Source organism: Cervus elaphus, chromosome 23 (genome assembly GCF_910594005.1).
Source record: "Cervus elaphus chromosome 23, mCerEla1.1, whole genome shotgun sequence".
In the NCBI taxonomy this organism is placed as follows: Eukaryota; Metazoa; Chordata; class Mammalia; order Artiodactyla; family Cervidae; genus Cervus; species Cervus elaphus.
Window position 1 is genome coordinate 57,256,189 of NC_057837.1, and position 235,626 is coordinate 57,491,814.

General features: G+C 49.1%; 3 protein-coding genes across 12 annotated transcripts; 1 reads left to right on the top strand and 2 right to left on the bottom strand.

Annotated features, from left to right (window-relative positions):
* The first annotated feature begins 13,970 nt into the window (after positions 1–13,970).
* On the top strand, positions 13,971–102,516 carry LOC122681095 (piezo-type mechanosensitive ion channel component 2-like). Its single transcript, XM_043882814.1, has 48 exons — positions 13,971–14,064; positions 15,712–15,807; positions 16,885–16,986; positions 19,310–19,352; positions 19,728–19,917; positions 21,121–21,319; positions 21,720–21,933; positions 22,798–22,960; positions 24,801–24,902; positions 29,353–29,473; positions 30,947–31,053; positions 33,636–33,899; positions 34,360–34,465; positions 35,014–35,186; positions 36,457–36,605; positions 39,009–39,170; positions 41,270–41,379; positions 42,776–42,939; positions 43,823–43,954; positions 44,127–44,261; positions 46,765–46,965; positions 48,432–48,636; positions 50,004–50,105; positions 51,032–51,197; positions 55,212–55,455; positions 56,719–56,815; positions 58,087–58,249; positions 59,404–59,450; positions 62,543–62,658; positions 63,801–63,921; positions 65,765–65,912; positions 69,543–69,804; positions 72,960–73,148; positions 73,738–73,954; positions 74,374–74,500; positions 75,627–75,774; positions 76,767–76,978; positions 77,902–78,060; positions 78,532–78,679; positions 79,136–79,324; positions 79,717–79,809; positions 80,055–80,224; positions 97,591–97,657; positions 99,345–99,556; positions 99,834–99,950; positions 100,568–100,647; positions 101,537–101,774; positions 102,168–102,516. The coding sequence occupies exons 1-48, from the start codon at positions 13,971–13,973 to the stop codon at positions 102,514–102,516; spliced, it is 7,413 nt and encodes a 2,470-aa protein (XP_043738749.1).
* A 1,051-nt stretch (positions 102,517–103,567) lies between these two features.
* Positions 103,568–120,300, bottom strand: NPEPL1 (aminopeptidase like 1). Its single transcript, XM_043884319.1, has 12 exons — positions 119,871–120,300; positions 119,021–119,206; positions 118,290–118,460; positions 115,220–115,309; positions 114,692–114,773; positions 112,903–113,045; positions 108,756–108,833; positions 106,121–106,221; positions 105,769–105,892; positions 105,357–105,533; positions 104,840–104,950; positions 103,568–104,302 (listed from the first exon to the last, which is right to left on the bottom strand). Exons 1-12 carry the CDS (start codon positions 120,018–120,020, stop codon positions 104,144–104,146), a joined length of 1,572 nt encoding a protein of 523 aa, XP_043740254.1. The 5' UTR covers positions 120,021–120,300; the 3' UTR covers positions 103,568–104,143.
* An 11,390-nt stretch (positions 120,301–131,690) lies between these two features.
* STX16 (syntaxin 16) lies at positions 131,691–157,109 on the bottom strand. Of its 10 annotated transcripts, none has more exons than XM_043883399.1 (11): positions 156,878–157,016; positions 152,670–152,836; positions 149,030–149,041; positions 142,619–142,736; positions 142,392–142,499; positions 141,607–141,747; positions 140,338–140,503; positions 139,225–139,316; positions 138,534–138,677; positions 137,086–137,166; positions 131,691–134,630 (listed from the first exon to the last, which is right to left on the bottom strand). In XM_043883399.1, coding segments are annotated over exons 2-11 (969 nt in total). In that variant the 5' UTR covers positions 152,672–152,836; positions 156,878–157,016; the 3' UTR covers positions 131,691–134,525. The 10 variants fall into 10 exon arrangements, with proteins under 10 accessions (XP_043739334.1, XP_043739336.1, XP_043739335.1 ...); XM_043883401.1 differs by having other exon boundaries at positions 152,670–152,780; positions 156,878–156,967; XM_043883400.1 differs by having other exon boundaries at positions 156,827–156,965.
* Positions 157,110–235,626: the final 78,517 nt, after the last annotated feature.

Genomic DNA, 235,626 nt, shown 5'->3' on the forward strand with positions numbered 1-235,626 from the left:
CCAGGGCAGCTAAGTTGTAAAGAAAATGCCCTTCAAACCCTCCTACATTGTTGGTGGAAATGTAAATTGGTGCAGCCACTATGGAGAATCGTATGGAGGTTCCGTAAAAAACTAAAAATAGAGCCACCAAATGATCCTCCAATCCCATTTCTTGTCACATATCGAGATAAAAACATGATCTGAAAGGACACATGCACCTCATTGTTCATTGCAGCACTGTTTACAACAGCCAAGACACTGAAGCAACCTAAATGTCTATTGACAGGAATGGATAAAGAAAATGTGGTGCATATATACAGTGAAATATTACTTAGGCATTAAAAAGAATGAAATAATGCCATTTGCAGCAACATAGATGGACCCAGAGATTGTCATACCGAGTGAAGTAAGTCAGACAGAGGAGGAGAAATATTGTATGACATCCCTTATATGTAGAATCTAAAAAGAATGATACAAATGAATGTACTTACAAAACAAGAAGAGACTCACAGACATAGAGAACGAACTTATGGTTGCCTGGGGAAAGGAATAGTTATGGAGTCTGAGACGGACATGTACACACTGCTATATTTAAAATGGATAATGAACAAGGACCTAGGGTAGAGCACAGAGAACTCTGCTCAATGTTCTTTGGCAGCCTGGATGAGAGGGGAATTTGGGTGAGCACGGGTACATGTGTATGTATGGCTGAATCCCTTCACTGTCCACCTGAAACTACCACAACACTCTTAATTGGCTAATTAACCCCAATACAAAATAAAAAGTTGAAAAAAATGCCCTTCAAAGGTCCTGATGATTTGAGGATGTTTAGCTGAATGTAGCAGAGAAGGCAATGGCACCCCACTCCAGTCCTCTTGCCTGGAAAATCTCATGGACGGAGGAGCCTGGTGGGCTGCAGTCCATGGGGTCACTAAGAGTCAGACACGACTGAGCAACTTCACTTTCACTTTTCACTTTCATGCATTGGAGAAGGAAATGGCAACCCACTCCAGTGTTCTTGCCTGGAGAATCCCAGGGACGGGGGAGCCTGGTGGGCTGCCATCTAAGGGGTCGCACAGAGTCGGATACGACAGAAGTGACTTAGCAGCAGCAGCAGCAGCAGCAGCTGATGAATGTAGAGACTGATGGATGAAGAGATGGTCCCAGAGCAGTGTGTCTGCAGAGGCTGGTGTGTCAACACAAGCTAGTGTACAAACACAGGTTTCCTAGCTCTATCCAGGACTCTGAGAAGTAATGACACCAAGTAGCAACAACCACACCCTACGCTCAGATTTTGGTTTCTAATACCATTTTCCAATAAAAGAAACCAGGCTCCTTCCAAAAAAGAGCTTATTCCTGGGCTGGGACCAGGACTGCAGGACAAGTGTGGAACCCAGACTAGGACCATCTGACTAGCCAAGTAGTATTGAGTCATAACCCAGTGTATAAAACCAACATCTATAAGGCCACACAGATGTTAGTAACTCCAGAGAATTCATGCAGGTGCCCCTTCAACTCCCCAGCCCTGAAGTCTGGGCAGGATGAGGGGACTTGCTCCCAGAGTCCATTGTAGAAAGGAGGGGGAGGACTGTCACTATCCAAGCTGAGTCCCCTCATCAGTAGCAGGGTCGCATTGAGAGCCTGGAACTGAAGGGATATGATGAGAAGGCCTCCCCCAAACCCATGTCCCAAATGTCAGGGGTACCCTATAAAACACCTGCCAGCACCCCTGAAAAAGGTCATCAAGAACTAGGAAAATGCGAGACACTGTCTCAGTCACGAGGAACCTAAAGAGACGTGACAGCTGAGTGTCATGCAGGGTCCCCCAGGAGATTCTGGAGCAGCAAAGGGGAATGAGTGAAAAACCAGTGAGATCAGAATAATGGGTGGAGTTCAGTTAATAATAATGTACCAGTACTGGCTCATGGTGTGTGTGTGTCTGTGTGCTCACTCACTTCAGTTGTGTCCGACTCTTCGTGACCCCACGGACTGTAGTCCTTCAGGCTCCTCTCTCCATAGGACTCTCCAGGGAAGAATACTGGAGTGGGATGCCGTGCCCTCCTCCAGGGGATCTTCTTGACCCAGGGATCGAACCTGCATCTTTCATGTCTCCTGCAATGGCAGGCGGGTTCTTTACCACTAGTGCCACTGGGGAAGCCCCACTGGCTCATTAGTTGTGATGAGTTACTAGTACCTTGGCAGGTGACAGTGGCGGAGCACACGGCAGTTTCTCTTTGAGTCTAAAACTTCTAAAATACAAAGTTTACCTAAAATATAGGTGTACAGGGAGCTCCCTCGTGGTCTGGTGATTAGGATTCTGGCCTTTCACTGCCATGGTCCTGGGTCAATCTCTGGTCAGGGAACTGAGATTCTGCAAACTGCACAGTGCAGCCAAGTAAAATAAAATAACATAAAATACAAGTGTACAGAAAACTATTAAACATTGAATAGATAAATAATAAGGTCCTACCATATGGTAAAGGGAACTATATCCAATATCCTGTGATAAACCATAAAGGAAAAGAACATGGAAAATAATATATATACACATACATTCTTTTTCATATTCTTTTCCATTATATATCTATATCTGAATAGCTTTGTCATATGACAGAAACTAACACAACATTGTATATCAACTATACGTCAATAAGAAAAAAAAGAAATATAGAGAGGCATGGATAAAGAAGACGTGGTGAATATATACAATATATACTATGCTATAGCCTTTGACTATGTGGACCACAACAAACTGTGGAAAACTCTTAAAGAGATGGGAATACCAGACCACCTTACCTGCCTCCTGAGAAACCTGTATGCAGTTCCAAGAAGCAACAGTTAGAACCGGACATGGAACAACAGACTGGTTCCAAATTGGGAAAGAAGACATCAAGGCTGTATATTTGTCACCATATTTGTTTATCTTATACGCAGAGTACATCATGCAAAATGCTGGGCTGGATGAATCACAAGCTGGAATCAAGACTGCAGGGAGAAATATCAGTAACCTCAGATATGCTGATGATACCATCCTAATGGCAGAAAGCAAAGAGAAACTAAACAGCCTCTTGATGAAAGTGAAAGAGGAGAGTGAAAAGAGTGAAAAAAGTTGGCTTAAAACTCAACATTCAAAAAACTAAGACCATGGTATCTGGTCCCACCACTTCATGGCAAGTAGATGAGGAAAAAGTGGAAAGAATGACAGATTTCATTTTCTTGGGCTCCAAAATCACTGTGGACAGTGACTGTGGCCATGAAATTAAAAGACACTTGTTCCTTGGAAGAAAAGCTATGACAAACCTAGATAGTATATTAAAAAGCAGAGACATCACTTTGCTAACAAAGGTCTGTAAAGTCAAAGCTATGGTTTTTCCAAGTCATGTACAGATGTAGATGAAGAAGGCTGAGCTCTGAAGAAGTGATGTTTTCAAATTATGGTGTTGGAGAAGACTCTTGAGAGTCCTTTTGACAGCAAGGAGATGAAACCAATCAATCATAAAGGAAATCAACCCTGAATATATTCATTGAAAGGACTGATGCTGAAGCTGAAGCTCCAACACTTTGGCCACCTGATACAAAGAGCTGACTTGCTAGAGAAGACCCTGATGTTGGGAAAGATTGGGGGCAGGAGGAGAAGTGGACAACAGAGGACAAGATGGTTGGATGGTGTAACGGACTCAATGGATATGAGTTTGAGCAGACTCCGGGAGCTGGTGATGGACAGGGAAGCCTGGCGTGCTGCAGTCCATGGGGTCACAAAGAGTCAGATATGACTTAGTGATTAAATAAACAGCAACAAATATATACACCGAGGAATACTACTTGGCCATAAAAAGAACGAAATAATGCCGTTTGCAGCAACATGAATGAACCTAGAGATGATCATATTAAGGGAAGTAAGCCAGACAGAGAAATGCAAATAGCATATGATATCACTCATATGTGGAATCTAATTTTTAAAAAATGATGCAAATGAACTTATTGACAAAGCTCAAACGGACTGATAGGTATCGAAAACAAACTTTCCCAAAGGCAGAGGGACAAATCAGGAGCTTGGGATGAACACACACACACATGCTACTATATATAAGGTAGAAAAGCAACAAGGACCTACTGTGGAGCACGGAGAACTCTACTTACTATTCTGTGATAACCTACATGAGAAAAGAATCTGCAAAAGAATGAATATATGTATACATCTAACTGAATCACTTTGCTATGCACCTGGAACTAACACAACGTTGTAAATCAGTTATACTGCAATAAACTTTTAAGAAAAGATAAAGGCACTTCAAAATGTAAAAAAAAAAAGAAAGAAAAGCAATACAGAAATAAAGTTAGATGACACCATAATATACATACATACATATATATGTATATACATATGGAGATTAGCTTTGGGCCCAGCCTCATGAGAAAGAGTGACAAAGGACCAGCCCTTCCTGGACGGAGCCAGGCGCTGCCGAGAGAACCACCCGAGGCCCTCACCCCACCCCCACTCCAGTCGGCTCCTGCTGCTCTCTCTGCATCACACTTCAAAGTTTGCCCGTTTACAGGGCTTGGGGGTCCTTCGCCAGGATGCAGGCTGCACGGCGGGGCTCAGCCCTGCTCTGCCCAAGTCCCAGGCACTGGCACCCAGCAGGTGCATAGTCGACATCCAGGTAGAAGAGGTGAGGGAGACAGTCCTGTACGAGGGGGTTTCTGTGGGTGGGAGTGAGGAAGTCAGGGGACAGGAGGCACCCGGGGCTTCAGCACCAAAGACAGGCAGTGGGCAAATGAGGGGTGGTCGTTGGTTCTGTGTTTAAGGCACAGGACAGGTGTGCGGGATTTTGCACCCTGGAAGCTTCCAGGTGCCCCCAACATGCCCACCAGGACATCCTGGGGGAAAGGTCACAGCCTCCCTGGGCCAGAACCACTAGTTGCAGAGCCTTCCTGGTCAGCCTCCTGGCAAAGCCTTGCCCCACAGCTGAGGCCCCATCAGGCCAGGCTTCCTGGCAGCTGGTCGGAGTTTCCACAAGATGAACAAAACTCAGAGGCACACGCTTGGAGAAGGAAATTAGGGGAGGCCCTGCCTGCCTCCAATCTCCCCCCTCCCTGAAATTTCCCCTTTCTCAACAGGCAGGATGTTCTCATCACTGACGGGACTGATGGCATCCTGATAAAAAGAGGACGCGCCCCTGTCCTGGGCACTTGCACCCACCTGTGAAAGCGGTCATCTGTGACCCACTCCTTCACTTCTAAGTGGGAAGTAAGGAAGGCTGGGAGGAAGGGTGTGGTTTGCTGCCAGGTGGAGGGGCTGTGATGGCGGGGCAGGGGGTGTGAATGTGAGCAAAAGCACCCCTCCACTTTCCTGAGGACCAGCTCCCTTCTGGGCAGAAGAAGAGGAGTGGGGCTGCCCAGCTCCATCATCAGCTCTCTGTGGCCAGTCACTACCCACCTTTCCCTGCAGACAGTGTGAAAAGACATAGCACACCCACTGCAAGCCAGGCTCTGACTTGGGCCCCAGGGACACAGGGGAGGATAAGTTGGACACCAGCCTGTCCTCATGGAGTGTAGAGCCCAGGTCTGACACAGACCCTGGCCATGGGAATAGCAGGGTCTTGGCCAGGAGAAAGCAAGGAGGGCTTCTTGAAGGAGGTGGCATGTACCTGAGATAAGGAGGTAGCCAGATGACTAGGTAGAAGGGAGGTGTGCCCATGGGGGAGGGGGCAGGGAGTGGGAAGGCCTTGACCTTGCAAAGCCCCTCCCCCTCCAAGTTCTACCTCCAGCTTGGATTAGACTGAGGGGGCAGGGAAGAAAGAACTACTGAAGTGCTTCAGACAAGTGACAACCCATTTGCATTTTGGAAAGTTCCTTCTAGAAGGCCATTTCAGGCCAGAGGGGAAGCCGGGACACAAGTGGGGGGAGGAGCTGTTGGAGCTGCCCCTTGAGAGGTGGCAGCATTGAGCCAGGAGGAGGGGAGAGGAGGGCAGAGACAGCACTGGGTGCAGGCAGCCCTGGCGGTGGGCACTGCTGAGAGGGACCACCCAGGAGACAGCCGGGATGGGCGAGGCCGGGAAGGGTGTTTTGGGGCCAGACATCTGATGAGTCTGGGGTCTCCCTCTGGTCTTCGAGTCCTCACCTGTCAAATAGGGAGCTGGAAAGGCTACTGGCCACGTCCCCTCCGAGTCCAGGAGCCCGGGGATGATGCTGATGTGAGACTGTGGTCACCGAAAGGGGCTCGAGTCCCCACCCCCACCCTCCCCCCAAACTTTAGGTACCAGGCAGCACAGTCTCTCCTCCCTCTGATTAAACATCCAGCCGTCCTCACCCGCAGCCCACGTCCACAGCCGCCGGTGCCCTTTCTGCATGGGTGACTCACCAAAATTAATGTTCATTTGATTTTTACTATAAATTACGCCTCACATAATTTCTCCATTACTGGCTAGGACGGCTCCCCGGGAAGGCGGGCGGCGGCGTGGACACCCGAGCCGGGAAGCGCTGAGTCATCGCTCCGCCCACGCGCCGGCTGGCGGCCGCCGGCCCTCGCAGGTGGCTTAATGGATGCGGCTCCCCATCACTAATGGGAGATGCTCACCTCGGGCCCAGGCCCGGGAGCCCAGGGGGATGGTGAGAGCTTATGTTCCAAGTCCCACTTGAATGTGAAAGAGTAAGATGTTGAGGGTAAAAAAGAAAAATCTCTCTTTCAAAGATGCGAGGGTCACTTTCCCTCCTTCCAACTGTATTTACTCACTGTGCCCTGGATCATGTGAAACGCTGGTGATGCCATAGAGAACAAAACTAGACGGGATTTCAGCACTCCCCACCCTCCCCGGGCGGGGGTGGTGCTTGTGTCCGAACCAGAGACAGACTGGTTGATGGCAGAAGCACCTGCCAAAATGCTGCACATGAGGGGGCATGCCAGGATGGTCCCCCAGACCTCTACCCCACAAGGTGATTCGAGGCTGAGAGCCGGGATGCTCTGCCTGCAGACCTGTGTGACAGCAGGTGCAAGGCCCCTTGAGGGAGAACCCGGGGGCAGGCAGGGCTCACGGAAAGCCAGGTGAGCTGGCAGAACAGCGGGCAGGGCTCCGAGTTCAGGGCCCTGGGACCCCTGGAGAGGATGAGCTTAGTGTTCTGAAGGTAGAGGGAGGGGGTGGGCCACAATCATGTCTGTCTGCAGGATCATTTTATGGACAAGGGAGGTAACAGAAGAACCTGCCTTGTCCATAAAATGATCCAATGCAGGAGACGTAAGAGATACAGGCTTGATCCCTGGGTCGGGAAGATCCCCTGGAGGAGGGCATGGCATCCCACTATAGTGTTCTTGCCTGGAGAATCTCATGGACAGTGGAGCCTAGTGAGCTATAGTCCTTAGGGTCGCAAGGAGTTGGACACGACTGAAGTGACTTAGCACAACCATAGACCAGAGCGAGCAGAGGCCCAGCCGAGACCACTTGGGGTCGTGAAAGGAGAGTCCCGAAGGGCCCATGGGCTCAGGGCCTGATTCCCCAACCCATAGGAGGCTGCAGGCCTCATCTTCCTCATCAGCATGTAAACCATGCACTTCTTGGTAGGAATCCGACAAGCCTAGGATAGTGACTCATCCAGCCCAATTCCCCCGGCAGTGAAATAAACCAATTTGCTTAAACCTCCACTGATCTAGTACATTTGTCTTTTTTTTTTTTTTTTAATATCTGAAGCTCAAAAGAAACCAAAGTTTACACGAAAAGAAAAAAACCTAGCCTACTAGATTGAAGCAGACGTGTGCTTATCTGTTTTCCAAAAGAATTGAATTAAAAAACAAAGCCCACAAACAGAACCTCACGACGCCGTCTGCACCAGGCCCCTCACTGCTCCCCTCGCCTAGGTGCCTGCAATAAATCACCCTTCAGCCTGCCTGCCCCTCCTGGCCAGGGGCCAGCCTCCTTCTGGTCCTGGGGTCCCTGCGGCAGGACGTGCAGGGAGAGGCATACACGGGACCAATATGGGCGAGGCCTGGATGGGCCCCTCGGGATCACTCCTGGCACAATGTCCTATCCCTGTCCCAGTCTGCAGACCGGAAACTGAGGCTCAGAGAAGCCAACTAATTTCCTAGAGCTCTTACCTCGTAAATACCAGAGCTGGACTTTGATGCCCAATTCTGACGCTAACGCCAAAGGACACGGAAGTCAAAAACCTCACCATTTTCTCTCTCCCAGCATTGTGTGTATGCGGAGCACTGGGCATAGTATTCCACTGATTTCCATGGTTTTCGACTCAGGGCAGTCTGGCTCCCTCTTGCCCCCTGGGACATTCAACAATGTCCAGGGACAGTTCTGAGCTTCCCTGGTGGCTCAGACGGTAGAAAATCTGCCTACAATGTGGAAGACCTCGGTTCCATTCCTGGATTGGGAAGAGCCCATGGAGAAGGGCATGGCAGCCCACTCTAGTATTCTTGCCTGGAGAATTCCATGGACAGAGGAGCCTGGCAGGCTACAGTCCATGGGGTGGAAAAGAATCAGACACAACTGAGTGACTAACACTTTCACTTTCAGGGACAGGTTTGGTTGTCACTGCTCAGGGGTGGGGAGATGCCACTAGCATCTGGTGGCCAGGGATGTTGTTAAACATCCTACGATGCACAGGACACCTCACTGCAGAGAGTTATCCAGCCCGGAATGTCAGCAGCATCCAGGTGGGGAAACCCTGATGTGGGTAAAACAGTAAAAATGTACGCATACGCTCAGGCTCAGAGAAAGAGCTGGAAAGATAAGCACTAGAATGTCTACATTTGTTTATCTCTTGGTGAACAGGTTTGGGTAATTTTTTATTTTCTTCCTCGTGTTTTTGGTACTGTCTGAATTTTGTAAGGAACAAGGTACATGTATCATTTTAATAATCCGAGAAGAAGAACTGTTTTCATTTTGTAAAAAAAAAAAAAAAAAGGAAAAAGGGATCCAGGACTTATCGATTCTGATCCGGTTGCCTCACTAACTAGCTGTCAGGAACAGCTCTCTGGAAAATATGTCTATCTGGAAACTGAGAAGAACAATCCTTCCCGAGCGATATTGTAGGAATATAAAGTAACAGTGTCCTGGAAAGAGGCTCTCTGAGCCCAGAGGAGAAGAATTGTTGAGAGTGTTGAGTTATTGCTTTTCCCATGTATCCATCTTCCCTCTGATGTGATGTGTACATTTTTGCAGCCTAGAAATTCAGGAGACTGGCATTCAGGGAGGGTCTTCTATGTGCCCAGGACTGGGAAATAGAGCAGGGTCCACAATCTCTTATGCTCAGGGTGGGCAGAACTGGGACTCCCACCTTCTCAAGGTAGCATTTAGCACCCAGATCATTTTGATTTCATCTCAAGGCCAGGCTAAGAGCTGGGTTTCTCCACTGGGGCACTGTTGACATTCAGGTGGGATAACTCTCTGCTCTGAGGATGGAGGGGGGAGGCAGAGACACTGTGGGGTGTCTAGCAGCACCCGCAACCCCAGACTCCACCTACGATATACTAATAGCACCCACCCCTCCTTCCCCCAAGTCCATGACAACTAGAAATATCTCTGGCCAAGGCCAAATGGTGCAGTGGGGGAGGGTGACGATCACGTTGGTGCAGAGCCACTGGGCTGGCCAGGCATGCTTGGTGTTTTAACGAGAAGGCCTCAGAGCAGTGGTACAGGCTCCTGGCTCGGGAGGCTCATCTGCTGCATTTCTGAGTCACTGCTTGTGTTTTCCATCTTCAAAAGTCTTCCCTTTGTGGTTCTCCAATCTGAGACACAGCCCCTCACCCAAGCAGGGAACCCCCGGTGGTCTGCGAGCCCTGGAGTCCCCTGAATGAGCCCCACCAGGAGGTGGTGAGGCCTGGGGCTCTGGTTTCTCCAAATATAATGACAGGCGGGCAGGCTATACTCCAGCTGAGAGACCACAGGGCAACCGGTGTTTGCTGGCCCTGCACAAAGCCGGGACACACGCCTCTGTGGCCACTTGGCACGCCAGCACCTACACAAGAATCAGGAGATGAACTTTAAATTGAGTAAGATAAAACCAGTTTGGAAATTCAATATCTCACCTCCCTTTCTGTCTTTTTAAAAATCCATAATTCATGGAGAACCCAGTCAGGGGGTACGCAGCTCAAATTGAATTATCCTTTCTTTTTTTTTTTCCTCCAAAGACCTTGGCTGGGAGAGACAATTTCTTGAAATGGAGAAAATAAAAAGCAACTCTTGGGCCCTCATGTCCCCTGGTCTTGACCTCCCTGGCCCAGGTCTCCGTCCTGCAGGGACGGAACATTACAAACACCTGCAAAACAGCGTTCTGAAACACATGCTAATTGCACTGCCAGGAATTTGTTCTGCCGCTGTCCTCTCGAGCGGGCTGGCGATGATGAATAAACAGGTTTATTCATTGAGGATCGGTTGGTAATAGCAACAGACTGGAAACCACGTAGATGCCCGCCATAGAGAACCAGTTAAATAATCCCATTCCTCCCCTGCCCATGGAATTACCATGTTGCGCTAAAAACAGACCCGGAGACGCATTGCACAGTGAGAGGAGATGCGTCATCACGGTCACATTGTTGAGGCCCGGTGGGGAACAATGTTTATAGTGTGCTACCATCTGTGTTTATAAAGAAAGGAAAAAATATGCACGTGTGCGTTGGCTTGTATACACCTAGTCTGTATAGACCAGTGAACCGGGCTGGCTGGGTCCCAGGAGGGGAAGGGGGAGGCCAGGAGGAGAGAGAGCCCACAGGACGTGCTACCCGCACACCCTTTTCTATGTTTTGATTTTTTTGAACCAGAAATAAGTGCTCAGAAATAAATACATAAAATTAAGTTTCCTTTAAAAAGAGAAAACAACCACACACCATGCTAATTTGTTCTGAAAAACATATCACGCGGAAAGGATGATGAATTCCTAGGAAACCAACTCCAGTGTATCGCCTTGGGCAAACCTGGGCCCCTCTCCGGATCTTGGAGTTTTTCATTTTGCAGTTGTTTTCTAAGACGCTTTGCTTTGCTAATACGCCGTGATCTTTGGATGTCTTCAAATTACAACGTGTTGATGACAGCCTCTAGTCGTGGGTGGTGACTTGTTCTAGAACTCTTAACCCCCTTAACCCGCCTCTGGCTGATACGTTATGGCTAGGTTATTAGGCTGATATCTGGCTAGGTTATTAGGCTGATAAGCATGGACTTGTTTTTATGGATATTTCCCATGTGTGGCAAGTGGTATAGATTTTTCCATCCACTGTGGGAGTGTCAAAGTTCCCTTTCAAATAATTTAAGTAACGCAAGAGCAGAACAATATTGAGTAAACAATAGCACAGCTAAGCCTGCAGATAAGCACAAACCACAGAGCTAGATCCCTGGGCACTGAAGTCGGGGACACACAGCTCTGTACAACACGGCCCCTTCTCCTCTGCAAATCTGTTTGACGTTTGATGACCTGGTCTCCTGGACTCTCATGCAATAGGATCGAGAAAAGAGGAAATAAACAGGCCTTTGTAGTGAGATTTTAATTACTGTGCTGAGGAGAATATCCAGGTGTCCTGTGCTTAGGTGGGTGGGGCAGGCTCCCCAGAGTACACTGTGCTCTTTGGCTGGGTCTGTCCACCTCTGTTCAGAGATGATGACCCTCACTTTCTATTCTGTTTTAGAAGGCACTTTCTGTTCTGTCCTAGAACGTATTGTCCGCTCTCTGATGTCTAAGTGCGGCAAATCTCCAGCTGATAAGGGAAGTCTATTGAACTCCAGCATTTGGCTGGATCAACACTTGCCTGCAGCTCATTCTCAGAGAGAGTGCAGACAGCTAGGGCCAGACATGGGTCCTGGGATAAAGCTCCCCTCAGAAGATCTAAAAACTGGTTAACCAGTGAGATGGCAATACTGTTTTATAAGATTCTTAAATGCAGGTGAGTTCTAAATCATACCGTGGAAACACATGGAGGGCTCCAGGGGAGAAGGTCCTGAGGGTTTTTCCCTATTGGAATTTCAACCGGGTGGACTGAGAGTGCCAAGTGGAGTCACTGCTACACAGAAGTCCTCTGTCTACCTTCAGAATACCTCAAGTGCCCACTCACTTGGAGTTTGGTTACAGCCTGGTCCTTGTGCATGAGCTCATGGTCATCTCCTCATTGGTTGGTTATTTTCTTCTATTTAAAGCCTAGTTAATCCAACTGTGGTGCCAGAGGACTCTTGAGAGTCCCTTGGACTGCAAGGAGATCAAACCAGTCCATCCTGAAGGAAATAAACCCTGAATATTCATTGGAAGGACTGATGCTGAAGCTGAAGCTCCAGTCCTTTGGCCACCTGATACGAAGAGTGGACTTATTGGAAGAGACTCTGGTGCTGGGAAAGATTGAGGGCCTAAGGAGAAGGGGGTAACGGAAGATGAGATGGTTGGATGGCATCACTGATTCAATGCACATAAGTTTGAGCAAGCTCTGAGAGATAGTGAAGGACAATGAAGCCTGGTGTGCTGCAGTCCATGGGGTCACAAAGAGCCAGACACAACTTAGAGACTGAATTACAAAGAAAACAACTTTGATTTAGGTTTGAATTTAGGAAAGTCAGGTTCCTGGGGAGCTAGATTATCTGGCTGGTTTGTGGAGAAGTTTCCGGTAGGTCTTTGAGGTTTTAGATAGTGTTGGAGGCTACTGGGCATAGACAGACACAAGTAGAGTGTGTCCAGGGGCCTCCAGCTCATCCCTGGAAACAGAGAATAAGCCCAGCTGGCACCATGGTGAGTGTGGACCACCGATGTGCACACATCACCCCACTGGATCTCACGAGGAAGGTGCGGGAATGATCCTCTTTCACAGACAGGCAGACAGAGGCTCAGAGAAGGTGGGCAGCTTGCTTCTGGCCACACAGACCAAGATCATGGGGACAGGACTCAAATCCAGGTCTGACTCCAGAGTCAGAGGAGCAGGGACCACCCCGAGAGGCAAGACAAGGGAAAGGGGCCAGGCCAGGCTCGGTTGTCCTGAGAGGGCTCCTGAGAAGAGCCAAGGCTGGGGACCAGTGGGCTGGTAGCTGGCCTCATGGGTCAAAAACTACTGAATACTGTAAGCCGCATATGTCTTCACAGACTAGACAGGTTTCCTTGATTCCCTGCTGAAGTCCAGTCATTAGAACAGTGCCCACCACAAAGTAGGTGTTCAATAAATTCTGGTGAGTGAGTGTATACAGGTGGCTGTTTCAGCATCCAGAACACTGACCCCTGGGCTGTCGGCCCCAGAGGCAGACCCCTCCAGATTCTGAAGATGCTCTGGCTGCCTCTTGGGGCTGGGGGAGCAGCTGCCCGTAACTATGGAATGTTCCCACACCCGTTCCCAGGCCCAGGAACACAGCAGCTCTCAACCCAGCACAATGCCCAGGTCACGGGGCCCTTTCCGGGGGCATCAGAGGAGGCGTCCAGGGTGGGTGTGCAAGGCGCCTGGGGCCAGATGCCTGCCCTGTGTGGTGGGGGAGTGGGCATGAGGTGGAGGGTGGGCAGACAGAGCCATGCACCTAGGTGGTTGTGTTTGTGTCCAGAGATGACTGTTCTATGCCCCAGGATCTAGTGAAGGTTGCAGGTGAGTATGGGTAGAACTAATGAAAAAATAATTACCCAAGCCAGGAAGTCGCCCAGGCCCTGGAGGCTGTGACGCCAGTGCTAATGGAGACGGGGCCACTCTTGGACGTTTCTGAACTCAAGGCTTCTGGTTCCCGAAAGTTCTCCAGTGGGGAGAGGAGGGAGAGGCTGGCCGGGAGCATCTATCTTGGCCCGTCTCAGAACCAGGCCCCTCCTCCACTCTGAAGGAGGGCAGAGTGGAGGGCAGCGAGGCTGGGAGTCAACGTGGAGCCTCTAGACTCCGTGGGGGTTGGGGGCAGAGGGGAGAAGGCAGAAGGATCGATTCTTTCCACTGACCGAGCACTTTAGGGTCAGGGTGATCTCCACCCTTTCCCAGACTCCCCTCCTCTGGCTTAAAACGGGCTGGGTCAGGCAGGGTGCCGAGGAGAGGATGCGCAGGAAGCCCTGCAAAGATGCAGCCGTCGCAGGGCGGCCCGGAGCCCATGGCCTCAGAGGTGATGTCCAGGCTTCTCTTCCGGGTCCTGCTGCCGTGTTCCCTGCTCTCAGGTAAGATGGCTTGGTTGTTTCTGTGGCAGGAAGGGACATCCCACTGGCTAATGTCTGCCGCCCTGAGCTCCCGGTTGCTCAAGCCGCCTCGGTGGTCCTCCTCCCTTGATTCTCACAACCTGGCTGTTCATTTTGGCAAAGCTGCAGGGGGGAGATAAGGCTGAGCTTGACCCCCAAGGGGGCCTGGGCTGGGAACTCCACCACCATGTGCCACCAGCCCTCTCCCCATCTCCTGGAAGGCAGGACAATGATGGCGTACCGACCCAGTGTGGTTAGGGAGCCGCACAGGCTGCAGACATAAGTTGTTTCCACAGTCCACCCCCTCCCCCCTCCCATTTCTTGGAGATGTAAATTGCAACTGAGTTTGCACTGTGAGAGGGGAAAATCCATCTTCTCAGCCTTCAGCTTCAGCCTTGGGTCTACGGATTGCCCTTGGAAGGCAGCAGACAAGCGAGCTTGTCTAACTGAGCATTTTTTCTAGCTCTCGCTGTCTGTGTGACTGCAGAGGCAGGAAGGGGTTATCGACCACTCTGCCAGGTGGATCTTTAGAAATACATGTTTCCAGGCCCCACCGCAGACCTGCCAGCTCTGAGTTTCCAGGCATGGGGTTCAGCACCTGGATTCTGATTAACCTCCCCTCACTTCCCCACCAAGCCAGCCTTGGAAACCCTGATCTAAAGATAATTCCAAAATGGATTCTTCATTGCAGAAGGATTCAGCGGAGAGTTGAGATTGAGTGGTGAGCAACCAGCTTGATTTGCATGAGGGTAGGGAGGCCAGATAAGTTTCCCTCTACCTAGAGACTTGCTCTCTGAACAACTTGAGGCTGTAATTATACATGCAAAGTGAGGCTAAAATTTCAGAGAAGTATCTGGAGAATTCAAGTCAGAAAAAGCAGGTTCGTCTGAAATACCTAGATAATTAAAGAAAAAAATATATTCATTGTATAAATCACTCATTAATTCACCCCTCCATGGGGGCACACAGTTTAAAAGCTGGTGCTTTGATTAATCCAAGCTATATTAAATCCTCAAGATTTTTTTTTCTCCTGGTGCCTGGATCTTCATATTTCCTTCCTCTGAAAAAAAAAAAAATCATAAATAAAGTTGTCCGTTTGCAAAAATGCATTTCAGACTTGGCTTGGCAGAAAAAGCACCATAGTTGGTAGAATCAATTTGGGTGCTCTTTTTCTTTTTTTTAAGCACACATTTTGAAATCAGATGCATTCTTTCCAGTTCACTGGAAATGCTAATTTTTTTTCCATCACATTTCAAAGTTACATTGTGTGTGGCTGAGCGAATCGCGCCTGGCACAATAGCACTTCAGAAAGACTGAGGGGGGACAAGATCCCAATCAGAAGGAGAGCCAGAGAAATGGTTAATTTCAAAGGCAGGCAACTGATTGGGGAGAAGAATCTATAGAATTATTTATTTTCTTAAAAAAAAAAACAAAAAAACAAAAAACCCAAGAATTCAAAAAACCACTTGGAAAGAACAAGCATCTAATCCTGACAGGTTGATTTTCAAGACCCTCTTAATGAGATTTCAGCACATCTGTTCCCTGCTCACTCTCCTGTTTGTCTTCATTTCCACTGCGGGGCTCTCAGGGTACCTTAGACCCAGCTCACTTTCCCCCCCTGTCCTTCAGCTGTTTTATCCAGGTACAATGGCTTCTCAGTGGTCTACCTGGTGTTTCTTCTGCTCAGCCCACTGCTGGGGGCACCTTCGGCTGGTTGCATGAGAGGTAGGCCGACTCCGACGGCAAGCAGGTGGATTGGGAAGGGGAGGTGAACAAAATCACATGCCATACTTGTGGACTCTGTCATCCAGCCTTTAAAAAAAAATAGCCTTTTAATGTGTCTTGGCTGCAGCCAGAGAATTTCCTCAGTATCTTCCCAGGGATCAATATCAAACACTCTTCGATGCCTTGTTTTACAAAGCTGGCGGAGGGATCGAGGCATCTGTGTCAGAAAGGCCTTTGGAGCTGATGGGAGCAACGGATGAATACAGAATATTCCTAGGGCCCTAGGGATCCTCTTTCCCAGTAAACGAACACACTGGGAGCTTGTTCTTACTCTTCACTTAAAGCAACAATCCCCAGATTTGGGATTTTATAGTCCTGTTTAAAAAAAAAAATTTAGAGGGGAGAGTGCCATTTTTTTTATTTCATCAGGAGAGGCCATTAGGAAGCAGTTACCTTCTCAGGCCACTTCTCGTAAAAGAAAGAGCATTTGGGCTCCCTGAGGGCGACCTGAACAAGAAGGACTGAATCTCAGGCCTGATTAAATAATGTATTCTCTCGACCAGTGTTCTCCGGGTGCCTCCCAGGTGCTCAGGACGCAGGGCAAACCAGGTCCTGCTGCCTGCAAAGACCACCCTTTGAACCGAGGACAGCTAACCTCTGGAAAAGCTCACTGTTGCCGCTGGGCTCAATGTCCCCGAGGAGCGGGACTGACCTTGGGAGAGGCTTTGCTGTGCTCACCTTCCCCTCAACACCCGCACAGGGAAGTCACGTGTCTCTAGATGGTGATGTGCGTGGTCACAAATCCAATATGGCCCCATGCTGGGGTCCAATGGGGTTGGGCTAGATGCAGAGCAGCTGTGAGTCCTACAGCTCAGGAGACGGGGTGATAGGAAAGAGGAGGGGTGGCCCACTTCGTTTCTCAACACCCCAGTTAAGCCACCACCTGGTTGGGGACGCATCACCAGGGATCCAGTGAGAGCTGAGGGCAGAGCCCGGCATCAGAAAGAGAGTTGCATGGGCCTTCCCAGGCTGCCTGGCACCCTCCCCCTGTATTCCCCCACTCCTCTTCTCTTCCAGGGAGCACCAAGCTCTTCCTGCGAGCCGTGTGGGCCACCAGTGTCCTCTTCCTACTGCTGCAGGGTGCTCTACAGGTTGCCTTTGTCTCCCTGGGACCCGAAGGTAAAGACCACTTTCCCATTTGCTCCCCAGCAGCTTGGTTGCAAGGACCCCGAGGCTGTAGGCCCACGAGTGATTTAATCATTAGGAAGATCACACTGGTACCAACTCTTATTCCTTCCATGACAACTGTCTCTCTAAAAGCCCTCCCTGCAACTTCTGAAGACCTTGGGCTTCATGGGGGCACCACGCATGCCCTCTCCATTCAGGGGGCACCAGGGCTGCAGCAGGACATGGAGGGCATGGGAGATAAGGAGGGAGTCAGCTGGGGGCTCTAGACTCAGGGTGGGCAAACCATGGCCCCGGGGTCAAGTCCCAAGAATGATTTTTACATGTTTAAATGGTTGGGAAGAAAGCAAAAAAAGAAAATCCACATCAAAAGGAGAATATTTTTCTTGACCCATGGAAATTATTTACGGGAACCGAAATTTGAAATTCCCATAAAGTTTTATCGGTTCATGGCCACACCCGGCGGGGTACACGTATTGTCCGTCGCTGCTTTTGTTGAAGATTTTTACTATCGGGTGCTTTTATAGAATAAGTTTCCTGAGTCCTGGTCCAAACCAATGGATGGGTTTGCACAGGGTTCTGTCAACTCCCTGGAATTGTTTGCAAAGTGGAGGCTGGGTATTTGTTGAGAGGAAGGCGCACAGTTTCCATCACGTCCTCCCAGAGCCCAGGTTCCCAAGTCACAGGGTCACCGGAGTTAGAACATGTAAACACAGGACACCCAGTTACATCAGAATTTCAGATAAACAAGAAAGACACTTTTATATGAGGATGTCCCAAATATTTCCTGGGACAGACACGTACTGAAACTTCTCCATTGTTCGTCTGAAATTCCAGCGTGATTCGGTGGGACATGTGGATCACCACCGGGATGGGAAGAGACAGGGGACCGGCCCCCTAAGCATCTGGTTCTCACAGCCCCTCCCTCCCCACCAAGCTGGTGCCTCCGTCTCTCCCGTTTCCTCCCACCCACCCACCCCCAGTGCTTCCTGAGGCACGTGGAGGTCTAGTCAAAATAAGACGTTACATTTATTTCCCCTGAGTTGATTTTTATAAATCTTTATGGCATAAACTCTGTTCTGATTCTACAGAAATGCACACTTACTGTAAAACATTTAAACCCTGGATGAAGTGGATAAGAAATGAAGGGAACGCGTCCATGATCTGGCCGCTCGGGTACCACCTGGTCCTCTTGAGCTGTGTGGGTCAGACCCTCCGTGTTTTCCCACGCTTGTGCCTAGGCGTGATGTCACCAAGTCCATCAGCCTCTGGGAAGTGAGGCACTGGGGACAACTTTTCAGTTCGGTAGATCCGATTTACCTCAGATAAAGAAAACCCACGTCAAAAGGAGAATATTTTTCTCAATCCACGGAAATTATTTACGAGAACTGAAATTTGAAATTCCCATAAAGTTTTATCGGTTCGTGGCCACACCCGGCAGGGTACACGTATTGTCCGTCGCTGCTTTTGTTGAAGATTTTTACTATCGGGTGCTTTTATAGAATAAGTTTCCTGAGTCCTGGTCCAAACCAATGGATGGGTTTGCACAGGATTCTGTCAATTCCCTGGAATTGACTGCCTATTACGCTCAACTGATGGTCTCACCAGCCTGTTAAGTAATGACCCTCAGATGTACTTGATTTGACTTGCTTGCATATCTCAGCATCTCAGAACCTCTTACTCCCATCACGTGAATCCAGGAAGTCTAGCACAGCTCTAGCTCTTTCTTTTTATCAAAGTAATGCACATGCATAATTGAAAAGCCGAAGAGTTCCATTCACTCCTGACGAAAGAGATGGTCCTTTATCCCACCCTTCAGTCCCTAATCTGTGCTTTTAGCCCCTTCTTCCTACATTTCTAACGAGCATGCTTCTGGGGCCATTTCTGACTTCCTGTCTGGGACAGCATCCATGGGGATGACACTTGGCTTCTGGGACCCCACCACTTCCCAGGTGATTCCCCACCCTTCTCCTCAGGATTTAGTCTGGAGGTGCCCCTGCCTGTCCCCACTTCAGACCCCTCCTGACTCGCCCTCCTGAGTCCCCTTCTGGCCCTGGGTGATGCCTGACTCTGTGCTTGACTGTCAGCAAGAACCAGCCAGTCGTGGGCAGAGATGAGGGCATGATGCTCCCCTACCTGCCTGTAGCGCCAAGAGGAAATGTGGACGAGGTGGTCCCCATCCTCCTGTGGAGGGCCGAGGTCCCTAAGTGTCCCGAGGTGGCCAGGGGAGAGGCCAGCCTTGCCTAGGCTGCCCAGTGTCCCTGCAGCCCCCAGAGCGCCTTGGAGGCTGGAGCCTGAGCCACTGTGTCTTCCACAGGTGCTGTTTGGGAGGAGGCCATCCAGCATCTGGGGGTTGTCAGGTGAGGTGGACTCGGGCACAAGGGTGGGCTGCAGGGGGAAAACTCAGACCCCTGACCCTTGTTGATTGAGAAGTGTCTAGATGCCCAGACCCAAGCAAGCATTTGGAGACAGACAGCAGAGCATGGCAGGTTTCTTCCCCAGAGGACCTGAGTCCTGGGGGGAAGTGGGCCCCATACCTGGGGAAGATAACCCAGTGACAGGGAGGTCCAGAAAGGGCTGGGGGTTGGTGAGAGGTGAAGGGAAGCCTCCTAGGATGGGTGGGACACAGTCACCCTTCTTGGAAGAGGGGCAAGACTGTGATGGGTGGGGGTTGGGGGTGGAAGAGGGCAGGGAACCAGGCTAGACACTCTCTCGGCCCCCCACCCCCAACTCAGGTTCAGCCGGGTGGATGCGATGGACATTGTGCGCCTCCTGGCCCCGGACATTGGGATGGCACTTGTGGGCCTGGTCACCGCCAGGCTGGGCCGTGAGCTGGCGAGGCCTCCTGGGACCACAGCACCTTCCCCTTTCGATACCACGGACCACGAGGAGGACGAGACGGCGGGAGAGAGAGACAGCATGGAGGTAGGTAGGAGAAGGGGTTGCCAGGAGGTGGCTGGGACCACGTGCCCCACAAGATGCTGAGTGGCCTTCACGACAGACAATGCTGAGTTCCTCAAAAAGGGTCAGCCCAGCAGGCCTTATCAGCACTTCCCACAAAAAAGGAGAAATGCAGAGTTCCTCAAAGTTAAAAACGGTCCACCCTGCAGGCCTCGTCAGCACTTCTGAGGCAGATAGGCACCCTGACCCTCCCGGGAGGATGTGGCCCCCCAGGCGGCAGCTTGTCCACTGAACTATGTCCCAGCACCTGGGCAAAGCAGGCCTGGACCAGCTGCCCAGTAAGTAGTGAAGGAGGAGCAGCATCCACTGGAAATGAGGCTAGAACTGGCAGCAGGGAACCGGCCTGGGGGGCTCCCTTGCCACCCGAAATGCTTGCTTTATGGGGCACGGTCCTTAGGGTGGGGGCTGTGAGGGACACCTCCTGAGCTGCTAAAGTTCCCTGACTCTCCCCACACCACTGAAGTTCCACTGTTAGGGATTCATTCTTTCAGCTGAAATATGTGTGCACACACACAGGCAATTTAAGGGTAGATATCCCTGGAAGTGGTGCTAGCGGTGAAGAACCTGCCTGCCAATGCTGGAGACACAAGAGATGTGGGTTCAATGCCTGGGTTGGGAAGATCCCCTGGAGAAGAAAAATGGCAACCCACTCCAGTATTCTTGCCTGGAAAATCCCATGGACTGAGGAGCCTGGTGGGCTGGGGTCACAGAGTTGGACATGACTGAGAGGCTGAGCACACATTTCTGGAAGGACCGGGAGACTTTTTGGCTATTGTTCCTCACTTTGGGGTAGTAACAGAGGCCCAGGTGGAGGATGGACTTGGGTGAGGTCATGACACCTCTTGAGAGCCTCCAAGGCCACCCTCAGGTTTAGGAATTTGCTAGAAGTCCTCTCAGCAAGGCTTTGTCCTCACATCAGGTTATCACCATGAGAGGGCGAAGAGGAAGGCGAAGAGCAGAGTGCAGGCCGTGCTGAGACTGGCTCCCAGAAGCATGGCTTGCATCCCAGTGTGAACCTGCTGTGTGACCATCAGCAAGTCACTCCCCCTCTCTGGGCCCCTTGCACTGCAGATGCTTGATCCAAACCCTTCCAGGTCAGAGAGCCGCTCATCTGTCAGGCAGGGAAGGACCCATGGTTCTTTCTGGCTTCCCCTTTGACTTTTCCAGCATTATGAGAGCGATATTGAGGGCGATGTCCCTTGCTGGTGCTCTGAGCTCAGTGACGAGAAGGCTACGGAGGCCGAGGGGACAAGAGAGGAGTGGGTCCTGAAAGTTGCTGCCTTCACTTCAGGCTTGAAAGCTGTCTTGGAGCCCTTTTTCCCTGCTGCATGGAAGGTCCTGGTGACCCTTCTGCTGGGTGCAGCAGGTACCAGGAGGTCCCCGTGGTGGGGGGACAGACCCTGGGGAGGTTGGGGTGGGCTGGGGGCACTCAGGGAATGGGGCCACAGCTGTTGAGAGAAAGGGGACACAGAGGCCCAGCTGAGGACTGGACTGTGTGTCTCCAGGGCAGAAGAGAGACAGAGAGCCACAGCCCCAGGCTCCGTGGAATCTCCATGGGGGCGTGGCCTATCAACTCCCACTGCTGATCAGATACAAGAGCTTGGGCCACCCCAAAGAAACCCAAACTTGGGTGTCTACAGCATCCCCCCCTTCTCTCTGGGGCTTGCGGTTGTGGTGGCCAGTCTAGGCCTCGGTCGTGGATCACATAGTTGGTACTCCAGGCTAGGCGGGGCTGCCCATCATGTGGGTGGGGGTTGTCTCCCCAGGGATGATCTCCCCTTCCATGACCTCGGCCGTGTACTTTGGGGCCTTCCTGGGCCTGGGCTCCTGGTGGGCGTGCGGCCAGGCTCTGAGCACCGTGGCCTTCAGCACCCTGTGTGTCTTCATGGCCATCTTCACCACCGGCCACCTGGGGGGCCTGTACCTTTACCAGCTACCCTTCTTCCAGAACTGCGTGCCTCCCGACGACATTTACGCCAGGTACTGACCAGACTGTCCCCACCATGCATGCCAGAGGGTCCAGCCTCCCTTGGAGGGGTGGGTACTGCCCTTTTGATGGCCATGGTTGCATTTTCCTTTTCCTAAAAAGGGCTGGCTTTGGGTGAGCAAAACCTTCCCCCACTGGTATCTTCTTGACCACATGAGAGAGAGTGTGCACAGGAGGTGTCCGTTAGCTTCCTTGTCCTGAAGGCTGATGCTAAGACCGTGGCCAGCTTGGGAGGAAGCCACACCTGGGTGGGAATCTAAGGTCTGTGCCCACAATCGCCTCTGTTCAGAAGGAGAGCAGCCCCACCTACCTCCATTTTGGCTGCCTGCTGTCAATCATTCATTCCACAAGCCTCATCAAGTCCTATAGCATTCCAGGTGCCGGCCCGGGTGATATAGAGACAAACAAGGGAGATGTGGCCTTGCGGAGGTTTTTCACCTACAGACAGGTTTCTAGTGCCCTCCAGAAGGATGAAGACTGACAACTGGGGGGTTAGCGAAGCCCTAGGGCCAACAAGCAAGGCAGATGGCTCTCCCCATCTGATGGGGGAGGCAGATGAGCAGCTGACAACATGACAAGCCCCACAGCTGGGGAGGGGGCTGAGGGAACACACAGAGGGGACTCCTGGTTTGGCCCTGGGGGCACAGTGGGGAGGAAAGGCCATCTAAGCAGGTTTGCTGTAAGGCAGCCAGGGCCCCACGAATGCCCTATCTCACCCTCCACCCTGAGTCTGACCAGCCCCCCACCCCCAGGGAAAGGGCTCCACAGGGCAGAGAAGGCTAAGGTGCAGGTGCTTCCCAGGAGGGGTGCCCAACCTGAGGGGTCCATGGCAGCACCTGGTGGCTCTGTGCATGCAGGCTGCTGGGGATGACCGCCCTCATCAGGACCAACCACACAGAGGTCTGGAAGCTGCACCTCCATCCCGGTCTCAGCTGGCCAGAAATGGTAAACCCCCTGATCCTCTTGCTGTCCTACTACACACTGGTTCTCCTGCTGCAACAGCAGGCCCTGCAGTCTGGGGTAAGTTATCCCCAGAGTACTGGGGCCATTTGTTCACCTACCAGACATACAGAGGGAAGCAATCAGATGAGCAAATTCTCACTAGAGTGTGAATGACTGATAGCTGCTCACGGGTTTCTCCTCCCTGGTCCTAAACAGACAAGCTGTGACAGCTTAAAGTTGGAGATGAGAAGATTAAGGAGATGTGACAGTTGCCTTAGAAGGTTTAAAGGGCTATTGTGCAGCTGAGACAACTTGGCTCCACTCAGCTCCAGGGAACAGAAGGAAGGTGGGAGGGTGTAAGCTATAAAGAGGCATCTTTCAGTTTAATGAGCAAAATGACTGCAAAAAGTTACAGCTGCTCATCGATGGAGGCACGGGTCCCTGAGAATCACCTGTACGAGCCCTGTCTTTCTTTCTGAAAAAATATTTATTTATTTGTCTGCACCAGGTCTTAGTTGCTACACTTGAGATTTTTGATCTTTTGGGCAGAATGTGGGATCTTTCATTGTGGATGACTTCTCTAGTTGTAGCGCTAAAGTTAGTTGCTCTGCAGTATACGGGATAGTAGTTCCTTGACCAGGGATCAAACTCACGTCGTCTCCATTGTCTGACAGATTCTTAACCACAGGACCACCAGGGAGGTCCCAAGCCCTCCTATCTTATGACTTGTTCACAGAAATTCTTGGAGACCTTGCTGGCCCTGACTAGAAGGGGGCAGGAGCCCTGGGGAAGTAGGGGAGGGGTGGATGGCTTTACTAGGAGGCAGGGCTGGAGCAGGATGCATGGGTGTCCCACAAATATCCCTACTCCGAGCCTGGCCTGTGAACCTGGCCAGGAGCTTGTCAGTGATGGGGACTCTCGGCACCCACCCCCCACCTGCCTGTCGGGGTCTGCATCTTCCCTGGGACCCCCAGGGCTTGATCTAGAGTAGGACTGTCCAGTAAACAGAGCTTTCTATGATGATGGAGAGAACTTTCTCCATCAGCACCGTCCAGCCCACCAGCTGCCACCAGCCACGTGTGGCTTCTGAGCACTTCAATCATGGCTCCTGCGACCGGGTAAGCAGATGTTTCATTTTGCTTAATTAAAATGAAAATTTAAAAACTAACACTCGACTCGGTTATTGGGAAACTTAAAATTTGTTTGGAACAACTTGAGTGCGTGGATCTGTGTTTCCCACTTTACATTTTATGAAATCTAAATACAGATCGAGTACTTCTGATGAAAATTTAACATCCAAATTGCAATATGCTGGAAGAGCAAAACATGCATCAGATTGGGAAAAAACTTGCTGTGGCAAAAAGAGTGTCAGCTCTCGCTCCTTACCACTCCCCTGTGGAGAGAGTAGTGTCTGCGTGTTTCAAACAGCACCTGGCTCATGCCCACCCCCCCATGGTGGAGAGCAGCCCCTGCCCCAAGCATTTAGTAGAGCGGGGGGGATCGTGGGAAGAGTTCTTTGGTGGCTCAGATGGTAAAGAATCTGCCTGCAATGTGGGAGACGTGGGTTCAATTCCTGGGTCGGGAAGATTCCCTGGAGAAGGGAATGGCAACCCACTCCAGTATTCTTGCCTGAAGAATTCCATGGACAGAGAAGCCTGATGGGCTACAGTCCATGGGGTTGGAAAGAGTCAGACATGATTGAGCAACTAACACTTCACTTCCTACCCAATGGTCTTAGAGACCTCAGGAAGAGGGAAAGTCTGGGGAAAGTCTCAGTTTTGAACAACCCCCGCACCTTCCCATCCGTGTCTAGTGAGGCCTCTTCTTCCTGTGGGGGGAGGGCATCTTAGGTATTCAGCAGTCTCATAGATGGGATTTAGCTGATGGCTGGGGATTTGAAAGCTGTGTTTTCTTCCAGAAGCCAGAAGAGAGGGAGGCAGTCCCTACGAGGTCGCCAAGCCGAGGTGAGCACCAGGAGCTGCGCTCTGTACTGTGGACCTCAGGCAGTGAGGAGGAACAGGTAAGACCCTTCCCCACCCCATTCCGGGGCACCCACTGTGGCAGCCTCATCACATGGTGTCAAGATAACAGTAACAGCTACAGTAAGAAGGGATGTTATTAGGGTTTCCTCCGTGTCTAGTGCCATTTCTTTCTTTTTAAATGTAATTTTATTTTTTTGGCTGCACAGACTCTTTCTTGTAATGTGCTGGCTTCTCTAGAGGGCTTAGTTGTCCTGTGGCACATGAGTTCTTCGTTTCCTGACCAGGGATTGAACCCTCATCCCCTCCATTGGAAGGCAAATTCTCAACTGCTGGGTCACCAGGGCCGTCCCTCTGGTGCCATTTCAAGTGCTTTGCATTGTCCTCATCCACATGCTATAGACAGGGAAACTGAGGCAGAGAGGGTGTCACTCCCTATGCCCATATTAGGTGGTAAAACTGGAATTCGAACCAGGCAGTGCAACACCAGACCTTCTGTCTTAATGTAAAAAGGTGACAAAGTTGAGTTAAACTGCCAGGAAAATCCCAAGCTCAGCAAACCAAGATGGTGCCAGTGGGCAGCCCAGCCAGAAATCCTGCCTTGGCCTGCAAACACCGAGTGGTGAGTGTTACTTGCCCAGGGGAGCTGAGCAACGGGCTAGCCCATCTGCACCAGGCGAAGTCTGACACCCATGCGTCATTCTTCGCTTCCCGTAACAGACGTGGGTAGGAATACTGCAGTAGCAAGCGTCTCTCGTCTGCAGATAGGGTGCAGGGTGAGGGATCCCAGAAGCAAATAACTTGCCCAAGGTCACCAACCCAGCCTCCTCATCCCCAGAAGCTGTCTGTCTTCGCAGAAGTATTCTGTATGAATAATTGCCCGCACCACTTGCTTCAGGGAGATTAGACTTGCGCTCACCTTGGCGGGATGGGCTCATCCTTTATCTCAGTTCTGTGTCTGTGTGCAGTCCCGTGACAACTCTGAGTTCCCTGGGGCCCAGGGGGACCCTGGGGACAGATTTGTAATTCAGGAAAAAAGAAACCTGCGAACAGCCAGCTGTAGTCCCTGAAGCGAGAGCAAATCTCCCGACTCTGCCTCGTCACTTGTGGACCGAGCTCCTTCCTGAGTTCATCTTCTCGGGTCGAGCCTGTCACTTTGGACTTGGGGCTGTGTAGCTTCATAGCAGCACATGTGTACAGACCCCCCGACACCCTTCCTCCTCTCCCCACCATGCCTAACCCAGTGTTCCAGATGCAGGGCGTGGTGGATAACAGATGCTCCTAGCTCCAGCAGGTGGGGAAACTGAAGGATGATATTAATATCCCATAGATGAACTCTTATTCCCCACTCCTGCACTAAGCTTGGCTAGGTTAAAACTAGCTTGAAGTGTGAAAGTGTTAGTCGGTCAGTCATGTCCGATTCTTTGTGACTCCCATGGACTGTAGCCCACCAGGCTCCTCTGTCCATGGGATTCTCCAGGCAAGCATACTGGGGTAGGTTGCCATCCCCTCCTCCAGAGGATCTTCCTGACCCAGGGATTGAACCCTGGTCTTCCCATAGTACAGGCAGATTCTTTATCATCTAAGCCACCAGGAAAGACCCATCTCATAACACTGTCTTGGATGGGAAAGTTCAAACACAGACTCTAGTCAAAAGGTAAAAAACCAAAAAGCAATCACAATCATTTGTCCATGCTTTGAGGCAGTCTCCCAGAAGTTCCTCTTTGCATAGGAGTCTGAAGCTGAGACCCTGCCTCCTCCCATGGTGGGTGAGGGGACCCCACCACCACCACTGCGACTCCTTTCATGATTCATCCAAAATGAGAGCCTCATTGTGTGATGCTCAGATGAACTAGGAACCTCGCTTCCATGTCCAACAGGCTCTCCCTCCACAGGGCTCCACAGGTGATATATGTACACACTTTATTTACCACAGACAGACAGAGCCCCTCGCTCCTTAACCTGGTAGCAAGCCAAGGCCATTCATCACCCACTTGCTCCTTTTTGAAATTCACCGAGCAACGGGCATCTCTTTAAACCCCTGCACGTAATGCATTTTAAAGAGCGTTTTCTACACGGAGGCATTTGCTCGACCTTGGCTCTGCACACAGGATGGAATGGCACCCTAGGAAGCACCTCCTGCAGCCTGTTTGGAACGCACTCCCTGAGATGGCTCTGTGACTGTCTTCCGCCAAGCCTGCAAGGGGAGGCTGGGGATAGCGCCAGGCTGGACCCCAGGCATGGGGGTGTGGAGGCTATGGAGACCACAAGGCTGGGTTTCTATCCTCCAGAACCTACCACCCAGGAAGGGTGCTGAGGCATGCATGTGACTAGCTGGAAAGCAGGGCGAGGAGAAGCAAGCTTGGAACCATCTCTGGAGAGGGAGGTGATACTTGTTGGCCGTGGTCTTGGAAGATGGTAGCTGGGCCTCCCTGGGACTTCGACATAGCCTCAACCAGGGGCTGGGGTATGAGCCAGAAGAGCTTAGCTGGAAATGTGGGTCGGGTCTCTATAGAGGGAGGTGGTGATAAGTTCATTTCTGGTTAGGGGACTATCCCAGGTGAAGCCTATATATTTTGGTGGGAAAAAAGTATCAATTATGATGAAAAGATACTTGCTCCTTGGAAGAAAAGCTATGGCAAACCTAGACTGCATTTTAAAAAGCAGAGACATCACTTTGCTGACAAAGGTCCATATAGTCAAAGCTATGGTTTTTCCAGTAATCATGTATGCATGGGAGAGTTAGACCATAAAGAAGGCTGAGTGCCAAAGAATTGATGCTTTCAAACTGTGGTGTTGGAGAAGACTCTTGAGAATCCCTTGGACAGTAAGGAGGCTAAACCAGTCAATCCCAAAGGAATTCAACTCTGAATATCCATTGGAAGATCTGATGCTGAAGCTGAAGATCCAATATTTTGGTGACCTGATGCAGAGAGCCTACTTATTGGAAAAGACCCTGATGTTGGGAAGGATTGAAAGCGAGAGGAGAAGGGGGTGACAGAGGATGAGATGGTTTGATGGCATCACTGACTCAGTGGACATGAGTGAAGGACACTCATGTCCATTGAGTGTGACTTAGTGATGGTGAGGGACAGGGAAACCTGGCATATGCAGTCCATGGGGTTGCAAAGAGTTGGACGCAACTGAGCAACTAAACACCAAAAGTATGACTAGCTCTCTGATTGAGAAGAGCTTGGGCTAAAAGGGAGGAGAATGTCCTCAAAGCCCTCAAACCTTGCCTGTCCCAAACAAGGCTCAGGTCACCACCTTGCCTGATCTGGTCTCCTTTGGGAACATCCTGCTTTGAAGAACAGTACTTCCATCCATCTAAATTTTGCAAGCAAGTCTTTTCCCTACTCTCAACCCATATTGAATGCACCAAAAAGATGCTTCTGCATTGTCCTAAGTTACTCCAAACTCATTCATTTCCTACTTCAGATCAGCTCACCGCACCAGTGCATTGTCCCCTGATCTCCCCAGACCCTGGCAGTGGCCCCCTGGGTCTGCCATGTGCGCCTGTCCCCTCTAGTCTGTTCACTGCGTGGCAGCTGGAGATATTCTTTCCAGTGAATCTAATCTTCTGCCCTGCCAGCCCCTGTAGCCCTCAGTGTCTCCCCAGTGCTCTTGCAATAAACACCAAGGCATTTGGCCAGGCCTTGGGGATCCTGTGTGACCTCTCAGGTCTTCCAGCTTTCTGGGCTCCAGCCCCCCAGGATCCTTCCTCAAGACCACCCTCCTCTCCACACGGTTCATTTTGGCTCATTCATGAGCTCATGTTCAGGCTCATTTTGGCTGCCATCCCCCCAGCTCAGTGGTCCCCTTGTTCCTTCCTTCCTCCGAAGCCATCCGGGCTGCTCTGACCTCTGTTCACCTCTGCTTTAACCAGACACAGCTGTCGTTTTACATGTGAGGGTCTCTGCTGTCTCTACCATCACACTGGACAAAGTGTGGGTGCAGGAACGGGGGAGTTTTGCTCACTGTGCCTGCGATGCATCACGGATTCTGGAAAGGATGGACGCATGAGGCCTGGCAGTGGCCCAGAGTTTAAACAGTGCCACGCAGACATGGGGTGGGGGGTGAGTGGTGGGCTGGGGGCCGTTGGCGCCAAGGGTGGGCTTGCCAGGGAGTGTTGAAGTAAAGCAGACACTCGCAGGTGAGGCCAGAGACCAGGTCAGGGGCGTTGAGAGCAGTGAACAGGTCGCTGCCATTCTTCAGGTCAGATCAAGTTCAGGAGTCCGAGGGAAGGTGAGGAGAAGGTTCCGGGTCTGAAATGGGCTTTCAGAAACCCCGACTCTGACTCGAGTGCGATACCCACGTGCCTCGGAGTCTCACCTGGCTTTTATACAAGTCATTGCCAGAAAGTTAACTGAAAACTGGCCTTCACGCTGTCTCCTCTGGGCTCACCTGGGGCCTTCAGAGATTGCTGGGGTGCCTGTGACCTCCAGCCTTCCATCCAGGAATGCCCCCCAAGCAGCCCTCCCTCTTTGCCAGGTGACGCCCCTCCCAGGTGGGAGCTGGCAGGACCTCCCCCTTCTGCATGGAGCCCCAGGACAATGCCTGGACCTGGACCCACCAGCATCCTTTGTGTCGGAAAAGAGTCAGACAAGCTCAGGTAAGAGACCCACAGCCCGGACGAGGGCCTGCCGACACCCCCAGCACCCCAGTTCCTAGACACATCACAGCAAAGCCCATCATCTCCAAGACAGCATAGAAACAGGAGGCCTCCTCAGGGGGGCGGTCAGAGGGGAGCCTTCACCCTGGAGATGGATTGCTCACCCACCTGGGTTACAAACCATTGAGTTCAGACGGGATGCAGGAGACGCCACGTCACACCTCACACTTGCTTAGGGAATGTTCTTTGGGCAGAAAAAACTGGGCAGAATGGACCTAAAAACTGCTGGACTTGAACAGAAACAAGGTCCATCATCATGACGAGAACGGCAACTTTTTTGATGTGTGAGCCGTGCCCCGGGCCCTGGATGCTCAGCCCCTCTTTCCGTCCTTGCTGGATGGAAGGGGCCTCACAAACTGGTGTTACTGTCCAGCTCATTTTACCGAGAAGGAAACAGGGGATCATAGTGCTTAAGTCCCTGGCCCACAGGAAACCATGTCCGGCTGACTTAAAACGCCTGCTCTTAACCTAATCCTAACTTAATCCCAGCGAGAGCCGGTTCTCCACCTCAGCACCAGCAACATTTCGGGTGGGATTCTTCTTTGCAGAAGGCTGTTCTGTCCATGTGGGATGTTGAGCAGCCTCCCTGGCCTCCACCCACTAGACACCAGCATCACCCCCTCTCCCCACATGCCAGCATGTCTCTAGACCCTGCCAAGTGTCCCCTGGGGGGGGCAGGGGCAAAGCCACCCTTGGTTGAGAACTCTAGAGTGTCCTTCACAAGGCCGTGATGACCTGAGTCATGAGTGCAGGTAGGTTCCCATCTCCTGTCCTCACCTCCTTTTGGAAAAGAGGTCCCCAGCAGCACAGACACACTCGCTACCAAGAGCCATCTCCCCTGGTCCTCCAGTGAGTTCCCAGGACCTTCTGTTCAACTAGATTTTAACTCCTTGGAGGATGGGGCTGATGCTGCTTAGCCTATGCTGGGCATACAGAAGGCACCTAATAATAGCTTCCTGAGTGATGGCATACCTTGGACCACTTAGAGAGACTCCTTAAACCTGCACTGGGCTGAACGAGACATCCATCTTGTTCACTTATTCTGGAAATATCCACTGAGAACCAACCGACTGCCAGGTCCTCAGGGGCTCTAGCAGTAGGAGCTCACGTCTGCCACATTGGCTTCAGGGTGTTGGCAAAGATGCCACCGGGCTCATGGATAGGTTCAGGCAGAACTCAAAGGGTGTGCTCTCCATTTGGAGGGAAGGTGTGGGTGGGTGGTGGGGCTGATGCTGGCCAGGCTGCTCTTGTGTGGGCACAGGAGCTGTGGGGTGATCTGACTCCTCCCTGTGCCGAGGACAGACCCTTTGACAGCTCCCCTGCAGATTACAGGCTTGGGTGTGTCTATCTTGCCACAGCCCCACCGCCCCCCCTCCCCGCCACCTGAAGCCTATCGGTGCCCTTTGCTTACAGGACATGCTGCCTCCGCCACTCCTACAGAGTCGGGGCTCAGCTGCGCCTCGGTCTTGGGCTACCTCGCCATAAGGCATAGCCATGTCCCCGCACTGATCACCATGATGGTGAGTCCTGGGGAGGGAGGCTGAGCATTCATGCACACACCAACTGATAATTTATAATGTTGTGTTAGTTTCAGATGTATGGCAAAGGGATTCAGTGATACACATATATATTTCAGATTATTTTCCATTATAGGTTATTATAAGATATTGATTATTGTTCCTTGTGTTATATAGTATATCCTTGTTGCTTATCTGTTTTATATATAGTAGTTTGAATCTGTTAATCCCAAACTCCTAATGTATCCTTTTCCTGCTTCCCTTTCCTCTTTGGTAACCATATTTGTTTTCTATGTCTGTAAGTCTATTTCTGTCTTGTATATAGATTCACCTGTATCATTCTTTCTAGATTCCACATGTAAGTGATATCATATTATACTTGTTTTGCTTTGTCTGACTTACTTCACTTAGTATGATAATCTCTAGGTCTGTCCCTGTTGCTGCAAACAGCATTATTTCATTCTTTGCTATGGATGAGAAATATTCCATTATACATACATATATATATATATATATAGAGAGAGAGAGAGAGAGAGAGACCTTCCCTGGTGGCTCAATGGCAGAGAATCCACCTGCAGTGCAGGAGCCGCAGGAGACGTGGGTTTGATCCCTAGGTTGGCAAGATCCCTGGAGGAGGGCATGGCAACCCACTCCGGTATTCTTGGGTGGAGAATCCCATGGACAGAGGAGTTTGGTGGGCTACAGTGCATGGGGTTGCAAAGTGTCAGACACAACTGAAGTGGCTAAGCGCATATATATATATACACACACACCACATATTCTTTATCCATTCATCTGTTGATGAACATTTAGGTTGCTCCCATGTCTTGGCTGTTGAAAATAGTGCTGCTGTGAGCATTGGGGTACATGCATGTTTCTGAATTAGGCTTTTCATCTTTTCCAGATATATGTCCATAAGTGGGGTGACAGGATCAAACGCTAGTTCTATTGTTAGTTATTTAAGGAACCTCCATATTGTTCTCCATAGTGACTGCACTAATTTACATTCCTACCAGTGTAGGAGGGTTACCTTTTCTCCACACCCTCTCTAGCATTTCTTATTTGTAGACATTTTGGTGATGGGCATTCTGACCACTGTGAAGTGATACCTCATTATAGTTTTGATTTGCATTCTCTAATAATTAGTGATGCTGAGCATCGTTTCATGTGCCTGTTGGCCATCTGTGTGTTCTTTGGAGAAATGTCTTCTGCCCTTTTTTTGATTGAGTTGTTTTTTTTGATATTGAGCTGCATGAGCTGTGTATTTTGGAAATTTAGCCCTTGTTGGCTGCGTCATTTGCAAATATTTTCTCCCGTTCTGTAGGTTGTTTTTGTTTTGTTGATGGTCTCCTTTGCTGTGCAAAAGCTTTTAAGTTTGATTAGGTCCCATTTGTTTGTCTTTGCTCTTATTTCTTTTGCCTTGGGAGACTGATCTAAGAAAATGTTGCTACGATTTATGTCTGAAAATGTTTTGCCTGTGTTTCTTCTGGGAGTTTTACGGTGTCGTGTTTTACATTTAGGTCTTTAAACCGTTTTGAGTTTTTGTATATGGTGTGAGGGAGTGTTCTAATTTCATTGATTTACATGAGGCTGTCCAGCTTTCCCAACACCATTTACTGAAGGGACTATCTTTTCTCCATCGTATATTTTTGGGTCCTGGCACTTGCAATGAAGCTCAGAGAGCTGGAAAGCACTTGGCATACTTGATGAAAGATCCCATGTGAGCTGGGGGTGTCCTGACCGGGGCCTGAGTGCAGGAGGAGTTGGGCTGGAGGCCCATGTGTCCTTCTCAGAGAGGCTTTTTTTTTTGTGGTAAAATGCTTCTGCTTGTCCTTACCACTGGGATGGCCAAGCTTGCATCACCTTTACAAGGGAAGGAAAAACCTCTTGTAAGGGACAAGTCTCCTGGTTATAAGAGGATCTCTGGGGAGGGCTGGGCTGTACCAGCCATCCCCTCTTGCTAGGATGTAACTCCCCACAGTGGCTCTGAGATGGGGAGTAGGGCTGGAAACCCCGAGTCCCCCACTACCCTGCTCAAAAGGGAGCTTTGGCTGTTGATCAAATGCATTTATTCAAAGTTTTATATCCAAAGTGGATTTGAGAGAGGGACCATACTGCTTATCTGCCCAAATAATGGGGGCTCCTGCTGGGTGTAGGGGGAGTTGCTGGATTTGGAAACTAAGTTTTTTTTTTTTAAAGATTTATCTGTTTATTTAATTTTTGCTGTGGTTGTTGTTGCTGTTGTTGTTTTGCATCCAGGCTTTCTCTAGTTGCAGCACACAGGGTCTACTTTCCTGTGGAGAGCACGGGCTCTAGGTGACCAGGCTTCAGTGGTTGGAGCACGTGGGCTCAGTAGTTGCAGCTCTCCGGCTCTAGAGCACTGGCTCAGTAGTTATGGCACATGGGCTTAGCTGCTCCTCAGCATGTGGGGTCTTCCCAGACCAGGGATCGAACCTGTGGCCCTGGCATTGCAAGGCGGATTCTTAACCACTGGACCACCAGGGAAGACCTGGAAATGAAGTTTTAAGAAGGCTCAGAGCCCCTGGTCCTTGAGACGTGCTCTGAGAGGGGCTGCCCCTCTGCAGGTGTGGAGCATCTGCTTCACAGGCTGGCCAGGCTGCTTGTTGCTGCTCTGGGCCTGTGTCATCTGGATGGCCCGGGATCCCTGCCGCCTGGCCCTGAGAAGTGCACCCTTCCTGGTCGGCTACGCCAACATCCTGATCGTCCTCAGTTTCGTGGCGGGCCTCCGTGTGTCCCGAGAGGAGCTGTTCCCCGGGGCCCCGGGCTGGCTCCTCGCTGACCTGGACCTGAAACCCTACCTGCAGCCATGTCTCCACCTGGGTGCCAAGGTGGGCTCTGGGGATGGGGATGGGGCCAGGGGATTTAACATTTCAGAAAAGTCCGCAGCTGAGGGCTGGAGACAGTGGGCCATGGGGGCAGAGGAGGAGGCAGGGCTGGGGGGGGTCCACCTTGGCTCAGCTCCCAGCTCTGGGAGACCCTCTGTGCCTTTGTCTTCACGCTGCAAGATGCAGGGGGAACATCATGAGCACCTCCAGTCTGACCCCCATTGTCTCCGAGGGGCATGGGTGATGTGAGCCCGGGGTGCACCAGGCTGTGGCGGGGACACGTTCCAGCCGGCCCCCGACGCCCCCTTCCACGGAGCTGCTGCGGCTCTTGCACCCTAGACGACAGGGCTCTGAGAGACAGAAGCCTGTTTCCAGCCCCAGCCCCTGTGGCGGGAGGGAGACCATGACTTGCTTTCCGGGAGGTCCAGGGTGAGCCGTAAAGGAAGCCATGTTTCCACTGCAGAGTCTCTGTGCGTCTGTGTTCTGGCTGCTGCTGCGGCTGCAGGTCTCCAAGAGTCGGAGGCCGGCGGAGGAGGAGGCCTGGAGGGGGGACCTCGGGGACGTGAGCGGTGAGGACCCTGGATGGACTGGCTCCTGCCCTTTCTCAGGCTATTTATGTGCATGTTTGAAGTTAACCATTTCCCCCAGGAATCCCAGAATCTTAGGGTCAAAGGAGCCTCCAGGCCCTTGTTTCTGGTCTGCCTTCAGCTGGTTCCCTGCTGGCTCTCAAAGGACACACAGCTAGTGGTCCCAGGCGACCTGGCTCATGCCCGGAAACTCAGAGCGGGATGCAAGGGCAGCCTATGGTCCGGGAGGTGCCCAGCAACAGGGCTTTGCTCTTCAAGAGTTCAGATCTAGAACTTTCTGGCCCCAGATGGGATATGAGCCACAAGCCCCTTCCTGAGCAGAGTGATGCCCCTGGATGGGAGGGGGCTTTGGGGGAGGCTCTCTGGGCCCTCATGGTTCAGAGTCCAGTGTCCCAGCCCTGGAGACACCACCTCTCCAACCTGTCTCTCAGTGGAGTTGGACCTGAAGGCTCCTGTCGGAAGGGGACAGGGAAACACTCTGGCTGGAGTCCCAGAAATCTGAGTACTCCCCTGCCTCTTCCCCTGCACAGGGCCTGGCAGCGTCCTGCTGAGCGTTCCTGCCACCATCCTCAAGAGTCTCCTAGTCGAGTACTGGGTCTGCCTTGGTGCCGCCCTGCTCTTTGCTGTCAGCTTTGCCGGCAAAGTGGTGGTATACAGGGTTGTCTACATCCTCCTCTTCCTGTTCTGGGTGGCCTGGTACCAGGTGAACCCCGGTGGGACCCCGAGCCCCCAGCCCCTGCCCTGCTTCTCTGCCCCAGGCTGCTTCTGCCTTCTGCTTTCTGACTTCTGGCCCTGCCGTGCGGGATTGCCTCGGGGCTGGGACTCTCCTTGTGGAAGGGGGACCACGAAGCTCACAGGCTTCACACGCACAGCTGCTCGGCCAAGCCTCTGACCCGGGTGCCCATTCACACTTATCAATAAGGCCACACAGCCTGCTCCATGACCAGACGCACCAACCCTGCCTCCAGATACGTGAGTGGTTCCAACACATGGGTGGAGAGAGAGTGCGTGGAACACGGGAGCCACAGACAGAGGGAGAGATCAATTTCCAGTACCACCTGGACTGCTCAATATACAGATCTCCCAATGCCACAGCTTCCTGGCTGTCCAGGGGGTGGGTGGTGGGGCAGGGGGTTACACTTCCTAGTGCTGAGGCTTGCTTTTCTGCAGGAAACTTAACTGAAGGCCTGGACCCCTGACTTCACTGTGTGTGTCTCATTAAAATTTATCTAGACCCTCATACAAGAATAAGCTTGGGGACTTCCCTGGTGGTCCATTGTAAGACTCCACGGTCACAGTGCAGGGGGGCTGGGTTTGATCCCTGGTTAGGGAACTAAATCCTGCATGCCACAACTGAAGATCCCACACATCACAACTAAGACCTGATGCAGCCAAATAAATGTATATATATGTGTGTGTGTGTGTGTGTGTATATATATTCGTGTGTGTGTGTATATATATATGTGTGTGCATATACATGTGTATATATATACATATGTGTATATATATATATATATATATATATATGAAAATGAAAATGTTAGTTGTGCAGTCTTATCCAAATCTTTGCAACCCTATGGACTGCAGCCTGCCGGGCTCCTCTGTCCTTGGAATTCTCCAGGCAAGAATACTGGAGTGAGTAAATATTCCCTTCTCCAGGGGATCTTCCTGACCCAGGGATCAAACCTGGGTCTCCTGCATTGCAGGCAGATTCTTTACCATCTGAGTCACCAGGAAAGCCCATATATGTATGTGTATGTGTACGTGTACGTGTGTGTGTATGTGCATGTGTATATATAAGGAATGAGCTTGGGCTCCAAGCAGCAAAGATTTCTGTTGGAAGGAACAGTTTTGCAGAGGGAGCTGGTCCCTGTACCCTCCTCCCCTGTGGCCCTTCTGGTCACGGCCGCCCCTGCCCTGTCCACCTCTCTAAACCCTGCCTGGCCTTTATCAGGACTATGTCTGAATTGCAGATACACACTAATTCCTGGAGAAGGAGCTCCAAGTGCTTCTGGATGCTCGTGGTCTCTTACTCCGTGGTGGTCCTTTTCGCTGTCTACACTTTCCAGTTTCAAGCTGTTTCTGGATTTTTCAATGAAACCCTAGGACTGTCTGAAGAGGGGTAAGAATGTTTTAGGCCCTGGGCTGATGTATGGGGAGGTGGCTTTTCTAGTTGGTTCTGTGCTCTCTGGGCATCTCTGTAAAGCTCCCGAGCTCCTCCGGAAGTAGGGAGATGCCTCTGGCAGCTCCAAATTTCAAGATCAGAGCCCAGGAAGAGGACCCCCTGGAGATTTTGCTGCCAGGTCCCTCCTGTTCTACTGGGGTCTCAGGACCCATGGACTTGAAACCCCAGGGTGTTCCCACCTTGGGATCTCACCAGACTCAGGCAAACCCCGTCCTCAGCTCGCAGTCTGGATTTTAGCTGCGAGTCTGTTTATGCCGAGAGCACATGTGCCAGAGGTTCCCGTGAGGTCGCTGGGCTTCCCCAGGTCATGTGAGCCCACCTGCCACAGAACTGTGGCCCAGAGCCGGATTCTAGGGCTAGCACCCTGTTTTCTCCCTACTGAATCCCCCCAGGGTGCATCTTGGAGTGGGGGTGGGGAGGGTGGCTGTTGTGACTGGAGCTTGATGACCCCAGCATCCTGTGTTTCCTGGCGTGGCAAGTGAGTTCTTTGTCTACAGCGCCTCCTCTCGGTCATAAATGCAACCAACGTCTGGGAGGCATTTCATGACCAATTTTGTCCCAGGTCCCTGGGAAGTCTCCTTCCTAGATCAGACAAAGATTCTGTGGATAGGCCACGCGATGTTTTCATTTTAGGATTCACAGGCCCTGCTGATAATCTAAGATTCTCTGGATCACCTGTCTTACAAGTCTATCATAATCCAGGAGAAGTTTTGTCCTATTGCTTCTCCCCATACTCAGAGTCGCACTATTACAATTATTCCATGTGGGGTTATACATATGGCCAACTGCCTCAGGACTTTAGCCATCATTAACTCTCCTGGGAGACAGTGAAGGACAGGGGAGCCTGGTGAGCTGCAGTCCATGGGGTCGCAAAGAGCTGGACACGACTTAGTGGACTGAACAACAACAGCAAGGCTCTCCAGGACCCTCACAAATATCACTTGCTTATCAAGACCCTGCTTCTTGAACTTATACACAGAGTACATCATGAGAAACGCTGGGCTGGATGAAGCACAAGCTGGAATCAAGATTGCCGGGAGAAATATCAATAACCTCAGATAGGCAGATGACACCACCCTTATGGCAGAAAGCGAAGAAGAACTAAAGAGCCTCTTGATGAAAGTGAAAGAGGAGAGTGAAAATGTTGGCTTAAAACTCAACATTCAGAAAACTAAGATCATGGCATCCAGTCCCATCACTTCATGTCAAATAGATGGTGAAACAATGGGAATGGTGAGAGACTATTTTTTTGGGCTCCAAAATCACTGCAGATGATGACTGAAGCCATGAAATTAAAAGATAATTGCTCTTTGGAAGAAAAACTATGACCAACCTAGACAGCATATTAAAAAGCAGACATTGCCAACAAAGTCTGTCTAGTCAAAGTTATGGTTTCTCCAGTGGTCATGTATGGATGTGAGACTTGGACCTTAAAGAAAGCTGAGTGCAGAAGAATTGATGCTTTTGAACTGTGGTGTTGGAGAAAACTCTTGAGAGTCCCTTGGACTGCAAGGAGATCAAACCAGTCAATCCTTTAGGAACTCAGTCCTGAATATTCCTTGAAGGACTGATGCTGAAGCTGAAGCTCCAATACTTTGGCCACCTGATGTGAAGAACTGACTCATTAGAAAAAATCCCGATGCTGGGAAAGATTGAAGGCAGGAGGTGAAGGGGATGACAGAGGATGAGATGGTTGGATGGCATGAGTTTGAGCAAGCTCTAGGAGTTGCTGATGGACAGGGAAGCCTGGTGTGCTTCAGTCCATGGGGTCACAAAGAGTTGGACACTACTGAGCAACTGAACTGAACTGATCAAGACAAAGAGCAGTGGAGGGACTTTGCTGGTGGTCCAGTGGCTAAGACTCCACGCTCCCTATGTAGGAACTTTGGGTTCGATCCCTGATCAGGGAACCATGTCCCACATGGCACAAATAAGATCCTGCATGCCACAGTTAAGACCCAGTGCAGCCAAGTAAATCAATAGAAAGAAGTAGAAAGAGTTAGTCTCTCAGTCATGTCTGACTCTTTGCAATCCCATGGACTGTATAGCTCACGAGGCTCCTCTGTCCATGGAATTCTCCAGGCAAGAATACAGGAGTGGGTAGCCATTTCCTTCTCCAGGGGATCTTCCCGACCTAGGGATGAAACCCAGGTCTATCGCATTGCAGGCAGATTCCTTACTGTCTGAGTCACTAGGGAAGCCCCCCCCCCCCGCCCCAAGTAAATAAATATGTCTTTTAAAAGAGAGAGAGAGAGAAAGGGCAGTTGGGCCCCTCAAGGAAGGCGTCTTTGTCAGGCAGGACCCAGGGAACAGCAGCCTCTCGACCTCGATCCGTTCCAGGCTCCGAGACCTGGGCCTGCAGCGGTTCCACGTGGCCATGCTGTTTGCTGAGCTCCTGTTGCCCGCCGCGCTGCTCCTGGCAGGCATCCTCCACTGTCGTTGTTGTAATGAAGACCTCAGGAAGACCACCGGCTCCGTTACCTGGGAGGGCTCATCTGACAGGTACCACTGTCCCCGGGGCAGCCTTTGGAGATTGTGCGAATGACAGGCTCAGCGTCAGGCGGTGCGCTGAGTCATCCATCTGTAGGTGTTCTGTAGACGTTGGTGGGGAAAGTTAGACCCTGTGTGTCTCTGGAGGGTCTACGGACCAGGCCAGGGGCTTCTGGGCTGGAATGTGCACTTGGCTTTCACTGCGACTCTGGGTCAGCGCTGTCTGCCTGTCGGATGGTCTGCAGGCCTGAGGGTCTATTTTATTTTCGTTTTCACCGTTTTGACCTCTAACTAAATTAAGACATTGGCTGTGAAACTTGGCTTTTAGAGGTTTTCTAAAATTTGAGTCACTAATAGGATAGGATATTTTGCAGAATTCTTATTTTAGAAGGTGGTGCGTCGCCAGAGCAATTTGCTTTCTTACTCAAAAGTTAGGCGGGAGGCTGTGGCCTTCTCAAGGCCTCAAGGCCTGCATCTGTTTTTCGGATCAAACTCTGCCACACTCCTAACACGTTTTGTGAAAAAGTACACAAAATACCATGGCTTGATTCTTTTTCTCCCCGGGGGTTGTCAAATACTCTTTTCTGTCAACATCGTGCAGTTTGATTTTGGTTTTTACTCAGCTTTGTTCATATCCAAGGTGGGATGTGAAAGCTTTATAGAAAAGGAAGGGTGCTGGGAGCCTGTTGGTCCCTGGGTGGGGTTGGGAGGCCCTGCCTGTGAGCAGGGCCCTCTTTCCTCCGTTGCACCCTGCCCTCCATCCCCGAAATTATGTGTAGTTCGAAAGGATGCCTGCTTTGGAGACAGGAGAACTTTCGGGGAGAAAGGTTCTCTTTTGAGGCCCCCAGGCCTCCCTGGGTCAACTGGGATGGTGTGAAGGGGTGAGGGTTTTCAGAGGTGGCTGATGATGTTTGCGGACTGGGTTGTCATGGCAACATAATACGCATTCGAGCCCCCCTGTACTTCCAACCTAAGCCCCCTGTGATCTGTCTCCCCCGGCAACAGGAAGGAAACCGACGTGCATCTCCTGCCAGACGTATGAGTGCCTCTCTTTAAAATTCCTCCTGCAAGGCATGCTCTCCCCAGGGAGCATGCCCTGCGTCGGGCGCACCAGACGTGCTGCTCCTGGCTCAGCTGCCCTGTTCACTGAGCATTCAGGTGTTGATCTCATTCTTTACAAAAATTCCAGCAGAGAATCAATGCCCATCCCTAGGGGACTGACTAAGCAAATGACGGTGTGTCTCAGAATCTAGGATGCTCTGAGAGGAGGAGGAGGAGGAGGCAGCCCCGTGTGTGCTGATCTGGAGTGAGGCTGAAGCTAGATGGGCAAGCGGCAAAAGCAAGGGGCAGAACACTGTGTATAGGATGTGACCCCATTAGTCCAAGGAAAAGATACCTGCACACACAGACCTATACTGAATGTATGAAGTATGTGTCTTTTGAAGAATGCACGAGAGATCTGTCATGGTGCTTGCCTTGGGGAGGGAGACAGAGGTGTGAAGGAGAGTTGCTTTTCACTGTGTACCCTTTGTGCCCTTTGAATTACTTTTTAAACTACTGACTCAATGAACATGAATCTGAGCAAACTCCAGGAGATAGTGAAGGACAGGGAAGCCCTGCGTGCTTTGGTCCATGGGGTCTCAGAGTCAGACACAACTTAGCAACTAAACAACAGCAACAGTGCTTTGTCCAGTCAATATAACAAATGAGTAAACTCTTAAAGATTTGTTAGAGTTTGCTGTTTAAATAAATCCAATAAGAAAGGAATACTTTTATAAATAGAGCTCTGTGTGTGTGTCTCTTTCAGGCTTAAGGTTATACCTGGGAAACTTCAGAAGAGGTAAGAACTAAAGAGTCAGAGAAAATGCATTCTTTTCCAGAAATTGATTTCTGAAGTCAATTGTGCCCTGAGCAAAGCATAAATGTGATTCCTGATGGTGCAGGTCAAACACAACTTTCCTCCTATGGCCAAGTCCTTGATTCTGTCCCCTACGCGTGTCTGCTCATGGCATGGACCCATTGCGTTTATGGGCTTTGATAACACAGGCTAATGAGTTGGTACCCAGTCCCGCTGCTTGAAAGTCCCTCAGTTCCTTGCCTTTGGTTTTCAGATTAAGACGCAGCGGGGAAGAGGACGCCACTCAGAACTGTGCCGACAAAGCCAGCAGTTCCGAATGGAAGGCGGAGGAGTCTGGAAGGCTGGGGAGGAAGGTGCCAGCAGGTGGGAGACGCCGCTTTCCCTTCGAAGCCTTGCATGACGCATCCCAGGGGCTCTTCTCCAGAGCTGCCAAGAATTCTGGGCACCCAGGCAAACAGTTGACTCATCAAAACAAAAAAATAATCCACCCAGATTGTTGACCTGGTTCCCTGATTCGACATGGTCTCAGCATACTGTCTTCACATTTTATTTTGGGGGCAGGCCAAGTGTCTCAGGTGTGAGGTGGGGCTGGGATGTTATGGCCTTGCGCCATCCGCCTGCCTCCTCCTGCCCATGTTCATTCCCATGCCCGATGGGGAGCCCATTCACATCAGTTGGACCTGCAGACTCTGACAGCAGCTGGGCAGACGGCTGACATTTTATTTTCAATTAAAACACAGTATTTGAGTTACAAGTGACTGAGGTTCCCAGGGTCTGTTTTGCTTACCTGGGGAGCCACTGCTTACAAGGGATTGGGGGCCATGCTTGTTGTTGATTCCGCTTGTGGTTTGGGCAGAAACAAGAAACGGGGTGGGAGGGAATTTAGCATGGCACCTGACATATTCTGAGCGCTCAACACATGCTACTGTCTTTCATGTTGTCAAAGTACATGCTTTAACACCCCTTGGGCAGTTTGTTTTTTATTCATTCATGCTCCGTGGCATTTGGTAGGGGGATGGGGGGGTGCTTTGTGTACCAGGCAAGGTGCTGAGCATTGAAGAGACAGAGGGGACATAAATGGTGCCCCTCCCCTTAAGGAACTCTCAGCCTGAAGCCCGTCAGCAAACTGTGGCCCCAGGGCCAAATCTGCCCCTCCTGACTTTGCAGATAAGTCTACACCCATCTACATACGGCCTGTAGGTGCTCTAGCGCTGTAAGAGTGTGTGACCCAGACACTGTGACCTGAGTCTGGAATATTTACGATATGGGGTTTCCCAGGTAGCTCAGTGGTAAAGAATTCACTTGCCAACGCAGGAGCCACAGGAGGAGGAAATGGCAACCTATTCCACTCTTCTTGCCTGGGAAATTTCATGGACAGAGATGCCTGGCAGGCTACAGTCTATGGACTGCAAAGAGTCGGACATGACTGAGCACACGCGTGCACTAATGTTTATAGAAACAGCCCTGATGCAGAGGGGACACGAGTGTTCACCAGCGCCTGGGATGTGGACAGAGGGCCAAACAGACAGCTTCAGCAGCAGAGAGGGAAGCTAGTGTGGGGACGCAGGGCCTGGTCACAGGCACTCAGTATTATTGGAAAACAGCTTTCTTTAGAAAAAAAAAGCACTGTTTTCCTAGTTTTCTCTGCTTTGTTCTGGCTTCCTTTGAGATGCAGGCTTCTTCCCACCGTTTTCAACAACAAAGCCAGACCCCACGGCATCACCAGGGACATCTGGTCAAAGCCTTTCTCTTCCCCCAGAGGAGGAAACGAGTGATTGGGACTTGGCAGTTGACAAGCTGACTGCTGGCTTTCAGAAGTTTCTAGAAATGGTGAATGAAACTCAAGCATTCTTGAGGCGTGTGCTGGAAACACATAGCATTAAGCTTGTGGCCCCCGTGGTCGTCTGGCTCACCTTGCAAGAGGTCAGTGGTTTTCAGGAGGACCATTGCCTTCAGGTTCTAAGACCCTTCTCTTTCTTCTGCATGGTGTTGACCTCTTATGGAAGGTCAGTGGGTGTATTTTTAACTCCCATTTCCCCCTAACTTGAGCTGCTCTGATCACAGGCAGGGAATAAGAGCCAAGCCAAGGTACTCACAGACTTCAACACTTTCCTTGTAGGTTTCCTTGATGAACTCCGTGTTTTACATCCTCTGGGTGTTGTCCCTGCCCTATTCCACATTACGCCCCTTCGTGTCCCGTGTTTCCACAGTCTGGGCATGTGTGATAGTGGTCTGCAAAGTGATGTACCAACTGAAGTGGGTCGTACCCTCTGCCTATGCTTCAAACTGCACACAGGTGAGCTCCGTTGGAGCCGCAGCTTCTTCCTGGCCAGACAGGAGGGCTCCAGGCAAAGGCAGGGTCTGAATTCTCACCTCTCCAGTATCTGCCTTCCTCTCTCTAAGGAGAGTTGTCAGAGGAGCCATCAAAATACAATGCTGTTGTGTCTGGGAAAAGCCAGCTAGTGCAATCTCGGCCATCTCAAGAAGACAGTTGAGGCCCATTTGGGAAGGTTGTGAACGACTCACCTAAGAGCTGTACTATGTCCATTTAATCATTCAACACACACTGATGGCAAGCCTGCTCTGCACCTGGGCACTGTGCTTGGGGCGAGTGCTCAGAAGATGCTGCAGATGAGATTCCGAAGGGACAGACGAACACATGCAAGGACATAGACACCCTGGGGCTGGAGGTGGCGGGAGGAGGGTGGAAAGGACACTGCTAAGTCTGAGAAGGAAGGGTGGGGGTGGGGCAGACACGGAGGGGACGGGGCAGGTCGGAGAGCCCCCACCACCACCCCGTGCCCAGCCTGTGGACAATGTGTCAAGAGGTACGGTGAGAAACCACCTGCCTGGGGGCCAGGACCTCTGGGCCAAGAGGGAGCTGATGCCCAGCCACCCCGCTGTATTTGGGGAGTGTGAGGGGGAACGCCCACTGAAGGTGCCAGAAGGGCTGTCTGGTCCATCTGGCTCTTTTACAGATGGGGAAACTGAGGCACAGGGCCTTGCTTGGGGTCTTTCAGCTGAAGTCCTTCCCAGGCAACCCTGTAGCTGAGTTGCTCCTGGGGTCCACACCACCCAGTGCCCCGTCATCATTTCTGCATCCCCCCAAGGTGTGGCGAGCAAATGGAACGAGCCCACCAGCGCTGCTCGCCGGAGGACTGATGGTCTCACTGCAGCCCGTGGACCCGGCAGAGTGGCTCGGAGCATTAACGAAGTGTGATGGCAGAGCCCTGCCTTGTCTGAAGGTAGGGATGACATCACAGCCCGTGATTAGCAGGTGCAGACAAACAGGGATGTCAGAGCAGCGTGAACCTCCGGGGTCTGAGCACCAGGGTGGACGGGATGAGATGGAGAAGCTGGCCAGACCAGGCATGCAGTGGGCACCCTCTCCATAAACTCAGCGTCCCCTTCCTTCCCAGGGAACATTACATTAAGTAATTGCTTTGGTGGCCAAGTTATATATTACCGCGATGAACCTGGCTCCGACTTATCATTCTCTTTTACTGTTTTGCCTAGAGAGGTTTCCGTGGCGGCTCGGAAAGCCAGGAATGAATAAGGACAGAGGTGACATTAAAGGCAGGCTGTTAGCAGAAGTGAAAATTAAACAACTCAGCCAAAATCGAAGTCTGGTCGCGCCTTGCCTGTGTAGGTGGGGAGATTAATTGCTCCCCTTCTGGGGCCTCTTCCAACGTGCTGGGAGTTTGCAAGGGATTCGCTTGTGATCCTCACTCTTTCAGCTCAGCCTGTGACTTGAGGGTGGGGGGCCCTACTTCCAATGACTCTGAGGCTCAGAGAGGCTGAAGCACTTGTCTGAGGTCACAAAGAGCAGCAACAGTGGGGCAGAAATGAGAGCCAGCTCAGGGTCACCTGCTGGCCGGAACAGGCCATCCTACAGGGTCACATCTGAGAAGCAGGAAGTGGGGGTGTCTCCCCAAAGCAGTAGGAGACCAGGTAGCAACGGCAGGTGTGTGGAGGGAGGTGGGCACACACGCCCCCTCTCTTCGGCTGATCAGGGGTTCCCAGACCTCAGTCTAGAACAAAGAGGACTCAGGTAGCGAATGAAAGGAGGTTGCTGTCCTAGCAGGTAGGGACCCAAAGTGCTGGAGTGTCTGTAGTGCAGAAGTTGGGGTACTGACGGTAACCAGCTGAGCCCGGGGCCCTGTCCCTGGCACCCTCCCAGGACACCCTGTGTCTGCTTCTGGAATCTGCCCCTTGCCCTCCACCAAGGGCACTTCTCAGAGGAGGCCTGGAATCCAGAGGGCTCAGGTCACCCCTCCAGCCCTCCAGAAGGAGGAAGCCATGTTGGCCCAGCTTTAGAGCTTGTTCCCAGAAGGAGACCACGGGCGAGGGGCCCCGTGACCCGGCTGCACCCCACGCAGCAGGGAAGGCCGCCCTCGCTCCTCAAAGAGGAAGGCATGGCATTAAGTGCACACTGTTAGCAAGGCAGGGAAGAGCAGAACCGGTTTATTTTAACAAGTTACCCGAGAAGATTGACAACAAGGCTCTGCTGTCCTCCAAGTCACCGCAGGCAGCCCCCCTGCCCTCATCCATTTCCTGGGAACGCAGGGAGCAGAGGTTCATTGTCAGACACTTTATTTTAAGACGTGTCAGCCTCCGTTGGTTACCACGCAACTCCAGACATCACCCCCAGAAGCTCCTGGAAAAGGACCAGCCAGCCGTCCAAGCCGTCAAACAGAAGTCCTATTTAGTCCCCATCTCCTAATTTGCACTGGGGTCTCTGCATAGCCACAGGAGGCTGCTTGGAACAGAGAATCTCTATGAAGGGCATGAAAGGCGGCGAGGAGGCCGGCCACATCTGCATAGGAACCAGGACACACTTGGACCGTCTGGGGCGCCGAACAGACCTCTCTTCATTTGGAATAATTGGTCAGTCTCTCGCAAGTGGCCTCATGTTACAGCACACAGGGCATACTTATGGCTAAATATGATCTAATAAGGTAATCCTTTTCACTTCCGTGTCACATGATCGATAGGGAAAATACAGCATATTTATAACCAACAATTAGGCTTTCACTGCATCTTCCCCCCATCGCTCATCAACAAACACCCTCTTATAAACCCCGCATCTAAGTGGTTCTTCCTCCATCCATCAAGTCATCCTGGGTGCAGGAAAGATTCCTTAGAATGGCCATCGCATTGGAAAAAAAAAAAAAAAGATGCAGCCAGCTAAGGAAGATCTTTAAATTCACACCTCATGCCACAAGATGAATTTCAACACAAACCAGCAACGTTGTGAAGCTACGAGAGGGAGTTGTCCTTGGAAGGGGGTGTTGGTGTACGCCTTGTGTTATAAAGTAATACAATCAACCAAAGTAAATGAACTCATTATGATCGGCTTTTTATTCCCAGCTTGTCAAGAGTCATAACTGTATGAAGCTTTCTCCACCTCGATCAATTGGAAAATCAATACCTCTGTATTTGCAGAGAGCATCTCTGATGGGGAAAAATGAGAGGAAATGCTTGGGAGACAGGGAGGGGATGTTATCTACTCCCTCTGACAGGTTGAGTGAAGAAGCAGGCCCCCCTCCCTTCATAAGAGTTGGTGCTGAAACTGTTTCCTGTTGGGAGGGGGCAGCCTGGTGGGCTGATCACCCAAACCACAATGCTTCTGGAGAGTGGCAGGTGGAGGATCTGGGTGTCCAGCAAAGTGGTCTGCCTAGTGGGCAGCCCCGGGAAACTGGGCTTCTGCCCCAGACGGCACTGATGTGGGTTTTCTGTGCTTGGCAGAACCAGCTGGCTGTCCTGGCCCTGACGACTCTGGAGGTGATAGTGAGCCAGCGCCAGAGCATCCACCGACTTCGGGAAGGACTGCCGGGGCCCCTTGCCAGCGCCACCTCGGACACCGTCACCCGGGCGCATCTGGACGATGGGCTGCTGAGTGCCTTGCAGTATTTCATCCACTTTGGATTTTACAAGTTTGGGCTTGAGGTGACCTCTCTGCTTTTGCTTCCGTTTGTCAATTCCTTGTTTTTTATTTCTTTAAACAAGAGAAACATCTGACATATACAAAAGTAGAGAGAGCCATATCATCAGCTGCCATGCATCCTTCAGCGTCTTTAGCAATGATCAACTCTCGGCTCACCTCGTACCCTTCTGTTCCCTCTCCGGGGTGTGTGTGTCTTAGTCACTCAGCTGTGTCCAGCTCCTTGCAACCCCATGGACTATAGCCCGCCAAGCTCCTTTGTCCATGGGATTTCTCAGGCTAGAATACTGGAGTGGGTAGTCATTTCCTTCTCCAGGGGATCTTGCTGACCTAGGGATCGATCCCAGGTCTCCTGCATTGCCGGTGGATTCTTTACCAGCTGAGCCACCAGGGAAGCCTCTCCCGGGACCCAGGCATTATTTTGAAGAAAAGGCCATGCTTCATGAATACTTCCGTCTTTATCTCTCAAAGATGCAAATTCTCCAAAATACAAAAACAAGACTGTTACCTGTCCGTGAAAAATGAAACATTTCTCAAAATTAAACATCGAATCTGTGTCCAGATTTTCCAGATTGGCTCATAACTTGAAAATTTGTCCCAGTCAGGATCCAAATATACCACACACAGTGTGACTGGTCACTTGGTTGATACATCCTTTGAGCTCTTCACCTAGAGATTCTCTTTCTATCCCTGCAATTTGTGTAATCAAGGAAATTGATCAAAGGCTGTGGGGTTTTTCAACGTCTGGACTTTGCTGATTGCGTCCCCATGGTTTCCTGTGAGACGGGGGTGTTTTGGGTCCATCATGAGCTCCTTGTTTCTTAACTAAAGACTTCTCTGAAGACAGACATTCTCTCCCCAGCGATTCGATTTTCCTGAGATACAGTTCTTTTTTTTTTTTTTTAAGTCAAGAACAATGCTAAAATTTTTCAAATGTGGGAGTTGGTTTTGTAGGACCCTTCCAAGAAGCCAATGAGTTTCCAGCATTTTAATCCATTGTTACTATTGCCCCAGTAGTGCTCAGATTGCCCCATCTCTGGCCAGTGGGAATGTCCGGCTTTCGTGACTAGGGGTCTTTATAAGGGGCCCTGCCCTCTGCCTTGCTGTCTTGTTAAACCTCTGACCCACCAAGGGCCCTATGGAGCCACAGTGCTGACCACAGATTATCCCCCATTCTCCATAGCCTCTCACAGTTGAGACTCCGCTCTTTTTTCTTTCTGGACCATCTTGAACAAACTGATCTTGTAATTTGTCCAATTTGCTAACGCATCAAATGATTGTGATGAGTTTCTGGGCTGTGGGGGCACTTTGTAAAAGCAATAAAGCAAAAACAAGTAAATGAGCCCAGCTCCCCACCATCCCCAAATCTCAACCACCATCTCATCCTGGAGTGGTGGGGGGAGACAGCCCTTCCTGCCCCTGCTGTTAGCTTGTTCATGGCCTCATCTGCATCTCTCGCCCTGCATTCCAGCTGTGTTTCGTAGCAGCCCTCCACACCGTGGGGCAGCGCATGGATTTCTACGCCCTCATCCACATCATCTGGCTGGTTTATCTGCTGAACCTTCGGCGGAGAAAAGCCATCGCTGAGGTCTGGCCCAGATACTGTGGTTTCCTCGTCTGTCTGATCATCTTCCAGTATTTTCTGTGTCTGGGGCTGCCTCCTGCTCTCTGCAAAGGTAAACCAACCTGCCTGCCATGGGACTCTTCCATGGAAACACTGAGTCCTGGCAAATGCTGACTTTGCCCTGGACGTATCAGGTCCTCAGGTGGAGGAACTAGGGTTCTGTGCCTTTTGTGGGGAGATTGCTGTGCCGAGGAATCATGGGGCCTCAGAGATGGTTTGGGCCAATATCTGGGCCCTGTGGTTCTAGAGGATCAACAGCCACCATGGTGTGGTCCCAGCACAGTCAGACCCACCAAGCTAACCCAGAGTTGCCACAAGCGGAAGGGTTTGTCCAACTCTGCCCAAAAAAGCAAATTCAAATGAAAAGAGCAGGAAACGGGAGGAATGATGCCCTTCCATCTCGTACACCCTTCACTTTGCCCTGCTCTTCCCCACAGCAGTCCTGTCAGGTCATGCCAGCCAGACGTCCGCATCCCCACTGAACAGATGAGGGAGCTGGGCTGGATGAGAAGGGAGTACCAGCTGCTGTCACCTCTTCACTGGGGAAAATGGTTCTTGGGGGCCCAGGACCAAGGAGAATCCTGTTTGCAGACTTTGGTCTGGGTCATCTTTTCTATCTCCATACAGTAAAGAGTCAAAAACCTTGTCCTGAGTTGAATTGACAGTCTCTGCTCTCTTCTTGGGTACCGTTTTCTTGGCTCACACAAGTGTGGTCTGCTAGTGACCCTCTCTAAGGACATGTCCATCGTCTCCATCCTATTCTCCCTGCAGAGCTCCCTTCTCCCCTCTCCCTCTCCCCCTCCCCCTCTCCTCCTCCCCCGTCTCTTCCTGCTCCTCCTCGACTCTTCCCAACATGAGATTCTTCTTCCTTATGTCCTCTCTTCTCCTCCTGTCTCTTCTTCTTGCCCTCACTCTCTGCCCTCCCTCTCTTTTTCTCTGTTTCATTCCCCCCTACGCTCCCTGTTCCTTACCTTCCTATCTTCGCACAGTCTCATCACCCTCCCTCCTGCCTTTGCCCCCCTTTTCTCCCAGATCAAGGCTGAAGATTTTAGCCTGATCACACCTTCCCCTCACCCCATAGCCTTGCTCAGCCCCTGCCTCTTAATCCTCAGCAGGACTGGGGAGTCTGCCCGGGTCTGCCCCCTGCAGATGGAGCCTGAGTGGGCAGCTGTCTCCAGGAAGGACCCTCAGCACCACAAGGTAGACCCCTTCGGGGTCCCCAAGCAAGTCAGCCAATGGGAGTCAGAGGCTGAAGCAGTTTCTAGCACCCTCTGAACTTAAAGTCCTTCTCTTGACCCAAAATCACATCCGACACCTTAGTCATTCCACATAATTTGAAAGAAGCATTACTAGAACACAGACTTGATGATCTTTAGAAAAATAATGAAGATGAAAAGACAATTCCTCCTTCCTCTACAGATTACCCGTGGAGAACCACAAGTACAGAAATACATTCAAATCTCATTAAGTGGTTATATCTCCCCGATTATGCCAAGAAGCCAGATGCCAATCTGTTATTCCGTGAGTACTGAGGGGGTCTGAGTACCTGTACACTTGGACAGGTGCTGGAGAACTTGGGACAACCTTCCTTCCAATATTTCTCCATTTCATCTTCTTATAATCACCCAGACCGTACTCAGCGAATATATATAGTTACCAGGTTCCAAGGTCTCAATCTAATTAAAAAATGCTTGCATTGGAGAGAATTTTAATTCATAAGCATTATTCTGATGGGGCTGGGGGTGGGGTAGGACTTTTCAATAGATGATTTAAAATCCAGAGATTCAATTAGACCCTAAATACAAAGTGGATGGCTGATTTGCAAATCAGATTTCCAGGGGTTACCTCAAAGAAAGTCCTTCCAAAACATGGATGTTGTCAGCTCCTACTCATCCCCAAGTGAGCACTCCATGTTCTTTTCAGGATTTGTCCATCTCAGTCTAGAAAACAGCCATCTTCTTGAACATAGGCTGAGTCTTACAGAGAAGATGTAACTGGAAGCTGTGGAGATGGCCTATGTTTTTATTTCCTTCATCCACCTCTCACCTTTTTGTTGAATTCGATCCTGTGCAAAATTCATTTTTTCATTCACCATCCATCCATCAAATGCTGATAGACCCAGACTGTGTGCCCCTCCCCCACCTTGGAATCCGGTGGTCCCCTGGGGCCGTGGTTCTCTCTCTGCCTGTGGCTTGAATTCACACTTTGAGGGGAGTGAACTTTGAGGGCTCCTAGTGACCTCTGGAAACTCTCACAGTGTTCCTGTCCTATGTGCCCCACCAAAGGCGATGGGGGCAACGAAGCTCCCATGTGATGCTGGAGGAGGATCAGGCCACCCAAACACTCAGCCATCCTAGCCCCAGGTGGCTTGCTGTGCTGTGGACGTCCAGACCGTGGGCAGGGCAGCCCCTCCTGAGGACCACAACGCCTTCCTCCTGTCTTTGCAGTTGACTTCCTGCTCCTCCTTGCGGCCTCCCTGCAGTGGCAGGTGTTTGTGGATGAGAACACGGCATCCATGAGGCTGCGGGCGGGCGACAACGTGGAGATAAGCCGTGAGCTCAGGCCGGCCGACCTTGCCCAACTCAGCCCGGTTCTCAACTTCATCTTCTGCCGGTGAGAACTGGGTGCCTGGTGGGTGGGCAGTCTCCACTCCTGCCTAGCATCCTGGGCTCAAGAATTCCTTACTTTGGAGAGAAAGTTACTATGATTTTCTTTTTTAATTAAAAAAATTGAATTGATGTCTAATTTCCATACAGTGAAACATCCAGATCAGAACTGTAAGATTCACTCAGCTCTGGCAGGTGTGTATCAGGGCACAAACCCTCCATCCACCCAGAAACACCCCCTTCTCCTCTTCCTAGGGAGTTATTTCCTCAGACCACCACTGACTCGATTTTTGCATTGCAGCTTAATTTTACCTGTTGTAGGATTTCATCGGAATGGAATTGTGTGGGATGTGCTTTTTTGTGTCTGGCTACCTTTACTCATCGTAGTATATTTTAGATCCATCCATTTTTTAGCGTGTTTCAGTAAATCATTCCTTTTTATGGCTGAATAGCATTCCCTTGTATGAATATTCCACATTTTTATTACCCATGAGAACATCAGCTGGTTGTTTCCAGCTCAGAGCTAATATAAATAAATCTTCTGAGAACATTCCTGCACAGGATTTCTATGGACATATGTCTTATTTCTCTGGATAAATATTTAGGGGTCGGATAGCTGGATTACGGGGGAAATGCATATTATTGGTTTAAGAAACTGCTAAGTAGTTTTCCCTAGTAGTTGTATGACCTTCTATGAATTTCTGAGTGCCCCACTTCTAGAAACATACCATAAGTTGACTGGGCCCCTGGCCCTGTGCTATCCACTCATTCTCGCATTTGAAATTATTTATTGAACACCTATTATGTGCCAGGCACTGTTTAAAGCTCTAGGAATTCAGCAGGAAGAAAGATCCTTGCTTTTACCCAGCAGGCACTTTCTTTTTTTTTAAAAGAAATCAATAGGGACTTCCCTGGTTGTCCACTGGCCAAGACTCCATGCTCCCAATGCAGGACCCAGCATGTCACAACTAAGACCTGCTGCAGCCATAAATAAACAAATATACTTTTTTTAAAAAGAAATGGATAAATTTATATAGACAAGCAAAGGACCTAGGATATCCAAAACAATTACGAAAAAAGAACAAAGCTGGAATACTAATACCACTTGATTTGAAGACTTTAAAGTCCAATCACCAAGACTGTACTATTGGTAAAAGTCTAGACACCTAGATCAATGGAGCAGATGGTCCAGAAGGGATAATCTTCTTATCGAAGGTGCTGGAACATTTTTGGATAAGTCCATACCCAGAGCCCCTCCCCAATGCACAAAGACACTCTTTATCTGTATTTTGCATCATATGCAAAAATCAACTTGAAATGGATTGTGGGCCCAAATATAGAACCCAAAACATTTACTTAAAAAAAATATGAGAACTTCTTTGTGACCTTGAGTTGAAGAAAGATTTCTTAAATAGGACACAAAATGCACAAGCCATCATAGGGAAAAATTGATAAATTGCACTACATCAAAATAAAAAATATTCTGCTCTTCAAAAGACACTGTTAAGATCATGAAAAGATAAGCCAATGACAGAGAGGAAAGATTTGCGAAACACATGTCTGATAAGGACTTGTATCCAGAACATATAAAGCATGTCTATAGCTCAATATGAAGGAAACAATGCAATTTTTAAAACAGGCAGAAGATTTGAACAGGCACTTAATCCAAACAGATAAGAGAATAAACATATTTTGAAATAATGCTCAACATCATTAGTCACTAGGGAAATTAAAATTCAAATTAAAGAGAGATTGTACTAACATACTTATTAGAATGACTAAGATTTTTAAAAACCCCAAACACAGAAAATCTGACAATACCAAGTTCTGGGAAGAATTTAGACAGCAGAAATGTTCATGCAAAGCTAGGGGGAAGGCGGCATGAAGAGCCACTTTGGAAGATAGTTGGGCAGTTAATTTTTTTTTTTTAGCGATAACATTCAACTTTCATTCTGATCTTACTTGCTTTAATTTGTAAAAGTAATGACACTTACTTGCTATAAGTTGTAAAAATAAGAAAATTATAAAGATTTCCTTCCCATTTGGGTCACTGCAGAGCACTAAGTAGAGTTTCCTGAGCTACAGTAGGTTCCCATTTGTTATCTATTCTATACACAGTATCAATAGTGTATACATGTTGATCCCATTCTCCCAATTCATCCCATCTCCCCTTTCCCCGCTTGGGGTCCCTATGTTTGTTCTCTACCTCTGTGCCTATTTCTGCTTTGAAAATAAGATAATCTATACCGTTTTTCTGGATTCCACATATACAAGTTACCGTATGATATTTGTTTTTCTCTTTCTGACTTCACTCTGTGTGACAGTCTCTCTGTTCATCCACATCTTTACAAATGACCCAAGGAAATCCAAAAAAGTGGGGATGGTGTATACATATAGCTGATTCACTTGCTGTTCAGTAGAAACTAACATAACATTTTAAAGTAACTACAATAAAAGCCAATAAAATGATAAGCCAATAAAAATCTAAAAAAGAAAATCATAAAGAAACAGAAAAAAAGATGATTGTAATTTCAGACAGAATCTGTGAAAATCTTAGCATATTTCCTTTCAGTCTCTTAAAATAATTTTTCTACAGTAGAGTTCACGTCCTGTGAGCAATTTTGTATTCTAATTTTTTGCTAATAACAGCCACCACAGATAGATCATTTACCATTGACTTGTAAGCATTTACTCATGACTTCAAAATGCTTTGTAATCATAATTGTAAAGGCTACTTTATATTCCATCATTTGAATATGTCCTAATTTGCTTAATCAGAAATTACCTTGACATGTAATTATTTAGACTGTTTTGACTATTATAAAGTATGTGTGTATATATAAATATATATATAAATACTATATATATATAATATATAGTTGAAGTATAGTTGATTTACAATGATGTGTTAGTTTCAGGTGTAAAACAAATGATTCAAATATATATACTGTATATATATACACATTTGTATATATATTCTTTTTCTATTGAAGTGTAGTTGATTTACAATGTTGTATTAATTACTGCTGTTTAGCAAAGTGATTCAGTTATACACATATATACCTTTTAAAAATATTCTTTTCCATTATGATTTATCAAAGGATATTAAATATAATTCTCTGTGCCCTACAGTAGGACCTTGTTTATCTATTCTATATATAAAAGCTTATATCTGCTAACCCCAACCTCTTACTCCATCTCTCCCCAAACCCTCCCCCTTGGCAACCAATAAATTCCTTTTTAGAAGTTATTAAATATAGTTCCCTGTGCTATTCACCAGGACCTTATTTTCTGGCAGGTTTCTTCTCATGTGAAATGTACGTTGGCTGTGTAACCCAGCCACTGCACTCACAGGTATTTACCCAAGTGAAATGGAAACTTAGTTCCACACAAAAACCTGCCCATGAATGTTTATAGCAGCTTTACTCATAATCACCGAAAACTGGAAACAACCCAAATGTCCATTAACTGGTGAGTGGCTAAATTGTGGCGCATCCATACCACGAACCACCACTCAGCAGTAAAAAGGGACGACTTACTGACACGCTTGGCAACCCAGTGGGACTCACGCACACAAAAGGTGACACGCTGCCTGGGGCTGTGTGCGTGCTGTTTTGGAAAAGACAAGACTACAGGGACAGAAAACATTGCTGGTTGCCTGGAGGTTGGGGGAGAGGATTGGCTACAACGGGCACAGGGAAATTCGAGGCTGATGGAAATATTCTGTATCTTGATCAGGATGGTGGTTACAGGACGGTATTCGTTTGTCAAACCTCAAAGAACTATACCCTTGAATGCAGTCTGCACCTTGATAAGCCTGACATTGCCAAAGACCCTAGGCTCAAGGATGTTCCCATCTCATGGGTGTGGCCACGGGTCTCTGAGGGTCTCCTGCTCGCTGCATTTCTCTCTCTGTCTGTTTTCTGTGTTTCCTTCTATTTTAAGATGACCTGGGGGAGGTACCTTTGTGTCTGTTAAATGACATCATCTTTCCTTTTCACTGGCCTCTTCAATCTTCCAGCTCCTATCTGGACATGGTCAAGGTCGCTGTTTTTCGCTATCACTTCTGGTTTGTGCTTTGCCTGGTGTTTCTTGCGGGAATGACACGGATCCACATCCTGAATGTTGGGTACCTGGCGGCCTTTGGATATTTCATGCTGCAAGGGAGCCATCTCCTCCTGCAGCCGGCAAAGACCATCCTCCAGCCGTGGGACTGCCTGGTCGCCTACTCGGCGCTGGTGGTTGCTGTGAAGACTTTCCTTTCGGTATGGGATAGTCCCTCTCTCAAGGCTGCTCTTTGTTTTCCTAGCCTGACTGTCTTAATACCCTAAAAAAGGTACTGCCAAAACCAACAGTCATCTTAAAAGGCCTTTTTCAAAGATATGTTTACCAAAGGTGGAAAGAGGTAAAACGATCCGCCGTGTGTCACGCACGATGCTGCCGTGCTTTGGGGAGTAGCTTTTGATGTTGAAGAGCTCTGAACCCAAGGAAATCAAGAAGGGAAGGGGAGGACACGCAACAGAAAACATGCTTTATGGTCTAGCTAATCACCTTAGACGATGCTCCAGAGAACCTGTGTTCATTGCGCGGGACCGTGCTCACATTTCAAAGGGAGAAGTGCAATAACACAGAACGGCGGAGATTAATGCAGCAGTGTGAGGGCTAGGAAAGTCATAGGTCTGAAACTGGAAGGGGCCTCCCTCCCTGCCTCCGTCTTGGGTTGGTAGAACTTAAGGCTTCCACACAAGAGATGCAGACAGAGAAGTACCAGAAGAGGCCAGTCCAGTACCACCCCCTGGTCTAGCAGACCCTGGGAGCCCTGTCTCCAGATCCCAGTGCTGGTTGTTTGTCTGACTGGCTGTGCCTCGGGCACAACTCGCAACCCAGGGACACATTAGGACTTTGCTCAGCAGAATGGAGTCATTCTTTGGAGGTCTACAAGCCTCAGGTCATCCTTAAGAATATTGGTCCTCATTGGCTTGAAAAGTTCCAAGTGATTGCCTATGAAACAAACCAGCTTTTACTGGAATGGTGATAATCATCACCTCAGTTTATCTTATTGCATCTCCATGGCCACAGTGGGGATACCACCGTGTCCTTTCCTGTCATACATCTTAGGACTTCATCCTCCTAATGGCTCGTAGGTCTTCCTTATAAAATCACAGGTTGTGAGAGTGGGAAGGAGTCTCCAGAGATGACATGGTGACTTTGCAGATGAGAACATGGGGAATCATGGGAGGGAAGGGCAGTGATCCACTCGGGGCCACCCCGTTGCTCATGGCCGCTGGACTGCTGTCGCTGGGTTCCTATTGACGTGGAAGAAGCTTCCATGGCCTCTGGGCTAACCCCTCCTTGTGTTCTTGGGAAGAAGCATGATTAGACCTCCCAGGCTGGATGGCCAAATGCTGCTCTTCTCGGGGACCAGCGCATTGGATGTTACAACTAGGGAGACAAATGGTAGATGACACTGAACAGCAAATCCACGCTGGGAATGGAGCAGGCAGCATGTCTTTCCTCCTCTCTCGCAGGTCGGCGCGTGCGTGTACCTGGAGGCCTTACTCAAATCACACTGCTGGCTGGTCCACACTTTTGGCCTATCCTGCACGGTCCCAGGTTACCAGTTAGGTAAGTGCCGCCAACCCCCTCCCACCCCCAGTCCAGCACAGCCCATGCAGAGCCCACATGTGTCATCAGAACAGGAAGATGGAAGGCACAGAAGAGTGGAGAGAATTGCACAATGGCCACCCACCCCTGCCCGAGATCTAACAGTGCCTTCTGCCATCTTTGGCCCACCTGTGTGTGGGTGTATGTACATTTCTTTTGTGAAATTGCCAGAAGGAATGGGGGCATACACCAAGACGTTCTCCTGCAGAACCAGGTTCTCATCAGCTCATCCTGAGAAAACCAGCTCCTGTCCCCCAGTCACCTAATGCCCAGCCTACGTGCCAATGACCCCAGTCACTCCTTACTGGGTCCTGACAGCTATTTATTATTATTATTGTGTTATCTGGACTCCAGATCCAGTCCAGGTTCAGGGCTGTGATTGACTGCTTTGCCAGACCACTCTCTGATGGGAGATGGAGGAGACCCCAGTAGAAATTAGGAGACCTCCATTCTCTCGGAGAAAAGCCAGGCACCAGATGAAAAGCAGAGAGAGAGAGCAGGGTGGTTCTGCCTTGCACCCTCAAGCTGAGTTAAGGGCATGGTGCCCTCCAGTCTGTGGCCCTGGGCTTTGGGGGCAATTCCAGGTCTGTGCCAACAGCACTTCCGTGGGGTTTGCGAAACCCCAGCCACGGTGCTGACTCCTGGGCTTCGGGCCTGTTTGGAGAGGGAGGAGACCTGGGTTCTGCCCGACTGGAGCTGTCACCGGTCTCCTTTTATGAATGGAGGGGAAGGAGAAATGTGTTTGTTTTAACTGTTGCCTCTGAGTGACATCCTGGCCTCGGCTCTCCCTCTGTCTCTCTCAGTTGGTCAAAAAAAAACATGTGAGATCACATTTCTCATCTTTCATGAACAAGCTTGGAGCTTCAGGTCTTAGTGCCATGGCCATGGGGAGTAGGTTTCTGGAGGTCCCAGCAAGGCTGAGATGGGGGGGCGGTTGGCTCTCAAGTCCTGTGGATTACCGGTCCCCCTCACTGTCAGCTCCGCTGCTCACCTTGGGCTCTGCCTGGGTCCCCTCAGGGAATAGGGAAAGGAGGGCCTGAGGCTCCAGGGAGGGGCTGGTGCAGATGGAGGGCCTCACCTCCTGGCTTCCTGAGAAAATCACCAGTGGGGGCAGGAAGGGGAGGAAAGGACAGAAGAAGTCACCAGGAAGCAGAGCAGGCTTTGCCCACAGGCTGATGCCCGGGCTCCTCCCCTGGCCATCAGACTCCTGGTTTCTCCTGTCTTCCATGCAGCCATCCCCGAGGACGAAGCCTGTGAACCCCCAGAAAAGGAGGCGGGGATCCTGTGGGACGCCGTGTGTCTCACCTTCCTGCTCATCCAGCGACGGATCTTCCTGAGTTATTACCACCTTTACGTGGTGGCTGATCTGGAAGCTGCTCAAGCCTTAGCATCCAGGTACCAGGAAAGCCAGGAGGAAGACCTCAGCTGTCAGGGGCTCAACCAGACACAAAGGAAGCTTTAGCTGAAGGATCGCCACCCTTTAGAACTCACAGAACCCTCAGACCATCTCATCTCACCCCTCCCCTCAGCAGAGGAAGAGCTGACACTCAGAGTGGGTCCCCTGCCTGGTGATGCAGTCCCTCCAACACATGCTCCTTCCTGCCAAGTCTGGGGTTCGATCCTGGTCAAATTATGCAGGGCCATGAGATCTTAGGAGGTCTCTTACTGACTTGTAAACACAGAGGCGGGACAAGGGCAAAGGACCAGCTCTCTTTGCCAACAGTAACCCCAAGTCTGTAAGGGACCAAGTTCAGCTCAGGGTCGAAGGAGGAGGTTGGTGGACTTCTGTGAAGAACCAGCCCTGCCCTGCAGAGGTTCAGGGCTTCCAGAACTTCTCTGGGCAGCCCTGCCACCCCAGTCTCAGGCTCCTGCCCTGGTTTACATGTCTGTTTGGCCAGCTTGCCTGACAGCCCCTTCTAGTGTGGGTTCCTCATCTGATACAAACTGATCATCCACCAGCCCTAGGGTGCTCGCCTGCAATGATGGGAGCCTTACCTGTGCCACTCCCAGGGAAGGGACAGACTCAATTCCAAGGGGTCCCCCACTGTTTCCAGGGTACAGGCCTGAATTCAGATGTACCTTGAGCACGCTCTCCTCTCAAACTCCACTTAGCCTCTCATCCTGAAATCCCGTTAGAGCATGGCCCATCCTCAGGCAAGTTGCAAGCATCCACTCCCATACAAAACCTCCATGGTTTGTTGGGGGTTCTGTCCTCAATCTGTTGAGCTGAATTTGGTCTTGATGCTCTGGAGGTTTATGCTCTTTGGGGAGAAAGGAGAAAAAAAAACCCTTTTGCACAGCTGGCTGGACACATCTTGTTTTATGAATTGACATATGGTTGACACATTTCACCTCGAATTTTAGTGCAAAACCTGACATTGATAGTGACGTTTTACCAACAGAATCTACAAAGATTCTCTATAAGACACTAATAAGATTATATCTATCTTATATATATATATCCTTTATCTTATGTATCTTGGAAGATACATAAGATACTTAAAATACATACAAGATGATTTCTTAAATGTATTTCTTTGCCCACACAGGGGTGCTGAGCTCTTGGCACTGTCCTTGAGGGAGGCGTTGGAGCACAGTGAGGAAGACAAGAAAAAATGCCTATGGGTCATCACGAGGCAGTTATGCTGGCTTTTCTTTCTTCATCCTGGAAGCATGGCCCTTCCAAAGGAGATGCCATCTTATCGCTTATTTCTTTCTTTGTTACAGACTTCTTTCTCTTTCTTTCTTTCCCTTATTTTTGAATTTCTCCAAGAAAAAAAGCTTAAGACCTGAGATGCGCCATTGTTCAGCTTATGGGGCACTAACGAGCCGTGAATGTGGGTCAATCAGTGGATGGAGGTGGCAGAAATTGCAGGCTGATTCTTCCAACCTGAAAACAAAGGCAGGGCTCTTGAGTGTGATGAGAACATGAGTTTCTCTTGGAAAGATCCATCACTTAATGTAATTTTTAGATGAGGAAGAGACACTTTGAACTCTTGATAGCTCAGACTTTCTGCTTTGGCTAAAGTCATTGTTCCCCAAAAAGGTCATTTGCTTTCTTTGCTCTGAGCCTTGATTCAAACTGTCCCTGGCTAAGAGGGGCCACCTGCTACTCTGCTTAAGCCATCCATCTTCCAGTGCTCTACAATGCACACACCCCAGGTGGTACCCAGGAAGATTTTGGTGGTCATTCATGTATGTATTTTTCATTTAAAGGCTACATCATTTATTTTGATGCACTTTGGAAGCGGAGAGGGGAACATCTAGACCACTCGTTGAGTGACTTTAAGGATCGCTTAGGGTAATGTCAAGTTGTAAAAGTGACTTCACTATAATCAACTTTAAAAATTATATAATATTGGAGAAGTCATGACATGCGCATGATGAAGTTGGCAGAGTTCTTTCTGTTTTGTTGCCTGCTTAAGTCTGAATTCTCAGGCTATCTGAGTCCACCAAGACCCCCCAGCCCCAGTCCCTCAGCTGCCTAGCTGTTGTCTGGGGCTAGCAAACCCCGCTTGAGATGCTGCCCTGTTTTCTGGAGTGGAGAGCAGTCAGCCCCTGTGCATCCCACTGTGGATCCCAGGCAGCACTGGGAGCAGGATCCCATCCATCTGGGTGCCCAAGATGCTGGCTGTTGGGTGGGGCGGGGGTGTCGCCTCTTAAGTCGGGAAAGATGGGAGGGGACATCTAGGCAGTTCTTCCTCTGTCTCAGGCTTAGGGGCAAAGCCAAGCAAAATGGCAAAAATGTTTTGACCGCAGGAGAAGAAAACGGCCTTCTCTGTGTATCTTCAATTGCCAGGATTGAGAAGATCAAAGCAAAGCAAAGGAAAGTTGCTGCTTTGCAGCGAGGCAGCAGGAGGCCTGCTTCCCCGGTGGTTAGTGTGAGCTGTTTGCCCCGGGAGGTCGCTGCCACAGGGCTTAGCGCTCCAGGTGAGCTCCGGACATGACCTGCCTCCCCCCACCCCCAGCTTGAAACAAGGATGTTACACTGAGCCCTCTGCCATCAGCGCCACCAACTCTCCCGCCCCCTCCTGCTCCAAGCCAGCAAGAAAACGGGTCTTTCCCTTCGGACCTGAGGTGTTAGAGTTGCCTTTTTGTCTGATGCATCTGAAGAGTTTAGAATCAGAACGGTGCTCTGAGGTGAAATTCTGAACTCCGACTGAAGTCCCAGAAAGGATCCCTCTCTGTTTGCAGAGTGAAAACACATCTGACAGGCCCTGACTCCCTGGATATCCATGGATTACTTACTTAAACAGTATTTTCTTCTTTTCAGTTTTGAGATTTTTTTTTCCCCTTCAGAAAACGAGTTCCTCAAAGGGCCAGTGGCTAAAGACAAAAGTCGTTTCATTTTTTACTGGTCAGGAAATAAATAAAATATCCTTCAAAAAGTTGTTCTTTTTCAATTGGACTGGATTTGCTCTTCCTTTCAGCTGAACAAGTTGAAGGGAACAGTGTCATCGCCTGGCTACCAACCTCTGAGATGACTGGGTTTTATCTGGCAATTCATATGCAGGGTGTCATCTATGGGTCAACCTTCCTAATTGGGGGACACACTGTCTGAATTAGTGACAAAACTGAATTACAGTGCTTTTAAGAAAAGAGATTCCATTTTAGTGCTTTCGAGTTCCTGAAACCGTTAGAACTGGTCTCCTCAAGGACCTTCCAGCACAGACCTCCATGGGAATCTCCTTGAAGCAGAGGAAAGAAGAGGTTGTCAGCTTATGTGCTAGGCAATCTTGAAAACACGTATTACCTCCAGTCTCTTATATGTTTCCTTCTCAGATTTTATTTGCACCAAATGATTTGTTCATAGGAATCATTTTGTAAGGATGGGGGAGGGCAGTCAGCAAACACTCAGTAAGGTGATGTTGATTTCTTCCGTAGACATTTCAGCCCGGGACCTTTTTGGAATGACCACAATGTGTTCCAGGGTGGGAACGGCTGATGGATTTGGGTTTCTTTCATCTTTATTTAGATGGTCTTAGTACGACAGAAAATGAAGAGGAGAAAAAATGGTGGCAGCCTTGGACGAAGCATCCTTCCCGTAAGCTGGGACTGTTAACAGCTGCCTGGAGCATGGCCCTTCAGGACTCTGAGAAGTGGGGATGGGGGGGCCACTAGGTTCGAGGGTTCCCTGAAACAGGTCCATTCCCTAGGACAAGTCTGTCATTTGAGGCAACAAGGTTGTGGCGAGGAGGCAGGCAGATGGCTCACGCCGTCTGCCCCATAAGGACACGAGAGGTTGTGTGCTTGTGTCTTTGGGGATAGTGGAGGAGCAGGGTCCTCTCCATCTACCAGGGTGGCAGGTGAGCTGGCCATGGATGATATGGGACAAGACTCATGGAGTGTGTGCAGCTGAGGAAGATGGGAGATTGCAGATTCCGTGGCTAACAAGGGAGATTGATGGTGAGGGGAGACAGAAATCCACAGGCGTCTAATGTGAAATGTCAATACTAATACATAATTTAAATTCAGTTAGGGAATGAGATATATCTGTTTTGACAGCCTTCCCTTCTGTGGTAGAATGTGCCAGAAGGGAGGAAACCCCACACGTAAAATAACCCAGTGCCCATCAGGTCATTGAGATGCCCAGCATGTCTCAGGCTGGGCCGGGCTTATAGTGAGGTCTGCGGGCAATGGGGCAGGAGGGCGTGTCTTCCAGAGTCTTTTTGTGGACATGCTTTGCAGTGCTCCAGGATGGCAGCTACACCTTCTTTGAGACTGACAGCGAGGAAGAGGAGCCGCAAGAAGGAAGCGAGGCAGAAATAACAGATCGTCAGCCAAAGCCCAGAACAGCTTTCCAGGTAAGTTTTCTTTGCCTTGGACTGAAGCTAATGCTGGTGAAGTAGACACATTCTGTGGGCTGAGTGGTCCTCACTGAGGATGCTCTTGCTTTAGAAGCCTCCATGGGTGCCCATGGCATGGCTGGACCTGCATGTGGTGGAGCAGACTATGCAGAACAACGACCTGAGCTTAGCTTGAGCCCAAGTTCATTTGGATCCCTCTGGGAGATGTCCCATTATAAAAAGAACAACAGGTACCTCAGAGGCCCATGGCTCTGGATGCTGGGTGCTTGTTTACATGTGATGAGGCAGTGACTCTGAGGGTCTCTATTTCCCTGTAGGGGCTCCCTGCTGACTACTGGGGAAAAGTGGTGGGCTCATGGGGAAGCCAGTCAACTAGTCCTTCTGTATCAAATTGCTGAACTAGTCCTCTTGGTATAAATTACTCCTGTTATGGGCACATGCAAAACCAAGTGAAGAACAGGGGTGCTCATTTGGAGATGTCAACCAATATTTGGGGGTATTTCAGGAAAAGGGATAAGTTATTTGAAGACATGTCTTAATTTTCTTTACCATGCCTACACATGTGTGTCTCTGTTGCAGCCTATTGTTTAGAGTTTTTCCTTAAGCGTGCATTTTAGTTGAAAGTTACTTGGAAAAACATTGAAGGGAGAGCAAAGAATTCCATATATTACTTACTCTTTGCTCCTGTCTTAAGGAATCCATTTTTCAATTTTTTTGTAAAACTAGAACTACTTAAAGCAGACACAAGAAAGGCTGTCACCCACTTTAGCCTTTATACCAAGCAGCACTGACTTTTCCAGGAACAAGGAAGGAGATCATCCAGCAAAATTCCGTTTGGGTTTGACTTTGATGTTCTGATGTCTAGATGCAACTTTAAACATCTTTTAAATTCACAAACTGCTCCTAAGAGCCTTTCCTCTTCTAAGAGGAAATTACTTGGAACAAATATGACATTGATTTTCCATCTCCCTTGATTAGTCTCATTTGGTCTGATTTTTATTATTTAAGGCTTACCGACAACGAGAATATACAGTTAGTGATGGTTCTAATTAGATTTTGTGACCTTTAAAGAAGAAAAGGAGGGTCTGGGCCTGGAACTGCTGGAGCACACAGCCAGGTTTACGACTGTCTCCCTGCAGCTCGCCTACAAAGCCTGGACTGACGGTGCCGTGTGCGCTCTCCGGATGAGGATGGAGGATGAATGGGGGATGGGAAACCCCGAGTGGGATGAAGAGGGGCTCCGGCGGCGCCACAGTGGAGGTACTACTGTCGACGGCAAAGCAGGGTTTGTGTGGTAACTTGGATCAACAGATGGTCGACTAGGAAACACTGGCGTCAAACAGTTCTGGCTGGTGACTGGGTCCATTGACAGCAAGTGGAGTGTGGAGGGAAGATGAGGTCATGGGTGCATATAGGAGCCTAGGGGAACTTTTATACATGCTGATGATGAAGCGAGTGCCTTATGGAGGTGTCCACACCGCTTGGACAATGGTATATTTGCTGACGGGCCAACTGGTTATTCTGAGATATGGGGGGGGGGGCGGGGGTGGTGGTGGAGAATCTGCATTTTTCCAAGTGTGTTTTCCATAATGGCTTGAGATTTGGAACGCATCAATCAGACCCAGGGAGAGAGAAATATGTGGTCTGTCCGGTGTCCAATCTTTCCTAAGTGAGGCATTCACTGGCGGTAAGCCCTGGACCCTAACAAGTAGTGGTCAGCAGCCAATACAAATTTGAAAGGCCTTCCTCTCTAGGTGGACCTGCTTTGCTGAGCGTCTGCAAATGAAGACCAGCTGATTTGACATTAGGGCCTGTAGAGTCCCACTGACCCCAGTAAAGGGCCCACGAGTGATGCGTGTTTCAGGAGGACTATAATTTCCACACTCCCATCATCATGTCCACCTTAGACACACAGACACCCCCATGGGGATGTAACAAACATTTACAAAAAAACATCAATCGAAAACAGACAGGACAATCCAGGCTATTTTTTTTTTTTTTTGGTGACTCAGGAGGTGAGAGACTGGCAACTCATGAGACTGAAGCTGAAGCCAGAGCAGAAAATTCAGATGAATCTGGTAGGTATGGTTGTCCTGCCGTATTCAAAACAGAAAGAAAAAAAAAACTATAGGAGGGGAAACCATGTCATGGATCAGGGTTGATATCAGACAGCCTCACTCAGAGATGAAAGGCCAGTTAAAGAGGGTGATGAAGTGCTTAAATGCCTTGCTCAAGGGCCCTGAGCTGGATCGGGGCTGGGACCACCTCAGCACAAAGCCAGCTCCTCCACCTCCCGTCAAGGGATGTTCTTGTCTTCCAGCTCATCCCATGGGCAGGACATCCTTTCCATTCCTCCCTATCCCTTGTCTCTAATGGCCATTCCTTCAAAGCAAGTCTGGGTGGCCTGCAATCAGACCCACTCCCACCCCATGCGCTCAGATTCCCTCCCACCCACCTCCCCTTCACTTCTCTGGTCCTCGGTTTCTCTGTGAAAGGAAGACAGTAAGAGACCATGAGCAAGAGGGATGCTGTAGGATTGAAGGGCTGAACCATAAGATCACATCAGTTCCTGGTACACACTAAGTGCCTAACTCGTGCTAGCTATTCAGAATGCTGGGTAAAGACCCTGATGCTGGGAAAGATTGAGGGCAGGAGGAGATGGGGACAACAAAGGATGAGATGGCTGGATGGCATCACTGAATCAATGGACATAAGTCTGAGCAAACTCTGAGAGATAGGGAAGGACAGGGAAGTCTGGTGTGCTGCAGTCCATGACTCGCAAAGAGTCGGACATGACTTACTGACTGAACATTCAGAATGCAAACGATAACAGTGTGGTCCTGTCCTCTGAGGGTGCTCAGAGACAGTCACTCTCAGGCCCCCCCTGGTGCCCGTCTGCTTAACCCGGGGCCCCCACTTTGGACGAGAATCCATGACGTCTAGGGAAATTCTTCCCATGAGGCAGCCCCCTCAAGGTTTAGTTGATGGACTGGATGGAGTTTATTGTCTTGTCGCTCCGAGGCAAGTTGGCAAAAAGAAACATCGATGGTCTCCGTGGGGTTTCACGGGCAGTGTGTGTGTGATTCCTGCTCTCTCTCCACAGGAAGCCTGGCCCGGAGGCTCGTCACTGTGGCCCAGTTGTGCGGGGTCCTGGGACAGGTGTTGTTGGACGATGTCACCGAAGCCCTGCGTGCGCTGGGCGGGGACAGTGCCCGGGTGTCCGGGGCCCTGCGGGTGTTGCGTCACGGCTGGTGGCGAGCTGTCACTCAGGCAAGCTTGGCACCTCTCGCCGTATCAATTGCCTTTAATTATTCCTCGAGGACAAGCCCCTCCATCGCTGACTCATGATTTATGCCTCGCATTAGCTCCTGCCATCCACCCTCCCTGCTGGTTTGGACCGCTGTGGCGGCCGGTGGGGGGAGGGACGCGGTGCTCTGCAACCTGAGTTCAGAACTCCCAGAGGGGCTTTAGGGCCCCTTGGTGGTCCCGGCTCCAGTCCTGAGATGCAGACTGTGAGGAACTGTGTTCCATCCCTTTCCTGTCATGCAAAGTACACCCACTAGCTCCCTCCCGGACTTCCCCCTCCTTATCCACATCTGCTTCCCTCTCTTTTTTCCTTTTCTTTTTGGCTGCTTCTCACATCATGTAGAATCTTAGTTTTCCTGATGTAAGTCATGCCCCCTGTATTATAAGCAGGGAGTCTTAACCAGCGAACTGCCAGGGAAGTCCCTCTTTTTTTCCTTTGTATGACGAAACTCTGACATTTCTCTGTAGGGGAAGAAAGCCACCACAGAGGACATTCTGAGAGGCTGTCATGCCCACTTGCAAGAGTGCCCGTGCGCAGCCCCAGCCAGGAGGGAAGAGAGGCCGGAGGGGCATCCAGAAGGCAAAGGGTTATCTGAGTCTCACCCGGAAGACGCCCGATCGCCTCGAGAAATGAAACAGGGCCCGGCCCCAGAGGATCCTCTCAGAAACACCTGCAGGTCCAGGCAAGACCCCCCCGAGGAGGCATTGGAAGACCCCCTGAGGCAGGGAGCAGGTTGCCCTCAGCCCCGAGGAGCTGCCCTGCCCCAGGACGACCCCAGGTGCCAGGGGCCCCCAGTGAAACCTCGGTCTCCCCAAAAGTCAAGACCTTGTGTTTGGAGGGCTATAAAGGGATCATTTTCGCTAATGCCACAAAATTATACTCTGTGTCCAAACTACAGAGGCCCATGGCAGGTAGAGAAGTAATTTTCCTCAAATGCGAAGTGTGGCTTTCAGAGGGGCCCAGTGGATGTGGACAGGCCGCCTTATTCTGGGCATGTTCAGTGGGCCATGTGGGAGCTGTGATCTTGTGGACGTGTCCCTTTAAAAATGTCACCTGGGAGGCCTGGGTGGAGCAGGTGCCACCTGCACATCTGACGGGAGGGGGCAGCGTTGGGGGGGATGCTCACCGAGGAACCTGAGGAAGCTCATCCCCTGACCATCTCAGCTGTGTCCCAGACACCAGGGGACAGACAAGGAGAGAGCCATGGTGATGGCTGCGTGGGCGGGGACAATGGCCATTCCCTGCGCTGACCCCTTTGCTGGGCTAGTCCTGAGTCATTTTGCTTCAGTTAAACCCCTTAGCTACCAAGAGCCCAGGGAGAAAGGTAAGAGTATTCTCCCCATTTGACACAAGGTGGAACTGAGGCTGGACAGAGCCCATGGCTCAAGATCACATGTGGCCGTGTTCTACCATCTCACCTGGACGTCCAGGTGCTGTGGATGCAGCCCTGACTGGCCCACCATCCCAGAAGGAACACCTCATCTTCCCTTCCCCCATCTTTCTCCACACACCCTCACCACTGTCCCAGGAGTCGGGGCTTCTCTCCCATCCTAGGCTCTCGCCCATCTGCTCCACTTTCTCCATGGGTTCTGTTCCCAGTTCCTTCCCCTCCACTCCCTTCAGCAACCCAGCAGGCTGCTGCAGGCTGCAGAAATCATACCCCTGCCCCTCGTCTCTTCACCACCAGACATCTTGAAAGGGCGGAGGGGCAGATGAGCCTTGTCCTTCCTCTCCGTCCCCTGTGTTTTTAACAGGACCCTCTGACTCCTGCAGCCTCCACTCTGTGGGCTTCTGCCCCACTGTCCCCTTCCTGTCCCTTCCTCAGCATGTGTCCTGAGCTCTAGTCCTGGGGTCCTACCTGCTTAGGAGCCATCTCTGACCTTGTAGAACTCAAGTTCATTACTTCCTTTCTCCACGGACTGGTGCCCCTCCCCCCCAGCTCCCAGCAAAGTCTCTGTTGGCAAAAGCCCTACTTGAAATCTCTGGCAAAACCTTCACAATCATCCAGCCTCTAGTGAAGCGTCCCAGGAGGACATGCCAGCGTCGTTCTTCTTCTTATTCATCATGTCCAGTAGGGGATGCGGCGCCCAAGGCTCTGTTTTGAAAATATCTCTCTGGATTCCACCTACAGCCCCTACTGTGTCCACTGTTCTGCTCTGACCATCATTGCTTCTAGCCTGCCCTACCAGCCTATCCTGCCCGCCACCAGCTCCTCCATCTGATGCACCCTTCACACCAACCTCAGCTCCCCCTAGCCTGCCCTTGACACCTCCTTCTTCACCCTTCCAAGGCTTTCCTGTCTCCTGCAGAATGAAATCCAGACTCTCAGCCTGGTTTGCAAGGCCCCTCGTGATCTGATGGCTCTAGTCCCCGGGCTCTGTTTTCTGAATTGCAAAGGATCTAATGCGTACATGGAATGTCCATTCTCCCTGCCTCTCTGCCTGGAGGGTTTGCCTCTTGTCCTTCAAGAGCCATCCCAGCCACCCCTCTGGGAAGCCTCCTGGCTCCCTGTCCTCCTCTGGACTTCCTCAACTCGTCAGAAGTGGCTCTCACCCAGACCCCCGGCCCCAGACCCATGCCCCTGGCTACATGAGCCCCATGAGGATAGGGGTCTGCCTTGTCCATCTCTGTGCCCCTGTGGCCCAACTCAAGGTCTACAACAATGGCCTTCCAGGGCCTGCTTGTTCAACCAAGCAATGCAGCCTTCATAAAAGATGCAGGAATAAATCTCAGACCATCCCCAGTGATTGCAAATTCCAGATGAAAGGAGTCTGGAATCCAAATTCATGAGGCCTTTAAAAAATTTTAGAATGTCCTTTGAAGCAAAAGCCCAATCAATTAGTCATCAAAAGTTTTTTAAAAATGATGTCTTTAGGGCCTACAGAGGTCACAGAGATGGTAAGGCACAGTAGCTAGGGGTCAGTCGGGAGGGAGGAAGGGTTGAGCAGGACCTCACCACTGGCAGGATGTCCCTCAAAGACAGTGGGCTGGCAAGTCCAAGACCTGCCACGCCCCGCTCCCGCCTGCCATCACCACCAACCATCCTGTTCTATCCCAGTCATTCAGAGACTCAAACAGACCAGCAGCTCCAGCAGAAAGTTCCTTTTAGGATGTTTCCAGCTAATGATCTGTAACTTAAAAGGCAAGAATTATCTGTAAATTGAGTCAGAGCCAAGCACATTTTTCTTGCTCAATGTGGCCGCCCAAATTGCTGTTCTTGGATCAGAAGGTGTTGCCCTCCACAGGCTAGGAAGCAAAGCAAGTGGTTCTTTGAACTTGATTACTTGCTTGAAAAGACTACTCAATAGAGAAATTGTGAGCAATAGAGGTTTTTTGTTTTTTTTTTCCCCCCAAATCACATATTTTCTTTAATGCATCTGGGGAGTGCGTGTTCAATAGGAAACTTTGTGGCTGAGCACTCTGGGAAAGTGGAAAATTGCTCCCAGTGTAGAGTTTGGGGAAACGCAGTTATCTTTTACCTACTGAATTTTCTCAAGACCCAGACATGCCTGCCCATCCAGGGCTGTGGGCCTATCTTTCCTGGACTTACAGCAAGGTACCTCCCTCCCTCTAGGCTGCCCCCGGAGGAGGACGAGCTAGAGCAGTCGGACAGGTTTTACCGGAGCCTGCCTCGCCTGGTGAAGCTAACTTTCGCCTTGCACCAGGCTGCTGTGGCCAAGTCTGAGACTCTGTGCTATCTCGTGATCATTCTCAACCACACGCTCTCGGCCTCCATCCTCTCCATGGTTCTCCCCATCCTGTCTTTCCTGTGGGCCATGCTTTCTGTCCCCAGGCCCTCCAAACGATTCTGGATGGCAGCAATCTATTACACAGAGGTAGGTGCCAAGGGGGCCCCCTGGCAGACCCAGCCCCTGCCAACGGATGGACACCCCACCTGCTGCCATTGTCACCAACGCATGTGTCTTTTTTTAAAATTTGAGTGTATTTATTTGGCTGCTCTGAGCTTTAGTTGCACATGTGGGATCTAGTTCCCTGACCAGGGATCGAACCCAGGCTGCCTGCATTGGGAGCACAGAGTCTTAGCCATTGGATAACCAGGGAAGTCCCCATCTCACACACTTCTGATGCAGCCTTGGGGGCAACACATCGAGTGCCGGTGTCAAGTGAGTGAGGGGGCTGGGGGAACCCAGAGAACAAATGGAACCCCTAATGTTCTGCTCCAGCACTCACACCAGCCCCAAAGAGCACTATAGCTTTTGAGAGTCAGATGCGGCTATGAATAGTGTTTCCATGCGCCGTCCATGTAATAGGTACACAATAAGCACGTGTGGATTTATCCCATCAGGCTCCGGCAATGCATGTTTACATTATTTTAATTTCTTGACATCTTGGATATAATTTACCACCAGCCTTGCTCTCTGCTGCACTTTTTGACTCAGATGCAACATTTGTAAACTTGAACACCGCCTGTCTGTGAAATTAATTAGTGCAAAAGTTAAGTACCTGTCATTAGGTTGTTTCTCCCATCACATAATTTTTATCAGCCTAGGAGGGGTGTGAATGATGGCTCCCTTGCCTCCCAGAGTCCCGGACAGGGAGGGAAGAGAGCCTCCTGGCTCTGGGTTCCCCCTACAGAGTCACTGAAAACACCCCCAGGGGAGGCGGCCACCAGCCCGGGTTCTGTCTGCTAGGGACCCTTAAGCTCTGCCATCCTAACATTTCTGAGCTAGGCAGAAAGCTTTTTTTTTTAAAAAAAAAAAAAAAAACAATAAACACTCTTATAAAGAATATTTTAATCCCCTGGAAGGAATATGCTTTTAAAAGTCCATGGTACATTTTGTGTATATAAGAAGATCCTCCTAATTACAAATGAAGTTGATCTCTTTGGATTTACTGCTTGTAACTGAGTCCAATAAAATTTAATCTCCCTAAAAGTCTTCTGACAATTCTGACTTTCAGTTAATACCATCTTGCACTTGAAGGGCTTAGTCTGGATAATCTACATGTTCCACTGGGGCCTCTCAGTTGGGTGTTTGGAAGGCAAGCCAAGCCTCATCTCTGATTGTGGAGAGAGGAGCCTCCAGGCAGCGGATGACAGGCCTGAGGTCACTGACCGTCCCCCCTCCTGCCTTCATGCTCCTGGGCGTCTGCTCTCTAGCAGGAAAGGACCACACTCTTTAGCGTGCATGCGCCCTTTTCCTAATCCATCTGGGTAGGGCAATCTCCCCCGTGACTCCCTGTTACTGCCCCAGATTTACCTTTACCTCCTAGGAATCTGACGTGGTGCTCAGGGTGCAACCCACTCATTCGTGCCGTGGGTCTTTGAAGCACCAGCTCTTACCTGCAGGGCAGAGCCTCTGATGGCATTTCAACACAGGGTACTTGACAGAAAGATAGTCAATGGACACCAGCATCTGATCCTGACCCTACAATGAACTGTCCAAGGGTTTCATCAGCCTAGAATTGGCTGTGGATGCTACATGGGCGCCCTTACCCACAGGACTGATTCTGCCTCCCTCTTCAGATGGACTGACAAAAAAATGTGTTCCTACTTAAGGAACTACTGAGGGCCAAACTAGAAAGTGCCTAAAAGATGCTCTGAGTTAGCAGTTCAGTTCAGTCACTCAGTCGTGTCTGACTCTTTGCGACCCCATGAACCGCAGCATGCCAGGCCTCCCTGTCCATCACCAACTCCCGGAGTCCACCCAAACCCATGTCCATCCAGTCGATGACGCCATCCAGTCATCTCATCCTCTGTCATCCTCTTTTCCTCCTGCCCCCAATCTTTTCTACCATCAGGGTCTTTTCCAATGAGTCAGCTCTTTGCATCAGGTAGCCAAAGTATTGGAGTTTCAGCTTCAACACCAGTCCTTCCAATGAACACCCAGGACTGATCTCCTTTAGGATGGACTGGTTGGATCTCCTTGTAGTCCCCGGGACTCTCAAGAGTCTTCTCCAACACCACAGTTCAAAAGCATCAATTCTTTGGCACTCAGTCTTCTTTATAGTCCAACTCTCACATCCATACATGTGATGCTCTAGACTGGCTCTTTAATTTTACAGATGAGGAAACCAAGAGGGCATTGGGTCCCAGGCAACATATTGGACCCCCTTTTCTACACTGAGTGTGGTGGTGGGGGTCCTTCATCCATGGTTCTGCCACTGGCTGCCAGCAATCCTGGGACGGAAGAACAGCGGCCACCCCCTGCCCATCCCCTGGGGACAGAAGGTGCCTCTCCACTTCCTCCCATTTCCAAACAGAAACATCACCGCTCAACCCTTGAGGAGGCCCTTGGAGGCCCAAGACTGTTTCCCTGGCCGAAAAGACTGACTTTTAGAAGTTTGTGAAACAGAAGCATTGGAGAGATTCTGCATGCAAAGTGACCTTTGAGCACTTGCAGCATAAAAAGACAATCTCTTAAAATCCTCTGCTACTGGCCTGTGAGAAGAGGCAGGCTGGGAGAGCCATCTCAATCTGCCTGCATGCCTACGTGCTAAGTCGCTTAGTCATGTCCGACTCTTTGCAACCCCATGGACTGTAGCCCACCAGGCTCCTCTGGGAGCCAGGATTCTCCAGGCAAGAATACTGGAGAGGGTTATCATGCCCTTCTGCAGCGGATCTTCCTGACTGAGGGATCGACCCCGCATCTCCTGCACTGCAGGCGAATTCTTTACTTCTGAGCCACCAGGAAGCCCCTTACTCTGCCTACCATGCATCAGAATGGTTTAACAGTCAACAAATATCAGGAGAAATTAGAAAGGGAGTAATAACTCAAAGAAATTAAAAAAGGCTGACCAGGCTTCAGCAGGGGCACATGGGGCCACCTTATGTATTCGTGGCAGTTTCTGCTTTTTTATTTCCTTTTAATCTCAAGCCTCTGCTGATGACCAGCCAGTTCCTTACATTTGTGAAGCCTGGTAGCTTTCCTGGGTATTCACTGGTTTTATTGGTTGTTTGTGTGAATGGTGTGTGTGTCTGTGTGTGTTTTCAGGTCAGTCGCAATGACCTCTCTCTTCTTCCCTTCTTTAGGCTACTGTTGTGGTCAAATACTTTTCGCAGTTTGGACTCTTTCCATGGACCACAAAGCGCTACGCTGGCATCAACAGGGAAAAGCCGTTTTCTCTGCCCAACATCCTCGGGGTTGAGAAGCGAGACGGCTCTGAGTTGGGCGACCTCGTGCAGCTGCTGGCCCTGTTTTTCCATCGCTCTACCCTGCAGGTGCGTCCACCTCCTTCTCCCAGGGGCTGTGACCTTTGGCTCCACTCCCCACGAGTCTTCACTTGCTAGTCACGACCATGAGAGGTGGACTGGCTGAGATCAGGGTACCCATTCCCCTCTCCAGACCAAGAAAGGGAGCCCCCCTGGCCCGGACATCTCAGCTGCAGAGACTGATAATTAAATTTTGAATGCCCAGCTCAGCCTCCAGACGTACTGCTGCTCTGTTCCCCGTTGGAGGGTGTTTTCTTTTTCGTGACGTTTAAATCATTTGATTTGAGATTTTCCTGTTCGCAGTAACCCTCCCCCACCAGGAGCTGACTCTGCACCCTGGCTGCACCCTCAGGCCCTTCTCCCCTTGCCCCCACCCCCTGCACCCTCAGAGCCCCTTGCCCCTTCCCATTCTCTCCCCATCTGGCCCCACACTGCAGAGACTTTTCCCTGACACCTTCCTGGCCTTCCTTAGAAACCTCCTTCTGCACCCTTGTCATTCCCCTGGCCTCCCCCTGGTTTGGGTGTATGAGTGTGTGTGTGTGTGTGTAGCGGTGGTGGTGCGAACTCCTCATGCCCATGTCCTCCTCATGTCCTCCAGGGCTTGGGGCTGTGGGATCAGCCGCCATGTGACCAGGCTCATTGCAAGGGGGAGAGAAAGAGCAGGAGGCGGAGAAGAAATGCCAGTGGAGAGGCTCCAGGCGGTGGGCACCTCCGGAGACGGGCCGACCTGGACCTCTCCTCCCAGGAGCTGCCATTGTCCCCACCAGCCCCCAAATGGGCCTTCTGGAGGCGTTGGTGGGCCACGGGACACAGAGGTAGGCTGCACCCCACTTTCCCTGGGCCCCAAGCCCTCCAAGGTCTGGCCCAAGGAGGTACCCTCATTGGTCTCAACACAGCTGCAGAGCCTGGGAAAGTGTAGGCTACTGGGGTCCCCAAATCTGGGCCAGGAAAGGGTCTGGGGTTACTTCTTCCTCACCCAGTGCCCAGGCTGCCCTGCCAGCTTCCTCACCCCACCAGGGTTTCCTTTCTGCAGCCTGGGGTCCAGACCAAGTCCCCCAGGATCAGGGAGGCAACAGTGCAAGCCCACGCCCTGGACTCAAAGGCTGGCGGCAACCACGTGGCACCTGGTTCCTTCCCTCCCAGCCCTGGGGTGGTGGGGGGCAGGGTGGTCCCAGCCAAAGCAGCTTCTGGAGGAAAAGCTGAGGGGAAGGCCTATGTTTCTGTGTTTTGCCAGGGGGTCCCCAAGACCCAGGATCCAGGAAGACATGGAGCCTCCTTAGGAAGCAGTCACTCAGACAAAAGCAACTCAACAGAATCTTGTTGGAGACGCTGGAGGAAACCAGGAAGCTGGGTGTTAGGAGGTGATCAGGGGAGCTCTTCTGGGAGCTGGGGGCCAGCTGAGTCCTAGGAGCTCCTGTCATCCCCCCCTCCCCACAATGAAAGCTTCCCTGCAGGCAGATCTGCCATGAAGACCTCATGGTTATTGTGGAGCCTGGTGCCTCTGGGTGAGGACCAGGGCCTGCATCTTCCCAGACCAGGAAAAACACCACGTGGGAGTCAGATCCCAGACTTGCATCTGGGAAAGTTGCAGCCTACTTTCCCACTTGCTGGTCTGTCTGTAGGACTACAGTGAAACTGTGACCATCCTTCCTTTTTGTCCAGGCATTTCTCAGTTCACACTTTGGTCTCTCCTTCTATCTGTCCCATTATCCATCAATTTACCCATCTTTCCACCTTTCTTCCTTCCATCGACCTATTGTCTCTGAATGCGAACATTCTTCCTTTCTCCTTTCCATTCATTCAACCATCTCTCCATTTGCCCATCTGTTGACCCATCCACCTGCCTCCCGCTTACCCATCCATCCCTCCATCCATCCACCTATCCATCCATCCACCCACTCATCCATCCACTCATTCATGTATCCATCTATCCTCTTACCCAGAGTCACCTGGCTGCCCTCCTTTTACTCGTCTGTAGGACCCCTGTAGGACCCCTGTACATGACAGGTAATCACACATGGACACTGTACTCTCTCTCATTTTCAGAACCATTTCACACCGACTCCAACATTTTCCCCCTACAGCCACCCCATGGCATAGTTGGGCCGGGGCTTGTCATCCCCACTTGGCTGGTAAGGAGCCTGGAACTCAGCAGCAGAGCCACTTGCCTCATGTCACAGAGGGAGGACTTGGCGGGGAGAGGGTCCACCACCCCAAGCTCTTCTCCAGGCTGCATCTGGCTGGATTCTGGGCGAGACCCCTCGAGAGCCTATGATTGGGTTAGTGATGAGGTTGGACCTCAAGCGACCAGACTTCATGGAATTGGAGGAATTGGAGATGAAGAGAATACAGGTGTTGGGAAAATGAACCCGTGCGTGGTCCCCACCTCTGCATCTCCCAGCCACAACTTCCTCCCAGAACTTTCCGGCCAGTCCTGAGTGCGGTCAACCAGGAAGGCAGGCTTCAGCATCACCCTGTCTCCTGCAGGTCCCTCCGGATCTATCACTCCATCCGCCGGTTCTTCTCCAACCTCCGCCAGCCCCCGGCAAGCCCTGTGCGCGACGTGTATACCCTGGCTTTCCTGGTGGAGGTGCTCAACTTGGTCATCGTCCTTTTTGGCTACTGGGCCTTTGGGGTGAGCCTGCGAGTCCCAGGCCCATACAGGCTTCCAGACTGCCCCACTGAGCACTTGGCTTTCCTGGGAGCCTCTGCCTAGACCCCTGGGTTCTTGGGGCTGCAGTGTCCCTCCACAGTTGTGGGGGAGGTGGGGTGGGGGGAGTGGGTGGCCATTAGTTCCTTAATAACCGGGCAGATGACTGGCTTTCTTAATAGCAGAGGTGGTCTGTCTCCCTCTCCGCGACTCTCTCCTTCTCCCCTCCCTCTATTTAGAATAGCAACTCTACCAACCCCATTACTGAAATCTCTTGTCTTCCGTGGCTTGTCCAGCTTGTTGTTGTTTTATTGCCTCTCTGAAAAGCTTGTACTAAGTAAGGGGGAAGCTGGATACTGATGGGGCAGGGGCTTCAGTGGGAACACAGGGCCTCCCCCATGTTGATGGCTCCCTTCTCTGGTCCAGAGCCTCTGTCCCCTTTGCCCATCCCCAGAATTCATCAAGGCCCAGACCTTCATGCCTGGAACTGGGGCCCCTTGCCAGTGGGAGCAGGGCTGGAGGGAGGCCTCACCTGCCCGGAGCTCCCTCAGCTCTGGCCTGTGCTCCACAGTCCAAGGGGAGAGGGGAGGTGATGTCCCATCCCCAAGCAGTGCACTTGGGGATGGGAAGGGAGGGGGGGGAGCTCAGGAGGGTTTCTGGAGTTTGGAGGCATCGGAACGAGCCTCAAAGGGCATCAGGAGAAACAGAGAGAGAAGGGCATCAGAGTCCAGGGGTTTCCAGGGACCAAGGGAGGGACCCAAGAGCAAGGACGCCAGGAGAGTGAAGCCTCTACAAGAGAGGACTTGCAGGCTGGTCCCCAGGTTGAAAGGCGGAGAGGCCCCGAGATCCAGGCTCAGAAGGGAGATGCCTTCTGAAGCGTCTGAGGAGCAAGGCTGGTGGGGACACAACCAGGACGGGCTCTCTGCCACGCATCACCCCGCTGGCCGCTTCCTAAGACACCTTTCTGGCTCCCATAGAAACACTCGGCCGCTGACCTGGCGGAGTCGCTGTCGGAGGAGACGGTGCCCGGGGCCTTCCTGGTGATGGTGCTTGTCCAGTTCGGCACGATGCTGGTGGACCGCGCGCTGTACCTGAGGAAGGCCGTGCTGGGCAAGTGCGCCTTCCAGCTCCTTCTCGTCCTCGGCACTCACCTCTGGCTCTTCTTCATCCTGCCCGGCGTCACCACGAGGTATCTTGGCCACCTTGCTGGCTCTCCTTTCTCCCTGCCCTCCCCACCCTCCGCCCCACCCCCCTAAGAGAAAAAGGCAACAGACCACCTGCTGAGGGAGCATCTTGTGATTCCCGGGGAATGAGAAGCAGAGGGCTGAACCACCGAGGGAGCCCCCAAGCAGCTTTGTAAATAAGCCCGAGGAATGTTTATCAGGCCTTGTGAACCTCCCCCAGGGGCCTCCTTGGCTCCACCCAGTTTACATTCACTCCCCAAACCCCAACATAAAGGCCAACACTCGGCCTCCTGGGGAGACTTGGAGACTTGGTCTCAGCTGAGAAGTGGTGGGATGCAGGGTGGTTCTGGGCCTGGGGCTCCAAGCCCAGGTTTGGAGCAGCAGAGACCTGAAACCTCCCCGGGACCCCAGGGCCTGGCTCTAAACTTTTCTCTGGAAGAGACATTCGTGGCAGCCTTGCTGGGGCTCATTTCTCCCTGTTCTGCCAAGAAGCACATCAGGAACTTGCTGAGGCCCCCTCTGATTAGATTGTCTCTGTTGGTCCCATGAGAGGATTTAAGGATTATCTTAATGATAAGCCAGCGGCAGCCATCCCGGGAAGGGCATGGCTCTGACAGGGCAGCTGAGGCCCCGGCTCTTCTGTCAAGAGGTGATGAAGGGGGAAATAGAAACTCACCTTTTCCAGGAAAAGTACGGGGAGCCCAAGTGTCCCCAGGGGCCACCTGCAAACCAAATTGTTGGAGGAAAAACAGTTTTCACTTTTTCTTCCTTTCTCCCCCAACTGACAATTATTCTTGAAATAATAGCCCCAGATCTCCTCTTGGCTTTGATGAGTCCAGGGCACAGTGTGGGTCCCTGAGGGTCCAAGGCTGCTGAGCAGAGAGGCCCATGCACAGCCAGGATAACCTGCTTTTCTGGACGTTTGCAGGCGGTTTAACCTCAATCACGTGGCTCAGACCTGGTACCTGGTGAAGTGCATCTACTTTGGCCTGTCTGCCTACCAGATCAGGCATGGCTACCCAAACTGGATCCTTGGCAACTGCCTGACCAAAAACTTCAGTCTCGTCAACCTCATCTTGTTCAAAGGGTGAGCGAGACATTTCAGATGCACCCAGCGGGGGCCCACAGGGGACTCTTAGGACCGACCCAGGACAAATTCTGGGCCCACATCTGGGAGGACCGGGTCTCTCCAATCTGGCCACGTGCCGAGGAGGGTCCCGGGACCCGCATGCGGCCTGAACCAGGGCAAGAGGGAACCGGCTGTGTTTATCTCTCTTGTTCACCCACATAACCTAGATACTTAGCTTGAGGCTGGGTAGCATGTAAGATTATTTGCTGAAGGGATGGAGAATACATGGGGTGGCTGGGATGGAGTGGGATGAGATGGGAGGACACAGGAAAGGATGGATGAGACGGTAGATGGCACTGAACGGATGGATGGGGTAGGGGAAAGGACAGGGATTAGACAGCATCACACAGACAAGTGTGATGGATGGATGGGCAGGACCGCTAGGTGGACCAGCACCCTCCAGCTTCCCGTGGTCTCCCCTGCTCCCAGGTTCCGTGTAGTACCTTTCCTCCTAGAGCTAAGGGCTGTCATAGACTGGATGTGGACTAACACTTCCCTCAGCCTGTCCAACTGGACTTGCCTGGAGGACCTGTACGCCAACATCTTCATCATGAAATGCCACCAGGAGTCTGAGAAGGTGGGCACGCAGCAAGTTTCCTGCTCTTAACCCTATCTCCCTGGAGGGTCCTGCTCTGCCCAGCAGGCAAGGTACTCACCTCACAGTATAGCCCTGGCCCAGCTTCACTTGGGACTCAGGAGTTTGTAGTTAAGTCCTCAAGGAAATGGCAGACCTTGTGCTAAGCTCTCCTACCATCACCTCATGAGTGCTCCATTCCTTGATGGAGCAGGTACCATTTTATTCCCATTTCACAGAGAGGCAGGCTGTTCAGAATGCCTTTTTGCTTAAGGTGATACAGCTGGGAAAATGTGGGGTCTGCACTTGGGTCCAACTCTCTCTGATCCCAGCACTGTGGACCACTGGACATTCCCTGAATTGACCACCTTCCCCCAGCTTTCAGGGGGATCATTCACCAACCTGTCTCCCTTGAGTCCGCATCTGCCTGCCCTGACCTGCCGCCCTCCACTTCTGCAGAAATACCCCCAGCCTCCTGGGCGGCCGCAGAAGAGGGCCGTGAAGTATGGGCTCGGAGGCATCGCCACATTTGCTTTGGTCTTCCTCATGTGGTTCCCCCTGGTTTTCATGTCCCTAGTGAAGACGGTGGGCGGCGTGACCAACCAGCCCCTGCAAGTGTCAGTCAAGATCGCCATCAATGGTTACGAGGTGTCTGGAGGGGAGGGAAGGTAGAGGGTGCCTGTCTTGGATGGAGGAATGGGCTGGCACCTGCTTTCTTGTTCTCCAAGCTGTGGTCCTGGGTGTGGGTCAGAGCTCAGACCCCAGCTCCCGAGCCTTCGTCCTTGTTCTTTTCCCCCATGTGTACCCTTCCCGTCTCCTCCTCCTGCTGCTTTCACAAGAGAAGAGATCTGAATCTCTTCCCCAAGTCTGACCTCTTGGCACCTTAGCTCATTGCACCTCATGTGCTTAATTCCGACACCCATCTCCCCAGGGAGGACAGAGGTTCTTTGAGCACAGCTTGGCAGTTTTGCTCCTATTTCTGTCACTAGCACGGCCAGCTTTCTGAAGCCCACCTACTTCACCCTCCTCCTCTCTGCCAGACCCTGTTCTCCATGAGCGCTCAGCGGCACAACCTGGTCCCTTTCTCGGACGCAGACTACGACAGGCTGACCCAGCAATACGCTCTCCATCCCGTGAGTGTCTCACGAGTCCAGAGGAGCCCCCAGACCCCTAGGCCCCACCCGTGCATTTCCTTCTCTCACATCCCAACCAGATATGGATACTTCATGACGCTCCAGCTATTAAAATGGAACAGACCTGGTGGGGGAAAGAGGAGGCAAATCAGCTCAGCAAGCACACAGAGATGAACCCAAATGACGGATGACCCTAGAGGCACGTTGCCTTCTGATGCACGCTTCCCTTCTCCCTCTGCCCCCAGTCTGCCATGCAGTTTTTAGCGGACTACAGACCCGAGGACATCGTTCTCGCCAAGATCAAAAGTCATGCCAGCCTGCTGTGGGGCGTCAGCCCCACTGACCGATCAGCCATGGTCCAGGAGCTTGCCAACACCACCGCCATCTGCATCACCACCTCCTGGGCTGTTCAGAGGTAACCTGGCACCACGCAGACCTAGGGCCCTTTCTTAATTCTCCTCCCCAGCTGTTTGTGAGATCTTGCAGATAAACCTTAGGAAAGTAATAGTCGTAACGACTGACATTGAATGAGGACCATCGAATGTCAGGCACGATGTCCATCCTTCTTTCCTGTCTCTCTTCTCTCTTTCAAAAAAAAAAAAAAAACCAACTTCTACTTTGAATTTGTTCATCATTGGCCAGTCTTTCACTATGGTTAACTTTTAAGGGTTAATTTATTTCTGTTTTTAATTTTATGCAAGTACAATTGAGAAACACTGAGAAAAGTGGATGCATATATATATATATACATGAGCATATACGATAAGCACAAAGTTTCATGAATTGTTACACCATGAATACATATGTGTAATCAGCACCCAGATCAAGAAACAGAACCTCGCTACCCCTTAGGAAGCCCTCCTTGTGTTTTCCTCAGTTGTACCCTCTCCCAAGGGAAGCTACCATCCTGACTTCTAACAGTACAGATTAGGTTTGCTTGGCAAAAAAAAAAAAAAATCAGTCACTGTATTTTGCTTTTATTTTGTGATACAGAACACCAGAATAAAACAAAAACTATTTGTTTTATTTTTAATTATATGGTTAGAAAGACATGTTTTTATTTTTTTTAACATTGTGTTTCCTTTTCCTTTTAGCAAGTTAGCATCTCTTTATTTTATTTCTTTTGGCCGCATGGTATGGCTTGTGGAACCTTAGTTTCTCAATCAGAGAGGGAAGCAGTGCCCCTGCATTGGGAGCACAGAGTCTTAACCACTGGACCACCAGAACCCAAGAACGTGGTTTTAAAATGGACTTTCTAAGGGACAAACAATATGTTACTTGTCCCCTAAATATTTTGACATTGTGTTAATAGACTGTTTATTATTGTTTGGCTTTATGGTCTCTTTTGTGTTTCGTTGTAGGTTTTTTGAGGAAGGAATTTGGAAATTTTGGGGGTATAACAACATATGACAAGGCTGAACAACAATGTATTTTCATGACAACTGTTTCACTGAGGCAAAAATTACATACAGTAAATTCACAGATAAGAGTACAATTTGATGAGTTTTAAGTAACCAAATACCATGTCACCACCACCCCAGTCAGAAAATAGCATCTCTACTGGCCCCGAAAGTTCCCTCATGGCTCTTCTAGTCCATGCACACTGCAAACACTGCTCTAGTTTCTATCACTGTTAGATGAGTTTTCCCTGTTCATGAACTCCATATACACATAATCATAGAATATGTGCTCGTTTGTACAACAGAATGCTTTTGAGATTCATCTATTTTGCTGCATGTATCAGCTGTTTATTCTTCTTTCACATGCTGAGTAATGCCTCACTGTATGCATATATACAACAATCTAATTACTTATTCTTCTATTAGCAGACATTTGGGTTGTATCCACTTTTATAGACATATGTTCTCTTTTCTCCTGAATGAATACTCAGGGGAGGGGAGTTGTTTTATGATGGGATGGGCTTAACCTTTAAAAAACTTAGAACAGTTTCCAAAAAGAGTTAGACCGTCTTATACTCCCACCAGCAATGCAAGTGAGTTCTCACTGCTCCACATCCTTACCAACCACAGAGCGCATCAAGCTTTCGAGTCTGACGGTTCTGACAAATGTAAGTGATAGCTCATTGTGCTTCCCATGTGTTTCCCTGATGACCAATGATATTGAGTAATTTTACATGCTCTTATTGTCCATTTGCGTACCTTCTTTCTGTTTACTCAGTCTTGTTCTTTTTGTTTGATTTTTGAATTGTAGAGAATTCTTTAAATATTCTGGATATAACCCCTTTGTCAGATACACGTATTTCAAATATTTTCTCTCCATCTGTGATTTGCCTTTCTGTATTCTCAGTGTGGAGTTTTGATAAACAGAGGTTTTCGGTTTTGAAGTCCAATTTGTCAATGTTTCCTTTTGTGGTTGTGCTTTTGTGAGTCCTTTCTAAGAAATCTTTGCTGGTCTCAAGTTCATGAAGATATTCTTATACTATGTATTCTGCCAGGAACTTTATAGTTGTAGTTTCTTGTGTCTAGATCTCCTGTAAGTAAAGGATAAGGGTCATTTTTTTTTTTTTTCTGTACTTTTTCCTAGTTTTTCCAGCCCATTTGCTGAAAAGATGTTTCTTTCTCATTGAAGGTGCCATTGCCTTGATACCTTTGTAAAAAATCAATTGACTGAACATGGATAGATCTATCTCTGGATTTTTCATTATGATCCATTGATCTATTTCTCTGGTTTACCATCTTGATTACTGTAGCTTTTGACACACTTTGAAATCAAGGTGTGTGAGTTCTCCCACTAGGCTGTTTATTTTGAAAACTGGCTATTTTAGCTACTCTGTATTTCTGTTTAAATCTTAGAAACAACTTGTCAGTTCTGAAAAAAAAAAAAAAGTCTTGTTGATATTTGGGTTGGAATTGTGTTGAAACTATAAACATTCATAGTTCAATCTGGAGATAATTTGCTTTGTAACAATATTTAGTCTCCAAGCCATGAACATCATTTATTTATTCATTTAGCTCTTTAATTTCTCTTCACGTTACTTTCTACTTTCTATTCATTTATTTTTGGCAATGAGTGTTTAAAAACATTTAATTTCATATTGGGTTATAACCAATTAACAAACAATCTTGTGGTAGTTTCAGGTGACCAGTGAAGGGATTCAGCCATACATAGACATGTACCCATTCTCCCCTAAACTCCCCTCCCATCCAGGCTGCCACATAACATCAAGCAGAGCTCCATGTGCTAGGCAGCAGGTCCTTGTTGGTTACGCATTTTAAATATATCCGTGAACTTACTTGCAAAAACAGACTCACAGACTTAGAGAACAAACTTATGGTTGCCAGGGGGAAGGATGAGGGAAAGGGATAGTTAGGAAGTTTGGGATGAACACGTACATTCTACTTTTTAACATACAGGTCTTGCACACCTTTAGTTATCTTTAAATATTTTATGTCTTTTATACTATTACAATGAAATTATTTAGAAATTAATTTCCAACTACTTGCTGCCAGAATTGATTTTACATATTGACTTTGTGTCTTATGATCTTATTAAAGGTATTTATGAGTCCCAGTAGTTATTTTCATATATTATTTAAAAATCTTCACATAAATAATCATCGACTCTTTGAGATCCCATGAACTATACAGTCCATGGAATTCTCCAGGCCAGAATACTGGAGTGGTAGCCCTTCCCTCTCCATGGGATCTTCCCAACCCAGGGATCGAACCCAGGTGTCCCACATTGCAGGCGGATTCTTTACCAGCTGAGCTGCAAGGGAAGCCCTTACATAAATAATCATGGCATCTGTAAGTTTAGGGAGTCTCATTCTTCCTTTCCAATCTATGCAACTTTTTCTTTTCCTTGCTCTACTATACTAGCCAGGAATTTTAGTACAATAGTGAGGAAGAAAGGTGAAAGCAGACATTCTTGCCTAGTTCGCAGTCTCAGGAGAAAAACCTTCAATGTTTCAGCAATAAATATGATGTTAACTAGCATTTTCACTTTTCTCTTCTCAGATTAAAAAGGTGCTCTTCTCATTCAAGTTTGCTGGCAGTTTTGGTCACAAATGGGCACTGAGTTTTGTCAGATCTTTTGAGATGATCATATTATTTTACCCATTTATTTTGTCAATATGGTCAATTATATTGGCTGATTCTTAAATGTTATACCATCTTTGCATTCCTTGGGAAAACTCTACTTAATTATGATGTATTATCATTTTATATATCACTGGATTTCATTTGTTAGTATTATATTAGGGATTTTTGCATCTGTTTCATGAGGAATATTGGTCTGTACTTTTTTTTTTTTTACAATGTTTCTGTCAGGTTTTGGTATCAGGATTATGCTGACTTCCTAAGATGATTTGAGAAACATTTTCTTCTCAGTTTTTGGAAAGAGTTTGTGTAAGAGTTGTATTATTTCTTCTTCATGTGTTTAATAAAACCTCCCCCCTGCAGAAAAGCACTCTGGGCCTGGAAATTCTTTTCATGGAAACAATAACCAACTCAGTTGTGTTAATAGATATTGGACCATTCAGAGCATCTATTTCAAGCTGTATCAGTTTTGATAAGTTTCTTTTTCAAGGAATTTGTTCACCTCATGTATGTAGCTGAGTTTATTGGTGTAGAGTCTCATAAAATTTCCTTGTTTTTTGGTGTCTGTAGGATCTGTAACAATATCCTCTCTTTTATTTCTGATCCTGGTTATCTGTGAGTTTCCTCTTTTCTCTCACTAAGCTCTGCTAGGGATTTTACAAGGTTTATTGAGGTATAATGGACATAATAAAATGAACAAATTTAAAGTATATGATTGGATGAGTGCTGACATTCATGTACATCTGCGAAATGAAAAGCACAATCAAGGGTGGGAGGAATAGGGAGACCGGGATTGACACATATACACTATTGATACTATGTATAAAATGGGTAACTAATGAGAACCTACTGTATAGTACAGAGAACTCTGCGTAGTGAAATATGGTGACCTGAATAGGAAGGAAGTCCAAAAGGGGAGGACACATGTTTATGTAAAGTTGATTCATTTTGCCGTACAGTAGAAACCAGCACAATATTGTAAAGCAACTATTCTCCAATAAAAATCAACTTAAAAGACTCTCCCAATCAAGATAATGAGCACTTCCATTGCCCACAAAAGTCTACTCATGACTCAGCGCAACTCCTCTCTCCCTCCACTCCCATCTCCAGGCAACCATTGATTTGCTCTCTGTAACTAGGGATTAGTTTGCATTTTCTAGGAGTATCTATGTTTTCATACACGAGCTTTAAGAGTTCCTTCTGCATTTTGGAGAACAATCCTTCATCAAATATGCCTTTTGCATATATTTTCTCTCAGTCTGTGGCTTGACTTTTTAATTCTCTTGACGGTGTCTTTCACAGAACAAAAATTTTTTAATTTTAATGACATACAGCCTGTCAGTTCTTTCTAGTAGATTGTGCCTTCAGCGAGCTTTGCACATGCTCTGAGTTCCCCCTGACTCCTTAAGGGGGCCAGGATGGCTGTTGTGGACTGGGGTTGGATATTTCTTGTCTCCCAGGTCAGTTAGGCTCTGGTAAAAGCCCAGCAGGTTAAGCTCTGATTAACTAGTTTCTTCGGAGGTTGTTGTTGTTAGTTACTAGGTCCAGTCCTACTCTTCTGTGACCCCATGGACTGTAGCCATCTAGGCTGCTCCATCCATGGGATCTCCCAGGCAAGAATACTGGAGTGGGTTGCCAATTCCTCCTCCAGGGGATCTCCCAATCCAGGGATCAAACCCGCGTCTCCTGCATTGACAGATGGATTCTTTGCCATCTGAGCCACCTGGGAAGCCCCAGCAAACTGACCCCTCTCTTACAAGCAGCATGCTCTTTCATATTTCAGCACAATTCCTCTTCCCCTCTTCCTGCCAAGAGTACAAGATGGGGTTTTGCCCATTTGCTGTGAGGACCTGGTCGACCTCGAGGAGGCAAAAGCCACAGAAGTGTGGATCCCCTTGGCATTTCTATCCCTGAGATTTGTCCCCACTGAGCCTTCCATGGTTCGTCATTTACAGCCCAGCTTTCCTTGCCTTATCACTGGTTCCTACCAGGTTTATGCTTGTGGGTTTCGACTCTAGTAAGCTGCAGTTCTCTGTATTTGCCTCTTCGTCTTTGCAGTTTGGGGGGCCATAGTTTGCCCTGTGACCTTACCTCTCTGACAGGTCTAAGATGACTTATTGGTTTTTCAGTATGTTCATCTTTGTACTTGTTTAAGTACAAAGAGCAGCCAGTTCCAGCTTCTCACATGCTAGACTGGAAACTGGAAATCCACATTGTGTTTCAAATGTTGGTTCCCTATGTTCATTGCTGGCATATACAGATGTGGTCAAAGTTTGCATGCCGATCTTGCAACATTGCTAAATTCATTTATGACCACTAAGAGGGTTACTTGAAGATGCCTTTGGATTTTATATGTAGACAATCATGTCATGTGAAAAAGCAGTTTTATTTCATTTGTTTCATTCTTTCTAATCCCAGTGCTTTTTCTTTTCCTTCTTGATTTTTATGTTTTTGCCTTGCTTTTCGTTTTTGGCTTGTAGGATCTTAGTTCCCCAACCATGGACTGAACTTGGGCCCTTGGCAGTGAAAGAGCAAAGTCCTAACCACTGGGCCACCAGGGAATTCCCTTTTTCTTGTCTTATTAAAGTAGCTAGAACTTTCAGTTCTATGGTAACGGTGGTGAGTTGAACATTCTTGCTTTGCTCTCAGTCTTAAAAAGAAAGCATCCCTTCCCATGAATTATGTTAGCTAACGATTTTTTGAAACGTTTATTAAAGGTTTAATATCTCTTCTATTCCTAGTTTGCTGAGAGTTTTTATTGCGAATGGATATTGAATTTTGTTAAAGGCCTCTCCTACACCTGGTGAGACGATCCTGTTTCTTCTCTTCTATGGTCTGCAGACAGGAATTACATTGATTTATTTTCCAATGTTAAACCAGTCTTAGTTCCAGGATAAACCCCCACTTCATTATGAGTATTAGTATTATATATATGCATATATATCATTGGATGCAACTGGGAAGTGTTCTGTCAAGGAATTTTGGTTTTGTGCTTATGAGGGACACTGTGCCATAGCTTTCCGTTCCTACGTTAATCTGGTTTTAGTCTCAAAGTAATGCTGGTTTCATAAAATGAGGTTGGAAGTGCACCCTCCGGTTTTCTGGAATTTTGCATAGAATTGGTATTATTTCTTCCTTAAATATTTCGTAGAAGTCACCAGCACAGCCATTTTGGCCTGGAGTTGTCTTTGCAAGTTTTATCTCACTTGAATTTATTGACAAATCGTTATATTCACTTAATATCCTTTTCTTGCCTATAGGCTCTTTAATGATGTCTCTAATTCTGCTGTGGTAATTTATATCTTCTTTCTATTCCCCCCTGATAAATCTGACCAGGAGTTTATAAATTTTATTGACATTTTTAATAAGTTTTTGCTTTTATTGATTTTACTATATTGTTTTTCAGTTTTCTCTTATACTTTGGGCTTATTTTACCTTCATTTATTTATTTTTGATTTTTATGGTGGAACTTTAGATCTTTTGAGTTTTTCCCTACTTTTCTAATACAAGCATTTAATGCTTGAGATTTCCCTTAAAGCATTAACTGCATCCCACAAATTTTAAGTCATGTTCTAATTTTGATTCAATTCAAATATTTTGTTATTTCTATTTGGATTTCTCCTTTAACCCATGGGTTATTTAAAAGTATGCACCTTAGTTTCAAAATCTATAATTTTTCAGATATTCCGATACTGATTTCTAACTTAATTCCATTGTGGTGAAAGAATATTATTTGAATTTTTAATCTTTTTAAATTTATTGAGTTATTTTAGGGTCCATAATATGACCTATCTTAATGAATGTTTCATGTGTCCTTGGTAAGAATTGTGTTCTGCCACTGTTCTTGATAGTATTGTTAATTCTTCTCTATCTTTACTGATTTTCCATCTACCTATTTTATCAATTATTAAGAGAAGGCCATCAAAAACTGTAATTAACTCTGGATTTGTCTGTTTCTCCTTTGAAATCTGTCCGTTTTTGCTTCATGTATTTTGAAGTTCTATTACTTGGTGAATAAATACTTAGTACGACTAGGTCATTTTGATGAACTGTCCCCTTTATTGTTATGAAATGATTCTCTTTATTTTTTAAAAAAACTTTCAATTCTGTATTGTTAAAAAAGTGAAAGTGTTAGTTGCTCAGTCGTGTCCAACACTTTGCAGCCCCACGGACTCCTCCGTCCATGGGATTCTCCAGGCAAGCATACTGGAGTGGGTTGCCATGCCCTCCTCCAGGGGATCTTTCCAACCCAGGAATTGAACCCAAGTCTCCTGCATTGCAGGCAGATTCTTTACCATCTGAGCCACCAGGGAAGTCCAAGGAGTATAGCCAATTAACAGACTTCACACATACACATAGCCAATGAACAATTTTGTGATAGTTTCAGGTGGATAGCAAAGGGATTCAGACATATATATACATGTATCCATTCTCCTCCCAATCTCCCCTCCCGTCCAGGCTGCCCATAACTTTGAGCAGAGTTGCCTGTGCTATACAATAGGTCCTTGTTGGATATGAAATGGTCCTCTTTAACCTTGTAATTGTCATTGTTCTTAAATCCACTTTGACCTAGTCAATATAGCAGCTCCAGCTGCTTTCTTCTGGTTAGTGTTAGTAATGTATCTTTTCCCATCCTTGTATAAGTTTAGAAGTGGGTTTACAGACAGCACAGAGTTGGTTATTGTTTTTATATCCAATGTTACAGTCACTTCCTTGGTGCATCTAGACTATTTGCAGTTAGTGTGATCATTGACATGGTTGAGTTTGAATTTTCTTGTTGCATTTGTTAATATGTGCCATTTGTTTTCCATTTCCCTTTCCCTCTTTTTCTTTGTGGTTGGAAAGAGTTTCAAGGCCACAGCACAGGAAGTGGAACTGCAAATAAAGTCTAATGGTCCCCATGAGTTGAGCAAAGTTTGGGGTCTCTGGAGGCCATGATGGTGAGAGTTTGCAAGTCAGAGTAGGGAGGAGAGAATCCTGAAGACAGAAAAAATATTGGACATCTGTGGAGGGTTCCTCTGAGTCTGTAGCTGAGTGTGGATTAAGGAAGCCATCAAGGTAGTAAGCAGAAAACACTGGAAAGCAACGGGGAGAATAATATCTGGAGCTCCAAATGGCCAGAAATAATTTATAATCCTGTGACCCATAGTGGAAAGATTTCATAGAACATGGGTATAGAGTATGGCCCCTGAGCAGGGACCACTGTCTAAGGTGTTGCTTGTTCTTTATTAAATTTCTTATTTCCTTTATTCTCTTACTTGGGCTTAATTTGCTCTTCTTTTTCCAGCTTTTTAAATGGTAAATTATATCATTGATTTTAAACCTTTGTCTCTTTTCCAAAATGAATTAAAATCTATAAATATCTCTCTAAGCACTGCTTCAACTGCGTCTGACAGTTCTTGTTGAATTTTCATTGTCATTCAGTTGAACTATTTAAAAATGTTTCTTTGTGATTCCATCTCTGGGTCATGGGTTATTTAAACATGTGTTGCTTAATTTACAAATATTTGGGAGCTTTCCTATATGTCTTTTTTGATTTCTAATTTAATTCTATTCTGTTTGTGCATGCTCAGTCACTTCAGTTGTGTCTGATTCTTTGTGACCCAGTGATCTGTAGCTGGTCTGGCTCTTCTGTTCGTTGGATTTTTCAGGCAAGAATACTGGAGTGGGTTGCCATGCCCTCCTTCAGGGGATCTTCCTGACCCAGGGATCAAACCTGCATCTCCTGCATTGAAGGCGGATTCTTTACTGCTGAGCCACTATTCTGTTCTTAGGGGAAAAGAAACCTCTGTAATTTTCAGTCTTTTGAAGTGTATTGAGACATTTTATGACCCAGCACATGGTCTATCTGGGTACGTATTACATGTTTACATGAAAGAATCTATATTCTGTAGCTGCTGGGTATGGTGTACTGGCTATGTCATAAGGAAAAATAGTCGATAATGTTGAAATCTTTCGTATGTTTAATTTTGAGGGTCCCCAGTTTTACTATCGATTTCAGAGAGTGTTAAAATCCATCTATGATTATGGAATTTTCTATCCCTTTGATTCTATCAAGTTTTTATGTCATGCATTTTGAAACTTCAGCTTTAAGATACATATACATTTATGGTTGTCATGTTTTCTTGATGGACTGTGAAATATTTTCATTGTTGTTATGAAATGTTTTATCATTATGAAATCTTCCTTTTTATATCTGGTAATATGTTTCTTGTAAGTAAGAAACCTTTACCTTGTCATTTTGCTATTTGTTTTTAATCTTTTTTCCTTCTGTTTTTTGCCTTCTCTTGGATTAACAGAAATTCTTTTTTGTATTTTTAATATTCCATTTTAATTCCTTATTTTCTCTTCAAATATGCATCTTTATGCTTCTTTTTTAATGTCTGTTCCAGGGATTATAATAGGCATTACTCTTCCCCTAACTTTTTAATTTTGGTAAAACAGGCCTAAAATTTACCATCTAATCACTTCAGCTATTTTCAGTGGTCTTAACTACATTCATTACCCACTGCCATCACCAGCATTGATCTCTCGGACTCTTTCTATCTTGTAAACCTGAAACTCTATCCCCGCTAAACATTAACTCCGCATTCTTCCCTTTTCCCAGCATCTATCAATTAGCATTATTTCTGTCTCTGTGACTTTGACTACTCTAAAAACCTCATATGTAGGTGGGATCATACAGTATTTTTATAACTATTTTATTTAGCATAATGTTCTCAAGATTCTTTCATGTTGTAGCAGGTGTCAGAATTTCCTGCCTTTTTAAAACTGAATAAGTCTAGTATATGTGTAAACCAAATCTTGCTTATCTGTTCATCCATTGATGGACACGTGGGTTGCCTCCACGTTTTGTGAATAATGCTGCTAGGGACACGGTTATACCAATCTCTCTGAGACACTGTTTTCAATTTCTTTGGGTGTAAACCTAAAAGAGGAATTGCTGGGTCACAGGGTGATTCTATTTTTAAATTTTTTAGGAATCACCATAATGCTATATACAGAGGTTGTATCCTTTTACATTCCCACCAACAGTGCACTAGAGTTCCAATGTCTCTACGTTCACACCAACAGTATTACTTTCTGATTTTTTTTTATGCTAGTCACCCTAATAGGAGGCTTCCCTGGTAGTTCAGCTGGTAAAGAGTCCTCCTGCAAAGTGGGAGACCCGGGTCGATCCCTGGGTTGGGAAGATCCCCTGGAGGAGGGCATGGCAGCCCACTGCAGTATTCTTGCATGAAGAATCCACCCAGACTGAGGAGCCTGGTGGGCTATAGTCCAAGGGGTTGCAAAGGGTCGGACACCTTTAAGCACAGCACCCTAATGGGTTTTAGGGTAGTTAGTTCATTGTAGTTTTGATAGCATTTTTCAAATAATTATTGAGATTGAGAATCTTTTCATGTGCTTATTGGTCATTCATAGATCTTCTTTTGAGAAATATCTGTTCAGATCCTTTGCCCATTTTTTAAAAATCGAATTGTTTGGGGGTTTTTTTGGTAAGTTTTATAAATTCTCTGTTTTCTGGATATTAATTCCTTATCGGTAATACAATTTGCAAATGTTTTCTCCCATTCTATGAGTTGCTTTTTTATTCTGTAGATAGTGTCAGCTGAGGTACATGTTTTTAAAGTTTTAATGAAATCTTTTTGTTGCATGTGTCTTTGGTGCCATGCCCAAGGAATTATCGCCACATCTAATATCATGAAGATTTTGCCCAGTGTTTTCCACTAAGAATATTATAATTTGAAGTCTTGCTTTAGGTCTTTTATACATTTTGAGTTAGTTTGTGGACATGTTTTTAGATTAAGGTCCAACTTCATTCTTTTTCATGTGAGTGTCCAGTTTTCCCAGAATCATTTGTTTCCCCATTGAATAGTCTTGACATCTTCATCAAAAGTCATTTGACCATATATGCATGAGTTTGTGTTGTTCTTGTTCAGTCACTAAACCATGTCTGACTCTTTGCAATCCCATGGACTGCAGCACACCAGGCTTCCCTGTCCTTCACTATCTCCCAGAATTGTCTCAAACTCATGTCCATTGAGTCCATGATGTCATCCAATCCATTGGTCTATATGTCTGTTTTTATGCCAATACCACATTGTTTAGATTACTATAGTTTTGTAGTAAGTGTTGAATCAAGAAGTATGAGTCTTCTGTTTTTTTCTCCTTTTTCAAGATTGTTTTGGCTATTTGGGGGGCCTGTGAGATTCCATATGACTTTTAGAATGGGTTATTCCATTTCTGCAAAAAATGATATTGGGGTTTTGACAGTGATTCCATTGACTCTATAGGTTGCTTAAGGTGGCATTGACATTGTAACAGTATTCAGTCTTCCAGCCTGTGAACATGGGATGTGCTTCCATTTACTTATGTCTTCCTTAATTCCTTTCATTTTGTGACTTTCATTATACCATCCTTCTCTTTGGATAATTAAACTCCAAAATATTTTATCCTTTTTGGCACTGTTATAAATGAAATGGTTTTTCTTAATTTCTTTTTTGTTCACTGTTAGTGTATCGGATGCAACTGCTTTTTGTGTATTGACTCTAAACCCCACCACTCTGTGGAGTTCACTCATTAGTTCTAATAATTGTTTTGTGGACTCTTTAGAATATTTTACATATGAGATGATATCATCTGTGAATAGATATAAGTTCACTTCTTCCTTTCCAATTTGGAAGTCTTTTCTTTCTCTTTCCTAATTGCTTGGGCTAGAACTTTCTGTACTATGTTGAATAGAAGTGGTGAAAATGGCTTGTCCTTTCCTTGTTTCTGATCTCAGAGGGAGATCTTGTAGTCTTTTACTATTGAATATGATGCTGTTTATCAAGTCATCTGTGATGGACACTTGCTCTGCGTTCACCTTTGGCTATTGTGAATAATGCTGCTATGAACATGGGTATGGCATGTCATCCAGTGTCTTTAGGTTTGACATCAGGAGAATGCTGGCCTCATAAAGTGAGTTCAAAAGTGTGCTCACTTCACCTATTTTCTGGAAGAGTCTGGGCATTATTGGTATTATTATCTCATAAAATGTTTGGTAGAACTTGCCTTGGAAACAATCTGGGCCAAGTTTTCTTTGTTGGAAGATTTTAAGCTAAGAATTCAATTTCTTTAGTAAATTTAGGCATATTTATGTTATCTCTTGCTTGAGTTTTGGTGTTTTGTGTCTTCCAGTAATTTGTCCATTTCATCGAAATTGTTGAATTTATGTCATAGAGAGATCATCTCAGCATCCTCGTGTGTGCGTGTGTCTGTGTGTGTGTGTGGTCTTAGTTGCAGCACGTGGGATCTAATTACCTGACCGGGGATCAACCCAGGCCTCCTGCATTGGGAGCACAGCGTCTTAGCCACTGGACTATCAGGGAAGTCTCATCATAACATCCTTCTAATTTTTGTAGCTTCTGTCATGATAGTCCATTTTCCATTTCTGATATTTATAATTTGTGTCTTTTCTCTGTTTATTTTGGTCAGTCTGCCTAGAGTTTTGTCAAGTATATTGATTTTTCAAATAACTAACTTTTAAAAATTAATTTATTTTCTCAATTTTCCATTATACTAATTTCTGCTCTTTATTGTTTCATTCCTTCTGCTTTCTTTGGGTTTAATTCACTCTTTGTTTCTAAAGTGGAATTCTAGATTGTTTATTTGATACTTCCTCTCTGACCTCTCTATGATTTAGAGATGGGTTGCTTAATTTAAAAATATCTGTGGATTTTCCAGATATCTGTTATTGATTTCTAGTTTAAGTCCATCATGGTCTGAGAAAATACACTGTATAATTTTAATTCCTTTAAGGTTGTTAACTTTTTAATGGAATGTACTTCATTTTGGTGAATGTTCCACTTAAACTTGTAAAGAACCAGTGTTCTGTTACCATTGGCTGAAGAGGTCTATAAATGTCAACTAAGTCAAACTGATGGTGTTGTTCAGCTCTTCCATATCTTTGCTGATTTTCTGTCTGCTTATTCTGTTGATTGCTGAGAAAGTAGTGATGAGGTTTCCAAATATAATTGTGGGTTTGTCTATTTCTTCTTCAATCAGGTTTTATCTTGTAGAGTTTGGTCCCTGGCCATTGGGGCACCCATGTTTGGGATTGTTATATCTTTTTGGTAAATTCTTCTCCTTATGTAATGGCCCTATTTATGCCTGGTAGTTTCTTTCTACTGAAGTCTTCTTTGTCTTATGTTAATATAGCCACTTCTGCTTTTTTTTGTTTCTTAAGATATGTTGTCTTGTGGATCATTTTTAAAGTCTGTATTGAGTTTGTTGCAACACTGCTTGTTTTATTTTTTGGTTTTCTGACTGTGGGACGTGCGGGGTCTGAGCTCCCCAACCAGGGATTGAACCTGTACCCCCGCCCCCACCGCACTAGAAGGAGAAGTCTTAACCCCTGGACTGCCAGGGTACTCCTTTTCAGCTTTGATTTGTGTTAACTGTGTATTTTATTTTATTTTTTTCCCATCCTTTTACTTTTAATCTGTCAGTGTGAGCAGCCAGCAAACTTTTTCTGTAAAGGGCTAGTAAGTGAGTATCTTAGTTTTGTGACCACGTGTGGCCTCTCTCTCCTTTTCTTCCTCCTCTGCTTCACAATCCTGAGCAATTGTAAAAACCATTCTCTAAAATAGGTCATTCGCGGGATTTGTCCTGTGAGCAAGTTTTTTGGTTAAATTTAAGATGCATTTCTTAGAGACAATGTCTAATTGGATCATTTCTTCACCCAATCCAATTTCTGTTTTTAATTACTGTATTTGAACCATTCAGGTTTAATGCAATTATTGCTACAGTTGAATTTAGGTGTACCATTTTATTATTTCTCTATCTTTCTCATTTTTTCCCCCTCTGTTCCCTTTTCTGACTTCTTTTGAATTACTTGAAGTCCTTTAATTTTAGCATTCCATTTATTTTGTCTATTTGAGTTTTGGCTGTATCTCTATGTTACTTTTTAGTTGTTGCTTTAGATAATATTTATCTCTCCAACTTTTCACCATCTGTTTAGTGTTCATGTGTTACTACCGTATGTAAAATATAGAAATCTTATAATCATCTTTACCATCTCGATTCTATACTTCACCTTCTAATTATTACATATCTTACATCTACATACATTGAATCTCCTGGATAATGTCACCAAGATTGCTTTGTAAAGTCATACGTTTTTAAAAGTACTCAAGAGAAGAAAAGTGTCCGTTATATTTACCCAGATATTTATCTGTTCTGTTGCGCTTCCTTCATTCCTGATGTTCTGAGTTTTCCTCTGATATCATTTCCCCTTTGCCTGGACAACATTCTTTCAGATTTCTTTTTGAGCAAGTCTGCTGGTGATGAATTCTTTCCGTTTTTGTTTTTTTTTTCTTCTTCTGACTAGGTCTCTATTTTGCCTTCACTCTTAAGAAAAATATTTTTGCTGGATTTAGAATTCTGAGTTGACAGTTCCTTTGTTGTGAATTTTCAAGGATGCTATATTATTTCCTTGTCTTCTGACCACCATTGTTTCTGCTGAATGGTCTCCAGGCGTTATTCACCTTCAGGGAAGGCATCATTTTTCTCTGTCTGCTTTCAATCTTTATCTGTGGCTTTCAATCCCTTGATTCTGATGTGTCTGGGTGTGGTTTTCTTGGAGTTTATCCTGTTTGGAGGTCTTAAAGCCTTTTGAACCTGTAAAATTTATGTCTTCTGACATATTTGGGAAAGTTTAGCCATTATTCTTTGAAAAAATTGTTTTGCTTGGATTCTGGTGGAAATAGCGAATGTTTGGCCACTTAAAATACATAAGTTCTGGAGATCTACTGTAAAACGCAGGGCCTAAGCTTAGCAATACTGTATTGTATACTTTACTTTTTTGGCCATGCCACGTGGCATGTGGGATCTTAGGTCCCCATCCAGGGATTGAAACTGTATCCCCTGCGCTGGAAGCATAGAGTTAACCACTGGACTTCAAGGGAAGTCATTGTATACTTTTAAAAAAATTGTGAAGAGGGTAGATCTTATGTTAAAAGTTCTTACCACAAAAGGAAAAAAAAAACACCAGAAGCTGGAGGATTTTTTGCAGGGTGATGGGTAAGGTTACGGTATTGATAGGGATCTGATAGTGACAATGGTGTCCCAGGGCATGTTGTTAGCCCCAGACACAATTATCTATAATTTGTAATGTAAATTACAATTAAATCTATAATTTACTGTGTTAGCTATCTCTAAAGTTTTATGTCGGTCATATTTTCCTAAAGTAGTTGAAAAAATTTTTTTCTGACCCTGTCTCTTCCTCTATTAGGAATTTCAATGACGCATTAGGTCTTACAATATTGACTAACAAGTCCCTGAGGCCCTCATTTTTAAAAATCCTGTCTTTCAGTTCTAAGATTAGATCATTTCCATCGATCTGTTTTCAAGTTTACTGACTCTGTCCTCTGTCATCTTCATTCTTCTCTTAGCCTATTCAGTGAAATGTTTATATCTTCTACTTTGCTTCTCAGATCTAAAAGTTTTATTTCTTTTTAAATAAATGTTTTCTTTAATAAAATTTTACATTTACAGGAGGCTGTGAAGATAACAGAGAGTGTTTACAAATACCCCTCACCTAGTTTTCTATCATTTTTGAGACTGCACCCAAGTACTGCATTTCAGATTCTTTTGTCAACTATAAGGGCTACTCTATTTCTTCTAAGGGACATGGTGAAGGACAGGAAAAACCTAGCATGCTGCAGTCCATGGGGTCGCAAAGAGTTGGACACAACTGAGCAATTGAGCAACAACAATTTTCCCTAATGTTAACATCTTTGTTTGCCACCGTGGCATGTTTGTCAAAACTAAGATGCCAGCGTGGGTACATTATTATGCTAAACTCCAGACTGTACTCAGATTTCACCAGTTTTTACATGAATGTCATTTTTTTTTGCTGGGGACTGGGGAGTGGATTTCCAAAATTCAATCCAGGATACAAAACCACATCACATTTAGTGATTCTTCGTTATAGTTTGTCTCTCTTTGCCAAAACTTCTGTTTTTTCCATTCATTTCAAGCCTGTCCGGCTTTACCTCACAGAGGATAACCAGCACAGCCGCTTCTCAGACCTCGTCTGATAATCCCAGCAACTGGGTTATCTCAGGGTTGTCATCTTTTGATGCTCTTTCCCTCGAGATTTGATCGATGGTCCTGATTCTTGGCGTGCTGAGTAACACGGGATTTTTATTCTGGACATCTTGTTTGTTTGCGTTATGTGAGAAGACTGGATCCTGTTAAAAACGCCCTGGAGAATGCAGGCTTCCTTCTTCTTTTTCCATTTCCCCCTCCCCTATCCTTTTTCTGGGCTTCCCTTGTGGCTCAGCTGGTAAAGAATCCGCCTGCAATGCGGGAGACCTTTAGCCGCAAGTTCTCTCTCTTTTTGTGGGTGCGGGCTCCTGCCCATTCAGCCTGCCAAGCTCCAGTGGCGCTGTTTTCCAATGCCCACATGCATCCCACTTGGAGATCAGCATGGACTTGAGTGCTGGTGTCTCAGGCCTCAGCTCTCAGGACCTCCCGAAGCCCCTGGCCCTGGGACGGGGGCATGTGCACCTGTGCTCCCCCGGGCACCCCTGTCCCTCCAGCCATGGGCCCTGCAGGACTCAGCTGCTGCCTCGGGGAACCTCTGCTGGACTCAGCAGTTCTCTCTCTGTGGGCACTTCTCTGCTTTCCAGGTGTCAACACGGCACCCCTGGCCACCTCAGCCTACCTGAATCCCCAGCTCTGTCCCCCTGCTGCTCAGGGGGTCCCCTCTGACTGGGGTCCTGCGGGATGTGATGCAGCTGAGGGTGAGGGGTGTTCTGGGCCATCAGCTGGGGCATCTGCACAGCTCGTAGCATTTGCCCACCCCCCACCCCCCACTGGGGATAGTCCTCTCATATGCCTGTTTTCTAGTGTTGGAAAAGTGTTGCTTTTGGCACATTTGTCTGCTTTTCTTACTTGCTTAGGGCAGGAGGGTGAATCCAGTTCCCCTCCTTCATGGTGGTTGGAAACGTGTATCAGACCCACTCAGGGAGGCTGATTTAAACATGGGCTTTTTGCTTCTTTCCAGGCAGAACACCCAGCCCTCCCTCCCCCCGCAGCTCCATCACCATGACCCCAAGCCCCTCTCGTGAACCCCTGCCCACAAGACAGTGGCTTTCTGGTGGAATTCCTGCCACCCCCAGGCTCGAGGGACTTCTCACTGTTTGTCGTCCTCCAGTATTTTCAAATAGCTGTCTTTCCTCTTTGTTAAGAGTTTAGACTTGCCCACCATGGGTCTTTCATGACACCATTTGACCCTCTCAAGATGAATGTTAGACCCTATTCTGTTTTTCACCAATGGAGGGACTCAAGTGTGGCCCATTAGGACACTGGGGTCAGGTCACATGACCAGGAAATGGCAGGGCCACTGAGCCTGTCCCACTCGTGCCGTGCGCGGGACTGGAACAGGCGTCCATGACTGCAGAGGCAGTGAATAGCTCTTAGGACCGTAGGCTCTGTGATGTGGGCTTTCTCCGGCCATCCTAAAACAGTGAGCTTCACTGCACTCTGGTTGACCCCAGCCAACCCTGGGTGTTGAAGTGGGTTCCCTCTGCACGTGGGAGGCAGGGGGCAGGTATCTGGTAATGTGCAGCAGAGGACTGTCCCAAAGGTGTCAATTCAACCTGCATCTCATCTGCATGAAACTCATCCACAGCTCCCCTTGGGCTTAGAATAAAAACTTGGCTCCCGCCTGTGGCCCACAAGGCTGTGCTGCTCACACCCCGGCCCCATCCTCATCCCCATACCCCTCTCTCCTTTCCAGCCTCACTGGCCTCCTTCCTGCTCCTCTGGTTTGTCATGGCCTCGGCCACCCCAGGACCTTTGTACAGGCCGTTCCCTCTGCCTGAAATTGGTTTCCTCCACTGTCTGCATCTTCTTATGCTCACTCATTCTTGCAATCTCAGCTCAGACAGCACTTCCTCTGGGCAAGCCTTCCCACCTGGCCCTCTCCTCAGACCCTTCTCAGAGCTGGACCATCCTCTCTGCCATGACTCTCTTTTGTGGGCTGATTATTTATAGCACGTTTCCTTGCCAGAGCTGGGGAGGAAGCGGGGCTGCCTTGTCTTCCATCCACAGGAGGAAATGACTCCTTCCTTGGGGCCCAGCAGGCCTGCAGGACTGTGCTCACCAGGTCCAACCCTAGGCGTGTTTGCTTGCTTGCTGAAAACTCCCTCACGAGCCCCCAAGAGCCGAGGCTGGAGGGCCCTGCACTCTGAACCTTCTCCCCAAGGCTCCCAGGATGGCTGGCTAGAGGGAGGGATGCAGGGCGTCTGAGTTCTGTGCTGTCTCTTGCCATGGGCCCGGAGGATAGCAGCTCCCACAGGTGATGGGGTCCCTCTGCTGAGGATGTTCGCGTCTCGTGAAATGTGGCCAGGCCACCTCCTGTGGTCTAAATGCCAGGAAACCCTCATTTCAGAGCACCTGCTCTGCTTCTGTCTCCCCCGCCTTCAGACAAGGTGGAAACCGAGGCTCGGGGGCCAGCGAGGGGCCGAGGCAGGCAGCCTGGCTTTTCCACTGTCCTTCTGTGTCGAGCACCCACCTGGCGTCTTCCCAGCAGCCCCTGGGCCGAGGGAGCAGGAGGACACCTGCCGGCCTCCTGGGCCTTCCGTGATGCTCAGCCGTGCAGAGCCACGGCGCCTACCCAGGTGCAAGTCCAGGGCTGGGTGAGGCCCGGATGGAAGATGGATGTGCAGAGGGCAGGGGGTGGGTGCTGCCTGATGAAGACCCCAGTCTCCCCGACGGCAGGGCCCTTTGTCGCCCTCTCCTCTGGCTTCAGGGCCGAAGATGAACACGGTGGTCACTCAATGCATCTTAGTGGTGGGAGAGGGGTCACTCAGCGCATCTTAATGGGGAGCGCAGGCAGCCGGACCAGAGGGAAGCTGCCCCACGTGCCCACCAGTTTGTTTCTCAGCCTCCTCTCTCCTTTCCCTCCACCCTCAGGAATGTGTCTCTGGTCAAGAATGTGGAAGCATCTGGCAAACACATGGTGTGTTACACAGACGCGGATATACGGGACCAACTGGTGTACACACTCAGCCTCATCCGGAAAGAGCCTGTGTAGGTGTCCCCTCCGTGCATACACACACACACACGTGTGCGCACACACACACTAGCTTCTGCACCCCTGGGTGGGAACAAGATAATTTGCCCTGCACAAGGCAAGTTGCTTACAAAATGCTCGTCTATTAGTCGCTAATGACATCTCCATGCATGGTACAAGGAAGCAGAGTGTTTGGGGGTTGGCCTGGAGGCCTCTTCTTGCCTCATGCAGCCCAGCCCCCTCCCACAGGCTGGCTCTGGCTTGTCAGTCGGGAAGAGACTGAGCTTCTCAGGGGTGCACACAGGTGGCACTTAATAAATACTTTTGGAAGAGGAAGCTGGCTTCCTGAGGTCCCCGCACTAGACCAACTTTGTGGACGCCACAGAAACTCACCCAAACCGTTAGCAAAGCGGGGGAGTCAGGCATGATAAGAAGTCCAAGGTCATAGAGTTGGGGGAACTAAGTGGACTTGGGGGAGGGGGAGGAGGAGGTGTCTGAGCCACGGAGTTTCCCATGCAGCCACTAGGAAGACCCGCTTTCAGACAGCGGCCCCCCCACCATGTTTGAATTGCACTAAATGTCGGTGAATGTAAACCAGAACTCAGTTTTTTTGACTTTGTTTTCCTGCCTGAAGAATGCTCCCTGGCCTTATTCCCAAAGCCCTGAGGACCACAGAGGGGACTGAAGTGAAAATGGCCCACCGGTTAGAAGTTGGTAAGGACCCACCCCCACCTTGCATCCCTGCCCCCAGATGGTGCAGCCAGGGAAGGCGGGGGAGGGCAGCTTACCCCTCCCCCCAAATCCTGAGCCCTGTAGGTGGGCCTAAGCAGGGCCCCCCGTGAGCCTGCCTGGCTGGGGTGCAGGGCTGAGCCAGCCACTGGCAGGTTGACACTGTCTCCAATGTGCGTGGGACCTGGTACTTTTCCAAGGGCTTTTAAATGCATTATCTCGCTGGAGGCTCATTTGAGGCGAGGCCTCGAAGCCGACTGGAAAACAGCTAATTTACTGAATCCTGAATGGAGAGGAAGCAGAAGGCAGCGTGTGTTTTTGCTGAATCTCAAACCAAAACAACCTTTTGTTAAAGAACAAACAAATAAACAAAACCGTTGAAATCAATTCACCCGGGAACAGTACGAACAGGGGTTCTGGGCAGAGCATCTCAGCAGCAAATTCCAGCTCAACCAGTGTGGACTGGAGGAGGGGCTGCTGGGGTGACGGATGTGCTCAGGGGTGGGGGGAAGTTGGGGGGAGGGCAGAACCCCTTGAGGGAGGGGCATCGGTATGCACCAGGGGACCAGGCTGACCCTCCCAGGGAGACCTTGAACACTGGCTCCTCGGGAGGTGCTGCTGGGGAGGGGGCCTCCAGATGGGGGCCCCTGAATAAGGCAGGAAGAAGGAGTGCATTAGGGGCAAGGGGCCAGGCTGCGTCTAAGCAGAGGTTGCTTTGCCTGCAGGGAGGGCGGGGGAGTGTCAGAGGTTTTGCTCAGTCAGCATCCATCCCAGCCCCTTGGAGGCAAGTCCCCTGACGTGGTCGTCACGGGTGACATGGGGTCTTCCCAGCCTGCAGGCGTCCCCAGGGCCTTACGCTGCCTCTCCTACACAGCCCACTCCCACAGGCCACGGGACGTGGACCGCCTGGCCTTCTTCCGCAACGCCACCATCCAGCTGCAGCAGCTGAGGCCGGTGGAGGCCCCCGTGGCCAGCCCAGCAGCTGAGTGGTGGATGGTCCAGGAGTGGCGGCCAGGCTGTGACCAGAGCCGGGGCTGCAGTCAGGACCTGGAGCTCGTCATCTTTAATGACAAAGTCAGCCCCCAGAGCCTGGGCTTCCTGGCAGGATATGGGTAAGGCTCCCCCGGCCCCAAGAACCTGCCTTGTGGCCCGGAGGCTTCAGAACTTTCTGCCCCTTCTCACCCCTGCTCACCAGAACTGCCTGGGACAGGAGGCACAAGTCCCTGTTCCCTTGGCCCCAGAAATACACCAGGATGGTAACTTACTGTCACACAAGCTGCTAGCAGAAACGGGCATTCCCACTGTCCCACCCCTCATTCCTGTATGTAGGGTCATGTGTCATCCAGCCCTCCAACCCCAGGTCGGGGCTGGAACCCCAGCCCCACCCACAAGAGGTCGTGGGGGCTGCGAGTGGTCAGCATTCGCACTTCTATCCCACCAGGCTGAGTAGGGGCTGTGCCCTCCTCTCCTGGGACAGCAGTGCTGACGCCCCCTCATCCCCCCAGCATTGTCGGGCTCTATGTGTCGGTGGTGATGGTTGCAGCCAAGTTCATCCGAGACCACTTCCTCGGCATTGCCCGCTCCATCATGTATGACCAGCTACCTGATGTGGACCGTGTGCTAGGGCTCTGCACAGACATCTTCCTGGCCCGTGAGCTGGGTGAGCTGCAGCTGGAGCAGGAGCTGTTCGCCAGACTCACCTTCCTATACCGCTCGCCCGAGACCATGATCAAGTGGACGCGCCAGCGCCCACCCACTCCCTGCCTGCCCCCCACCAACCCTGTTGCTGGGGCTCCAGTGGAGCGGCTGGAAGCAGCCATCGTGTCCTCAAGCCCTTTGGCCTCAGAGAAGTAGGGTCTTTGCCGCAGCCTTGCGTCCCCCCAGTGCCAGGCCCTTGGCCTGCAGCTGCTGCCCAGCTGGGTCCCCAGGGCCTGAGGCCCCCTTTGTGCCCGCACAAGGGACACTCAGTCCCCGGCTCCCTATAGCCCCTGCAGGGGGTGTGGACAGTGCCAGCTGCCAGGAGAAGGAGCTGGGCCACCTCAGTGACCTCTGGCTCCTTCAGGGCTTCTCAGGGAGAAGCTGGATTGAGCTGCCAACACCAAGGCCATTAAGCACGCTAATGACCCATGAAGGCTCCTGGCCCCTCCGGCCCCCGTGCCTCTCTGAGCCCACTGACCGCCTCGTGACCATGATTACTGCAATTTAACACGTCGGGCCAGGGCTTTCCCAGACAGGGTGGGGGCCCTGGGACTGCCGCTTGCCTCTTCCAGGCCCAGCCTGGGGCTGTGCACACAGCAGGCAGTTAATAAATACATGCTTGGGACCATGCCCAGAAAGAGTCACCTTGATTTCAGGGCAGGGGAAGGGACTTGAAGTTTAGGGAGCCTTGGGCAGGGGTGCAAGGTCAAGGAGCCCAGAAACAGCCAGGAGACGTGTGGCCTGCAGCCATGTTCTCGTCCTCCCGTCGCCTGCAGAGGAGGTGCCGGCTCCATGCCAGGCGGAGCCAGAGTCCTGGATCTCCTCTGCGGGGCCCAGGCTGGGGGCTCCCTGACACCTGGCCAGGCTGTGTCCTTCAGCTCCTAGGATCCTGCCCAGGGGCCTTTCGGTTGACCCCGTGTAACACTTGTCTTGTGCCGTGCTCGGGGGTCAGAACACCTTCCCTGCAGACTGCGGGTTGTGGGAAAGTCCGAGGTGCCCGCCCTCCAGAGCCTGCACTCTGAACCTCAGCGCCCAGCTGGCCCCGAGGGCCCCGGGCTCTCATCTGCAGGAATGAGATTGGCAAATTCACCTCAAAGGCAGGTGCTGGTTTAGGAGGAGAGGGTGGCACCCGGAGCCTCAGACCCATGGGCAGGTTGTTGGGCTGCTTTCTAAAATGGGCTGGACAAAGGAGACAGAGGCAGAGGTGTGATGTGGTTTAGCCATGTTTAATTCAACCTGCAGTGAACTCAAAGGGGCCCGAGTAGACATTCCTCTTGCTCCTTAAAACCTGAACCAAGTCGCCCCATCCTTTCAAAGGGGTGGTCTGTTGGAGGCAGGGGCTGCCCCAGCTGGAGTGGGGCCTGGGTGCTCTGCAATGTGGGTGCCGTGTGCGGGGCCTGGGGCTGCAGACGGGGCCACCAGCACCCACCGTGGGCCCCAGGCAGGGGCGGGAGTCTTGAGGGCCACCCCGCCAAGAGCATCAGGGCCGCGCATGCATCCTGGGGCCCTGGGGTCGTGCAGGGGTCCCAGGGAGGGGCATGGTCTGCAGAAGCTGGAGGGGAATCAAACATAAAACAAGCCCAGTGCTGCCCACTCACCTCTCCCTGGGCCCCCCGAACCCTGAGCTGTCTCCTAAGACATAAGAAGGAGCTGTTTCCGTCACCATGACAACTAAAAACAAAACAAACCGCAGCTCATCTTAAGGTATAATCTTCCAATTGCTTAGAATTAATCAGTGCAAAGTGAGGTAAAGCGCCCAGTGTCACCGGGCAGGGCGGCTGCGTCACACGAGCCTGCGCCTCTTGGAGTCCCTCTCCGCGTCCCCCTCCTGGGCGTCCGCCTCACAGCCAAGTGGGGACACCAGGTTCAGTAGAGGGTCCTCGGAGGCCTGGCCGAAGAGCGCCAGCAGGAGGGCCACACCGAAGCCTGTGGCGCGCTCGCCCTGTGGGTAAAGACAGCAGAAAGCTGTGCGGCAGAGCCCCCGTACTCCAGCAAACCCGCCACCATGGGAGGGCTCTCGGACCAGGGCGCCTGACCCCCTGTGTACCCCCCAGCCCCCTTCCCTGTCCTCTTCTACTTAGAGCCGGTGGAGGACGAGCTGGTGGACACAGCCCTGGTTTCCCTCCCCTCCCCCCTCCTCCCCCCTGGCTCCTCGGGAGGGAAAGGGTGAGACCAGGGCCCCTGGGCCTCCTGCCGAGGACAGGCGGGTTGGGAAGGACTGCACACAGCAGTCACACTGTTCCCAGGGACAAGGAGACCAGAGGTCAGGGGGGACCACAGCTGGCCGTGTGACCCTCACACAGAATGTTTCCGATGAGCTCAGCCCGTGCTCTGGAGCCAGAGAGGGGCTCTGGATGCAGGAGAGAGTGGGAGCAGCCAGACCCGCGGGGAGGGGCCGGCAAGGGAAGCAGAGTGGCTGGCCGGCCAAGGAAGGCCTAAGGGTGGGGTGGGCAGGGGCACCCCTGTGCCCTGGACTCACGGCGTGCACAGGCGCGGCGATATCCAGGTGGACCCAGACCCCAGGCCAGTCGAAGCCAATGTGTGAGGCGATGAAGAGGCCAGCGCAGGAGCTGGGGCTGTTGTCCCTGTCCTGGGGTAGAAGGCAGTCATGATCTTCCACCCCAGCCATGGCGGGGGTGGCCACGATGGACACCCTGCGCCCTCCTGATCCCCATCCTCAGTGACCACCTCTCCCGGTGTCTGCAAGAAGGGGCCTGGGGTGGAGGGCCCAGCGTGGAGAGCAGCAGAGAGGGTCCCCAAGGGCCTGGCAGCTGGGCTAAGGGGTCTGCTTTCACCCTGGGGGCAAAGGGGAAGCCAGTCATAGACCTGATGGGGGACTTCAGAGTGGGGAGGATGCCCCAGTGCCTGCTGAATGGACATGCTGCAGGGAGACCAGTGAGAGGGCCATCCCCTCCCCTGATTTCTCCCCTCCCCTGCTCAGAGCCCAGATCTGGGGCCTCACAGGGGGACCTAGGTCCACCCTGCTTCACACCTACCGCCACTGAGTTCTTCATGTCGGCCACAGCCGAGGTGAACTCGCTGAAGTGCAGCTCTGGGCAGTAGACCAGCGGATGCACCAGGTCCCCGCACTGCCGCCCGGCCTTCACGCAGGCCGCCTCCCACTCGGCGCTGTTGGTGAGCACAGCCGCGTGGTACTTGCCTGTGGCAATGCCCTGGGGATGCGGGAGAGATGTAGAGAGCATCACGTGATGGGTTGGGGGACACCGAGGACAGAAGAGAGGCCAACAGAAAGCAAGTCAGAGAGAGAGGCCGAGAAAGAGGGCCTGAGCACCGCCCCATGGGGGCCCTGTGCTAACGTTCCCTCCAGAGTCCATGGGCCCTGCGCGCCTGCACCCTCACAGACAAGCTCTGACCTGGTGACGAAGCAGAAGGGACAGTGGGGCCCACCTGAGCTCCGGTCAGCGTGGCCATGTCCAGGATGATGTCGGCGCCCAGGTCCTTGCAGGCGTAGGACACGCCATCTGCCAGCACCAGCCTGCCCTCGGCATCCGTGTTGTTAATTTCCACAGTCCTGGGGACAGCAGACACCCCACTTAGAGCCCCTCCTCCCTGTCCTCAGCTGCAGTGCAGTGTCTAAAGGCTGGGAAGGGCTTGGCCCCCTGAGCAGGGGGTGGGTCCCCAGACTCCGTGGGCCCCCGAAACCTCGAAGAGGGACCCAGCCCCCATCGCAGGCACCCGGGGCTCCGGGACAGCATGATGGGGTGGGTGCTGTGAGGTGGGCAGGCGGGGTTGGCCTCACTTTCCAGAGTACAGCAGGTGGATGTCGTCTGGCCTTGTGGCGTTGGGCCCCACGGAGTTCTCAGCCAAGCAGAACACCGCATGGAGGGTGTCTTTGAAACCCTGGAGGCAGCAGAAGAATGGATAAGAAAGCTGTGGTACATATACACAATGGAATATTACTCAGCTATTAAAAAGAATGCATTTGAATCAGTTCTAATGAGGTGGATGAAACTGGAGCCTATTATACAGAGCAAAGTAAGTCAGAAAGAAAAACACAAATACAGTATATTAACGCATATATATGGAATTTAGAAAGATGGTAACAATGCAAGATAGCAAAAGAGACACAGATGTAAAGAACAGACTTTGGGACTCTGTGGGAGAAGGCAAGGGTGGGATGATTTGAGAGACTAGCATTGAAACATGTATACTATTGTATGTGAAATGGATCACCAGTCCAGGTTCAACGCCTGAGACAGGGTGCTCAGGGCTGGTGCACTGGATGACCCTGAGGGACGGGATGGGGAGGGAGGTGGGAGGGAGGGTCAGGATGAGGAACACATGTACACCCATGGCTGATTCATGTCAATGTATGGCAAAACCCACCACAATATTGTAAAGTAATTAGACTCCAATTAAAATAATTAAAAAAAAAAACAAAACCCTGGAAGGACCAGGGCAGAGGCTCCAGTTATAGGCTGGGAGCATCAGGGGCAAGAAGGATGGTGACCGACTGGAGCTCTCTGACCCACAACAGACAGACAGACAGACGGGTCCAAGGAGCAGGGATCACAGCCCCCTGCACTCCCCACCATCCTGGTGGTGGGCCCCAGGGCAGGGTCCCAACAGAGACCAGGAGATGCAGCATGCACCCCAGAAGCGGAGCTGCCTGCTGGGTTCGAGTCCGGGCCCGGCAGCTCCCCAAGGGCCGTGCTAAGCTCCCGCCTCCTATCTATACAATGCGGTCAACGGTCACAGTCCCTAACCATACAAACCTGCTGACCTTTAGCTTTTGAGGTTGGGCTTTTGACTTTGACGACCTTGACCCTTTGCTGTCGCCCTGTACCTACACTGAGGTTGAGTGCACTAAATCCATGGAGGCACAGTGACCCCCCACCCCTCAGGGTCCCTCAGGGCAGCCACAGAAACAGCTGTGTGGGTGCACTCCTCACTCCTACGCCCACCACACTCAACTCTGATGTTACCATCTGTTGATCATGCTCACCTAAGACAATTACTATGCTGTTGTTTGCCAAAAGGTGGTTTCCCACCTCTCTGCCTCGCTGTTAGCAACAGCACCAGGAGGCCTGCCTCTGGGAGGCCACTGTGAGGAGATGACCTGTTCCTATTGGTGTGGACTCTTATTTCATTCTGTGAGTGATGACCCTCATCATGAACTTTGGGGCTCAAATTGAGGCACATTCCTTTTCTTAAAAAATGAGCTACAAGCAGGAGGAATCCGAGGACCACTTCCAACCACCAGCTGATGAACCAGACTTAATTGCCAACCAGACTTAACTGCCTCGCCCATAGCAAGGGCCTACCTGCTGGGGCACCACCCAGCCGCCTGTCCAGATGCCAGGACGGACCCTACATGGGCGCAGTCACCCCAAACCCATAGCTGAGACACCATGCAGTGTAGCCACTCGGGCCCCCGGACACTTCCCCCTGAGCCCTTCCCAGAGCGCTCCCCGGCCCCTGAGGCCAGGTGTGTCCCTTGCATACTTGATGAGCTCATTAACGGAGGAGGTAGAATCCCGGCAGGTGGGCTGGGTGCTGCTGAACTACGGCTGCATGACGCCCCCCAGCACAATTGAGACACCCCCGCCCACCAGCACCCCTTAGGCCGAGCCCCTCCTCCCCTCCAGCCTTTCTGCTCCCCTCTTGGGCGTGGCTGGGCAGAAATCATTTGCCAAGATCCTTTTGCTTTTCTTTTCTCTGGAAGTCTCCCCCTGGGGGCATGCTGCTCAGGGGATGCCTGTGAGGAAGAAGGGCTTATGCTTGGTGACCGGAAGGGCTGGGCTTTTCAGAGGTGCCTGAAGCAGCTGTGCTGAGAGGTGAGCGGACCTAGACGGCCAGGGCGCCCAGCGCCTCTGCTGCATAAACATGCTCTGCGGTGTCAAAGGGCAAACGTGGGGAACAGCCACCACACTGTTATTGACCAGGCCCCCAGTTCAGGAATTTGGTTCCCATTGTTGGGCTCTCTGAGGCCTGTGTGTCCTGGGTGGGGAGCGTGGGGGCCTCTGGCTGCCCTGGTGTTTGGGCTCTGTGTGGCTGCTCCTGGTATTCCAGGACAGACCCCAGACCTCTTCCACCAAACAGTAGCCAGCCCCTCCCCAGACCCCCGCCCTGAGCGTCAGAGCCCAGGGGCGAGCGGGCAGGCAGCCTGCTGCACAGTGCCCTTCCCATTTTGGTCGGGACGGGCGAGGCTCTTAGGACTTAGCGGGGGGCCCATGATGCCAGTGGGCATCAGGCAGAGAGGTGACATGCCTGGGTGGGGTGACGCTCTTGGCGGGAGGAGCCCTGACTGAAGCAAGGAGCCCCAGGGGCCCCAGGGACCCGGCGCGGGAGTGTGGAGGGGGATGGTGCCAACCACACAGACTTGGGGGGCTCTGGAGAGGAGGACCAGGGAGGAAGACAGGGCCCCCCCTCACCTGCTTGACGGCGGCTCTGAACGCCCCCAGGACAGCTGCGGCACCCCCACAGTCCCTCTTCATCCCCGGCATGGTGGTCTGTGGGGGCAGGAAGGGGCGAGAGAGAGGTGAGTGGGTGCTGACCCCACAGCAACAGTGCTCCCCACCCCACTCCCCACATCAGGGTCCCAGAGGCACAGGAGCTGGTGCCAAGTCACCTGAGTGCCTACAGAACCCAGGAAATGCCACTAGTCACCTGAGGATCCTCCAAAAGCAATGAGAAGCCAAAGTCAAATGTACCAGGTTGGGGGGGGGGGGCACGTCCAGCTTGAGCAGAGCTTTGGGGGTTACTGAACAGAATTGTGTGAGATTCAGTGGGGGCTTCCAGAGCGGCCTGGCTCAGAGGCTGAGCTGTGCCCAAGTCAGCCTGGGGGTCTGTCTGCAGCTCCTCCATGTCACGACCTTGACCACCCATCTAGGTTAATGTGAGCTCCTCCTAAATGTCACTGGTCACTGTGACCCCATCAATCCCACTCCTGCCCTGAGGGCGCCTGACACCTGCTCGCATTCGCGTTTCCTGGGTGACGGGGTCTAGGGAGGGAGGCGCTGGAGACTGAAGTGTCCTCCTGCCACAGAAGTAAACACCATTTCCGATACACTAGTTGAGGGCAGCTAGGCACTTTTACGGTTTATAGGCTCTCGATGCTAATTGACAGGCTCATATTTTAAATTAACAACAGGTCATCGGATGTAAGGATTTGGGACCGAAATGTACCGATTTTTCTGAGCCCTTTTTGGATTACACGAGCTGAGAGTTTTAATGGAAAGTATTTTTAGATATAAACTGAGCTGTTTTTACAATTAAGTGGAGCAAAAATGACTCAGCTAGCACTATTGGAAATAAGCTGTTTTGACCTAACCTGCGAGAAACCATGGGATTGTTTAAACGGAATAACGGGGCCTCAAACCGAGAATCAACCCCCCTGCAGAAAGGTCACATGGAAGATGGCTGAAGATGGCCACTGAATCCCCGTGTCCCTGGACACAGACAGAACAAACGTCCCACCACAAACGCAGCTCCATAGACTGAGTCAGCCTCATGGACCCCACCTGGCATTCCTGTTTTTATCAAAGAAACTATTTCCACGGGAGCGCCTTTGTCACTGTTGGGTTGCTGTTTATACCGATGGGGCAGTGGTGACCTGGTGCCTGTGGGAACTGGTGGTCACTGGACTCATTTCCAGGCCTTTAGGAAATAAGGTGCTGCCAATTTCACCCGAGTCTCCTTGCAGTAAAGCAGTGAAATGATTAACTTTTTGGAAACCTCAACCGTAGAGAAGAGTCATTCCCAGCACCGTCTTGATGGCATGGAAAGGGTGGGAGAGGTCCTGCACTTGCTCCCTGATGCCCGGTGCTCGGCTGTGCTCAGTCGGCTGGAGCCCAGGCAAGAGTGGGCGCCAAGTCCCGAGCTCAGCAAGCCTCTGCTCTCCCAACAACACTGTCCTGGAGGTGGGGTGGGGGGAACCACTGACAGATTCCGGGGGTCAGATGCAGGTATATGCTGACATTGTCTCGAAAATGGCCAGAGTGAGCCTCTCACCTCCAGGAGGACAGCTGGCCTCACTTGGTAAAACTGGAGCTTTCAAGCAAAAAAAAAAAAATCAGGATTTTGGAAAACTTGTATCTGCTTCCATGATGGTTTCCTAATATTCAACTTTCTACATGAGATAGATGCTGATATTAATGAATGTGACTTTTTAAAATATTGTATGCTGGAAAGATGTCAAAATCTGGAGGTTCGGCATAACTCTGTGAACAGTATTTTCCAAATGGCACATACGTGATATCATAAAACCATGCATTCAGACTTCAGGATGGACCCACAGATTTCAATGCAGCAGAGCTCACAGGCGTGGCTTCAGATCCCCCATCATAACCAACCTTTCAGAAACTCCCACTTGTCGAGGTTTGGTGTAACAGCAAAGAAGAAGGCCCTCAGTTACCCGAAGAGGGTATTAAAATGCTTCTCCTTTTTCTAACTGCTGAAGGACTGGGGCCAGATTTTCTTTTTTATATTTCAACTAAAACGTATTGCAAAAGACTAAATGCAGAAGCAGATATGTGATCACAGCTGTCTTCCACTAAGGCAGACAGTAAAGAGAGCTGCAGAAATGTAAAACGGTGCCACTCTTCTGGTTAATTTCTTCTTTTCATTTTGGAAAATACAGTTCTATTCATAAGACTGCATTATTTACAGTGGCATGCAATGGGGTCATATTGGTCTTTTTAATGAATTAATAACTATCTTTAAATTTTCCCAGTTTTAATTTCTAGTAGACAGCTAGCAGACATCGCCCTCATAAATAAAATCTCTTTCAAGATCAGTATTTTTCAGAGTGGAAGAAGTCCTGAGATGAACATATCTGAGGCCCCTTAATTCACACTGATCCTGATTTGCCTTGAAAATCTTTGAAAATAGCCAGGACTATTCCTGCAAAATTGGGAGAGGGTGCCACCAGCAAAATGACTAACCCTCAGGAAGCCCTGCTTTTCACTCCACCCTCCAACAAGCCAATGTCCGAATGAGCCCACAAATCCATCCCCCCAAAACGCAACTGCTAAAGGGGCAAGAGCCCCTATCAAGGGTGTGGGGTGAGGGTCAACACCAGGTGTTAAGAATTTAAGAACAATAATAAACCAGACTAAAAGCTGAGTTGGATCAGAAAGAATGCTGATCACTGAAGAACTGATGCTTTCAAATGGTGGGGCTGGAGAAAACTCTTGGGTGTCCGTTGGACTACAAGGAGATTTAACCAGTCAATCCTGAAGGAAACCAACCCTGAATATTCATTGGAAGGACTAATGCTGATACTCCAATACTTTGGCCATTTTATGCGAAGAGCCGGCTCATTGGAAAAGACTCTGATGCTAGGAAAGATTGAATGTAGTAGGAGAAGGGGACGACAGAGGATGAGATGGTTGGAAGGCATCACCAACTCAGTGGACATGAATATGAGCAAACTCCAGGAGATAGTGGAGAACGAAGGTGCCTGGCGTGCTGCAATCCCTGGGGTCACAAAGAGTTGGACACGACTTAGCAGCTGAACAACAACAAAAGCTTGTTTGCTTGTTGTCATCAGTGGTAAAAGTATTCCTCCAGAAGAAACCCTGTTGTTGGTTGAAGTGAGTCCTTACCATATAAATAAAAGCTTCAGACCTGCCTGTCTTAACTCTTCCTCCTTCCAGAAACATTATCCTATGTGGACACTAATCACTGCCAGGGGCACAGACTCCTCAAAGCACTCTGCTTCTGAGTCAGGCAGGCTCTGGTGGTGGCCGGTGTCCACGGCACTTCTGACAGTGAGTTCCTGCCTTTGGATGGTGGGTTCGGCATAAATCCCAGGAGCAGTGAGCCATGCTGCTGCCCAGTCTAGGGGAACCACCAGGGCTGTGCTGTATAAGACATTTTTACTCCACAGATGTTTGAAAGCTGCTGGAGTCCATCTCAAAGAACAGGAAACATGGACACTGACGACTGGGGATTTTCTTGGCAAGTGGGGTCTTTTTTGGTCTCTGCCGAGGGACCCTTCTGTTACAGAGTTTCCCTGAGTATTCGTGTATCAGTTGCTTCATGTGACAGAAAGTCTTCAAAATTAAAGTTAATTGTGCTCTTTTGGATCAACTTTGAGTGCAGAGACTGACAAACCTGGCACCTCCATCTAGCGAACATAAACATGTGAAGAAGAGCAATGTGACAGAGTCACTGACAAATCGGCAGAAGTGAAGGCTGGATGGCAGGGCTGTGACCCTGGCGTACATCACCACGAGAGAACGACATGGAGGCGTCAGCTTTTTCTGTCAGAAATTACTTAATGCTATTTACAAGTGTTAACCGATGACTGTTTTCTTTATCCGTCCTATAATACTCATAATATTTTACTGCAGATGGTCACAAAGACAGTGGGCATCACCCTAGGACCTTTTCTTCTTCTTCTCCAGATTTTCTGTGTCCTGACTCACTGCAGGCACGAACTGTCTGCCCCTTGGAGGGGATGGGGCCCCAGGGCCTCCCTCCTGGATGCCCCAACAACTTGCTCTTTCCTCTGACACCTGAGAAGGGGCTGCCCTTCCCCTGCCATGTCCCCCCAGCCCTGGTCCTGCACCTCACCTTCCCCTTCATGCTGAGACCCCCAGTATCGTAGACGATGCCCTTGCCCACCCAAGCGATGGTCTGGGTGGCTCCGTCTGGGGTGTGGCTGAGGACGGCCAGGGCCGGGGGATGGATGGCGGCTTTGCCAACACCGTAGATTCCTAGGGAAAGCACAGGACTCGTCAGTGAGGCTCAGGCCGGGCCGAGTGGAGGACTCCTGGGAGTCCCTCAGAAACATTGCTCTCCCCACAAACAGCTGCTGGCCTGTGGGCGTTCCTCTGGGCCTCAGAGCCTGGCCATGTGAACCAAGTTCCCCGCCCTCTCCTGCTCCTGGCCACTGTGGAATTGGGGGATGCAATTGAGTTCTATGCGAAGTAGTGTTAGGCAAGAAGACTCGCTCAGGAAAAAAAAAAATATTGTATCATTCCCAGAAAGCAGCAAACAGGACTGCAGAATGAAGGGATTTTGGACAATGCTTCAAGGCTGTTCCAGCCCTGCTCACCCTCCCATCACTGACCCCTCCATGCACTCAGCGGGCACCTCCCTTTCCCAGCTCACTCCTGCTGCTGCCTTGCTGTCAGTTTACACGCCCCAGCTTCTTGAGAAAACCATGGCTTGCTGTGGGCAGAGCCCACGCCTCAAGGTCCCCCTGATAATCTAACCGAACAATCTTAGCAACCAGCGCAAGAGCCAGCAATGGCGGCCTGACAAACTCCTAGTCATCCTGCAAGACCTGCTGCAAATGTCACCTCTGCGATGCGTTCCCTGACAGGACTGCCTCCAGCTGCAGCTGGCTTACGTGACTGTGATAGGCAGCTCGAACAAGCCCCCACGGATCCCCTCTGGGCACTCATGGTCTTGTGGATCCTCTCCCCTCCCCCATGAGGCGGGACTGCGTGTCTCAGTTTCTCGGGATGTGGCAGGAATTGTCCAAGAGGAGGTTACAGAAACAGAACTGGCCTCTGTGTTGTGTGCTTTCTTCTCTCTTGCTCAGAGACCTCTCTGAGAGAAGCTGCTGCCACGTTGCAAGCTGTTCAAGGACAGGCCCACATGATAAGGAACAGCCAGCTAGGCCCCTGATGGCAGGGCCATGAGTGAGCCTTGCTGGGAGCCTGTCTTGGGCCCTGGTTGAGGCTTCAAATGACTGCAGCCCCAGTTAACACAGGTATCAAGGCCTGGAGAGACCCTGGGCCAGACCCAGCTAAGCCACACCCAGTTCCCCACCCACAGACCTGCGCGGGAAGGATGGTGTTGCTTTCAGCTGCTGCCTTCTAGGGTAACTGGTTTTGCAGCCACAGATAACAACCACAGTGACATTCCCAACCCTGTTCTAGTTGTCACTGCACCTTGGTGCCTGGGAGGTGGGAAGAATGGGCCTGGCAGTCAGGGAGGGCTCTCTGAAGAAGTGGTCTGTGAGATCATATTGGGGGAGAGTATCACAGGGAGGAAGAGCCGCGAGAGCACGTCTTGATGGGGATGTGAGCTTGCGTATTCGAGGAACAGAAAGGCCCTGCTGGGCTGGCCTGGGGAGCAGGGGAGCAGCGCGGGGGAGGCTGCTGAGGGGGCGGATGGGGAAGGACTTGGACCCTGCGGCTTCCAGGATCTGAATCAGGATCTGAATCGCTGCCTCCTCTTTCCCCCGGGGATGGGCTGCTTCCCAGGATCTGGCCTGGGGGCTGGACACATGCGGGTTTCCTGTGGGGTGAAGCTCGGGACAGCACGACATGTGGCCTGGCAACCCCCCAACCCCCCAGGTACCCCGGGCCTCTGCTGAGGCCAGGACCCAGGAGGACCGGCCCCCACCCACCTCCAAATCCTCTCGCCTTCAGCTCCTCATCCCGGATAACGGTTGGGACGATCCCCAGTTCTTTTCCAACTTTCTTAATCTCCTGGATGCGTTCATGGAAAAAACAACAACACACAACACGTGAAGATGGCTTAAAATGAGGGTGAGGCCAGGGACAGGGGTGAGCAGATGCCTTGTGGTGGGAGAGGGGTGGGCCGGGAATCTGAGGCCCTGACTCTCGGCTCTAAGCATGATTAAACCCAGGAGAGGAGATTTAATCACCTCCAAACTCTGCGATTTCCTGTGGCTCATGGCTCGAGTCCTGCATGGGGGCCTCAAGGAGGAGGTTGTGTCCTCCCTCCACCCCCGGCTGAGGCCTGGGGGCCCCTCAGCTCCGGGTGGATAGCAGGACTCTGTCTGCAGCGGCCCGTGGCTTCCCCAGATGAGGTGCAGAGACTGTGGACCATCCCCTGGCAGCCCTGGGATTCCTGACTGTCCCTGGGGTTGATCAACACCATCCCACCCCAGCTGGACCCCAGGGCCACAAACCTCAAGGAAGGTGTCTGTGTTCATCTCATTGCAGGGTGTGTCCACAATTCGGGCTGCCAGCCGCACGCCTTCCGTGGCACTCGTTAAACACTAGGAGAAAGAAAAGGCTGTCACTGGGGCCCTGGGACAGGCGGAAGGTGTCCCTCATTGCCAACAGCCAGAACCCACAAGTGTCAGAGGCACACGTCTCCCGGGGGAGGCTGGGCAACAGGGGCAGGTGGAAGGGAAGCAAGAGTTGTACCCATGACCCCAGCCGTCTACAGAAAGACCCCTATGGCTGCAGAGCCACAAAGGAGCCCTTTGGTCTAGTATCCTCTCCTGGTCTGCATGGGGCCCTTCTTGCTTTCTGAGCCTCGTCTCCTGTTCTGCCCCTTACTCTGGTGGCAGGTGATCTCCTGCCTGGCCCTGAGTGCACACCTCGTCCAGCCTCTGCCAACTGGATCCCCCGCTCCCAGGAGGAGGTGATACCCTCTGTTATGGGAGTCTGAAGCCCTGACCACCAGAGAAGGGTATCAGTAGGGTTTGGGAAGGTGCTTAGGCTTTAGTGAGGTTAGGAGGATGGGACCCCATGATGGGATTAGTGCCCTTGTAAGAAGAGGACGCAGCTTGTGGAAGCCACCCTGATCCGGGATGGCTAGGCTCCAGGATGGCCAGCCTCTGGGAGTTTGAGAAACAAGCATCTAAACCCCTGTTGAGGGGCTGGTGTCATGGTTACCCAGGCAGACCAAACACCCCCGCTTCTCTAGCCAGGGTCCCAGCCACCCTTCGAGGTACTTCTCAAAGGCCACATGCTCCAGGAGTCTCTCGGAGCCTCGCAATGGAGAAAAGGCTCCTGGACCCGCTGGGGAGGCGTTTTTCTCCTGTGGGCCCCATGGGAGTGTCCCAGACCCTCACCCTTCTTCCTGGGCACCTGATGCAACACTGCTCTGGCCACAGGGCAAGAAGGGAAGGACACAGACAGCTGGGCCTTGTGCAGAGGGCATGCTCATGTCTCTCTCCCCTCAAAGCTTCTGCCAAGAGCTCCCATGCACCTGACTCAGCCCTGATGCTCAGCTCTGCCTCCCTGCTCTGTCCCACCTGGCCCCCCAGCACCCGCCCCAGGGCCTGGCTGCCTTAAGAGAGAAATGCAGTGTGGGTTTGGTGGGGATGTGGACAGCATCCAGTTTCTTGTTGCCTCTTCCAGGCCCACAGGAGTGGGGAGGGCAGTGCTCAGTCCCTAATGCCAGCCCAGCCCCCTCCCAGGTCCCTGCCTGTTCCCAGGTAATTAACCACTAAACCTCAGAGGCAGAGACTTGACAGCTCAGATCTGAGACGTGCCATGTGGTCCCCACAGCCTGGCAGCAAGCCCTCCCCAGGGAGGGTGAGGGCCCCCACCTGTGGACATCAGAGACCCTTGGCTGCTGTCTGGGGAGTGCATCAGCACCCTGAAGGTTGTCTCAAGGGAGGCAGGGTGCCGGCCTCATGACCTTGTGAGTGCAGGGCTCCTCCAGGCGCACAGCCCTGGCTCAGGAGAGAGGGCGCACCTGCAGAGAGGGGCCCGCACCTCACTGTGCCTTGATCTCCTCATCAGAAAGCAGCATCATTCACTCAACTCATCCATTCATCCACGTCTGCGTGAGCGCCTGTCATGCGCTGGGCTCCACACAACTCTGAATCCATAGATGTCCAAGGATGTGAGTCCAATAGAGACTCACAACATTGTTCCATTAAATGCTACGGAGGAGGAGGGTATGAGAGGCCACAGGGACCCGGGCGGGAGGGAAAGGCCACACGCGATGTCAGAACCTCACACTTACGATCCCAGACGGGAGGGAAAGAGGGCTGATGGATGGCAGCTGTGGTTAAGGCCCGGGTCTACCCCTTGCTGGTTGGCTGCACTCAATCACTTAGTGTCTCTGAGCCTCCGTCTGCTCAGCTCTCAAGCGGGGAGAATAACAGGACCCACCTCACGGGGCAGTTGTGGAAATCAGATGTGTGTGCACATGTGTACTTGGAGCAGAGCCTGACATCTGACAAGCACCCGGGAAGCACTGGCCCTCCCCTGGTCATGAGGTTGGGGGAAGCGGGAACCAGAGAGGGGCATCTTGAGGCAGCCAAGCCATTAGGAGGCTGCTGCCTGGTCCCAGGCAGGCACCGTAGGATGGGTGGGGTGTCGGGGCCAGGGAGACCCACCAGCCCACTGGCTCCATCACACACAAGAGGACTATTATGCATGGGACCAAGTCCCCGCCCTCTGAAGGTGGGCATGGGGCTCCCACACCAGTGGGAGGCTAAACTCAGATGTACAATCTCAAGTGAGGATGGCTCTCAGCTGGCAGGTGGAAAGAGTGTGGGGAGGAGAGAGGGCTCCAGGTAGGCGGGGGCTCTTCAAGGAAGGATGACAAATGCTTGAGTCTGGCAGGTTTGGCCCCTAGAGGACCGTGTCAGGAAGGGGATGGGCAAACTCCATACTGGCGGGCTGAGTGAGGAAGGGAGTTAAGACAGGCCAAGCAATCAGACCATGTTATTAAAAGTTTGTAGAGCAAGGTGGTGAGATACTGGACAAGGGGGTGCTAACAGGGCCTGAGACAGAGTGAAGGGTGAGGGAGCAGCAAGGACCACCTGAGTCTGGCATTTGGAAAGGGGGCTGCAGGTGGGAGGGCGAAATCACAGCCACAGGTCTGGGAGGTCACCTGGCAGCCAGCCCACACACGGACTGAAAGCTGGAAATTACCTCCAGCCTTGCCTCGCTTCAAAAGGATTATTTGAAGGACCAAATGAAATAACATATGTAAAAGCGCACCATAAAGGGTAATGTGATATATACACGGGCGGGATTATTAGTATTAAAACATGAAAGTGCCTGGTGCGAGGTAGGTGCTCATAAACACTGGCTGAAGGGAACTGAATCCTGAGAACAAGACCACCCTGAGGGAGGGAGCCTGCAGCCTGGCTTTGGAAAGGCCCGGGGGGCCGGCTCTCTCCAGCAGCAGCAGCAGCCCTATCCTGTCCTCCCAGGGAGTGTGGGGGAGAGAGCACTGCCCAAGCTGGGGGGGCGGAGGGGGCACGGTCTGAGCTTCCAGACACCCACTTGCAAAGTGGACACTTCCACTGGCCCGTTGTCTTGTCCAACCAGGAAAAACTCCACCGTAACGGTCTTCTTCTCCGGGCGCCGAGATGCCCCTGAGCGGTGGGTGAAGAGGGGGAACGCGCGGGCCAGGGCGCAGGCGGAGGCGAAGGCGTCAGACCGCTCACAGACCATCTGCAGCACCAGAAAGCAGAGCTGTGGTGAGGGGAGCGCAGCGGGGGAGGGGACCCCGGGGTCGCCCCATGGGAGCCCCTGTCAGGAAGTGCTTGGGCCCCACAGCTGGGTCAGAGGCCACTGTGGAAACAATCTGGCCAGAGATACCTCAGCAGGGCCTTCATCCCAGGGGCCTTCCCCGGAACCACGGTCCCATGATGGGAGAAAGAAAATGTCAGCCGCCAGATGTGGTCCACCGCCTCCCGAGACCCGACAGCCGGACGCGCAGGGCCACACGGTGGACGTGGGCTCAGGAGGTCTGGGTCGGAGGCTCAGATCTGCCACCCACACTGGGCTGGGGTGCTTATGTCTCTGGGACCTCAGTTTCCCTGTCTGTAAAGCAGGGGTTGCAATCTCCAGCCGTGGAGCAATATCCACCTCTGAAGATACTGTGGCCAGAGTGCTCAGGGGTCCCGAGGGCTGAGCTGTGGGAGACACAGGTCACAGCCAGCACGGCCAGCACACTGTGACCTGCAGCCCGGGAGGGGGTTGTGCGGGGCCAGCCTCTCAGGAGCACTCACCAGAATGCACCGATGGGTCCCCGGCGGCAGGCAGGTCCGCACCAGGCGGGTGATGAAGTGGGCGGCCGAGGGGCTGTTGTGGCGGCTCACCCGGGAGGGCAGGGCGGCCACGGTGGCATAGTTCAGGTAGAGGGGACAGCTGTCCGTGGGGTTGGGGTTGAGCGTGCTTAGCGCAGCCTGCCAGAGCTGGATCAGAAGGGGAGACACAAGACAGACACCAGATTTCAAACGGCTGCCTGCCAGGAGCACTGCGTGCGGACGCCGGCATCGCTGGCTAAATGGGCACTTTTGCAGCTTCCCTGGCACCCTGGATCCCTAATTAAGACGTGTCACATCTCACTAGATAAGCGCGTGTGCGTCTGCTGGCACACGTCCACCCTTGTGGGATTAAGCACTGGGGACTTAAACGGCCAGTTTGGGGGCTGCTTTGCCACAAAGGCACTGGGGTGAGACCAGTCAGGGGTCCTGGAAAGGGGTGGGCGTCACCGCCACGAGGGTTCCGGAAGGAGGGTTCGGAAGGCGGCGTCAGGGCCCCTCGAGGGCACTTCCTTCGCGCCTAGTGGGCTCTGCCAGCTCTGCCCACGAGCCTGCGGCCCGGGTGGGTGCGGGGCACAAGTGGCCGCCGGGCGGGGCTGCTGGACGGGAGCCCACGCCTCGGGTTCTCGGGAGGCGGGCGGCCCCGGGCCCCGCCGGCAGGCCTAGTCCACCAGGCGCACCCGGCCGGCGGGAGGGCGGGCTGGGGGCGCCGGGCGGCCGAGGCGGGGCCTCCGCGGCCTCCCCGCCGGCCCAGCCCCGCCCGGGCTCCGCTGGCCGGCGGGGCGGCGCATGGCGGCCGGCGCGGCCCGCTCACCTCCTCGGTGACCCGGGGCTGCAGCTTCCCGCGGACGTGGCTCCAGGGCACGCGGTGCAGGTGGTGCAGCTGGCCCAGTAGCAGCAGCGGCCGGCTCTGCGGGTCCGCGTCCCCGGCGCTGGCCTGGAACTGCAGCCCCACGTTCGCCATCTTCGCCGACCCGTGCCCCCCGCCCCGGCCGCCGCGCCTGCCGCGCTCGGGCTCCCGCTCCGGCCGGGCCTCGGCGCCGCCCCGGCCCTGCCCGGCCGCCGGCCCCGCCTCCCCCGCCGCTCCGGGCCGCTCGCGAGACGTGCAGGGCCCGCCCGGGGCGCGAGGGGGCGCCGGGCCGGCGGGGCGGAGGGCAGGCCCCGGCCCGGAGCTGGCCCCGAGTTCCGCCAGGCCCCGGACAGCACGGGACAGGCCCGGCCTGACCAGGCCCCGTCCCCGGCAGGCCCCAGGCCCGGCTAGGCCTCAGACGCTATAGGCCGGCCGCCCCGGCCCTGACCCCCTGGTCCTCCCGCTGCCAGGGAGGAAGCACTGCACTTCCGGGATGGGGCCCCGGCCTTGGCAGGCTGCCAGTGGACCCTGGTAGCCCAGACCTCCAGTGGGTCCTGAGCAGATGCGGGCCCAACATCAAGTCTGCCCCAGCCCTGTCCACCAGACCAGAGTCTCGGTGAGGCCTGAGCCAGCCGAGCCTCAAGGAGAGGCACGCCCCGCCCCCGGGTCTCTGAGCAGCGGTGATGGTCCAGGGGAAACCGCCCCACACCTCTCCCCACCACACGCCGTCAGTTTGGACTGGCTTGGGGATTCTTGGACTCCACGGTGCCCTCTCCTCACTCAGGGAGTTCTCAGACCCCCACTGTTTGCTGGGCACCGACCTTCATGTGAGAGGGCATAGGGTACTGGGTTTCCATCCAGGTCACTGCTTCTGGGATGGCCAGTTACAAAGCCAGGCGTCACCTGTGGGTGGGTGCGGGGGGCCTGTCCAGCCCACCGTGGGCTGAAAGCTGTCCCTGCAGCCTCCCACTCACTTAGGGAGAGAGGAAGGTTACCTGATGGCTTACGAGACCCCTAAGCCCACCTCTCACTGAGGATCTAAGGCTAGTGGAGGGCCCCTGGACCGGGCTGTAGGACCTGGATGAAGCTAGCAGGCGTCTGGTGGATGGTGGGTATGCCCAGCTCCTGGCTTAGATACAAGGGTCGGCGGGTGAGGACGCTGTTGAGGAAGCTCCTCCACTAGGAGTCATTTAAAAAAACCTGTTGCCCCATGGTGTCCACATCCTCATTGCTCAAGGGCCCCTCGTTGGCACCCCTCTCTGTAACTTCAGCTAGTTCCATGCACCCATCCTCATATTTAGAATTTCGTCTTCATAATCAACTTTAAAGAACAGCAAAGCCAATTCTCTAGTGTGGCAGCCAAGGCCACTGACCTCCCAGCGTGTCCCTGACTCTGTGAACTGCCACCCACCTCCAAGCCACACTCTCATCTTCCCTGTCTGCTCCCTCCACGTCTGTCCCTGGGCTTTGAGCTATAGCCCCAAGCATTGCCCTGGACTAGAGCTCCGGCCTTCTGAAGGTAGGCCTTTGTGTCTGCCTTTTTCTCAGGGCCTTGGCACTCAGTTTCTGACCGAGTGTAAGGAATTCCTTCGAAACCCTCAGCTTTCCTGACACACAAGTCGGTGCTAATTGGATCCTATTTTCCTCAAAAGATTTTACAGCAGCTGAATGTTTTCACACATTTGTAAAGGGTATGAAGAGCATGTATGAAGATCTATCACTCTTTCTTTTGTTTGCAAATACACTGCAGACAGGCAGTCGGTGCTCTGCAGGGGAGTTGATTTCCTAGAAGGTGAGGGACATAAGCCCTGCCCAAATGGGTGAAACAGGACTTGCAGGCTAACAAGACAGACCCAGTGTCCACAGGGCTCTGAAACCAGAGCTCAGAGACTAGGGAACAGGAAGAGCATGGGGGGGTGGGATGGGGAGGGAACACGGGGAGTCTGATTCAATCCACAGACTTTTGCAAACTGAGGGAGGATCCAAGCCACATTTTAGAAAGCCGGATCTGGCAGTTTTTGTGTACAGGGAGTTGGAGGGAGAGAGAAACTGTTGGTAGAGAGATCACCTTTCCCTTTAGAATTCTTTTATATTTAAGAATACACTGAATAACCCCCATGGCCCCAAGAAAGGGTGAACAAGATGATTCAATCCAACCAACATTTATTGAACACTTATGTACACAATGCAAGAGAAAATGGGAGACGCTTGTTAGAAGCAGATATTCCTGATTCTGGTTTTAAGCCACCCCTGAATTGAAGAAATCCAAACTAAACAGACACTGAGGAATGACTCCATTTCACATGCCTGCCAATTTCCTCAAGATGCTGCTTGTGACAGATGTAACTATATTCCAGGAAAGTACTTTCCCCCCTTTTCACTGTGGACTTTGCAGACTTCAACATAAATAAGGCAGGCCCCACTTTGTTTAGATAAGTTTTTATGAAGGTATTAATCCATGGCTTAGTATATACTTCACTGTCAATGAAAAATTCACCTAAATTTAATTTTCTTAAAAAAAATGAAAATTTAAAACAACTTACCAGGCTCTTTAATGCAACCCAAGAAGTAACTCATGTTTCTGACGACTTGAAACTCATTCCAAACTCAACTGCGTCTTCAGACTTAATTTAGGAATTGATGAAAAGACTAAAGACTTCTGGAAGAAATCAGAATAAAGTTCCCAGGACATATTAGGAAGATTTTGGTACAGGTCACATTCTAAAACCTTTTTTTTGTTGTTTTTCTCATTAGTTATGTATTTTTTATACATCTGTGGTTGTTCAGTTGCTAAGTCATGTCCGACTTTCTGCAACCCCTGACTACAGAAACCCCAGGCTTCACTGTCCTTCACTATCTGAGTTTGCTTAAACTCATGTCCATTGAGTCAGTGAAGCCATCCAACCATCTCATCCTCTGTCACCCTCTTCTCTTAACCTTAATCTTTCCTAGCATCACAGTCTTTTCCAATGTACGGCATATATGTCAATCCCAACCTCCCAATCCATCCCAACCCTCCTCTCCACCTTGATATCCATACCTTTGTTCTCTATGTCTATGTCTCTATTTCCCTTTGCAAATAAGTTCATCTAGACCATAGAACATATTTCTTAAGTCATATCATCATATTAGATGGCTCTCGGTGTATGACATGTGCATTTCTGTGTTAATTTCATGCCAGAGTATCTATATAAAATCAAAATATGTAAGTATCAGTTCTGAAGAGCTTCAGGCCAGATCAGGCTTTGGGGATGGGGTGTGTGTGTGTGTGTGTGTGTGTGTGTGTGTGTGTGCGTGTGTGTGTGTGTGTCTTGAAGGCAGATGTGGGCCATTCTGGAACCACCGTGGCTTCCATGGCTGCATATACAGTGTGCCTTGAGATGTATGCTAAGCCCTGGCCTTTGGACTTGACCTTGTGGCCACTGAAAGCCAGTGAACATGCCTCAGTCAGGATCAACCTGAAATCAAAGGAGGGCTTGTTCCTGGTTGAGAATGACCTGCTACTTCCTACGCCCAGAGGACATGGAGGAAGGCTTAGCTCCAGCTACTCTCCATGGGGCAGGTGGCCTGAAAGTGACCCCCATCCAAGAAAGGCGGTGGGAGACCTGTTCATGACCTCCCCAAAGGCTGCCTGTATCCAGTGTGTGCCCTTCATCACCACGCCTGGAGCTCCGGGAGCCTCCCTGTAACATTTAGTAAATACTGCATCTGACTTGCCAGCTGGAAGATTTGCAATCCTCAGAGGATTAAAAATTAACTAATTGCCATTAAACATCACATTTCCCTAAACACTTTTTTGAAAAATGCATGAACTTATGGGAAAGTTGAGAAACCAGTACAATAAACTTGTATACCCTTTACCTAGGTTCATATATATATGTGTGTGTGTATGTGTATTTGTGTACATATAGGTATTTTTCTCTGCATCATTTAAAGTTAGCTGCGTACGCTTAACTCTAAATGCCTGTGTATCTCTTAGAAACAGGGGACTCTAGTCCTCCTGATGACAAGAGCATGGAAATTTAACATTGAGGCCATTCTAAATGTTATCTAATATATAGTCCACATTGAAATTTCTTTAATTGTCCCCAAAATGTCCTTCATGGCCTTTTCTTTTTAAATCCAGGATCCAAATAAGGATCAGGCGTTCTGCTGGGTTGTCAAGTCTCTTTGGTCTCCTTTAATCCAGAACAATCCCTGCCTTTGTCTTTTCTGACATTGACTCGACTCCCAGAAGGTCCCACAGCCTGGATTCGCCCGATTGCTTCCTTATGATTAGATTCGGGTTAAACGTTTTTGGCAACTATGCCCACCGCGGTTCCCACGGCACCCCATCAGGAGTCACATAACCTAGGCGTCTCGCCTTACTGGCTAAGGCTGTTTACTTGGCTTAAGTGGGGTCAGCCAGATCTCTTCACGGTAAAGGTAAACGTGCCCCTTTATAACTGATAGAATGGAAATCAGCTTCCTCTTTATAATGCATGGAGTGACACTCTGAGACTATTAGAATGTTCTGTTTCCTGACAACCTCTCCCCCACGGCTTTCAAATCCAATAATGATCTCTGCCTGAATCAAGGATTGGTTGCAATGTGGTTATTTTCCAGCTATCTCATCCCTTCTACACTTACTGCCTGGTGTTCTTGAGTAAAGAACACCATCATTTGTGGGGACCAGGGCAAAAATAAAAAAGCAGAGCCTCTTTTTCAAAAATGAGTTTCAAGATGGTGACAGAGCACTGAATCCAAAATGGGGTCTGTGTGACTACAGGGACTGCAAACCCAGGACACCGGCCTTGCCCCCCACCATGAAAAGAGGAAGTGTTATTTGCTCAGTTGTGTCCCACTCTTTTGTGACCCCATGGAGTGTATCCCACCAGGCTCCTCTGTCTATGTGATTTCCCAGGCAAGAATACTGGAGTGGGTTGCCATTCCCTTCTCCAGGGGATCTTCCTGAACTAGGGATAGGGATTGAGGCTGGGTCCCTGGCACAGTCGGCAGATTTTCTACTGTCTGAGGCACCAGGGAAGCCCAATGGACGCAGTTAAGTGTCTCTCTCAGTGTCTCTGCTCAAGCATCTCCATTTAGGCAAGTGATCGCCTATCAGGCAGGCTCCTATGTCTTTTTCACATGTTCCTATCAGGCGTTGTGTACTTCTTCCCTTTTGGGAACAGTAAGATGGTCCCCGGACTCATATTATCCCTTCTGTGCCCCGTTTAGAGTCAGTCATTTCTCCAAAGAACCCTGTTACCTTTTGGTTGGGATAACTGCTGTTAAGAAAGTAACAGTTTCTATTTAGAAACCCAGAACTGCATACCAGAGGTGCTCACAGTTCCCTGGGTGTCACTGCTTCTGATCTTCTTAGAGGAGGGCAGTAGGATTTGCTTTATAGGGATTATCGGTTGTTCATTTCTACAACTCTCACCAAATAGCCTCCACTCTGACGATAAAGCCACCACATCAAGTTCAAGATTTTTTCCTTCTTTCCTTCCTCCTCTCTCCCTTCCTTGTCCTTAGAATGCATCCCATGGATATATCCAAATTTCCTTTGTGTGTGTCGTCTATCTGATGTACATCAAGATTCCTGTTTCTGTCTGTTCAACATAAGGGTCTGCTGGGTCAACTGAAAGAATGCACCACATGAGAGCCATGAGTTGGGTTCTACCTGGGGACTCACTGAGGACTCCAGCCCAGGACACAGTCTCTCAGCTCTGAGAAGTGCTCCCTACAGGTGGGGGGGAGGTCAGTACACATGGCATTTTAGAGAAGGGGTAGGTGCAATCAAGCATACTTATTGGTGGTAGGTTACTGTTAGTCACGAGGCACAGATATCTCATTCAAGATTGTAGTGCTTTTTAAAGTATGCAAGAATCTATGCTTGTGAAATTTTCTCCTGACAGTATCTGACTATCTGAAGGCCAGTTCTGCTTGCTTTCTCAGTACACAGACAGCCTCATTCCTGATCTCCACCCTGAATTCCTCTCAGGCTGTATGGTAGCTAGAATTGGATGGTGGGCAACATTCTTGTTTTACAGCTGTTTTATGTATGTGTGGTTTTTTACATTTTCAGTTTTTCAATATGTAAAGCATTTGTGTGGTTCCAGAGATGAAGCTGTGAAAAGGAATGCTCAAAGAAGTCCATCCCTTTTCACATTCTCCCACAGTAACCATTTTTATTACTTTTTAGTTTATAAAAAAACTGTTTCTTCTTGAAAAATAAAAACAACAAGATTATGTATATTCATGGATCTTACGCAAAAGACAGCATATTACACAAAATCTTTTGCACTTTGCTTTAAAAGCACATTTTGTAATCTCATCTAAACTGTTTTTTACCTTTCAGGATCAGTTAGATGACAGAATGTGTTAATAAAAATGTTACTAGTGGAATCATTTATTAACAACCAAAAGCATTCTTTCTAACATCAGTTTTTAGGGCTTCTCCATAAAATGAGGGGCTGAATGAGTTGCTCTGAGGTCCCCTGCTGTGCTAGCAGCCGAAATTATTCTCCCAGGAAGGGCAGAGTGTCAGATAGTAATAACCCTCATGTCTTGGGAACTAAATTTCTATTTACTTCTCAATGCCGGCAAAATTATTTTCATGGTTGCAAAAGTTTTCAAGGGCATACTGAAGACCTGGAGCCTGAGACAAGGGGGCTGAAGGAAGTAAGAGAGAAATCATTAACAGACCAAACTTGGTTCTACATTCCTTGAAGCAAACTCAGCATATAAAATGGAGACGTATAGGAAAGCAAAATGAGGGGTCTGTGTTTATTTTTGATCAAGAAATCTTCAGAATGAGACCCACAGAGAGTGAACTTATGGTTGCGGGGGGGCGGGGGAGCTAGGGATAGTTAGGCAGTTTGGGATAGACATGTACTCACTGCTGTGTTTAAAATGGATAATCAACAAGGACCTGTTGCAGAACACAGGCCACTCTGTGTTATGGGGCAGCCTGGATGGGAGGGGAGTTTGGGGGAGAATGGGTACATATATATGTATGGCTGAGTCCCTTGACTGTTCACCTGAGACTACCACAACATTGTTAATTGGCTATACCCCAATACAAAATAAAAAGTTACAAAACCAAACCAAATGAAAACAAATGTTTCTTTAAGAAAATCTTCATTTATTGGATCCTTTGAGATAGTAGGCTTCGCAAGTACCTTGAAAATGACTCAATCTTCAAAAACCTGAGTCATATTTTTCCCAGAAACGCTCTTGTGGAAAGCAGCACATCTATCTTAGTAACTAAATGTGGATCTCTTAAGAAGTGAAAAAGAATCCTGAATCTGCTGCTGATGATTTTGGCAGCTGAGCAGGGTGGAGGTAAGGGTGGGGGAAGGGAAAACTAACCAGAAATTATTGGTTTTTTTGGTTTTTTTAAAGGCTCATGAGAAGGAAATTCAGTATTTTTTTTTTTCTCACTGAATCTGGAAGGCTGCCTATTTTGGGCCAATTCCTAGTTGTGGATGGGACATACGAAGATGGAGCAACTTTGCCTGTATCACCATGCAGGTTAAAATGCTAGGTTTAAAATAAGCTCACTTATTCCTTCTTGGTGATTTATGAAACTTGAGTGACATTAGAACCCAAACAGAGTAAAAAGCATTCCAATCAGGTCTGTGGTTCTCTTAACATCTTCATAAATTCAGTAACACTTAAATATCACCTACGAGGACCATAAAAGACATTTTCAAGTCTTTTTCTTAACACGTTAGGGAACGCGGAGTAAATATGTACTATAAAGTGCTATTTTTAAAACATGATTGATTTGTTACGTTATAAATTCAGCAGCACATGAAACCAAGGAGCATATATACCAAGAGCTGCTCTCCTTTTTTTTTTTTTCAACGAGTGGCTACTTCTCATCTTTCAGTACTCTTGGAGGCAGACTAGGGAGAGGGGAGGTGGGTGGGGAGCAGTGTCTGGTGTTGGGGGACTTGGCAGTTGGAAGGGAAGGAGTGACAAGGGCTGGATGGCAACCAGCTCTGGAACTTACCAAGTCAGGTACCATGATCTGCCCTGTGTCTGCACCCCCATTGAGGAATTTTTCCTGGCATTATTGTGCAGAAACATACAACATGGGCCTCCACAAGGCACTGTGTAAGTGCTGAAGTCCTGTGTAAATTTAATTATTAGCATGAACTGAAGGTACTGTCATCGTTTAACTCAGCCGACCTTTTAAATGGATAACCAACCTTGAGGCTTAATTGGATTTAAAAAAATCAATTTCTAGCCACTGCCTAGCGTGGAAATGAAGCGCTACATTCTCAGGCAATTGTAAAATCAGTTCTGCTCGGGACTATTTTTTATTATTTACAACATGAACATGACACGATCCATCTCAGCAAGCATTTTGTGTAGACGCACACCTTTTATATAAACAAGCACAGACGGACACATATGCACACCGAGGCAGGTCACCAAAGCAGCGTTGCTGTCTGCCCAGCGGCAGCCTGAGTCATCGGCAGCAATCTCTCTGCACCAATTATACGAAAAACTGAACTTGGGGTAATGACATACCACTGTTTGCAAATCTTTTAGCCTTAGTCTGCTCTAATCTCTGTAACAAGAAAAAAAAAATCCTTGAAGCTTTTACCAAATCACATCTTGACCATTAAGTCTTTCTGGAAGAAGGTCATTTAATTTTATGGAAAGAGATGAACAATTAAAAGGGCATAAACAAAAACAGTGCTGATCTGAAAATTACAAAGTTGAAGATGTGAGTTCCCGCTGTGGGTTTCACTGGCCATGTGACCTTGGCGAGCCCTCGGTGGGCTCTGTTTCCCCATCTGGGAAAGGGGTAAGTTTCTGGGGGAGAGGGGGAGTTGCTCTATTTCCCTGATAGCTGATGAAAATGGAGGTCTATTATGGTGCCCTGAGTCAGAACACCAAGTTAAAAAACACACACAAAAAAACACATTTGATTCCCTCAGCACTTCCTGTGAGAAAAAGAGATGAAACGATGCTAACCAGAGCCCTTTTGCCTCCACCTCCATTACGACATCTACAAAATGAGAGAAACCATCATTACCGATGGTGGAATTTGGACAATTAGCTAAAAGCAGTTGTAGACTAACAGTTGACAAACAGAAACTGCTAAGCCCAGTAGTCTATGTTAACTAAGCCCTATTTAAATGTGCATTGTGTTGAATGCCATCTCACTTAAGGGATTCATTTTAGGCAGATTATGGAGCTGAGATAGGGACCTGTGTGTGCAGTTATCCTTAACATTCAGGACAGGCCAGAAAGCTCATTTGGACAACTGGATAAACGATTATTTTCTTTTGCCTCAATTGACCAGATAATTGTTCACAAGTCCTTGCCATCTGATGCTGTGGAATGTCCTTTTGTGCTCTAAGAAGACAGGTAGACTACCGACAGTGGCATGGAATCGGGGAGGGGTCTGCATACAGCTGATGCCCACTGTCCAACTCCAGGTCCTGAGTTGGAGGCACTTTCAGACGTTATCTTCTTTGGAAATGATCTATCATTCCCCATCATTCCACTTAGCCAAACTCTACGGTTTCAAGGGACCCAAAAGATCTAGAGAAACTGTTTTTAAGTGACATACCCTAAAATGTCACCTTTCTTAAAGAGTTCCCCCACCTAGAGCTCTCTAAACCTCTTGTTCCCAACCAGGAGGATGAGAGGACCTGTGAAAACTTCCTGAGACTTCAGAGGAAGTCAGCTATCATCCACCCCCAAACTTTTTTTGCTGAGGAATCGGGCCACTGAGATCACGTCCATGAACTTATAGGATTGGGGTGGGGGTGGTCAGTGTAGGACTCAGGAAAGTTTGACATCGACACGTGGAGGTTCCACATGCCCACCCAGCACCCTCATTAATTTCATTACCCATCTCTTTGAAAGGGGGGTGTTTCCCCTCAATTTGAAAACAAAACTAAACAAAAACATCAGGCAGCAAGGTGAGAGGTATTGTTTGGGTGCTCAAGGGAATTTGGAGAGAGGAAATTAGGTATTTTAGGCTCACACACACAGGAATCTACAACTTGGGCCCACATGTCCATAGGGCTGAGTTTCAAAGTGTGACTGACATTAAACATACCAAGTCCTCTAAGTCTGAGAAGAGGACACTTAGGAAAACTAGTTAATGGATCAGAGTACCAAAGGGCTGTCCCAATCTCCCTATACCCAACTAATGAATGTTTCCTCTGTGGAGACAGGGAGCAAGTTTCTCGAGATGGTGCCCACATTTTGACTAGAATAGGGGATCCTGGTGATCAAAATTAAGCAGGTAGAGTAACATGCTGATAAAATGAGAAACAAATGATGCCAGCCCAGGTGAGTCATTCTGTTGGTGCTACACGACTAAGACAGACAAACCAAGAGTTCTAGGCTCCAACTCTGGGTTAGGCTCAGAGTCCTGAAAGGATGTTCAGGACATCAACAGGGTCAACTACATGCGGCCTGTCCTACCACCAATGTGGATCCTCGGGAGGAACCACCCAACAGCACGTCATGCCTGAGGGCCAGCACCCAGGGAGCTCGCTGCCCAGCAGGCAACGTTTCCAATCACCGTATCTGCAGATGCCTGGAGGTTCACCTCAAGAGAAAGCCACCCAAACCTCAGTGGGAACACAACCTACAAGGTCATCTCTTCAGAACATGAGCCCAGCAGGGAACACATGTGTGGCTACTTCTCCCGCAGCCCATCAGGATGGAGGGTTTCTTTAATGTCTCATGTTCGTTGCTCAGACGTGTCCGACTCTTTTCAACCCCATGGACTGTAGCCCGCCAGACTCCACTGTTCACGGGATTTTCCGGGCAAGAATACTGGAGTGGGTTGTTATTCCCTTCTCCAGGGGATCTTCCTGACCCACAGATTGAACCCGGGTCTCCTGCGTTGCAGGCAGATTCTTTACGGTTTGAGCCACCAGGGAAGCCCTTGGAGAGTAGAACTGACAGTGGACAGAGCCAACGGCTGACAAACAAGCTGGGGGCTGGAGTTCTAGTCCAGAAACAAGGCGAGCGCACAGGAAGAGGTGGTTGTTTCTTTCACATCATTCAATGGGCTCTGAAGATACGGCACTGCTCCGAGCAGGGGGCAACCTCCAAGGCCTGAAAGCCTAGTTGGCCCAGGGGACCCACCTGCAATCAGCTCACACGTTCGTGTGGACAGACCCTGGGGTGTACCCAAAGACAGATGCCTGGTGCACCCCATCCCCCAGGGGCACCTCCCACCAGGCACACATGGGTGAGAGTTAGCACTGAGTTAACACAGAACCATCCTGGCCTTTGAGAAGAAATACAGTCCTGGCTTTGAGTACTACTGGCAAACACTATCCCTGAAATTTTCAGATTAGCAGGGCAGGAGAATGTCAAAGAAGTTCAAGCCTCTGGGAGCCCGTGTGTAAGAATCACTTCTCAACAAGGCACACGTAACTACAGTTTTCCTTAAAGACCTCCAGTGCTTCTTGGTGTGTGCCTAAAGCATACATTTTCTAAGAAATGTAATTATCTGCCATTTTTGTATGAAAGTCGAAGTGTTAGTCACTCAATCATGTCTGACGCTTTGTGACCCCATGGACTGCAGCCCACCAGGCTCCTCTGTCCATGGGACAGTGGGGAGCATATTGATGGATCCCCTTGAAAGCATTCATCAGACAGACAGACTCCCCAACACTGAGGCAAAGGCCTCAGCACACAACAGTTAGTCATCGGTCCCCAACAGTCACATAGCAGGCCAGGCTCCCCCGAAACACAGACGCACTTGAGGAAAACAGGCAGCCCATCATTAAAATTACTACTAGGATAACAGAGTGTTCTTGAATCTGCATGATTGCTTTATTGTACAAAAAGTTTCCAGTAACAGTAAATTAGTTTTCTAAAAAGGACAAAAAAAAAAGTTGTTTTGGATAGAAGCGCTTCACTAATTGCTTTATTTAAGCGCACACACACACAAGTCTTATCTGACCAATTAGGTTGGAAGGTTTTTATTACCTTTAAGAAGCCATTAGCTAGGATAAAACACTGAAAGTACTTGTGTCAAAACAAATAAATAATGCTCTCTCAATTAGCAGAGACTGCGGTAAATTCGTTAGAGATGAACATGGCTTCACGCCCAGGGTCGGCAAGTCAGCACCTCCCCCCACCCCAAATTAATAGAACAAGAGACAGTAGTGCTCAGTTCCCATCTCGGGAAAGATCAGGAGCTCCAGGGACCTGACAGGCAACGTCTACGGGTCCCCCCTCCAGCCCCGGTCAACAGAGCCGCACAGGCCACATCACTGTGGGCAGGGGTCCAAGCTGAGCCTGGAGGCGCCCTCCCGGCAGTGAGGGCAGAGCCAGGAGGAGCCACCTTTGCCACCAGAGCCATAGGCGAGACGAGGAGAGAGAGGAGGACCCTCAGTGCCAGGACACTAATCACTAACTTCCCCTTCCAGCCTGCAGTGCTGCTGACCTGTCCCCAAGAGGAGGCTCAACAGAACAAGACAGTGTTTGGTGGAGCCTGGCAAGTTGGAGCACGTGCTCCAGCTGCTGCTGGCCTGGGGACACGGTGATGGCAGCAGATGGCTGGGCTTCAGCTGGTGCTGCCGGGGATCCAGTCAGAGGGGGCAGCCGCTGGGATCCCACACAGGATCCTTCAAGCCATCCCTAGTCAGATTCATTATTTTACCCAAAGGAATTGAGTAAAAAATCCAACTAATCACCCTGTTCACTAAAAATAAATACAAATAAATAGTGATCCTTTCTTAAAGGATTACGTTCCTTAGAGGGTCAGTGAGCCTGAGCACTGGAAAAGCTCCCACAATAACCCTTAACACCACTCCAGGCTGTCTAGGAGGGGAGCCCCTCATCTGGACAGACCCCATCCTGGGAGCAGCTTGACTCCCTGAGCTCAAAACCACTGAGGCTAAAGAGCCTACAGCTGCTCTCAAGGACCAAGGAAGCCCCCATTTCAAGGGCAACTGAGGAGGGGCTGGACCTCATTCCCAGCCTTCCTCCCTAGTAAGTAGCTGTCAGGGAATGCCACGCTACTTCCCGATATGCCAGGGACGCCTTTAGATCACCCCATGCCCACGTCAGGAACAGGGAACCAGGGACTGTCCAGCTTCATGAACCACTTGGGACAGGAAGGCTGGGCAGTGTCTGAGTTTTAAGCACATGACCTATTCGGACAACTTGAATCTCAGGGTTTGAGTTTAAATTTCTGGAAATAACTTCAAAGTCAATTCTAGAGAGACAGGTTATGTGACTGGTCCAAATAAAACGTAGCACACTTAATGAGGTCATGCTCTTTTAAAACATTTTACAAGAGGTAAAAACAATGGAAAGCCATCAAAAATGACACAAAGACCATTAAAAAAAACTATACTGGTGTCTCAAGACCCATTAAAACATGAACAACTTCAGGTTTCAAAGTTATCATCACTTTCCACATTACTCCACAGGTCCAGGAATATGTTTGAGCACCATATTGATAATAGGTAAGTGAACAACAAAGTCCTGCTTTGGAGACCAGATTCATGCTCACACAAATGAGGGGTTTTCTGAGCCAAGATTTTCACAAATGGCAGGAATATGCCTACCTTCTGGGCATGTTCAATGGCAATGGAAGGGCCAATAAATCAAACCACTGGGGGAATATTTTACTTTGAAATGGAGTCATGTTTGGTTAATAATTTGAGACCCACTAATCCTAAATGGGGTGACCCATTTAAAATGGCCTCTGTGTAAATTCACAGTCCATTAAGTGGTGTCTGGCTTGAACAGGTCTTTATGTAGTTATTATATAAGTAATGGATTGAGCAAGGATGGTTGGGGACGGGCATGGGGACACACCGACCAGCTCTGGCGACTTTTCCGACACTGCCGAGTGCCCTTTTAATGTGAGGTTCTTTCAAATCATCAACTTTTGCATTTGGGTGGTTCTGCTTAGTAACCCCTTTCGGTTTATAGGAGAAAATGCAGTGCACAAATCTGAGATGAGGAATACTCCATTTACAATTAATTTAAACTTATGAAGCTGTTTTAACTGGCCCATCTAAATGTGTTAATTAACATCGATGATGGTTTCTTATTTTTCACACTTTGTTACTCTGATCATTAACAGTGATGGAAAAGTTAAATTAAGTTAATGGGGAACGGATTATAAATTCTTAAAGGATTTCTCAGTTTGTTTTCAACTGGAAAATATATAGACAAAGATGAAGAGGCATTTTTGCCTCTACGCATAAATTTCTGGTACCAAATTTCTTAAAAACCAGATGGTTTAAAAAAATTTTTCCAAAAATTCTTTTAACATGCTGCTCAAATATGATTGCTTAGGAAAAAAAAAGAGCATATACAGGTATGATACATCAAACAGCGTGACGAGGCCTGTAAACATTCAACTGATATTTTCTTTCTTAAAAAAAAAAAAAAAAATCACTGAAGTGAGAACTCATCTCTATTCCGCAGCAGTATCCAAGGTCCTTCACGTCTTGACAATGAAGGAGAACAGATGCCCCTTCCCCTCGAGTGAGCACGACCGGGCCGAGGAGTCCATGGGGCCGCCGCCGCCCCGGCTAGGCCGGGGCCGTACCTCTGCCAGAGCCCACGGGCGCCGGGCCTTGTACCTGGGGCCACGTGCCGCACACACCGACCCGACGCTGCTCAGTGAGACTTCACGCCGACGAGGACAACAATGAGGACAATGATGACGACAAGTAATATTAAAATCACAAGCATCTTCCGATTCTTCTTTTGATACTGCTCTGCCTACAGAAAGAGGAGGGAGAAAAGGTCGTCATTCTCTCCAAAATCAAGTCTGGCTTGTTTCTAGTCCTAGCTTCTGGCTGTACCCGCACACCCGACATCTCTGCCACCGGCTCCACCATCACAATTGCTGCCATTAACTCCTAGGGTCCAGTCGACTCCCATGGCCCCCGAGTTCTCTACCTACAGGCTTCACGAAGCACCTGCTGGGAATCCACCATCACCTGAGGGCCGCGGGAGAAGTCCAAGGCTCTGCCTTCAGCTCCACACAGCCCACCTCTCCTCACATCCCCCTCCACCAACCACAAGGACCCAGTCTTTCTATGGAAGCCCCTCGCTTCCAGACACGGTTCTCTGAAGGAACGCACAGCTCCTTCATTGAGAAGTCTAACTTCTGGCTCCAGTGACCCCAGCCAGAAGGGAGAGAATTGAGGGCCCCAGAAAAGCTCTTCTACCTCCTCTGAGTCTGCAAACAAGAAGAAATTCATCCTTGGAAGTATTGAGTTGGACAAAAAAGTTAATTTAGGTTTTTCCGTAAGATGCCATAGGAAAACCCAGACCGACTTTTTGACCAACCCAACAGAAACGGGAAAGTTGCCCCACGGGGTCAGGTGCAGAAAGAAACCACCCGAGTTGAGTCATCCTGTGTGTCTAGTGACACACGCCTATCACGCCGGAACATGACCCAGAGAAAGGAGAGGGGAGGAGACAGTAGCGAAGGTATCCCTGAGCACATGGGGAGAGCATATTCCCCACACTCCTGTAGGCGCACCACCTCATGGCAAAGGTGAGGGCAAAGATGAAAGTGAAAGCAAGGAGGAGACAGCTTGAGGGCAGCGCGTGCTAGGAAGGCCCAGCCTCCCGTGCCCACTTCCCCATCCCCACCAACCTTCTGACCAGCAGTTCTGTGTCCTAAGTGAGCCCGCCCACCCTCCAGGAGCCACTCATCCACAGGAGGAAACCTCAGGACACGTTCACCTGTCTGGAGAGCCTGGCCCGGAAGAAGTGACTCTAAGGCCCCCCGCCAGCCTCAGATGAGCCGACCGCCAAGGCAACGGCCAGCCAAGCCCGAGAGAGGACAGTACGTGCTCACTCTTGTAGTCAGTAACCACCACTGAAGCCGACACCAGGTGATATACTTTAAAACCTCTCAAAATGATTTATAAAGTCGAACCTTAAACAAATTTTTTAGTTCCCACTAGATATGTACACCCCCGCAGAGAAAGCTTTTCCCCTTTATCTCTGTTGTATTACAAAACATGTTTTGCTAGTTTTTATTTAAGAAACTTCAAAAGTGACGCATAATTCAACAGCATATGAAGGCCCAGACATTACCGAGTGAAAAACTAAAGTTAGCTTTCACATTTTTAACACATAAAATGCGGCAACCAAATGAACCGAATGCTTAAAAAATTAAAAAGCCTCCTGTGTCCACAAGGCAGACCTCCTCTTTCTCAGTGTCTGCTGGCGTCCCACCCACTCCCACCCTGCACATGGTAACAAGCATACAGAAGAGGAAGGTGAGGGTTTCTGGTCAGACCTGTGTGAGGCCTCACCTTCCGTAAATCTGACACCATGGTCAGGTGTGGTCACCTCTACCACAGGAAATGACTGGTCTCAGAGAAATGATAGAGAAGTACATTAGTGAATCGAGAAAATGACCATTACACATGGCTAAGAGTACCGCTGTCCATGAGGGGATGGACAGAATTTACTTCATCTGTGAAGTATTTCATTCCTTCTAAAGAAAATATGCACCCAATTATATATAAGAGTCACTCAGCAGTGTACATATGTGTTTCTCATGGTTGAGTACAAGATTTTTAAAGATGTTTTCCATTTATTTTTAACAAACATCATGAAAAACATTCCGGAGACAGCCATCAGATTATTAGCAAAGAATGAAAAAGCTAATACTCTCACTTCAACAGACTACTCTCTCCTCAAGGTGGTACACAGATATACTGTGGTAATTAAAAGAGAAAATTAGATTTTTATCTTCTCCAGAATGAATCCCCACCAGCAATTCATCAGAAAAGTATCACAACAAGGGAGGTCTGAGTCAGCAGCAACCAGCAGACAGAATGCGCAACACGGATTTTAACAAATACCCACTCGATCGATTCCCTAAAACAAGAGGCCCTAGCCAAGGAATAAAATATTTTCTAAAAGGAAGAAAACCCTGACTCTTTCAGAGTTTGCTGTCACAGAAGGGGGTTCTCAGCAACTTCAACTCTGCATGTAGGGTGCACCGGGATTCACTAACTTCAGGCAAATGGCCACAGCCCACATGGTGGGCTCTGAATAACATGACAGGCTGCATTTTCACAGCCCCATCTAGAGCTGATGAGAGAGGAAAGTGCCGGGGACAGTTAAGACAAAAGACAAGCCTCGTATGAATTCTTGATATGGGAAAACAATTCTTCAAATTCTCAGCCACTGAAAAATATGCCATTACCTTGTGGAGCTGTTTCAAGCCGTCTTCAGTTTTGATACAGGACTGTTCAACATTATAGTCGATTCTATCAAGGACGGTACCCTGGGTGATAAATGACAGTCACAGACAATCAACAAGCGCAACTGGGAAAATGGAGCTTCAGAAATGAGAGATGCAGATTGCAGGCATCGTCATCCATGGGATTATCTGTTCTACTTGACTGTGGGGAAAGGGACACCCTGTCAGCTCTGGAGTCCATCACCAAGCAGAGTGAGGTGCTCGGTGGCAGAGTGCCGCCGTCAGCTGCAGGAAAGCCCAGCTCATAAGAAGAAAATACTGACAAATTGAGGTTTCTTTCTTGGATTTAGCCACTACAGGATACTCCATATTCAGGCTTACTGGGGCTTTAAGAAATATATGGTTCAGTGGAAACAGGCTCTGAGTGGCGAAGGGCTTGCTTCTGTGCCCATCTGTGGCTTAAACTCGCAGGTTCAAGGAAGCAGAGAAGGCCAGTTAAGTCAGGCCTGATTAGAACGAGGTCTGGAAACTGACTATCATGTCTGAACATCTCCATGTGCCTCCATGGGTCAGAGCAAACACAATTAGCTCCAACACACCATGTAAAATCACACATTCGCCTCCAGGAGTTTTGCTTGTAATTTTTTAATTGCTGAGTTCAAACAGGAAGAAGGGAACACCAGGCTCCATGGAAGGAGGGGGCTCTGAACAGAAGTGTGCTGCGTCGGGAGGGACGACAGCACGAGCAGTTCCGTGAGAGCCCCGGGAGTAATTAACCTAACTAGATCTTCCACAGCCTCGTCCGCTCCAGTCTGCAGCTGGTTTCGGGGGATCAGGACCCAAATCCCCACTGGCAAGATAATAAAACACCCTAATCAGATTGTAACAGTGAACAAACAATCTAATTCTACTTGAGGGCTAGTGGTTCCAGTTGCTGTTACACAATAACCTGCCAAAATTAGATGGGAAAACTTATCCATCGTCAGAATCACCGCTGAGCGTGGACAGAGCCAGCCAGGCCCCCGGCATCAGGTGCTCTGGGAGCAGCCCTGGGATGGAGGCAGAGAATGTGAGCACTGTCACGGACACCTGTTTCTCATCTAAGAAATAGTTTATTAGTGTTTTTATGGGGCATGACAGCAGTCTGTATATAATTTGTACACATATATACATACACACATACATAGTGAGTTGGGAAAGTTCCCTGGAGTAGGAAACGGCAACCCACTCCAGTATTCTTGCCTGGGAGAATCCCATGGACAGAGGAGCCTGGAGGGCTACAGTCCATGGGGTCACCAAGAGTCGGACACGATTTAGCACACACACTGTATACACACAGAAGGAATGGGTTCCAACTGTTTTCCTGACAAAAGTGCAGAATCGAAAAGCCTGGGGAAGAATGAGGTATCAGGGCAGGAGAGCCCACTGACGAAGCGGGTAGACACACACACCTGTTCTACGATCATGGCTCCCAGGTCCCTGAATATCTCGTTCAGGTCGGAGATGGACTGCACGATCTGGCGGATCTCCCGCTCCCGCTCCTCCACCAGCAGCGTGTTCTGCTCCACCAGCACTAGCTGCTCGTCTGTGAAACCCTAGCCAGACAAAGAGGACGAAATGTGCACATTAGAATTCTTCCCAAGAAAGTGATGGTGTACCATTTTAGATATAACTTAAAGAAAATAAAATCTGAAACTATTTCTATAGAGCATATAACACACAAGCACTTATTTTTCTCTAACAAGAAAGATCTGATCTCCCTGAATCAGTGGGCTCTAAAGCATCACCGGCCAAAGCGGGGGACACAGAGAACCTCTTGTCTGCAGCTGCCCCAGGGCCAAGTGGCAAGAGCACCAGGGAGAAGCCCGCACGTCTCAGGGTTCTTTCCAGGAGTGGGGTGTGCAGACTGCTTTCCAAAAGGTTCTGGAAGGCAGCTGACAGGGTCTCCCTGCAGTCTTTGGAAAGGAAGAAACAATATGGCCCCCATGACTGTTCTCCCACCAGCTGCAAAGCACTTGATGGATGTGCACACCATGCAGTGCCGATCCATCTGCATCTCAGGGAAGTTAAAAGTCAGCTAAGAGAAGGGAACAGAGTGGAGCACACATGCGCAGCAGGCGGGTCTGGGGCCCCGACACATACCCGGTCATACAGAGTATTATCCTCTCCATCGTCCATCAGCGGTACTGATGTAGCAAAAAAATGCTGGGATCTTTCCTCTCGATTCTTCATGCCTATCGTGGACAGGAATTCACTTTACTTGAATACGTAAACCATCCTGGTTACTGTTCCACCATTAAAAGGGGGCATCTAGAGTAAAACTCAACAGTCAAAATGGAGACATTCTTAGCCACTTTAGAAGCAGCCCTGCTCACCTCCAGCAGAGGTGGGGGACAGTAAACGACCACAACCATGCAATAGCAGGCAAGCATTCGGGGTTACTTAGGACAGAAATCACACTGCAAATGTGAACAATTCACTGGATGCCAGGTAAATGACAATGCAACATAATCATCTGAGACTCTCTAAGTGAAGCAGAAACATTTAACTGCTGTTAAAAAGCATTTAAAAAATTAAGTATTTCTCTCTAAAAGTATCTCTGGTAAGAATTCCAAGTGGCCCTAATCAAATTTTAGAAGTAGTAAACTGAAAGCACAAATACAAATATGCCAGCTGTCAGGACGGAGAACCAGCTTTTGGGGGAGCCCATGGGGATATCATTGATTACAATGGCAATACAGAAAAAGCCAGTTTATGGGTGCTCTGAATGAGGATGTAGCTGAAACCTGACTTCACACTATTTGGGACGGAAGGGAGGCTGGGAGAGAATGTGTCTGCTTTAACTATTCCCAGGTAAGGTGTTCAGACAGATAGGCAAATATGAAGCTTCAACATGATTCCAACTATTTTTATCCATTTATCAGCAGCTCCCACAAGCCTAACACCTAGAAAACGATAAGCTTTTAAAATATGCTAGATTGATTTTCAAATACTTTAAACTTGACAAAAGGGTAAGTTTCTCTTTTGTTTTTTTATAGGAGGACTGTCAATGCCCCATGGGGTGGCCTCAATCTGGATGTGGCTCCCACCGGGAGCAGAAGGAGCTACTTTCTCCCCTGTGCGGTAGGAGGATATGCCAAGGCAAAGGACAAAACAGAGAACTAGCAGAAGAGGAGGACAGAGACACAGAGCTGCCCCGTGACCCGAGCGCTGGGACGCTCGTCACTCAAGAGCCTGGTGCGGGTGGACACTCACGTCGGAGGTAGCCGGACTGTGCGTGCCGGAAGCTGGTGGACAGCTCCTGCAGGGCCTGGGCCAGCGAGGCCACCACGTTTCGGAGGAGCCGCTCCTCCTGCTCCGAGCAGGCCCGGCGGGCCCGGCTGGGCAGCGCCTGCACCGCACGCTGACACCTATGGAAGAGCTGGGAGGACAGGGGGCGCTCACAGTGGGCCGGGGGCCCCAAGATGCCTGCATGCCGGAGTGAGACACACAGCGGCTCTGGCCGCACAGGTTGGCGCTGAGGATGGCCAGGAAATAGGAGCTGAGCCAGACCCAAAGAGATGCTATGTGGGCACATGCCGTGTGCATTGCTCCTCACAGCCTTCTCATTTAATTCTGACAGCCACCCTAACTAGGTATTATTATTATCATTTCCACTTTACAGATAAGAACACCGGGGTCTGAGGAGTTAAATGAGAATCATACTACTGTTAATTGCTAAAAGCCAGGACCCAAATGCTCTTAACACCCCAGGGCTTCCCCACCCACCATGCCCCATCTCTGTGCAGCAGCAACCCAGGAGGTGTAAACAAATGAAAAATAACTGCTTGTTTACACACTAGTCACACTGCTTTTTAAGATTTTTAAAGTATCTTTTTTAAAAAGTCTTTATTGAATCTGTTACAATACTCTTCCTGCTTTATGTTTTGTGTTTTTTTTGGCAAGGGGGCATGTGGGATCTTAGCTCCCCCAAACAGGGATGGAACCCATGTCCCCTGCGTTGCAAGGCGGATTTTTAACCATTGAACCATCAGGGAAGTCCTGAGTCTCATTATTTCAAAATTACTCAAGTTTAACATTTTACAAGAGACACTTCCAGGAGGCTGAGTTTCTCTGGGATATTAAGAGATTCAGTCTGGGCAACGGCTCCTCATCTGTTCAATTACAACTACCCTTCTAAAAAAAAAAAAAAAAAAAACAAGAAAAAAATTTGCACACTAGTATACAATAGAAGTTACACATCTTAAAATCAAATGATTGAACTCAATAATGCTCTGAATTTAATTTTCAGATCAATCCACAGTAGTACAATGAACAATCGAAAAACAGTCCCCACTCCCACAGGAAAAGGAGTGCAGATGCTGAAACCTGGAGGAGGCTCAGGGCCTCCTGGATCCCTCTGTGAACTTCAACCTGGGAAGCGAAACTCTAGGAGTCATTTAGCACTGTACCGTGGCCCGGCTCTTGAGAGGGTGAGGAGGGCGGGAGACCAAGTTCCCACCTGAGGACCCCTTCCCCCCTCACCTGCGTGATCTCCTGTGTGGTTATCTCGATGGCATGCTCCTGCTCACTGCTGTCATCCAGAGTAGGTCGATTTAAGTGCTGGTCATGAAGGCTGGCTAACTCCTTCATCTTCTGTTTAATCCGCCCAACATCATACTGTATCTAAACAAATGAAATCCCAGAGCTCCACTCTCCCTCCAGGTGTGTGTCTGCCTCTGAGACAACCAGCTACACTCAAGAGTATGGAGCTCAGTCTTCAGTCAACTCATTGTTGACTGAGCAACCTTTAATTCAAACCATCAGACATTCAAATACCACTCTTCCTGGTTACACAGTTCTTCAGTTTCTTTCTGTAATTCAGCTGTTGTTTAGTCACTAAGACATGTCCAACTCTTATGCGACCTCATGGACTGTAGCGTGTGAGGCTCCACTGTCCATGGGATTTTCCAAGAAAGAACACTGGAGTGGGTATCCATTTCCTTCTCCAGGGTATCTTCCCGACCCAGGGATCAAACCCAAGTCTCCTGCATTGGCAGGTAGATTCTTTACCACTGAGCCACCAGTTACTACTAAAACCAAAGTCACAAGCATCCCACAGACACACACACCTTTCTTGTGGTGTGTGACCTGAATAATTCTAAGTAATAATTCTAAATAACACACTTAAAAGGACATGCATTCAAGTGTAGCCAAATCAATCTTTATGGCAGATATCTTTTTTTTTTTTTTTATGGCAGATATCTTAAAACATGTTAATGTTATAATTACCTCAAGAAATAAGAGTGTGAAACAAACACTCCACTTACTTCATCCACTCCATCCACCCATTTAGGAGGGGACCGCTTTGTCACACCAATTGCGGCTTCTGGGTCCAAGCTAATGCCTGACACCAGAGCCATGCGATCATCAGCGAGCTACAAAGAAATAAAGGGACATGAAAAAATTATTCAAATTCAGTCCAGACAAGCACACTCTTACTCCATTTTAAACGTCGCTCACTAAGACACAGAAATAGAGGAGCAAATGCACTTGCCTGGATTACAAACTTGCTTTTGATACTGCTAGGATATGGAACTGTTTTCCTATCTCTCCACGTACCACGTCTTAATTTCCTTGGACATACTTGTGAATATGAATTTGACTTGATCTGGCTTTGGAAATGTAATGAAAAAGTCAACAAGAGACCCTTAAAAGAAAAACCTTAGTACTGTACTATGATGGGATGGCATGAAACTCAGCAATTCATTTGATCAGACGCGTTAAAAAAGAAAACACTCTAGGCTGTAAATGGAACGAACAAAAACATTTCAAGGTTTACTAACAGACACTTAGCTTATTTCGTAAATAGGGCTGATCCAGGTATCTTAGTCACAAGATCATTAACTAGGTGTTAAAATGTGTGAAAGAACTGCCTTAAACAGCCAGCAAGTTATCTACCATTTGGCAAAAGCAATCCTTAACATCTCAAGGCAATCTTACACTCATTCCCTTTCTTTGGTTAAATATCCACAGGCAGCATTTCCCCTTATTTTCAAATGATCTCCATAGTACTTGTTTATTTTACCTATGTAATACACTGCCTTAGAAAGCTTTTAAGAATGGGAGGGAAATCACAGGTTTGGTGTGGTTAAACTGTTCTACTGCCTGGAGGCAGTGAACAGCTGAAAGGATCTTGAGGTACCCCTCCAGAGTTCAGAATTTATAAATGCCAGTTTCAAAAGATGCAAATGATGATCAGAAAATAATGGAAAACAGCATATAAAAGTCTGCTACAGGTAGGACTTTGTACATTTTCTAAATCGCACTGCAGAACTAGGTAGAGAATGTATATTGCTTTTCTTCACCCCTCCCTGCATTTATCTAAATTTATTTTTTCACTCATTCAGCAAATACTGTTTTTTTTTTTTTCTAACAATAAAGGAACAAGGCAAAATTTTTAACATCCTCGGATGAAGGGGGTAAAAAAAAAAATCACGTAAGGAAAAGCCTAAATCAAAAGAATTCTTCAAGCAACAAGCCCCAAACCCGGAACAGGGAGATTACAGCAAAATTCCTAAAAGCACATTGGAGTCTTGCGTCCGGCTCTGTCACAGCGGGGGAGGCACTGCCCCCGCTGGCTCAGGGGGCGCGTCTGACGCAATGCCCACGCTGAAGGGACCAGCCGCCCCAGCAGTGCTCCCCCGGCATCTGAGTCGTGATCAGGCCAGGCGCCTTCCGCAGCGGCGTGGGCCCTGCAGGGCCAGTGTCGTCTCAGGTCCTGAACAAACGGTGCGTCACCCCACCTGCGCTATCGGGGCTCTGCGTCTGTGCTGTGTAATTCTCAACCACAGCCACCTTGTTTGTTTTTAAGAGTTCACTAATAGGAATTTTACCTTCCTTTTATTATTTTAACCCTCACACAAGCTAGGTGAGCTAGGGGCTATTATTCCAATCTATAAATGAGGAAATTGAAACCCAGAAAAGTTAACTAGTTTGCCCAAGGTCACAAAGCTATTATGTGACAGATTAAAACCTGGGTTGGCTGACTCCGGAAGCCCCAATCACCCCACCAGCTGCCAATCACTTTGGCAGGCCCATGAAATACAACTGCAATTTGCTAAGAAAATGTTATCAGGATAACAAGCCCTCACCTTCAAACAACAACAACACAAAACACAGTCCTCGGATCCATTTCCCACCAGTGACAACAGGGACCACAGGATAGGCTCGGCTGAGCACAGAGGCATGGACAAACTGGCCTCTCTCAAGTTCTGCAGATCCAGCCCCTCACCCCACGCACAGCTGTGTATTCCTCAAAACTCCCCCCAAAGCCACCGAGAGCCGTGCAACCTTGTAGTGGGCACAATGACCAAACCAAAAGTGACCAGCCACAGACCACCACCCAGCACCTGCTGGCTGGACGGCAGGCACGGGACACAAAGCTGCTGCCTAACTGGAGCAGAACCTAAACCTCCGGCTGTTCACACAAAGCGACCCCTGTGGGTCACAGAATTTTCACTGTGCCAGTTTATCATCTAACACACTGCATGTTACTATTACACCAAATCTCAGTAAAATAATAGTAGTAACTTGTTATATTAAGAGATTCTAAACTCACAATTTTGTACTGTTGTGACTGTTAACCAAAATACACTAAACCAAAAAAGATACAGAGGCAGTGTTTACCTAAGTTTATCTGCAAGGTAGTAACTAGTATCAATTTCTCTGAAACAAGTGAGAAATTTTTATAATTCACATATGAAGTCAGTTGAAGTGGATTCAACTCTTTCTTAAGCAGTACTTCGTTTTACATAATAGACATGTGTCTCCCAAAAATGCACATAAAAGAGTGTGCACACACACACCCTCTTCGGGCGTCCCAAGGAAGCTTGCTGGGGACCAAGGGGAGAGAGAACTCCCCAGCTAGCCAACCCCAGCTTTCCCACAGGTTGTATCAGGATTGTGCCAATGAGACAGAACAGCTGATTCTCTGAGACTAAAAACTTTAAACAGGGAATAATTTGTCCCCTTTATGATATCGTCTATAGCAAGAGTTTATCATGATAAAGAAAGGCAGCCTTAAAAGACAAGTGTCGTTTATGTGATCAGAATTGGCTTGTAATATGTATCACAGTATGTACCATTTTTTAATAAAGACTGTTTTAGGAAGGGAAGATCTAATGGAAGGTAGCTGTCAATTAAAACTGGGACTATGAACATTAAAAAAACACATTTTAAATGCAAAACAATCACCCTTTCAACTTCAGAAACCTTACTTCCCATTTCAATGTTTTCTCATTTTTAAGATCCAAAATATGTCCGTTTCCAAGCTATCCAAGTCAACTCAGGCCTTAAAAAGCTATCATGTTTTCACTCACTTTACTTGCTGCTGCTCCATTCCATGTCCCCCCAGTGAAGAGACGATGATGGTCACTAAAGCTTTTCTTAACGAACTTATGCTTCTGAAGTTAAAAAAAAAAAAAATCTTTCCATGTTTTTTAAATAAGAAAAAATATATAAATAAAATTGTACTCATGAGAATTAAGAATTTAAGAATCCTTATCTTTGTGATTTGTAACTCATGTCCTCTAAGAACTATAGGGCGTGTGACCCCACTCCAGAGCTACCCAGCTCTACTGCATCCGTGCAGGAAAATTTCAACGGTTGCTCACAATGGCACGCCGACAGGCTGCTTGTTCAGTTCATCAGAGTTATCGGTGCCCTTGGTCCACTTTAGACGTTGACAACTGTCCCTTTAAAGAACACCTGACAGCATGGACAAGTGCTTGATCTATGGATAGAAAACACACATACACACACACACACACACACACACACACACACACGAACACAGCCTTATAAATCTTGCTGTTCCAACTATACAGCCTTCCTCCTCTTATAAAACCCGACCTTTACGAGAAGGCTGATTTAGTGTTCCATAAGATTAAGGATATGCAAAGCCTCTGGAGAGATTAGAAAAGTCAAATATATCCACACACACACACACACACACACTCATCTAAAAAAAAATAATAAACTAAGTTCAGTCATAATGCACTGGTAATAAGAACCAATACTGACAATTCTGGATCGTTTGCGGCAACACACATTTAGAAAGTCCAGAAGGGACGTTGACCAACACCGCCTGGTGGCTCTGGTTTCCACCTGAGACAAGGTGGGCATGTACGTGGTGCAGTCAACTCACTGTGCTGGGATGGCTAACAGACATTTAAGGCTGAAGAAACTTCCTTCCTTTGAGGGAGTGAAGAAGCACGTTGTATAAAAGAGTTGGGGGCCATCAGCACCACAGTTTTTCCCTTCTAATCTGTGATCGTTTTAAAGTAGTGTGTACCTTTTCTGATTATGAAAGAATAAATGTTCAAGACAGCCATTATTTTACCTGTGCAAAAAATACAGAATTAAAACCTCTGACAACCACACCACCCAGATAAAATGTTGCTAGGTTCACTAACCTTCCTTTTACCCCCTCAACTTTCATATACAAACTTAAAAAAAAAAAGTAGGAAACAACTTGTCTGAACCCCGACTTTCAGCCCAACAACAGACCTGCAGAGAAGACGGCTCCCTGTTCCTCAAACACGGATACCAAGGGGCTGAGACTCCCCTTCTCAATGCTGCCCCCAGCAGGGGGACCAGGGAGCCCGCCCGTGCTGGCTGGCCAGCGCTCCGGCCACTTCACCCTGACCTTCCCAGGCTATGTGGCTTGGGAACCTGATGCTTACATCTTGTAATTTTAAAAATCATTCCTCCTACAAATTAAAAAAGCCAACATTTTGGGAGACCACTCTGTCTAGGTGGGGAGTAGATGAGAGCAAGGCCAGACACTGGGCAGGGGAGTGACGGGGGTGGGGTTCTCCTGGAGCACCTCTTACTTGTTTCTGGAGAAGAGCAGAGCCTGGCATCCCCAGGGTGCAGCTGATTTTCAAGGTGACTTGAGAAGGCCACCCATGTGGCCACCATGACACGGTCAGGACAGTGTGCTTGGGCCTCACCGACACAGGGATGGCCTCCATCGGACCCACGTTGGGGGCAACTGGAAGCCCGACTGCGCCCTGGCAAAGTTGGGACTCTGGATGCTGTTCCCAACACACGGCCCCGCTTCTTGCTCGGCACCGGGCACACAGTTGTAATAAACACACACTCATAATTAGGGTGTGAGTCAACAATAAATGCAATGAATGAATGAAGCAAACATAAGACATGTCATGTACAATTCACTCCATAACTGACATGCTGATTCTGGACAAAGGACAAGAAGGGGAAGTGAGCGGGTGGCGGGCTGAGGGGCCACGCGGCCCCAGAGTGGACAGGCTGGGCCTCCGGGCATGTGGCCGGAAAGGTGGCTCTCCACTCTGGGTCTCCGCTTCAGAATGTGGCAAAGAGAACTTGGGGTGGGGCGGGGGGAGCCAGTGTCTGGAACTTGCTGCCTGAAGAGGAAGTAGGAGAGCCTGGAAATAGGTTCAGCCGGCAGTGCCCTCAGGAAAGATGACCCCGAAGAGCCGAGTGGGAGAAGTGTTCAAACTTAGGCCACTGTGGCTGTTTCCCCAGCACTGCCCACCGCCCCACGCCAACCAGGGCACACTTCTTTTTGGGGGCCACAGGTCCTATGTTTCCAAACCATTCAGTAAGGGCAGCACCCATTCCTAGATGGATGGGTTTGGTTTTCAATACTAATTGGTTCTTAATGACTCAAGCAATAGACATGCATGGTTTAAAACTATTTGCCCGACCTAAGAAAACGGTCGGCAGTTTCCCTTCCACGCCAGGCTTCCTGGAAATTACCCACTGTCAACAGCTTCTTGTGTCTCTTTTCAAAAATCTCTTAAGTGCTCACAAGCCTGAATGTGAGTTATTTTTCTTAAAACATAAATAATTCTTTTTAAAAGAGTGGGAATTGCAGTATCCATCATTATACACCAGGCTTCTTCCCACGTGGCCCTGCATCTGGGAGCTCATTGCCCTGCAGGCCTGAGACAGGCTGGACCCTTTAACAGGCAGAGCAGTGGGAGCAAGCAAGGCTATACACTTCATGTAACCAGCTCCCTGAGAAGGATCTTCAGGCTGTTTCCCATCTGCAGTTATTATCAACAAGTAAGGGACCCCACTGGTTTTGAAGACAGTGGGCCTAACCCCACCTCACAGTTCATACTTCCAAATTAAAACAAAAACCAGGGACACCCTCCCACCCTCAATTTTAAAAGGGCCCTTTTAAAAATGTATATCCTGAGGAAGAGTATTTCCAACCCCTTCCTGGCTGAAACAGATAATAGAAAACACAAAACCAACCATCACAGTTCAATCTCTTTTTTCCTCCACGCTTTATTAGCACGACTGGAATAAAGTGCTGTGAACACGTACCCTCTCCATCTTCCGGGAGAATTGCTAATAAGTAATGAAAAGGCCAAAATCGTGCTGCTAGGAAGGGGGCCACGTAACCATTAGTCAGTCAGCACGACCCGAGGGTCACTCGCTCCGTACCGGTGACACCTCAGCAGACAGCTCAACAGGTCTGGTGGCTCTGGGGCCGGCTTCCTGAGGGCTTCTGCCAGACATCACGTCCTCCTGCACCACCACCACCCCGCCCCCACGACCCCCCTGCACAGCCTGGGGAGGCAAGGGAGCTTCGTGCATCATCTGAAAACTATCTGGCTGATTTTAAGTGGGAGAACGCGTTCAACCTTTACTGCCTCCAGAGTTGAGACACTTTCCCAGGAGTAGCAGATACTGTTACCAAGCCCTTCTCTAAATCATCAATTTCACCTGGTGTGAAAACACAGTAAATGAATCCTAAGGATTAAATTGTAAAACACGACAAGGAGAAGTAATCATGACAAATGCTAAAATATGTGTAAACTCTGTTAGCATTTTACATATGACCAAAGATTTCAGAGAAACAGGCATTAATTGTATACACTGACATTCAAAAATATTGAAAACACAATACCTCATCCAGCTCCTGAAGAGATATGTTGTTGCCATCAGCCCATCCAGTTAGGGACAGCAGGGGGGAAAAAACCAAACAAACAAAGGATGGGGACAAACAGACAGACAGATAAGGGATGGTCAGTTGAGAAAACACTGAGATTTCAAGCAACTCTAAAGTTGACTAAAAATACAGATCTACTAATCAAAGATTTAAAAAAAATCTCCCCCTTCTAATTCTTCCTTTAAAAAAACTATATCAATATTTAATTTACTGTGTTTTTTACTTTTATTTACTGTGCTTGTTTTGGCAAAAGAGGTAGGAATCAAACAATAAACAGTTGTAAAAATTAAAATAGAAATAAAACATACTTGTTTTAAATGCAATAAAATATAATGGTATTTCTATTTCACAAATGTCAAATAGCATATACAATATTCTAAATTTCCCTCAGGAAGACAAGAGAGCAAAGCTAAAACATAATTTCATTGTGTCAAATAAAAGTAAATTTTAGTATGTAAATCAGCACTGCAAATGCAGCAAAATCAGAACATGAACAGCCCACAAGAATTGTCTATGGCCGTATTCAGATGATATTTGAGTGACCACATATGTAAGGGCTCTGCAAATTAAATCCCGCAGACACGGCTTCCTCCGTGGCAATAAGCAAGCCGAGAAACCACTTGTCCCCGGAGAGAGACACAGGTGGTACAAGAAAAGGAAAACTCTCCCCATTTGCTTGGCATGTATTATTATAAGTCTAGGAGGCACACTGTTACTATAAGGCTATTATTAAAAAAAGTAAAACAAAACCAAAAGGAGAGGTTTTTTTTTTTTTTTTAAAAAGGAGCAGGAAGGAAGAAGCATCGGCAGGCAGAAGATTAAGTTTCAATTTAAAAGGAAAGGATCTTTTTACGATCAACATGGAACTTTATTTTCTGAACAGATCTTTACTAATGATAGATAATCTGAACAAATAGGTCCTTTTTTTCTTTAACAGTATTGATCACTGAAATACTTAGTGGTGAATTTCAATAATCAACTGTGTTGATTTTTTTTTATCCTGAGCAGTAAATTTAGAAAATAAAAAAAAAAATAACTTCCTTATTTAAAAATTAATAGTGCAAATGAAACTGGTCTATCAGGGCCAAAATACTATTAAACAGTGACAGTAATAACAGTGTAACCACACAACATTCCTCCGTGTAAAAATTCAATTAGCTGACATTATAGGAAGCTGAAAGGCCCCTTCATTCCTTCTACAATTTGCCGTGAGAGCAAGAGAACCGTATTTCTGTGTATACCCTGCCGTGACAGCAGTACTGCAAGATGCTAATAGAGGAGACAGTGTCAAATGGAAATCTGATTTAATTACCTTTTACTTTAATAAAAGAAAAACCTTTAAAAAAAAAAAAAGCTAACATTTTCAGCACGAAAGCACTGAGGTGTTTTTATTAATAATACAAGACACAGGCAAAACCCCTAATTTGGTATCTCAACCTGCACATCTACCCATTTTGCAGGGGTTCCTTGGCGTCTAATCTTCGGAAAAGTATTACTGCAAACCCTGGTTAAGATCTCTGCTGCACAGGAGCCTGGCCTCTTGGATTATTAATGAAGCACACAGCCTGATCTCTCAGTCTCTGCAATTATTAGTTAACAAGAGGTGAAATCAGAATCTTGGGTATATTTTTATTTTTTTTTTACAAATAAGAAAATCAAGTTTTAGAATATATAAATTCATTTCCCCAAAGTCACAGGGCTGAGATTCAGACAGACCCAGGTGTTCAGGCCTCTTTCTACCCCACCTTCCAGTCTCTCTACTTTTACCAGCACTTCAGGGAGTCACTAGTGATAGGCAGCTACTACCACATCACGAACTAGATTCAGGAGATTATCTTTTTGAAGCACATCAATCCCTCCGACTTTGCTACTTAAAATTAGCAGGTTTCGAAACTACCCCTGCCACCAATTCACCAGGAAACTTTGTCAAGACCTGAATTAAAACATTTAGAATTACCATCAGGAAAAACCAAAACAGAGCCAAAGAAAAACACGATACTACACATCATCACCTTCTAAATCTTTATAATGTCTAAATCTAGGCTTCTGACCTGCCAATGGCGTGCAATCAAGCAAATACTGAAAACTCCAAGCAGCATGTGGAATTTATAGTCTAAAGAACTTTCTACATAAAACTGAAAAATAAGTGGAAACCCATCTGTGTTTACTCAGGAAGTCTGGAAAAGTTGAGCAAAATGAGTTGGAAATACAGGTCTATGCTATAGTGATATTTACTTTATTTCCATTACTGCCAAAATAAAAGTTTGCTTCACTTTCATCCAACAAAGTACCCTTATTCTCAAGTAAGCCTCTCTGCTCAAATGGAATCTTTAGAAACAGAAAAGCAAATAGATCTAAAGAGAAATATACAATGATTTCATACTTGGATTCTAAAGACAGGGGACTAATTTTCCAACTGACTCGGCATGGACTAAAACTTAGAATCTTCAATGTGCAAGTTAAAATGGACTGGCGTGATTGTAAAGTGAGGTAAAGAAAGATGTTATAGTAAAAAATATATATATATATGTATATATGTGTATATATATATTCTTTTAAATGGGTTCCTCCTTTCTCCGGGACCTGCAGCACATGTCCGGGAAAAGCTGCCAGTACTCCTGTGGCCCATTGGGTAGCAAGGGCTCGGGGCCAGGCCTGCCTGTGTTCCTACCCCAGCTCCCTGGCTAGCCCTGTGGGCACCACTGAGCAAGTTTCCTAACTCCTTGAAACCTGTTTCCTGATCTGTATCAAGAGAAAAAAACAGCAGCACCTGTATGATAGAGCTCTGTGAGGACTAAGTGAGGCTACACGTGCAGGACAAGCCCCAAGCCAGGCACATAGTCAGCGCTCAATAAATCTTGGGCTAGTATCACTGTCAAGACTGAAGAAGGACTTCAGATTTCTTATAACCATATTTAACCTTCAGCCTCCCCCCCCAAAACACACCATGTGTTTTATTAAAAATAATATGCTACTTTCAAACTAATCTAAGACCAATGAACTTCAGCTTCCATTTATAGATTGTGTATTATTTTAAAGCAGAGAATAGATTAGGCAGTAAACACTAACAAAGTAGCTCAAGTCCCCTCATAAGATCTTTTTCAGGAGATGAAAGGCAATCACACAGGTCACACAACACCTCATCAGATCGGAACAGCAACCCAGCATCTACCTGTCATTCGTTTAAGACTTTACAGTTTTTTTTTTTTTTGGAGTGATTATTTAACACTATAAATTCTTAGCTTCCTAAAGGTAAGCTGCCTGTAACTTTTTGAATGAGGTGTTGCCTTAAAACCTGCACTTGGCAGATGGAATGTCAAAGCTACTTCTCCACAGTACTGGAGCCACTTTTGAGGATTTTTGCGGTAACATCTGGCTGGTGGACAGGGCAATGCTGTTGACTATGATTTCCTCCTTTTCAAATTAAAGCTAAGACTGCAAGGCTTGGTTAGGAGAAACAATGCATTAAAAGAGAATTTGAGAAAGCATTGCTGAATCCACAGGACTACTTACTAGAAATCTCCCCTAACTCAAACCCTCAATTTACAAATCAGGCAAAAGATGTCAGAAGAGATTAAAAGCTTGCCCAGAGACCTACATTCTGAGTCAGCCAGAGTGTGACTTGGCCCTAAGTTCCCAGGTTTGGAGTCCAGTGCGCTTCCCTGTATTTCATGCTGCCCTGAGGCACAACCGTGATGGGCATCTGAAACTGAGGCCAAAGCAGAATGAATGGGAAATGGCCAACAGCTGCACTTTGCTGGGAGTCTAAAAAAAAAAAAAAAAAAAAAAATCAAACCGCTGGCCTTTCACAATTAGTTTTACTAATATCAACACAATGGGGAACACAGTTAAGTAGAATTTTGTTCAGTTCTGGGCGCTGAACTTTAAAATGCCCACGGGGAAAAAAACAAAACAAAGCAGAAAACTAGACTTCTTGCATAGGCAAGAAACTTAACCTCCCTGCCTGAGCCAGGACTGCTGAGTTAGAGAAAGGTCCGGGGCACAAGCAAGCTGCAGGGTTATCTGTCCTGCAGGAGAAGGAAGGGGCTTCCTGTGTCAGAGACCCTAGGGGCCGGGGCCACGGCTGGGATGATCACAGGATGCAGGATGCTGACAGATGGGGTCCATGGAGGCAAGGGCTCTTTGGTAGTAAGAGAGGTGGGGGTGATGCCTGCTGGAATTTCCTATCCCCATCGCAGAAGGCAGTCAAGGCAAGCAGGCAGAGGGGTTACCACAGAGGGGATGTTGGGTCAAATGAACTTTAGGTCCCCCTAAAAAAGCCCTTCGGACTTTGTTTTGTCACTGCATATCCTCCTTCAATTCCTGCTTAGCTATGACATATTTGCCTGAAGGATGCAAAAACCTGTTTTAGTGTGCATTTATAGGTGCACACGATGAACCGCACCATCCTCAGCCACCAACTTCCAGTTTTCTCCTCCAAGGATGTAAAAAAAAAAAAAAAAAAAGCCTGTTTAAATTTTCTAAAGAATATACAGTTTTATGTGAGCTTTGTTTTGAGGTGTGTCATACGCACAGTCATGCACAAACACCACTTTACAATCAATCTCCACAGCTTTCACCCAAAATGAAGTGAAAATTCAGGCTTAAAAAAAAAAAAAAAAAAAAATTAGATGCAATTTATTTCTAATTGTGAGATAATCTGCCCACCCCAAAATCAACTTCTACAGCCTTTTCTTCTAACTACGTAGAAATCTCAGTTTATGATTTTTTTAATTAAGTTACACACTAGAGCTCTGTTGCTTCTTTTTTAATTACATGAGTTTTAGTAAATATATACAAATTGTATTTTGTCTTACTTGTGTTTTCAACATGACAGGTATTTATTTTTTAAGTTTTTATTTATGCTTTTTCAAACACCCAGAAAAGTATGTAAAATGGCACAGCCTCTCCTGAAATACTCATCAGGAGACTTGACAATTAGTAAGTAACACTCTGCCTTATTTGTTTCCTTTATTGTGTGTGTGCGGCGGTGGTGATTAACTATATAAGGTAAGTGATATTTGGACATTTCAATAGTAAACATTTCAGTAGATCTCACTAATAAGTCTAACACATTTATTGAATTTAAATTAATTTCTTAATATCACCTAAAACCAGTCAAATTTGACAGCATTAATTTTCTTTGATTTGCTACAAGATTTTGAAATTTACAACTCAGAAGCGAGGTTTTTAAAATTTGTATGAGCTAGATATGCAGTGAAAAATATTAGTTATTTAATAAAGTTTTTAAAAATTGTGTTAAACATGGCTTTTTCCCCAAAATGTTTACATTTTTTCAACTTGCAGAAAAGCTGAAAATATTGTACCCTCTATGCAGTCATGCTGTCTTGCCATATTTGTTTCTGTGTGTAAATGTAGAAATGGTTTCTGTAGAATCAACTGCAAGCAAGCTGAAAATATAATAATTCACCCCTAAACACTTCAGAAATCTATGACATGCCATGTGTTTTATAATGCACGCAAAAATATATATAAACATGTGACTTATTTAATTCTAAGCTAGGCAAACCATGTTTGTTTAATTGCAAAATCTATTTTTAGATAATCTGAACTGACTACAAGGATTTTTTTTTTAAGGACATTTTAAAAGATCTTATTCTTATAAGGATCTGAGAAAGATTTTAAAAAGTCAAACCAATATACATAACATTTTCAATGGTACATTATGTAGAAAATATTTTTTAGTGTTCTGAATTAGGCATGTATTTTCAGTTTGACTTAGAAATCTATTTTCAAGAAAATGAGTTAGCTAAATATACGTGTACATTTTCTGACATATCTATTTTTCCAACCTGTACACACAAGCTATATATTTTAATTATATGGTTTAGTTATATATATATATATATTTAAAATTGCCTAAGAAATCCATTTAAAAAATAGGTTTTACTTAGAGATGCACCTTTAAAAAGCTGCCGGCTCAGACATCAGGTTTTTAAACTGTCTGACCAAATGGTTAACAACAACAAAAAAGCCTCACGTTATCTATCCTATTGTTTAGTGTATTCTGAACCTTATATGATTAAAAATTTTAAAGCAAACATGTTTTAAAATCAGTTAAAACCTAATATTTTAGAAATATTAACATGAGTTTTAGTTCTGGTTTTTTTTACTTTCTACAAGGTAGCATAAAATCAAGCCATTTGAGGAACATTTTTTACATCTTAGCAAAACTAAGGGTCATTGAGGATTTTTTTCCCCCACTGAATTTCTACTCTCTATTTCTTAGTTTATTTCAGGACATTCTTTTCAAAATTGGTGCTGGAATTAGTCTGTTTTCAATTTTGCACTTACTTCAGTATAATACCATTTTTTTTTTTTTTCAGTTTACAAATGTAAAAAATCTTCAAATTCTCAAGTAACTGAAAACCTACACATACTCGGTCAGTCCCTGTTTTCTATGCTTTTTGATTTAAGTTTACCATGATTTTATTCCTAAAGCTGCTCACACAGTGTACAATAGCTTTTCTACATAAGCAAGATGGACAAATACATTTTCCTTTTGTGATTAACAAAAAGGAAAAACTGTCTTTGTAGGTGCTCTGTCAATAATCAAGACAGATGGCCAATTTTTTTGTGAAGCATTTAGATCAAGTCATAAAAAATTTAAAAGGAATATAGTCTGTAACAGGTGAAGTAAGTGTCAGAGCCCCAAAACTGCTTATGTCAAGCATAATCCCCAAGAATCCAGTCTTGGGGTGATTTTACTCTCCCCCCAATGCTGCTTCTATTCAAACCCAACCTGTCTACAGCCAGGAGCCCCCCTTACAAATTAGTTTCATATCTTTTCAATTTAGGCTACCCAGGGCTCATCATCACCCTCTTGTTTAGACCATCTGCACCCACTTCCCTGTTCAACAGAGCAGGAGACTGAGGTTTGGACTGGGAAAGTAGCCCTTTATCATAAATAAACAGGAAAACAACAGTCATCCTTCCAGGTCCTCCCTCTAAGAGATTCTACAGCTGGGCTAAAGAAAGGTTCAGGTTAATTAAATTAAAACGGTGGGCTATTTGGGGGGTTAATTTTCACATAAACACCACGTTCGTTTTAAAAAGTTCCTATGGAAGAAAAAGCTTAATTTCCTGTCTGGGAAATAGAAAACGAAGAAGCAAGCACCTTACAGCCTCACAAACAAGAACCCCCATGAAAAACAGCAAAGCAATTATTCACAGGGAACACGGGCACACAGAGGGCTGCGAGACCATTAAAAAAAAGAACAACGAAAAACACCCCCCCCCCCCCAAAAAAAAACCCAACTCCTTCCTCTCTAGGGAGGAGGGCATCGTTCATTTTCAAGGATTTGGATCTGTCAGCCTGCAAACCGACCATCAGAACCAAAGTGAGGCTGTCTGCGGGGGCGGACGGGGGAAGGAGGGGGGCGCTTAAAACAAAACGGAACAAAAAGGCTTCAGGAAAAAAAGCCTCCAAATCTCAGTGCTAAAACATATGTAAATTGGAGGCGCCGGTCGCGCGGGGACAGCCAGGGGGGTGGAAGGGGGAGGACGGAGAGGGATGCGGAAGTGAGGAGAGCGTGCAAGGCAGAGGTGGAGCAGGATCTAGATGCTTCTTCCCCAGCCAGGGTTATCGAAGCTCGCGGACCCCAGCCAACAGACCCCGCATTTCCATGCTAGTCCTATCTTCTTTTTAAAACAGAGAGACAGACACAGACAGACAGACAGGCAGAGCCGCAGTGCACACAGGGCGTGTGTCGGAGAGGCCGCCTGGAGACTCACCGCAGCAATGCTACGTGAATGCAGAGGGCTGGAGGTGGTGTGACTACTCACTTGCTCGGCTAACAGCTGCCGGTTTTGGATGGAATTATTCCGCAACAACAAGAAAGCGTCGGTTAAACGCCTCGTAGCCATGTCTCCCCCTTTGTGACCCCCAGCTCAGGGTCCCCCTGCCCACTTAAGAGTCCAGGTTTATTCACTTCTTTCTCTTGGCCTGGCCTGGTCCCCTTCGCAGGCCTGCAGCCAAGCAGGTGCTGCTCTGTGCTTCCTCTGAGCGCAAAGACCCCTCCCCAGATAACACCTCGGCTTTCCAATTGTCTGACTCCCCCTACCCAGGGCCTGCCTTCGATCTCTAAGCACTTAAATCCCCCCAATCCTTGCGTTGCTAGCCAACTTCCCAGAGACCCCCTCCCCAATCCAACCTTGGATCTACAAGCGTCTAACTGGCCAATCCGGCTTTGGACTGGGAGACTCGGAAGCCCCCTACCACATCAGTCTCTCACACCCCCTAGGGCCCGAACCTCCTATGTCTAACTTGGCTCACACGCGTCTGGGCCGTGCTTTCAGGCCTGCCTCTGGCTCAGTTTGCCCTTCAGAGGCCTGAGAGGCCTGCTTGAGGGCCCCCTTTGGACAACCGAGCCAGGCCTGGGCCCTGAAGGCCTGCTGCTTCCTGCTGGGGCCTGGTCTGAGCCCTCTAAGGCGGGGGCCCCGACCTCCTGACCCCTTCCCTTTATGGGTGGCCTGGTCCTCCACTGCCACAGCAGGCTGCCGGCCTCCAGGAGGGCAGCAGAGCCTGCCTCCACGGCCTCCTCACTCCTCTTCTCCGGCTCCCTCCATCCCCGGATCAGACTGCTGCTCAGCCCCGGGGCCGTTTCCGTGCTGTGGGTCCCGGGTTCTGGCGTTCCCCCCTGGCCCTCTTCCTGTCCGTCTCTCGAGAGTGCCCCCCTGCGACGTTCACAAGGCTTGCTCGCAACGTTCCGGGCGCGGGAGATCCCTACCCCCCTGCCCCGGGGCACAGGAGCGCTCCGCCCTCTCCCGGGGTGCAGCCGGGACGCTGGGTTCCCCCTTGCCAACTGGGCCCAGGCGCTGAGAGCGTGCCTTTGGGCAGGCCTGGGCCTCGAGAACGTGGGCCCCACGTTGCAAACAACTGCCAGGGGCCTTGGCGCGCTTGTCAGAGTGGAGTCGAGCGGCAGGCAGATTTGGGCTCCAGCATAGCCGAAGTTTGAGGCGCGCGGAGTTGGGGCGGGAGAGGAAAAGTTGGAGACGACTGCCTCTTGGAGGCCGAGCACGCTCCACTGCAGGCGGCGGCTCGCGCTCGCTTTGTTGTTTTTTTTTCCAATTCTGAAAAAAAAAAAAAAAAAAGTATCAGGAAAACAAGCGGGGGGGGGGGGGGGTGGTGCGGGGGAAGCAAAAGCTCCAGCTAGAGCTGCAAGCCGCCTGGGCCGTGCCGCCGCCCGCAGTTGGGGGGTCGTGGGGACCTGCCCGGCTGCCGCGTTCTGTAGGGGGCACTGCAGGGTTGTACAATCTCAAGTGGAAAAGTTCCCCGAAACTTTGACAGCCCCCCGCCCCCATCCACTTCTCCCTGCCTAGTGGGCCCGCGCGCCCGTGTGCCAAGCCGGGCCCCGCGCCCCCCGCACCCGCAGCCCGCTTTCCCGCCCTGGAATTGGGTCGGGGAGCCCCCCGCCACCCAAGCACTTGGTTGCGGACTCGGGTTGGCGGGATTTGGGCAGAGCTGCGCTGGGGCGCGTTGGAATCGAGTCGCCCGAGCCCGAACGCGGCAAGCAGGGGCCAGGTGATCGCCCCTCGAGCGAGGCCCGAGTCCTGCGGGGTGTCCTGCCCGGGGCCACACCACGGGCCGTAGGAGGCCTCCCTACTGGCCGCACGAGGTCACCCCCGCAGCGCCCAGAGGCCGAAGCCCTAGCCAGAGACAGCCTGGGCCGGGCGCGCGGGCCCGAATGGGTCGGGGTCGTGGAGCTGGGCAGCCGCGCCTCCCCAGGGGCTCGGAGCTGGGGCGGCACCGGGTTCCCCTTCCCGGGGCGAGTCAGGGTGGCCCCTGACCACCGTGGGGCCGCCGGGCCGCACTCGAGAGTGTAGTCTTAACAAAGGAAAATCGCCCCAGCACCCGGGAACGGCCCCGATCCCCGCAATTGTTTCCGCATGAAACAAACTTTACACACACACGTGCATTTTCCGAGCGTCTTCCCCGTGCTAAGCGCCGAGTTTGCAAAGGAAAGATAGCAAACAAGGGAAACACAAAGCCGGTATCGGCGCTCACAAAGGGCGGCAGCCGGGCCGGCGCGGAGACCAGCGCGCGGCTGTCAGCAGCACCCGCGGGGCGCGGGGCGAGGGTCCCGCCGGGTTTCGCCGCGTCGCTGGAGGCACCCTATACATACATATATACACACATGCATACATATAATTTTGTTTTCTAAAGGAGAACGTTTCTGTGCATCTGTTGTGTAACTAAAAATTACTGTGAAACCTATCTTCGGGAGGGAAATGTCCAAATGCATAAAAAGAACCCGGGGAGCCAGAAAGCAGGGCTGGCGCGTTGTTTTGGAGGAAGGGGCTGTGGTTTCCGGAGCCGGGCTGTGGGCGAGGGGGATGCGCAGGGAAGGGGCGCTCGTTCGCGGGCTTTCGCGGACGTTGGACGATGCCCCGGCGAGACAAAACCTCGCCGCCCGGTGTCACCGCGGACAGCGAGCTGCCTGCCTCTCCGAGCCGGCGGCTGCGGCGGGAGAAAGCCGCTGCTCCAGAGACAGGGACCCCGGTTATCTCGGGGAGGGAAATCAGGGAGCCTGTGTGCGGACCCCCGGCAAGCTCGGCACCCCGGGACATATGTGCCTGTTTGCCGAAAGAGGGACAGTCCTGTCCCCACCCACAACGCGTGCGATCCCCGCAGTGAGACCTGACCCAAGGCGCACGGCTAAGCCCCCTACTCCCGCTTCGGAGAACAGACAATGTAAATAACAACCGAGCCGGTGTTAGGCAAGACATCAGATAGAAACGTGGTCGGCATCGTGTTCCTTTCGCTGGAGCTCTCATCACCTTGCAAAGCAGGGACATGTTTACTTGTGGCTTTCTCCCCCAGGCTAGAACGCGATCTTCTTGCCTGGCGCCGTGTTTTAGTGTTTTATTCATCTTTGTACCCTCGGCCATTGCATTTACTTGGTACTAGGCTCCGGATAAATGTTTTTTAAATATGTGCATGAGTGAATTGGAGACCTGAGATATCCTCCACAAACTCTCTGACCGCCCTGGAGTGACTTTAAGCCTTTAGAGCCATTAACGGTTAGGAAGGGGGAAAATGTGGGGTTTTAATAATCCATGTAATGTGCTCCCTGTCTTCCTCTCCGGGGCTATTGTGAAGATCCAATGAGCTAAGTGAAAACCTTTGTCAACTATAAGGTGCTGAGCAAATATTATATAGGATAGCTGTTCATTCATTCCCTTTGCTGGGAAAGCTTTACAGACTCCTGGGCTTGTGTTTCAGTAGATGGTGGTCGCCCTTCCTGGTCAATCTTAAATGTTTTTTGCAGGACAATCTTGTTCTTACGTTTAGGAAATCAATCAAACTTCCATTTCTTTGTGAGAAATGAACAGGCACTTGCTCACATAAATAATGGAAGAAAAATCCTCGTATTCCCAGAACAGCCACCTCAAGCAACCCAAGAGCCCAAGAGCATGGAAACCATGAAGCATCCATGAGATTGGCATAGCAACCCGAAGGCAGCACCGTGCAGTAAGAATCCGGCTGCATCCAGGCATGGGATCGTGGGTGTGAAATAGCGTTAAGTGAAATGGAAGCCCTGGCTGGGACACGCACCCTGGTATAGACCATGTCCAGTCTGTGTACACCCTGACCCATACTGGGAGTGAGGTGGGTTGGTGGGGGGAGGATATAAATCATTATATTTGAATGTTCCTTGGCTGTTTTATTTTCCTGTCAAGTGGCTTAAGCCTGACTTTTTTTTTTTTCAAGCATTCCCTCATGGCCAAGTATGTGTTTCCTTGGAATTGAAATCTAGGTTGATGGTTTTATATTTTAAAAGCTTTCTTTGTGACTCATTCTTGGCCTGCTATAGGATTCTGTAATACTCCCCAAGCTCACAGAGCCTGGGTGTCCTGTTTCTTGGGCTTTGTACCCACTTTCTAACATTTTGTCAGTGGATCCAAGAAGTCACTTTGGGAGACAAGTGTTTCATTGTCTTCTTGTCATCGTCATCAGTGCGGAAGGGAACCATAAGCATGCACTTTCCCAGCTGAAGACAGACAATGGCAGGGGCAGGAGGAGGTTTTCAAGTGCTGACAGGTTAGTGGTTAGACAAAATGGGTCAGCAGGGCGAGATCCACACCCTTCAGGGAAGACGTTTAGATGAGATAGGGCTCACGGAGCCCTCACTCCGTGGGCCAGCACGTAGTAAGTGCTCCTTATATGGCCATGTGGTTGATTTCAGCAGCACAAAGGTCACACAGGCTACACTCCCTGCTGGAAAGCTTCACAGCAAACTCCAAAGAGTTTGGAGTATGGGGGTGGGTCCTGAATACTTTTTAAGATTCAGATTCTATGGTTTAGGAATCCAGATATGTCTAAACAGGTGGAAAAAGGGTTGAAACAGTCTCAAACGGACACCTCTTAACTTGGGCCTTCCTAGCTCCTCTTGGAAGACAGATGGTCATTTTTTTTTTTTTTTCCTAAATCAGGATGAGCAACAGAAGCCCCCGAGTCTAATGAATGTCTCATTTGCACAGATCTGACATAACAGGCAGATTCTGGCCAGATTCAGGAAACAGGAGCTTTGTGTTCTGTCACCCCAAATAGCTCCTCAAAACCCTGAGCATTTCCAACCACTGGAAACTCCCTAGCTCTGTCTGCCTCTAGCCACGACACCTCTCATGAGCAGAGAGATGCCGCAGAGAGGCAAGTTTTGTTTTGTCCAGACTCCATTAGGTTTTTATAGCAGACAATTCAATTCAGGAAGCATTTCTAAAAAATCTTCCAGTGGCTCTGCCTAGCTCTTGCCAGGCACTGCGAAAAGGGCTGAAACAGAGCAAAACTCTTGCCTTCAAGGAATGCAGCCTCCATTAATTCTGCCCAAATGCTGGTTCTCATCGTGTGTGTTTCTCCAGCAGCCTAACACATGCTCTGTCTTCCCCTCCATCCATCCTCTACCCTGCAGCCATGGTGACCTTTCCAAAGCACAAATCTCATCATGTCACCGCCTGATTGAGGCTCTGAAACAGCTCCCTCTGGCCCATACCAGTGACGTTCAGCAGAAAACAGGTGTTGTCCAAGCCAGGCCATCGCTAATAGTAACTAATGATGGTCTTTGCTTGGTTGGCAGAAAAAAATTAAGCTAATTGATGGAATAGTCTTCCATGTTAAGTGTTTCTCCCCCTCACTTTTTCTTAACCTTTTGGTCCCTGCTACCCCTTGGCTGTTTAGAATATAGTATAAGACTATATCTGATTTATTCCAGAATCATAAACTTTACTGAAACTGTCTTTTCACATCTCAGTATTTCCTGGGAACTTCCCTGGTGGTGCAATGGATAAGGAACCGGGTCTGGGAAGATTCCACATGCCTTGGAGCAACTAAACCCATGTGCTGCAACTACTGAGCCCTCGCTCTAGGGCCTGTGCTCCACAACAAGAGAAACCACCACAATGAGAAGACTGTGCATTGAAATGAAGAATAGCCCTGGCTCGCCAAAACTGGAGAAAGCCCTTGCAAAGCACCAAAGACCTAGCACACCCAAAAATAAATAAATTAAAAAAATTTTAAAAATGTCCTGTTGTTCTGCATGTATGTGTTCTAATGGTGGGGGGTGCCCTGGGAGGGAGGCCAGGCATTCAAGACCCTTCCCAACAGCCCCTAACCTTCAAACAGTGTGCTTGTCCCTCTCCAGGCCTTGGCTCATGTAGTTTTCTCTGTCTAGATCGTGGGTCTTTCCCCTTTTGCTTTGTGAACATTTCCTTCATGTCTTAGCATCATCCATTGTCTAAATGCCACAAATGTTTATGGAATAGATGAGTGGATGGATTGACAGATGGAAAGATGAGAGGAAATATACTCGGGACCAGTATATACCAGAAGGTCAAGTCGCCCGCCTCTGTCCCCACCCCTCACTCACCTTACTCCAGCCACATTAGCCTTCCTCCTGGTTCTCAAACCACCTTAGAAGTTGCTGTTCCTGCCTACTTAGTCTATTCACACAACTGGCTCCTTCTCAGGACCCAGGTCTCAGACCACCTCATATAAAGTGATCCCCCAACCTTGTCGGTGCAGTCAGAAAATGAATGTCCTCTCCCGGGGCCCTGGGCCATCATGCCATGGGACTGTGCTGGATCAACTTCAAGATGCAAAGAACATCTAACCTCATGGCTTTTGGTCTTGGAGGTCCACAAAGAAACCTCTTAGGTAACAGCTCACACCAGCAAAGCATACCTTTGGTTTTCTTCTGTAGAATGATGTTGACACGTGTATCCTCGAATAAATCAGCCTTCCTGTCTTCACCATCTTCCTTGGCAAGAACAATTAGTTGAAGTGCCAAGCTGGGGCTGACCGGGATGACTCAACCCTTGAAAAATATAAAGGAAATCATTGTATTTTCTCACTAACAGGTACTGAGACTCAGCCAGCTCCTCCATTTCTAGTTTGTTCTCACCCCCAACCCCATGGCAGTAACCACTGGCCTGACATGGTATTCTGAGTGATGTCAAGTACAGAGCTGGACCCAGTCTTCTCCAGATGCCACTCTGGTAACCAGCAGCCTCTCATTAACCATGTGGCTTTGTAAGAGTCAAAACTCCTTGGGCTGCAAGGGACAGACCCAGAGCAAATTGGTTTAAGCTTAAAGGCAAATGTATTGGCCCAAATAACAAAAGAAAGAAAGAAAAGGAAAAAGAAAAAAGAAAAGAAATATCTAGGCATAGCTGGATCCAGAGGGTAAATGGTATCCATAAGAGTCTATTTCTCAGCTCTTCCTTGCTCCGCAGGGTTTTCATGTTCAGGCTAGTTCTCCCCAGGAGGTGGTAAATTGACGTCTGGAAGCCCAGCTCTGGTGTCTCACACCATAGCAACCCCAGTAGAAAGTACACTTCTCTTTCTTAATAATTTCAACAAAAGTCTAGAATTGATTCTCATTGGCCTGTCTTGAGTCCCATCCTCATCCCTGGACCCTAAAATGCCAAGCTAATGGCCAGAAAGTAGTGATCATCTGATTGTTTGGGCTTGGGTCATGTGACCACTTCTGGACTCAGGAAGGTGAGGGTGGCCAGGTCTGAGTCACTCAAACAAGATGCGCTGTGAGCTTCCCTTTTTTGAAGTCACTGTGTTGAGGTTCCCAGGGCTTCCAAGGTGCCACAGTGGTAAAGAATCTGCCTTCCTGTACAAGAGATGCAAGAGAAAAGGGTTCAGTCCTTGGGTTAGGAAGATCTCCTGGAGAAGAGAATGGCAACCCACTCCAGTATTCTTGCCTGGAGGATTCCATGGACAGAGGAGCCTGGTGGGCTACAGTCCATGGGGTCACAAAAAGTCAGATATGACTGAGCACACACACATACAACAATAACACAACATGTGTTGGGCCCAAGAAAAAGAATGCTGGGTACTATATGCAGCAAATTTCTGCCTCGGGCCAGTTTTCAATCCTTACTCTGTGCCCTTCACACATGGCCATCTGCCTCTCCTTAAAACTCACTCCCTCGTTTTCAGTCTGTCTGTAGGCTGGTCCCCAGATGTTCTGTTCTTGCTGTCGTGTCTTAGCCTTTACCTGCCCGTGGTTTCAGATACCAGACTCCATCGTGTCCACCCGCACAGAGCCTCCTGGATGTCCTGCCTACCCTTCAGTGAACCGCTGGCTTCCTGCCTAGGTATGCTCCCCCTCCTCCTGGATCCCTTATCTATGGCACCGAGTCAGTCTTCCCCCGAAACAGAGCCTTTGGCCTCATCTGCCATTCTGGCTCCTCTTTACCTGAATAAACATACCATCCACGATCAGAGTGCAGAAGATTCTGCCTCCTACCTACCGACGGTCCTTCCTCCCCTCCCTGCCCACAGCCGCTCCACTGGTCATTCTCTTCTTGCCTCGAAAATCACAACAGAAGCCTCTCTGCCTTGTCTCCATGCCTCTGATGCTGGTCCCTGATGCAGGATGTTCTCTAAACCATCACCTTTCCAAAAAGATTAATCTGGTCGTGCTCGTCTCCTGATTAGACGCCTGCTCTGTCATCTCACTGCCTACGGGGGGAGAATGAACTCCTTAACTGTGCTTCTAAACACCTGTAGTGCCCATGCCTCTCAAGCCAGACCTGCCGGGAATCCTTCGCCTTGTGGAACATTCTCGGCACCCTCCGTGGTTACCATTTCTGTGCCTTTTGACATTTGATAGCTTCTGCTTTGAATTCTTTCCTCCACTCGCACCCCCTTCTCCTGGAAAACTCACTCACCTTCGAAGATGAAGTTCCCTGTCACCAGTGAGCCCTTCCCCAGCCCCGCAGGCAACATCAGTCACTTTCATTTCTTGGAGCACAAAGCTCCATGTTCATTCATGACGTGGAGGACGTGCCACCCTGTCTTGCGTTGATCTGTTTCCACATCTGCCTCCTCCACTCAATGGGGACCGTGGGGAGGGCAGGCACTGCCAGAGGAAGCACTTGCTCATGGAGTGTGACCAGATGAGTGACATTTGGGCATTGCTGTTGGGGGATGGGGAGGGAAGTCGGCTACAGAATATCACAGTGTGAAGGTGGATTGTTGTTTAACCACCAAATCCCAGGGTTTGGGATGTGAGGTTTGTGAGCCAGGCTGGGCAAAGAAAATCCCGGTAGATGTCTTGAGGGCCAGCTCTTTCTGATCAGGCGTCATCCATAAGCTCAAATGGCTCGACGTATTTTGGCTAATGAGAAGGTAGTGTAAAGCGAGGATGGGGTTGGGGGGGTGGAGATGAAGAAAGATCCAGCTGAATTTTGCATCTCCAGTTGGCAGATCTCCTATCTACCAAAGGCCAGCTTGTCCTTAGCCTCAGTCCCAATCAATTTGAGCCTCAAAGTTGGATTGTCGGTGGTAAACACATGACTCTGTTACCCTCTTTCCCTTTTGTTGCTTTCAAAGTCCAGTTGCAAACCTGGTTAAATGTTTCCTCTGTCTCTATGAGATGTAGCTGCACTCTTCTCCCCTGATGGGATGGATGGTGTGCTTCATGTCTCTTTGATGGAAATGGAGGCTGAGCCAGTTGGACTGGAGTCAAATTACCTCTGGAAATATGACTGGACATGGGTCTGGGTGAAATTCATTTGATTCTCTCTGGGTGCTCTATGTCTCCTGTGGATCCTGGGAAGCAGGGCATGTGCTATGTGCAACATGCAATGGACAGATATGTTCAGGCCCATGGGGACTGCCGAGTGACAGGACTCCCTGGAGGCCCAGTCTGAGCAGGCTAAGGAAGAGCCAAGCTCCCACAGGCTGTTCTATGTGGGTCACATCTCCCACTTCAAAGGTTACCAGGATGGAGATGTTTAGCACCTCCTGGGTGCCCCAAGGGCCTTTTCCAGCCCTTGGTATTTAGATCTGACTCAATCGATGGAGGTCCCCATTGCTTTACCAATACAGAAGTATTGAACAGCTACCATGGGCATGGCATTGTAGAGCTGCTGGATTTTCGAAATATGCTCTGCTCTCAAAGAACTCACAGTCTAGCTGGGGACACAAAACCAACAGACGGGAAACAATTAGTGAGCACTGGAGCTTGAAAAAATATGCCGAAGTGACTATGAAGGCAGCCGCAGTTCAGAAAAGGGAGAGATTGATATTTCAGCGAAAGCTCCCTTCATGAAGGAGGCAGGGGAGGACCCGTTCCTTGAAGGAGGGGCCAGGGCGTCAGAAAGGGGAAGGCAGCCCACAGAGGGGGAAACAGCACATGGGAAGCTGGAGAAGCAGGAGAAGAAGAAGAAGATGGGTGAGGGACCAGGAGAAAGCTCCCCAGAACCCAGTACACACTGGGGAGGTGACAATGCAGAAATTAGTCAGGGTGGAGCCAGACTTGGAGTTCTCTGGATGTCAGGGCTTTAAAGGTGACATTCAGGGACTTCTCTACTGGTCCAGTGGCTAAGGCTTGGTGGTCCCAATGCAAGGATCCTGGGTTCAATCCTTTATCAGGGAACTAGATCCCACGTGGCACAGTCAAATCAAATAAAATTTTTAAATATTTTAAAAATATCATAAAACAAATGTGACATTCATGCAATTTATAAGCACTTATCTCGTGTGTAACAGGCACTGTGAATCATGCTGGAGGCTCAGAAATTAAGAAGATACAAGGAAAGTCAGACACTTTAATAAATATCCTTCAGTAAGTGTTACAGGGGAGGTACCCCCAGGAGCTGGGAAGCCAGAGATGGGCAGCCAGCCTCACTTAGCAACGATTAACATGGGCTTCATGGAGGGAAACTTGGAGGGCATTGGAAATCATCCAGGTGTAGAAGAGGCAGAAGAATGACCTGGCCATGTACAAAGATGTTCAGAGCAATGAGAGGGTGGACCATCTGAATTCTCAACAAAAAGCCACTGATGAAATAGATGATGGTCCATCCATATGGTATCCCTGTAGAGCAGTTAAAAAGGATAAAGCTGTTCAGTATATATTGATTTGGAAAGGTCTCTAAGATGTAGTATTAAGAGAAGGAAAAAAAAAAAAAAAAGCAAGATCCAGAATAAAATATATTGTATGCTCTCTTGCTCTCTTTCGTGTGGAGAAAAATGATGTATGTGTTTTGCTGGTAAATGACTAGACATCTCTGGAAAGAGATGCAAGAAACACGGACTGATGGTGGTTTCCAGGGAGAGGAGCCAGCCGGGGAGCCCAAAGGAGGACTGTGACTCAGCCTTGGTGTGAAATGACTCCAAAGGGAGACATCACTTGAAGTTTAAAACGTGCTGAAGAGCAGCCAGTGGATGGGTGAGGAGCTGTGTTCTGGGGGAGGGGACGCCCAAAGGAGCCTACGGTGTTCCAAGACCCTTAAAGATGCTTGGGAGGAAGACACGCAGGCAGAAGATGCACCTTAATGAGAATGATGTTCCAGGCTAAGGAGTTCACACCTGTCTCGGTTGCAGGGTTAAATCCAACAGGCTGCTGAAACGAAATGTCGCAGACTGGTTGTTGTTCAGTTGCTCGGTCATGTCTGACTCTTCGCAGTCCCATGGACTGCAGCACACCAGGCTTCCCTGTCCTTCATTATCTCATGGAGCTTGCTCAAATTCATATCTGTTGAGTTAGTGATGCCATCTCATACTCTGTTGCCCCTTTCTCCTCCTGCCCTCAATCTTTCCCAGTATCAGGGTCTCCTCCAATGAGTCAACCCTTCACATCAGGTGGCCAAAGTATTGGAGCTTCAGCTTCACATCAGTCCTTCCAATAAATATTCAGGATTGATTTCCTTTAGGATTGACTGGTTTGATCTCCTTGCAATCCAAGGAACTCTCAAGCATTTTCTCTAGCATCATAGTTCAAAAGCTCCAGTTCTTTTGCGTTCAACCTTCTTTATGGTCTGAGTCTCACGTTTTACATGACTACTGGAAAAACCATAGCTTTGACTACATGGACCTTTGTCGGCAAAGTGATGTCTCTGCTTATAAACATTAGAAATTTACTTCTCACAGTCCTGGAGGTTAGGAAGTGCAAGATCAAGGTGTCAGCAGTGTTGACCATTGGTGAGGGCCCTCTACCTGGTTAATTTCTCAGGCGGGGGTGGGGAGCTCGGGGGGTCTCCCTTTGTAAGGAGACCCCATTCATGAGGCTTCCACCCTCAGAACCTCATTACCTCCCAAAACCCCATCTCCTGATGCCATCACCTTGGGGGTTGGGATTTCAACATGGAAATTCCAGGGAGTTGGGGGTGAGCACACAGATATTCAGATCATAGCACTTGGCCAGGATGAACTACATTTCCTGGAACCCCTTTCTTCTTTGTCTGTAGTCAGGATGGGCCACAAGGAGGTCCTTGCAAGTTTCTGGAGGCCCTGTTCCCAACTAGGCATCCAGGATGGGCAAACCAGTGTGCTGCCTCCCTCCTATAGTTCCCTTTCGAGAAGGAAGAATCAGAAAGTAAACAACAAATAAGGGGACTTCCCTGGTGGTCCAGTGGTTAAGACTCTGCACTCCCAGTGAAGGGGGCCTGGGTTCGATCCCTGGTCAGATAGATCCCACATGCTGCAACTAACAGTTCTCATGCCCCAACTAAAGAGTCTGAGTGCCTCAACTAAGACCTGGAGCAGCCAAACAAAAAAATTTTTTAAGTTTATATAAAAAGAAAACAGCAAAAATAAATAATGAGATCTCAGAAAGTAAGGTCATGCCAGCAGAAAACTAAAACTGAGTAGCCTGCTTTAGGCCAAGAATGTTTCAGGGAGGTCTCTCAGAACAAGTGACCTTGACCTGAAGGGCAGCGGGGACGGCCCATCAGCCAGCCGTAGAGGCTCAGACTGTGGGTCAAGGGCTCCGAGGTAAGTCGCGCTGGAGCCTTTGAGGAACAGGAAGGAGCCGGACAGGCTGGTGGATTTTGAAGGAGCGGAGAGCGTGAAGGGTGGGGTTGTGGAGCTGAGGGGCTCGATGGCCTTGCAAGTCAGTGTCTGGATTTTATTCTAGAAACGTCCTGCAGTCAAGGCATCTTTCAGAGTTGGCCATGAGAAAGCCCACGCAGAGCTCTTCCTTTGAAAAGTGGGGATAAACCATGGTCTTGTTCTGTGTGTGTGTGTGTGTGTGTGTGTGTGTGTGTGTGTGAGGGACGGAAAGAAATTTCATGTCTTGGTCTTTGCCTCGGACTGACTTGCAGATCCTTCCACCCTGTGTCCTGGCTCCCTGCTGGTCTCACCAGAATTCCACCTTTCCAAGGAAATCAGACTTCCTTCTGCTAAGAAGATCTTTCCAGGCCCTGGATAAAAGAATCACGCAAAGCTGAATAACTCACGCGGTTTTACGTTTCATTTCCCTGGGATGCCATTAGCAACACTGAGCCCTTCTGCCTGTATTCAACAGAATTTCTTACCCTGTTCTGCCTGGAACAGAAGGGAAACGAAAGGGGAGGAAGGGTCTCGGGGAGCCAGGCCGGGGAAGGGGGTGGTGCAGCGCCCACCTTTCAGCATAGGGAGGACCCCTCGAACATGACAGATGTTAGTCACCTTCCCCAGGGTTCGTAGGTCAGCTCCATGTACCCTTGCTCCTGCTCCAGACCTCCTGGCTGCAGCGTTTCTATCTAATTGATTTAGAAATAATGGATTTATTGGATAGATGCTTACAGACCATGGAGGCCAGAGAAGGGAAGCCATTTGGCCAAGGTCGCACGCTGCCCAGTGGCAGGATTTGGCCGTAAACCCAACTTGACTCCCAGAGTGGCCCTCCAGTACACAGTAGAGTCCCTCTGAGAAGAACTGGTCCTTCCCCAGAGTCCCTGGCAAAGGACGGCACATCCTCCGTGTGGTTTTCACAGAGGGTTGGTCCTGTTTCTCACTAAATCACCTAGATCGTGGCCTGTTCATGAGCAGGAAGTGGGTCAGAAAGAACAAAAGCAGAGGACCACTTACAAATAGGGGATGGACTCAGACCCTTCAGCCAAGCTACACACGGGCTTAAAACACAGCCAGCTTCTCTGGGAGCTGCCCCGTACTTTGTATGTCTTCAACCAATTTGGGGTGGATGGGTCAAAAAGTGGCTGATCACTGTGTGAGAGCTCTTGCTGCTCACCTCTCCCTTCACTTAAGACCCAAAGTGGTGCCTCCAAGAAGCTTCCTGGATGGATGGACGATGAAGGGATTCTTTTGCCTCGACCAGCGTTTCTGGACTCATGGGTCATTCCAGTTAAATTTCCAGAATTGAGTCTCATTGGCCAGATATAGGTCACCTGCCTCCCTCATCTGGAAACCTATCCGTCATTCCTACTGGGGGTGGTGGTGGTGGTGGTGGTGGTGTGTGTGTGTGTGTCTGTCTGTCCTGGCCTGGTTCATCTACCAGGGCTGAGGCAGGCTGGGGGAGACCTTCACGAGGAACATCAGGGCTTTGTCACTAGAATCAGAGAAAGTGGAGGCTGGGCCGGCAAAAGGACCAGCAAGCCCCAAAGACTGAAACACAAATTTCCTCACCTCCTTTCAGATCTGCAGAGAGCTGCAGGACCACGTGTTCATCTCTATAATATGCTCGGGCAGGGCAGGGGCTTTGTCAACATTTGTGGAGTGAATGAAAGAATAAATGAATTGTTCAGTGAATTGTGGACCTCCTGGAAGTGAGAGGTAGTCCCCACGGTGGGAACAGAGCAGGGACTCTGACAGTTGTAGGGGACGGCCCTGGACCCCGCGTCTGGCTCATGGAGAGCACACAGGGCCCCAGCAGGCTGACCACCCCCTGCCAAGGGCACTTGAGCTTGACACTAAGCTGGAGGCCGTGTGAGCTGGCACGCTGGTGGCAGGGCCATGGGCTCAGGGTGCAGCTCCCTGTGAAATGAGGGCTGTTCTTCCCCCGTGTCAGCCTTGGCCCACGGCCCTGGGCCTGGAGAAATTTTCATGACAACAGATGGATCCAGAGTGATAGGAGGGGGCCCTGGGAAATGATGGCTTCCTTGCTGGTGGGAAGCCGAGCCATCACCACCCCAGAATGGAGAAATGTAGGTAGGCTTATCTCCTGAGTTGAGGGGGTATGGGTTTCCAGGGGCCTGAACAACATCCAGGAGAGATGGCGGGGAAGCATCCCTTCCTTGCTGGTTGGCCTGGCCGGAGTGGGGCTCCCTGGGCCCTGGGGAACAATGCCGGGCATAGGTAACAGTGACTGAACAAACAGCTCTGTTGTTTCCAGTGTGGGAAGCTCCGATGGGCTGTCTTTAACATCTGGAAAGGGAGGTGGGAAGGGGCCAGGCATGTCTGAACGCTAAACAAGGCTGCTTTGGGATGCTTTTCATGCAAATCCCATGATTGAGTTTCCCATGTGTGGGAGCAGTTTTTTCACAGCTCCTTGGTCTTTTAAAATGAGAGGCGAATGAAGGCTAGAATGATTTGGTAGCCCCCAAAGGACCTGCTGGGGAAAAAAAAAATCCCCAGGCTCTTGGCTCACAAAGAAAAAGCATCCCATTTTTCAACAAACTCTGCCTAACCATGCTTCCCTTGCGGGGAGGGGTGCGGAGGCTCAACTGCTCCTGATAGCAGTCATCCCAAATAACCCTCCTGATAGTTGTAGGGGCCAGGGTTTCTGAAGTCATGGAGAGGCAGAGCCAAGATGGAACTCAGGTCCGGCTGGCTCCAGGACACATGCCCAGCTCCTCAATCATGTTGTGGATTTTGAAGGAATCTACTATTGCCACCCATGATGATCTTGGTTAAGCCCACTCAGCCAAGAGCACCTTGTAAGCAAGTCCTCCAAGGACAAATGTGTCAGGAGGTGATGTTGGAGCAGAGAATGGCTGGGAAAGAGTGTCTCGGGGCAAGGGAATGGTGGCATCTGTGATGTTGCCAGAAGGACTTGGGGTTTGGCTGAACTGAATCAGGTTCCCTCTCCAGTTGTGAAACCTTCACTCCCCTAAGGGCTGCGGTCTGAGATCAGCAATTCCCCCCAATCTGGAAGCATCCATCCATTCCCTCAAAGCTATAGCCACAGAGGAGGATCTGAGTCGGCCTTTCCTTTCAACATTGGGTCTGGCGGGCTCCCACTGGCTGGGTGGTCTCATTCCCCATCCCTGTGGCTGCCTGCCCTTGCCATCACCTGGAATGGAAGGATTCCGAGGCCCTTCTCCAGAAACTTCTATGGAACATCTCCGTGTGACACGAGGGCTGGCCAGCACTTTCCACTCTCCTCCAGGGAGCTTCACTGTGAAGAACATTTTCTTTCTGATTTGTTTTCGTCTCTCAACAACCACGGGTCTCCAGCTGGCTTCACGTTCTTTCCTCTGGTGGAAAAGGTTTGCAGGACTGTTTCTGGCACTCTCTCTCTCTTTCATTTGATTTTAAAGGTGCAACAGGCCAACATCGAAGAACAGAGTAGGAGAGCGGGAAGAAGGAAGGAACGGGGGTGGGGGTGGGAACAGCCATCCGGGGACTGTCCCTGACCTTTGAGGAGGTCACTTCCCCATTGGATTCCTCAGTTTGTCCACTCCTCAAATGGGCATCCCACAGGAGAGTCTTGAGAGACAGAAGCTGGGGTGTTGTCCATGTGGCTTCAAGGGCTAGAAAGAAGGGAAGCAGGAGAGAAATCTCTCTAGTTCCCCAACGTGTGGGCTGGATGCTTCTGAGGGGAAGCTGGGCTGTGCATTGTGGGGTATTTATCAGCATCTCTGGTCTGCATCCAGGAGATGCCAGTGGAAAACCTGAATTGTAACAACCAGTAATGTCTCCAGACGCTGCCAGACATCCCATGTTGAGATCCACTGCTCAGCACGTCCCAAGGCCCCGGATGGTGTCCCCTCATAACTGTCTGGACTTGGCACCCTTCAAGGTCTCCTGGTGATTCAAGTGCTAGGGAACGCTGATGCCATGGGAAATGGGAGAGACTTAGGTCCCAAGCTGGTACAAGGCAGCCCTTCACTTCACCTGGACACCTCCTTGCCCAGGAGGACCCTCTCTTGGGAGGCGGTGCTGCCTTCTCTGAAGGCTCAGTAAAGCCCCCAGGACACACAGCATCCCCCCAAAGCCCCAGAGGTCCTGCCGCTCTGTGACCTGCAGGAGCAACAGCCCTTACGGTGCGTGGTGTCCCCCCAGGCGCTCGATGCAGGGGGGACAGGTCTTCGGATCTCTAGCACACCTGATCCCGGCAGGGCATGAGGCCCCAAGGAAGACGAGGGGGCCTGAAGGCTCTCTGACACCACCCCCCACATACATGGCTCCCCAAACTGGGGTGCCTGTGGTCTGAGCTCTACTTTTCTTACACTTTCATTTTGCTTTTTTTTTTTTTTTCCTGGTTCTTGGCTCTGGAAAAAGTGGAAAAACATATACACTGACCATACTGTTGATGTCTTGTTCAGAGAGAAGGAAAGATTTCACAGTTACTCAGAGAAAACACTGGTTGACATGTGGTTAATAAATCACGCCCACATTTATGCATTTGCGGGTGTGGGTCTCGATGGCATTTTTCCTTTCTCGAGAAGAAAATTTAAGCTCCAGACTCTGACAAGACCCCATAAAATAGGGCCTTTCTCTCCTGCTGAGGACTGCTTTCATGTGAGTGTTTGTCAGACAGCCCAGATCCCCTCTACCCCTCCAGAGGCAGCACAGCGACCCTCGCACCAAGGCTGGCATCTCCACCCCAAAGACCCAGGCTTAAGGGAAGCAAGAGGGTTTCCTGGCATCAGATTCATGAAACTAGAGACAGGAAGGTGCCTTCCCGATCAGGGACCACAGGGCCTCCAGCGTTCAGGATCCATATCATCAGTACTTAGTAGGCAGAGACAGATGACTTCTGTACCCAGATGGGCAAGGTCTTTGTCTCTAGCACATTGCCCCATCTCCTCTCTGGCAGACAGATCCTCCTGCCCACCCTACCACCCCCCATGCTCTTCTCCCCCTCACTTCATCTAGCCTGTAGTCACCGGGCTAGAAAATGACTGTTGAATAAACTATCGATCAAATAACAAATATTTTTAGCATCTATCATGTATATGCCACTGGGTTAAGACCTGGAAAATGTATGGGGCTTTGGGGAAGCGGGGGGAATGAGGCTCTCAGGGATGAAGAATGGCAAATACATGGTACGCCTGCCCCCGCTCTTCCCGCCTGTGCTCCTAGCAGACATTGCTAATCAATCACTGGACATGGAGCTCAAGAATTCGGTTTGATGTACAGTTCCAGGCTGCTCCTCCTTGGAAAGGTCTTTCAGTATGTAACTCTGTGAGAGAAGGGGTCACCCACGTTACCAGCCAAATGTGTCTTATCTGTCCTGGTGATCAGTAGAGCAACAGATATCTTATCGCCCTGAATAGTCTGGGAATCTTGGCAAGATGAGACATGCACTTCTCATAAAACAAAGGCCCTAGAGCATCAGAGCCATGAATGTTGATCGTCAGATGAGGCCATGGCAGGAGGTCTATACTTTCTGAGGGGCTGCTGCCTGCCTCCACCATGGCCAGCCTGAAAGACTTCCTGGGGGAGGTGGCTTGCCAATGTGTTGGCTGTCTCACTAGTGCATTGGCCTTTGATCACATGGCAATCTTGCATCCCTGCCCTTCAGGGAGACCCACTGCTATCCAGCCATGGGAAACTTGCATACATTCCTGGAACTGGCCAAACATTCCCCTCCCCAGGGGCTTTGCACTGCTGTTCCCTCTGCCTAAGATGCTTTTGTCCTAGCTCCTACCATGGCTGGCTCCTTCTGGGCCTCCAAATCCCAGCTCCAAGTCCCCTCCTCAGAGAAGTGCCCTGGCTGCACCCTGCTGCCAGGTCTTCCCATAAATCTGTACATGGGATCCTTGTGTTGTCTTCTAGATGTGATCTGGCTTGCAAGATATGGAAGCCACCCGGCTGTCCATCAGTAGATGAATGAAGATGTGGGGTGTGTGTGTGTGTGTGTGTGTGTGTGTGTGTGTGTGCGCGCTCTTTACAACCCTATGGACTGTAGCCCACCAGCCTCCTCTGTCCTTGGGAAACTCAGTATGCTGCAGTCCATAGGGTCTCAAAGAGTTGGACATGACTTAGCAACTGAACAGCAACAATATAATTGTACATCAGCTACACTTCAATAAAAAAGGAATATGAATGACTACATTTAATGTATATACGAATGAAATTTTAAAATGTTTCAATGGTAAAAAATAAATAAAAATAAACACTATGAAAATGGGGAAAAAAAAGAAAGGCGGGGGGTGGGTGGGTAAGAGTCAGCCTGGCCTGCTCATGACTCTGGCCCTGACACCAATGGTCAGGTATACTGTAGGTGCTCAATAAATATTTGCCCAAAGAAGAAAGAAGGAACAAATTTCTAATGGCTGCGTGGGAGGCGACAAGGAAAACTTTGCAAAGCCTGTCCAGAAAACAGCTACACAGTCCAGTGTGCCCTCTTTTGTGCATCTTTCCATCCAGGCATCTTCAATTTCTATAGCTGTCTCCCCACCCGGGATCCAGGTTAGTCTGTGGATCACATCAGTTGCCTGGGGCTACTGCAATAAAGGACCACAAATTAGGGGGCTTAAAAAAATAGGACTCTAATTTCTCCCAGTTCTGGAGGCAAGGTGTCTGAAGTTCAGGTTTGGGCAGGGCCAACCTCCTTCCGCAGGTTCTAGGGGAGGGTCCTTCCTCGGCCTCTTCCAACTATTGCTGGTCCAGGGTGTCCTTGAATTGCAGCCATATCCCTCCAACCTCTGCCCCCATCTTTGAATCACCACCTTCTCTCTGCCTCTGTCCTCTCCTCTTCTTATAAGGGCACCAGTCATCAGATTTAAGGCCCACTGATAACTTTAATAACTTCATCACAAGATCCTTAATTGGGTATATCTGCAGAGATCTTTGTTGTTGTTCAGTCACTAAGTTGCATCTGACTCTCTGTGACACCATGGACTGCAGCAAGCCAGGCCTCCCTGTCCTTCACTATCTCCCAAGGTTTGCTCAAACTCATGTCCATTGAGTCAGTGATGCCATCCAACTATCTCATCCTCTGTTGCCCCCTTCTCTCCTGCCCTCAATCTTTCCTGGCATCAGGATCTTTTCTAATGAGTCAGCTCTTTGCATCAGGTAGTATTGTGTTGGAGCTACGCTTCAGCATCAATCCTTCCAATGAATATTCAGGGTTGATTTCCTTTATGATTGACTGGTTTGATCTCCTTGTTGTCCAAGGGACTCTCAAGAGTCTTCTCCAACCCCAGAGTTTGAAAGCATCAATTCTTCGGCACTCAGCCTTCTTTATGATCCAGTTCTCATATCCATACATGGTTACTGGATATATCTGCAAAGATCTTACTTCCAAATAAGCTCACTGAAGTTCCGGGTGATGTGAAATGTGGAGAGTAGACACTCTTCAGTTCACTCCAGGGAAGATCAGGACAGAAGTTTCTGGATATCCAGGGCTGTCCTCAGGTCCAGACTCCCCAGAGCTGAAGGTGACATTCACGGAGAACTCTCAGCTGGCTCGGTACCCACTCCTGATGGGGACCACCCTGTCTCTTGCCCCTCCTCAACGCTGAGCTCTCTCCCAGTAGGGTCTGTGTAGCCCTGCCTTTTGGGAATGACCTGCATTGCCTTCTTTCTTTAGGGGGTGGATGGAGGTCAGGTCACCTTGGATTCCATCACCATCATCATCATTGACTGCACTGGTTTTCTGGAGCTGTGTATGTGTTTAACTTATTCTGCTTCTTTAAAGGCACACCAGAGCGGCAAAAGAGTCTGGAGGTCCTTGTAACATCAGCACAGGATGATGGAGGGCCCGCTGTCCCCAGGGCCAGGGGCCCTCTGGGGAGATATAGGTCTCTCTTCTCCTGGGCCCACAGCAGGTATGAGCTGTCCCTGAATCCTGCTTTTGCAGGAGAGCGGGCAGCAGAATGGACCCCAGGAGAGTCATAAACCCCAGGCAGGAATGAAGCATGGCTGAAAATGCTGGGCTTTGAATGGAATAATATATGGCCCAGGAGATAAGCCTCCTCTTATTTCAGGGCTTGCGTTGCTGTAGCAAAGCCCCAGATGGATTCCTGGGAAGAGCTGAACTAGGAAAGAGACATAAGGACCAGCCTGCCTGCCCTCCTGCCAGCCAGTGTTCAGAGGCAGTCAAGCCAGAGTGTCTGTCCTCAGGGAGCCCCTTACTCATGGGAAAGATGAGCACATAAGCAGGGGCTTGCAGGGAGGAGTGTGGAAGAAGGCAGGGAACCCAGTTGCGGGGGGTGGGGTGGGGGGTCGGGAAGGTGGGCTTTGGAACACACCCGCTTCTCTCCAGCTGGTCCCCTTGCAGCTTCCCTGGTCCCTGACACCATAACAGCCCCCCTCACTGGGCTCCCAAGTTTCCCCCAGCAACCCCAAACACTCTCCACACAGGAACCAGATGGACTTTAGAAATCAGATGAGAGAGCCGGCGTAGGTAGAGCTCTTTAGGATGGTCCAGTGATAACCATTTTATTGAGAATGACAAAGATGTAGTTTCTTACCCTCACACACTTTTTCACCCTGTACCAAGGCCAGGAAGGACTGTTGCCAGGACATAGGACGTGGATGAATATCTCCAGCCACAGTGAGCACTGGCCTCTCTGATCCCCCAAGACCAGCAATGCCCCATATGGAGCACTTCCTCCTTCCAGCTGCTTCCTAACTTTCCTGGGGAAGAAGTAGGTGAGGAACTTTGCCTATAAATCCTCCATTCTTTGAAAAATCAAACATAGCTCTTAGAGACCAAACAACTGACTTCGCCCAGACTTGAAGGGTTCTTAACACAGAGCGAGGGCCTTGGAGGAAAGACAAGTTCTCACCCAGGAGATAAAGGCATCCTCTCAGTAAAGAAGAGCACCTAGAGTTTCCATTTGGATTTTGAAGGCCTTGGGGAAATCCTGGGGACCGTTTCCAGGTGGTTTCAGAAGTACCTGGCATATGGTAGGTACTGGATGAATATTTGAGTAAACTGAAGAGCAATGGTATTAATAATTACATTTAAAACTAGAGGCTCTTTATTGGGCACTTATGAGGAACCAGTCTGCGCTGAGTGCTTGACTCTTAACGGGAGATGCAGCCTGTCCCCTGATGGTGACAAAACTGGGCACATTCTGGCTGCAGGCAAGGGTTGATGCCTGCCGGGCTCTCCGGAAGCCCACGTCTGGTTAGAAGGACAAGATATCGAAAACTTCACCACTGATAAGGGTTAAACAGCCGTTCAATACAACAATAGAAGAGATGTTCAAGGCACTACATGATTAATTGCCCCAGGAGTCATAGGGATGATAAATGTTTTAGGGACTCAGGGGAGGGAGCCATTTGTCCAAGGCTGGCGGAAGAGACAGACATGGGTGGGGGGAAGTCAGTGTCCTTTCGAAGAGGGACCATGGAGCTGCTGTGGGATCCACAGCGGTGGGATTTGAGGGGACTGTCTTTTTTTTAAGAAGTAAGTCTGATACTTAGTTATTCACTTGCTCTAGTCTCCCCATGCTAGTGTCCTTAGAAAACCAGCTAGTTCAAGAAAATTGGGAGCCAGTGAAAGCTTGATATTTATTTCCCTTCCAGCTGTTTAAGAAAAGTCTACTGTGGCTCAGATGGTAAAAAAAAAATCTGCCTGCAATGCAGGAGAGCCAGGTTCGATCCCTGGGTTGAGAAGATTCCCCTGGAGGAGGAAATGGCAACCCACTCTAGTATTCTTGCCTCAAGAATCCCATGGACAGATGAGCTTTGTGGGCTACAGTCCACAGGTTGCAAAGATTTGGACTCGCCTGAGCGATACCACTTTCACTTTCCAGCTGTTTAAAATTCTCCAGGACAAGCCAGACATCTCAGATCTTTCCTCTAGAAAGTGGGATGGGAATTCGGTGCTTGCCTCCTATGAAATAGGGTGAACATGCTGGCTTTGAACCCCAAAAGTAGTTGGGGCATCTCTTCCTTGGCAAACGGGCTCCACAGCATATTAGACAAACACATTTTTTTGTGGCAGTGGTAATACTGACAAGTGTTTGGATTTTGCCCCAAATTTCAAGAGGTTGAAGCTGAGGGGTTTTTCTGAAGCTATCAAAGGTCTGGATGATGTTCAGTCTGGGAATCTATTAAGAAAACAGTCATTTCATCACAGCTCATACCAGAAATTGGTTCGTGGACGCCCAAGGCTTTATCTCATTAAATTGTGTTGCTATCTATAAATGGCGTTCAGGCTGTTTCTCTGGGAGCGAGGTCATCTGGCTGTTTAGAAAGTCCCACCCGGGTCGGGGATGGGCTGCTATCTGCAGACTTGGGGGAGACCATGCCTCTCCCTGCATCTCCCAAGACACAAATCATCCAGGGGCTGCATCGGATCAAGGTACAGCTGTCTGTCTCCCAACCCAGTGGGTGCCACTCTGGGCCCCGGCAGTGAGAAAGCAGGAGGCTGACAATGAATCACATGCTGCCATCTGCAGGGGCTGGCTGGTGACATCACAGCTGGGGAGGGGGGCTCCTGGAGCCAGGAGAGGCCCAGAGGGCTCCGAAGATAGTGACAATGACCGCACCTTTCTCTGTCTCTCTGCTTCTCTCTCCATCCACCTCCGCCCCAAGCCTAACTGATTAAAATCCCCCACCAAAAAATGAAGATCTGCAAAAACAAATCTTTGTGACTGATGTTAAGCCATCCAAGGGGCACCTCTCCCAGCTGGGTCTTAAAAGACGGCCATGATGGACTCGAGACAGGAGGTGGTCCAAGGAGGAGTCAGGAGGCCCCAGCTTTGGGCTCAGAGTCGGGGTCCAGTCCCCATTCTCTTTTAAGCAGTCCACTTGGCTGTGCTGAGTCTTGGCTTTTTCACCTAAAAAACGGGCTTTCCATGAGGACGGTAGCAAAGAATGCATTTCAGCAGTAAGAAGGTGGCCGGCATGGCAGCACCAGGACTTTCTGTGGAGGGCCCACCCCTGCAGGTCCAAGTCCCCTTGGATTTTTCATCGGAAATGTCCCAAGGCTCTGTTTTCCTTCTCAGCTACTCTTCCGAGGGTAGGGAGAGGAGATGCCCAGGGAGGAAGAATGTGGTTTTCTCACCCAGAAGTCAGGGGGTGAAGGGGAGGGAGGAAGGGTCAAGGGTGTCTCTGGGGCTTTCCTGAACTAGGGCTCCTCTTCTCCACTCTACCACTGACCTTGCCACCCTCTGCCTCACAATCAGGCCAGCTGGGACCGTGCCTGGCTTCCTCTCAAGAAAGTGAGCCCTTGACTTGCTGTTAGCATCCAACTATAGGGGACTTGGGAATCGGATGAGCCTTTTAACCTTCCAGGGCACCACCACACAGTCGTGCATGTATACCCCACAGACTTTTCTCGAAAGGCGACTTCAGCAGATAGAGCCGAAGGAACACAGTTCTCAGTTTGATATTGGTCATCAAGGCAAGTGACCCTCACAGACACACTCTCATCCTATCCTTAGAGTTCCTTGGATTCCACAAAGAGAGAAAGGACAAGAGGAACAGGGAAGCTGTAAGAGAGAGGAGAGAGAGAGAAAGAAAGGAAGGAGAAAATGAAAAAGAAGGTGGGAGGGGAGAGATCAAAGGCCTAGACACAGGAAGAGAAAACCAGAGTCAGAAGGAAAAGTTTAAGACACAGACATGGAACCACCTTCACCAGTTTGAGTTCCAGTGTCCTGCTGGTCACCCAAGAGACCCCAAACCCCGCATGTAAGCCATCCCTGAGCTAGGCCCTCAGAAGGCCTTGGACCGGCTGCAGAGGAGAAAACTGCCAAGGAGCCCGGTCAAGGGAGACGCTGGGCAAAGGGCAGCGTGCATGGCAGGAAGGCCTGAGGCTCTGCTTTCAGCCCCCCAGACTGCACTATCAGAAGAAAGAGCCAAAACCTAAGCCTTCAAAGTTCCTGCCACTATAGCCTGATTTCTTTCTCAGGCCTCAGAGGTAAAAACTAACCTCTAAATGGTTTAGAAAGGGCTACACATGACCCTCCAGTTCCCAAAGGCAAGGTCATGGGGGAAAGTCAAGCTGATTGCATTGCTGTCCACAAGTCTGGGTGTTTGGATGTGGTTTGTAGACTGAGCTCACCCTGGCAGCACCCAGAGCTGGGAGGGCACCTCCAGGAGCAGGACACATGGAGAGCGCTTGGGGGCTGCCTCCTCCCCATCTGGGTAGGCAACGCTGGTGCAGGCACAGGGTCTAGCCCTGGCTGAGGAGCCTGTGCTCAGGACACAGATAAACACAGACTGCATCTCAGGTGGTCCTAACACCTCCGAAGGAACAGAGAGCAGCCCTCTCGCCTTCTGGTCTGTTCCTTGTTATCAGTTTATCTGTCTGTCTGTTTGCATCCATCTCTCCCACTGGGCAGGGGCTGCCCTGACCTCAGCGTTGCCCCCCCGCCCGCACATGGCAGGCACCCGTGGGGTTGCGGAGTGGGCGGTGTGGACGGCGCATCTGCCTGCCCTCTGCCCTCTGTCTGGCTGGGAAGAGCAACCGTGGTCTCTAGGGCTGTCACCTCCTATCCCTGCTCACGGAGGGGCATTTCAAGACAATGAGGGCCAGAGGCACAGCGTGGGCGGGCGGCGGGGCTCAGGCTGAGAACAGGCGGCCAGCGGGGACTCGGCCCCCACTCCTGCGGCTCCGCTGGGGAGTGACTCACCCGGCGAGCGGCTGGCGTGAGTCAGCTCGGCCGTGATGTGCTCTGCACACTGATGAAGCCAGCATCAAAATGCACATGGTAACAGGCAGCCGCCGAAAGCAGGGGGCTCACCGCATGCTTGCAAGCGCGTGCGCGCGCGCACACACGCACACACACACACACACACACACACAGCCCCTTCTTTCTCTCCCCACTCCTACCTTCTCTCTTTTCCCCACCTCCCCGCTTCTTTGTGTTAAGACAAGAGCATTAACTTTGAATCAGAGACTTCCTACCCCGACCCACCACATACCAGTCACATGCAGCCACCGACGGGTTACCTTGCAGCCCTGGCCCCCGGGTTCTCATCTACTAGACGTGGAGACAATGAACTCCACGTTGCAGGAATCCAAGTCCACGGGACGGGCTGAGGATGAGGCCTGGCATGTCACAGGTGCTCTGGGTTCATCCGGGCCCCCGAGGCTGGCGTCGGTCACTGATTTGTGCATCTGACAAGCACCCAGCCAGCAGACCATCCCCGGCTCTGCAGCCGAAGGTCTGGCAGTGAGACGGCAGGCAAACGAGTCAGATGTGCCCTTCTGCATCCTCACAGCCACACACAAAGCAGCAAGTGAGTTACAGAGCTGGGAACCAAGTGGAGTGGGAGGAGGGTGGCAGGCCTGGGTTTTTAGGAAGAAAAGCATAGCAGTAATGAGGAGGGAGGACTGAAATCAGGAAGAGAGCTCCCAGTTCAGGGTAGCTCGTTTTCAGTTACTTCTGCAAACAGTCAGGGGAAAGGGTCAGTGGGGACTTAAGAGCCAGCGAAGTGGCCACTGGTCAGAGGAACCCGCAGATGATCAGGACTGTGAGAGAAGAAAATGCTCTCTCTGGGCCCCTCATTTTTGTTCATCCCTGGGTGAAGTACAGGATGTTTTCTTGTGTCGGCCATACTCTTCTGGTTGACAAGAGCAGAAACTCAGTTCGGTGTGGCTCAAGGTAAAACATGGGGCTTCGTTGTCTCATGCAAGTGCTTCTCTGGAGGGATGGGGTGGACTGCAAGCATGGTGAGATCCAGGGGCATTAAAAGTGCTGTAAGCATCTTGCTCTGCTTTGAGTTCTGGTTTCCTTCATGTCAGTTTCATTCCAAGGCAGCTTCTCCCCACATGATGGCTCACGGTGGATCCCAGTTTATAATGTCTCATATCAGCCATACCATAGGGAAGCCTTGATTCTCTATAGCCTCCTCCCAAAGCCCCGTGATTGCACTGTCTTGACCTACCAGTCATGTGCGCAACTCTAAGTGAGCCATAGTAGACAGAGAGTGGACTGCTCTGATTAACTCACTCTGGGTCATGAGCCCCACAAAGACCTCGTGGGTTGAAAATAGAGAAAGGGTGTGTGCCTGCATGCTAAGTTGCTTCAGTCTTGTCCGACTCTTTGCGACCCCATGGACTGTAGCCCTCCAGGCTCCTCTGTCTTTGGAATTCTCCAGGCAAGAATACTTGTTCAAGATGCCATTCCCTTCTCCAGGGGATCTTCCCGACCCAGGGATCGAACCCAGGTCTCCCACATTGCAGGCAGATTCTTTACTGTCTGAGCCACCAGGGAAGAAGCCCTAGAGGAAGGGTGGCCCTCCAGAAAAGAGAGCCAAAGTTTTCCAACTTCTATGCCGGAAGAAAGAGGAATAGATGTCCAGCCTTCAGAAGAGACTGAATGCATCTTTTCTAGCAGCAGAGCAAGGAGGTCTGCTCTTTAAAGAACCACAGAGGGGTAGAGAGACAGTGTTGGAAGGGCAAGAGGTGGACTGGATTCATGAGTGGGGGGCACTGGGGAGGAAAGGACAGGCCACATCTCCAGCTAGAGACCAGATTTTTTTAAAAATTAATTAATTAATTAATTAATTTTTTCAGTGGGTTTTGTCATACATTGACATGAATCAGCAATAGATTTACACGTATTCCCCATCCCGATCCCCCCTCCCACCTCCCTCTCCACCTGATTCCTCTGGGTCTTCCCAGTGCACCAGGCCCGAGCACTTGTCTCATGCATCCCACCTGGGCTGGTGACCTGTTTCACCATAGATAATATACATGCTGTTCTTTCGCAACATCCCACCCTCACCTTCTCCCACAGAGTTCAAAAGTCTGTTCTGTACTTCTGTGTAGAGACCAGATTTTAAGGTAGAGGAGAGGCTGGGCTCTATGGTGGGTTGATGGAGCTCCTTGGGACGGGTTAAAGCATCCAGTAAGAGGGTGCATTGGTTTCCTAGGGCTGCCATAAACCACCCCAAGCTTTCAAACAACAGAAATGTTGGCAGGTTTGGAAGGTTTCCAACAACAGAAATGTTCTGGAGACCACAAGGTTCAAAGTCAAGGTGTCATCGGCAGCCCGGTTCCCTTTGAAGGTTGTGGAGAAGGATCTCTCCCAGCTGCTGACGGCTTCCGGCAATCCTTGGCTTGTAGGCGTGTCATTCCCATCCCTGCCTCCATCTACACATGGCCTTCTCCTCTATGCCTACGTCTCCTTCTCTTTTGTCTCTTATGAGGACAACTGTCATTAGATTTAGGGTCCTCCCTATTCAGGATGACCTCACCTCCAGATTATACCTCAGTTACACATGCCAAACCCTTATGCCAAATGAAGTCATATTCTGAGGTCCAGGATGAGTTTCTCTTTGGCGGGGTGGGTAGCGGGGTCGGGGGACCCAATGCAACCATGTGCAGTGGAAAGAGGGCTTGATTTGGAGGGAGGAAATTTACAGAATTCTGGAAGAGACTGGAGTTCTTTGGTCAAGTCAGAGGAATGCATTTGTTCCTCTGCTGATCTATCCAGATGTTGTCAGGCGCTCACCCAGTGCACCCATGTGCTGATGCTGAGCCAGCGCTGATGTGAACTTGACAAGCTCTGCCTCCCAGTGCTGCCCACTGGCTAGGGGCTGATGAGGAGACCGCAACAGAGCCAATGTCATGCACTCACACACTTCCCCTGATGAGGCCAGCAAAGTTCCGGAGGATGTGGCATGGCCAGGTTCAGCTGTGGAGAGAGGGAGATGGGAGTGAGGGCTGGTGTGAGGGTTTTAACTTGGGTGACCAGGACAGGGGACGGCGGTTGTGCTTTCCCTGGGAACAGGGTTGGGGGAGGGTGGGCATGAGCAGGTCTGCAGGAGACAGTGATTCCCTCCACAGGTAGAAGGGTGTGTGCCAACGGGGACCCCAGACTCAGATACTGATGGGTGGGCTTCTGGAGGAGAGGGAGGGACAGCCAGGGTGGGGAGGCTGGCGTCTGGGGATGTGATTTCCATTGCAGCCATAAACACTGCGCTTAGTTCCAGGCCATGGCAGGAGCCCCCGGAGTTTCAGAAAGTGTTTATCATGGTGCATCTGAGCCAACAGAATGAAATTCTATATGGAGGTCTGACCCTCTGGGGGGCCCATTCTTCATTTTCTTGGGCTCCAATCTGGTGGGTCTAGTCTCCGTCCAAGACCACCTCGTGAAACCAGAAGGCGTGACGGAGGCTTCCTGCAGGGTTCTCGGAAGCCCAGGGCCTCTGCCCCAAGCACCACCCATCTGGCTTGCACAGGATGAGGGAGGGAGGCGGGAAGGGGACCCCAACCAGGATGAGTGGCCCCCAGCAAGGAGGGCTCAGAGCCCCAGAGCCCCACCCTCCCCGAGAGACTGGTCCTCAAAGCAGATTCGTGTTGTCAGATTGTTCTCACATGCGTGAATACTCTGGGGCTTGGAGGGGATGGTCTCCAGACCACCCAGGAGCAGTCCAGGTTTAGATGCTAGATTTATTAAATAGCACAGTTCCTACTCATGGAAGAAAGATAGTAAGTAAGAAAGGCAGAGAAGGAGGAAGAGAGAAGTGGTGGGAAGGAGTGGAGAAGTTGCCAAATCTTCAAGGTCACAAGGAGCCTGCCACGCCTGCCAGCTGAAGCCTCCTGCGTGGGCTTCCTGCTGTTTCCTGGATCCCACTGGCCCAGCTCAGTCCTCCCCACTCTCCCTGACAGGGAGCAGACTGCTTCGAGAGTCCTGGAGCACATGGGTTCATCCACCTCCAACAGACAGAGCATCCGGGTGCCCCAGAGACACCTCGGTCTCCCCACTCCAGGCTCAAGAGTCCACGGAACACCCTCTGCCTCCCCTAACCCCTCCACAGCAAGACCAAAGGAGCAATTCCCCCCAGGGCCCGCCCCGGCCAGGACCAGGGTCCAGGTTATACCATAGGCCAGGCTCCTCCTCCATGTCCAATAGAGGACATGGAAGTGCCCTCACGTGGTTGGTGCTCAAGAAATAGGATGTGAGTGGATAAACTGCCTTAGGTAGATACACAGTCTACCAACAAGGAAATCAAGGTGAGAGCGAGCTACTCTGCAGGGGGCACGCAGATCCGCAGAGCTGGAGTGAAGTTCTGAAGAACTCCAGAGAGAGTGGCATGAGATTCCTGTTGCTGCTGTGAAAAAAATCTACCACTGACTTGGTCACTTGTTGTGCAGTCACTAAGTCGTGTCTGACTCTTTGTGACCCCAGGGACTACAGCATGCCAGGCTCCTCTGTCCTTCACTATCTCCTGGAGTTTGCTCAAATTCATGTCTGTTGAGTTGGTGATTCCACCCAACCATCTCATCCTCTGTTGCCCCCTTCTCTTCCTGCCCTCAATCTTTCCCAGCATCAGGTTCCTTTCCAATGAGTCAGCTCTTAGCATCAGGTGTCCAAAGTATTGGAGCATCAGCATCAGTCCTTCCAATGAATATTCAGGGTTGACTTCCATTAGGATTGACTGGTTTGATCTTGCTGGCCAAGGGACTCTCAAGAGTCTTCTCCAGTACCACAATTTGAAAGCATCACTTCTTTGGTGCTCAGGACTTGGCCACTGAAACAACAAATCCACAGCCTCATAGTCCTGGAGTCAGAAGTCCAATGCAGGCCTCACGGGGCGAAAGTCAGGGTGCTGGCAGAGCTGGCTCCAGTGGACAATCCATTTCCTGGTCTTTCCGGATTCTAGCCACCTCCTCCCATTCCTTGGTTCATGGCTCCCTTTCCCAGCTTCAAAGCGTCCATGTGCCTCTCTGACCTTGCTTCTGTTGTCACATTGCTGTCTGACTCCAGCCTGGAAAAGTCCCATATTTAAGGCCCCATGTGATTAGATTGGACGTAACCTGATCATCCAGAAAACTCTCCCCATCTCGAGGTCCATAACTTGATCACCTCCGCAAAGTCCCTTTCCACAATTTCCAGGAATTAGGACATGGCTTCTTAGCATCGCCCCAGTACTCAGAGCTGCTCCCCAACCAGCCAGGGCCTCTAGGAAGCTCCTGGCAGAGTCCAGCTCTGTTTGCGGATCCCTTTGCCTAAAGATCCAGGTGGAATTGACATGAGGGGACCCAACTGTGCCATTAACACCCTCCCAGCAAGGGCCTGGGGGCAGGCAGGCAGGATGCACCAGAATGAAGCTGGAAAGAGGCTTTAAATGTGTTCCGGGTGTGAGTCAGGGGGCATTTGGGGAGCAGAGAGACCAGGGTGGTTGAAGAGTAGGAAGTGGGATTGAGAGGTAAGTGAGGGGGCTCAGTAGAGGCTGGACCAGGAGGAGCCTGCAGAGTTCTCAACAGGAAAAGGCAGTTTCCCAGCTATATTTCAAAAGCCTCCCAAAGCTGAGATGGGAGAGTGCAAGCCTGGGAGCTAGGACTCCTCAGAGTGATGGTGGCCACATGTAGGTGATAACTGTAGAGCTGGAGATGGATGAATGTACTCAAGAGCTACAAGGAGGCAGAATTGACAGCACTTACTGATGAATTGTGTGCAAGGGTGGTCTGGGAGAGAGAGGTCAAGGACTCAGGTGGGGGCTGCCCAAACAAAAATTGATTTGGGGATAGAATGAAAGCCTCTCTCTTTCGTGAGTCAATGAAGTGCAACTCTGCTTGCCTCAGTCCTCTGGACAAGCCAAACCAGCACCTCAGCTTCCAGAATGGGGCCTGGGGAACCAGCTGTTCCTTTGTTGGATCACCCCTTCCTCACTCTCAGGGGAGAAATGTTACAAGCATACACCCTGTAACTATACTCTTAAAAATCACTTGGATTAGTCCTCTGCTAGGTGAAAACATCCTCTGGTCTTGCCTCAGAATGTTGCTCCATGCCCCAGTCATGCCCAAGTGCAAACTGCCATTCCATTCACAGGAAGGAATCAGAGAAGAAAGGGGGAGAAAAAAAATATATTTGTTTCTCAAACTGACCCCTGAACAAACTCACTGTGATCTCAATGCCACTGGAAACCTCACTTTAACTTCAACCACAATATCCAAGCTGCCAACTCAACTTCGGCCTCAAGTCTAACCCCAGCCCTAAACTAAACCCAACCCAAGCCCTAACCCCAGCTCAACCCAACCAACCTAATTCAACCTCAATTCAACTCTTACCCTAAACTAAACCCAACTCAACTCTAACCCCAGCTCAACCCAATTCAGTCTCAACCCCAAATATAACCACAGCCCTAACCTAAAACCAGCTCAACCCAAGTCAATCTCAACCCCGAATCTAACCCCAGCCCTAAACTAAACCCAAACCAACACTAACTCCAGCCCAATCCAACCTAACACAATTCAGCTTCACTCCTAACTCTAAACCCAGTCTTGAACCCAACACAAAAAAACTTTAACCCCAACACAGTCCAACTCAACTCTAATCCAAACTCTACTCCTAACCCTAAACCTAATGGCACTCCAACCCATGCCAAACACAACCTTAATCTCAACCTGATTCTAACTCTGAGAGGTGACGCTTAGAAAGCTCACATAAGCCTGGGAAGCAGACCCCTGCAGGATGATGTAAAGTGGAAAGGCATTGTTGGCCCGTTGTCCTGATGGATAAACAAAAACCAAGTGGCCATGAGTCCTGGGAGTAAGAGTAGAACCAAGAGTTAAGTTCTGGTCCCTGAGATCAGCCCTGGAGCTTTAGCCAGGCCTCCCTGGGTGGAGCTGGGTTGGGGCGACCAGGGCCTGTGTGTACCTGGGTGGTCAGTGGACTCATGTTCACATTTACTGTCTTGCAGAGTCTTCCCTGGCCAGGGCAGCCTAAAGACTGCCTTGCTAGGCTGCCTGGTGGGGAAAGTGGGGTGACCTTGGACCTACATTTTTGGTTCAGATGAACGTAAAGAAGCTGAAAAGGGTGGTGCAGAGAGGCCCGGAGAAGGAGCTCAGGGAAAGAGGGAGACGGGATGGAGGGGACACGAGATGCCCTCTGAAAGGAAGAAAATTGGTCTGTCACCATGACACCATTACCCTGCCTCCTCCAATGTGCTTAATCTTCTGAGTAGGGAGTCAAGGGAGAGGAACTCATCCAAAAAGCAGACATCCAAACCCAGGGTACTTTCTGTCAAGGGAAGCAGACGGCAGGCTCCAGACAGAGGGTCCCAGTGCCTCCCAGGCCCCCGGGTTTTATCTTATCTCTGCTGCCAAGTGCACACTGGCCCCAGCCTGTCCAGCCACCCCTTCCACAGGTCGCCTCTCAGTTTACCTGCCCAGGAGTGCTGGTGTGCGGGGGCAGGAAGCTGCTAGACCCACTCAGGGGCAGGATTGCTCCCCAGGGTGGGGGCCTGGGCTCTAGGATTTGAGGCATCTGCACTCACTGTGGGCAGCAGCCCTGACATATTTCATTGTCCCTGACGGCAGGGATGCGTGTACCAAGGCCTCTTGGTTTCTGCTGCCATCCCAGTGGTTTGGGAGCACAGGAGTCCTACAGTGCCCTGAGAATGTCCCAGCTTCAGCATGGAGACTGCTGGCTGCACCAGGGCCTGTGCCACTGGCTGTCCTGGCAGGGGGACCCTGCCTCTGCCGTCAAGTCAGGTATACATGGGCCTCCCTAGGGACTGGCCCGCAAAGTACTAGCTTCCCCTGCCACTCCCTCCTCCTGGGCAGTAACGTGGGCGTGAACGGGAAAGGAGCCAAGGCTCTTTCAAGGGGACTGTAGGCCAGTATCCTCAGGGAAGTGCTGACATCTCTGTGCTTTCATTTCCCAGCTAAAAAGCACCCAGTTGGGGCAAGGCTTCTGCTTGGGAAAATGCTAATCCCACTTCCACTCCCCTCCCAGCCATTTGAACCAGCCCTAAAAGTGTTAGTGGCTCAGTCCTGTCCATCTCTTTGAGACCCCATGGACTGTAGCCCACCAGACTCCTCTGTCTGTGGAATTCTTTGGACAAGAATACTGGAGTGGGTAGCCATTCCCTTCTCCAGGGAATCTTCTGGGACTAGGGATTGAACCCGGGTCTCCTGCATTGCAAGCAGATTCTTTACTGTCTGCGCCAACAGGGAATTCTAGCAGCAAGTCCCTGGGCCTTTTCATGCCTCAATTTGCTTATTTGCAAAATGGAGACAACGAGAGTGCTTATTCATACGATTGTTGCCACCATTAAATAAGTCAATATATACAAAGACGCTTATATACAATAGAATGCTTGCCATACCACCTATTAATCACTCAAAAAATTACTGATAATTATTATCGTTACTCATCCCTTAGAGCTCAGTAAAAATGTGGCGTCTCCCACCACCTTGTCTAAAACATGTAGGCTTTGTTATGATCTCTCATCACGTTCTTTTCTTCTCCTTCATGGCATGTTGCACATTTGTAATTATATGTTTACGTGTATGGTTCTTTTGCTTCCTGTGTTTCTTCCACCAGACTGGGAGCCTCCATGGGGTGGGGTGGGGCTTTCTCCCCACTGCACATTGGGGGGCCAGCACAGCCCGAGCGAGCGGCAGGAGTCAATAAACATTGATGGAAAATAGTCCCTGAATGATTGAACAGAAGATTCGGTTTAGTAAGTGAGGGGCAGGGTGCCAACAGCTCTGCCTCACTGCACAGGGATGGCCCAGAGCCACCTGCTATGTGTCCGACCCTCAGAGGGAGGCCCAGGCTGGGAGCTGGGAGCCCCTCGGCTGAAGGGTGGTAGGGAGGCTGGAGATCCGGAGGCTGTAGGAAGACCCTTGTCGAGAGGTTGGGAAGCCTCGTGGGTGACCATATGTGCTGCGGGTGCTCAGGACAGAGCTGGGCTCTGGGCACCAGGGAGACTCCTTTGCCTGGTCCTCCCTCCTGTCTGCCCTCCAAGTGGAGACCAGGCAGTATGAGCTCTTATGGGATCTGGGGGTGGCAGGTGGGAGCAGGGCTGGTGACTTCCAAAGCCGCTTCTGCCCTGGGCAGGGGGGCTGGCCTCTGGGATGTACCCTAGTCCTTGCCTTGGAATCTTATACCATTTGGGGCATCTCTGTCCAGTTTATTCTGTTTCTGCTTCTCCCGCAGTGATGTCCTAGGAACCTGGGCAGGCAGATGGGCCCTGTGGCTGCTCTGGCCATGAACTCCAGCCTTGGGAGAAACCTGGACTTGGGGAAGCTTGTCTGAAGTCCAGAGGGGTCTCCGAAATAGGGCTCGTGGAGAAAGAACTGCTCAGTCAGTAGCAGCAGGGGAAGCATCCTTCAGCTCGGGGACCCCCAGGCATCGTCTCATCTTACATGGCCAGCTTGTCGGGGTTGGGGCAGATTTGAAACATAATTAGCAAGCCAAGCCTGCACTTTTCACCTCCCGAGGCCTTGGGACCAGTTGCGTGACTGTAGCCCCTGCCCACCAAGAATACTCTTTTTACATTTCCCGGCGGCCAGGGCCCTTTCCCTCGCTGACGTGTTCAATGCACCATTTTCTAATGCACAGACGTTTTACAAGGGAAAAGGGAAAAAAGAAAAGGCTCCTCACATCCCCAACCCAAGGTAAACAAACCCGCTTTTTATTGAAAAGTCCTGACAGAAGCAGAGTGAGCTGAATATCCGGAAAACATATAAATCATGAGGGACGTCCTGAAAGACAGTAAGCAGATGACTGGAGATATTTGTGTAGTTATTACAGTCAGACTTGACGTGACGCTCGGGCCCTCGGCAGGAAACAAAAGGGTGACCTCAGGTGGGAGCTATGCTTTGTTCAGATCCCTGAGCCCCCCAAGGGCAGGAACCGCACCCCAAAGTCCTACGCCCCAGGCCTAAAACGGAGTGAGTGAGATCTTGAACAAAATAATTGCTGTGTCCGAGATGGTTTGTCGTAAGGAATCTGGAAACTCCATCAAATAAAAACCTAAAGCTGGGGCGAGGGGCTTTTGGACAAGGCGCTGTTCTCTCAATGGCTGAGGAGCTTTATATTACCAAGATGGAAAGCGACAAGATCTTAACATACTACAGAGCTTCGTGCCATTTGGGCAGACCTGTCTGGGTCTGAAAGGGGACTTTCCACGTAAGTGCAGGAACGATTAGAAGTCTGCGCACAGGTCATTGTGTTTAATGGTTACAAAGGTGCTGATGGCTGCTTGAGTGTGTCCCATTTGGTCACAAATGTCAGCTGTTCTCATCTCTGTGATTCACAAGCAGTGCTTGTAGACACAAGCTGGCCTACAATTTAGGGACAGCTCATATAGCTGGAGGGATCACGGCAAGTTGAAAAATAGGCTTGGCTTCCCCAGGTCCCTTCCTAGGGTGAGGGGCAGAGAGCAGGCATGGTCCCACCTCTGTGCCTTTCACTTCTGTGTACGATGCCCAACACACAGTCGGCAATGAATAAATAATTACCAAATGATGGAAGGGAAAACTTCTGGATCTCTTATTCCCCACCCCCTTCCAATAAAAGTCTTGTCCTTCAAGGCCCTCCTCAAAGAACCTGACCCCATGGAAGAGTTGTGCCTTCTCCCCGCACACACCCTGGGTCATCATAGAACACAGCACCTGCTCTCGCCTTCAACCCTTGCCACCTGGGGTAGGGCCGGGCCCACTTAGTCAAGACCTGTTGACTGACTATTAAAAGGAGAACGGAGACTCAGTCTGATCGACTTACAGATCCCACTGAAACCTCAGGAGCCCCAGTTAGCAGGAACTCTTGCGAAGCCGATGCAGGGACATGGGACTTGGAGAAGGAGGGAAAGAAAGACCATTTTGTTCCTTCGGTAGAGGAGGGAGCAGTATATTAAAAGTGCTAAATAAATGCCAATCTATGAGATACCTCATAAGATACCACATCACATCCTCTAGGATGGCTAGAATAAAAAAAACAGACAATTACAAGTGTTGGCAAACCTGTATATTGGAACCCCCATATGTTGCTGAAAGTGAAAGTGTTAGTCACTCAGTTATGTCTAACTCTTTGTGATCCCACAGGCTGTAGCCCGCCAGGCTCCTCTGTCCAGGGCATTCTCCAGGCAAGAATACTGGAGTGGGTTGCCATTTCCTCCTCCAAGGGATCTTCCCTACCCAGGGATCAAACCCAGGTCTCCTGCACTGCAGGCAGATTCTTTATCATATGTTGCTAGGGGGGAATGTAAAATGGAGAATCTTCTTTGGAAAACAGTTTGGCAGTGTCTCAGAAAGTTACACATAGAATCACCATGCGATCCTGTGAGTCCACTCATAGGCACAGAGAAACAAAAATGCGTGTCCACACCACACGTACACATGAATGTCCATAGCAGCATTTTTCACAAGAGCCAAAATGTGGAAACAACCCAAACACCCTTCAACTGATGAACTGATAAAGCAAATGTGGTGTATTTCTAATATAGGGGTCAGACATAATGGGCAATGAAGTTTTGGTACATGCTATGTCTTGGGTGAGCCTTGAAAACATGATGCTAAGTGAAAGGACTCATGCACAAAAGCCCACATACTGTATGATTCCACGGGCAGAATGGTCAGTGGGTAGAGACAGAAGCTGGTTTGTGTTTGCGTTGGGCTGGAGGGGTTGACTGCCAATGGATATGGGCTTCTGGGTGTGATGAAGTGTTCTAAAATTTAGCTTGTGGTGATGGTTCCATAACTCTGTAAACACACCAAAAGCCATGGAATTGTACACTGTACTTGAGTGAACGATGTACAACTATGAATTATATCCCTGTAAAGCTGTTAAAAAAACAATGGATGAGGGTTCCTGTCTTGCCTTGGCCACTTTCTCTCTGAGTCTGGGGTTCATGGCACAACCATGTTGTCTCTTCTCTGGGGCCGCCTGCCTCCCCAGCTTCCTGGTTCTGGAGGTCACGGAGATGATGTCAGTCCAGTTCCCCAGAGATGGCATCATGGTTGGGCCCCAGGGCCCACTTTGCCTTGCTGATGTTTGTCACAGGAAAAACATAAAACAGAGGAAAGGCGTGCGGACAGCCCCTGATTACTGTTTCCTGGACTTTCAGCAAGCACGTCGCTCGAACCCAGCCCAGCCCTGGTGATGTCTGGCCTGTGGGGAATAGGAACTGCCTGCATCCTGCAGACAGGGGCACCCAAGGAGGGGAGACGTGTACCATGTCCATGACTGCCAGGGAGACACCCAAGCATCGGCATGGGACTGGAGACGGTGATGGGAGGGGCGCTCTGGGAACACTAGCTGGCTGTGAGATGCTGAGTGAGTCCTGGGACCACTGTGAACCTCCATTTCCTCATCCATGAAATGAGAATGGCTGTTGTGAGTCACAGTGAGAAATGTGCAAAACAGCTTCACCTAGCACCCAAAGGACACCCAGTGACAGGTGACACATGGACAAGGTGTGCACACGAACCGCCAGGTGGGAGTGGGGTACCTGTGTCTCCCATTTCAGAACAAACATGGGGATACACAGGGGCCCAACCCTGGGCAACTCACACAGGCATCAAGGGACAGGGACCCAGGACCAGAGGGGCTGCACAAGGCAGAGGTGGCCATCAGCCCCATGTGACAAGTGAGGAGACAGAATTGCAGACTTCAGGAGGTTCGGAGGAAGGTTTCTTCTCCTTTGCCAGCCCGAGTAGATACAAAGAGGCCCAGAGAGTGTCAACCAAGGATTCCTCCCTGGAGGAGAGACCAACAAGGCCTGGGTGGTTGGAGCCTTGAGCCGCAGGGCTCACCCTCTGCTGCTATTGCCTAATAAGCTCAGAGGCCTTGGTATAGCCTCCAGGTAATCATGATGCAGGAGAACCAGGCAGGCCTTGGCGTCCCAACTCACCCGCCTCATCAGGGCATTTGCAGAAGAACAAGTTCCTAGTGTCTTGGGCTGTGGGCTGCTGGCAACCATGCATCCCCTCCTGCACAGGGGAGCCTGATGTCAGTTACATGGCCACATAATTGGCATGAGGCGACGGTGGTGGCCCTGGCACCAGGGGACAGGCCCGCCAGGCTCCTACATACCTGGGCCTGATTTAATTTTGTCCCCTTCAATTAAAATCAGCCCTCTCGCCCTTCCGCAGGGCAGACAGCTCAGACACGGAGCAACTTTGTTCCAGAGCTTCTCTTTCCTTCTCTTTCCCAACTGCATTTCAGACTTTCCTCTCTACTCCAGGAAGCTCCCACCTGCCCCTCTCTTCCCTTTTCCTTTTTATTTTACTTTTTTCTAGGAACAGACCAGTGACTGCATGCTCCTCGGAGGGTAGGAAGGGGGAAGAAGGTCCTGAACATAATTAATACAACTTCATATATTTGGGACTTCCCTGGTGGCTTCTATGGTAAAGAATCTGCCTGCAATACAAGAGACCCGGGTTCGATCCTTGGGTCGGGAAGATCCCCTGGAGGAGGACATGGCAACCCACTCCAGTATTCTTGCCTAGAGAATCCCAAGGACAGAGGAGCCTAAAGGGCTACAGTCCATGGGGTCGCAGAGTCAGATATGACTTAGCAACTACCATTTTCATATATTTGGAGCTTTGGGAAACCAGAGTCATCCAAACAATGCCTTGTGTTAAAGTAATAGAGGAAAAATGAAAATAAACAGAAAACTTTTCCATCTCTGCTTCCCTCCCACTCCTCGTAAAAGAAACAAAGAAAAGGTTTCTGTCCACATAGATTCCCACAGTGATATAAGTTTTTAAAACATCGTAAACATTGATCTTGGCAGATGGCCACGTGGAAAGAATGGGCATTACCCACATGATGCAATGGCTTGAAGAAGGCAAGATGCCCTCCCGAGAAGGCCCAGTGCAGGGCGTCTTTGCAAGTCTATTCACAGATGCCAGAGCAAATATCGGACCTGGGTCCATGGGGCTCTTGCTGTTGAGCAGCACCCCAGTCCTCGAGGCGTGTTTCCCTCTGCCCACTGTTGGGGTCACAGGTGGAGGGTTATGTGGGGCAGGCTTCACCCAGGCAGGGGCACTGGCTGCACTGGGGTCCCCTGCCTCCTTTGAGCTCACAGCCTGGTGGGTGCAGCTGCCAGGAAGTGTGAGTTGACTGACTGAGGAGGAAGGAGGGATGAAGGACTCGTGGGAGCAGGGGTGGACAGACCACAGGAGTGGGGTGGGACTAGTGAGGACAGGAGGAAAGAGGGATGGAGGGAGGGACTGAAGGAGGGCTCTTTTCCAGACACCCAGGTATTTGAAACCCAGTAGTGTGAAGTCCGGGCTTCCCTGGCAGCTCAGATGGTAAAGAATCTGCCTGCAATGCAGGAGATCCAGGTTTGATCCCTGGGTTGGGAAGACCTCCTGGAGAAGGGAATGGCTACCTACCCACTCCAGTATTCTTGCCTGGGAAATCCCATGGACAGAGGAGTCCAGGGTTAAAGAGCAAAGATTCTGGGGTCCAATGTGGGTCTGTACCCCTGCTCTGCTGTGACCTTTGGGCACCTCCTAACCTTGCTGGACCTCTGTTTCCACATCTGTGAGTGAGAACAAGGACAGAATCTGGTTTCTGCGGCCCCTGGGAGACTGAAGGGGCTTTTGGACACGCCTACAGCTCAGTGCCAGGGCCCGGGTCCATGTGGCCACTGTGCTAGCCTGGGAGAAGGAGGTGGAGAGGCCATACAGAGCAGTGGCTATGAGAGGTCAATCAGAGCACTCCCAGGAGGGCAGGGCAGGCAGGTGACTCCAGGTGGGCTCAGAGGAGGGACTCCTAGCCTAGGAATAGCTCAGCCTCTGGCTTGCAGACCCCGAGAAAGCACCCACTCTTGGAGTGAGACCAGGATAGGCCAGAGCATGGCTCCTGGGCCCGTGGCCTTCAGAACGGGGAAACTGAGGCTCAGCGAAGTTTAAACTGCCTAACTCATCATCCCCACGTTGGACAGAGACGGGACCAAGAAGCACCAGCGTAGCACCACTTTCCTTCTTTGGCAGCCCCACCAGTGGGCCAGCAGGACCCAGGGGTGGTTGGGCAGGTTTCTGGCTGGTTGCCCTCCTTCCAAGAGTCCTGTTTGTCTGGAGCCAGAAAGAAGGAAGTTTCCACGCAGGTGCTCTGAGTTCACAAAGCCCCAGGCCCTTGCAGGCCCTGTCTGAGCGTCAGCTTTGATTAGCGCCACCTGTCCTCTTTGTCAGACTCTTCTGGCTAATTGAATTCTGGGTTCCTCCACGGCCCTGCTCACACGTCCAGAGGCAACAGGAAAATTTTAGGAAAATGCTCCTCTAAGAGAAATGGAAAAGCTGGGGACTGAATCCCATGCACGTGGCCTCCAATGCCTCCCTTCTAGCCCTCTCTCCCTGGGTAAAGTGAAAAGTGAAAGTGTAGTCATTCAGTTATGTTGACTCTTTGTGACCCCGTGAACTGTAGCCCACCAGGTTCTTCTGACCATGGAGATTCTCCAGGCAAGAATACTGGAGTGGGTTGCCATTCCCTCCTCCAGGGGATCTTTCCAACCCAGGGATCGAACCTGGGTCTCCTGCATTGCAGGCAGATTCTTGTGGTCTGAGCAACCAGGGAATTCCCTGGGTGCCGGGCGGGAATTCTGGAAGCTTTCCACACACACACACACACACACACACACACAAAGATTACCTATCCTCAGTGTTCACATCCATAAAATGGGGTTACAACTGGAGTTAATGACCATGGCAGTGAGTGACCTAGGTTGGCCTCTTGCCCACACTAAGCAGGTCCTGCTCCTTGCCAGCTCTAGAGCAGGTGCTGGAGGGGATGCTAAAGCCCCTACCCTGCAGAACTTGTCCTCTCACTCAAGAAGAACAAGAAACAGGCACACAAATAAACAGAATGGTTGTTCATGATTAAAGCAGTAACAAATTAATTCAAGGAAGACCAGAGGTGGGCAGTGTGGGGAGTCCACTTCAGATTGGGTGGTCTAGGAAGGTCTGTTTCTCTGGAGTTGTGACTCGGATATTGAGAGGGACATGGACATGGGAATAGTTCCAGGCAGTAGGACAGCACATGCAAAGGCCCTGAGGCAGCATGGGCTTGGCCTGTTCATGAGCAGCAGGTGGGGTCCACTCAAGGAGGAGGGTGGAGGAAGAGTTGGGAGAGAAAGGCAGGGCTGAACCAAGTAGGGCCTCGTGAGACTTTCCTGGTATCCTAAGTCTTCACCCAGCAGTGGGTGGGCAGTGACCAGAGGGCCGGGGACAGTGGCCCCTGGCTGCCACATGTGACAGCTGGTTTATGCACCCAGGACCCCTTGCTCCAAGGCAGACAGCTGTTCCCTGGATACCTGCGGGCACCAGCAATGTACATTAGGTAGTAAAGAGCTTCACCTTATTGACATCAGAGTGGGCTGCTGGGTTACTGCTCTCTTCCTTCCACTGCCAACCAGCCCCTCCTCAGTGCCAAGCATGAACCCTGGTAATTGAGGCTAGAACCAGGTGCCTAGTAGAAGCAACAAGCTCTTCAGGGGCTAACTGAGAACCTCACCACCTCTTATGGTTCTCCCCATTTAGAACCATTGGTCCCTAAGTCCCATGCTTATAATAATCATATTAATAATTCATGCTTATAATAATCATATCAATAATTTAATAATAAATAATAGCTCACATTTATTTGTCAATTACCAGGTACCAGGCTCTGAAGAAGGACTTCCCTGGTGACTCAGATGGCAAAGAATCTGCCTGCAATGCAGGAGACCTGGGTTCGATCCCTGGTTGGGGAAGATCCCCTGGAGAAGGGAATGGCTACCCACTCAAGTATGCTTGCCTGGAGAATTCCATGGACAGAGGAGTCTGGCGGGCTACAGTCCATGGGGTTGCAAAGAATTGGACTTGACTGAGTGACTAACACTTCACTTCAGGCTCTGAACTACATATATTGCACAACTCAAGTCAACCTACACGATAACTACATGAAAGAGGTCTGAAAACTGAGACACAGGGAAGTCAAGCAATTTGTCCAAGGTCACACAGCTGGAAAGTGGCAGAGCTCCCAGTGACTCCTCTCTGACATCTGCTGCTGGTAACAGTCATTGCAAAGCAGCCCCAGGTTACTGAGCACACACTATGTTCCAGGCACTAACTCCACTCCCTCCCCCGGACCTCCCCACCCCGCACCCCCACCATTCTCCACGTTGGCACGTTGTAAGCATTGTTCATCATTGTCCCCATAGGGAGTCTTTTTAGACCATTTTTCCTAATCACCCTTTCCTGTGAAATTTTCATACCCCAAATAAACTGTGCATCTCTTTACGGATCTGTGCTTTGAACATAAAGTGAGTACCTTTTTGATCCACCTCCCATAAATACGAGGTGGGGAGGGACACCACCCTTGGAGAACGTGAGTGTGGCCTCGAACTCATGGATTCCTCAGGACATCTGTATAGCAGGTGTGACTATTTTGTGAGGAGCCTGAGGTTCTGAGGTTCAAGACCCTGTTCCTGGTCACTCAGGGGAGCCAGGGGCAGAGTTGGCCTGTGCGGAGACAATAATGGAGTCATTTACAAGATTGCAAACACACAGCCGAATCTTCTGATCTGACCCCGTGACCTCCTGGAAGTCAAATGCGTGAGTGTTTCCATGTGCCTCTTCCTGGGGGTGGGGGTAGGGGGGCCCAATCTCTGCAGTCCCTGACCTCTGACCTGGAGTGCAGGCTTTCAAAGGAGCACTTGATCATGATTTCAGGGGCTGAACATGGGGTGCCAGGAGCCCCACTACCATGGTCTGTCCTGTCCACTTGCAGTATCTGGATACTCAGGGGTCTGCAGTGGAGGGGGGGCAGTCCCTGGAATTGCAGAGATGCCCCAGAGGTGACAGGCATGTCCAGGAACAGCAGAGGCTGCCAGCAGTGGCCCCTGAGGGCAGGAAGCGCCATCCCCCGAGGCCCTGGCCTGGCCGTCACCCTGCCGCCCGCCCTCCCTTCTCCCGGGAGGAAGTCGGGGACATTGTGGGAAACAGGCCCCGGGGACTGATGGACCCCCCAGGCTCAGCCCACTGACCTTCCTCCTGAGAAAACACTTGCAGCAAGCAAATCTAGGCCTTCACCCGGCACCCAAAATAGCTGGCACCTCCGGCCTGGGCCTCCACGTCCTGAGGAAGCTCCTCAGAGCTGCGGAACAATGGGGCATTGTGCACCCGGGGCCTCCCAGACAGGAAGCTGGGCCCGCAGCAGCGACCCCACAGCCTGAGGCTCGCACGTGGGTCCAGAGGCCAGGTGTGGCCTGGCGTCCCTCAGCTGGAGCCAGGGGAGGAGACCAAGGGTAGGAAGCACCAGATGGCCTGCTCAGCCCTGAGGCGCAAAGGACTTAGGTGGAAGCTTGGAGGGCCACTGAGCAGAAAGAGGAATGAACAGACAGACAGACAGATAGGGGACCGTGCCAAATCCTGCCTGGACCCTGTCTGGGACGTCCCGCCAGCAGTTGTCAAGGGTGTCCTCCGTGCCAGAGACCGGAGGACTTGGTGGGCCAGGCCCCACTCCTTGCTCCCGCTGCCCTGGTGCCCCGCCATTCCTTGAACACGTCCTGCATGCTTGGGTCTCAGGGCCATTGCACGTGAGTCAGGTGAGGTGGGGGGACCTTGTCAGCCTGCAGAACGAAGATGCAGCCAGAGAGGCCAAGACCACCTGAGGCTGTCCAGATACAATATATAGGAGATGACGGTGGCTTGGCCAGGGGAACAGCAGGACCACAGACAGAAATGGACAGGTGTAACAGCACCCAGCACTACCTGGGACCTCCTTAGAGCCCCCGGGGGCTCAAGTGCTAATTCTTGGAGCTACTTCTGTGTGACCTCTAAGGAGACCTTAACCTCTCTGAAATGCACCCAGTTACGCTGGGTAGTGCCACTGGGAGGTGTAGCCTCTGTGATCAGAGCTCTGCAAATATTAGCTATTATTGCTTAAACCATGGGAAACTGCCATTTTATATGGATAAAAAAGTCAAATATTGGTAATTTCCTATGATTCCACCTAATAGTATTAACTATCTGAGACAGTAGCTATAGTAATTTAAAGTATGATGTACTTTATATACAAAAATGCCTCCAGGGCACCGAGCAGAACATTGCAGAATCACATATGAAAGTGCTTAGCAAACTATTAGCATGATGCAATGTCATTTACAAAGATAAACGTGGAATTCTCTTTGAAATAAAGCTCAGAGCTTTGTCCTTAAAGTCACAAAGGGGTGAAGGTTTGGCCACCAAAAGAGAGACCCCAAAGGAAGACCAGACCTTTTCAAGCACAGAAATTAAGCTCTCACAGACGCCTCAAATTTTACCAGTCTTTTGGGATGAATTCACAGCAATCCAACTTACAAGAGACTGATGTGTAACCCCCTCCATACCTGCTTATCCATTTGAAGGGACAACTGTGACTGTGACCAGATTGGGATCCTTGGGTCAACTCCCCATGGCTTGTGCTAGTGGTTGTGAAGGAATCTGGGGAGTCAGATGGGCCCCCAAAAGGTTAAAAGGGGCATAAGAGTCAGAGAAACACCACACAGAAGATGGAAATGCCTGGGACACAATCCATCAGCCTCAGAGAAGTCTGATGAACAATTTGACTCACTACAGAACCCACTGGAAATCACGGCCCGCGACTTAGCACCTCTCGGATAGCATTGGCCAAATGCTATCAAGTCCTTGTCCTCTGACCCCCACCCCCTTTTCTGTGTTCCCCAAGAGCCCCTCCCCCATCCTCCCACATCTGAGATTCCAAATCCACTGATGGGAGAGAGGATTGTAGTTGGTATGTGGCTGCGTTTTTACTTTGATACCGGGAATCTCAGAAGGGACCAGAGAGAAGGGAGGGAGAAGTGAAATGTAGGGTTAGGTTTGGTGTGGAACTTGGGCCTGGAACTCACCCCGCTCTACGCCCTGCCTCCTTCCCTCCAGCCCTCCCATCCACTCATGAGTATTTATTATTTTCTTAATTATTTATTTTGATGTGGACCATCTTTAAGGTCTTTATTGAATTTATTACAATGTTTCTTATGTTGTACTGTTTGGGTTTTTTGGCCATGAGGCATGTGGGAGCTTAGCTCCCTGATTGGAGATCCAACTCCCTACACTGGAGGGTGAAGTCTTAACCACCGGACTGCCAGGGAAGCCCTGCACTTATTTTAATGTGAAATGAGCATCTGAACCCTTGTTGGACACCTGGGAGTACCAGTGCCCTGGCCTTTCCCTCCTGTCTCCTGGTGATGCGCTCGTGTGCTCTTGGCCTGGGACCAGAGTCTGGAGCAGGTTGTGGCCGAGATGCAGGCAGTGACGAGGACTCCCCCTTTTCCTGCCACTGAGCAAACTCCTGCCCTAGGCCACCACGAGTCCAGCTTGTGTGGGGAGGCTGTTCTAGCAAGCTGGCAGCTCTTGGTCGGTGGGAACATGCTGAGTGCCGTGTGGCCTGAACATCGCCCGCCAGGGGCCAAGGGAAACCAGAGTGGGGCCCCTGCTCATCCGCAGGGCAGTAAGCTCCATTGCTGCCAGGTCAGGGGCAGGCAGAAGATGAGGAGTGTGTCTATTCTGGCACTAATCAGCCTCCAAAAAGCCACAGAGAACATTCACCACAAACCAGCAAGCCCCATGCAGCAAATTGCCTCCCTGGCTTCCTCTCTCTGACTTGGAGTCTCTCGGGTGCATCTGAAAGGACCAGGAGAAAGGGGGCAGAGGCAACATGTGGGGCTCAGTCTGGGAGTCTCGGCCCTCCATCCTTCCACTCCCACCCCTCTCACCCTCCTTCTGCCCGGGGGCTGCTGGAGCGACGTGGTGAGCAATGAAAGCAAGCATGGCCCCTGCCTTCTGTGAACTCAGGGGCCAGCAGGCACAGGGCTTCTGTAATTGCTCAGCAGGAGAGTCCAGCCATAGCTCCAGCAAGTTCAATGAAGAGTGGGTGCTGGATGCCACCACCAGGGGGCCAGACCGGGTCAGTGAGCTCAGGGGTGAGAAGGGTGTCCTGAGCAGAGTAGACAGCATGTGCAAGGGCCCTGAGGCAGGAAGGTGTGTATTAAGAGGAGGAAGGGGGCCATGACTTGCTTCTGAATCCTCCCAGGTCATCCACAAGAATGGACTGGAGGTGGCTGGAGGGAAACCACGTGATCTCAGATGAGGGATGGTGTCAACCATCCCCTCCTTGGCCAGCCCCCTGCAGCAGACCAAGGTCTCCACCAGATTTGATCTGCATTCCAATCCCCACAACTGCCCTGTGAGGTGGATTCTAAGAGCCCCATTAATCACAGGAGTAAAGTGAGAACAAGAGGACGCACAGCACGCTGAGGGTCTCCGCTGCTTTGTGCAGAAGCCAGGACTCCAGCCCAGGACAGACAGATGTTGTCACCCCACCCCCCACCCCGTCCATGGGTCCACGGAGTGGGCAAGGGCGTCCCAGACCCCGAGTGGCTGTTTTCACATTAGGTTTGGGGTACCCACATCTCCTCAATCCTTTACAAGCCCACCAGTGGAGGCCGGCTGGTCCACTCTCCTGGCAAGCCCCACACCGGGTCTGTCTTACACCCCCCAGCGCGGACAGGCGCCTCCCTTCTCCTTTAAAAGAGAGGCCCGCTGCTCTCCCCGAGAAGCCGGGTGTTGTTGTGACCTACCAGCCACCGGCCAAATCCCTGTGGCTCCCGGGGCCCATCTCAGACCCTTACTGGCGTTTTCCCGGATTGATTTTGTACTGTGGAGTCCCCTGTTGTCGCTCCACGGAGCTGAGGCTTCACGGTCTCCCTTACACTTGAACTCTCGGGAGCAGCCCTGTTCCTGTTTCCAACAGCCACTAAGTCCTGAGCATTTCATGCCATGGTGAAGTGTGTGGCCGCAGGGCCGTTCCCATGGCAACCATCGTGGCACTCACTCACCGGGCCGTGGCCTCCTTCAGGCGGGACTGACACACAGCTGACCTCCAGGGATGCTGGTACAGCTAGCTGTTCAGGCCGTCACTGCACAAGCCCACGCCCTGTGCCCATAGTGAACCTGGTGGGGACAGAGTCTCTGAGCACCTGTGACCATGCCAGGCAAGGGGGCGGTGCTCAATACGTATTAGCAAGGATTGTTATTATTGCTATCTTCCATTAGAAATGGCAACCCAGCCCAGTATTCTTGCCTGGAAAATTCCATGGACAGAGGAGCCTGGCAGGCTACAGTCCATGGGGTCGCATAGAGTCAGACTTGACTGAGTGACTAAGCCCTCACACACACAGCCGATTATTAATCATTGTTACATTTGAGCGTTGTGCTCAGCACTTGCCACGTGTGATCTCAATTCGTCCTCCTGACAACCTGTGAAGTGCTCATCTCTCTATAAGACACTGGAGGCCAGAGAGGTCAAGTGACTTGCTCAAAGTCACATAGTGAGTAGAGGAGCTGGGGTTTGAACTCAGGACCAAGGGACTCCACACTTCAGGGCTTTAAGCCAGGACATGGAGCTGCCCCTCAAAGCTGCCCACTCCAAGAGTCTCAACCCAGCCCCGGGGTGCAGGGAGGGTTGGGGGCTTGCTGCCTTAACAGAGGAGGTAAGGGGAAGGCCATTCATTCTCAGCCCCTAACCATGCCCCACAGGAGACACTGCATATTTTTCCAAGTGTGGATGAAGGACCCTGGGCATTGAGGTGTCCAGTAAAGAAGACAAAAATGCAGATTCCTGGGCCTCACCCCACACCATTGACCCTGAATCTCTGAGCAACTGACACCCTGCCCAGGTAGGGATTCAGTGAATGAAATGCAGGACACCCAGTTACATTCAAATTTCAGATAAACAACAAATAGCTATTTAGCATGAGTATGTCCCAAATGTGTCATGGGACATACACTACAAGATTACTTGCTGGTCACCTGAAATCCAGATTTAACTGGGTGTCCTGCCTTTATCCTGGGAACCCTTTCCCTGGGTGATACAGGTACCCAAGGAATAAAACCTCTCCGGATGGGCAGATCTGTATGGAGTCCCCAGGGGTGTGCCAACCCTGGTTCAAGATCACGGCTCCAGCATGAGTAACACAGCAGAGGCTCCCGCTCTCAGGCGCAACACCCAGGGTCGCCGCCAGCATGCACGGCTGGGGAGAGCGAGGCTCAGAGAGGGTAGGCTGGTGGAGATACCTCTGAGAGGGGCTGGTGAAAGAGGCCCAGTGGATGGCCGGACCCCCAGTGGAGCTCAGGCAGGCCTTCCTGGCAGTCGGGGCCATCTGGGCTCAGACTTGAACACCTGGCGCCTCCCGAACAGGAAACAGCCCACTCTTGCACCCCTGAGACAGATTCCCACCCCCGGTGACCAGATGGCCAGGCAGAGAAGGAGGGTGGTAGAGAGGCCAGGTAGAGGAGCGAGAGATCAGCCCAGATGCCTTTGCGTGGCTCAGAGCAGCAGCTGGTTCTGTTTTCCTTCCAGCCGCGGAGACTGAGCCTGGTTCAGGGAAGGAGAAAATATACACGCACACAGCATCCACCAGCCCTCTGGCTGTTTCATTTCCTAGAAACCCAAGATTTAGCAAGAGTCTAATTAAGCATCTCCTCCACTGTCTTATGTTACATGGAGTGTAACTGCTTATGAATCCTTGCTGTTTGATCAGGTGCCAAGGGGTCAGTGGCTCTGCTGGGACCCGTCTGTGTTGGAGGTTGGGAGCAGGTGAGGAGGTGCCAAGGAGCTTCTCTTGAGCGATGTTTTAACTTGTGAGACTTCCTCTTCTCCCTTTTGGTCCAGCATGCACCTCACCCCATACCAAACACCCTTGAAGATGCTTTGGGAGTTTAGGGGTTGACTCTCTCTCCCAGGTCCTAATAGCTGAATGGCACTGGGTTTGAACCCTCTTACTATGACTTTGGGTGATTCGCATAAGCTTTCTGAACCTTTCTCAAACCTATGAAATGGAGCTGACAACTGTTTCATTCTAGGGTCCTTGTAGGAGTGTGGAACACAGGACCCGTCGCATTGTTGGTGCCCTGTGAGTCCTGGATGCTACGCTGGTAAGTCCACATTTCCTTGTAGTGTTGGTTTACTGTCCATCTCTCTTGAGGAGCTCCATGGGGATTGGACCTTGACTTTGTGCCCTGCTGGGCCACTAGCACTAATATGGAACAGCTTCGGGCTCATGGATTAGTGTTAGGTGGGTTTTCAGCAGATAACTGATTGAGGGAATGAATGCCCTGGGGGTCTGGGGGAAGCTGGAGTTCAAGCAGCTGAACAGCCACCTTGAAGGAGAGTAGGGTTAAGGCAGGATACAGTTCTCACAAGTTCACAGGGTGCTTTCAAAGATGTTTTCAAAAGTGGAAATTATTGTCCCCATTTTCAGATAAGGAAACCAAGGCTCAGAAGGGAGAAGCTAATTCCCAAGGCTGCTAAGAAAATGAAAATACAGACGTTGTCACCCATCACCAGGGGACTAATTCTCACCTCTTGCTATTCATGCATATCCTCGTATGAGCTCTTCCTATATAGACCAGAACTGACAAAGACCTAGGTTAAAAAAAGACCTAATATTCCCTAAAATATAAAGCATGTTTTGACAAATAAGAAAAAAAAAGCAATAAAAATGAGTAAAGCATATTAATGGATAACTCACCATGAAGGAAACATAAATTGTGCCTTAAAAGATATGTAATCTCACTCATAGGCTTCCCAGGTGGCTCAGTGGTAAAAAATCTGCCTTCCAATGCAGGAGACTCAAGTTCAATCCCTGGGTCGGGAAGACCCCCGGAGAAGGAAATGGCAACCCACTTCAGTATTCTTGCCTGGAGAATCCCACGGACAGAGGAGCCTGGCAGGCTACAGTCCTGCCACGGTGGTCACAGAAGAGTCAGACACAACTTAGAAACTAAATGACAACGATCTCACTCATAAGGAATACAGGTTAAAACCATATTGAATTGCTCACTTTTACCCATCAGATGTACAAAAAGCCAAAAGTTTAATGATATTCTGTGTTGGTTAAACTTTGGAAAAACATGCACTCTCATACACTGCTGGTGGGTTTATCATTTGGCACAACCCTTAATAGAATACAGCAGGACAATATCTATGATAATAACAAATTTATAACGTACTTTTGGAATCAGCAATTCCAATTCTAAAATTTTATTTTACAGAAAGACTTGCATATATATAAATGGGTATTTGTACACCATTATTCATTGAAATATTTTTTCTAATAGCAGAAAATTGGAAACAGTCCAGTTAAATATGATGCCGCTTTAACAAGAGAGAGAAGGGTAGGAAGTTACCCCTGCCTCTGGTTTTTCAGTAGCTCTTTACCTGTCTCCCTTTGAACATTTCAAAAGCTTCTCTTTGGCATCTGGGGGACTCTGGAGAATCATATCCAAGTATCAATAGCCAGAAGCATATGTTTTAAAATTTGATTTACAAATAAATCCTCTTGGGGGTGGGGGGAAACTGCTTTTGCTTACCACGATCTGTTACATATGTAAATGTGTAAAATAATTACAGTTATATGAAAAAGCCCCTTACGACTTACCTCTCTGCTTTGAAGTGTTGCTTTTGTTGTTTAGTCGATAAGTCACGTTCAACTCTTTTGCTACCCCATGGGCTGTAGTCCACCAGGCTCCTCTGTTCACAGGATTTCCCAGGCAAGAATACTAGAATGGGTTGCCATTTCCTTCTTCAGAGGAATTCCCAACCCAAGGATGGAACCGCATCTCCTGCTTAATAGGTAGATTCTTTACTGCTGAGTCACCTGGGAAGCCTGATTTAAAGTTAGGAAAGAAAGAAAGATCCCCATCACTTGACAAGAGTGCCAAAATTATCCAATGGGAAAAGAACAGTATTTTTGACAAATGGTGCTGAGACAACTGGATATCTACCTGCCAAAAAATGATATTGGATCCCTACCTCACATCATATACAAAAAGTAATTTAAAATGGATCAAAGATCTAAATATAAGAGCTGAAACTATAGAACTCTTAGAAGAACACATAGGAGCAAGTCTCCATGACCTTGACTTGGCAAAAAGATTCTTAGATATGACATTATGTGCAATAATTGGAAAAAATAGATAAACTGGACTTTTCCAAAACTAAAAATTTTTATGCCTCAAAGGGCACCATCAAGAAAGTGGAAAAGACAACACACAGAATGGGAGAAAATACTTGCAAATTGAATAAGGGATTTGTATCCGGAATATATAAAGAACACTGACAACTTAAACACAAAGAGAAATAACCCAATTTTTTAAATGGGCAAAGGTTATTTCTCCAAGGAATGTATACAAATGGGCAATAATCTCATGAAAAGATACTTAGCTTTATTAGTCATCAGAGAAAGGTAAATCAAAAGTCCAATGAGACACCATGCAACAGCCACCAGGGTGGCTCGAAATGAAAAGTCCAATAAAAAGTATTGGCAAGGATGTGGATAAATCAGAACCATCATACACGGCTGGTGGGAATTTAAAAAGGATCAGATGTTTTGGAAAACAGTATAGCAGTTTCTCAGATGATTAAACAGAGGGTTACCATGTGACCTAGCAGTTCCAGTCCTAGATATATCCTCAAGAGAAATGAAAACATATGTCTACACAGAAACTTGTACACAAATGTCTATAGCAGTATTATCCACAATAGCTGAAAACAATCCAAATTTTTATCAACTGAATAATGGGTAAACAAAATGTGGTTCATCCAAATAATGGAACATTCATTATCCTCCTGTGAATAGGAATAAAGTCCTGACACATGATATGACTTGGACGACCCTCGAAAACATTACAGAAGACAAATAATATATGATTCTACATACATGAAGGTCCAGAGCAGAGAAATCTATAAAGACAAAAAGTAGGTTTGTGGTTGTTTAGGCCTGGGTGTGGAGGTTGGGATAGCGGTATGGTAGCTAATGATGATGGGTTTCTTTTTGAGGTGACAAAAATGTTTTAACATTGACTGATTGGGCATTAACTGTAAAATAGTCTTTAGACTACTGAATTATACACTGAATTATACACTTAAATGGGTGAATAGTTTGGCAGATGTATTATATCTCCATAAAGTAAAAGGAAGGGAGAATAAGATGGCAGAGGAGTAGATGGACGTGGAGTCCATCTCTCTCCATGGATGCATCAGGAATATACCTTCAGACACAGAAGTGCATGCAGAACACCATCTGAGAGTGGACAGGAGTACCTGATCAGTGGAAAATAATATATAGAACCATGCAAAACTCAGTAAGATGAAGGAACTAGGGGAAAAAAACAGGAGTGTTAGTAGGACTGGACCTGCCCTTGGTGGGTGGGGGAACTGAAGCAGGAGGCTGATCTCCACATTGGGGCAATTGTCTGAGTCAGAGGAGAAACATTTAAGGCTGAGAGTGAAATATCTGATCTGTGGCAGCCTAAATGGAATGAGAATCAGACAGTCCTTGCCGCAGCCATACATACCCCAGACAGGGACGCAGGTACCCTGGAAGGCACAACAGCTGGGAGCTGGAGCTTAGGGATGATGGAGCAATCCCAGGGCAAGGGCTGCTGTTGATTGCGGAGAGATGGATCCAGGTGATGTGAGGGAGGAGATTGTGTTGGGCAATGCCTGTGGAGGAAAGCCAGGAGGCCATGGAAGCAAGGTGATACTGCTGAGTCATGTGTAGGGGGTGGCACCATCGCCATAGCCTCTCTCTCCCAACACGCCAGCATCGGCAGCTGAACAATAGAGAGGCTGGCTCATCAAACTCCTGAAGCACTGAACTATAGAGTAGGACCTCACCCAGGGTGCCCCTTTAACTGCCTGACCTGCAGATCTACAGAGTAGGACCCCACCCAGGGAGGCCCCTCTATGTGCCTGACTTGCCAAACAACAGAGGACCCCAGGCAAGGGAGCCCTCTAAGTGTTTGAATGGAGGGAGCTGCAGAGAAAGACTGGCCAAAGAGGCCTTCTGATCGCCAGCTACAAGAGGCTCAAAAAAAGACTCTGATAGGGCCATAACTCCTGCGGTGGAGGCAGTCCGTGTGCATGCACACTTGGCACCATCAGAGTCCCCGCAAGCCAAGCAGCTGTGTCACCTTCACACTCAACTCTCACTGGGGCAGAGCTGCCACAGGCAAAAAAATGTCTTGTGTCTATGCGCGCAGGGTCGCTTTGGTCCTGTCCGACTCTTTGCGACCCTGTGGTCTGTGGCCTGCCAGGCTTCTCTGTCAGGGAGGGGGGTTCTCCAGGCAAGAACACTGGAGTGTATTGGCCAATACTGGTTGCCATACCCTTTAGAGCACTATTTCCTGCTGCCCTAGCTGCCAACTCCCCTGAGTATCTGGTGCTGCCAGAACCCCTGTGACCCAAGCAGCTGCACCATCTCCATACCTGCCCCTCATAGGAGCAAACCCAAGTCCTCCAGGGCACCCTCAGGAGCAAACCCCAGTGGACGACCCACATGCAGAGGTGGAAATAGAACCACAATTGAAATCCAGGGGCAGTGTGGCTAAGGAAGAAGACCCAAACCTTCCCACCAGCTGTACAAACTGCAGATTAAATCCACATGATCAACTAGGCAGACTCAGTGTCTATGGGATATACAAAAGTTTATTGAGAGCTCCCACGACAGAAAACGCACTAGTTCTGATAGCTGTGGACATTGGAGGCAAGAACACACAGGAGTTCGAGATTAGAATCTGATTAGAACCAGATTAGAATCTGAGCTGCCCCCACCGCAGGTCCAGAGATCAGCGCAGTGTTGGAGGTGAGGTGGACTGTGACTCCCAGCGAGGGAAAGGACTCTGACAGAAGTGACTCAAGAAAAACATTTATTATTCTTTTTTTTTGACTTGTTCTGTAGATTCTTTTGGATTTTTTTTCCTCCCCCCACCAACCCCTTCCCGTTGTAGTCGATTTTATTGGCTCTATGAAATCTAATTAAGCTTTTGAGCTTTTTTGTTTCCACAGACACATTTTTTATTGTTATAAACCTCTGCCTCTATGTTGGGTGTTTGCAGTTCTCTGGAGTTTTCCTTTATTTTTTTCTTTTCTCTTTTTTTAATTTTAATTTTTTAAACCTATTATTAATTTTTCTACATTTATTCCTTAGTTTGCTTTTCCTACTGCCCTTTTGCCCTTGCAGTTAATCTTTGATGTATATAAATCTTCTTTATCTACCTCTACTTAACTTGGCATATCTAGTCTTTCTTTCTTTCCTTTCCTGTTAACAAATTTGTTAGTTTTATTTTCATTGCTTTATCCCCCAGTTGGCACCTTGCTTTAGTTTTGTTTTCCAGTTTTGTGCCTTAGTTAGTTTTGTTCTAGTAGATATAATTTTTGGTTTCCTTTTTTCACTGGGTCAATCTATTATACTTTATTTTTGTTGTACTGTTTTGATTCCGCTTATGGGTGTATATGTATATGTGTACATTCAGTCACACTTTTTACTGTTGTTATAAACCTCTGCCTCTACATTGGAGGGGGGTGCTTTGCAGTTTTGTGGAGTTTTCCTTTTTTCCCCCTTTCTTCTTTCTTCTTCCATTTTTTTTTCTTCTTTTCTCTTTTTTTATAATTTTATTTTTAAAAAACCTATTATATTTTTCCTACATTTATTCCTTTGCTTGCCTTTTCTACCATTCTTTTCCCCTTAGAGTTAATCTTTAATGTATGTAAATTTTCTTCATCTACCTCTATTTAACTTTGCATATCTATTCTTTCTTTCTTTTCTTTCTTTCCTTTACTCTTAACATATTTGTTAGTTTTTCCCTACTTGGCACCTTACTTTAGTTTTGTTTTCCAGTTTATGCTTTAGTTAGTTTTGTTCTTAACTGGTAAATATAAGTTTTGATTTCCTTTGATTGCCAGGTCAGTCTACAGTACTTTATTTTTGTTGGACTGTTTTGACTTTGCTCATGGGTGTATATGTATACGTGTATAGTTCATTATTTTAATTATTATTTGTCTGATTTTATAACTGGCATTTGTCTGGGGTTCATCTTTGGTTTCTTGTTTTCAGATATTTATTTTAATCTCACTTAATGCTATAACAAACCACTTGTGGAATCTTCATTCCTGACCAGAGATCAAGCCCTGAGCCTTTGAAGTGGGAGCACTGACTCCAAGACCCTAGACTACCAGAGAACTACCTAGGGAGTATCAAATAGAACTCATAGAAAGGAAACCACATGAATACAAGACCCACATCACCCAACCACCAGTAGCACCCTGTGCAGGACTTCTCATCTAAACAACAAGCAAAACAAAAATACAAACCCAGTCATCAGCAGACAGGATTACCACCTCCCTCAGCCTTGCCCATCAGAGGAAAAACAAACAAACAAACAAATACTCAGCACAAATCTCACCCTATATGAAGCTTACACAAACCACTGGACCAACCTTAGGAGGGCAGAAACCAAAAGGAAGAAAGAATTCAACCTTGAAGCTGGAGAAAAGGAGACTTCAAACACAATAAGTTAAAAAATAATAATAATGAAAAGGCAGAGAAATACTATGCAAATGAAGGAACAAACTAGAAACATAGAAGTCCAAATAAATGAAGAGGAAACAGGCAAACTGCCTGAAAAAGAATTCAGAATAATGATAGTAAAGATGATTTTAAAAACCTGGGGAAAAAATGGAGAAAATGCAAGAATCAATTAACAAAGACCTAGAAGAATTAAAGAATAAAAATACAGAGATAAACAACACAATTACTGAAATTAAAACTACTCTAGAAGGAATCAATAGCAGAATATCTGAAGCAGAAGAATGAATCCGTGAGCTGGAAGATAAAATGGTGGAAATAACTTCTGAAGAGCAGAATAAAGTAGAAAGAATGAGGATAGTCTCAGAGACCTCTGGGACAATATCAAAAGCACCAACATTTGAATTATAGGGGTCCCGGAAGAAGAGTAAAAGAAAGGGAATGAGAAATTTTTTGAAGAGATTATAGTTGAAAATTTCCCCAACATGGAAAAGGAAATAGTCAATCAAGTCCAAGAGGCACAAAGAGTCCCACACAGGATAAACCCAAGGAGAAACACGTCAAGACACATACTAATCAAACTAACAAGACTAAACACAAGGAAAGAATATTAAAAGCAGCAAGGGAGAAGCAACAATTAACATACAAGGGAAACCCCATACTCTTAGCAGCTGTCCTTTCAGCAGAAATTCTGTAGGCCAGAAGGGAATGGCAGGATATATTTAAAGTACTGAAAGGGAAAAATCTACAGCCAAGATTACTGTACCCAGCAAGGATCTCATTCAAAATTGATGGAGAAATAAAAAGCTTTTCAGACAAGCAAAAGTTAAGAGAATTCAGTATCACCAAACCATTTTTACAACAAATGTTAAAGGGACTTATATAGTCAAGAAATACAAGAGAAGAAAAAAGATCTACAAAATCAACCCCAAACAATTAAGAAAATAGCAATAAGAACATATATATCAATAATTACTTTAAATATAAATGGATTAAATGTCCCAACCAAAAGACACAGACTGGCTGAATGGATACAAAAATAAGACCCACACATATGCTGTCTACAAGAAACCCACTTCAGACCTAAAGACACATATAGGCGGAAAGTGAGAGGATGGAAAAATATATTCCATGCAAATGGGAAGCAAAAGAAAGCTGGAGTAGCAATTCTCATATCAGACAAAATAGACCTTAAAATAAAGAATATTTCAAGAGATAAAGAAGGACACTAAATAATGATCAAGGGATCAATACAAGAGGAAGACATAACAACTGTAAATATCTATGCACCCAACATAGGAGCACCTCAATACATAAGACAAACACTAACAGACATTAAAGGAGAAATTGACAGTAACACAATAATAGTAGGAGACTTTAACACCCCACTCATACCAATGGATAGATCACCAAAAGAGAAAATTAATAAGGAACCATGTCTTAAATGATACATGAGATGAGATGGATCTCATTGATATCTTCAGGACATTCCATCCAAATGCAGATGAAAACACCTTCTTCTCAAGTACACATGGAACATTCTCCAGGATAGACCACATCTTGGGTCACAAATCAAACCTCAGTAAATTTAAGAAAATTGAAATCATATCAAGCATCTTCTCCAACCACAACACTATGAGACTAGATATTAATTACAAGAAAAAAAAAACTGTAAGATACACAAACACATGGAGATTAAACAATACATTCCTAAATAACCAACAGGTTAATGAAGAAATCAAAAGGGAAATCAAAAAATTTCTAGAAACAAATGACAATGAAGACATGACAACTCAAAACCTATGGATGCAGCAAAAGCAGTTCTAAGAGGGAAGTTTATAGCAATACAATCCTACCTCAAGAAACAAGAAAAACATTGAATAGACAACCTAACTTTACACCTAAAATAACTGGAAAAAGAAGAAAAAAAACCTCCAAAATTAGTAGAAGGAAAGAAATCATAATGATTTGAGCAAAAACAAATGAAAGAAACAATAGTAAAGATTAATAAAGCTAAAAGCTGGTTCTTTGAGAAGATAAACAAAATCGACAAACCTTTAGCCAGACTCAAGAAAAAATGAGAGAAGAATCAAGTTAGCAAAATTAGAAATGAAAAAGGAGAGGTTACAATAATGAAGAAATACAAAGGATTATAAGAGACTGTTATGAACAACTGCATGGCAATAAAATGGATAACCAGGAAGAAATGGAAAGATTCTTAGAAAAGTTCAATCTTCCAAGACTGAACCAGGAAGAAATAGAAATTATGAGCAACCCAATTACAAGCACTGAAATTGAAGCTATGATCAAAAATCTCTCCAAAAACAAAAGCCCAGGACCAGATGGCTTCACAGGAGAATTCTATCAAACATCTAGAGAAGAGCTAATGCCTATCCTTCTAAAACTCTTTCAAAACATTGCGGAGGAAGGACCACTTCCAAACTCATTCTATGAGGCCACCATCACTCTGATACCAAAACCAGACAAAGACAACACAAAAAAAGAAAACGACAGGCCAATATCACTGATGAACATAGGTGCAAAAATCCTCAACAAAATTTTAGCAAATAGAATTCAGCAACACATCAAAAAGCTCATACACCATGATCAAGTTGGGTGTATTCCAGCAATGCAAGGATTCTTCCATATACGCAAATCAATCAATGTGATATACCATATTAATAAATTGAAAGATAAAAACCGTGTGATAATCTCAATAGATGCAGAAAAAGCCTTTGATAAAATTAATCTCCCATTTATGGTTAAAATTCTTTAAAAAATGGGCACAGAAGGAACCTACCTCAACATAATAAAGGCCGTATATGATAAGCCCACAGCAAACATTACTCTCAATGGTGAAAAACTGAAAGCATTCCCACTAAGATCAGGAACAAGACAAGGGTGTCCATTTTCACCACTATCATTCAACATAGTTCTGGAAGTCCTAGCTACAGAAAACAGAAAAGAAAAAGAAATAAAAGGAATCCAGGTCGGAAAAGAAGATGTAACACTCTCGCTGTTTGCAGATGACATGATACTGTGCATAGAAAACCCTAAAAATAGTATAAGAAAATTACCAGAGCTAATCAGTGAATTTAGCAAAGTTGCAGGACACAAAATCAATACACAGAAATCACTTGCATTTCTTTATACTAACAATGAAAAATCAGAAAGAGAAATTAAGGAATTAATCCCAGTCACCATTGCAACAAAAAGAATTAAATATCTAGGAATAAACTTACCTAAGGAGACAAAAGAACTGTGTGCAGAAAATCATAAGACACTGATGAAAGAAATCAAAGATGACATAAACAGATGGAGAGATAGTCCATGGTCCTGGGTAGGAAAAATCATTATTGTGAAAACGACTATACTACCAAATGCAATCTACAGATTCCATGTGATCCCTGTCAAATTACCAATAGCATTTTTCACAGAACTAGAACAAAAAATTTCACAATTCATATGGAAACACAAATAGTCAAAGCAGTCTTGAGAAAGAAGAATGGAGCTGGAGGAATCAACCTTCCTGACTTCAGATTATCCTACAAAGCTACAGTCATCCAGACGGTGTGGTACTGGCACAAAAACAGAAACATAGACCAATGGAACAAGATAGAAAGCCCAGAAATAATCCCATGCACCTATGGGTACCTTATTTTTTACAAAGGAGGCAAGAATATACAATGGGACAAAGCGAGCCTCTTCAATAAATGGTGCTGGGAGAACTGGACAGCTACATGTAAAAGAATGAAATCAGAACACTTCCTAACACCATACACAAAGATAAACTCAAAATGGATTAAAGACCTAAATGTAAGACCAGAAACTATAAAACTCTTAGAGGAAAAAAAATCAAAGCAAGATCCTCTATGACCTACCTCCTAGAGTAATGGAAATTTAAAAAAAAGTAAATAAGTGGGACCTGATTAAACCTAAAAGTTTTTGCACAGCAAAGGAAACTATAAGCAAAGTGAAAAGACAACCCTCAGAATGGGAGAAAATAATAGCAAATGAAACAACTGACAAACAATTAATTTCCAAAATATACACGCAGATCATACAACTCAATGCCAGAAAAACAAACAACCCAATCAAAAAGTGGGAAAAAGACCTAAACAGACATTTCTCCAAAGAAGGTATACAGATGGCTAGCACACACATGAGAAGATGCTCAGCATCACTCATTTTCAGAGAAATGCAGATCAAAACCACAATGAGGTGTCAATTCACACTGTCAGAATGGCTGCCGTCAAAAAGTCTACAAACCATAAATGCTGGAGAGGGTGTGGAGAAAAGGCAGCCTCCCACACTGTTGGTGGGAATGCAAACTAGTATAGCCACTATGGAAGACGATATGGAGATTCCTTAAAAAACTAGGAATAAAACCACTATATGACCCAGCAATCCCTGAGAAAACCAAAGCTGAAACAGACACATGTATCCCATTGTTCATTGAAGCACTATTTACAACAGCTAGGACATGGAAGCCACCTAGATGTCCATCAACAAATGAATGGATAAAGAAGTTGTGGTACATATACACAACGGAATATTACTCAGCCATAAAAAGGAGTGCATTTGAGTCAGTTCTGATGAGGTGGATGAACCTAGAACCTACTATACAGAGTGAAGTGAGTCAGAAAGAGAAAGATAAATATCATATTCTAACACATATATATGGAAGCTAGAAGAATGGTACTGAAGAACTTATTTACAGGGCAGCAATGGAGAAACAGACATAGAGAATAGACTTATGGACATGGGGAGAGGGGAAGAGAGGGTGAGATGTACGGAAAGAGTAACATGGAAACTTACATTACCATATGTAAAATAGATAGCTAACAGGAATTTGCTGTTTGGCTCAGGAAACTCAAACAGGGATTCTGTATTAACCTAGAAGGGTGGGATGGGGAGGGAGATGGGAGGGAGGTTCAAAAGGGAGAGGATATATGTATACCTATGGCTGATTCATGTTGAGGTTTTACAGAAAATTCTGTAAAGCAACTATCCTTCAATTAAAAAATAAATTTGAAAAAAATTAAAAGGAAGGATGGAAGGAAGGAACAGAGGAAGGAAGAAATGGAGGAAGGAAGGGAGAAAGGAAGAAAGGAAGGGAGGAAGGAAGGAAGGAAGGAGGGAAGATGGGTGGAAGAGATGGTAGGAAGGAATGGAGGGAGGATGAAAGGGAGGAATGGAGGAAGGAAGGGTGGGAGGATGGAAGGGAGGAAAGGAAGAAGGAAGGGAGGGAAGATAGAAGGAAGGGAGGGAGGATGGAAGGAAGAAACGGTACCCCCAGCCTGTGCTGGGTGGAAGATAGGAACCCCCAGCCAAGCCCTGGGTAAGGCTCCTGCACCGACTGGAGACCACCCACCCTACACCAGGTACCACCTGTCTTTCTGGCTGAGAATCCATCTTAATGGTGATATGTTCAAGATATTCCCTTCCCATATTTTCCTCCTTCTGTGGATCATGTGCCCCAGAAACCAGAAATTCCATTTTGGAGTGAGTCTGAGACTACCTTTGGCCTCTGAGTTGTGGCCTCCAAGGTCATGGCTTGAGAGAATCCAGGAAGACACCAACCATCCACACTCAGCAATGCCCCATTTGCTGGGCGATGCTTCCACCTTGGTTCTGCCGGGCCTTCCCCAGAGAGGGGATTTAACTACAGTCATCCCCAGGGAGGTTATGGGTCTTTTCCAACAAGTCAGCTCTTCACATCAGGTGGCCAAGGTATTGGAGCTTCAGCTTCAGGATCAGTCCTTCCAATGCATATTCAGGTTGATTTCCTTTAGGATTGACTGTTTTGATCTCTTTGCTGGCCAAGGGACTCTCAGGAGTCTTCTCCAGCACCACAGTTTGAAAGCATAAATTCTTTAGTACTCACCGGTCCTGCCAAAATCACTTAAAAGATCCCTGGCCCCGTTCCCCTCTTTGGAAGGATAAGTTCTTTTGGAAACAGTGGCCCTCCTAATGCTTGCTGCATATCATGGACCCTCCCTCCTCTGCACCGCCCCCCTGCCCCCACTCCCACCACCCACTGCCTGCACAGGACAGCTCCTGGGAAGATGAACTCAGAGGCGGTTTTCAGCCCTGCCAGATGGAAACATGCTCTCCCATCCTGCCAGAGAAACAGATCAGCGTGCTGGGTCCGCAGAGGGAACCACTGGCTGCCTTGGAAGAACGGCTAATAGATCATGGAATTCCACCGCCAAGCCATCATCTCCAGGCCAATGAGCTTGAATTATGACAGAAGGATTAGGAGCGGGTGGAAACTTGGAGGTCACCCATGAAGACGTTTGAACATTTGTTTTCTATCTGCAGCTTCATTTCCCAGCTGTGTAGGACACTTAATCCAACTTGAATTCTTGCATATTAAACTTTCTCCCTGATTACAGTCCTTCTTAGTCTTCAGTGATCTTTGGCACCCAGTGGGCACTTTGATTTCCCTTGATGTGTGTGGATGTGAGGGGTTGAGGCCAAACCTTTCGTATGTCATCCTGTTTTCTCTCGGGGGTCAGTGCGGCATGCTAGCTGGAATGGCAGTGGGGGATCATGAAGCATGCACGATGCCTGTCAATGAAGCAGTGGGCAGGCTCATGGAGATAGGCCCAGGCAATCAGGGATGGCGGTAGTAATTGGAATGGTCAGGGCAAGACAGAGGCTCTTCCGGAGGAGCTGAGATACTGTGGGGTGAAGTTTCTGAGCTTCAGATGAAGCCTCCCCAACTTCAAGCTATTAAGTTATTATGGCTGATTACATTCCGAGGGGCCTCGGCTGGCAGGTTCTAATTGGCAGTACTCCTGTGATTTTATGGAAACCAGGCTGGGATGGGGAAGGCTGAGATGAGCCCCACCCAGCAGAGGCCAGATGAGCCGGGGACTGAAATCTTTATTCCGACATCGTGGCAGCTCATCTGCAGACCTTTACAGCCTTCTGTTCCCGGCAGCCCCTCAGCACAACTGACCTAGGGTTCTTTGGGAGCTGCCTCCATTCACAGGGCAGGCCAAGGTGAGGGTCAGGGGGTTTCTGAGGACTAGAAGTCTCCATTGGCCTCAGCTGGCCAAGCACCCCCACCCTTTAACTTTCTAAGCTTCTTCCATCCAGAAATGCATGTTGAGACCTGGCTGTGGAAGGGAGTTGGCAGCTGGCTTGTAGTCAGAGGAGGGAGGCTGTCTGGATGCACAGAGGAGACTGCAGAGCAGGAGCAGTGGGACCCCAGAATTTCCAAGGGGAAGAAGCTTCAGAGCTTCATTTACATAGCAAACCTACCACATATATTTAATTGTATGTTTATTTGGAATGCCTTGGGGGGTTGACTGCTATAACAAAGAGACCCAAAATGATAGTGGCTTAAACAACATAGAAATTCATTTTTCTCTCCCATAAAGGCTTAGGGTCATAGTCCTGAGTTGATGGAGCAGCTCCACAGTCATCAGAGACCCAGGTCCCGTCCACCTCCTCTGTATCTTTCACGTGTACTGTCTATTTCAAGATACAAAATGGCTGCTCCTGTTCCTGTCATTACTTCTGCATTCCAGCAGGTGGGAAGGAATAAAGGGGCAAAGAGTGGGCCAATTCCTTTCCCTTAAAAGCACAATTTGGAAATGGATTATGCCATTTCCATTCAAGGCACAATGACTAAATCTACCACATGGCTATCTAACTGCAAGAGAGGTTGGGACGTGAGATCTTTATCTGGGGGGTGATCCCATGCCTAGCTATAGTCTATTAACGTAGAAGAAGGAAAATCCAAAGGAGTTTCCCCAGAGGAATGTGATAAAGGTAGTTGTTTTTCACTCACTAAGTCGTGTATGACTCTTTGTGACCCCATGAACTGTAGCATGCCAATCTTCCCTGTCCTTCACCATCTCCTGGAGCTTGCTCAAACTCATGTCCATTGAGTCAGGGTGAGAACCAAAGTCTCCAGACCCAGCCTCTCTCGGGTACACCCTTGGGCCCTATGGATGACTTCCCTCCCTTGCTGCATTCAAAGCAGTATGCAAAATTCACCTCCTCCAGGCAGACTGCCAGGATTAATTACTCCAGCTGAACTGATCATCCTCTTCTTTGGCCCACCCTTCCCTCTGCTGGGTGCCCTTGGCTATTTTGGAACCTGGGCATTTCTGTGGACTCTGTCCCAGGATCCCTAGATCCCTTGTTTCCTGACCCAGGGACCCCATTTCTTCTTTGTGTGTGTGTTAGTTGCTCAGTTATGTCTGACTCTTTGAGATCCCATGGACTGTAGCCCATCAGGCTCCTCTGTCCATAGGATTTTCCATTTCTTCTGTAGTCTGTACCCAATCCACCACCCTCAGTCCCAGATCTGCACTCCCAGGAAGTAAACACCCAGGGCTGAGTGCTCTGGTCATTTTTTAGACGAAAACACACTCTACCATCTCAAGGTAGAAAGCTCTGTGAGGGCAGGGACCTTGCCTTGTTCACTGTTTTATCTCCAGGTCTCAGCACATGCCTGATGGGCAGTAAGTACTTGCTAACAGACCTTCTGGATCATCACCATCATCATCACACCTGATGTTTACTGAGGACTCCTGTTCGCTAAGCAAGGGTTGCACAACAGTCATCCAAAGCAAGAGTTGGCAGACTTGTTCTGCAAAGATCCAGCTCGTACATACTTTTGGTTTTGCAAGCCACAGGGTCTCAGTTATAACCACTCTACCATGGTGTCTAGAAAGTAACCACAGACAGTATGTAAATGAGTGGGTGTGGCTGTGTGCAGATAAAACTTTATTTACCAAACAAATGTAAGCTGGATTTGGCCAGTTGGCCATAGTTTGCTAATGCCTTATACAAAAAGAAAGGAGTCCTGGAGGTGGGAGTGGACATCCACAGCATCCTGTAGAGCTAATATGGAGGTGTGTGGGAGACAGGGCAGGGGGCAGGTGCTGGAACCTAGTGTGCAGGCCTGAAGGAGACCCATTTTTTGGGTGCTGGCCTTACGCAGTCCCCTGGTCTCTGAGCTGTATGTCATCTCCCACCCACGGGAGAGGGGCCCAGCACAGCCGTGGGTACACTACGCCTTACCAACCCGCCCATGGCTGATGGGATCAGGGGTGGATGTCCGCCCTGAAGGGGTGTTTGGAATTAGGACACAGCCTCTCTGGTCCATCTCACACTGGGGACCCGCAGACTTGGGGATCTGGGGAAGCAGAGTGGGGGCCTGCAGAGAGAACCGAAGAAGCATTTGAGAGACAGCCAGACTTGCCAAGACCTGCTGGTACTCTCTTTCCGGTGCTCTGACGCCCCCCTACCCTTCACTGAACGGCCCTCCCCCTGCGCCGTGACCTGTGGGTTTCCATTATCTCCCACCTTGGGGGCTCAGCGAGTCTGCTGCTTTCACCTCCTCTGCAAGCAGTGACACCCCCGGGTCACTCCTCTCCCCGCCACCGCCCTCCTCTCTCCTCTTGGGGCCCCTCTCTTGCCGTTCCAGGGCTCGTTTTCCTGGAGCAGCTCGAGACTTTACGCCACAAAATGAAGAATGTGGAATACTTGAGATTTCCACTCACACACTCCTGGAAAAAACACATTAACCTTTAAGAAGGGAATAATGGCTTCGTTTTCAAGTGACCTTATGGATTAACCCTCGAAGAGCACTTTCTGAGGGGGAACCATGGCCCGTGGCAGGGACCCAGCAGGTGCAAACGATGAAGAAAACAGAAAAGCTGGCAGAATCCCTTGGTTAGCCCTGAAGAGAGGTGGATCACTGTCGACTGATGGCAACAAGAAGAGCATCCTGGCTCCTGTGAGCCACCAAGTCTGCCGGACAGGAGGTCGCCAGCTTCAGGACAAGACCAAGGCTGTCTTCCCTGGATCTGCCCTTGACCCGGGGCTGACGGAGCCGCTGGGGGTTGGCCAGCACAGCCTGCTTCTCTGTTGGTTGGCTGTCCCTCTGCCAGACTGAAGGGGGTTCTCACCCCCCAGAGAGCTTTTCTGCCAGCCTGCCGCTGCCCCCCACCCCCCGTCCTTGAAACACAGACTCCAAGATCCATGTGTTGGAGGAAACGGCACAGTCTATACGCCTGGGATATTTGCAAAACATAGTAAAGGCTCTGAGAAGTCCTGCCAGCAAGAAACCTTTTTGACTTTGTCAAACACGAATATTTTCCAAACTATTCTGGCCACAGGAAGCCCTCTCCCCTTTTTGTATTTTTTGGATAACACCTACAAGGGCTTGGCAGAGTTGCTTACCCGTGGAGCGTGCTTTACAAAAGGCAGACCGTACACATACCTTCTGCGAGGTCATTTGAGCCACAGAAAAAAAGAAAAAGGAAAACCAGAGCTCACTCTTCATTCTCCAGTTCATCTGTTCATTTATCACGGAGGCATGCATTCCTCCATCCATCCATCATTCATTCATCAACACAGGTGTCCGTGGCCAGGCCCCTCCAAGGAGCAGAGACAAACCTGAGTGCTTCTCTGCTTTTGCCAAGCTGCCCAGATGGCAGGGGAGATAGCAATGCCCGCAGGGTATGAAATAGAAAAGACAGGCACCTACATTGTGTCCGTGGACCTCAAAGGCCCAACTTCCCAAGATGTTCTCTTGAAAATAAAGGGGCAGAAACAGAGACACAAATGTAGAGAATAAAATTATGCTTACCAAGGAGGAAAGGGGTGGTGGGATGAATTGGGAGATTGAGGTTGACATATATATACACTGCTAAGTATAAAATAGATTATTAATGAGAACTTACTGTGTAGCACAGGAAACTCTACTCGGGGGAGGAAATCCAAAAAAGAGGGGAGATACGGATAGCTGACTCAATAGCTGATCTATAGCTGATTCAGTTTGCTGTACGGTAGAAACTCACACAACATTCTAAAGCAACTATACTCCAATGAGAAATTTTACAAAGAAAATAAAGGGGAAAGGATTTTAAAAGTGTCTCTTCTTCCAAAAAGTGTCAAAATGTAGGCAGGCAAGAAGCAGCTTGAAGGAGAGGGCTGGAGGGAAGGCGGGAGGAAGACCGAGGCCGGGACCCAAGGTGGGCTAGGAGTGTGACGTCAGTCACACTGTCAAGGCCAAGCTTTGTCCAAGGATTTGCCCTGTGCCTGGCACGGTGCTGAGAGCCGAACATCCGCATGTGCTTCATTCACTCAACAAGCATCAGGAAGCTGTTTCTCATGAGCCAGGCACCGAGGATACAATGGTAAATATGCCCTAACCGGGAAGACCATCTCCCCAGTAAGCCACAAGGACGGGGAACAGCTGCTGCAGGCAAGTCTCAGAGGCTTTCTCAAAGCCACAGAGCCAAGAGTGTAAGGCAGGACCCCCTGACTCCCATGCCCAGTCTCTGCTGAGCCAATGGGCAAAGGAACAAGTTTAAAGCACGATCAATCCCATTAGGAAATCAGTGACGTGCCCGAGGGAAAGCAACGTTGGCAGAGGCCAAGCTGGATGCTCATGATGGATGGAAAGTGGAAAGAGGTGCAGCCAAGAAGACAGAGCAGCCGGGGCCGTGTGGGTTCTGCCTGTGACAGCGGCGTCTGGCCCCCATCTCTCACCCTGGGGCCAGCTAATCACATTACGGTCCAATCCTTCCCGGCAAGCTGACCGCTGATGATCAAGATCTCTCTCTCCAGCCACCCCCCTCCCCACCCTCACCTCTTCTCAAAGGACAGCTTTGAACAGCTGTGGGCAAGACCCTGTCTCCTTTTCAGAAAGCCTTTGAGGAGCACAGGGAGCTGAAAGACCGCTGGGGGTGCCATGATCCCAGTGGATGGTGTGGCCAAGAACAGTGCAGATGGCCACTCAGATGTGGCCCCAGAGGGGACAGCTCAGCCCCACTGGCCACCGTCTGTGTCCCCACGCCTCCCCGTTCCTCCAAGCACCCCCGGCTCCCTGTGGTGCTGCCGTTTGGAATCATCTCTCCAGATACAGTCTGTATGAGCTTCCTGTGGCTGCAGTAACAAATGGCATGAACTTAGCGACTTCAAGCAACACAAATTCTTTATCGTACGGTTCAGAGGTCAGAAGTCCTAAATTCAAGAGGCTGTTTTCCTCGTGGAGGCTGTGAAGGAGAGCTCTTTCTTTGCCTTTTCCAGCTATAAAGCCAGCACCTGACCCTTCAATCCCCCTCTTACAGGGACCCTGTGACACGTTGGGATAATCCAGGAATTTCTTCATTCTCCTGGTCCTTAACCATAGCTCAGAACCTCTCTGATATGTAAGGTGATATGGTCACAGATTCTGGGGTTTAGGATGAGCACATCTCTCAGGGGCTAACTTCAGAGTCTTCCCCTCAGACCTCTGGACTTCACTGGTGGCCTGTCCTACTGCTGAGGACATGAGCTAGAGCCTAGTGTCTGGAGGGTTGCAGGCGATGCCTGGAGGCATCTTTGCTCTTTGTCCTCCAGGCTCCCCCAGAATGACACATGGGCTGAGTCTGACCATCTATTTCCTCTGGACTTGGACCCAGTTTCTCCTCTGTAAATAGGGTTCACATTTATAGCACAGCTCTTGGGAGGACGACATGGTACAAGCATCCCTCCTGGAATACTCTAGAAGCACGATAAACGTTGGCCAAGTAAATGAATTGCTTTGGGTGGAATGACTGCTGGACCCTGGAGCAAAGACCTTCCCCTGTGAAACTGGGGTGTTCGCCCCAGCTCCTCCTCCAGAGGCCTGCTATGCCCCCCACCCATCCTACAGAGGTGAGGAAAAGCTCAGAACAGCACCCCAGGGAACAAGAGGTCAAGGCTGCTGGTCACAGCACAGCCCGAGAAGCTCAGCCTTTCTTCATGTCAGGGATGCTCCCGCTGATCCTGGGGCAGGTAGGGTTCAGACCTGAAGTTCGGAGCAGTGTGTGAGCTGCCTGAAGACCCGAATAAGTGGTGAAGTTAGGACTCCAACTCAGGATGCTGGGTTCCTGAAGCTCATGGTCTGAACCTCTAGGATGTATGGCCTCCAAACTCCAGCAGACCCAAGAGGTGAGATATGGGTACAGCTCACAGACCAGGGGACAAGCAAGCACAGCAGGACAGAGGGGCCATGTGAGCGCAAAGAAGTCTGAAATGTTCAAAGTGCACAGTGGTGAATCCCTTTCCTGAGAGCCAGAGGGGGAACTCTCAGCGGCAACAGGAGCAGCATGTGGCAACCATGGGGCCCACAGGGAGGGCGTTCTGTGCTTGGACAACTATGTCAGCTGACCCAACCTTCACCACCACCCTCACAGTCACGCCTATGTTCACATACATTTTCTCAAACAAAATTAGAGGTAAAAATAACCTGGGAGAAGGGGCTTTGTATTGCTCAAGGTCTCCATCCATCATTAAGACCCAATCAAAAATGCTTTTTAAGGTACTAAAACCAGCTTTTTAAGGTACGCTCTTTGAGCCAAGAACTGGTTCTAAAGAAATCACTGTAGATGTTCCCAAAGGCCCATAAACAGGCATATTCACTGCAATTTTGTTTACAATCATGAAAAATGGAAGCAACTTAAATGTCCTACAGAAAATCAGTTAAACAAATGACAATACATTCACACAACTCGATACCGTACAAGCAGTAAAAACGGTAATGTAGGAGACCCATATTTATTGACACGGAACAGCGTTTATAATGAATGGTTAGGAAAACAGAAAGTCACAAAACAGTATATTTAGAAGGATCTCATTTCCATTTGAAATTTGTGTATAGATAAGATGATAAGTAGATATAATTGATAGAGAGATGATAGATGGATGGATGGATGGATGGATGGATGGACAGTCCTGCAGAAGAGACAGCTATTCATAGTTTTGCTTAATTCCAGTGTATCTGGTCACAAGCCCTCTTTCCTGCTCAGCTCCTCTTAGCAGCTTCTAGAAGGACTATCCTGAGGTACACAGACACGCAGGTTCTGTCGGCAAGTCAAACTTTGCCCTGTCATTGTTAACTTTCTGGTTTATGCTAAGAAACCTGCCCCATTGTCGGTTCCTCTAGGGCAGTGATGATGACCTCTCCCTTCTTCTGTGTGCTCCAGGCCTGACATCCCCACAGAGGAGACACAAAACAAATCTCCCTGAGAAGCGAATCAATCAGTTCACCATTTCCTTAAACTGCGGAGTTCTATAGCTGGCTTGGGGCGGGTGGGAAAAGAACTGTTCTCCCCTTGGAAAATGTGAGGTGAACGATATTTAATAAAGTACAAACTTTTGGTACAGATGGAACACAAACCAATGACATCAACAGAGCCACCAGCCTTTTGTTAGAGCTACACACAGCCCAGCGGCCACAGCACCGAAAATCTAAAGGCTCTGGGAGGCACAGGCCCCAGCCCGGTGGAAATCAATGACAGGTCACAGAGTTGAGGCCGCCAAGGACCCCTGACGACTGTCATCCCTCCACAGTGTTTATAATAAATTGTTAAGGGAAAACAGAAAGTCACCGAACAGTATGTTTAGAAGGATCTTATTTCCATTTAAAATTTGTGTTGGATGGGTGGATGGAGGGATAGCTAGTCCTACAGAAAAGGCAGGACTGGTCAGCTGGCTTGAGAGCCTTTGTACAGGGGCAGAGGGGTGCCTGGAGAGGAATTCTCTTTCTCTGCTCTACCCACTTAGAATAAAATCCAAACTCCTCCCCAGGGCCCCAGGCTCTGTGGGATTTAGCACCTGCTTGCATAGCCCATCTCCCCATCCTCCGCCCACCCTGATCAATCCCCTCCAACCTCACCAAGCTTGTTTCTGCCTCTGGGTCTTGGCACCCACTGCTCCTGCTACATGGAAAGCTCTGCCCAGAGCTTCACTTACTGCCCCTTCTCATCACTCAGGGATCAGTTCCAGTGTCCCTTCCTCAGGGGTCCCAACCGGCAACCCCACCTCTCACAATCTAACCTCCAAGCTCATTTATTCTCTTCACAGTATTTCCATTTTCTGAACATCTTTGGGTCTGTTTTCTTAAGAACTGCCTAGAAGGTGGCCTCCACGAGGGCAAGGACCGCAACTGCCTTTGCTCTCCACTGTGCCCCTGGCTACCAAGAAAAGAGTAGATGCTCAGCAAACACCTGAAATGATGAAAGCAGCGAGGGAGGGAGGGGTGGAGGGGAAGGAAGGAAAGAAGAGCGGATGAATGGATGACTCATATGACTTTGCCTCCAGTACATGATGTGGGTTCTTGGGTGAGGCCAGTGACAGAAGAGCAAAAATTGTAAAAATGATCTACATTGGTGTGTGTGTTCGTGTGCGTGTGTGTGTTTTCCCCCAAAGCGAAAGTACAGAATCATAGCAAAGATTGGGTTAAATTCTTACAAGGTACTTAGGCAGAATCCTGAGTACTTTAGATACATTTTCATAACCTAAATCATCATCCCAACAACCTTCCGAAATAGTTTCCATTCTTATACTCACTTTACAGATGAAAAAGCTGAGGCTCAGAGAGTTTGGGTATCGCACCCAAGATCACTCAGCTTGGGGAAAGTTCACCCCTTAGATTGGCTCCCAGCCAGAGCCCCTCTTCCTGATGTGACCCCCCCCCCCTTTGTCAGAACAACATCTACATTTACAGCTTAGTGACAGGAGTGAACTATTGTATATGGCCCCGGGGACCCACAAAAGGCAGGGACCTCCGAGAGTTCAGATACTGCCTTCTTTCTCCTGATTGTGGAACCCAGCAAGTGGACGGCGTCCATCCATCATGCTGTGTAGGTGCACGGCTCAAGGGAAGGCAGAAACACAGGAAGGCCAGAGGAGTGTGTGTGTGGACACACAACTCAGGGGCAAGTGCAGGGCAGATGGACCCCCAGGTGTGGAGGGCTGTTGGATACACAAGTCGCCCCACTTCTGCAGCAGATGGATCCCTCTGAACCGGGATCGCCAGCAGGTGACCCCAAGGCCCAGCGTCCCAAGGGTTAAGCCCCCTGCGCTCGACTGTTCTGACCGCCCTCCCTCCACCCCCGAGGGTATTGAGGGAAATGTCAGCAGAAATGATGCCTGGGAGCCCTACAGAGAAACTGCCCTATTGAGTTTTTTAAATTAAATCTATTTATAATTTATGCCCTGCCTGCTTCCAAAAAAAGGATTGGAGGTGGTTTACGATAAACGACACATGAAATGGGAAGGCTGTTAACTAGTAAGAGAAAAATCAAGAACACCACCCAGGAGGAGGGTCAGAAAAGCTCCCAGATACTCAGGTTTAGGAAAGTGGCCACACATTTAAATAGTTCAGCTTGCATCCTGGTAGCTGAGAAGCCACAGAGGGAATCGCTGCTGTGGGCCATGTAACCCTCTGAGTGACTCGGGGAAGCTCGCTGATGGCACTCCAGCTCCTAGGCTGGCACTGCGGGAAGCAGAAGGCAGGCTGGCTCTGGAGTCGCTGCTGCCCCTTCTCAAACGTCTCTCCCCTGCTCCTCAGCTGTTTCCAGCAAACTGCTGCCAGTTTCCAGGACTCCTGACAACAGCCCCTCCTCCTCCCTGTTGGTTCTACTTGTGGGGGCCCCTCCACAAGTGGGGGTCACTCCATGTCAAGGATGCGTGGCCCAACACCAGTACTCCTTCTGTGGAACACCCTGACTTTACCACCATCACCTGCTCCCAGTGCATACAGTGGAAGTCGGGCTCACCTCCTGATCCCAGGCTCCAGGGGTGGGTGTGTGACCCGAGATGGTCCAGTCAGAGTTAATCCTGGGACTTTCACAGGAACTATTAAGATTGCTGAGCTAAGGCAATGTAAGCCAGGAGCTGCTGCTTGGCCATCATTCAGGGACAGTCTGCATGAGAGTTGGGCCAACATAAAACCTTCAGGTTGATAGTGAAGGGATCCAAGTCCTGATGACATCATTGGAGCACCTGGATCCAGTCATTCCTGAAGCTGATACGCACCTGGTCTTTCCTGGTAAAGGAGCTAATAATATCCCCTTTTCTAGCTTAGACCTATTTGAGTTGGATATTTCCTGATAGCTCAGTTGGTAAAGAATCTGCCTGCAATGCAGGAGACCCCGGTTTGATTCGTGGGTCAGGAAGATCCCCTGGAGAAGGGATAGGCTACCTAATGCAGTGTTCTTGGTCTTCCCTTGTGGCTCAGCTGATAAAGAATCCACCTGCAATGCAGGAGATCTGGGTTTGATCCCTGGGTTGGGAAGATCCCCTGGAGAAGGGAAAGGCTACCCACTCCAGTATTCTGGCCTGGAGAATTCCATGGACTGTATAGTCAATGGGGTCGCAAAGAGTTGGACACGACTGAACGACTTTCACTTTCATGGTTTCCTTGTAAACAAATGCCAGCTCACACCTTCCACATCCACAGCTTTGAAACCTTTCTATCCCAGGTCCCACCAAGTTGGTTTGACATGACTACCTGTAAGAGTTCTCCGTGAATTGTCTTACAGGTGAGGAACCTGAAGAGAGCAGAGGTTAAAGCAAGCTGCCAAAGGCCCCACAGCCGAGCAAGTTGCAGAGCTGGGATTGAAGGCAGGCAGCCTGGTTCTCCAGCTAATCTCACTACCAAGTCTTCCTCCCCATCTCTCCCGAGAGCCTTTCCTTCTTTGACATGGGGTGGCCTGGCCCATCTGGGAGATGAAACGACTACACAGACTGGCCCTGATTCTAACTTGCAGGTTGATACCTGATTCCCCACTTGCCTGACCTCTTTAGACCCATAACTTGTGGGATGTTGAACACTGTGTTATTCCCTCCCCACCCTTTTATACCTGCAGCTGCACCTTTCTGGAATGTTTTTTGCTTCCTTCTCACCCCCACTAATTCCTATTCCCATAGATACAGGGAAATACGAATTAAAATGACAAGGTGGTATCACTTTGCACCCATGAGATGGGCAGACGGTATCAATGTTGATAATAGCTGGTGAGGATAAGGATAAGGCGAGAAGATGGATGACTGCACATCCCATTAGCATGGATGGGGACAGCGTGGTGATCGCAGTGAAACTGTCAATGTGCAGATTGGCCGGCCCAACAGATCTGTGTCTACAGACCCAGAGCACGTGCGTGGGCACCCGAAGGACACAAAGAAGCTTCTCATGGCAGCACGACTCAAAACGGTAAAAACAGCAAACAACCACAATTCCGTTAACAGGGGAGTCATGAAATAAGCTCCTATGAGCCACAGCCTGGAATACTAGGCAGTAGGTAAAAAGAGTGACGACTCCTCAATAAGTTAAATGTGGAGTTTCCATATGGCCAAGTCTATGCCCTGGTATACCCCCTGGAGAAAGGAAGAGCAGGGATCCTATGGAAGCTTTTACACACATGTTCACAGCAGCACTATTCACATAGTCAAAAGCTGGAAATAACCCAAATGTTCATTGTCAGAGGAATGGATAAAGTTGATGTGGTCTAGCTGTACAATGGAATACTCACCAGCCATAAAAAGGAGAACTGATACATGGACGAATCTCGAAAACTTGATGCTAAGTAAAAGAAGTCAGACACAAAAGGGGACACCTTGTATGATTCCATTCATAGGAAATTCCCAGGAAAAGCAAATCCACAGGGATAGGAAGTGGATTTGTGGTTGCCAGGGGCTGGTGGAGGTGAGGATGGGGTTGAGAGCTAATGATGGTGGGGGTTTCCCTTTATGGTGATGCTGTGAACTAGACAGCTATGTGGATTCACTTAATGTTATTGAGCTGTGTATGTTAAATAGAGACAGTGGTATATTTTACATTCTATGTATTTATCACAATTTTGAAATGGTAAAGAATGGGGTAAAAAATAATCAGGGTGATTTGTTAAAAAAAAAAGTGGGGGGACTTCTTGGTATGGCTTGGAGGGGCTTCTGAGACATACTAAGTGGAAAAGACAAGTTGCAGGATGAACTTAAAATATGGTCTGTTAATGGAAGAAAATGGTTCACATGTATTTTTATGTGAAGTGTTCACACTTGATAATGAGGCTGCCTTTGGGGAGAATGAAGGGCCAGCTCCTCACTGCAGCATCTAGGAAAGGATGCACCCTTTCATCCTTGTGTCTGTACTGTTTCTCTCTCTGCCTTTGCATCCTCTCCTCCCCCGCCCTCCAGCAAATCCCTCCAGTGGACTCACTGGCCTTTCCTGGGATCATTTAGGGTCCTTTCTAGGGACCCCCTTTCACTCTTTCCATTTTCTTTCCCTTCCTTCTCACACTCCACCAATCTTCTCTGGAGCTTGTTTTGGCCAACCCAAGGCAAGATGCCCAGCCCCTTGCCCCAAGGACTCGCATCCAGCGAGGGAGCAGTCCCCCAGCAGGCCACTCCTCTGATGGCAAGCGGCCATGGAAGCATCCTTGTCTGCTCTCAGGGCATCAAATTCAAAGATGCTTTTTGGCTAGAAGATTCTAGAAGATCCTCCCAAAGACCTGCGGCTAAAGACACTCACAGTTACCTGAGAGGCTTGTGAAAGCCCCTACGCCCCAAGCTGGACCCCAGATCCACTGAACCAGTATCTGCAGCCCAGGGGTTCCTCCACCCAGGCAGGTTTGGGGACATTGGTCACTGGCCACTCTAGTTGCTGCCTCCTGTCCTCGGGGCACCTCACCCTTCTCTGCTGTAGGCAAGACACTTGGCCTGCTAATCCACAGCTGACTCACCGTCCGCCAGGGCCCTGGGGTGACAGTAATGCTCGCTTCACATCAGCTTGGTTGGCGCTGGCCTCTGGTTCCACAGAGGCACCTGAAAGTCAAGGATGCCCCGAATCTGGAAATTTTCCAGCTGGACCAGGGGGCCTCTGGGTCAAGGGAGACCACCCTCCTCAGCAGGATCAGTAACGAGTAGCTGAAAAGCATCTGGGTTCTGAACGGACGTGAGGTTGGATCCAAGCTGTCAATTAGCCCTCAGCCCCAGCCTCCACCGGTGGGCCTGTTTGTTCAAGGTGATGGTCTGCTTATGGAGGTTATGAGCTTTTTATGTGCCAGCCTGCACCCTCCTGGCCTCCTGGCAGGGCCATTCGGCTGTCTAAATCAAGACATCTCCATCCTCAGCGGCTGTTAGTATGTTCGCGTGTCGGCCGCCTTGCTCCCCTAGTAATCTAAATCTAATTTATTGGCCCAGGGCTGCAGGGAGCAGTCGGCGCACAAGGCTGGTGTGCACTGAAGAATGTAATATACAGCGTTCCCGTGTAATAAGGCTCTTTATAGAAGGCATTAAGGAGGGTCTGGCTCGGAGCGCCAAAGAAATCGTGATTAATTCCTGCCTGGAAAATATCTACGGCACAGACCTCGGGAGGCTCCGTGGGGACAGCACAGGGCCTGGCGCCTCCGAATTCTCACACTGCTCTACCATCTGGATGGTTTATAAGATTAGATGTGCTTAAGCTCCCTGAGGGCAGGAGTGGTGTTTTACAGCCCCTGCTTCCCCATGTAGCCATGATGAAAGGTGTACAATAAACTCTCACTGAATTCACCTGGATAGAATTGAAGTGCAAAGCTATTCTTTGTGCACTTGCTGTGACTTTGGGATTGGCTTGCTCAGCTGATAAGGAACTGCACCTCCAGAGGCCCATTAATCTGGATGGCACTTGAGCCAGGAAACCTGGCCCCTGCCAGGACCCCTGTGACCAGCTGGCATGAAGAAATCCTGGATTACCTAGGGCCCTGGTTCCCACTCAGTTGCCGTGGGACAGTGGCGGTCCCCAGGAAGAGCCAAGGCTTCTTGGAGAATGTTCACGAGACATTCATAGAACCCACGGCTGGGCACTCAGCTTCCCTGACTAACACTCAGGGGCACCCACTCGACTGTATCATTCACTCACTCATTCATTCACTCACTCAGCAAATATCAGATCTCCTTGATGCTAAGATGTGCAGTTTTTCACATTATAATTTCTCTGAAACCAGGATGGCTTGTAACACTGACATTGAATTAACAACATACTGTAGGAGTTCGCAGACTGAGACCCACAGCCCCAATCCGGCCCACCACTTGTGTTTGTAAATACAGTTTTATTGGAACACAACCACACCCGTTTGCATGTTGTCAAGGGCTGCCTTTGCACTTAGCCACTGGGTCAGAGACAGTGGTACTGCCTGAAAGCCAACAGTGTTTGCATCTGGCCTTTACAGAAGAAGGCTGCTGACTCCTTTTATTTGGTATTTATGAAGTACCCACAGTGGCACCTGTCAGCACAATGGTTAGAGGCCAATATGGTGGCTTCAGGGACAGTCAGCACTGGATTTAAATCCTACATCCTCCTCTGGCCAGCTGTGTAGCCTCCAGCAAGCTGCTGTCTGTATCCCAGTTTCCTGATAAAGATTAAGTAAAAGCTTGGTGCCTGCCACATTGTAGTCACTCCTTAATGAGAGCCTTCTCCTTTTTTGAGGACATGACTGAAGTGACTTAGCACACACACATGCAACATTGCTATTATTGATGCAGGCTAGGCCTGAGCTTGGGAATGGAATCTTGAACAAAACAAACTCTTTGCCTTCAAGGTGGACTTTACAACCCAGGTGAAAGGAAGGGGAAAAGGAAGGTACATTACAGAGAAATAAATCCTTCATAGAAGACCCTAAGGGGAGCCCAGTGGCAGCTCCTAATCCAGTTGTGGGTAAGTCAGGGAGGGCTTCCTGGAGGCAGTGAGGTCTATGCTTAAATCTAAGGGATGTCTAGGAATGAGCCAGTGTTCAAGCTAAGAGCACCGGTGTTGAGAATTTGTCAGTCCTGAGTTTGAGTCTCCACCTTCATACTTCCTTGTGCAACCTTAACTAAGTCTTTTAATCACTCTGCTTCTGTCTCCTTACTTATAAAATATGGGTGAAGACTGATGATAACAATTGCTAATACTAGTGGTAAAATAATAATAATACCATCCCCAAAGGGCTGTAACAATAGTTACTTAACAAATATCCATCCATCATTTTCTGTTTACCTAGCTCCAGGAATAAGGTAGAAAACACATGCCAGGTCTCAGGAAGGGAGGGAGACAGCAAATAAACAGGTAAAGCAGAATGCAGTCATACACTGGGATAAATGCTCTAAAAACTGTGCAGAGGTAGAGAACAGGGGGGGTGCAAGATGGGGTGCGGTCAGGGACACCAGGCATGGGTGTGAATACCCAGAATGTGCCAGGTTCGTAGCTCACAGCAATAGGTTCAGCTCAGTACCCAACACCAGCAGTTCCCCCACTCCTGACGCCCTCCTTGAGCCCTTCCTGGTGGGAGAGTAAGTTTAGCTTGATGCTTCACACATGTCCATCTCATGGTCCCCACTGCCCAGAAGCCCCTTAACAAGCCACTCAGGAGTGACAGCCAGCTCACAGACAATTTACATTTGTCCTGCCCATAAAATGTTTTCTTTTCCAAAACTTGACCATTAAAATTCTAAATCAAGAGAAAGCTCATAATGGGATCTCTCTGGCAGTCCAGTAGTTAAGAATCCACCTTGCAGGAGCTTCCCTGATGGCACAGTGGTAAAGAATCCAGCTGCCAATGCAGGAGGCACAGGTTCAATCCCTGGTTCAGAAAGATCCCACATGCCTCAGAGCAAATAAGCCCATGTGCCACAACTACTAACCCTGTTCTGTAGAGCCCAGGAGCCACAATTACTGAGCCCAGGTGCTGCAACTACTGAATCCCAAGCACCCTAGAGCCCGTGCTCCACAAGAGAAGCCACTGCAATGAGAAGCCTGCACACTGCAACTAGAGAGGTGGGCCCTGATCCCTGTAACTAGAGAGAGTCCATGCAGCCACAAAGACCCAGGGCAGCCAAAAATAAGCAAATAAAATCATATATATATATATATATATATATATATATATATATATATATATATATAAAGAATCCACCTTGCAATGCAGGAGATGCAGGTTCAATACCTGGTCTGGGAACAGAGATCCCACATGCCATGGAGCAAATAAGACTGGACGCTGTCAAATAAATAAAGAGATAGCTCATAAAAAAAAAAAAAAAAAAACAAAAAAACAAAACAAAAAAACTCAACTTCTAGCTTCTATCAAAAAAATAAAACAAAATGAGATATGCCCTTCTCCTTCCCAGGGTGAACACATTCATTTGCTGCACTCTCTACCCCTCTCTTACGTCGCTTACCTGCAATTTATAGATCTGTGCTGGCTCAGCTCCGGTGACCCCCTCCGAGCCACATCTGCCCTCTCCGCGACCTGGCTGCAGGAGGCTGCTCCATATGGACCTGTCAGCAGGCCACAGCCCACCGGCTTCTGGGTTTTTTGGTCAG

What these genes read in the sequence shown, in the direction of transcription:
- LOC122681095 (XM_043882814.1), top strand. Translation starts at nt 13,971, where the DNA reads ATGCAGCCGTCGCAGGGCGGCCCGGAGCCCATGGCCTCAGAGGTGATG. An exon ending in GCCGTGTTCCCTGCTCTCAG is followed by an intron (nt 14,065 to 15,711) that starts GTAAGATGGCTT and finishes CCTGTCCTTCAG; the next exon opens with CTGTTTTATCCAGGTACAAT. An exon ending in GTCTCCACCTGGGTGCCAAG is followed by an intron (nt 33,900 to 34,359) that starts GTGGGCTCTGGG and finishes TTTCCACTGCAG; the next exon opens with AGTCTCTGTGCGTCTGTGTT.
- NPEPL1 (XM_043884319.1), bottom strand. Translation starts at nt 120,020, where the DNA reads ATGGCGAACGTGGGGCTGCAGTTCCAGGCCAGCGCCGGGGACGCGGAC. An exon ending in AGCCCCGGGTCACCGAGGAG is followed by an intron (nt 119,207 to 119,870) that starts GTGAGCGGGCCG and finishes CTTCTGATCCAG; the next exon opens with CTCTGGCAGGCTGCGCTAAG. An exon ending in ACACAGACACCTTCCTTGAG is followed by an intron (nt 114,774 to 115,219) that starts GTTTGTGGCCCT and finishes GAACGCATCCAG; the next exon opens with GAGATTAAGAAAGTTGGAAA.
- STX16 (XM_043883396.1), bottom strand. Translation starts at nt 156,958, where the DNA reads ATGGCTACGAGGCGTTTAACCGACGCTTTCTTGTTGTTGCGGAATAAT. An exon ending in CCACACAGGAGATCACGCAG is followed by an intron (nt 140,504 to 141,606) that starts GTGAGGGGGGAA and finishes CTGTCCTCCCAG; the next exon opens with CTCTTCCATAGGTGTCAGCG. An exon ending in GCTTGAAACAGCTCCACAAG is followed by an intron (nt 134,631 to 137,085) that starts GTAATGGCATAT and finishes CTCTTTCTGTAG; the next exon opens with GCAGAGCAGTATCAAAAGAA.